The sequence below is a fragment of the Pseudonaja textilis genome, chromosome 6 (genome assembly GCF_049901715.1).
Source record: "Pseudonaja textilis isolate UNSWEBS1 chromosome 6, rPseTex1.2, whole genome shotgun sequence".
Lineage (NCBI taxonomy): Eukaryota > Metazoa > Chordata > Lepidosauria > Squamata > Elapidae > Pseudonaja > Pseudonaja textilis.
In genome coordinates, this window is record NC_141995.1 from 60,357,484 (window position 1) to 60,630,238 (window position 272,755).

The 272,755-nt window shown below is 36.9% G+C and overlaps 1 protein-coding gene across 5 annotated transcripts; it reads right to left on the reverse strand.

Moving 5' to 3' along the window:
- Positions 1-79,543: 79,543 nt before the first annotated feature.
- RAPGEF2 (Rap guanine nucleotide exchange factor 2) lies at positions 79,544-218,708 on the reverse strand. 5 transcript variants are annotated; one of them, XM_087936681.1, is made up of 30 exons: positions 217,834-218,708; positions 179,015-179,085; positions 175,780-175,836; positions 172,645-172,728; positions 166,022-166,097; positions 163,249-163,416; positions 158,447-158,464; positions 123,235-123,366; positions 115,220-115,397; positions 113,736-113,872; positions 112,202-112,360; positions 111,067-111,219; positions 108,543-108,707; positions 107,591-107,698; positions 107,287-107,490; positions 106,873-106,981; positions 103,640-103,886; positions 101,043-101,200; positions 96,758-96,998; positions 96,261-96,644; positions 94,074-94,285; positions 93,828-93,951; positions 91,781-91,804; positions 90,518-90,741; positions 89,639-89,824; positions 88,297-88,449; positions 86,679-86,904; positions 84,712-85,271; positions 82,492-82,800; positions 79,544-81,537 (listed from the first exon to the last, which is right to left on the reverse strand). In XM_087936681.1, the coding sequence occupies exons 1-30, from the start codon at positions 217,900-217,902 to the stop codon at positions 81,512-81,514; spliced, it is 4,962 nt and encodes a 1,653-aa protein (XP_087792807.1). In that variant the 5' UTR covers positions 217,903-218,708; the 3' UTR covers positions 79,544-81,511. The 5 variants fall into 5 exon arrangements, with proteins under 5 accessions (XP_087792807.1, XP_087792808.1, XP_087792809.1 ...); XM_087936682.1 differs by lacking the exon at positions 158,447-158,464; XM_087936683.1 differs by lacking the exon at positions 91,781-91,804.
- Between the last annotated feature and the right edge of the window lie 54,047 nt (positions 218,709-272,755).

The following is a 272,755-nucleotide window of genomic DNA, read 5'->3' on the forward strand; positions in this document are numbered from 1 at the left end:
ACATTTGACAAAAATAAACATATACAAAAAACTAAAGCTATAGAGGGACAAATGTAAAGAGATAGATGATAGTTAGATGATAGACAATAGGGAAAAATGAAGTTTTAAACTAAATTGTACATTTTATACCCGACAATTCCATTTATAGTTTGTTTACCACTGAAACTGTGTCAGCAGTCTCTCTTTGAGAGTACAACTCTTAAAAAATAAATAGACTTCTGTTTATTTTTTCATTGATATAGAAAAATCAGCCTTAATCCAAAAAGAAAATAGAGGTAGTATTTAAAATAAGATTATCTAAGAAATGCTATGGTTGTCCCAACTGTATGGTTCTAATACAATAGGACAGTTCTAAAGTACTCAGAATTCCCATCTATTGTGGCAAGAACAGAAGAATGAAATGCAAAGAATGAAAGAAAAAGTTATTTTCACCCTAGACCTACACTAACTATGCCTCATTTAAAGGAGAATATTTGTAGCTCGGGATCGGAAATGTCTTGCAGACATTTCATTAGCTGATGATGTTACCTAGTTTGAATAATGAAATGTTTTCAAGAAAATAACCAAGCTCAGAGAACATCAAGAATCCCTTATTTCTAATTTGTTAACTTTTCAGATAAACTGGGGATTTAAAATGAGGATGGCTAGTTTATCATCATAGTTTCCCATAGATATCAAATATTATTGAGAATTGTTTATCAGAACATAGCAATGTCTATTTTAAAGATCCCGTTACCAATGTCAGATTTTATAACTTTGATATGAGTTCATATCAATATGAACTGAACTATCATTTTGATGTGTTGCCCTCTATCACCACTTTTTCACTTTCCTTTTTTGCTACGTTAGAAAAGTAACAAAATCACTTTTCCATTATCAAGCTCCTAACAGTTAAGCTGATTTTAATTGTTTCCATTCTATGTTTTGTTTTATATTTTTGTTTGATTTTGTTGCTTTACCATTGTTACTCTGGCTTGATATAAACTGAATCAGGATGATGAAAGAACCAAGAAAAAAGAACATTAGTGCTAGCCAATTCTTAATTTTGCATTGCTTACCGATTTCCTTAAATTTGATGGAAAATGCTTTTTGATTTGCGAAATTTTCATGCATAAAATGCCTTTTCTTAATTTCTTCAAGTTATGAGATAGAATATTATGTTACTGGTGATATCAGCATTACTTAGATAAAATTACTGGAAGACTGGGGTTGTGATGGAGAGACGAAATCCTTTGTACACCATGAAAAATCAGCAAAGGCTTTATCAGCAGGAACCAATTGCTATTCAGCAACCATCATCATTTCTGAATATGGATATCAATATTGGCCTTTTATTATCATGCATAGCACTGGAAGTTTCAGCTACCATTCTATCTTATCTGGTACTAGTATTTCTATGCAAAACGTGCAGGTTAAACAAATAAATGCTAGCATGAACTATGGAAGTAGGTTGATGTTATTTTTCAACAGGATTACACAACTACAAGGAAAAGTGATGATTCTGGGTGAGCAAGAACTTTGAATCTGAGTGAAGTTGTGGGTATATACTAATTAACAGTACAAAATAAAACACCCAGTAATCCCAAAATAATTGGTTATATGGCATCATATCAGATGGTTGCATTTCTCATAAAGAAAATAAAGGAGTCACTCACTAGAAAATTTAAAAAATAGACAATTTATACTTCTGAGCTTTTAATAGCATAGAAGAATGTATTATTTGGTAGTTTCCTCTACTAAGCTTTATATAAAAGTGAAATGTGGCACTGATCATTGATTCACTGATTAGTAAAGAGCTCCTACATTCTAATTTACCAAGGGAATATTTAATCTATTTTAGCAGTTTTGCTTGGACTTCACGTCCCCAAAAAATAATTTCAAGCCATTTATTTAATTCTAGGAATAGCTGTTCCTCTTGTTCCTCATTTCTTTCTGGAGCACTTCATATTGAGATAAGTTTAGCAAGTTATGAGTCATATACACAGCAAAGAATGCTGAACCATTTGGTGTTTCAATAATCAGTAAGCAGAATTGTGGTTCTGGGATACTTGACACATCAGTTTGATGTCACGTGAAGTGACATTTTTTGCCTTCACAGAGCTGGGGTGGGCATGGCCCGTGCGTAACATATCTGGCCCACAGGCTGCCAGTTTGACACCACTGGGTTAGGTGATCCTTGCTACATTCCCATACCCACCTTGCTTCCTTTCCTTGATTTTCAAAAAGGGAGTCAGTCTTGCTGAACAGTACACAATTACACAATACACATTTGGTATTTCAAGATGAAAATGGTGAAGAATGTTGTCATCTTGAGTTATTTATAAAATAATAAAAATGGGATAAAATTGCATAGATAACAACAAAATAAATATTAAAAATGACTGAATTTTTTTGCTGACAACACATTCTTCCTACCTTTATACTGAATTTTTCCATCAGGTTAATTCACACTATCTTCATTCAGATTCCACTCCACTCCTGTTTGTGTCAGAGACACTGTTTAAGGCATTTCTGGGTTGAAAGGAAGGAGCCTCCATTGCCTGTCAAGGAACTGGAGTGAATTGCAAAAATTCACCCTGTCACACAGCAACATTCAGGTCTCAAATGTGGGCTTGCTAATCTCCAACCCAGCACGTGAACCACCATGCTGCTTTCATTCAGACTTATGAACCACTTCTCCTCATATAGAACAGAGAGCAATTAAAGTTTCTTAGCCAGTTTTGATATGAAAGGGGGAAATCATTCTTCAAGAAAAATATTGGAGGTAAAGGGGCAAAAGAATGATGAAGAGAATAGCAGTATTGGAGGTTGGAGGGTTGGAGGTTGGAGGGTCTATGTGTGTCACTGCGAGTAGTACATGTTCTAGATAAGCAACACAAGGCAGATTTGACAACAGAAGTTAGATAGAAATTAGAACTCCATGGAAGCAGCATATCACACAAGCTAACTAAAGCCCTTCAAAAACATCCTAAGCTGACCAAAAGACCCAACAACCCCAGAAGAAAAAACAGGAGTCATCTAAAACAACCACTATGTAGGACAAATAGGCTTAGAAGCATCCGTGAACATCAATTGGAAATCAGAAGATATGATGAAATTCTTTAATTTCACAACATATAGACAGATTTAACCATACTTTCAATTGGGAAATGTGAGCATCCGAGACCAAGATAAGTCCCAAAATGCCACAGAATTTCTAGAAGCCTAGCACTTTGACAAATGAGCCATCAATAGACACATAGACATTAACAACATCCATAGACCAGTGGTGGTATGCTACTGGTTTGGACCGGTTTATCCAAACCGGTAGCAAAAAAAAAGCTGATAATAGCTGCGCTTTTCTCTTCTTTATCCTCTCAAATGATTGGTGCTGCAGGTCTCAGTTGGTATAGGGAAAGCTGCGTGCCAGCATTAGGCAAAGCATGCCCACCAAGCAAAGGCCACTGAACTGGTGGTAAAACAATTTGAATCCCACCACTGCTATAGACTGTGCAAAAAAGACTATCAAAAGCAACAAAAATACCCAAGCACTTCTCCACCAGCAACCAGAATCCATATAAGCTTCTTTCTCGGTCGCAAGACCGAGCGGTTTTTTTTTTTTTTCCTCTCTCTTTCTCTTCTTTCTTTCTTCTTTTTCTCTCTCTGTTTCTTATGTAATGTTGTTATGTTATTTTTTTAATTGTAAATTCAATAAAATTTATATGAAAATGAATCCATATAAGCATAGAGTTACTCTAGTTAATATCAGACCAACAATCAAATAAATACCCCAATCAAGAAACTGCCAAAGAAGCCAACAGCAAACAGTCCAACCAAAGAATCTCTAAGACCACTCTCACCAATACTCAGGCAAGCCATTAGAATACAAACTGCACTCCTTACTAGCAATGATGGTGTTATCTAGTTTGGATAATGAAATGCCTGCAAGAAAACAAGAAACTCAAAGAGCACCAAAGACCCCTCATATCAAACCTTAAGCTACAAATATTCTCCTTTATTAGAAATTAGAGTTATTTGCAAAAAAGGCTTTAGTGTTTAGGTAGCTTCATTCTACCAAGGAGCGCATGCTTGGGGGGAAAGGCAGAAGGAAGTGTCCTCGGATTAGCAACTGCTAGATAAAGAACAGGCAAGTTGATAGCAAAATGGGATGTGGAGTAAATCCTTAACTGTCTAACCACTCCCTAATTTAAAACTGGTCAGTAGAGCATAAGAATCAGTGACAATGGATTTGGATTTCTAACAAAGAATAGTTATCACTTTATAGAAGTAAACTGAAACAATTCATTATAACACAATAAAATGATAAAGTCTACGGGTTAATTTTTGCATTTCTGGATTTTTTTTAATGTGTTTGTACTTTGTACAGTAGGGAATGTGAAAGATACTTTGCTGTCCATAACAAGATCCAAGCTATTGCTTCCTCTCATTCCAAGTGCAAAAGCTGAATTGACTTCAATTGAATTCAATTTTCTTCCACTCTGACAAGAACACATTCTTCCAAAAATCCCAAAACAGTCTAGCACAAGTCCCACATTCTTTCACATCTGCCATCTGAGATATGTGCCTTGCTCTGCCATCCTGTGGCAGGGCTATAATGTCCAAGTTACAATTTTTGCATTGCCATTTGCTGCCCTCTTTCCTAAAATTAAAAAAAAATGAAAATGATTAGCATTACAGCTGACCAGAAGAACATTTGAAATGCTTGATTAAAGAATTATAAGAATAAATTGTCTATTTATGAAAAGACAGTGGGGGCTATTGATGTACGAGTTTTTAAATTATGTTAGACTATTTGTATATTTTGGGGTTTTTTTGTCAATTGCTTACAAAATAATAGGTATAAGTAAAAACATAGTTATGAAGGCATGGATACATATAAGAAAAATAAAAAAGAAACAATAGGACAAGGACAGTAGGCAAGTTGGTACACTTATGCACACCCCCTACAGACCTCTTAGGAAAGGGGTGAGGTCAATAGTACAGAGTCTAAGGTTAAAAGTTTTGGGGGTTTGGGGAAGAAACCACAGAGTCAGGTAGAGTATTCCAGACATTGACCACTCTATTGCTGAAGTCGTATTTCCTGCAATCAAGTTTGGTGTGATTAACCTTGAGTTTGTATCTATTGTTTGCTCTTGTGTTGTTATGGTTGAAGCTGAAGTATTCATTGATGGGTAGGACATTGCAATGTATGATTTTATATACTATACTTAGATTGGACCGAAGGCGGCGTAGTTCTAGGTTTTCAAGGTCTAGATTTTCAAGTCTGGTGGCATAAGGCATTCTGCAATGAGAAGAGGAGTGGAGAACTCTTCTTATGAAACATTTCTGGACTTTCTCAACTGTGTTAATATCAGATACGTAATGTGGGTTCCAGACTGATGAGCTGTATTCGAGTATTGGTCTAGCAAATGTTTTGTATGCTCTAGTTATTAGTCTAATATTACCAGAGAAAAAGCTACGTAAGATTTGGTTAACAACTCTTAACACTTTTTTGGCTATGTGTTTGGCTATATGTTTAACAGCCTATTTGCTATTGTTCTTATTGTTTGTCTATTATGATTAGAATGACAAAAATTGTATTTATTTTTTTAAATTGTTGCAATCTAGACACTTTCATTCCCCATAAGCAGATTTTAACTAGTAACACAATGCAGAGAATATGGTGAAATATTACTATTGATTCACCATTCATCGGCCTCAAATATCAATGTGTAGATTTTGGCCTTTATGTACTGCAAAGGAACCAATTAGGAATTCGGCTGGCAGTCTAAAGGCCTCCAGCATTGGGAGGCACATCCATTGCCACGTTTCCTGAGATTGCCTTGCTGATGTTTCCATCACATTTGAATGTATCATTTTCTCCGGCAGACATTGCCACCTGCCAGCACTGACACAAGAATAGACATGTTCTCTAAGGCAGAAAAGCACTAACAGCTGGAACCAACTTCCTTTTGGGATTCAAGCATAAAACAAGCAAGTGAACCTGCTGTTTTCAAGTGCTTCTTGTTGAAACTCTGGCTACATATGTGCCACCAATAAAAATGTCGACTCTTTTCCAAAAGAGTCTGAAAGGCTATTGTTGTTTAATGTTTTCCTTCTTGAAAGTTCTCTTTATACAGTATTTGTTCAAATAAAGTATTTTTAAAAGGGAGAACGTTCACAGGGGAGGAAAATAAGAGGAAAATCCTTTCCCTACCAGGATTCTAAAACTCATTTGGGTCTACAATATTTGCTGAGTTAATTGTAAGAAAAAGAATGACTTCTGTTATATTGTCCCATAAAATTAAATTTTATTCTGGGAAGGGAAGGCGAAAGAGCAGCAGACTATGTTAAAAGAGAACCAATAAACCATGAAAATATGACTTATGAGAAAATTATCTTGCAAAACAAAAATCAGAGTATTATCTAACAGGGAAAAAAAAACCTACCCAGGTGGGTGTGGTATTTACTAAGATCAATCAAATATAATTAAAATTAAACTGTGGCTTACCCAGAATTTTTCATTAAGCCTACCTGTTTAAAAAAAGGGGGGAGGGAGTCAGAGAAAAGAAGAGAGAAGTCACGTTGATTTCAATTTTTGAAGACAAGTGGCTCCTGTGTCCTGATATGTGTTGGAAAATCACTATGGGAAATTTCCAATTTAGTTTGCATCCCCTGTCATTCCACGTATCCACATGAGAACAAATATATGCACCATTCACTTCCTCTAGATAAAATAGAGCTTTGATGCTTATTTATTAAACAAAAGCAAACATCTTCTTTCACAAGAAGAGTTCTCCACTCCTCTACTCATTGTAGAATACCTTATGCCACCAGACTTGAAATTTTAGAACTAGAAAACCTTGAATTACGCCGTCTTCGGTCTGATTTAAGCATGGTATATAAAATCATACATTGCAATGTCCTACCTGTCAATGAATACTTCAGCTTCAACCATAACAACACAAGAGCACACAACAGATACAAACTCAAGGTTAACCGCACCAAGCTTGATTGCAGGAAATACGACTTCAGCAACAGAGTGGTCAATGTCTGGAATACTCTACCCGACTCTGTAGTTTCTTCCCCAAACCCCAAAAACTTTAACCTTAGACTGTCTACTATTGACCTTACCCCTTTCCTAAGAGGTCTGTAGGGGGCGTGCATAAGCGCACCAATGTGCCTACCGTCCCTGTCCTATTGTTTCTTTTATTTTTCTTTCATTTTTCTTATATGTACTCATTTCATGTATTCATAATTATGTATACACTTTTACTTATTATCTCGTAAACAATTGACAAATAAATAAAATAAATAAAAAATAAATCAACCATTGTTAATGGGCAGAAGGCAGGCAAATTCAGGGGGAGAGAAAGACATGAGCAACAGAGAAGAGGTAAAGGGGCAGAGATTTAATATGAACTGATGGATCTGGGAGGATGGTTCAAGAACGGAGGCAAGACCCAGATAACAACAGCTCTTTATTAGTGACTTCAGATCTGAGTGAAATATCCCAGCCGCAGCAGCCCCTTATATGAGGCTGGCTGTGGCTAGGCAGCCAATGAAGACGATTTGAGTTTGCCGCTCTTGGCTAGGCCAATCGCGGCAGCCCGTTTACTAGCCAATCAGATCAGTCTGCGGTGACCAATCATGATCTGCTATTCGCGGGCCAATCAGAGTTGCAGGCTTTCGAGCCTGCTAGTCCGGAACATGAACAATCTGTATTCTCCGTATTTCTATATTAAAAGTACAGAACATTTCCGAACCATGAGAAACAGTAGTGTTTTGCATAGATGACCCCAAAGGAAGTAGTCTTCATTATTCCAGCCTTAACGCTTTTAAGTACACAACAGTAGCAAAACAGAGATGGAAAATGGGAACCAGATTATTCCTTTACTCTGCACCATGAAGAAAGCAATTTGGTGGATGCGGAGGATGCATGCAATAGTACAACTAATCAAAAAACCCTTGTCTAGATATTAGTTCTTCTATTTCTTACCAGATTTTTTTGCAGAAAAAAAAGAAACAAAGCAAATGTCTGTGATGCATCAACAGTCACCTACTCCTAACAAAGTTCTGTGAATGAGTTGAAATAATTGTAGAATACAGCCATATCTGGAAGCATCTATGCTCTGAAGACAGAATGAATGAGATGATAAGTTGACAACTGCTATAGTTGTCAAACTATAGGTAGAAATATGGGCAAATGGTTGAAAACCATTTTTGAAACTGTGAAGCTCAGATCTATCTCAAGCTCTGAGCAAAGCATTCAGGTTCTTTGTATAGGAATAAGAGAAACAAAAAGCATTCAGGTTTATTGTATAGGAATAAGAGAAACATTAATATTTTGACATTAGTATAGCACGAGCTACCTAGTTAAGGCGGTGCCCTAGTTTAAAATGTTCAATCTTCTTGTGAGATGTTACCCAAAGGCTGGGAAAAAAAGAAAATCAGATTTCTGAATCACTGGGCTAAATTCTGCTCTAAACAACTAAACTGGACATTATATAATACCCAGGAGAACTGCTTATTAACATTATGAGGAAAGTCATGAGTAGAATAGATAAAAATCATATTGACCAAAGTTCAGTTGAAAGTAGATTTAAAAACTAGAAACTGAAATAAAACATTATGCATTAATATTCATATGATGATATCAATGCATTCCATAAAACTCTTCCAGTTAATAAAAATTCCAATTTCATCTGCAGTTCTAATAGGCAAGTCAATATCAATGACAGCATCCCAAAATAAAGAGATGCTACGCACTCCAGGAGTTGCATTTACTATATATTACAGAGGCTTAAATAACCAGATATGTTGCATTTCCAAGGATGAATATGTGCTATAAGAACAATTGTTACACAGTTCCTTAGGCTAGTCTAAGTCAATAGAAGAGTGTAACAAAAAAAATCTTCAAAACATAACCTTGAAAAGGGGAATTCAGTTATCAAACCTATATATAAAATCCTTTTAAAATGCACTTTTCAGTTAAATGTATTTAAAAAGAATTGTTTAGGAAAATTGGCATTGATCAGTGCTTCAAAAGCTCATAACCGTTATCAGCTTAATATGTATATTATACATGCCAATGTGAGCTTTCAAGACACAACTATGCTCCAGGGTTTGTGAAGTGGAAATTATAGTTCAATATCACAACAGAGGAAAGAGGATCTTGAATCCTAGATACTTGATTAGCATTTGTAAGTAATGCTTGCTATGACCTTTATTTTTTAATACCTGTTTGGAAAAATGAAATGAAAACTTGGGCAAATATGATTTGGGAGTTTGCATCACAACATAAGGATATGCTGATTCTACATTGATCTTTGGGATTCTTAAAATAAATTTTTCTTCCCCCAAAATGGATGGAGTTCACTCAAAACAATTCTTAGTTTTAATGAAAATAAAATTCTTCAACCTGGGTTTCTTAAACCTTTAAAACTTTAGCCAGTAGCTTATATCAGGTTATGGTGCACCTGACACGAGATGGTATAATTAGTATTTAATCAAGAGATTCCTTCTATATATGCAACTGTAAGACTAAATGTATTATTTCAAATACCTCTAAAATGTCCTGGGAGTGTGTGAAGTAGTTAGTGTGTGTGTGTGTGTGAAATAGCATCAATCTGGTATCCTTAGAAATCGGGACTGTTGAACCTATTACAAAGATGTTGTATTCACATTGGTCTCGTGAAAGAGAAATGATTGGTTCCTCTACCTTTCTCACCATCCCGACTTCTAAAGGGAAGTTTGTTGTGAAATTGAGTTGCTTCACTGATTCAAATCCATGGTTCCTACCATCAGAAAAGCAGCTTGGCTGTGCTAATCTTTGTACTCTCCTTAGCTAATATTATGACCTAGTCTTTCAAATTGCTCTTTGGATCACAGGCTGGTTTTAATAAAAAAAGGTTCAGGCAATTGGCTTGAGTTCAGGCACTGAAGGCAAATCAAACTTTCCTTTCCAGGTCAAAGGAACAGAATTTACTTATTGACCTGTCCGTCTTCAAAAATGTCAGTCCTTTGTATTCTGATACACCATCAGGCAAAGCTGTACTATTATACAAACTTGTCATTTTAAAACAGACCAACAAATCTAGAGAACGAGATATTGGGTTATAAATATCACAAAGCAATTTTAAAAATTATGGATTAAATAGCATCCATCTTCAGGTTAATGTCTTTTAACTGTGAGTTGTACTTCTATAAACAGGGCGTTTTTTTTTTCTGTTACTATGAATTTAGGAAGACAATAAATTATCATATTCACTCTATCCAAACAATTATAGCAAATTCACATTTGGAGTTCTGGAAGTTATTAATCACAATACAATACATGTTTGTTTACAAGGAAATTGTCTTTAACATTCCTTATCATAATTCAGCTAAAAAAAATCCTGGCACGCTGATAACTTAGCACCGTATGACAAAATGATTCCATCATTTTTATGAATCATAGTCATTTTACAATGTCATCATCCTGAAGTTTCTAAGCTGAAGAAAAGAAAGGTGAATGAATGAATACGGCTGCTTTGTGTCCATAACATGCCAATTTTTTTGTGAAGTAAAGAAATTAAGATATTTGAATAAACTGAACTATCTTTGGTTTCTGCTTTCTAGCCCCCTGGGTGGGCAACTCTTTGGATGTTCAAAGATATATATATTTTTTTTCTGATAAAAGCAATCTGGAGACCTGAACTTGTTTCTGCCCCACAGTACAGGGGTTTTGCTGCCAATTTTTAACATGGTTTCTGAGAGACCCAAAAATAAAGCTCAGGGGCATCATGTAGTTTCCATTCCTGCCTTAATAAATCATGCTCAGAGAGGATAAATAAATGAATTTCTCTCATGTTTTTTTTTTTTTGTCCACTACATCTGCCTCTTGTATGTATAGAATGAGCAGGTGCTACTTTTAAAGGATGATGGACTCCCTTTTTCATTTGTCATCCATGCCAAATTTTTGTCATGCCTCAGGCTGAAACCATTCAGCAGAGTTGGATTGTAGGATTTAATGACTGTGCTTTAGAGAACAGGTTTCCTGACAACTGTGGCTGGTATCTTCGGCGGAAAGACAGTCTCTCATGCAGACCAAAGGCAACTGAGCTGGGATGAACAGGGCTCATGTCTTTGTAGCCAGTTGTAAAGGCATATTTGCTCTTTCACTGTTAATCCAGAAAAACTCTGGCTGCTCTGACTGCCTGTTCTTGGTGAGATCTGCTGTACTATCTTCAGTTATTCAACTCAGGTAATAGAATGAGCATGGTTGTTCTTCTGAGTTGATGAGCCACGGTGGTGCACGGTGGTTAGAGTGCAGTACTGCAGGGCTTCTTCTAATGACTGCTGGCTGCCTCAATTTGGCAGTTCAAATCTCACCAAGCTGAACTCAGGGTAAAATGAGGAATCAAATTGTTGGGGTCAATATGCTGACTGTGTATACTGCTTAGAGAGAGCTGTAAAGCATTGTGAAGCAATATATAATTCTAAATGCTATTGCTATTGTGTGTCCCTCATGCAGTAGTGGTACTTGTTTGTTTGTTTTAACTTCACAGAGTTATCAATGCATGATTGACAGTTTTGTTCATAAAGCAGCTTATCACCTGACACTAATTTTGGTTGAGAGAATACTAGTAGCCAAAAAACTCTCTGTTGACTTCCACACCTAATGGAGGACAAGAGCATTCCTCCTCCAGCATTTTAATCATCTACTCCTAGCTGGCTGTCAGCATGCGGAATGAACATTATTTTTCATTAAACCAGGGAATGCCCATATGATATAGCACCAATTCAGCACACATAATGTATGACCAAAATATAGCCACATAGCGTAGTCTGGTCACATTTAGCCACTTTTTTGTAATCCTCTTAAGGGAGTTTACATATCATAGCCATTTACATTTTTATGCAATTTAGGCATTTTTTTAACATTTAAATGCAATTTTATTCCTCAACCACAGGCTGAATAGGCTCTTTGAACAGGTGCTCAAGAAAAATATATCATTTATTAAACATCTATTAAAAGTGTGCACAGTTTACTCATTTGTAAAAAATGGCACTGAGCATGGTAAGTTACATCAAATAACAACTCAACCTACATTAATATTTTATTCCACCCCTGTGACATCTGGCTTATTGAAAAAGGATATGATTGGTCCTTAACCATTCATATATATTCATTCTGAGGTTCTCGCGGGTATTTGTATGTGGATCTTTGGTTATTCGGGTTTTCTCCCACGTAAAATTGGAAGTATCTAGGCAATGTTTCGATGAAGTCTCATTCATCATCTTCAGGCTTGTGTCTTCGGCTCTGTGCTTCTCAGACTAATGTGAGCTTGTAGCTCACATTATCCCCCAGCAACTAAGACTAACCTGAGCACAACCAAGCGGCCACCTGAACAGAACACACCCCCACCCAATCAGAACACAGCCAAGCCTTCACCCAATCAAGTCACACCCTCACTAGCAGTTAAAAGGAAGAAGCAGCTGCAAGCTCACATTACTCTGAGAAGCACAGAGCCGAAGACACAAGCCTGAAGATGATGAGTGAGACTTCATCGAAACATTGCCTAGATACTTCCAATTTTACGCAGGAGAAAACCCGAATAACCAAAGATCTACATACAAATACCTGCGAGAACCTCAGAATATATATATATATATATATATATATAGAGAGAGAGAGAGAGAGAGAGAGAGAAAGAGAGAGAGAGAGAGAGAGAGAGAGTGTCTTGGTCTGTGTTTATTGGTCTTGGAGTTTGCTGTGTTCTGCTTGATTGGTGTTTCTAATATCTTCTAATATCAATCAAGCAGAACACAGCAAACTCCAAGACCAATAAACACAGACCAAGACTCCCAACCAATCAGGATGAAGAAAAAACCATTCTGGCACAGCAATAGGCTGCCCCAAATTTAAATCTGAAACCACTGTAAAAGCCTGACTCACAGATGAACACTATACAGAAGCCTGATGATGGCAGATGAGATTCTGCCGAAACGTTGCTACAACTTTAAAAGCACAACTACAATGACATGGGAAAATACCTGAACAAAGCTGAATATATATATGAATGAGAGAGAGATTTCCATACCTGTTGAGCACAATGCAATATGCAACTATGCCTTGAAATATTCTTCCTTTCATAATTACATTGATTCACTGGCGGAATCACAATGTGACAATGTATGTTACCTATCTGCTTGTCTGTAATAGAGCTGAGGTAATTGAACCTTATTTTTCATGTAACAGGGAATTATAATGTTGTGCTGACAGAAAGAAGAAAAAATAGAAAGTACTTCACTTAGCAAGATTAAAATTAACATTCTTCAGGGAAAGAGCTCTGCCAGAATATGATTTTTATCTACTAATGTCATTTTATTTTCCACTAGGTACTATTAAGGCATATTCTTAAAACAGTTCTGAAACAATAATCATTGCAATCCCCAATAAAAGAAATGCGTGCCACTTTTTCAAATGTCTCCTGCATTTACAAAACTATGCATTGATGAGCAGCTCATGCAGAAAACACAAAATACATACTACATCATACTTGGTGTCATGCACTGGGTATAATGTAGAAAGGAACTCTGTTGTAGTTTTCAGTGTAACATATAGTTTAATCTAAACAATATTAAATAAGGTTTGTTTTCAAAGTTGTATAATCCATTCTTTTACAGAACATTCCTTTACAGTTTTTAATCATTGTTTAAAATTTAAGAATTGTTTTTGAAGGCATAATAAATAAAACTATGTTATATCCATAAACCACAATGAAAAATTATAATATATAATGACTATTTCTATTCATATTATAAAGGCTGGAATAAAGAACAGTAACATAGAACAAACTTTTTCGGAACAATTAAAAATAATACTGTATTGTTTTTGAATTAATTTCTTAATTTATTTCCCATTATTTATGTTTTTCCTAGGAAATTCATCAGTTTCCTTTTCTACCTGCTGCCCAACCAGGCAAATTAATTTTCTATGTGCAATGAGACATCAACTGTACCATTTCTCAGGAAAAAATTCAAGTAGTTAGAAGAATCATCCTGAATATTTGTACTATTTCTTTATTTAAGCAATTTGTATGTCGTCCATCTTGGCAACTGACTCTGGGCAGTGAACAATATTAAAATAAAATTAAAAACAATTAAACCACAATCACAATGATTAAAATACATAGCAACTAAGGAAAGTATCAAACTCAACAGTCATTAACCCATCCAGAAGACTCTTTTGCAATATATTTGTCTTTATTACTGTATATACATTCCAAACATTATTAACCCTAAAAAAAGTAATATTCAGTGTGTTCTCCTATAATTCTTTTCTATGTTCTTTCTGAAAAACTAGCTCAGCGACCCACCTCTTGAAATGAAGCTTCATTATTGCTTGCAGAGATTTGGCAGTACAAAAATAAAAAAGTACAAAAACAAAAAAAATATGTATCTGATATTAACACAGCTGAGAAAGTCCAGAAATATTTCACAGGAGGAGTTCTCCACTCCTCTACTCATTGTCGAATACCTTATGCCACCAGACTTGAAATTCTAGACCTAGAAAACCTAGAACTATGCCGCCTTCGGTCCAATCTAAGTATAGTATATAAAATCATACATTGCAATGTCCTACCTGTCAATGAATACTTCAGCTTCAACCATAACAATACAAGAGCACACAATAGATACAAACTCAAGGTTAATCGCACCAAACTTGATTGCAGGAAATACGACTTCAGCAATAGAGTCGTCAATGTCTGGAATCCTCTACCTGACTCTGTGGTTTCTTCCCCAAACCCCAAAAACTTTAACCTTAGACTGTCTACTATTGACCTCACCCCTTTCCTAAGAGGTCTGTAGGGGGCGTGCATAAGCACACTAACGTGCCTACAGTCCCTGTCCTATTGTTTCTTTTATTTTTCTTATATGTATCCATGTATTCATAACTATGTTTTTACTTATACCTGTTATCTTGTAAGCAATAAATCAAAATAAAATAAAAAATAAAATAAAACAGCCTAGAGAATTAGGGTATCAACAGCAGCAACAATAGCATGATGGATGTATTGAAAGGTTGGAACCAACATTGACATTCTGTTAGTGCTGTTCTATGGTTAATGTATTAATAATCCTCTCCTTATAGACTACTAGCCTATAGTAGACTACTAGCCTATAGTAGCCTATAGCCATAGCGTTGCCTGGATATTTATTTATCCCAATCCTGTATTAGACAGAAAAATTCTGTAGTCGGGACTCACACTGTTGTACTGTCTCTCATGCAGCACCACAATTCTTCTATTCCTCCACTAGAGGGAGCCCCCTTGTGGAATACTGTGAAGCCCTTACCATGGCAAGTCCACTGTGCTGTACAGTAGAATCCATTTTAAGTTACACACATACCCCGAGGGGTGTTAGGAGTGTCTTACCACCACAGTATTTGTTTCCAGAGGGTAAGTCATCTATGTACCAAGTATAGTTGAAATTGCTTGAGGCAAGAAGGAAGGGAGGAAGGGAGGGAGGGAGGGAGGAGGAGGAGGAAGAGGAGAAGGAGGAGGAGGAGGAGGAGGAGGAGGAGGAGGAAGAAGAAGAAGGAGGAGGAGGAGGAGGAGGGAGGAGGAGGAGGAGGAGGAGGAGGAGGAGGAGGAGGAGGTTTAAATTGCAAAAATTCAGTTGACTGTAGGTAAAATTAGCAAAAAGATAAATAAAAATTTATCTCTTTGCTTCTATTTAGCAATCATTTGGATTTTGCAGTCCAAGTCCCTATTCTGCAACATATATTATACAAGCAATTTAGGATGGGAGGAAAGGAACATTCAATTTTTTTTAATATGAATGTGAGCAAACGTTTGTTTATTTAACACTGCTTCCTAATATTTTCTCTACAGCATTTATCTATTTTGTCTCCTTTTCTAGTATTGTCCTGAATATCAGCAGCTGTGTATTAAAAATCACAGAACTTTCTATAAAGCATCTTCTGTAATGGTACAGTAGGGGAAAATAAACAATAATTAATAATTCAATGGATATAAATTGGTGTACTCAAATATTACAAGTATACATTTCATTATATAATGGGAGGACAGGAAATAAACATACTTGTACTTATTGGAAAGTTTTCACTAATTTTAAGAAACTACAGGATTCCTAATAGGTTTATTCTGAGAAGAGACAACAAATAGATTTTTCAAGAGTTTTTATTTCTGATATTGTCACTTGAGATGTATGCCGCAATTAGCATTTGCTCATTGTTTGCTGATGTATTTGCTGGTGTGTTTCATTTAAGAGTTACAACATTGATATATGAAATACAAGTACCTGAGTATAATTATTGTTTTTCCACAGTTGCCTGTTTATTGATTTTATATCTTTTCCTTTTTGCTAAAGAAAACTATTCAGGAGAGAAGGAAGGGAAAGAGGGAGGGAAAAGGGAAGGAAGGAAGAAGTAATAAAAATATCATTAAAACCAAAGGTGGTATTCAGCAGGTTCTGACCAGGTCTGGAGAACCGGTAGTGGAAATTTTGAGTAGTTTGGAGAACCAGCAAATACCACCTCTGACTGGAGATTTTACAGTATTCTCCCCCTGCCACGCCCACCAGGCCACACCCACAGAACTGGTGGTAAAAAACTTTGAATCCCGCCACTGATTAAAACACTTCATTAAAACAGTTACAATCAAACGTGTAAAAACATATTAGCAGCTAAATCAATAACCAAGAAGAAGCTATTCAAATATTCTTTGGGAATAAAGAACATCTGATTCAATTTAATTCAGTTTATTACAGTCATCTGATTTCAATATTAGCCTCTCATATCCAATGGACTCATTTTTCCAGGTTGAGATGATATAAGCTAATTGATTTAGCTGCAATGAACTGTAGAAAGAAACAATTAAGAAAAGGTTATTTAAACCTTTTAAACTCTTCTATTTAAATGTACTCAATAATTGCCCATTAAAGCATATTATAAATAATAGTTTGAGGTTATAAACTGAGTTCAGTAGAGATGTTTTAGCTATCTTACATCAGTATATAATGTCAGTATTTGCAGATTTATATAGAATATAATCTTTATTGGCCAAGTGTGATTGGACATACAAGGAATTTGTTTTGGTGCAAATGCTCTCAGTGATCATAAAAAGAAAAAAAATACATTCATCAAGAATAATAGGTATAACACTTAATGGTAGTCAAAGAGTACATAGGTATAACACTTAATAGTTGTCAAAGGGTACAAATAAGCAATCAAATCATACTAAGAAACATAGCAATCAGCGATTCAAATCAAATCAAATTATACTAGTAAACAATCAATTTAAAAAATCATAAGGATACAAAGCAACAACGTTATGGTGATACATTCATCAGTGGGAGGAGATGAGTGATAGGAGTGATGAGAAGATAAATAGCAATGGTAATAGTAATGCAGACTTAGTAAATAAATTCAGTGTTAAGAGAATTATTTGTTTAGCAGAGTGATGGTATCTGGGGAAAAACTATTCTTGTGTCTAGTTGTTCTGATATGCAATGCTCTATAGCGTCGTTTTGAGGGTAGGAGTTGAAACAGTTTATGTCCAGGATGTGAGAGGTCCATAAATATTTTCACAGCCCTTTTTTTGACTCAAGCATTATACTGCTCTTCGATTGAAGACAGGTTGGTAGCAATTGTTTTTTTCTGCAGTTCTAATTATCCGTTGAAATCTGTGTCTGTCTTGTAGGGTTGCAGAACCAAACCACAGTTATAGACGTGCAGACGACAGACTCAATAATTCCTCTTTAGAACTGGATCAGCAGCTCCTTGGGCAGTTTGAGCTTTCTGAGTTGGTGCAGGAAGAACATTCTTTGTTGTGCTTTTTTGATGATGTTTTTGATGTTAGGTGTCCATTTTAGGTCATGTAATATAGTAGAACCTAGATATTTGAAGGTCTCTACTGTTGATAATATGTTGTCTAGTATTGCAAGAGGTGGTAATATGGGAAGGTTTTTCCTAAAGTTTACCACCATTTCTATGGTTTTGAGTTATTGTTCTGGTTGCACCAAGAGATAAGTTGTACAACCACCCATCTGTATGCAGATTCGTCATTGTCTCAGATAAGACCAGTCGCTGTTGTATCATCTGCAAACTTCAGTAGTTTAACAGATGGATCATTTGAGATGCAGTCATTGGTATATAGGGAGAAGAGAAGTGGAGAAAGCATACAGCTTTGAGGGGTCCCTGTGCTGATTCTACAGGTATCAGATGTGATTCTGCCTAGCTTCACCTGCTGCTTCCTGTCTGTTAGGAAGCTTATGATCCACTTACAAGTGTGTTCAGGTACCGCTAGCGGGTTTAGTTTAGTTAGAAGAATGTCTGGAATGATGGTATTGAATGCTGAACTGAAGACTATGAAGAGGACCCTTGTGTAGGTATTTGGAGATTCAAGGTGTTGTAGGATGTAGTGGAGAACCATATTAACAGCATCATCTGTCAATCTATTTGCTCAGTATGCAAACTGCATGGGATCTAACAGCAGATCTATGATGGTTTTCAAGTGGGACTGTACTAGCCTTTCAAAGGTTTTCACAACTACAGATATTAAAGCAACTGGTCTATAGTCATTCAGTTCCCTGATCGAGGGCTTCTTTGGCACTGGGATGATAATAGAGCATTTGAAGCAAGAAATGATTTATTGAAGAGTGATTTATTGAAGATTTGGGTGAAGATGGGGGCCAATTGCTCAGCACAGACTTTTAAGCAAGAGGGAATTCTCTTGTCTGGCCCTGGTGCTTTTCCTGGCTTTTGTCTGTGGAATAGATCTTGCACTTCTTTTTCTGTGAACACCAGAGGTTGTGAATCCAGTGGGTTGTGATCAGTTGCAGGAGGCTTGGCTGTTGTTGGTGTGTTTGAGATGGGGGTTGTGGAGATAGGTGGCTGTAGTTTCCTTTCAAACCTGCAGTAAAACACATTCAGGTCATCTGCTAGTTGTTGATTTCCTTCTGCCTGGGAAGGAGGTTTGCTGTAGCCGGTGATGTTTTAAAGAGTTTTCCACATGTTTGCTGGTTCATTTGTTGAGAATTGATTCTTTAACTTTTCAGAGTAGCTTCTTTTTGCTGCTCTGATCTCTCTTGTTAATATGTTTCTGGCCTGGTTGTATAGCATTCTGTCACCTTTTCTGTAGGCTTCCTCTTTGGAATGACATAGCTGCTTAAGTTTAGCTGTGAAGGAAGGTTTATTGTTACTATATATTTGCAGGTTCCTTGTTGGTACACATAAGTCTTCGCAGAAGCTGACATATGATGTTACAGTATCTGTGAGCTCATCTAGATCTGCAGAGGCATCTTCAAAAACATTCCAATCAGTGCAATCAAGGCAAGTTTGTAGCTTTATATATAGGAGCAAACAGAAAATGTATACATAGATTGCTGATCAAGATCCTAAACAACCAGAAATTCTTCCTTCCATTGGCCGAATGTCCATTTCCTTAACTTTTTCCATCCATAGTGAGTTGTCATGGGATTTGAACATCTTCCTTTCATTTCATTTCATCCCCTAAAGTAGGAGTGTCAAACTCACAACATCACAGCAGTATCACGTGACGTCTCAGGCATGGGCGCGGCCGGTATGTGATGCATCCGGCTCACAGGCTACAAGCTTGACAGCCCTGCATACTATACTTCTGCAAAACTTTTAGTTCTCTCAGATGCCTTTATACTTTCCTGCATTTTGCAAAGGTAATAGCATATTAGAGAGAGCGAGTTTGATATAGTGGCTAGTGCTTAAGGCATTAGGCAGGAAAACTAATTTCTACTCCCACTTTCAACATGAAGCCAGCTAGGTAACTTTCGGCTAGTCACTCACTCTCAGCCCTTGGATGGAGGCAATGGCAAACTACTTCAAAAGTCTTCCCAAGAAGAAAAGAATTTGTCCGCACAGTTACCAAGAGTTATAAACTGACTGGAGGATACAAATAAAAAAATAAAATAAAATATGATATTTTACTCCTTTGCAAAGAATTAATTCATTGGCTGATATATAATTCAGATATATATATAATTCAGATAGACTGATAACATGCTCAGAAAAACACATAACATCAGTGGTGGTATTCTACCAGTTCAGCCCAGTTCTGGCAAGCCGGCAGCAGCGATGAGCAGTGGAGACCAAACCGTTTCTCTCTGCCACTCTGTTGTTGGGCCCACCCGCCCACCTGGGCCCCCATCCTCACCTTTATCCAGGGGTGGGATTCTACCAGTTCGCACCTATTCGCCAGAACCGGTTGTTAACATTGTTAGAAGAAATTACCGGACTAATCCTGTAAGGAAGGCAGGAAGGAAACATTCTGGTGTTGCTTACAGAAACTGCCTCTCCATTAACCCTTATTATAGTCTTGGCAGGACTAGACTTCCTGTCTCAGGAACTTCTCTGGAGTTTTTTTCCCCTCCTTTGCTGGTACTTTGCTTGTGTGGAGGGACCATTCAAAGTTACAATGGCATTGAAAAAGTGACTAATGACCATTTTTCATACTTACGACTGTTGCAGCATCCCCACAGTCACGAGAGGCCAGGCGAGGAGATGTGTGCCTCAATGTGAGTGATGTTGAGTTGGCCACGTCCAGCCAGTCACATGACCACCAAGCCATGCCCACCAACTAAGCCACGCCCACAGAACTGGTTGTTAGAAAATTTGAACCCCACCCCTGCCTTTATCCACTGACTTTGAAGCGTAGCTGCTTTCTGCAGCACGGAAAAGTGACGCATGGCAGCTGCTGAAGCGACTGGGATCGTGCAGGCTTGCAGGAGGCGTCTTAGAATGCCCACCAAGCCACACCTACCGAACCAGTGGCAAAAATATTTGAATCCCACCATTACCTAACATGGATATATTTGTATAAATGTATTGCTATAAGTACAGTTGCATGAAGCAGATAATACATCTTTATATAATTCCTATAAATAAATTTTATTCTCTTTGCAATTCCGAATGTGTTGCATTGTGTTCCTGTTCTAAGTCCCAGCAGGCTTTTCCCGTGATTACATTTTATTTTCATGAAGGAAATGATGTCAATATGAGTAACTGACAAAGGAGCCTTGTACTTTCAGCAAATCTTTACCGGTAGGAACAGATTTCTGCTGGAATCCCATTAAGGCTTGTTGAAATGTCAAGTCTTATTTTTATAACTCTCACTGTGAACTTTAGTTCATGCACAGACCCCATCAGAAGTTAAATGGTGAGGAATTGAGTGAAAAACTGGAGGACAGATTACAATTCCATGTAAAAAGAAATCCTTGAAATTGGGGTCACAGATTGTTGAAAACAAGGCTCTAAAACTATATTCCATCCTGACCTTAAAATCAAAAGATCATGCTAAAACAGCCGACTGTAAGCTAAACATTTGAGCAGATCGGATTGAAATTATGTGCGGAAATTTTCTTCTGCTTAACTGTGCCTAAACTTATCGTCCATGTTTTGAATACTTAAGGAAATAAGGTGCTGGTAAAGAAAAGAGGACTCTGTTGGGTTGCATCCAAAAGTACCCTTTTGTTCATGGAAGAATCCTTTCTGCAAACTGGTCCACTAATTGCTATAATAAATGAAAAACAGTTAAATATTTTTTATACTACGTCTAGCCTTTCTTGCTTTTTTTTTTAACCTTCTAGTTGAGAGTGTAGTCTTAAAAGAGACTCAAAATAGTCTCCCCTCTTATCATAGGGACTAAAAATGTACTTTCTATGATGAGTAACTTGTCATTATGAATTACAGATATACTCAGCATTTCATGTTCTGATATAGTTTACAGTCACCAGTAGCAACCAATGCCTATATAGTGAATTACCAAGAGTTACCATTTTGTTCTCTTCTCTAACTTTGTTTTTATTTTAAAGATGTTAAAACCATTTGCCTAGCATATCCTGATGCACCATAGAATAGAAGTCAATGGGGATGTCCATATATGTCTATATATTTAGGCTTCTTTCTAGCTTATTGTTGGGATTATCCCTGTTTTATGCAGAGCTTTTATTGAATAGCTACTGTCATGGGAGGTGAACCAAGGTAACCGTTGAGATAAAACAACTAAAGACAATGAAAATATTTAGATATCAACTTTCAAAAATTGAGAAAAGCAATCCTTTTGCAACCTGTATAATTGTATAATTATATTGTATATAATTGTATAATTATAATTATATATACTGTATAATTAGGCAATATAACAAAATCTCTTGCATAATGTAGGACAGTCACATTATTCAAATGTCAGGTAGTCCCATATTTCAGGTTGGCCTTTGCATGGCATGTTCAAAAACTCATGAGCAAGCCATAAGAGAAATGAAAACCAATTTAATTTCACTTAAATATAATTTAAAATTAATGTGATTAATGTAATTCCTTTTCATTCAAGCTTTTAACAAATGTTCCCTCCAGTCTCATTACAAATTTACAATTCAATAGCAGCTACCACAGTTCCTGCCCTGATGTTCAGATAACTCTAACCTTGTGAGAATTCCAGAAAGATCTAAAAACTTGGTTATTCCATCCAATACCAGGGTGAGATGTTTGATGAGTTCTGTCATATGGTTGCAGGACTTGATGTGTGTTTAAAATCTCGGCTGCATTGATTTCATATTATTACTGTGCTTATTTTTATTGCTATTATTATGGCTTTAATTTTGTGTTAATTGCACAGAGGTGAATAAGTGAGATGGGTACCCACATATGTTGTTTAAATGAATAAATAAACCTTAAGGAATGTTTGCAAGACGCATTTAGGCTGAGGTGTTGGTTATGCACTTTTAAACTGGATCTATTGCTCTAATTTCTGATTTTAAAGAGATTTGGGAATGAAAGGAAATTAGACTGATTTTTCTGTTTCTGTTGAATAAGACAGGAACACAGAAGGTAAGAGTCTGAAGGTACAATAGTAATAATATTACATATGTACCTTTATTTAAGATGTGCTCAGTGGGCTTAAAAACCAATAGCCTAAGAAATCTACCCTGGCTTGCTTTATTTATTTGTTTGTTTGTTTGTTTAACGGATGTTTATACAGTGCTGGGATTCAAATAATTTAACAACCGGTTCTCCACCCCAATGATTTCTCCAACAATCAGTTCACCAAACCGCTCAGAAAGTGAACTGGCTGAATCCCATCACTGTGTTTATAATCCACCCAATCAAAGGATGGCAATCCAACTTTTCTTCAGAGGTCTTGTATCAGTTCTTTAATACATCCAGAGTTTTATATGGCTAGTTGAAATTTGCAATATAAATGTTTAATGAACAAACATACAGGAATAAATGAATAGATTGCTCATTGCAAATCTGTACAATTTTTTGTAAAAAAATTATTTTCCAAATCAGCAGTTGGGAAATAAACAAAACAGCATTCTTCAGTCTACCCAAACTTTCTAGCACTTTTAATTGCTTTTAAACTTCTTTTTTAAAAAAAAAAAAAAACAATGCTTATGAAGGTGATTCGGTGAAAGATACACCACAAGGTATCTAAATCCATCCAACAAGATCATATGAATACCAAAACAACTTTCTTTCTTGAAGCTAACATATTAAATCTTGTAAGCCACCTGGGTAAGTCAGGCAGTTATATATTTTTTTAAAATAAATAATAAATAAGTATATAAGGGTAATTCAGCAACTAAAATCTTGGCCAAATCACGGTTAGTAAAATAAACCATACTTCTAAGAAATCCCTAGAAATGTCTCACTCAGTTAAGATATTGCAAGACAAAAATCCCCCAGTCATACATACATACATACATGCATACATGCATATTCTTTCTTCTTTTTTCTTTCTAAAAAGTGGCATTTTTTAAGCTCTGCAGAAAAATCCTGACATTAATTTCCCTTTCTCAATCCATAATGATAGAACAGCAAATCCAAGTCTTAAATCATTCGTTGTTATAATAAGACTAGAAGTACAGAGACTCCTGTGACCAGATGGTTTAGTAAACACTTCAAAATTCATTTAGTAAGTAATTAATTACCAATATTTGTATGCTGCCCCATCTTGGAAAATTCTCTGCTTTACAATAAATAAAACATAATCACACGGATTCCTAAAATAGTTTGTTCAATGGCTGTCATTTGGAGTTTGAGCTGCTCCCCTGCAGCTCTTGAGAACTGTAAGAGAGTGCTGAAAACAGAGAAAAATATTTTATATTTGTCAAAAATATTATTCATAAAGGGGACATAAAAACTATGGTTAAAGATGGAGAACAGAATTCTGTAACAGAATTACAACAGAATTGATCTGCCACCTAGTGGTTTTGTTTAAAAAACAAGAATTTCCACTTATTTTTATATTCATTTACATCACAGCATCTCATGTATAAGAATAATTCTGCAATATGCACAGACTTCTTATATATCTATCATTTTTATCTTTTCCTAAATATATTCTAATTTTAAGAAAATGGGGGAAAATATTAATATAGATTATTTCTAATTGCACATGCTCAAAATCTTTGGTTTTCCTGCAGTGAATTTTCCTCTCAACATAAATTTGATCAAATTCTAATAATAATTAGGACTGCAGAAAAAACAATTACTACCCACCTGCCTTCAATCGAGGACCTGTATACTTCACAAGTCAAAAAGAGGGCTGTGAAAATATTTACAGACCCCTCACATCCCGGACATAAACTGTTTCAACTCCTTCCCTCAAAACGACGCTATGGAGCACCGCACACCAGAACAACTAGACACAAGAACAGTTTTTTCCCGACAGTCATCATTCTGCTTAACAAATAATTCCTTCAATACTTTGCAAATAAAGTGTTTACAAAGTCTGCACTACTATTACTATTAATCTTCTCATCACTCTTTATCCTCTGCCACTCCCGTGACTGTATGACTGTAATTTTGTCACTTTTATCCTTATGATTTATATTGACTGTTTCCCAGTATGATTTGACTGCTTATTGTATCCTATGACTATTATTAAGTGTTGTACCTTATAATTCTTGACGAATGTATCTTTTCTTTAATATACACTGAAAGCATTTGCACATGTGGTGGTATTCAGTAGGTTCTGACTAGTTCTGGAGAACCGGTAGCAAAGATTTTGATTAGTTCGGAGAACCAGCAAATATCACCTCTGACTGGAGATTTTACAGTATTCTTCCCACAGAACTGGCAGTAAAAAAATTGAATCCCACCACTGATTTGCACCAAGACAAATTTCTTGTGTGCCCAATCACACTTGGCCAATAAAGAATTCTATCTATCTATCTATCTATCATCTATTTATCTAATTATCTAATTATAAGCACTAAAGCTTTACCAAAATGCCATGCAGATTAAGATATTCTGCAGATTAGAATTTGGAGCAACAATAAAACTGAACACTGGAAATCAGGGGAAAAAATCATATTTCTCTTTTCAAATCCATAAAATACCAAACTGGTAACAATTGAAAAAGAAAGCAAGATGCAATAGCAGACAGACTAAATAAGATTACTGTCTTACTACTCACTATAAAGCCTGCTGCATCTTATAGAAAATGTCAGTGCTGACATTGAAGGAATTCCAGCCTTGAAGGAAGACCAAAATATCAGAGCTGTATTCCTTCAGACCTGCATGGCTACTATAATATAACATTATGAATGACCTGTATGGAATAAAATAGTTTTTACTAAATCAACCCAAAAAATTGTAATAAAGCTTGGATTTCAATATCTGTATTGGTATGATGCATAGCTGCCCAGAGTTACCTTGAAGTAACGTGGGCAACCTATGAATTTCATAAATATATAAATAAATGATTACATACATCTACTTTGGTTGTATGCATGTTTTACACCTTCAGATTCCATTTAAGAGGTGTTTGTGTGGCTTCAAGTCAGTTTTGGATCTTGGCAGCTACCTAGACTAGTCCATGCAGTTTTCTAGGCAAGATTTTTCAGAAGTGGCTTGCCATTTTCTCCTGAGGAGGAGACGGGGGAGGAACGAAAGAGAAAGAGGAGAGAGAGAGGGAGGGAGGGAGAGAGGGAGAGAGAGAGATGGCTTTGTGCCTAAGAGGGCACAAAGAGACCCAGGGTCTCCAAATTTCTAACTTGGTGCCTTCTAAAAAAAAAAATTCCAAAGGCTTTTATATTCACTTGTGAATACAACTAGCATTTATATAAATGAGGAAACTTCAATCCAAAAAGAGATCACTCTGGTGGAAAAACAAATCTGGTCACGTTACCAACTTCAAAAGCCGATACAATAATTTATGCCACCAGATAAAGATTGAATGCACCAATTATCACATTAAACAAGAGGAAAATCTTCTACGAACCAACTCCATCCACACTTTTTACAATTTTGTAAACAACAAACTAAAAGACTCAAGGTCCATCCCACCCCTGATAGGACCTTACGTTAAAGACTGCAACGACGACACCATTAAAGCCAACCTCTTTAACACATTCTTCGGCTCAGTATTTGTAAACAGCAATGGATCATGCCCAGTATTTCCTAGCCGAACCACGGATAACTACAATGATCTAATACATATCGATTTTACAGAAGACAATGTTGAAAAAGCACTACGCAATCTAAAACCATCTCTATCTATTGGACCGGATGGAACATGTGCCTACTTCTTAAAAAAGCTATCCACTGCCATAGCCGAACCTCTAAGCATAATCTTTGAAAAATCTTTCAGGACTAGCTCCTTGCCAAACCTATGGTCACAAGCCACGGTCATCCCCATCTTAAAAAAGGAAGATCCCAGCCTAGTTGAAAATTACAGACCATTCTCCTTATGCTGCGTCACCTGTAAAGTCATGGAATCAATTATTAACCAATCCATTATCCTCCACTTAGAAACGAACAACCTACTCTCTAATAAACAATTCGGTTTCAGAAAAAAACTATCCTGTAATCTGCAACTCTTACACTGCAAAAATATATGGACTACACAACTTGATCAGGACAAAACAATAGACTTCTGTAAAGCCTTTGATTCAGTGGTACACAACAAACTACTCCTAAAACTAAAATCTTATGGTATCTCTGGACAACTGCATAACTGGATAGAAGCATTCCTGTCAAACAGACAACAAATGGTCAAAATTGGGAGTGCCCTGTCAAATTCTGTACCTGTCAATAGTGGTGTCCCCCAAGGCAGTGTTCTAGGACCAACTCTCTTCATACTCTACATAAATGACCTCTGTGATCATATGAAGAGCAACTGCATTCTTTTCGCTGATGATGTAAAGCTGTTCAATACGACAGACAAAACTGCTACCCTTCAAAAAGATCTTGACTATGTATCAGAATGGTCAATCAAATGGCAATTTCAAATCTCAGCTGGAGAGATAGCAAGAGGAGAAGGGACCATAAAAATTCCAGCTCTGGAAGATACCCTTGGGAAACTCTTCTAAGATATGTTCCAAGAGAAGGGGAAGGGGGGAATTAACATGTTGGTTCTTTGTTTGACTAAATCCACATCAGAATAAGGGGAGGGGTTCTAACCCCCTTTATCTATTACTGTATGCCTGGAAGCATCTTAGATTCTGCTTTGACTAGTAATGGATTCTCTTCCTTACAATAAAGAATTCCTTTTGAAATTCCTTTTGAAATACCTAACTTTCAGAAGTTCATTTTTTCAGTTAAAGGGGAAAAGTCCATTGCTTACACAACCTCAAAGATAAAACTTTGACAAATGGTTGTTGAACCTTCTGAAAATAAAACACTTTCTCTCTTTGTAAAAGGTGTCCTGCAAATTTCAAAGTGGCAGTTAAGCAGACATTTGCTTGGGAAAATGGGGGTTCTCTCTATGACAAGTTACAGCTGTCAAAGTTACAGGTTCATTTATTTCAGTAATGCTACTTAAAGGTGAAACTAATACATGAGATAGACTCATTACATGCAAAGCAAGATAGTTCAAGCTGTGATTTGGTATAATTGAGATGATGATGGCTTACAGCTCATGAAAACCCCAAATCCACAATCTCAAAAAATTAGAATATTGTGAAAAGATTCAATATTCTAGGCTCAAAGTGTCCTACTCTAATCAGCTAATGAAGCCATAACACCTGCAAAAGGTTCCTGAGACTTTAAATGGTCTCTCAGTCTGGTTCAGTAGGAATCACAATCATGGGAAAGACCGCTGACCTGACATTTGTGCAGAAAACCACCATTGACACCCTCCATAAGGAGGGAAAGCCTCAAAAGGTAGTTGCAAAAGAAGTTGGATGTTCCCAAAGTGCTGCATCAAAGCACATTAAGAGAAAGTTATGTGGAAAGGAAAAGTGTGGAAGAAAAAGGTGCACAAGCAGCAGGGATGACTGCAGCCTGGAGAGGATTGTCAGGAAAAGGCCATTCAAAAGTGTTGGGGACTTTCACAAGGAGTGGACTGAATCTGGAGTCAGTGCATCAAGAGCCACCACACACAGACGGATCCTGGACATGGGCTTCAAATGTCGTATTCCTCTTGTCAAGCCGCTCCTGAACAACAAACAACATCAGAAGCGTCTTATCTGGGCTAAAGAAAACAGAACTGGTCTGTTGCTCAGTGGTCCAAAGTCCTCTTTTCTGATGAGAGCAATTTTTGCATCTCATTTGGAAACCAAGGACCCAGAGTCTGGAGGAAGAATGGAGAGGCACACACTGCAAGATGCTTGAAGTCCAGTGTGAAGTTTCCACAGTCTGCGTTGATTTGGGGAGCCATGTCATTTGCTGGTGTTGGTCCACTGTGCTTCATTAAGTTCAGGGTCAATGCAGCTGTCTACCAGGAGATTTTGGAGCACTTCATGCTTCCTTCTGCAGATGAGCTTTATGGGGATGCTGACTTCATTTTCCAGCAGGACTTGGTACCTGCACAAACTGCCAAAAGCACCAAAACCTGGTTCAATGACTGTGGGATTACTGTGATTGATTGGCCAGCAAACTGGCCTGACCTGAACCCCATAGAGAAAGATGAGAGACATGAGACCGAACAATGCAGAAGAGCTGAAGGCCGCTATTGAAGCATCCTGGTCTCCCATACCATCTCAGCAGTGCCACAGGCTGAGAGCTTCCATGCCACGCCTCATTGAGGCAGTAATTGCTGCAAAAGGGGCCCTAACCAAGTACTGAGTACATATGCATGCTTATACTTTTCAGAGGTCCAGTATTGTTCTATGTATAATCCTTGTTTTATTGATTGCATGTAATGTTCTAATTTTCTGAGATTGTTGATTTGGGGTTTTCATGAGCTGTAAGCCATCATCATCTCAATTATGACACATCGCGGCTTGAACTACCTTGCTTTGCATGTAATGAGTCTATCTCATATATTAATTTCACCTTTTAAGTTGCATTCCTGAAATAGATGAACTTTTGCACGATATTCTAATTTTTCGAGTTTCACCTGTATAACTCTTGGGAAGGAGAGAGAAGTTAAAAACAAAATGTAATAAATGTTTTCCAACTGTAGCTCTCAACTGGTAAAAAAGATAGCAGATAACCGTAGGAGGATATCCTGCTGAATCCAAGAGAAAAATAAAAACCAACACCAATTTGCTATATTGAGCTTGTTAAGAGCTTCAGTCATCTTCCATCATCATTCATGAAAATGCTGTTCACAAGACTTTTTGATCTGCTTTTTCGGGACAACCCCAAACTTCAGATGGATGGGACAAGCATATAGTAACTCCAAATCAGACATTGCAATCCAACATGACACCCGGAAGATATACCAATTCCGCTGTATTACAAAACTGTGTTACTAAGTCCTACATCAATATCTGTAATAATACAGATGACTTATGAGGACATAGTAATGAAAGAATAGATATATTTGGTCTGTGGTCTTAGCAGGTAGAGGCAACCTGACAGAAACAATTCCATCTGATAAAACCTCTCCAAAGTTTTATGAAAGTGCTGTGAAACAGCAAGATAAATGGCCAGTGAGTTATATAGAGTGATGGAAATGCTACAGATTTTAAGAGTCTGTTCTTAAAATGCCCTTGCAAATGGTTACGGGCATAATAAGCACCCTGTAAAATGTTATCTAGCATTTTCTTTCTCATGTAATGGGAAAAATCATATTCAAAGAGGGGAAGTCTTAATGCAAAGCATATTCTCTACTATGGTAATTAGCCCAAAGAAAAACAGTTGAAGAATTTATCCCCATCTACAGTATCAGTATGGTTCCTAGCAAGCCAATTAAAATAACCAGAGAGAATGTAAAATGTTTCCTACTGTGTAATATCCTATTTAGAAAAATATTCCAAACAGAATTGAGCTGGTGGGAATTCAGAATTTAACTAACGACTATAGCTGGAATAGACTAGAATAGAATTCTTTATTGCCTAAGTGCGATCGAACACACAAGGAATTTGTCTTGGTGCAAATGCTCTCAGTGTACATAAAAGAAAAGATACATTCATCAAGAGTCAAGAATCATAAAGTACAACATTTAATAATAGTCATAGGGTACAATAAGCAATCAAATCATACTAGGAAACAGTCCATATAAATCGTAAGGATACAAGCGACAAAGTTACAGTCATGCAGTCACCAATGGGAGGGGATGGGCAATAAGGAGCGATGAGAAGATTAATAGTAATAGTAGTGCAGATTTTATAAATAGTTGGACAGTGTTGAGGGAATTATTTGTTTAGCAGAGTGATGGCTTTCAGGGGGAAACTGTCCTTGTGTCTAGTTGTTTGATGTGCAGTGCTCTATAGCGTCATTTTGAGGGTAGGAGTTGAAACAGTTGATGTCCGGGATGTGAGGGGTCTGTAAATATTTTCACAGCCCTCTTTTTGACTGGTGCAGTATACAGGTCCTCAATTGAAGGCAAGATGGTAATAATTGTTTTTTCTGCAGTCCTAATTATCCATTGAAATCTGTGTCTGTCTTGTTGGGTTGCAGAACCAAACCAGACAGTTATAGAGGTGCAGATGACAGATTCAATCATTTCTCTGTAGAAACTGTATCAGCAGCTCCTTGGGCAGTTTGAGCTTTCTGAGTTGGTGCAGAAAGAACATTCTTTGTTGTGCTTTTTTGATGATGTTTTTGATGTTAGGTGTCCATTTTAGGTCATGTGATACAATAGAACCTAGAAATTTGAAGGCCTCTACCATTGATACTGTGTTAGTAGGGGAGGGTTTCTCCTAAAGTCTATCACCATTTCTATGGTTTTAAGTGTATTCAGTTCCAGATTGTTCCAGTTACACCACAAGGCAAGTACAATCTCCTGTCTATATGCGGATTCGTCATCTCGAATAAGACCGATCACAGTTGTATCATCTGCAAACTTCAGTATTTTAACAGATGGATCATTTGAGATGCAGTCATTGGTATATAGGGAGAAGAGAAGTGGAGAAAGCACACATTTTGGGTGGGGGGGGGGGGCTGTGCTAATTGTACAAGTATCAGACGTGATTCTGCCTAGTTTCACCTGCTGCTTCTTGTCTGTTAGGAAGATTACGATCCACTTACAAGTGTGTTCGGGTACCGCTAGCTGGTTTAGTTTAGTTAGAAGAATGTCTGGAATGATGGTATTGAATGCTGAACTGAAGTCTACAAAGAGGACCCTTACATAGGTATTTGGAGATTCAAGGTGTTGTGGGATGTAGTGCAGAGCCATAATTAGTGTTCCATTCATTTGTTAAGTTCTGATTAGAAAACTATATAAGCATACAGATATCCCATCTCTATCTGAATCTGTGTCTGAATCTTTCCTTTAGTCTTCCTTTTTAAAATGAAAGTTTATTTTTATTATGAACTGCAGCTGTTACATGATCCAGAAACAGATTATGCCATGCCAATGAGGATAAAGGACAGCTCTTTTTCTGGTGTGTCCTTTTCCCAATTGAAATCACTTCACCTTTCACCCAGGGCAAATCTGAGGTCCAAGAAACAACAGCAACTATAAATTCTGTAGAGCAAAAAAAAAAGTGGGGGGAAAGGGTTAGCACATGCCCATGTCATAATCCTATAAAGCTTGTGTCACCTCTGGAGCCATTTCCCTTGATATCTTCAGGGCTGACACTGCTTTTTACAGGATTATGACATGGAGATCGTCTAACCCTTTCCCCCCTTTTTGCTCTAGAGAATTTATAGTTCTATAACATGGACTTTTGATTCTGTTGGGGATGTTACTTGGAACCCTGACAGCTTCCTTTCATGCCTTTAACAGTTGTGTTTTCAAAGCCAAAGCAAACAAAAAAGAGCTAATCTCACACCTTCCACAAAACACCAAGTTGCTCCCTTAGTAACAGTTCAGCGAAGTTTTACAGAATCTTGCAAAGCCTGAATGTTTTAGTGGAGAATGTCAAGCTCTGTAATCCAATTCTGTTTAAACTCTTCACACAGATGCTTTACATAGTATAAAAGGGCCCCGGAGAGTCTTCGCCACTGAAAGTTCTGCAAGTTTGAAGGTTGTAAAAAGAAAAACCAAATGTTGAAATGTTAAGACCATAAGAGGAAAGGAGATAAAAAGACAGCAACAAAGTAGGAAATGGTTTGACAAGAGGGAAACAGAAACGGGGTGTAGTTATTTCTTATGTAGAGATAAAATCTGAAGGGGAGACTGGAAAAAATGAGAAAGATTGAAGTCTGTAATACTAAAATAAAAAAAAGAACATGTTGGAGAAGTTATAGCATTTGAGATCCCAGAGCCCTACCAACTTAATTAATTAATGAAAAATAACATGCAGCATGAAAATATCAATAAAGCCATTCTATGGACTTTAGAGATATTGGAAGAAATATCCATTTAGTTCAGTTCCAAGCTAGGAAAAAGACACTGGAAACATGGAGGCTGATTGGAAAAAAGGCTTAATGATGAACAGAACCACTGAGCACATGATGCTGTGCAGCTAACAAAATGGGAGTTGAGAGTGAGGAGGGGTTATACCTTCTTTGGACTTTGCACTTGAGCTCCCTGTTCCTGTACAAGAGCATCTATTCTATTGGTTGTTGACAGACTCCCATGGAGCCATGTAGGGGTTATGTAGGAGTCATAGCTGGCTCTATAGACAAAAATACAAATCCTAGGTGTTTGTCTGAACTAAGTTTGGTCGAAGTTTCTGAAGGTGATGCAATGAAGGGGCTTATGTTCCAAAAGGGTGTTGGGCAATTCCGATTGTGGCTTAATGTTTTTTTCTTGTGTTGGATCTTGGGTGATGGCTGCTTCTAATTCTACCAATCTGCTTTTGTTTCAGAACATCCTGTCTTGAATGGATTACCAAATCTGCATTTCTAAAAGCTGGCCTCAATATCTGCCAAACTGTTAAGAAAGACTTGGAGTCTTCTTTCCGTCTCTGACAGCATGTTTCTCCATTTCTCCTTTAGGGAAATATAGTATTCTGCCTGTTTAATATTTCCCAAAATGTTTCATACTTCGGAGGGGGGCTGCGGACTTTCTACAGAGAGTTCACACCATACGAAAACAAAATAGAAATATTCTATCCTCAAGGACCCTATGCCCCTTGGACTTCTGGTGAATAGATGGCCAACTGACAACATGCCCAGGGAAGGATCCCTGTAGTGTTTTTCCCTGGGCTGTAGCATTTTCAACTACCAATAGAAGGAAGCAGCATTTCTTTAGTTTGTATGACTCTCCTGGGTTAGGGAAAGTCCTGGAATTACCCCACAAGATCCTCCAATTCAGCAAAGGTCTGCAAGTAGCTTCAGGAACTTGGTCTGCTTTGCTATGGGTGGCTAAAACTTTCCAATTTTTATTATTCCTGATTGGCCAGCAATTCTTAAGTGACTTACAGAAAAGCTACTCTTTGACTAAAGAAGAAGTTAAGGAGATGGGAGGAGAAAATTATTAGAGATGTGTTTGAAAAATCTTTAAATAAAATCCATCAGTTCATAGATCAGCTATGCTCCAAGGATGTTAAAACAAACTTCTCAAACTATTTCACAGATGCCAATATGCGTAGAAAGTTACCAAACCATTGAGGCAATTTCACAAATAGCTGACAATGCAGAGGAGTCAATTGCAATTTTGGAATATAAACCTGACACCAATTTTTATTATGATGGCTTAAATATAAACCTCCCAATACAATTGAAGGCAGAACTCCAAAAAAATATGCAACTTTTAAAATGACAAATTTGGGACATTAACAAAGTTGAGAAATTCTTAAGAAAAAGATAAGTTTATAACTACTTGACAAACATTCCAGAGAAGAAAACTATTTTATTCCATGAAGACAAGCTGGAAGGAGTGACTTAAACTTAATGAGTCAATTTGAATTAGGATGGATTTTTATCGGTCTGATATTTGTAATTGAAAGTCTTAATCTAAAGTTTGAAAATGTATTTTTCCTTTATATATGATGCTTAAGTAATTCCTAAAGTTTGCAAAATATTACTGAAAGTGTATTTGAAGTTTGCTAAGAGAAAATTAAAGAAAAGATGTATTAGTTTAAAGAAAAGTTTAGAGTTTTAAAAAGGATGTAAAGAAAAAATTATTTGATGAGGGTAACTTGGAGGGAATGATATAAATGTAATGAGTTAGTTGGAATGTTATTAGTCTGAAAGTGAACTTTAAAGTATGTATAACATAGCATAGCATTTAAATTTATATAAATTTATACAGTGCTTTACAGCCCACTCTAAGCAGTTTACAGAGGCAGCGTATTGCCCCCAACAAGCCTGGTCATCATGTATGTTAAGAAGTTTTAAAAAAGATGTATTAGAAAGTTTTGAATTTAGAATTATTATTATTTTTTAAAAATGTTTCGTGTTTTAAAATGGATGGGGGAAAAAATATTTTTCCTTTTAAGGCAAAAAGAATCTGAAAAGATACAGTGAATTTCATTAATATAAATGATGATAGTTTATAAAGATTAAGTGCAAATAGAAATACATATTATTTCTACCACCAGGAAGATAAAGCAGTAATAGTCAAATTGATGGTTTTATTCAAGGAGAATCATATATTTAATTATGTTTTTATTTGGATATCACTTCTGGATTTTGTGCTCGTGATGAAAAAAAACTTTGATTTCATTTTGCCAATTACATTTGTTATTGGTAATGGTTACTTAAATTTTAAAAAAGGTAATGTTATCTTGTACTGTGCTAAAAAGAGTTGGAAGTCAGTGCTTTTTTCTTCCCTTGAACCTCATATTTTCTTTCCCCGTCTCTTTTTCCTTCCCTTAACTTCCTTTTTTATTTTTCATTGTGTTTTATACATTGATAAAACAATAAAAGTCTTGAGATTAAAAAAAAAAGAACCCTATGATTCTCAATTTGTCTTGAAGCCCAAGTTTATGAACATGGGCCAGAATTATATAGGTATTGTACAACACTTTCATCATTTGCTTCCGAGCTCCACTTTTACAAATATTTACAAAAACTACGTACACCAGAATTTGAGTTTAGTCCTGTCAGGTTCAAACTCCAGGCTATGGACAGAGTTTGACTGCAATAATGCACTTAACACAGTACTAGGAGCCAGGACTTCTAAAAAACCTGAAAATGTTGGCTGTATGTCATTTTAGCATTTAAAATAAAGTTATACTAGGCCATCGCGTCTATGTTCTCAAAGAATTGCAATATATTGAAAGAAGTTGTTTCTCTTATACAAATTTGTATAAGAACGTAAAAACACTCAAGGAAAAGAAAATGGATTACACATAAAGTTCTTTCCATCTTCCTAGGAGTTCAATCATCACGCATATCAACTCAGAAAAAAATCTGAACATAAGAATAGTTTTCTAGTTTTGCTATAATAAACATTAAATGATTTACATATACTATGGGAATTCCTTTTTTGGAAAATTGAACTGTTAAGTGAAAGTTCCCCAATCTCCTTTCCCAAAATCACAAATACAAAGCAGACAAATATTTTTCCTGCGACTGTTTCTTCAGGTCTCTTAGTCAGTTTACCTACATTTTTTTAGGTTTCTTTAGGTTCTTCAAAGGAACAGTTTTCCCCTATAATCCATCATGTAGAAAGCTGTGATCTAATTGAGATTTCCAATGGTTGTAAATATTTCACTGTAATAACACAGGTCACAATTTATTAGCCTCACAGCACTTAATATCAAGAGACCTTATTTTTCATTTTAAATCCAACACAATTGAAACACCTGAAGTGTAGCAATGACCTCTAAAGTACACCTGTCAGCACAGGTGTCCCAGGCTTCCTGCCTTTGTAGAGTCATTCATGATACAATGCCTTTTTTAGTATTATGAAACAATTAAGCACTATTGGACGTTCTTGCCATTCACCTGTCAACATGTCATCTTCTCCAGTGGAAAATGTATGTAAATCTTTATCTTGTTCCACATCTGAGTATAGAACAGTGACACAGCAAAACTATGAGGTAAACGGTAAAGCAATTGAATAAGTTAGGCAAATGCTCTACAAAAATCTTTCTCAGGTTTTTTTTTTCCTTCTAATGTTTATATGGCCACGTAATTACACCATTCTTTTAATATGGAAACAAGAGAAAGGCACAAACACACATTCAAGGCATGCCCTGACAGAACGTTTTTGTGCTCTCTAAATTCATTTCCAGATGAAGATATTTACTGTTTTTCCAATGCAGAAAAATATTTATTTGTTTCATTATGTTTGTAAGGCTGCCCAACTTTCTATTGATTCTTGATAGTGTTCAGTAAGAATGATAACAACAAAAGTCCAGCCTTAAGTCTGATTTACAGCTTTAGCTCAATTAAAACCATTATGCAATTTAATGCTTAATTTTACTCTAAAGCATTTGCATATTGCAAGACTGTAGTTGGATTTAAATAGATATATTAAATTTTGAGCAAATTTAAGAGTAGAGGAACTGGATGAAATCCAAATTTGCCCCTTGCAAGGAGAAATTCTGAAACTATTTCTCAAAAACAGGTTTCACTCTTAGCAGTTCAACAGTTACTGACAAAATCCATAATTACTGATTATATTTTTCTCGGAAATTTAATTGAAGCAGCAAAGCCATGAAGCCAATTTGACAACAAGCTAGAAACAAGGAGACTTTGAATTCTGGTCTGCCTCAACTCTCTCAGTGACTTTGAGCCAGTCTCTCTCAGCTTATCATGTCAGACTTAGGTGACAAGCCAGTCGGTCAATTTTTGTTCCAATCAAATGGATCAATAATTGTTTGATTTTTAAAAAGTGGACTTGTGCAAAAACACTAGGAAGAAAATAAAAGCGATAGAAGTTACTCACCTCCAGAGATATGATTGTACAATGAAGGTCAAGACATTTACACACATTTCTTGGCCATCATGAACCAATGGAACTGAAAGGTCAGCAGGGCATAGTACATTTGAGAGATTATGTCTACATCACCTTTGACTGAGTGTTGACCACTGCAAGGACAAGTCCCTGCAGTTTCCTTGGCAAGTTTTCAGAAGTAAGGTAGTAGTTCTCCTTCCTAGGGCTTTAGAACAAAGAAAAATAAGAGTTGGAAGGGACCTTGAACCCTCTACATAAACCCCTTGCTCAAGCAGCAGACCCTGGACTACACTGCTCAAAAATATAAAGGGAACACTTAAACAACACAATGGAACTCCAAGTCAATCACACTTCTGTGAAATCAAACTGTCCACTTAGGTAGCAACACTGATTGACAATCAATTTCACATGCTGTTGTGCAAATGGAATAGACAACAGGTGGAAAGCATAGGCAGTTAGCAAGACATCCCCAATAAAGGAGTGGTTCTGCAGGTAGTGACCACAGACTACTTCTCAGTTCCTATGCTTTCTGGTTGATGGTTTGGTCACTTTTGAATGCTGGCAGTGCTTTCACTCTAGTGGTAGCATGAGATGGAGTCTACAACCCACACAAGTGGCTCAGGTAGTGCAGCTCATCCAGGATGGCACATCAATGCAAGCTGTGGCAAGAAGGTTTGCTGTGTCTGTCAGCGTAGCGTCCAGAGCATGGAGGTGCTACCAGGAGACAGGCCAGTACATCAGGAGACGTGGAGGAAGCCGTAGGAGGGCAACAACCCAGCATCAGGACCACTACCTCCGCCTTTGTGCAAGGAGGGACAGGAAGAACACTGCCAGAGCCCTGCAAAATGACCTCCAGCGGGCCACAAATGTGCATGTGGCTGCTCAAATGGTCAGAAACAGACTCCATGAGGGTGGTATGAGGGCCTGATGTCCACAGGTGGGAGTTGTGCTTCCAGCCCAACACCACACAGGACGTTTGGCATTTGCCAGAGAACACCAAGATTGGCAAATTCGCCACTGGCACCCTGTGCTCTTCACAGATGAAAGCAGGTTCACACTGAGCACATGTGACAGATATGACAGGGTCTGGAGACACCATGGAGAATGTTCTGCTGCCTGCAACATCCTCCAGCATGACCGGTTTGGCAGTGGATCAGTAATGGTGTGGGGTGGCATTTCTTTAGGGGGCCGCGCAGCCCTCCATGCGCTCGCCAGAATTTCATTTTCTTAGATAGGATCCAGTGTTTTGGGGATCTTGAATTTGTCTTCTGGGGTATTGGCTATTCTTGCTAGTTTAGTGTCATCTAGAAAGTTGATGAGTTCTAGTCCCTCATCTAGAACGTATATGAAGATATTGAACTGTATTGGGCCCAAAACAGAGCCTTGGGGTACCCCACTGTTTACTTCCTGCCATATATATGTATTTCCATTGAGGACTACATATTGAATATGATTTGTCAGTCAGTTACAGTTCCACTTCTCTACCTGACTCTGTGGTTTCTTCCTCAAACCCGAAAAACTTTAACCTTAGACTGTCTACTATTGACCTCAACCCTTTACTAAGAGGTCTGTAGGGGGGCATGCATAAGTGCACCAACGTGCCCACTGTCCCTGTCCTGTTGTTTCTTTTATTTTTTTATTTTTCTTATATGTATCCATGTATTCATAACTATGTTTTTACTTATACCTATTATCTTATAAGCAATTGACAAAAATAAATAAATATAAATAAATATATAAATCTGGTGGTGATGCTGCCTATCCCACATTTTTCTAGCTTGCCAAGAAGTAGATTGTAGTCTACTTTATCAAATGATTTAGTAAACTCTATAAGTACGCTATTTATCTCCCAGTTGATTGTCAAGATAGTTAAAGTCCCTCATTATTGTGGTGTTTTTCCTGCACACATTGATTAACTGATTAGCAAAATGTTCATTTCTTCTGCTTGGTTGGGTGGCATGTAGTATACATCTATGGCAATATCATTCTTTTTTTTATTTATTTATGATGGCCCATATGCATTCCAGAAGGCTTTCATCTTTTGTTATGTGCATCTCTGTAGAGAGAAAGCAATCTCTAACATATAATGCAATTCTACCTCTTCCTTTGCTAGGAAAGTACGTTCCTGTCATGAGTTTTATCCCACCAGGTTTCTGTAATGGCAACTATATCATACTTGCCCTTGTTTACTAGTATTTCAAGTTCACCCCGTTTATTCCTTGAACTTTGTACATTAGCATATAGGCATTTAAGTTCTTTGTGGCTGACCCTGGGCATACTTCCTAAATCTCCTACTTTGCATCTGAGTTTTTCTTCTTTCTCTTTATTTCCTACCTCTTTATATGATTGACCATTTAGTGGGTTTTGCTTGGAATTAGGTTCTAAAGATTGTGAAGATTGGTCCTCTTCAACTTTATTCTTAAAGCCCTTCTGATGAGCCAGTCGTGTTCCATATAGATTCTTTCCACTTCTTGTGAGGTGCAATCCATTCATTGACAGAAGCCCATGCAAACCATGGTCTAAACTCTAGGAAGCCAAAGTTCTCTTGGCAACACCAATTTTTAAGCCTGGTGTGGCTCATTTCTAATATCCTTTGCTCCATCCCTGGATGTTGACCTTTTGTTAGAAGTATAGATGAAAAACCCATGGGTGCTCCTAATTCCTTAATTTTCTTCCCTACTGTTCATAATCTCTTGTTATTGTTTTCAGGTTCATTATTGTGTCATTCGTCCACAGGAGAAGAAAAGGGCAGTAATCCATGGGGGTTAATTATTTTAGTAAGATTTTCAGTTATATCTTTGATGTTTGCTCCAGGGAGCCAACATACTTCCCTAGATTAACTGTCCTATTTTCAGATTACAGTTTCTTTTCCCATATCTCCTATCATCAATACTTGTCTTTTTTTTCCCCTAGAGAGTCTGGGATATTTTTCCTGTCACGGGAATGTTAGGTTGCACCGCTTTTTTTAGAATTTTTTTCTTTTATAGATATCTGTCTATTTTCTTCCAGGGTGAAGCTATGAAAATGATTTGTTCAGTTCAAAGGGGGCTTCATCGGAGTGGGCTAGTACAGGGGTCACCAACCTTTTGGACCACCAAACACATAATTTTAAATCTCACAGACCGCTAATCTGAATTTCAACTGACGGTGGCTTGCTGACAAGGGTGGGAAAGTCGGTCCCATATTCCAGAGCTGCAGGAGTCACAAGACTGGCCCTTTGGTCATCCCGGAGCAGCTTCTGCAGTCCATGGCAGGTCAGTCTACCCAGGTAGAGGAGCAACTGCTCCAGGATGACCAAAGGGCCAGTCCTGTGGCTACTGCAGCTCAAGAATATGGGACCGACTTCCCCACCAACGTCAGCAAGCCACCCTGGGGCGGATTTTCCTTCCCTGCCATTGGTCTTACCTTCCAGTTTAAGTGGCATGTTTCCATCTGTCTGCCTCTATGTCATATTTCTAAAATATATCTCAAATGTCTCTATGCAATATATCTAAAATGTGATAATTTTAGCCTAGTTATTTGTGCCTCGGGTAATTTAACAATGACTAAAATAAAAGCTGTCCAACACCTGAAAAAGCTAGCTCAGCTTTGGGATCTATAGAAACTTACTGTATAATATTTCAGATTGCAAATGAATGCTGACCAGCATTGTAAAGTGTCTATAGACAGAAAGATCACGAGAACCATTAAAATGATGAACTAGACAATATTGTTTCTTCTGACTGTGCTGATTGTTTAGGAAAAAAAGTTATTATTTGGTCTTTCACTGGAAAAAAGAATAGCTTCATTCCAATACATTTATAATATATAAATAACTCCTTGGTTGTACATTCTGCTACACACATAGGTCCAATCTGTAATTATTGTTTCTTATCCTGTAGAGACTACACACCATTAGTGATTTCCTTGTTAAATTGATTCATTTCTGTGATGGGGACAAGTGGTAGTAATCAAGATACCCAGTGAATATGACCAAGAGTGTTAGATTGATTTATGGCTGGAAAAATATCTCCTACAGTCACTAACTCTCAATTGTTAATTTCTGGTCTTATAGCAAGGATAGATCATTTGTAGAAAGGCACTTAAGGCTGAATAAAATATCTTTGATGGCAAAACTTCAGGAAGGAATATCTTACAAGATAACTTTGCTTCACCATTTTCATTAAGTCAAATGTCACTACATACTGTTTTAACCACCAGCACGCTTCAATCGTTTTGTATTATCCTTTCTTTTCTCACTCGAAACAGATATTAAACTGCATTACTCTTTTTAAAAAAATCTTAACTTCATTGTGTTGAAGCTGCATTTTATCAATGAAAAATGCAGTTTTCAATTGTACATTCTAGATAAATGCCACAATCTGTGCTTCCAGGCGGCTTGCTCTGATAGAATTTTCTATTTATGTGATTTTCAGAAGGTCATTCTTTATCTGAGACATGCATAAATGATACTTGCATGTATTATTCTAGACACTTTATATATACTTCTTTCATTCAGCCTATACTGTAGAGAAGGGCAACCTCATTCTGCAGGAGTATATGTTCTTATGGATTTCAGATTTTTTTTTATTTTCTTCTATTCAATTATGCCCAGTTCTCAGAGACTGCCTGGGGTGAAGAAGTCCCTGCAGTTTTCTTGGCAATGTTTTTCAGAAGCGGGTTGTCATTGCCCCCTTTCTAGGCTGGGAGAAAAGTGACTGGCTTAAGGTCACCCAGCTGGCTTCATGTCAAGGCAGGACTAGAACTCCTGGTCTCCTGGTTTCTGTCTAATGCCTTAATGATTAATAATAATTACACCAAACTGAATGCCTGGATGTCAGATAGCATCACATTGTTAACAGCTGCATAGCAAGGGAAAATATGAGTGCACATCCTGCTAATGGAGAAAATAAGGCATCAGAGTGTGTGTGTGTGATAAAGACGCAAGGATACATGTCATACTATTGCCCAAACAAGCCACAAGTATGAGAAAAGTGTGTATGTAAAAAGTATGTAAAAGTAAATATGTCAGAGCATTACCTTTACCCAATTCCTAGCAACAACACTTGCTCATCGTGTTCCCTCTAAAGTCACATTTATTAATGCCGAATTATTAAAAGAAATCTCTAAAATTTGTGTTGCATGTGTTAGGAATATGAGTCACCTAACAGCTATTTGGGTTAGAAACATATAAACCAGGATAAACATTTTAGTACTATATCTTTAAGAGAATGCAAGAGCAGGCAATTGGGTGTGGTTTCTCAAACGGCCATAAGATGGAGCGAGAAGCCTGGGTTGTCTTAGTCTTAGTCTCAGAAGAGAGTGTGTCTGAATGTATCTCTGTTTCCTTCTGTTGGAAAGTATTGCCGTTCCTCCATTTCTTCTAATTGACTGATATTCCTGGATTTGATGTAAATCTGATACTGAACTGTTTTTGACACCAGAATTTGATATTTGGATTATCCCTGGATGAAAACTGACTGATTTTACCTGTGAATGACTTTGGGCTGCTTATTTTGGACTTTGCTTAAACCTTTCTGGGAAGTAAAAACCTACATTTACTGTACGGTGTATCTGTGTACTGTGTGTGTATTATTCAAACACTCCTCTCAAATACGTCTCCCTGTATGCGCTCATTCTCCTAACGGGGAATTACCTCAACAGCACGTGAGGAAAAAAATCTTCAATCTCTGTATAGACCTTAGTCTTTTTCCCATCTATTTCAGAGATTGCCATTATCTAGAAGAAAAAATTATAAAACTGTTGATGGAAAAGGGGGGGTTAATAAATATGGATTAGAACAAGGAAGAACCCACTGTAAGTAAAGAGGGAAGGAGAGGGGAAAGGGGAGAGGACGGGGAAGAGGGGAGGAGAGGAGAGGGCAGGAGAGAGGAAGGGAAAGGAAGAGGGGAACGGAGGGGAGGAGAAAAGGGGAGGGGAAGGGAGGAGAGGGTCAGGGAGATAAAGTGAGAGACAAGAGGAGGGGAGGGAGAAGATTTGTGGAAAAGCTTTCAGAAACGCTTTGGAGGACTCTAGCATTGATTAGTCGCTCAAACGCAAGGAGATCAATTCCCATCTGAAAAATATGGAGAGGAAAGAAACAACTTCCAAGTTAATGGGCCGTAAAGGGCAAAAAGTTGAAAATTAAATGTTATAGCTTAAAACAGTTCCGCAGTTCGACATCCCATTTCTCCATGAGGGAAATAAATAAATAAATAAATAAACCCTTGCAGAGGAAAGAAGGACAATAACCTCTTTATAACAGCCCATAATTTTTCTCCGAAGCATGAATTTGAGCTGCGGCGCCTGATGTGTGGCAATACAGAGGAAGACAATCAAGAGAAGAAATGAAAATGTGATGCTGAAGAGAGAGGAGGAAATTTTGCTATCAGCTCATTAAATCTCCTGTATTTTGTCTTCTTTTTAGTGAATATGACAAACAAGGACAGGAGAGCCTTTTTTTTATTATTATTTAATGCTTTAAGTAATTAAGAAGAAGCACAGGCTGGATGACTGCAGGCTATTCGTCGCATCTGCTGTGGAGAAGGGGGTGCATTCGAAATCAAATCGTTTATAAATTTAATTTGGATGTTATCAAGGATGCGAAATAAGCAGGAGCAAAACTATATATTTTGCTACTGCTTATTTCACATCCTTGATAACATGGCTTAAAAGGAAAGTGTTTCTTCTATACAAACACTTTCCTTTTAAGCCATTTCCTATATTTTAACTAGAAAATGTGAAAAGGCGGCATCTCATAGATCAGTTTTTCATAAAAAAAAGATTTAGGCATAAGGCAAGCTTTTTAAATATATATTTCACTAAGCATTTTGATTTAATAGTCACACACGATAACATTTTCCAGCAAGACTGCTGTTCTGGAACTTCTGGCAGTTTTATTTGTTAGTAATATTTATATGTTGTGGGGCCAAAAACATTTCTTTCTTTCAAAACTGGAACATAGCTGCATAACTCAAAGCTGAAAAGAAACGGATAGCTAAGAATGAGATTTTCACACCCCTCCCATACCTTAACACAACCACCCAGTCTGTAGAAAATGAGCAATCGTTTTCATTTTAAATAATTAAGAGAGGAAAAAGTATTCATCTTGTGGGAAATCCTCCCCCCCCACACACAAAACAATCAAATATTTTGAGGAATATCTAAAAAGGCAGGATATTATATTTCCCCAAAGGGAGAAAAGGAGAAACATGTTTTTAGAGGCAGGAAGCAGCCCCCAAGTCTTTCTTAATAGCCCACAGCAGAGCTTATTGAAAGAAGAAGCCAACTATCTAGATGGCTCTATTCATAAGCAAAGCAAATACTGCGGGCAGAAATCCATTCAAGACAGGATATTTCAAAACTGCTTGCAGCAAAGTTTGACAGCTAACAAAAGCAAAGTGGTAGGATTAGAAGCAGCCCCTCGCCCACGGAAAAAAACGTGCTGGTCCACCCCATTGAGCCTGCTGCACTGGAGGCCCTTGCCCGAACAAGTCCAAGTGAAGTGGCACAGCAGGCCATGGGGTGATCCTCCACAGCCAGCACCTAGAACACAGCAGCAGCACATTGGAGAAATGGAGCAAAGCTGGAGGTCGGTAATTTTTGCTGCAAGATTAAGGGCCGGGGCCTCTGAAAGAGGAGAAATGGGGTGATGCGTGTGACTAGTGAAGAGAGAGTGGGCGGCATGCAGAATTAGGCCAGGCCTTTGACAGATTAGGCCAGGCCTGCCTGGGCAGAAAATAGGTAGATATTCAAAAAAAAATTCCTACCAGGTTCTGTGGGTGTGGCTTGGCGAGAGTCATGTGACTGAGTGGGCATGGGCTTGAGTGATGTCAAGTTGGACATGCCCAGTAGTGGGTTTCTACCAGTTCTGTCCACCTCTATAGAACCGGTAGCTCTGAAGAGCAGCAGACAATAGAACCAGTTCTATATCTGCGGATGTTTTTGCCCACCTGCACACCCGGGCTCTTACCTGACCTTTATTTCCCTGATTTTTTTCAACTTCAGCTGCCGTGAGAGGCACAGCTGCCATTAAAAAAGCAGGAAAAAAGGTCTTTTTCAAAGGCTGATTCTCTCCACGCAGCGTGCTGATGACGATTTACAGGCACACGCCGGCAGCGTGCAGGGAAGCACATCGTAAATGACCGAACCATGTAAATGACCGAACTGGTAGTTAACCCTGTTGGATCCCACCCCTGGACAGGCCCACCAAGCCACGCCCACAGAACTGTTAGGGAAAAAAATGAATACCACCACTGCCCCATAAGAACCTGACAACAGCCAATAGAATATGAAACAATATTGCACAGGAACAGAAAACAGGCCTGGCCATGGTAGGCGTGGCCTAGTTGTCCTCCTGCACCACGGCAAGGGGAGCGTTTTGCCCTCCCCGGGCTCCAGAGGCTTCCCTTGAGCCTCCAGGAGGGCAGAAACGGCCTCCCTGGGCTCTGGAGGCTCCCTGGAAGCTGGAAATGGGCCCATTTCCAGCCTTCCCAAACTCCTGGGAGGCCCATTTTTCACCTTCCCCGAGTCTCCGTGCGCACCCTGCACTTACCTGCATCCCAAACGTGTCATGTGGGGACTCCTGGGAGGGATGAGGAGGGGCAGACAGGGCCAGGAGTGAGATCTGGAGACTCTCTGAACCGCACAGAATCTTAGCTAGGGCCTCTCCCGAACCCCTGCAAACCCCCAGCAGCCCAGCCCTGACTCAAATACAAAGCCCCAAAAAGCTATAACCCCACCCCACCCCAACCCCAAAAAAATCTCAACTCCATTTGGTCAGCTGCCCAGAACCCATGTGCTTGGTGGTAAACCATCTTTCAAATCTGTCTCCATGTTTCTAGAGTCTTTCTCCCAGCTTGGAACAGAAGGAGATGGATATTTTCTTCCAACAATATAACAGAATTAAAAATATAATATTATTTTAAAGGTAACAAGATAATGAAAAGTGGGGTGAAAGACTCTAGATAGATAGATAGATAGATAGATAGATAGATAGATAGATAGATAGATAGATAGATAGATAGATAGATAGATAGATGGATGGATGGATGGATGGATGGATGGATGGATGGATGGATGGATGGATGGATGGATGGATGGATGGATGGATGGAGAGATAAATATAAAGATAGATAGATAGATAGATAGATAGATAGATAGATAGATAGATAGATAGATAGATAGATATAGATAGATAGATAGATAGATAGATAGATAGATAGATAGATAGATAGATAGATAGATAGATAGATAGATAGATAGATAGAATGGATGGATGGATGGATGGATGGATGGATGGATGGATGGATGGATGGATAGATGGATAGAGATAGAGATAGATGGATGGATGGATGGATAGATGATAGATAGATAATGACCAGTTTTCTTTCTTGCCCTTTTTTGGAAAAGTTAATAATTCAGTTATTGACAGAAAATATATATCAACATATTATTTGTGGCAATTTAGGTATAGAAAACTGAGTTGTAGTCATGCCCTCTGAACTCCACAATTCTTGATGTCTTTCATTCTTTCCAATCTATATACAGAAAACAAAGTTAGTGCTTCTTTAAAACATAGCAAGCAATCAAGTCTTATGTTTAAAATCCTTTGATTTTAGCCCAAAATGTGTCAATAAAAGACAAATCTAAACCATATGAAGTAATTTACTCAACTTATGAGTTACATTTCCAACAATAAGCAGACTGCAGCCAGACTCCATTAAAGATTTTCTGAGGCAAATCTCAATTTAAGATCATAAGAAACTAATGTTGTGTAATTTACAGCAGGCTTCCACTGTTTATCAGGGATAGCATGTTCAAAAAATTGTTGTCAGAGCATTTGTAAATAACTAAATATCAACCTCAGCCACTTCATTCAGCTCTTAGTGGCTGGTAAATTAGATAAATTTTTGCATAACTCCAGTTACAGAGAACAAGCAGAAAGAAAATAGTTTCTAAATAAACCAATGCTTTTGCTTATAAGATATCTTTTTATTGAAAGTGGAATTTTTGTGTACTTAATTGTAAACCTCCAGAGTATTTCAGCTATAAGGCAGTTTAAAATGTCTTTTTAAAAAAAGGTTGGATTACAAACACTGATAGGTTGAAGAAACTGCTGATAAATACTACAATTAAATCAAATGAATTTTTAAAATTTCAGTAGATCTACAAAAATTTCAATAGACCCTAAACAATAATATTGTAAGACCCACAATAAGAATCTATTCTACAGATATATATATTTTCCTGTTATTTTATATTAGGATCATGACCTAACTAAACAGAGTAAAATAATAAGCTGAAGAAAAAGAAAAGCTGAATTGTAACATTCCTTATTTGAGCAATTACCAAACTTAGAATAAATTCCAGTAATAACTCTAAAAGTGTGAAAAGTTAAATGCACATTTTCCAACAATTAATTGCAATTTGTTCAGTGAAAATCCCACAGGATGTCCTTGCCAGAAAAAATTTATTCAATATAAGACAGCCAAAAGCAAAGCAACTTAGATTAAAAACAGTGGGAAAGAATTACAAATAGAAAATTTTGATTTATTTATAAAGTCAAATACTTTGTCCCTGTTATTATTCTACTACTTAATTACCCAAGGAAAAAAGTGCTAAGGCTAAATTAAATAGAAAGAGAAGAGAAAGACATCTATCGAGATCCACATAGCTGCATAAGATCCAGGAGGCAAGAATGCCACACATGTCAGTAGGATATGTTTAATACTATTCTGGGATAATACAAGATCTTGTAAACTACAGCATGTCCTACCCTGATTGATAGTGTTTGCATAATTTAAAACTTCTCAGATTTGTTACCAGCCTAAGTAGTCGTTTATCAAATAAGTCACCAAATGGTTTGTCTTCTACATTTTGATTGTTTATGTCAAGTCTCCTTTCTATTCCTTTTCTAGCCTCCTCATAACCTCTCCCACCCGTAGCAGGAACTCCAATATAATTAAGGAAAAGCCATGCTATAAATAATGACCATAATTTAGAAGTTCAGTATAATATATTAATCCAAAATATAAAACTTTGGAGAATTTTCCAAGAAACCATATCAAAAACTTTCCCAACGTGTCCTGTCTATTTTGAGCTACAACCAGAACACTGATTAAAATTCTTACATCATCAGAAATTTGACAGTCTTGTATAAATTCAGTTGAGCTGAATGCACAACTGTCAGAAGAATACATTGCAATTTCAAACAAAAATAACCCTTAAAATCATCCTATTTGTCAAGGCAATGGGCTATAATTAGAAGGTATTGTAAAGTCATTCTCTGTTTTAAGAATCATTGTGATATTTGTCTCATTAAGCAAAAGGCAGAGATTTATGAGAAACACCTGCTACATATATGTCCATATAAATGAGAGCTAAAAACCAAGTACAATGTTGGCACCAACTTTTGAAAAGAGGCCAGAAATCATTTCTGATTTTATATCTATAATTGCAGTTATAATTTCTTGAAATGAAAGGAGTGACTTGGTCCTATGATCAATGTAGTATTCTTATTTTCTGCAAAAAAAAAAAAGAATTGATCCCATCTTTCATTAGAACTATATAAAGAGTACTAGATAACGATCCGACAATAAGTATTAAAAAGTTATGATCTATTGGGAACAGATCCATTCTGGATGAAAGTTGAGAATTGACACTGATTTGATGGTTCATAATTCTAATCTTCAGAAAAATCTTAAATGAATTAGTTGAAAGAGTATGACAATGATAATAATAGCAACATTACTGAATGGTTTGCTTTAGAATAAATCATATGTTATTATATGCAGTATTACAATTTAAACATTGGTGTAACATACTGTCTTGAAAATTAAATATACAGTGAGTAGCTTTTCAGTTTGATTCCTGTTATCTTCATGTTCCTGTCCATATTTGTGCAATTTTCCACACAATGGTACAAAGACGGCTTGCCATTGCCTTTTTCTGGAATCTTTTTTTCAATTTCTCAATCTATCCTTAACAAATGTTTTAATATAAAACATACAATATAAAAAATATATAAAATTAAAAAGTCAAATCTTCATGTGGTAATACACGTAATCAAACTGTATTCATTAAAAGTTTATTGTAACTTGTTTTGAGCTCTAGAACTGTAAAAGCTCCATTATCACTGATTCTTTGAAAATTCTCACTTTATTGCCCCTCAAAATCTGGAACAGCTCCACTGAATTCCACACATATAAGCAGAGATGTACACTTCCTTCACAATCTGCAATAACTACAACAAAAAGTCACTTAACAAGTGATATGGGCAGGGATGTGAGGAATAAATAAATAAAACCAAAAGATGTTCCTACCAAGGTTAATTTATATTGAATGTGTGTACCAACTGTAACTAGGTTGGTGGTATGGTCCTGTCTAGCAATAAGGAGAAGAAGAGAAGCCATAGGCAGTTTCGTGTCTGGAGATTTCAAAAGAAGCAGAGCCAGTACTTTTACAGGACCAAAAAGTTCCCAGGATTCCTCATCTGCATAATTGACAATCTCTCAGGCTCAAAGGTTCAGTCCCCTGGACTTAGATAGAGTGTATAATGAAGATTTAAGAACACAGAGTTGGACTTCGTAGATCTGAGAGGGGCTAGCTAAACAGCATGAGAGTGCTATCAGGGACCAGATTCTGAAATTTCTATAAGATATATATATATGTATGTATGTATGTATGTATGTATGTATGTATGTGGATCTTTGGTTGTTCGGGTTTTCTCCCGCGTAAGATTCGAAGTATCTAGGCAACGTTTCGATGAAGTCTCATTCATCATCTTCAGGCTTCTGTCTTCGGCTCTTGCTTCTCAGAGTGATGTGAGATTGCAGCTGCTTCTTCCTTTTAACTGTTAGTGGGGGTGGGACTTGATTGGGTGGGGGCTTGGCTGTGTTCTGATTGGGTGGGGGTGTGTTCTCATTGGTAGGGGGTTTGGCTGTGTTCTGATTGGTTGGGGGGTTGGCCGTGTTCTGATTGGTTGGAGGCGTGTTCTGTTCAGGTGGGGGCTTGGTTGTGCTCAGGTTAGTCTTAGTTGCTGGGGGATTTGAGTTGGTGAGCTGTGATCTTGCTGTTTGTTTGTTTTGGGAGTTGTTGTTGGTACATATAGTTTGATGACTCTTTTGACTTCAAGTAAAACTATGTTGTAATGATCTTCAACAGTATTGCATCCAGTGAATAGAGATTGCCAATCAAGGGATGAGAGATCGTTGTCTATAAGATCATAGTTGCCTTTTTTGAAGTTATAATTGGGGATTACGTCATTGTGATGATTTTTGTGTGGGCGTATGTTGAGACAAAAGTCAATCATGTTGTGGTCACTGCTGGAAAAGGGTTCTTTAGTTTGTATTACGTAAATTAAATTCAAACTATTGCAGAAGATGAGATCGAGGCAGTTATTTAGTCTAGTACTGTTGGTTACTAATTGTTCCAGACCCAGATTTGTAACAGCATTGTAGAAGGTTGCGTGTATGGGTTCAGTTGTACATTCATTTAGGGTCCAGTCAATATGAGGTAGATTGAAGTCACCAAGAAAGATAAAAGCGTGTGGGCAGGATGTTGCCCAAGTTAGTAGTGTATTTAGCTTGTTTACAGGTTTGATGTCATAATCAGGTGCTCTGTAACATAGTAAGAACCGAAATGTGATATTTAAGGACAGTTCACAGATGATGGTCTCAGGAAGAGCAAGCTCCTGGGTAACTTGGATGTTTTTTTGATGTAGGGACTTTTTATAGAAGATATCAACACCACCTCCTCTAGGGATTTCACGATCTGATCAGTAAACATGATAGTCTCTTACTGTGGTAATGGAGTCAGGGAGAGATGCATTGAGCCATGTTTCACAGACAATATATATCAGTTATGTACAGAGTGGAGCCTCACTCTATCCTATTTATTACATTCCTTCCCTGAGAACTTTGCTGAGAACTTTTCAAGACTCAATCTGACATACATGTAATCGTGCTTTGCTGTATCTTGGACCCTGGATTTGTACAGGATTTCTCTTGCCTCTGGATTGCTTGCTTGCATGCTTGCTTGCTGGTTTGATCTTGATCCTGACCTGTTTGATCATGAGCACAGTTTAGTCTCAAGGTGCTTATTCAAAAACTGCTTATCCCCTGCATCACTTCTCTTTGGTTGTGGAAGATTTAAAACTTACTGATTTACATTCTAGTAGCTGAGGTGGCACAGAAAAGTTGAGTCCAGATCAATGACGTCTATCTATAACAAACTCACTAATTTGAATTGCATTCACATTATCAACTAATAATTTTATTACTGTCAATCTCTTTGATTAGATATTGAATGTCTGGCTGGATCGATGTTCTGGGTTAAAATGGGTTTCCAAATTTCCAAATATAAACCAGGACTTTAGCAGCAATTCTATGGATTGCTGTCTGAAAAGCCAGCAGCTTATTTTTAAAGATAAGTTCATACAAAGAGCAACAGTGGATAGAAGTTTGCAAGATGTGGGTGAAGGATGTTATAATTATTTTGGGAGGTCTACATAGGTTATTACAATAACTTTGGACTCTCATTGGAAAGAGGAATAAAGATACTTTCCCAATCAGTTTTGACTGAAATTCATTTGATAGACTTTTAATGAGAAAAGCCTTCCTCAGAAGTTAGGAAAATCAATAGCTTCAAAAATTAAGAAGTCTCTTAAATGCTAATCAGGCAAGTGTTAAAAAATAAATAAAAAAAAAAACTTCCCTGACTGTTAGGATTAGAATTGAAGCGTCTTCAATGAGAAGGAAAACATTTTCAAAGGAATATAAACCTCACGTTGTATGAAGGTTGTGGCTTCACCCACTCACCACAGAGGACCCTGGCATTCCTCCCTAAATGCCCTGCCTCATTTCAGGATAAGAACAGAGTGGGGAGGGACCAGAAGGTCATCTAGTTCACCCCCTTGCCTGAGCTTTTACAAATCATGAACACACTCAATTCATGTTTTGGAGGAGAGACACACTTCTCCAGTATTTTCCTTGAAAACAACATTTTAAGCGTGGAAAATAAGAAGAATTTTACCCACAAAATCAATTACTAGTTCATAATATTTATAATCCATCAATGCAAAGTTCTTTGGTTGTTTAACTATCAGCAATCAACTTACTCTTGCTTATAAAGTGAAACCCTTTAGTAGAGAGGTCATTTAAGCACTCCAGAAAGTGGGTGGGCATATTTGGGCTACAAAATGCTAGAGACAAATTAACATCTGCCTTTGTTCAGACCTTGCTGCAGGGAATTTTTGCCTATGGATATAGCTATCTGTCTCTTTATCTCTTAAGTGCCGACATTTTCTGTGGGCTACCAAGGAAGGTGAGGGCTACTTTCTTCCTCTAAGAAAACATGTTTCTCCATTTTTCATTCAGAGAAATATATTTCTCCTTTTTAATATTTCTCAAAATATTTCATTCTTCTAGGACATTAACTTTCTATTAATATTCTAGGACATTAACTGGCTATTAACTTTCTATAATTGGTGCCATGTTACTATGCCATATTATCATGAGAGAAAACTAAAGCACATTAGAAGGAAGATCAACTTATGATCAGTGAGCAATCATGTGCCTTGCCCACTCCAAAGCAATGCAAGAGACTCCTGTCCCAAAGGTAGGGGCCAAGAACCATTACAATGTAGCAAGCTTAATCCAGAGGCAATTTCTGAAAACATTTAAAACAGCAGGGCAATTAAGATAAGGGTTAGGCTTGGGGAGAGCGAGGCTGACATCACAGCGCTATGATGCATCCTAAGGGGCTCTGTGGGACCGCCCTGAAATTCGAACTGCAAGGAGGTGCTGATGGATCTGAATCACCTCAGAGGGGTGATGAAGTAAGAGAGGACACGTCGCTGATCTCAGGAAGCCCACAAACTTCCTGATCGATTCAGAGAAGGGTCTTAATTCGAGCAGAGAGAAAAATATGGCCATTGCATGACTGATCAAAGCTGGGACAGCTGACCGATGAAGAAAGTGTGAAAAACCGAGGAACGGTGTGAACCATCAAATAGTAAACAAGAGGACTTTTATAGTAAACTTCATCAGAAAATAGTAGAATTGGAGTACGAATGTACAAAAATGGAACATAGAAACAAGTAATTGGGCAGACCATAATCCAATAAAAGTTACATGGAAAGGACAAAAAGAAAACTAAGATGGATGTTGAATCAATCTATATTAAAAGATAAGGAATTTATTCAATTCATAGAAAAAGAATTAGATTTTTTTCTTCAAAGAGAATAGAAGAGACCTTACTACAAAATCTATGGGAGACAACCAAGGCATATATTAGAGGTTTAGTCATAACTTATATGGGAAAGAAAAATAAGAAGAAGAAACAAAATCAAAAGACATTGGAAGAAGAATATAAGAGACTAGAGACAGAACTACAAAAAGAACCACAAAAAAGAATTTTAAAAGTCAAATAAAACACAAGTTAAATATAATAGATAAAGAAGAATTAGTACAAAAAATTAAAAACACTACACATTTTTTTTTGTGAAAATGCAAATAAACCAGGAAGCTGGCCCACATACAAATTGGAAAAGGAGAATGAAAAAAATTGATACATCAATTAATGGATGAGGAAGGAAATCTGTATGATCAAAATGATGATAAAAAGAAAGTGATTCAAAATTATTATGGAAAACTATATGACCAAGAGACAGTTTCAGAAGGCAAAATAAAACAATACTTTAAAAAAGCAGAACTACCTAAAACACATGAAACAGTAAAAGCCACGTTAGATGAATGTATAACAATGATGGAACTAACAGAAGCAATTAAGAGACAAAGAAAATGGGAAAACATCCGGCTAAGATGGTCTACTAGCAGAACTTTACAAAGGTTTGCAAAATATTGTAAGTATACCAATGCTGGAAGTGTTCAATGAAGTACTGTTAGATGCAAAAGTACCACATTCCTGGACAGAAGCATACATCACGTTCATACCAAAAAAAGGACTCAGACTTACATCAGATAAAAATTATAGGCCGATATCCTTATTGAATGCGGATTATAAAATTTACGCCTCAATAATTGCAGAAAGGCTTGAAAGATTTTAAAATCAATTTGTACATCCAAACCAAAATGGATTTCTACCTAAGAGACAAATTAAAGACAATATGAAAATAAACATGTTGGAGTACTACGAAGCACATCCAGGGAAGCAAATGGCATTGATCTTAGATGCACAGAAAGCTTTTAACAGTTTAAACTGGCAATTTATACTAGCATCGTTGAAATATATGGATTTGGGGGAGAGATTTATTAATATGATTAAGGCGATATATTATAAGCAAACACCAAATGTGATGGTAAATAGAGAGATGACAGAGAAGGTTGTTATTAAAAAAAGGTACAAGACAAGGATGTCCCTTGAGGTAATCCTCAACTTATGACTACAATTCAGCCCCAAATTTCCATTGCTAGCTTAAGTGGGTTTTGTCCCATTTTATAACGTTTCTTGCCACAGTTGTTAAATGATTCACTACAGTTGTTAATTTGGTAATATGGTTGTTAAGTAATCTGGCTTTCCCATGTACTTTGCTTGTCATAAGTCAAAAGATTATCATATGACCTCAAGACACTGCAACTATCATAAACATGAGTCAGTTGCCAAGACTGAATTTTATTCATGCAACCATGAGGTTGTTGAAACAGTCATAAGTGTGAAAAAGAGTCATACATCACTTTTTTACTGCCTTTCTAACTTTGAAAAGTCAGTAAATAAAGGTTGTAGGTTAATGGCTACTTCTACATATCTTAACAGAGGTAAATGATTGTTAAATATGTGGAGTTGTTACAAAAATATATTCACAAACTAGTGAATATTTTCAGAGTAATATATTTAAATACTATTTGAAAGAAAAGAAAAAATCATTCTATATACGAACTGGTGATAATACTGAAACATGATCAACTATAGCAATAAAACCTAATTTAAGTAATCAATTAAAGATAAGCTACTTAAAAATAACTGTCTGTTGTTTTGTTACAGATTTAAAAATCAATAAACATTCACCAAATTAAAGCACAGCAAATAGATATTCTCTGTAACCAGAATTAAATTTTAATTCAAGCAGTATTACAATTTAACAGAGAATATAAAGCTTGATTAAAATCTCCTGGCATAATTAACTGATCCATCACCAAAGGGAAAAGTTTGTATTTATTTTATTGCTCTTTAATTAATAATAAAAGAAAAAAAAGCAAAACAAATGATAGTGATAGTGATACATTGCTCAAACAACAAAGAAAACATAAAAAAGCTATACAAAAAAAGTAAAGAAAATACAACAAAAACAAACTATATGTCATTATAAAAATAGCAATTCTGTATTTCCTTGACTAATACTATTTACTATAATACTATTTATACTATAAATACTATAATAGTATTTACTATACTAATAAAGAGAGAAGACGGCAAGGAAGTAACAGGCAACAGAAAGCAGAGCTGCTTAACTCATTCTTTGCATCCGTCTTCACACAAAAAGAAACTATAGCTCAAGCCACCAAAAATATAACTGTAAAAGACAGACCAGAAATAAAAGCTAAAATAAGCAAAAAAAAAATAGTAAGAAAACACCTGTCTGATCTTGATGAACACAAATCACTGGGGCCTGATGTATTACATCTCAGAGTTCTTAAAGGAGCTGGCAGAGGTCATTTCAGAACCACTGCACCATATCTTTCAAAAATCCTGGAGCACCGGGGAACTACCAGAGGACTGGAAAAGAGCTGGTGTGGTTCCCATCTTCAAAAAAGGAAAAAATAACAGACCCAGGAAACTACAGACCAATCAGCCTAACTTCAATACCCGGGAAGATACTGGAAAAGATAATAAAAAAAAACAGATCTGCCAACATCTAGAAAGAAGTAAAGTAATATCTAGCAGTCTGCATGGGTTTGTTAAAAACAGATCATGCCAAACCAATCTTATTTCATTCTTCAACACAGTGACTAAATTAGTAGACCAGCAAAATACTGTGGACATAATATATCTAGATTTCAGCAAGGCATTCGATAAAGTAGACCACAACCTACTTCTTAGTAAGCTAGAAAAAAGTGGAATAGATAGCACCACCACTAGATGGACTCACAACTGGCCTGCAAACCGTACTCAATGAGTAGTCCTTAATGGTCTAACTCTACATGGAGGGAAGTAAGCAGTGGGGTGCCACAAGGTTCCGTCTTAGGCCCAGGACTCTTCAATATCTTCATTAACGGCTTAGATGAGGGAATAGAAGGGGAACTTACCAAATTTGCGGATGATACTAATCTGGCAGGAATAGCGAACACCCAAGAAGATAGGCTCAAGATCCAGATGGATCTTGACAGACTAGAACACTGGGCCGTATCTAACAAAACGAAATTCAGTGTAGAGAAAAGTAAAGTCCTACACTTAGGCAAGAAAAACCAAAAGTACACATATAGACTGGGTGAAACCAGGCTCAATAACAGTGAGAGGGATCTTGGTGTCTTAGTGGACAACCAGCTAAATATGAGCCAGCAATGTGCAGGGCAGCCGCCAAAAAAGCTAATGCAACCCTAAATTGTATTAATAGAGGGATACAGTCAAGATCGATGTAAGTATAATGCCACTCTATACCTTACTTAAGTAAGGCCACACCTAGAGTACTGCATCCAGTTTTGCTCACCACATTATAAAAAAGATGTTGAGACTCTAGAAAAAGTGCGAGAAGAGCAACCAGGGTGATTAGGGGACTGGAGACTAAGGCACATGAAGAACGGTTACAGGAACTGGGCTTGGCTAGTCTAGTAAAGAGAAGGACCGGGGAGACATGATAGTGGTCTTCCAATATTTGAGGGGCTGCCACAGGGACGAGGAGGGGGTCAAGCTATTTTCTAAAGCGCCTGTAGGCCAGACAGGGAATAATGGATGGAAACTGAACAAGGAGAGATTCAACCTGGAAATAAGGAGAAATTTTCTGACAGTGAGAACAATCAACCAATGGAACAGAAGTTGTCCCCGGAAGTTGTGGGAGCGCCATCACTTGAGACTTTCAAGAAGAGATTGGACTGCCATTTGTCAGAAATGGTGCAGGGTCTCCTGCTTGGGCGGGAGGTTGGACTAGATGACCTACAAGGTCCCTTCCAACTCTGATTATCTGTTATCTGTTATTCAAGATGTAAGTATTTCTGATACATTTATATAACAGTAGAAAATGCCCATATATTAAGTAGGCAACTTTGATTTGCATAATTAATTTATTTATTAAATTTATATGCTGCCCATATCACTAATGAGATAACTTTGTCTCTGAATAGAAGGGAAAGTTGCCTTGAGATGTACAGATAATTTGGCCTGGATGTTTTACAGATTGCTTGCACTGAATAAAATTTGCCTACCAAAAGGACAGAACTTGATGAGATTCTCCATGGCTTGTGCAGTGAGGCAAAGGTGAGTGTAAAGCCTTCTACAACTAGAAAAACTTCACTCTCACTCCTGGTCCCCAGGGAAGTTTTTAAAACACGATCTTTTATAGTATGTTTGGTGACTGAAGCAAAAATGGGAGATGTCTCTGAATTATAGTTCCTGGGATGCTATAGGTTAAATTTATACTGATCATACCTTAATTACTGATGTTATTTGATAATGTTAATATTCTTTGAATATGCTATATATTGTATATTCAGTGTAAGCCACCTAAAGACAGGCCTTTGAAGTAGCATAAAAGATTTGTTATTGAATTATCATTAATATATATTTGACATAGCCATATTCTAAAAAATTAGTCTCATGGGGAAAATGTACATTTTCATATCAAATCAATAGACAAGTATATATGAGTATTTGTAAGAAACAAGATTCAGATTGAAGTTACTACCTTACATAAAAAAAGTTCTTCTTCAAAAGACATCCAACAACATTTATATTGCAGGACAGGGGTGTCAAACTCGCGTCATTACGGCAGCATCACATGATGTATTGCAACTTTTTCACCTTTGCTAAACCAGGAATGGGTGTGGCCAGCACATGACACATCCAGCCTGTGGACTACAGCCCTGTTGTAGGACATTGTTGTGGCCTGCCGCCAGCTAGAGGAGCTGGAAGTGGCATCAGACAGTGAGGAAGTTGGGGAGGAACCTGGGCCAGTCCTGGAGGCTGAGGAAGGCCAAGATGAGGGCTCTGCGTCAGAGGCAGGGATGGGGCCAGGGCAGGCTGGCAATCATTAGCTGCCTTCAGGCTCGGACAGCAGTGAGACGGGGGGAGCTTCTGGAACGGGTTCCCAGCCTGCGCATGCGCAGAGCTGCCAAAAGAAAAGAACAATGACGAACTAAGGGTCGACATGGGAGTAAAGCCACAAGTGGACAATGTATAACCCCCCCCCCCATAGGGATTAAAAGAGGAGCAAAGGAAGAGGGGGCTTTTGCAGAAAACAATTCATTCGTTGCAGCAGTGTGAAGGTCTGCCTGTGCATCTCAGAGACTGTGTGCCGAGTCCTTCCTTGTCAGCACTGCGTTTGGAAATAGTTACTTGGCAGCTCTCCAGGCTAGATAAGGTCTGTGTTCCTAATTAGACCCTTGAAAGACTGTTTGCCAGGCCTTTGGCTGAATGTGAACGCGAGAAATTCACCTTTGTTTAATAAAAGGGGTTTTGCTCGGACAAAAATTCTGCTCAGTGCTTTTTGGGGAAGCCTTAGGTCAGAACAGACATAACTCAAGACAATACAAGTATAAAGAATTCAAGGAAGGGAAAATATACCAAACATATCTTAATAGCAGTTCCATTCTGGATCATGTAACCAGGAGGTTGACGGTTTCAGAATTGAAGACATTCACCAGCCTCAGCTTATCCAGAGGGGATACATCGGAGATTATTTTTCCTGATGTTTTCTCTGCAGCCTCTGGCCTTGTGTCAGATTCATTCTTTCTTTGTTTCTTCCAGAACAAATTTAGTCCCATTCTATCTGTTTTCAGAGAATTATGCTGCTGGCAGATAGAACCACAGAGCCCCTTTACAATGTTTCTTCCCAACAACATGTTAGCTCCGAACAGTAAAAGCAGACAAGGAAAATTTAAGACATTCTGAAAAAAAAAGAAAGAAAGAAAACATTAAGGAAATGCTAACCAAGTAGGGCTTTTCAACCAAACAGTTCAGGATACTTTTTAAAATTTAGTTATTTGGTTTTCAAAAAAATAATTGCATTGTTTTAAACTTTTCTTTATTGGTTTATCCAGTTAGAGAGACTGATTCAGTACATGGAAAAATATCCGAGCCATTTTGCATGTCCAAACTACATCTTTAATTTTATAATAATTCTGTTGCTGAAAGACCTCTTTCTCGCTTAAAAATCTCAGCACAGAAAGTTTTATCCTTCCTTAGTCGTGCTGATGTTTAACCTGGATTTTTTGTGTCTTATGCTGCAGAAAGAAGTAGTTTTTCATATCAGGTGTTTTTGCAAGCTCATGATTTAATACAGTTTAGATAACAAGATTTACCTGTCTTAAACGATCTCATATAGGTCAACTTGCCAATATTAAATGGCCCTTCACTTAGTAACTATTCAAAATTGTAACAGCACCAAATGAAGGGTTTGTCATAGTTTATTTATTTATTCATTTTATTTGTCAAATATGTATGAGAAAAAAACAAGTATAAGTATGAACATAACATATAAACATATAATTATAAACAGATATAAGTATATACATAATAAATTAGGATGAATAAATGGATAAATGGAAACAGTAGGACAGGGACGGTAGGCGTGCTGGTGCGCTTATGCACGCCCCCCTTAGGAATGGAGTAAGGTCTACAGTAGACAGTTTAAGGTTAAAATTTGGGAGCTTGGAGGATATCACAACAGGGTCAGGTAGTGAGTTCCAGGCATTGACCACTCTGTTGCTGAAGTCGTATTTTATGCAATCGAGTTTGGAGCGATTGCAATTATGGTAACGCCTCACATCACATGATTGTTTTTCAGGAACTGGGCAACCAACTCTCAGTTGTGATGTTGCACTGCCTCACATTCATGGGATCAGCATTTGCGACCTTCACAAGCAAAGTCAATTGAAAAGCCATCAAAAGGTCGCAAATGGCAATCACTGGACCACAGGATGCTGCTACTTTGCAGGATTTGCTTAAGAATTGCAACTGGGACTGCTGCAAAGCCATTGTAACTCACTGCTGACAGATGATGCCCAGTGGTGGAATTCAATTTTTTTTACTACCTGTGGTCGTGGCTTGGTGGGCATGGTAGGGGAAGGATACGTAGAATCTCCAGTCAGAGGTGGTATTTTCCGGTTCTCCAAACTACTCAAAATTTCCGCTACCGGCTATCCAGAACTGGTCAGAACCTGCTGAATACCCGCCTCTGATTATGCCACATCCTATGCTCACTTTACAATGGTTGCTGGTGCCAATTATCACCATTAAGTGAGGACTAGTTATATACAAATGGAAAAACCTTGATTCATGTGGACAATTTAACAGCACTTCACAGAAGCCGGTACCTTGTGAAATTATTATCATTGTAAAATTTAAATTATCATTTTAACCTTTATAGGGAGGTCATAGTTCTTTTTAACAATGAAAAAAATTGTTTAAAAAAACATTGCATTCTGTACTAGCAGAATTTGCAAAATGTAAAAACCTACTGAAAATTCACATGACAACATTTGCTCATGATTAATAATTTCCTTTCTTCCTAATCCTAAGTATTAAAATGGCAGCAATTGTTTCAGACTACTCACAAAGAAATGATGACATTAAATAGCTTGAAATATTCTATTTTCCTTGCACATCTGCAATAACTTTTAAGGTTGCTATTATAATTTGTTAAAAGCTCCTAGGTAAGCAAAGAAACCGCTTTTCACCACACCCCTGGAAAAAGCAACGTGAAGGTTTTAACATTATACTGTTTCATCTTTCAGTTGCAGTCTCTTATTTTATTTAGCAATGCATTCATTCTTCACTGTTTAACAAACAGAAATATCACTTTCAAACTGTCACTTTTTTTTTTTTTTACCCTCATTGGCACATACCAAAGTAAAAGAGAAAACGGGCACACACGTCGCATCTTGTTAAGTTTGATCTGTGTTTGTGAATTCCCTTTCTTGGACCAGTCAGTTTCCAAGAGCTAACAGAAGAATTTCATTTTGTTTGAGGAATTTGATGGAAAGGTTGGCTGAAATAAAAATTGGAAGAAAATCAAGAAAGGAACGTGGGCAGTCATGATGATTTAACTAGTGCTATAGCTGAGGTGCTAAGGTTATTTTAAAACTGGAATCAAGAAATACTGCCTTTTATTTCTTCAGTTAACTGTAACTCATGGTTTCCCCACAGAATATTCTTTTATATTTACAACAGAACGCAGATGTCACATTGATAACTTACAGTTCCTTCAGCCCAAAAACGCATGGTGATCAGCCCAACGACCTGTCAGTCAGCAATGGGAAGGATGAAAATGGAAGCTTTTCTTTGTCTTTCATTCCAGTTCTGCTTGATAATTGACCCTGAGGGATGAGGGATGGCATCTCACCATCGATAGCTCTCACAGTCACAAATGTTCACAGATGGAGATGGTGCCTGGAAGATCTAAAAACCCATCAATACTCATACTGAGGTACCATTATTGCTGAGACACAAGCTATCTCCAGGTTTGGTGAGATTCCGTGGTTTCCAGGAACGGCTGGGGAGACACTTTGGTGGGATAAAGAGAGTAATAGTTCGAGGAGGAGCAGGACCTTGGATACTAGGAATAGTATCCATGCTACCTGACTCCAAACTAAGGCTAAGGGACAGCAGTGCAAATGAAGCTCATTAGGAAAGAGTGGTGATATTTTCTTTGTTAAGCAGTGATCTTAGATACAAGGGACAAGGAGTTGAACGAGTTCCTGTTCCTTCCAGACAAGTATAGATTACAAAATAGGAAATTAAAGGAAGGAATAGCTCAACAAATGATTGAGAAGGGGACAAAGCCCAGTACTTCCAGAAAGGAAGATCAGAGATAAAGAAGGGGGCGGGTGATAGCAATATTAAGGATGATGGCATGATAGCAATGGAGTGAGAGATCATTAAAGGAATAGCAATAGCACTTAGACTTATATACCGCTTTATAAGGGCCTTACTTCCCTCTCTAAGCAGTTTACAGAGTAAGCGTATTGTCCCACAACAATCTGAGTCCTCATTTTACTCACCTCAGAAGGATGGAAAGTTGAGTCAATCTTGAGCCTGTTGGGATTCGATCTGCCAAATTGTTGGTTGTCAGCAGAAATAGTTTGCAGTGCTGCACTCTAACCACTGCACCACCAAAGCTCTAATAAAACTAAATAAATACTCTAATAAAAAGAATTGCAACACTAGTAATTTTTTTAAAAAAGAGAAACAAAATAGAAATGTATTAACTCTTATTCCTTTACCATTACATCTTACTCTTGTTATAAATCAAATGTAAGGAGATACAAAAGATCTCTTGATGTTGATAACGATGTATAAAGTTTTATTTTATGTTTTTTAAAATTTGAAAACTTTAATAAAATTTATTTCTTATATAAAGAAATGTATTAACTCTTATTTTTATCTGTTTTCTTTATCAGGGAAAAAAAATAACCATTCTTGCTGTACTACAGCTAGTTCTCCAGTAACAAGAGTTCATTTAGTGATGGTCCGGAGTTACAGCGGCACTGAGAAAAATGAATTATGACTGTGTTTCTGTCATGCTTGACTCTCTATGCAGGCTGGTTGCAGCCAGACAACAATAACAGAAGTGGAGAGGGAAGGCATTGGTATGTGAAGGTGGTTTGAGAGGTAAACGCTGAAATGCAAGTGTGCCATCTGGAAGCCTGAGCCAGTTCCACCCAAAGATCATCAACTCTGAGACCGTCCGAGGCAGACAGATCGTTCTCTAAACAACTCAGGTGCAACCGATTGGTAGACAAAGGACAATGGGAGATCCGGGCCGGCGGGGGGGAAGGGGGGGATTTGTCTTATACTTTTTGCACACAAAATGTTACCGTGTTTCTCATATAATAAGGCCGGGTCTTATTTTTTTTTGAGCCCCCACAAAATGGCTAGGCTGTCTTTTTGGAGGTGACTTAATTCCCCCCCCTTGCATCTTTGAGCGGGCGGGCCGCGACGGCTTGGATGTTGACCTCAGCGTTGATGGGGCACTTCGTATCGGGGTCAACACAGGCAGCACTATATCCAGGTGTGCAACGAAAGTACTTCCTAATGGCAACCCCCCCACACCATTCCCCCCCATTTCTCATATTTTAATATAGGCCTTAATTTGAGGGGAGGGGCTTAATTTCATTTCATGCCTATAAAACATGCTGGGACTTCCTCTTGGGGGAGGCCGTATTGTTGGAGAAACAGGGTAGAACTGGCTTTTTCACTTCTGTTCCCACGTGGCTTTTCAGTAAAGTATACTCTTGGAGGGGAGAAAAAATGTCTCAGGAGTTTCTTTTGCTGGCTAGCATATTGGGACCTTGGACCGTTTCACACTTAATGACTGTTGCAGCCTCCCCATGGTCATGTGATCAAAATGTAGACACTTGGCAACTGATTCATATTTATAACAGTGGCAAGGTCCCGGAGTTACGTTGATCACCTTTTGCAATCTTCTGACAAACAAAGCAGTGGTGGGATTCAAAAAATTTTAACTACCGGTTCTGTGGGCATGGCTTGGTGGGCGTGGTTAGGTGGGTGTGGCCATGTGAGTGAGTGGGCATGGCTTTTTTTTTTTTTTACTTTTTGCAGCCACCCCCTCACCCATTTTGCGGCCTTCTGGGCCTCAAAGGAGCCTCTAGGGGGAGTGTTTTGGCTCCCAGAAGGCTCCAGTGGGGCTCAGGAAGAAAACAAACGGAGCCTAGACACACAGCATTCCCCCTAGCTCCATTTTGGGACTTTCCTGGCTTCGGAGGAGCCTGTGGATGTAGCATTTTTGCTCCCAGAAGGCTCCTCTGGGGCTCAGGAAGAAAAAAATATGGAGGGGGGGAGGCTGAGCCTCTCCCTCCATTTTTTGCCTTCCTGGGCCTCAGCAAGGAGAATCCCTGCACAACTGATCATAGGAGCAGCTGATTGTCAGGAGGGGGAATAAAAAGAAACACCTTAAGGGGCGAGTGTCAGGCGGGCGGGGTGAGCGAGCATCAGGCGGGTGGGGCAAGCGAGCAAGCGGTGACTGGGTGACCGGGCTGGGGGCATGGCCAGTCAGAACTTACTACCGGTTCAGCGACCCACACCAAATCCTCACTATCGGTTCACCCGATCTGGTGTGAATCGACTGAATACCACCACTGAAACAAAGTCAGCGGGGAAGCCAGGTTCACTTAGCAACTGTGTTATTAATTTAACAATTGCAGTGATCCGATTTAACATCCGTGGCAAAAAAAAAGGTTGTAAAATGGAGGACAATTTTGGGCTTATTCGTGAGTGTAAGTTGAGGGCTACCTATATTCATAATCAAGACTATATTTTGTATTTCACTAGACAAATATGATACTATTTATTTTTAATTTGAACATCTTCTCAAAGGTAATTTATCTGTGTGGTATGAATGACAAAAACACAGCAAATTGTATAAATGAGATTCATGAAGGTTAAAACCCTGGAACATTCTCAAACCCTGGAGAACCGTACATTCAGAGAAATTGAGCAAAGTTCTTTCTTTTATTTCTCATACCCTTCCAAACTTTCTTGTGCATTTGCCCAATGAATATTCATAGTTTCTTTTTCATTTTCTCACCTTTGCCATGTGGTAATGAAATGGCTCCAAGTTGCAAGTGATGAAAATTAACAACTCAGGTTTGATTAGCATGCTCCAAGGGGGGAAATGAGAGACAAAGGAGTGTGAAACCAACATACTTCAAAGATTTTAAAAATACAGTAAATATAAAGCGATGGCTGAATGAGCAAGAAAGAGAATTAGATGACATCTTAAGCTTCTGAAAAGAGACCAAAGTTTTCTGAGCTAAGTATAATTGACACACGGAATGGGATTGCATGGTGAAAATTCTTCTTGGTGTCACTCTTGATGAGTGAGGTTGGAGGCCAACTTTCTACAGCTCTCAACACCCTTTTGTCAACTCCAAAAGGGGTTGTTTCTTCAGAAAATGGATGTGACCCCCATCCTCCATCAATAGTTTCACAATATATTTGTCAAAATGCTAATATTTAAGCCATAACAAAGTCATCAAACACCATTGTATTTCTTTCCTTGGCTAGATCAATTGCTTATTATTTATCTCTCTTATTTGCTAAATCCTTGTGGATGTACATTCACCACTAAGGGAAGGAAGGAAGGAAGGAAGGAAGGAAGGAAGGAAGGAAGGAAGGAAGGAAGGAAGGAAGGAAGGAAGGAAGGAAGGAAGGAAGGAATTTTAGATAAGCCTTTTCTAAATATTCTTCTTAGTTTTCAGTTAATTGTCTATAAAAATCCCTAAAATTCTATTGAGCACAAAGTTAATTTTTGACACAATTGATCATTTGTGACTAATTACAAAAATAAAATCCCAAGAATTGTAACGTTAAAAACCAGTGCAATGAAATAATTTTAATCACAGCAAAACCTACTGGCAGCAATTCACTTAGGTTTTAGGTGATAGGCATTGAACTGGCACTCTGCATGCAAACTGAATGGAACCTTAGCAGCAAGACCTGCTGTGATCCAGGTCTATCCTCTAACAAGTGAATCTTATTGCTTCTTCAGAATGGCCAACAATAACTATTTATAAAAACATGGGCTGGATAGGGCCATAGTTTTGTCCACAGAACTCAACAGAAAATTTAAATGCAGTTAATAAAACATTCAGAGGCATCCATAGGATCAGAAGCTATTATCAACATAATCCATGCAACATCCCATGATTATGATAGAAGTTCATGGCAACTTGAAAATTGTAGCTGGTCCAGAATGCAGGACCATCAGCAATAATGTGAATGCCATGGTATTCAATAAGAATAGAACTGGAAGGGGCCTTGGAGTTCTTCTAATCCAACTCACTGTTCATCCCTATACTTTTTCAGACAAGTTGCTGTCCAGTCTTTTCTTAAAAACCTCCAGCGACGAAGCACCTTCAGCTTCTGAAGACAAGCTGTTCCACTGGTTAATTGTCCTCACTATTAGGAAGGATTTTCCTTAATTCCAGGTTACTTCTCTCCATGATTAATTTCCACCCATTATTTCTTGTCTTGTCTTGACCTTCTGGTGCTTTGAAAAAATGTTAACCCCCATCTTCTTTGTACAGCCCCTCAAATACTGCAATGCTGCTATCATGTCACACACACACCCAGTCCTTCTTTTCTCTAGACTAGCCAAACCCAAGTCCTGCAATGTCCTCCATCCAAGTCCTCCATGCCTTTAATCATCTTAGGTGCTTTCTTTTTGCACTTTTTCCAAAATCTCAACATCTTTTTTGTAATGGGGTGACCAAAACGGAATGTAATATTCCAGGTGTGGTCTTACTAAGGATTTATAAAGCAATACTAATACTTCAGGTGATGCCTCTGTTTATACAACCAAGGATTGTATTATCTTTTTTCACTGCTGGCTCGTGGTTAAGTGATCATCCAGTAAGACTGAAAGGCCCCTCTCACAGTTATTGTTTTTGAGCCAGGTTTCGCATAATCTGTACTTGTACTTTTGGTTTCTTCTGCGTAGGTGTGAACCCTTGCTTTTCTCCACATTAAAATTCATGTTGTTAGATAGGGTCAATTGTTCTAAGTCTGTCCAGATCTTTTTTGGTTTCTGAGCTTTGGCATGAGCTATTTAACACCACTGCTCCCAGGTGCACTTCAAGATGCTAATTATTACCTATAAAACCCTTCATAGCATTTGGCTTAGCTATTGCTTCTTCTTCTTCTTCTTCTTCTCCTTCTCCTTCTCCTTCTCCTTCTCCTTCTTCTGTTTATGTAACCATACATGTACATTCTTTCCATTATTAGGAAAGAATTAGGTAGAATAAAATTTATATAAACTGCTTATAGATGCATTTCTAGAGGATAAGTAGACCCTCCATCAATTGCAAAGGCACATGCAACTCAGAATTTTGTATAATACCTGAACAAATCATCAGCACAAGAAAAGAAAGTTATCTAACAGAAGAAGTTAAGGGAAGAAAGAATTCTTAACTTATATAAAAGAATCACATTGGCAGCTGGCTCTAATTTCATAAATGAATGGCTCATAAACTACCTTGATTTATTTTCTATACTTTAGCAGTAGAATCAGATAATTAAGATTCTTAATCAGTGGAAAGAAAATAGAGTTTCAAATGGAAGAAAAGATTATGTACTTTTCCCTTATCCTCAACATTTTATGCCCTCCCATAGAATAATTAATAAGAAACTGATTATTCCAATTGTGTTTTATAACAGCCTCCTCTCTTGCCCTTCTCTTTCCCAGTCAGCATGAAGCTAAAAAGCAAATCTGTAATTTTCATCTCCCATATTTTTTAATTAATTCAGAATGTGAAAGGTTAATTTTGAAGTAAGTTGTTATACAAAGGAGATAGCAGGCACCCTGATAAGTGGTGGATCTGCTGTGACCTCCTCTGCTCTGACTGAACTGATGCTGGATAAAGGGGCTCATTAACTCCAAATAATCATCCAGATGCCATCTCAATAAAGTCATACTAAACACGGTGGTGTTTAAGCCAAAGTGTTCATAATTAACAAGGTGGCAAAGCCTACATTCTACAAACTGTCTCCTGAAATAGGATTTTTTTCAAACTCCCATGAAGACAAACCAATAATGTGTATCCCCTATTTTCATCCCCGGATCACAAGGATATCTGGAATAGAGAACAATTTTTGAAAAAAAAAATAGCATTCCTACACACCAAGAATGTAACTTCAAAGTCTGTGTGTGTGTGTTTTAAGATGTTTATATAAGTAAAAATGCTGTGTAAATGGAAAATTAAAAAACAGTGGGAAGATAGTGGGACTCAATTAGAATAAAGATTTAACATAAGCATATATCTATATTTAGGCTAAGTACATATAAACAAGAAATGCAGCAACTGTTCTCAAACACCTAAACAGGATTCCTTTAATGTATACAGTAAATGCATAGAACTTCCCAGTATAGAAATGCAATGAAACACAATTCTTGCTTGTGATCCACATTTGTGTAGTTCTTTTGTCATATTAAAGTTAAGCAATAAATTATGGATATTGGCAAAACAATTCAAGAGATTTCAGCTGTTTTGTTGGAAAAGAAAGGGAGTCCAGGAGAATTTGTATGGCTCAAGGCTGAAGCAGATCTTGAAGAATTATAGTAGAAATAGCAGCAGTTTTCAAGCCCAAGATCTTTGAGAGCGGAAAGGGCCTCTCTCCTAGTGGTGTTAAAGGCTGATTTTCCTTAGCTGTTGTGTATTTTAAGTTTTGTATATTTCTTTTTAATTTTTTTTTTTAGTATTTTAGCCACACAAACCTATAGTTATTAACAACTAGATTGATGAATTTTCAACAATAGCCATGATAAGAGAAATCAGCTGGTATCTCCCTTACACTTTTAATTTAGTTGTTATCTGTGTGTGGGTGTGGGTGTAATATTTTTTAAAAAATATGGGTGGTGTGGTAGCTTAGCAGTTCAGATGCTGGCTTGTCAGCTGAAAAGCCGGCAGCCCCGGTTTGAGACCCAATCACTACATGACAGGGTGACCTCCTGTCCTTGCCCCAGTTCTTGCCAAACTAGCAATTCAAAAGCATGCAAATGCAAGTAGATAAATAGGTACCACTTTTGGAGGTAAAAGCGCTCTGTAATGTCATGCTGGCCACAAGACCATTGAAATGTCTTCAGATATCACAAGCTCAAATGATCTTGAAACGAAGATGAGCACTGACCCCTAGAGTCAGCAATTAGTGGAGTAAAATCTGCAGAGGCTACTATCTTACCTTTTAAATATAGATTATGGACTGAAACTGATACTCATTATGTTCCTGGGATTCTTAACATGTCCATATTTGATAAAATATATTTATGCATTTATGCTAAAGGAAAATAATGAAGATAACTGGGTCCTGCTACTATCCTTATATCTGATTCATAATTTATAAGTATTCCTACGTATAATACTTCGCTGGAGTTCCAGATTTTGGAGAGATACAGACTTGTCATAGCAGGATGGGTGTAGGTTTATGTACGTCTTCAATTATGTCCAATCTTCCTCTTACTGCATGAATTCAAATTAAAGCATCCCCAACAATTAGCTCTCTAGACTCCAATAGTACAATCTAGCAGAGGGCACTCCAATACCATGGTCAAATTCCTCTTGCTAACAGTGGAGGTGGACTCTGGTCATAGCAGAATTCTGCCTAGTTGCTTAATTATTTAAAAGCTGATTGAACAATTGGATTCAGTTTAAAAAGTTGACTTCTTTAGGACAGCTACACCTGTTGCAAGCTCACTTGAAGAAATAAAGACTGATTGAATTAACAGGAGGAAACCGTTACACTCAGGCGCTTGGAACTTGTTCAACAAGAAATGTCCTGAAATTTCTTTTCAGTTTTACTAATTCAAAAATATATTCTGCCACATTTCTGGGAAATTCACAATCATGCAAACACATGGATCAAACAGAAAAAAGAATGACCACAAAACCTAAAATACAATTTAGTAAAAGAAGGTCCCCTTCCTGACACTTAATCCAGTGCTTTTATGTTAAAAGTGGAGAACCCTTGGAATAGGGAAATGAGTCTTTTTCAAGGGGTTGAAGGAGAGTGGGGAATGAAATTATTACATTTAATTGGGGAACAATCTCATTTGACTTTTTTAAAGTAGATAGATTGGTTTTGGAAATTGGCCTTATTGTATTTAATCAATCAGCAACTGACAAGAGACGGCATTAAGAAACAAACATGGATAGTTGGTTTGATTTGGAGCCAATTAGGATTAATTTTCTGGTGTGATCTGGGATTGAAGCTGTGGTAAATTTTCTACAAGTAGATTACAATAACAGCTTGCTAAGAGTGTTTTGGAATGTCAATCTTTCTTTCTTTTATTGTTGTTAATAATTTGACTACTTTTACATTTTTATATACTGTAATAGTTCCGTAATATTGTTTTTCCTGTTAACTATTTTGTTATTAATATAGTTTATAGATGACAGGCTAACAATTTGTAAACAGACTTAGCAGTTTAAAACTCTTTGGACCCATTTTGCAAGGAATGAGAAATAAACACAGCTGTACTGTATTAATCAGCGTTCACTTTGGGAGGATTCTATATGCATATGGGTTAGGCTTTGTTTTCTAAGACACTTTTTGTTTTGTCGCTTTGGTGTTTTGTATTTTAACCTTTTTAAAAGAAACTAAATATTTGCCAGGAAAAAATAACCTAGGTTTAAATTCCCACTAGGATAGCCTAACAAGAATCAGCGAATGCATCGATTCTGAAAATATAAACAAGAAGGAAGTATTTTTTATCATGCTTGATGAACATGCAAAAAAATCTTTAAAAATGGATTCAAATACATAGATTAATTCAGATCTTAAAAACTAACCTATAATTGAAACCAGAGATATTTCTTATGAGATTGATGAACAAACGGTTGGGGAAAAAAAACTCATGGAAATTTATATTTTTTTAAATTTATGATAACAGCAATGAGACTTTTCTAAGCACACCGATGAAGATTTGAAAATGAAATTTGGGTTGTAAATTCAGAGTAAAGTTTCATGTGAATTTATGCTCAGATTTGCTGTGAAGGAAAATTGGAAGCCATCTTGTATTTTTTTCCCTTTTTCTCTGCAATTTTAGCTTTGTTCTTCCCCTTTCTACGTGAAATAATATAGAGCAAATGTGCTTCATTGGATTTTGTTTTTAAAGAAATGTAATTAATGTCACATACTTCCAGCTATTTGATATGTAATGCAAGCAGCAACATCTGTTAAAAAAAGTCAGCTTTTAAAAGCAAATTCACTTTCTTAAACTATTTTTAAATCTAAAACAATATTTTCTGGAATAATGTTAATGGGTTTAAAAATAAGACTATCACATTACAGTGAGACACAGGCTTCCCATGTTTTAATGTTAATAGTATGGCCTTATGTCTCTGTGATATTCTGGTATGATAAATCACAGTTTAAAAAGGGAAATAGGCGGATTTACAAAGGATCGTTAAATCTAAAATGCTCATCCAACAAAACAGAGAGAGAGAGAGCAAGGGGAGAGTCAGAAAGGAAAGTCAGAGAGACAAGAGAGATAGACAGGAAGATATAGATTGGTAGAAATATAGATATCCTCCCACTATAAAATGTTTGCGTCATCCCTCTTGTGAGTGGAGTGAACAGATGGCTTGTCAGGCCAAATTACTATCTATCCTAGTTCCAGCCAGCCTAGAGCCGTGCGACATAAAGCGACCCGTTGGCAAGAGATGGCTTTTTATCATTAAAAGTAAAAGCATTAACAACCTGCCCATCCTTTGCTGATCTTAACTTTGTAGCCTGAGAGATTTGTTCATCCTTCTATTTATGCTAATAGGTTGCCAAAATTGCGGTACACACATTGGTTGATGCCAGGTAAGGGATCTATTTATAAACAGATCTTGGGAATATTTTTTTTTATTGCTTATTGCAGTAGCAGTAGCTGATTTCTTAAGGTGGGATAGACTGCACTCTATTGGCCAATAAAATACCTTGCAGTTTTCCCCCCTCTAATAATCTAGTAATATTTTTTTAAAAAAACAACAAGGTAAACTTTTTAAAAAAATCATACCAAGCTTTTTCATACATATTTTAATATATATTCTCCCTTTTCTTAAACTTGAAACCACCGAGTTTAATGTCAAGTCACTGAAAATCAAGGGAGATCAGGAAATAGCGGGGAGTTTATTCCATGTTTTCATGTGCTTCCAAAGCTATAGGGGTTTATATCTTTAATGCACAGCAATTTAAATGATCTGATCAGCAAATTACTGGGTTCATGAGGCTGGATCATATTACGAACAAAGAATAAAAGAACAACAGAGTGGAGGGGACATTGAAGGACTTCTAGCTGCAGTCGTAGACATCTACGTCAGAGCTGATGTGGAATCCACCGTGAGCCGGGCACTTGCCCAGATGGCTGGCAGCCCCCAAGATGGCTGAAAAAGCAACGAATGGACTGCCTGCATGAAGCCATGCGAGCCATAACTGTGATGCCCCACCAATACTGCAGACCAGATGAAGTGGCAGGTGAAATGCAAAACTGCAGACCCGGCAATATGAGGGGAATAATGCAAAGAACAAGAACGTTCGGGAATTTTAAAAACTCTTAAGGCTTTAAATTCACATATATTCCTGCCATTCAAAATCTGGTAATTCAAAAAAAAAAAAAGCATAAAATTTATTTGGGAGATCAATTCCGGCCCTAATGGGTTTTAAAAATTATATTTAAAAATAATGTGACACACTGAATAAGGTTCAGGACCAGATGTCAGTGGGCCTTGATCATTTATATTCTCCATGAATCTCCTGACTGGCACCAATGTAATTTCTGCCTAATTGTTCTTTAATACTATTACACGTTTTCTTCCCTGTTTATCTTTTCTTGCTGGGGGAATCTGTCTTTTCGTATGTAACTCAGTTGCCCCACTATTCAGCTTTGATCAATAGCTCAAGGAGGCATCATTCATTTCTTCTACAAATACAGGTGCAACATATCCAGTGCCTCTAGAGGCAAATGTATGTGAATCTAAACAGGACAGAAGAAGGGCCAAGATTTGATGTGGATTAGACTCTTTCAGGAATTTTAAGGGTAAAATTAACAGTATCCCAAGTTTCTTTGCAAGTTTTAAAATACCCATTTTTACTCTGTAAATAAAACTAAAATTCAAAACACGTCCAAAGATCTTGACCCCCTCCATTGTAGGGAAGGCTCAGTGAGATATACAAGAACTTCTGGTGGTCTCATGTAGCTTCTAAGCCACGTTTGATATGATAGCACAGAACAAAAAAAATATTAAGTTGATAGTATATTTACCACCAGCATAACTTTCCAAAGAAGAACAGTAAATCAGATTCTGTTCCAGCCTGAAGCTCTTCCAATAAAACCAAAGTGTAATAATACATAATTTGTGTGTGCACGCACGCACACACACACACACACACACAAAGAGAGGGGCAGAGAGAGAGAGAGGATAATATGATGTGAATGACTCAGTCAGTAGAAGACATCAATGAAGGCCATGCAGGAGGTATGGTGTTAATGCCACTGCGCAGAATAAAAAAGCCGCAGTAATAGCCACAAGGCAGTAGGATTGATTGTTTACTTGAGTTCTAGCCAAATACTTGAACATGTGAGGCATACTTGAAATGCATGCTATTATGTAGCTGATCATCATCTCGTGCAGCGATGGATTAAATGCCTGAAGACTAGGCATGACTGCTTATTCAATGTTCAAGGTGAATGCCTGCATGGAATGATGCATGCCCTAAATGTTTGCTGCTTCTAGCTGTAACTTTCCTCCAATGCCTGCTGAATAAAGCAGTAACAACAGATGGTCCATATAACGTATGATCAGAGTATAATATAACATTTTCTGGTGGTTTTCTCATCTAGCACTTTTAAATAAATGAATTCCTTTCCCTTTATTCTGGCATCATAGCCTCTATAATCCCAGCCCCACGCATCAAGCCAATTATATTTGGCATTGACTTTCTAAAACACGGCACAGAATTCATGGATTAGGAACTAAAACTCGTGGCATGAAACTATCGCTTCCAGCAACTCTTCACTTGAAGAGACATTGTCATCTAGCCTTAGTGCAATGTAAACTGCAGCTCGCTTTGCAACACTTTTTAAAAATGTTTCTCTAACATTTAATACCGATAGCAAAGCACCTGTGCTTTTCTGTTGAAGGAACAAAATGAGGAGGCAGGAAAAATCTCCACCTTCAGGAAGGAAAAAGAACAAAGGAAATAATTCTACTAATAGACAAGCGTAACTTTTCTCGAAAGGGTCTCATTTGATTTTCATCACTCCTAATGTCCACCATTTCTATTATAATAACATAGCAATAATATACTAAGAATCATCACTGCATATGGATATAAAAGGCACTTAACTGAAAAGGAATCAACCAAAGCTGTATGCCAGGAATGTATGATCTATAGCCTCAGGGCTATAAGCAGCCTTCAAATGTCTCAAATTGTTCCTTTTTCTAAGTTGTAATGTTTAATTTCAAAGGAGTACCAATAATAAAATTTAACTTAAAATAAACCCAATCTATTTTATGTGCTGGTCTCGCCAATCTCTTTTTAATATAGCCTGTGGTAACTCGCAAAAAAAAGCAAATATGCTCCTCTTCTGTAGAAAGTTGTTCATCCAGGATTTAATAAATGGGTTATTTGATGCAATTCCCTAGCTCATGCTGTACGTTGCTTTCAAATGCCATTTAAGAAGAAAACCAAGACATGGAATAGTAATATCTGTGGCCCTTGAACAAAACTAACAGTTCAGTCATCAACATCAGGATTAAGCTGAAATACGTAAATTGGATATCTGGGGTATAATATCACTAGTTTGCAGTGTAACCTATTTAAGTAACACTGAGAAGGAGAAATAGTTTTAATGTAAAGTTAATGATAGTTGTACTGAATAGGAAAAATTGCCTTTTTATGCTTTAAGTAAATTTCATACCAAATTCAGCACAGAAATCTTACTTTAAAATTGTAATACTTGAGAATACACACAAGAGGTCTCCTTTGTTAAATATTTCAGATATTTCAGGCTTTCTTCACATTCTGTGAAACCTGAAATAGGAAAAAAAATATGTCAGCTTACATTTTTGTCAAATAGTTGAACTTGAAATAGGAAAAGGATGATAAAGTGATGCTGACTTTTCTTTCAGTGTTTTCTTTAGTCAAGGGAAGAGGTGAGGTGACCTTAGTATATTTAACAACAGTGTTCTGTACTAGTAGAAAGTAAGAAAAGGAGCTTGACTTCCTTCTCTGCACAATATTCCATGGCACTATTGGTTTTCCTAAAACTTAATGGGAACAGGTTATTTTTGTACTGTTAATGGAGTAAATACCGATCACGGTCTATCAGTACACATAGTGGATATAAAAAGTCTATATACCCCTGTTAAAATGCCAAGTTTTAGAAATGTAAAACAAATGAGACCAAAATAAATCAGAAATTTTCTACCTTTAATATAACATATAAGTGATACCACATATAAGTGATACCATTCATCTGAAAAACAAACTGAAGTTGTTGGTTTTGGGTGGGGGCCGGGGGAACGATAATATAAAACTAGAATTATCTGGCTGTATAAATGAACAGTAGTCAGTACACACTCATTTAAAGTAACTTTGATCAATGCTTATTTTTTTGCAGCATCAAACTGCAAGTTTTAAAAATTATATATTAGTTAATAGTCTAATCCCCATTTGAAAAATAATATAAAAATCTGTATAGAAAGATGACAATACAAAAACATCAGTCACTGAATTCCAAAGTGATTTTAAATATAGATTTTCACTGTTATAACTTGAGATAAGTTTAGAGAAAATATATTTTATGTTTTTTTTTAGCATGTAACGTAAACTAGAAATTCACTGACTCCTTAAAAGGAACATATGTCAATACTAAATATTACACTGTCCTTCCTCCAAAGATCTGAAAGTATCTTTGTATGATAGTATCACAACCCTGTAAAATAAATTATATAAACTTAATGCTTGAGGGACTTTGAACCTGGATTTCTCTATTGTTTATATTGCTTCTCTGTAACCCTAACCCTTCCTAAAGTTGAACTATAACTTCCATAATTCTTCAGCACAGACCATAATGACCAGGCTAAAGGGAAGTGCAATTCAACAATATCTGCTGTGGCTAAAATAACTTGAACGTGGAATCTGCATATGGGCAGATAGTCAATAGAATCACATAAACATGCAACACAAAGTTTTGGGGGGAAAACATAACCTTTTATTAGGCAAACAATCCACTATTAATATTCAGAGTGATTACATTTCTGCTTGCTATTACTCTGCTATCCTGCTAGTATGCCAGCGTTCATAATTTCTTGCAAGTTAAATAGAGTTGAAATAGTTATTTTATTGCTATTTATACCTATTTACCACCAGCAACAAACATATGCAATACAGAATAAGATTTCAATGCTGCATCCAATTAGATTATAAAAACACATTCCAGCATGTAATTTATATTACCTCACACAGTGTGTTTGGGCGTGGGGGGGAGGTATCTGGGTGTGGTTGTGGGTATGTAGAGAATGTGTGTGAAATGCATCTAGTATCTCACAGGAGATTAAGATGTGCACATTTTAGAAAGCAACATCCCTGTGGTTTTATGCCATGTTCTACGTCATTGCTATCAAAGGCTGATTGCTATGGAGACTTTTCAATATTTCCATGATGAATATTTAGGTGCAACAGGTGTGCACAGACAGCCTATATTCTCCTTTCTGTTCTCATACAATGAACTAGTGAATCTTTCAATTATTACTGGTCATTTTCAGGTGCACATTGATTCATTCATTCATTTTAGAAATGATACCTATAGTACCTAGACCATACATACATACATACATACATACATACATTTGTAGATTTTTACGGGTACAGGTATGCAGGTCTTGGCGTGTTCAGGTCTTTTCCAGTGTAGGATTGAGAGCATCTTGGCAAACTTTTGACGAGGTCCCACTTGCCATCTTCAGGCTGGTGCTTTCGGCTTCGTGCTTGTGCGAGCAAAGCGTGATCAGAGCTGCCGTCTCCCTATATATACTGGTGGGGAGGTTGGCTGTGTTGTCATTTCTTGATTGGTTGATGGAGTTGATGTTTGATTGGCTGGCTTTTTCATAAGAACATGTGCTGCTGAGGTATTGGCTGTGTATCTATCAGCCTCCTGAGTTGTAATGACCTGGGTAATGGGCTGTGTGATGACCTTCTGAGTTCTATTGTTGTGGCATCCTGGGTCTTGTGCTGTAATCTCCTGGGTCGTTGGCTGTGTTGCAATATCCTGAGGTTTTGTGGTGTAACCTCCTGAGTTCTGTGATGTGATATCCTGAGCAGGTGGCTGTGATGTGACATTCTGGGTTTTGGTTTGGCTCCGAGTTTGAGGCCTGGATATGTGTTCATGGCATGTATCCGTTTGCTTGGTTTGGGGGTCGGGATGTGTGGCAGCTGGTGATGCAGCCATGGTCTGGTTTCTGGATGGTTGTCTTTAGTCTATGGGATGGTTTTGGGTTTGAGTCTGGTGAGGGAGAATGGTGTGTTGTTTTGGGTCCGGTGTTGGTTTTCATGGCTGGGACTCGTTTGTTGATAAGGGCTAGTTTCCAGATGTCTGGTAGGTGGGAGGCATCGTCCCGTTTATTCAAATAGAGAAACACCCCCATAACATGAATAAATGGGATGATGCCTCCTGCCTACCAGACACCTGGAAATGCCACCTCTGACTGCCCCGCCCCCATCTATTCTCTGCCTCTCGAATCCCAACTGATCGGCTGGGTCTTCTTTTGTTGCTCTGCACAGGAGAACGGAGCTGGAAAGCAGGTTAGTGGGGTGGGGTATGGAAGGAATGGGGATTTTGCAGTATCCTTCCTCTGCCACGCCTACCAAGCCATGGCCAAGCCATGCCACGCCCACCAAGTCACGCCCACAGAAACAGTAGTAAAAAAATTGAATCCTACCACTGAGAGTAGTAATTTATGTCATTTTGTACTAAGCATCTTCAACTGCACGAAGGTGCTTGGTACCTTTAAACATACAACTTCTGCAATATTAAATGAAACTGAAAGAGTTAAGGTGTCATCTCAGAATAATAAGAAGTAGGTTATTGAGATGGATATGAAGGTAGAAAACTATAGGTTGGTGATAGCTGCTTGTTTTCTTTGAATAATGTATAATATAAGAAGGTGCTAAGGCTCAGCAGTTAAAGACACTGAGCTTTCAGCTGGAAAATGGACAGACCAGGTTTGAGACTCGAACACCACAGCTCCTATCCACCTAGCCATTCAAAAGCATGCACGTGACAGTAGATAAATAGGTATCACTTTGGTAGGAAGGTAACAGTGTTCTGTGCACCTTGGCATATACCATACTGGCCACATGATCATCAAAGTATCTTCAGACAATGGTGGCTGGAGATGAGTGCCATCCCTAAAGTCAAACATGACTGGACAATATAATGATTAATAAGTGATAGTAGAAAAACAAATTATGGAAAATATTCTGAATTAATGTAATTTAGGAGGGAAATATCCTTCCATGTGATATAAATTTATTGATTTATTAAACCAATTTATATAGCAGCCCATCTTACAAAATAGCAACTTTGAATGAATGAATGAAACAAAAAACAGTAAATAAAAGTTAATGTAATAATGTTAACGTAATAATGGTGCGGTGGCCTAGAGATATAGCTCTTGCCTCACAATCAGGTAGCTGTGGGTTTGATCCTAGGTAGAGGCAGGCATTTCTCTCTGGGCACAAAGAGAATATATCTGCTGAATAAAATTCTGCATTGGTGACAGGAAGGGCATCCGACCAGTAAACACTCAGCTCCATTCAGACTCCAACCCGCAAGGGATTATGGGGTCATTAAAAGGAGATGATGATACTATTATCTGAATAAGACACCATGTTTAATTTTGGAGATTTATACTTAAATTCTGTGTAAAACCCAAAGGTGCTTTTCCAAAAGGCAACTGGACTTTGTTTTTAGGACTTGGTAGGAAAACCAAAGTCCAGTTACCTTTTGAAAAAGCACCTTTGGGACAACCACGACCTGGATGACAGAATTTCCACAGATATACTGTGTGAAACATTTTAACACTTTCAAGCATATTTGTAAAAAACTTAAATGTAATCATCTCACACTCAACGTATTATTCAACAATTACAGCATCATTTATTCTGTGACTTTCATCTCTGTCCATCTTTTATATAAAATGGCTGTGTGTATCCAGTTAAAATATATATATATTTGTTTTCTGAGGTTCTCGGGGTATTTGTATGTGGATCTTTGGTTGTTCGGGTTTCTCCGCGTAAGATTGAAGTATCTAGGCAACGTTTCGATGAAGTCTCATTCATCATCTTCAGAGCCGGAGACAGAAGCCTGAAGATGATGAATGAGACTTCATCAAACGCTGCCTAGATACTTCGAATCTTCGCGAGAAAACCCTAACAACCAAAGATCCATATATATATATATATATATATTTTTTTTCTTCCTAGTCCTCTTCCTGCACGTTCAGGATCTGCTCTTTCTTTTTCAGATGAATCGAGCGTTATTGGTTGAGACAGGAACTGACCAACCAACTTAAAATGAGATATCATATTTTATATCTTGCTGCATATTTTGGATGAAAATGTGTGCATGATTTTTACCATAATATTACTAGTACTAGATCTTGATTTTATGTCTTAAAAGTTCCTCAGATAATTTCTGTGACTAAAGTTATATGTATGGTTTTCCTCCCACATGTAAGAATATTACACATAACCGCCCCTCTCCCAAGCAAATCAGCATGAAACAAATCAGACATCATTAACATTATATTTATTTATATTCCAGCTTAATACAAACTGGATAGAAGCATAAACATAGTACATTTCTACCATTTTCAACAAAAATATATAACCAATATGTACAATTATTGTATTAAAAATACAAAAGGGATACAGACTCCACCAATGTCTTTCTAAAAGACATACAGGTACAAGTAGTATCAAAAGTATGAGGAAATCACCAGTAAGTCGTACATTCTGCACTTGACATCACAGAGTGAACTGAGATTAGCAGTCCTATGGTCTACAATTACTTAATTCCTATATAACATTTGTGCAACTTGTGAGACAGCTAGGTTTGTTCTGTTTTGCTATATGCACATGAGGTCCATAGCCTATATAATGAAACTGGCAAATGCATATTACATGTAAAATTACAAATGCATAATTGACAATGTGATATATAAGCAAATCGAGAAAAGCTATGATTATAGAAGAAAGAGATTAAATAAAGCACTGACATTGTTCAATACAGTGAAAAACCACTGTAAATTGATCTTTATAAGTTGATACTATTTACTTTTATCTACTGATCAATATGATCAGCTGAATTTAATGGAAAAAAAAAATCCAAGAACAGCAGTTTCTCACATTTGAGTACTACTCGGATTGGCAGCCTTCACTTTTCTGGAGTCTGTGCAAAACCAAAAATAACAACAGAAAATAGAAAGGGGATGTAGTTTCGTTTCCAACACTAAAGGGTTCATAGCAGCTGTAAGCAGGTGATTGATACCCACTGGCCTCGTCTATATATGCAATGTTCTGTAAAAGACAATTGTGAATAATAGTTCACTGCAAAAGCTTGCTGAGCGACACCTACTTTCTTCAAAAGGTTCACTGTTTTCTAATGCCAAGCCAATAGCAACACAATTTGAGATTAGTATTAAGGATTGGCACTGGTTGCAGGGTGTGCTGAATTGCCTTAATACATTACCCTGATTATTTCTGTGTGACAAAAGCCCATTATGCAGTACAAGGAGGAGGATGGGGGGAAAAAAATCATGTAAATATTTTCAGTAAAAGATGATATTGCCATTTGACAATTGAGGACAAATATTTTTTACTCACCATCCTGTATTCCTTAAGGCACAGGAAAAGGACACTAACTTTCTTCACAGATTATTTGCAAGAGTCAATAGAATCACATCATTAGAGATGCAAAGCAACAAAACCAACAATTCTGAAATTAATCCACTGTGTTTTGAGTGGAACACTAAAAACAAAGCTTGAAAGGCTGAATCCTTCCTATAAACCATGCCATTTTTAGCTAACCACATCATCACTTGAAACAAAAAAAAAAAAGTAGTCCAGGCTAGCAAACTTTCTTAAATAATACAAAATAATACTGTAGTTAACGCAGGTGTAACCTTTTATCCCTCTCCAAATACAATATATATATATATATATAGAGAGAGAGAGAGAGTAGCAACAAAGGCATTGTAAACAAGAAACAAGCACTGGGTACTTGAAGGATTTCAATACATTTCTTTCTTTATAAAGGCCAAATGTATTTGTCCACTAGTTGATCTCTTCGTCAATCAAGTGAAGTGCTAGGATCAATGATTAAGATAGGAAAAAAAAGAATTTAAAATGCTTCCAGGCATGGGAGAGTGCAGTCAAGAGTTATGAGTTGATCTTGGGATTTGGAATGATACTGTGTGATGTGGTAGACAGCGACAGTGAGAGCTGAGAGAACGCTGCACTGCGCATTTCAAGCAACACAGTTTGAAAAGTGCCAGGGCAATTTCTTCACAGTATTTCACATGCAAGGGAGGAAAGGGTGGAGGGGAGGAGGGGAGAAGAAGCCCATATGCTGCTTTAAGGCAGGGAAGGAGGCACAGGTCCACCATCCTTTCATTAATGTTCCAAGGCTCCTATATTAGGGATGTCATCTTGTGCTCTCCTTAAAGTTGGCTTACTTGTAATCCCGAAAGCTCCAATTCTTAGACGGCAGAGACTTGCTCATCTTCTGCAAACACAACATGACAGGAGGGAAGTAAAGATAAAGATACTTAAAACTCAATACCTGCGTTCATGCTTTATCTTCCTTAAACACTGAATTTTTTTGGGGGGGACTATATTTTCTTTATTTCCTCTCCACTAAAGTACTAAATGTTAATTTTAACGTGTCAATTAATTAAACTTGACAGTCAATTTGACATTCTGCTCAGAAGGTTTTTAAGTGATAGGTTTGTCACATACTTTTTTTTGTCAGCCTTGTCTTCTAGTGAATACATGCATTTTTCTAGTTTTCAGAATTGATTTGCCATTGCTGTTGTCACTGCCTTTTTCCTAGTGCTGAAACAGAGGGATTGATCCAAACTTTCCCTGCCGGCCTCATGTCTAAGGCAGGACTAGAACTCAAAGTTTCTTGATTTCCAGCCCAGAGCCTTTAACTGTTACAGCAAACTGGCATATATTTGGTATTCTTAAATTTGCTTCCATTTAATTATGATCCTGAACTATATATTACAATTGAAGTACACCTTTATAATTGGCCTGAGGGACTTCACTGGAATTTGACCATACCTAGCTAGTATTGTGGAGCAAAATCAAGAAAGCCACCGTTTCTTCAGCTTTGCTTTAAATATCTTGATATAGAAAAGAGTGTATTTAAAAATGTCTTCAACATCTGTTCAGAGAAGCTCTTTTTCAACAAAAAAGCTATACACCACATTTAAACAGTTATCAGCATGTGGTATGAGCTTTCAGCCTTTCACAAAGGCTGGGGAGAAACCTAGCATATTTGCCATACAGTTAATTATCTTTTCCTTCATAAACATATTCAGGTAACAAAGTGAGAAATTTAAATGAGCCTGAGTCATTTTTTTTATTTTATTTTTTTGTAGATTTGCACCATCCCTTCTAATGCCCTTTGCGAAATTATCCTTTTATGATTTTCAAAATGTGATAAGATGTTTACCATCCTCCTCTGTGGAAAACCCTTGAGACTGATAATGAGCAAGATGAGGGTCTGGCTCGTTTGGTTTATGCCACTGAGGTTTGTTAACGGGCCTGATAGAGGAGTGACCCTGTGACTGCTGCTGGGAAGGCGAAGCTGAAATCCCAGGGCCTTCATTAGACCGGGCCACCATCCTCGACCTCTGAAGTGCTACGTTGTAATCTGGAGGTTTTCGGGCTGGATGAGAAATTCCTTCCGCAAAATCAATAGGTATTCCTACATAACCCGGAGGGGTTGGCGGTGGCTCACGATAGCGACCCTCTTTTCGAGCTGTAGTAAAATAATACACTACATATTAGTGTAACATCATAATACATACTGATATTGACTCTGTATTAGGTTATGTGCAATATTTTGCAAACCATCGTAACGATGAAAAATCCGCTAAAGGTCACAGCCTTTTGTGGATTTGCAGCATCTCCTCAAAAGCCGCAACTTTTTTATGACTTCCAAAATGTGATATGATGTTTACATGATCTTGATTACGTAAGCCAGTCAAAAGGCAGTTATGTTTTCAATTTTATTGATTCTCATGGGGAGCTGATCATGGGTGCAAAACTTTTCTATGAAGTAATTATCATACACAAGTGGTTAATTAGGCTTAATTCTGCCATCTATCTACATAGTTTAGACATTATTTTAATGTGCGTGTCTGATTTATAAGACACAAATAGAAACACTTTAAGAAAGCTACAAAAAAGGCAGAAAAGCGATTGATCAGAAGTGGAAATTGAAAACCATTTTAGAAAGCACCCATAAAGGGAATTCACAAAGGAATGGTGACATCTGGAAAAGATATCTTACGACTTTAGTACTATAAAAATATAGCTACTACAAGGATTCTATGTAATAAGGTGTAATAATATTAAACCAATTTGTGAAATAAATGGTTTTAAATTTATATATATATATATTCCCTCCTTATAACAAGATTCATGTTTTGCCTAATTTTTTCAGCATAGTTCAATAAAATCAGTAAAAGCAAGTTAATTATATTAAAACCAATAAAGTATATAATTTGAAGTATTCTTCCAATAAAACCATTGTTTTTGTTTATTTTTCAGTTCACTAAACATTTCAAGTTTTTTTTTTCAAAAACAATTTCTTGAAGATGCCCATGTAAAAAGGGGTTTGAATTGGCGTAGAAAGCAAATTGAATTGGTATCTGGCTAAGCTGAAAGACAACATAAGTCCTTTTGTGAGGAGGGAAAAATGAAAAATCAATCAATTCAGACAAAATGAGTAAAGAAGGCATTGTAATTATTGGACCTCATTGTAGGTTCTGCTTTGGCACATTCCAGACTCCTCACTCACTAATTTTTTAACATTTTAAAAAAATGTTTGTATATGTGTGGGGGAGAGGGGTGGGGGGGAGAGAGCTGGAATATTGCAAAGGACGTCTAACATCATTTCTGTTTTTAAGACCATAACCTTTCTTAGACAATCAACTGATGGGCCAGTGCTTCATTTGCAAGTCAGCTCAATTGTTAGAAAAAGGACAAAATTTACAAAGAAACGTTGTGGTGCTTAGTAACTTGCTGTTTTGTTAAAGGGAAATCCCCCACCAGCCCCACCAGTCATTTTATGAGTACATCAACCTGGTTTTCCAATTCCAAATATCCCAGGAAGCCAAAAGCTGGCTGGTTTAATTATATGTCCACACAGTCAAGTGAAATTGTCAATCTACTCAAAATGCTTCCTATTCTTAACTAATTTGATTTAACTGGGTCATTAGGACAACTTTGGATGCTGTGTAATTACTAAACCATTATGGTGCTAAGATATATGGTCAGTAATTTGCTTTCAGAGTTGGGGGAAGCTGATGGTGAAGGTGGGCTTAAGGTAGGAGATACAGGCTAGATTGGGTGAGAAACAGCAACTGCGCATGGGGAATTTATCTGTTCCGTAACTCTTAATATTTGCACACGTTGTCTTTATCAATATGCATTGCCTTGTGCAAATGAACTTCATAATTTGGCTTTAGTAACATGATGATTATTATGACAACGACAAAAGTAGTATCTGCAGCAGAAAGCATTACTTTTCATGGTTTCATGAAAAAAAGAGATAAAGGTTAACCTCTAGGTACATTTTTTTTAAAAAAGTCTAAATAAAAATATCTATAAAATAAATTCGTAATAAATACGTAGGATGTTTTGTGGAAAACAGAATTAAACTTACCAATAAGACCCTTTGCGTTACTTGTTGGCATAGCTATGTGAGCCGGCATAGCAACGGGTTTGGAGTCCTCTGCTGTCATAGACGTCATGCTACTGGATTCCGCTTCACTTGAGACATCTTTCCCACCCCTCCGTTTTATGGTACCTGTATCCCCTTCGGAGTCCTCTCCCCAGTATCCTGTGGAGGAGGCCCAGCTGGCTCTGGACTGTGCTTGATCGAGGCCCTCCCTCCCTTGACTCTGCCTGGCGTATTTTGCGCCAGGATCGGAGAACATCAAGGGGTCCATGTGACTGCCTGAGGCCCACAGTCCTGCCCCATCGCCTGAATTGTCAAAATGAACATGTCCAAAAGGCAGGGTTTCCCAACTTCGCTGATGTTGTATTGTCTGTATGTTGTCATGGGAACCGCTCGAGCAAGAAGTCCAGCTCCCCCGGCCACTATCCGCCGCATCAAGTGACGCCCGGTCTCCCTGATCCTGGGACAGCTCTTCCGTACTAGGAGAAGAAAGCATGGTGGCTGCAGCATAGAACCCTCTGTTTTCTGACAGTGCTGCATAGGAGCTAAAAGTGCACAGCAATAAAATCATTAGTCACTGTAACATAACCCAGTGATGTAACCAATAGCGACTGGTGGAGCAGAAGACAGATTTTATACAAATTTTATTCCCCCGAATACATTAAAAAGTTATTCCTCCCTTACTTATTTATATGCTGCAATTATACAAAGCACTTTAATCATTACAGATCCAGGCAGTCCTCAACTTACAACTATTCCTTTAGTGAACATTCAGGGTTATAACACTACTGAATAATATGACTTTTATGATCGTTTTACACACTTACAATCATTGCAACATTCCCAAGGTTACATGATCAAAATTTGGGCACTTGGCAACTGGCATGTATTTATGACAGTTCCTGTCTCCTCGGGTCTCCTGGATCACCATTTGTAACCTTGCCAGATGGCTTCAGACAAGCAAAATCAATAGGGGAAGCCAGGTTAGCTTAACGACTGCATGATTCACTTAACAATTGAACTGACTCAATTGAACCACCCTGGCAAAAAAAATGGTCATAAAATGGGGCAGAATTCACTTGATTAGCCACGGAAATTTTGGGCTCAATTGTGGTCATAAGTTGAAGACTATTTGTACTGGAATATCCAAATACTGGCAACTAAATATATCATAATCAGTCCTATTTCAAGTAAGACAAGGTTGGTTTTTCAACATGTATTTTTTCTATTGTTCTTTATTTCATATAAATGAATAAGAATATAATATAGGAATAAGAATATAAATGAAATAAATAAGAAAATATTCAAATCTAGCAAAAAAAACACCAATAGATCAGTCTTAGAAACGTATATGGTATGGTGATACACAGATAAATAGATGCATTGTTGGACATATATACACACACACATACACAATGTTTAAGTTTTATGAGCCCAGTAAAAGGCTACACTGCTTCAACCATTGCGTAAAGGACTTATCTTGCTTTGAAAGATCTTTTAGTTATTGAATCTAAAAGTGCAGCAGAGAGGAGGGCTCAAGACTGGAATTAGTCTGGACTAGATAAGTAAACACAAGAAGAACAAGGTCTGACTCTCAACCACCCCCGACCCCATACATTTGAGCCTTATCTAATCTTCACCAGACAAAAACTGCTGGCTGAGGATATTCCTGTGAAATAGGCATAAAACAATAAAATAGCAAGTCTGAACACCACATGTGTGTATCCGGTTGTTCATGCCTGACAGTTGATCTTTATTACCGATCTTATAGATTTGATCTTATAAATCCTATAGGTTTAGTCTTATATTTTGTATAATTTCTAAGTCATCAACAGGCAAAATGGTTGAAGTTTTATAGCAACGTATGTATTCAAAACCTGATTCAAAGAGCGGAATAAAGAAATAAAAATCACATAGAAATCTTAAATACATAGAAGACATGAACATCATACCCTAAACTGTACTGATCCGGTTCAACCATGGCTCTTCTTTCAATCCTGCCCACTCCAAGATTAGTCTCGACAATGCTGACTGAATGCCTCTGTCTTCTTTCATCTTGTAGAGACCCTGACATGGAGTCAAAAGAAGAATTGCTGACAATGCTAGACCGGGAAGAAATTTCACTGTGACCAGAGTCGGAAAAGTTATCCACTGTGCCACTAGGAGCCAGCATGTAACCTGCAGGAAGAATAATTTAATTACTTAATAAAATTTTCCAAAATTTTTATAAAAACTACAAATGAACAAAACTAATTCAAATGTCTTCTTATTCCAAAAACAAATAAAGTACGATGGAATATTGATAACATCTCATTTCCAAGATGCTGAGTTTGAAAAGGAGGAAGTATAATAGGCAATGTACTTTTTTGATAAATGTATGTTTTTTATCAGTTTGAAACCCTACTTCGCACAATCCTGATGAATACAGTCATATAACCTTTAGCATGATTCCTTCACAATGGACAACTATACTTGCACTTTTTATTCAATACTGACACAATAAACTAATAAACTGTTTGGCTATTCTATCCTTAATAGTACAAAATTTAAAATATGCAGTAGTAATTTACTTTCCTTGAACTTACTTATATGCTTTTTGAAAGAATTTATCTCCACATAAGGAGATGCTATGCCTGAAAATGAAGGCAATCCTATGACTTATTAAATTCCCATACTTCTGTAATTATGATTCTTGACAGCACACAAAAAGGAACATAAATGCCAATGGAACAGTAAGAAATTGTAATTAAAAATAACTACCATTCAGTCTAAAGACAAAGCAAGAAATAAAGAAAAAAAATATTAAGAAGATTAATTATTTCATGATGTTTAAAAAGTGCTTTGTAAATGCTGTGTATTGTTGCTTTCAGAAGCTCTCTGGTGTCTGGGCTAATCAAATTTCCAAGGAAAAGACTTCTTTGCAGCTTATGGGTCAAGACAGAGAAACCTATTTTCCCAGCCTTAGCTCCCAGCCTCATAAAAGTAATGAAAACTGACTTTTCAGAAGAAAAAAACAAAACCAGAAATAAAGTTATAGAACTTGTGATTATGAAATAACTATAAAAATTGGCGGTGGCTGAGTTAATTAAACTCCTCTAAGTCTGTTCAGATGAATCAGCATTTTTCTAATTTTTTCAGTCAACTGAATGTAAAGGGAGTATATAAAACTGTTAGCAGTGGGTTTGGGGTTTTTTTTGAGACCAAGCATTCAATATTGCCTATAAATTTATGCATTATTTTAATATAAATTTAAGAACACAGAGAAAATTATTCCCTTAAGGGACTTTATGACATAGTATATAATTTATAATGGAAGCAAATGTCTCTTCATTATAAAACATAGTTTACAGGGTTTTTGGCAATGTATTATTTTTTTTGGCAACTAATGATTATGGCTATTGTTAACTGTTACTGTAGCTAACTATGATTAGAGAGAGCATATGAGAATTTTAAAATATTAATATATTGTATTGTATATTATCAAATATATTATATTTTAAAGTATATTAATATATTTTAAACTATATTTTTAAAAAATATTTTAACAAATTAAAAATGTAACTAAAGTACATTTTCTTGGAGAGCTCTGGGGTGAAGTGGGAGGAGAAGATAATTGTGAAGAAGCATTTGAAATTGTGTCTTCTGCTTGCTTCTTGTGGCGGTCCAAACTTCCTTCTTCAGAGAGTGAAAGAATTTTCTTTAAAGCTTGTGGGGAGTTTATGCCTTAAAGAGAAAAAGGAAAACAAACTTCAGAGATATACACACACAGAGACACACAGACACACAGACACACTCTCCTCAGTCAGTATGTGCATAAAAAGGCACCTCGTGGACCTTTCAAATGTAATATTAATTACATTTTAACTCACCCTTTCCCTGTAAGGCTCATTACCCATTTACATTTATCTTCACCACTCCTGCCATGAAATTAGGCAATACACTGAGACAGAAGAATGACCCCCAAATCTCAAAGTGTCTGACACTCTTGCTAAAGTCAACTCATGACAATTCACAAATTATTATGATTCAGAAGAAACAACTGATCTGTATAACTCATCATAGTAAAAAGTAAGTTTGAATAAAATACATGCAAATAATGACCAATTCACTCTCCGGGGAAAGAGAGGATAAGACTTCATCCACATATGCTCTGGATGGCTTCTCCTCGTGAAGAGAAGAGAAATGCAGACTGCATTTTTCGCACCAGGAGGTGATACGATTCATCATCTTGCTCCCAACCACAGTGGAGACTTAAAAGACATTAAGTTCAAAAACCTTGCTTTCTAATCCCTTTTGGAAATTGCTCATCAACTACTATCAAGTTTTAAAAGCCTGGGTGAATCTGCTTTTAATCATGAACAAAAAAAAGTTTTAATCATAAACTTTAAAAAAAAAAAGAATCTGAAAAAAACACCAAAAAGCTTAAATAAGATTTTGATCGTAGAAAATTATAAAAACCATTTAGGGTCCAAATAAAATTGGAATAGTGAATCATTTACAATAAAAATTTGGAATTAATTATAAAATACGAACAGATTCTTGCGGGAAATCGATCCTGTTTTGGTTGTTACAAGGCATAACAGGCTAAGCTAAGAGATGGGATATGGAGTGAAGCAAAACTATTTGTAACATTAAAAGATGAAAAGTATATTTATACTTGGGATGAAGATTTGAAATCGCTTCTTTATACACTTTTTCTTTATTATAGTCTTATTCTTGTTTTTCTTCTCTTTTCTTTTTCATTATTCTTTTCCCTGCTATTATCTTTTCTTTAAGTTTAGCTTCTATTGGATTTTACTATTATTATCATAATTCTTAATAACAATTGTATATACTTTTATTTGCAAAGTTATTGAAATTTTTCTTGTGAAAATTTGTTTTCCTCCCAAACAAAATTCTTTGCAGAACTTACCAAATGGTGGGAGGTCTTTTACTGGTACTTTCTTACGAGAAGGATAAAGTGATACAGCAGGAACCTGTAAAACCTGGTTTGCTTTGGACTGTTGCTGCTGCTGAGTCTTCTGTTGCATCCCTGACCGATGTGTTACGGGGGACGTTTCAGCTTTTCCAGACCGTTTGTCCCCTGGAGTTTTGGGTACTTCAACAAAAAATATAGAATGGCATAGATTAAGATGATAATTGAGTCTGTTAGAATGTTTGAATTTTAAATTAATGACAAATGGTGTTAATATTTATTAAAAAAATAAAATATAATCTGTTCTCTAGATATTCCAAAATATTCCTTGTTCAACTGAAAGGCAATTATCATTAAAAATAATATGGCATCATAATAAAGAGTAATAAAACTATTTACATAATTTAAGACATGAAAACATAAGATATTAAAAACAAAAGTATAAGAAAGTATAAGTACAATCTGCTTTGGTGTACGGTAACCAGTTTGCTAATGCAGATAGTCTAATCATAAAGACTTTTCTTACTTACATGGCAAAAAAAATATTTAAATTTATTTTCATGTATTTATTATTTGTAACCTTCCATAAACTTATATACCTTAAGAAGAGTTAATTATATTAAGAAATTAACAAATTATAAAAATCAAAGTTCTTTAATAAATAAAACCCAAATGTTTATGAATAGCCAGGCCTGAACTTAACGCCAAAATAAAATTATTATTTGTATAAGTTGACTTGGGTGCAGTTCATCTGTACCCTTAATAATTATGAGGATACAGAGGAACATGATTCAGAATACTGTAATTCTTTAATTTGTACTCATTTCATCCTTGTCATTTGGGATACTAACAGAGAGTAAAAAAAACAACACTTACGGGTATTGCTGGCTGGTTCACACTGCAACGACAGTGCCTGAAGACTTTCTTCATCCATTTCTAAGTCTAGGTTAGAGAGATACTGTTTGACTTTTCGAGCCATCTGGGCATCTTCATACAGCTTTTTGGCATTAAGAAATGAGCTGCGACGCACCCGTTTTTTGTGTCCACCTGTTTGTGCGACATCCAGTACTGCTGTGTTTGTACTACCTTGGCTAAGAGACCTAGGATAAAGGAAGATGATAAGTCAGAAATTGAGCTCATCGCTAAATCCTTTAAAGAACTATAAACATGCAAAGATCTGCATGAACTCAGTCTATAGTAAAGCTCACATGCCTCATTCAGGTAAGTCATACAACTAAAATAAAGGCTAAAAATCAAGGATTTTAAAATCACATTTTAGTTATAAGTCTCTGCATATCTTCATTAAAACATATCCATAATACCTCCTCTGCCCAAAATAAAAAATAATCAAATTCTACATCATTGGGAAGAGATCCATACTAATTCTTCACAATAATCTATTTCAAAAGCAGTACTAGTAAACAAAATGGACTCATGCATAAAAATGTCCGTAGTGAGTAAATACAAATCAAATTTCACTGAAGCTTAATGTTAGATACCTTTTTAAACAATGTATATTTGGAATTATATTTATTAAAACATTAAATTTATTGCAAACACTGTAACAAATGTCTCTCCTCTTTTATTTTTCCTGGTTGAAATGAATTTCTTGTTATACAATAAAGACTCTTATTAGTTAATAAGGAAACAACATGCAGATTTGGATGTTTTTCTGTATGGGAGTTATATCTAAGTCGTTAACAGCAAAAATGAAGTTTGGTTTGAATGAAGACCGATTTGTAGAAAGATAATTTAGTTAGTTGAGCTGTAAAAAGCACTATATTTAAAATGTAGTTCACACAAATTTGAATAGTGCTCCTAATTTATGAGACACATCTAAATTTATTTTTTGATATAACTGAACCATCATCACACAACCCAATTTTGGAACACAAATCTAATTACATGGGACTGCTAAATCCAATCAAAGTGTCTCATGACTTGTAAAGTTTCACAGCTCTTAAAATTTATGACCTCAAGCAAAAGAAGCACTAGGATTAAATTTGATGTAAGTAACAAAGTGTTATCAAAAAGGAAAAAGTTGCTAAGGCATCAGAAAATTAAGGAGAAGCAAGAAAAGTACAATGCAGAAGTTCACGAAAGGAATGGCTGCCTGTATCGTTCTCTCCAGCCACTTACCCCAGACTCCTCCATTTCTTCTTCCTGCAAGTGAGAGCCATGAATATTGAAGCATGGATTTAAAGAAGAGACAGAGAAAGGTTATAAGCTCAGAAGAAAAGAGTCAGACTTCAGGACAAGCTGTAACAGACATCCCAGAATAGCCTTCTCTCGGGCACTTTTTCAGAACAATTAACAATTATACATCTTTGACATTGGATTGGGACTGATAGGGGCATGTCGGTTTTGAATGTGCTTTGGACCTCCCTATGGAACTATGGAATACCAATTGCCCAGACAACAAAGCAATAAAGCCTGATTCACCTTTTGGGGATAGTTTTTCATTGGAAAATAAATTTTGGATTCCTATTTAACACATTTTCTTGCCTTTCTGGGCAAGATACACTAACAATATGGAAGGCTTTCATGAAATTAAGTGCAGGAGATTTATGTTGGACGACACTATTTCTTCCCCTATTCATCCTGATTAAAGGTAAATAAGATAGTGACTAATTGTACACTGCAATTTGACCGTCTTTTATTGTCTTTAATCAAGAATATTACATTGTCTGTTCTTTTCTTGCTTAGAACACAAAAAACGATCCTGCAACGGACAGTCATCTTTATGAATAGCAATGAATGAATATATTTTTTTTCCTAAATTATTTTAAAACTCATTCATGGTATATACTGTATTATTGCATTTTGATCATAGTTCAGCATGATATTTGATAAATTTAAGAATTCAAAAGTAGTTCTGAAGCAAAAAAACCTCAAGCTGGATTTAGTTAAAACTAGACAACAGTAAACTTCAGATTCAATCTGATAGCACAATGTCATTGCATTGTTTTATTTTTCTTTCCTTGTTTTGCCTTCTTCTTACATAATCATGATATGATATGATTATACATAATATGATTATATGATTATAATAAAAAACTAAATCTGAAGCACAATTGATGATGGCTTAATACTTAAGACATTTTTTTTAATTTTTCTTCTTCTTTCTTCTCTCTTTTGTGTAAATTACTCAGGTATTTTACCTCACTCCTTTCTCCACTATAATACTATTTCTGAATTGTGCCTATATATGACCAGTGAGAATGATAAAGGATTTGACATGGAACATATCAAGTATAGAAAACAATCACAATTTAAGATTGCTTGCACTGAATTAATTGTGTCAATAGAATCATCTAATTTTCCTGAATAAACATACGTAGAATGTTATTCAAATTGTTAGAAAATGTGACATGGTAATAAAACAATCTGAGTGCTTATGCTGAAGTAGTCATAATGAGAGAATCACAGATAAATCAGTGGGAACGCAAACCCTGAATACTAATGTCTAAATGATGAGTAGTTCATCTATTACGTATAATGTTTATTGAACATGTTGGATTAAGGATTCTGATGTGAACCTCAAAAGGGAAAGTACATTACTTAAAAATGCTGAAAAAGTTCTCAAAGTTCTCCAAGGACTTCATTGGTTCTACTCAAAAACCTATATCCTACAAGGATGCTAGAACTCCCATGCTTGATAAAGGCCATAGATATACTTTTTATACTAGGGCATTGCCCTGAATGCAGAGGTAGGTGCTATGTGTAGCAAAAGCAACCAGATTTGTAATTCATTTCTTGCCTTATTGAATTGGGGCGGGGAGCCTTGTGGATGTAGACAAGTTCTGGCTTGTGTTTTACTTAAGAGGGTGATCCCTTGCTCCCAATTACTCATCACTGCCAAGCCACGGCTTTATAGCAAAAGATTTAATTTTTAATGTCATTTTTAAAGGTAAATAAATATTTCTATAGTTGTAAAAAAATGCTAAAAAGACCATTGCAGATTGTTCCAGATTGATAAATACAAGAATCCATGATTATGTAAAAACATGTAGTTATCTAAGAAATAATGATCTCTTTTCCAATTCATTTAAAATTCTACATGCTTATTAGTTAAGTAAATTAACATAAGTAATTAATGATTACAGTACAGTATGCCTGCCTCTTATTACATAGAAAATTATTTATTACATATTTTAACTGATTTTCTGTTGGTCAGCATACTCACCGAGTCCTGAACATTAAAGCAGGATCCATATTAACAGAAGCCATTCGGCCCACATGGCGGATCTCTTTTGCAATCATTCTTAGTTTCTCAAAATTCACCAAACCTTCCACTTTGGAATCATTTCCTATGTTACAAAATAATTATTGGCAAAGAACTATTCATTTTTTCTATCTGTTGTAAAAACAATTGACACACTTCAGCAGAATGCTGAATACATGGTAAGTACCTGATGTAATTTAAACTTACCTTCATGAAGAAATGTAAGATCCTTTTTTATTACAGGGAACAATGGAATAATGGGCGGCTGTAGATTTTGACTATTCAAGACATTGCGGTATTTTGCCATGTTTCTAGATGGATCAAATAAGTCCTGAAGATCTTGAAACAATTTCTCGTATTTGCTTGGAAGTTTTTCCCACGTGGTTCGTAATCTTGCAACCGGAGCTAAATTCAGACCACTAAACAATATTTTTAAAAGGTTTTTGAAATTTGCATGTGCACCACTCATATTCAGTTTGTAAATCAAGAATTAAATTAATTCAGTTAACATAAACATAGCTGAAAATCAGACAGTAGCGAAGAAAGCTTTTCAAGAGTTTAATCTTAAAATAAAAGCAGAAATCTTTGAACAGTGAATTGAAGGACAATAAAAAGATAATACACTATTTATCTTTTTCTAAACGTTCTCCCAAATATTTTATAACACTGCTACAATACCAAGTAATACAGTACAAAGATGTGACAATGATTATTATAAAAAACTCTCTTAGGCTTGAGTCTCTGCCCTGATATTTGACATTCAGCCTTCATTTTCATAGTAATTTGGCTAAAATATAGGTAGTCTTCAATTACAACCACAACTGGGACCAGAATTAATATTGCTAAGCAATGTGGTCATTAAGTGAGTCTTCCGTTTTTATTATTTTTGTAATGGTGGTTAAGCAAATAACCATGGCAGTTAAATACATGACATTAAGTCATTAAGCGAATCTGTCTTCCTCTACTGACTGTCAGAAATCAGCTAGCTAGGAAGGTTGCAAATGGCCAGGATGCTGCAGCCATCATAAATATCATGCCGGTTGTTAAGTATTTGAATCTTTATCATGTGGCTGTAGGGATGCTGCAAGGGTCATAAGTGTGAGGACCAGTTATAAAGACTTTTTCAGTTGCATTGTAACTTTGATTACTGAATGAATGTACTCAAACAAAAATGCCTGAATTAAGTATTCTAACTTCTTTCAATAGCATTAAGATATTAACAGATCAAAATTGCATGTTTTCATATTTAATTATAATAAGGGACAAGATACGGACCTCAGTATAAACTTACAGTACCATGTTCAAACTTTGATATTTAAGATTTTAAACATTAAAAAACTCCAGAAAACATGTTACTGTGGAGAGTTAGTGTTAAACATATATTGTGCTATAATTTAAGAGATTATGTTTGCAAAACAATTTACTGATGATATATGACACTAACTAAATTGTCTAAAATTTAAAAGAAATATCAAATAAGGACTGGCAATGAGAAAAGGAAGGGTGAACTTATTAACATGCATGGCAATAAAGCCAAAACAAGGATACAAATTCATACAACAATGAAAAAGATATTACGGTCTAATATCATGATGAAACTAGAATTATACTTATTGAGTTGTACGGACAAGGAATTAAAAAAGAAATACGGGAGTTTTGGTTGACATAAAGAAATACAGATTGATTGTTTATTGATTGATTGAATATGCCAACCATGTCCCCAATAAGGCAACTATGAGTGGTTTACATATTATAAAAAGATAATCAGCAAAACAATTAAATTTTAAAACTATGCACATTAAAAAATTTAAAACTATGGGGAAAAACAGAACCAAGGAGTCAAGGGGCATAGGGATGAAGTTGTTTTACCCTGTCAACCACCTCCAGTGGTAAATGGCCTCTCGGGGACCCAAGCCAAACACCAAAACCAAGTTCGAATATTGTCATGCCCCATCAGGGACTGCATCCGAGAAGGATGTTTTTATATTTGTGTAAACAGCCTTAACTTGCCATGGGTGAGTAGACAGCAATATAAATTTTCTAAAACAAACAAACTTATGTCGCATTAACTCTTAAAAGAGAAATTTGTGGTCATTCATTTCAGTCCAAGTTTTTGGGATACTTAAGAATGCTTATAAATATATTTATAATGAAAACTTGTAATTATTATTTAAACAGGGAAGAAAACTTACTCTTACATTACTCTTGTCTTTATAGCTACTGAGATCGCTTCAGGTTGATAAAATATTTTTGTAATATAAATTTACTAATTCCTAAAAATATACAGTATATGTGTATGTGTATCCTACTTTCCAATACCTTTTTAATTACAAAACATGTTAACCTTTGATACCCTTCTACATAAACATGAGAAAGAAATCTATCATTGCTTACCTTATTATTGCAAACATTGAGTTAAAGTTCTTGCATTCTCTGCAGTGCAGAGCTATCTTAATGAAGTGCTTAATTATCTTCATCCTTTTCAGTTGGTTGGTTTCTCGCAAAATCTCAGATGCTACCCAAAAGGTTTCTTGGTTTATTACTTCTTCAAACTTTTTTAAATTAGCACAGTTAAATTTAGATTTCAGTTTAAATAAATCGTCTATGTATTCTGTAGGTTCAATGTTGCGGAACAGTTCAAAATTACGCATTGAGAGTTGGGTAGCCACCTCTATAGTGCTGAGCTGCAGTAGAGAAATTTGGCTCTCTCTTAGCAATTCCTGAGCATCTTCATCTGAACACAACGTTTCTGTCTCCATGTTATTTTTCAGATAATACCTGGAAAATATTTTTCACATATTAACCTATCAGGTTTAAATAAATACACAGCTTCCAAATGACTTTATTTACTGGATACCAATTGTAAGCCAAAATAGTATCTATTTTTTCACCTTCCACTAAGCTGTATTCTGTCCGCAAGTTTGGAGAGTTGATCTGGAAGTCTCCGCTGCTTAATGACACCCTCTGGAGTGACAGAGACCTCACATAAAGAATAAGCATCTGGGGTGGTGGTTAAAGCAAACTCACGAATAGCTTGAACAACTACTTCTTTTGCAGTTGTGTCCTTGCTTATCATAATATAGCGACTTTGCTGATCCGCTTTAAAAACTCGTAGAACCTGATCTGGTAAATCTGTAATGAAAAGAAAAATACACTAAGACACATAACAGAATAAAATGTCACTGTTTCTCAGCAAGGAATAATATAATAAGAATAGGCATATTTTTCTTCTGATAACTTTTTCTTCATGATAAATCCTTCTTGCATAAACACCTTAAGTATCCTGTTTTTAGAATATTGTTTTCCTATTTATATTAGATATCCCATCTAAGACATATGTAGAATGGATACACTAGATTTGAACAACAGACCTCTCTGTAAAGTGTACCATATATTTCCACCTATTCGATAAACAGCTGGTATACAGGTAGTCCTCACTTAATGACTGGCTGGCAACTTCATCACAAAATGATGTGATTGTTAAGTGAACATTATAACATTATATAACCAAATCTGACTTATGTTAATTATGTTACAATTGTTAAACAAATAACTCACAGTTGTTAAACATGATATCGCATGACAATGACTTGTTACTTTACTGCCAGCTTCTCCATTGACTTTGTGGGACAGAAGCTGGCTATGAGGGTCAAAAATACAAATCACTTCACCATAGGTCACTGTGATTGTCGTAACTGCTTGCAGGTAGTGAAGAACCCATATCACAGAGACATTGCAATGGTGAAAGTTCAAGGACCAATCATAAATCTACTTTTTCACTGCTACCATAAATTTAAATAGTTGCTGAATAAATCGTTAACCAAGAAACTATCTATAATCATATTGGAAATTTATTTACTGCATGAAGGCAAAGTAATGAACTATATTAAAATTACTAAAGTCAAATTTGGCAAGCTCCCCTTTCAACCTTCCCCTACTGTACCTGGTATTTTTAAATAAACTTATTTTAGCGTCATGCTCTACCAATTTTGTACTTGTTTATTGAAATAACCAACTTCAAACCTATAAAACTGATTAGTTTTCAAAAGCTTTAGTCATGATTAATTAAGAGAGTTAGTATTTTACCTGTTACTATGTTTTTTGTGTGGGCATCATTAAATTTACATACAGGCATTCTGCATCTGTACAATGAATCAAGTTGAATGTTCTAAAACAAAATCCATTATTTTGATATGAGCCCTGTCATATCATGTTACATACAAAGACAGCAGTATCTCCAACCATCTCAATTCTGATGACTACCAGAATGGATCCAAAATACATACTCAGTCTTGAGTAGGGTAATTTGCTGGCCCGTGTAAATTTATGGATGATCAGTTACAAAGCAACAGTTACCAGCTGCTTAATCACTGCTTGAATCCTATGTATAGATGAGTAACCAGCAACGGAACCTGGGGGTGGATGCTTCTAACAAATTCTAACAATGCCAGTCAAATATTGAAAACGTGAGAGGAAGAATTAAGATGGCTTTTTAAAAAATCAAAATCAAAACAAGACTGAAATGGTTGGCAGGAGTCCTATGTTTTCACGAAGTGATTCATAACGAGTTATAGCTCCTATCAAAATCTTAAGCTCTAAAGTTAGCAGACTACAGTATCTTTGTGGATGAATCACATGAGACAAAATTAAGGATCAAATGTTCTAATATAATGTGAAATACTGATTTGCTGAAAGCGGGGGCAATTTTTTTGAACCGCCTCATTTTGAATGTACCAGTGATGAAAAAGGAAGAGGTACACACTACTCTGGAGTTCATACTTTCCCTAACCCAAGGTCACATGCATCTCATTGCACCCTCCCTGATCAATGCCATGCAAATCGAACACTCCCTCACACTTCCTTGACCTGCACTACACCTCCCTCTCATTCTTGTGTAGTATCCCTTGCTCCCTTCCTTGACCCAGGCCTCTTACTCACCCCTTGTATTGCCTCCTTGACATCTTATTGTGTCCTGTGCACCCCCTCATTCTCTTACCCACCTAGCAACAGCCACTTACCTGCCTGGCACCTTGAAACTTGCAACTTCCTGTAGCTTCCTCAATGACTTTTATTATGGAAAGCCAGCAGAAAATTGCCCTGCGTAACCACTGTGGGATTTGATTGACCATCTCAGTTAGATTGTGAGGATTAATATCATGAAGAGGTGTGGTCATGCTTTATGATAATTTAGCAACAGAAATTCCAGTTCCGGTTGCCATCATGAGTTAAGGACTACCTGGATACCTCTGAATGATACGGAATGGACACTATCATACGCGAGGTTTCAAATCTATAATGTCTACCAAGAACTGCATTATGTCACAGTAAATTCAAGTAAAGGAAATGGAACATCTAATTAGTATCTTGCATTAAATTATATTTAAAGATCTTAAGTGAATGCCTCATACAATGAAATAATCAGATTTAAAATGCAAATCTGGATTATTACCCAAACCTATTAAAATGTAATTTGAATTTTCAATGTACAATCCAATTACTCTGGAAAAGCTAACTACAAGTTTAAAATATCCATGTAACTAAACACTCTTGCCTAAGCAGCACTACAAACTTCTTAACTATATTAGACAACAATTCTATCTTTTTTTTTCTATTTTAGGATCCTTAAGTACTAATACCTGGATGTTCCTCCATCTTAGTCTTTATGCAGTCAATACTAACACCAACTAATTTAAACTGTAAACATGCTATTAAAATACAAATGGCAGCTTGAGTTTAAAACACAACTTCCTTCAAAATTCCTAAGGGAACCATATATATTGACATTAAATAGACTATAGAATATTAAGAAATAGTTTTCAAAAAAGCACACAGTATTTGTTGAGGAAGTATATAATCATTATCATTAAGTTTATAATCATTATCAGCTATCCTACAGGACAGTTATTTCACTTCTCTTTATAAACTAAAATTTCTTTGTATTTTATTTACTAACTTCAAGCAATACATTTCTCTTCTTCAGAGAACGTCTATTTTTCCACTGTCATTTCTTTCTCTTTACCGTCCTCTTAACTGAATTCTATATGCCATGGAGAACAGTTAAACAATCTGGGAATTTTTAGTTTACTGAAAATATGGCTGGGAGAAAATATCACAGTATATTTATGCATAAATATAGCATAAATATAATCTTGAAATATCTAAAGAGTTGTCACACAACTTCTCTACTGCTCCAGAGCAGTGGTTGCCAACTGGTGGGCCGCAAGAAAATTTTGGTGGTCTGCAGAGGAATGTCACCCCAAAGCACCCACCCCCCGCAAAGCAATTAATCCAGGCTGCGAGGAACAAAAGGCTGCTCTGCCCCACAAGGCCCACGGGAACACAAGACTTGTGTCGCTTGCATTAGGAACAACACGAGGTAGTGGGGGGAGCGCGGAAAGAGCGGAGGGGGAAACCTGCCTGGCCACCGGGTTGCTTCTTCCGCTTCTTTCTTCTTCTGCTTTTGGCTGCACACAAGGAAAGCAGCAGAAGTCTTTCTTTCTCTCCCCCAAACTCCACCAGAAATGAGTTTTTGGGATCCTGCAAGGCATCCTGCTCCAAGAGGCTGCACTGGCAAAGACTCATTTCTGGCAGAGTATGGAGGGAGATAAAGAAAGACTTCTGCTGCTTTCCTTGTATGCAGCCTGAGAACAGAGCTCAAAGCAGGCTAGGAATGGAGTTGCTTTGGAGGGGGTGGGAGTGTGTGAGGGAGAGAGAGAAAGAGAAAGAAAATCCCCAACCCTCAAAGTTAGATCAAAGATCTCTCTCTCTCTCTCTCTCTCTCTCTCCATAATTATCATAACTTTTTAACATTGTTATTTGTTTCATTTCATAGGTTCAGCTGTCTTTCTCTTTTTGTTAAATGTTATTTTGTCCAAGAGTGTTACTACTGCTGGCCTCATTTCCTGTGAATGTGATAACTGGTCTGTAATGGTTTCTAAAATAAGACCATGACTGGGGACATTCACTCATATGAGCAACCTAATTGGGACATATTGGGTATAGTTTACTATGTTACTGAATTTGTGTACTTAAATAATCTTACCCATTTCTAAACATTTCACCGTGACATGAAGCAAACTCAACTGAACTTAAGACGCACATATTTCATGTCAGTTTCTATATTCATCAACCAAATAAAAGGTTGATTCTAGATGACAATCAAAATTTGATACTCACCTGGGGTTGTATTGAAATCTAAGATTCGATGATGTGATTGCAATAAATCAGGATTACTTGATGACAGTGTTCCACTGACAGGTAGAGCAGGTGGAATGTGCTTGGTCTGCCTTAAACCTACAATGCTATCATCCTGAGATTGACCAATTCCAATATCACTACAGTAACAAGACAGAAACATAGTTACTGTGCTTACGCAGTTAGTCTTGTATATAATGTAACACATCCTTTCTCAGCATTCCTGCAAGTTATGAGCTTTCTTGCTGCTCGAAACTCATTGACACATAAAATTCATAAATTTAAGCATAATTATGAAAAACCAACCATAATAATAAACTAAAATAGATTCACGAATCTGATAACAGATGAAATGGCATTAATATATCTAGACACGGATAAAACTGAGAAGCTCAAGTTTGCTGTAGTACCTATGGAAAGAACAGAAATTTATCCATGGATGGAATAGCATTTTAAAACTATAGGTAAATAAAGACTGGTATACTTAATAATTAGCTTCAGTTCCCAAATTATTCATGAGTACATAAAAACAAGTTTCCTGCATCTTTATAGTGTAACAGTTATTTAATCAGACTCTAATTATCAAGAATAATCAAATAATATTTCACTGAGCTTCATTTAATTTTGAGAATAAAAGAAAAAAGAAAAAGGCTGCTGCTACAAAAATGGTTTTTTAAAAAGTAATTTAAGTTTCTGATATATTTGAATGCATATTATTGCACTACATCGATATTTAATTTTGAATAAACCATTTTAATTCATGATGGTTACACTACTAATTCTATTTTAGGTAAACATGAATACCTAAATGCTTGAATTGAGAGATGCTAAGAATTTGTTATAACACGGGTAGCTATACAAATATTTAAAATAAATAAATCAATACATAAAACAAATCAAAGTAATTTGGTTGTTTAACTGTGCAACGTTATGCTAGCCTCAGAAAGAGTGCTTCATGGCTTGTAAAGCATTTCTTCGCTCATTCCTGGAGTATCTATGGGTACCTACAATGGTTCATGCTGGAGGTTTTCAGGCTGTGGAAGTTGTTCTTTAAAATATAACTAAACCATATAGAAACCGAATCCTGATCAAGATGCAAAGCCCTAGTGAAAAAAAATGCCTCTGTGTGAGTCACATTTTTTTATCCCCTGAATTCTCTCATGGAATCCCACCAAGTTCTCATGGAAAGTAAGGGTTCTGTTGATTGGTTTTAAAAATCCTGCTTTATATTCAAACTTGGGAGTGCCCAGGCAAACTACTATAACTTGTAACATCTTGAAATACATCCTCCGCATTGGAAAATGTAATGGAATCTGCTATGTCACAGATTTAGGATTGGAAATATATATTATATTACTTTTAGCAATGTGGGCTAGCTCAGGGGTGTCAAACTCAAGGCCCATAGGCCAGATCCAGCCCGTAGGATGCTTAGATCTGGCCCATCGGGGCACTCAGGAAACAGCAAAGAACCAACCCGAGGTGCTCCTGCAGGAGACCATTGTGGCCAAAAACGGGCCCTGGGGCCTCCACGCACAGTCCTCAAGGGCTCCGTTTTCGCTAGCGGAGAGTTAGAAAAACAAACTCAAAACAAAACAAAAGGAGAAATGTTTCCCCTTTTGCATTTAAGCAAGAAGGGACAGGAAAGGAGAAAAGGAAAGAAGAAAAGACAAAGAAAAAGAAAGTAAGTTGGAAAGAGGGCAAGGAAGGAAAAATAAGGAAAGAGGGGAAGGAAGAAGAAAGGAGAATGAAGAGGGAAGGGGGAAAAAGGGAGGGAGGGAGGGAGGGAGGGAGGGAGGGAGGGAGGAGGAAGGAAGGAAGGAAGGAAGGAAGGAAGGAAGGAAGGAAGGAAGGAAGGAAGGAAAATGAGAGTGAGGGAGAGTCCAAGGGGAATCCTGCCACAAGTGGCCCTAACACGAGTGACATCAAGCTGGCCAGGCCCACTATGGCCACACCAACCTTGGCCCCACAACCCTGATGCGGCCCTCAATGAAAATGAGTTTGACACGCTTGGGCTAGCAATACTAGCTGAGTGGGAAAAATTGTCTTCTCATCCTTAATAATTTCTTGCAAAATGCTATCAAAATGCAAGAAGAAAAGATGAAGCTTAATTTCTTTTTAAAACAAAAAACATGACTAACAAACCAGTTCTGGAAACCATTGGGTTGGGTTTAATTATTAACACAAAGCACAGATCAAGATGCACTGATGGATTCTCTCTGTATATTTGCTTCGAGATTTCTTATCATTTATTCAACTGTCAAAACAATCTTAGAATCTTTCTCTAACCAACAACATTTTATTTCATTTACCTGTATTCTTCTATGCCAGGATCTATATTCAAGCAAACAGAACGATCAATTATGCCTACTTTTATTCTAAGACTTAGAAAAATAGAAATAATATTTCATTTGGTTTTCCATAAGCATATTTTGAAATTCTTCCCTTTCATCCCTGGTTTATTCTTCTATGCTCTTTGTTTATAATCATTTGTCAATGCTAAAAAAATGCATGGGTGACATATCTAAGCTAATGTAGTATATAGCGTGAAAGCATATTGTCCTTCTACATTTCACACTCACTTGTATGGTTTCTGAGGCAGGATACTGATGCGGGTTTTGTCCAGTATTTTCTTTAACTTGTTTCTTCCTCCAACAGTGTTGGCTTTGCTTTTCTTTGTTACTTTTTCCAAGCCCATCACCTGTTCCACATCAACTGCAAGATCTGGGATGGAGTAACGGCTTGCTTTTTTAATATCACCAATTTTAGGAAGATGAGGAGCACCATTTCTTTTGTCCTCAGACAATCTTGCCAGAAGTTCTTTAAAAACTGCATAGAAAGAAAAAGAAAGCAGGTGGAAAAATAGTCCTCCTCCATGTATACTTTTCAAGTTCCAGTAAATAGAAGATTCCACCAAGGTCCATTTCTAAGCAATGCATTCATTAAATGATTTGCATTTGATTTTACGTTATGTGCCATGTTGCTAAGCAAATCACTGCTGGTGTTGAGTGAATCATGCGATCATTTATGAATCTGGTTCCCACCATTGACTTTGCTGCCAAAACCCCACTGAGAAGGTCTGTGATGGAATGTAGTCTGGATTCCCAGGAGGGGAAAAAATGCAATCCAAAGGATCAAAAGACAGTGAAGTTTAGATAGTTTGTGTGAGAGAAAGAGTTAAGACAGCTTGCTCCCAGTAGTTTTCAGATTATGTTTAATGTTGCAAATAGTCTGTTTTAGTTTGATAAGCTTTTTGTCTATAAATCAGAAATAATAAAGGAAGCTGCTTAGAAGAACTTCAATCTGTCTTTCTTGGTTTTTGAAGCCTAACATTTTGATTGCTCTCCTTGATCTCTCAGCAGCTTTCAAATACCATCAATCGTGGTATCATTTGGGGCCAACTTAAAGAGATGAGTGTGGGCCGCACAGTTTTGTGCTGGTTCACTTCCTTCCTTCAAGGCAGTGTTAATAGGGAGTGAGAGATCCAGTTCCCCTCCTTTGTGGGGTGCTGCAGGGCTCTGTGTTCACTCCGTTTTAATATCTACATGAAACTGCTGGGTGAGAACATCTGACACCATGGGAGGACATATCATCAGTATGCTGATGATACACACCTTTACCTTTCCATCCCAGTAAGCCAAGTGATGCTGTGTCTGCCCTTTTTCAGAACACGGAGGCTGTAGAGGTCTGGATAGGGGACAACAGGCTTCAGCTGAACCCTGGGGCAAGATAGAGTGGCTGTGGGTACAAGAGACCTCAGGATTCAACTGTTTATCAACTTTCATTCTGGACAGGTTTGCACTACCATAGATAGGTCTAGCACACAATCCGGGGTTCTCCTGGACTTGGTGTCTCCTACTCTAAGAGGAGGTGGCAGTTGTGGCTATGAGAGCCTTTGTACAACTTTGTCATACGCACCACTTGTACCCTTACCTAGATTGTGAGGTCCTGCTCATGCCATCTCTTCGTTGGATGTCATCTCTTTGTTGGATGTCATCTCTTCGTTGGATTACTATAATGTGCTCTACTTGGAGCTAGCCTTGGAAAGAATTCAGAAGCTACAGGTGGTGTAGAATGCAATGGCGTGCACGCTTTGGGGGATCTTTTGTCAACAGAATACTGCTGCGTAACTTCGGTGTCCTCTTAGACTCATGGCTCCTGCTAAAGAGCAAGTGGAAGCTGTGGCTAAGAGGTCCTTTGGGCAGCTCTGCATTGTGTGCCAATTATGATCGGGCAGCTCTCCATTTTGTCACTCATGACCTCGTCACCTTCCGATTGGACTACTGCAATGTGCTCTACATGGGGCTACCCTTCAAAAGTGTATGGAAGCTGGTGTGGCGAGATCTAGGAAGGCAACCTTCTCTGCTGCTGTCCCTGCATTATACAATATCCTTTCCCCAAAGCTAAGGCAGCCCCCACTTTCTTGCTTGCCGTAAAGAGGTCAAAACTGGCGATACGATCTTGCATGGGGGGCAAAAAGGTCCATGGTATTGTGGGGCCGGCTGATGCCATGAGAGCCTTATTAACCAGTGTTAAATTACCATCTTTTATTTTTATTTCTTTGAAATGTCATAATCTTTTAATTGTTAAATTTTTAACCCTAAATTAATCTCAATATTTTATTATTTTTATCTGCTGTTTCATATATCGATTATACTGTATATTGCCTAGAGACGCTCCCTGAAACATGAAATGTAAATAAACAAACAAGTGGTCTTTTTGCTGACTTTAATGTGATACGCAATGGCAATAAATAATTTATAGTTATTGGACATTTCCAATTGGTTTTCATGCACTGCTCAAGCCCCTAATTTTTCTGATGGGCTCAAGATTGACTCAGTCTTCCATCCTTCTGAGGTCAGTAAAACGAGGACCCAGATTATTGCGGGCAATATGATATTGTAAACTTCCCATAGGGTCTTGTAAAGCAATATGGGATGGTTTATAAGTTTCACTGTTCTTGTCATTGATATGAAAAATGGGGATTTTGTACTGTTTTTTGTTAATACTTGTGTTGCAAAGTGTATCATCTCAGCCAGGTTGTTTATTAATTTGATTCTAAAATCTGCTTGGTTTTATATCCAAACAAATATTGTTAATGCTTGCTGGTCTATGCAGTTTTTAATAGCATTTATTTACATATTAATTTATTTATTATGGATTAGTTTATTTTATTCTTTAATCATCATGGTCATTTTATTGAAACCAGTGGTGTTTTTAAGTCATGTTATTAATGAGATAGAATCATATAGTAGTTGATGGTATATAGGCCAATTAATTGGATAAATATTGTATCACACTTTTAACATACTTTATTTGAATGAAAATGACAACCTTGTCATTAATACATATATTAATGTTGAGACTCTAGAAAAAGTGCAGAGAAGAGCAACCAGGATGTTTAGGGGACTGGAGACTAAAACATATGAAGAACAGTTACAGGAACTGAACATGGCTAGACTAGTGAAGAAAAGGACCAGAGGAGACAGGATAGCAGTCTTCCAATATTTGAGGGGCTGCCATAGAAAGGAAGGGGTCAAGCTATTTTCCAAAGCACCTGAAGACCATACAAGGAATAAAGGATGGAAACTGAACAAGGAGAGATTTAACCTGGAAATAAGGAGAAATTTTCTGACAGTGAGAACAATCAACCAATGGAACAGCTTGCCTTCAAAAGTTGTGAGAGCTTCATCACTTAAGACTTTCAAGAAGAGATTGGACTGCCATTTGTCAGAAATGGTGTAGGGTTTCCTGCTTGGATGGGACTAGATAACCTACAAGATCCCTTCCAACTCTATTAATCTATAATACTTACCAAATAAGTTTGTTTTCACAGTGATAGATAAATGGGTATTATTTTGAAGAATTTCCATGGCTTTTGCTAGCTGAATATTTTCAAAGTTCTGGCCATTCACCTCCAATATCTAGATAGAGAAACAAGAGAATCTCAACCTTGGAAATTAGAAAAATCAGAAGTTTAAAATATATCATAAAAACAACACTGTTTGTTTCCAATGAATTCACATTCAACTGATGTTTTTGGAATACACTTCTCTCTGTATTTCACTGCCTCATTCACAAAACTTTCCAGTGTTCCAGAAATGATAACCTTTCTGCAAATCTCCTGTGCTTTCCTTTTCTCTCTTTAGTTTTCATATAAAAAGGGAACAGTTAAACCTTTTCTTTTTCTGAAAGTGCCTATTGACATTTCAAACATTAATTTGCATACCTGATCTCCACGTTTCAACCCTGCTTCAGTAGCTTTGCTACCCAAATCGACGCTGTCAACGAAGATTCCAAATCCCTTTTCAGAGCCTCCTAGTAATAAGAAAGGCAAAGGAGCTTCCCGAGATGGCTTGGTTAATGTTATCATCCTTCGTTTCGCTTTAGCAGCACATGCAATATTTAACAGCCTCAGATGTCCACCCATTTTCTGTAAGCAAAAATATTTAATTTAGATCCATTAATTTCAATATTATTCTCAACAGAGCACCAAAACGTTTTTCTTTCCTTGTCTAGGGCTCTATTTATACCTCTCTTTCCAAATTGTTCTCAAATTCCTCCAGAAAACGAGTCATTGCAGGGTCTCCCTCAAAATCATTGAAGTGATTGTTCACCCACAATAAAACTACCCGTGTAACCTGAAGGAAATATAAAATGGCGTTACATTTTCATATAAAAATATTACACTCAGTGAATTAATATTACTGACATTTAACTTAACAGAATGGTGTGAAATTCATCATTTAATAAGAGTACACCAATATAATAAAAAACAATCGATTTTTTTTAAAAAAAAATTAAAAATGTATATTTTCACCACAATTTCTTTGCAAATGAGAATACACAGCCTAATAATTGAATAACACAAATAACAATAATAATAGTCAGCTAAGGCTAATCAGCACGTATCTCATTTAAGGACTTTTCAGTTCATATAGACTCTTCCAATGTTCTGGTCCAATTATTGAGAGGAGAATCAGGATTTAAGACTTTACAGCATGACATAAGGGTCAGGACAGTCTGAATCTCAGCTATAAAGTAGGATACTCAGAAATTTAAACCTACATGTGATATATACAATATTTTTTAAATTATAACAAGAGATGGACAGCTTATACAAGATTTAACATTCCATATTAAGGAAACTGTTCATGTAAATGGTGATGATGAAGCAAACAAAACATTAAAAAAAATTGTGCGGGGGGGGGGGGAACAGCTAACCGAAAAAGTTGAAACATGAAAATACTACTAAAAAACCTAGAAAAACAGTTTACATTACTTTTTATTTGTAATGGAAAAAATCGATAGTTTTACTATGTGAAAATTGCATTGTGTTAGATATAATGAAATAAATATGTTAAATGCTATTTTGTTCCAGTGACCTGAAAAAAATATTGTCACTCCCCACCCTCCAGTCTCATATAAACTATCCAAATACATTACAGTTAAAATAAGGATATAGAAGCAAATTGTTTATGCAACCTTATCCCTGAGGCTAGGATCATTAAACCACTCCAATAACTTTTTTCCCACTTCCATTGGGCTTGAAAGGAAAGTTCTATATGTCAATAGGAAGTCTTCTATGTAAGTTGGATCCACTACTGAATGTTCTTCGACTAAATGCATTGTTAATCTTTCCGGTGTTCCCTGTAAAAGTAAATATTCAAACATCAACAAATGAATGTGTTTTTCTTTGCATCTTATTTGTTTTATCAAATTTAAAACCGAATGGAATCTTTATTAGACTATATTTTAAATCAGACAATGACATATCACACACACACATACAATATATACATATACACACACGTATTAAAGATTAACATTTGCATTCATGTTATATGCAACTTTCTCTGCTACATGCAAAGTTAGTAGAAGCGGTTTTAACAAAGTTCAGTCTTACCACAAGAGTCTCTGTGTGTGTGTGTGTGTGTGTGTGTGTGTGTGTGTGTGTGTGTGTGTGTTTTATGGCATTTGGGCAGCTGCATAATAATTTGCAAGGTGTTTTTGAGAATACAGATTCTAGCTTGGCTAAAATATCATGAAAATTCTTGTGGTAAAAAAAAACAAAGTGCCCACTACTATCTTTGCATGTAGCAAAAAAGTTGCATATACTGTAGCATGAATACAAATGATGATAGTCCCCTAGTCTACATCTTCTATAACTTATTAAAGCATTACATAAAAGCTTCAGACCAAAAAGAAGATGAACTATAGAACTTAATAGCAATAGCCATAGCATTTAGACTTATATACGCTTCACAGTGCTTTACAACCTTTCCCTAAGCAGTTTACAGAGTCAGCCTATTGCCCCCAACAATCTGGGTCCTCATTTTACTGACCTTGGAAGGATGAAAGGCTGAGTCAACCTTGAACTGGTGGGAATTCAACTGCTGAACTGCTGAACTGCCAGCAGCCAGCAGAAGTAGCCAGCAGTTAGCAGAAGTAGCCTGCAGTACTGCATTGTAACCACTACGTCACCACGGCCCGTAATACAACATATTTAATTATGTTTATATACTTAAACATATAATTAAATATATTTAACCAAATTATTTAATCACTTTTATATTCAATTCATTCTGAATTAAATTGTTGATTGTGGCATATGGATGATTGCACCATGGAATGTAAGAGAGGTCAATGATAAAGAAGATCAAGAATGAAATGAAATACAAACAGGTAAGTTGTGCATTTATAGAAAGAAAGCAGAATCTAAGGTCTTTTAACAGAGTGAAGTATAAAAAACGGTGCTTGCCTGAATGATGAAGTGAAAGCATTTATGCATAAAAATACATATAAAACAATGATTATGTAACAACTGATTATAAGAAAAATATAAGATGTAGAAAGGAACAGTTAAAAAGCATGCAGTGAATGGGAAAAGAACAGCGATCACTAAAAAAGACAGAAAATGCAGAGCAATCTTTGATAGAATTAGAAAATTGTTCTAGATGGGGATGGAGGGGGTAAGCAAGGAATCTCCTGCAGAATGAATTAAATATAAAAAAAATTAAATAATTTTAATTAAATATATTTAATTATATATTTAAATATATACACATAATTAAATAGTAAAATTAAACGTCATATTAAATATAAAAATAATTCTAGTATAAAATGATAATGGTACACTAAAAAGTAAAATATTAGGGTCCAAGAGAACAAGATGAAAAGGAAGTCATAAATACTGCAAAACACTGAAAATAAATACTGTGAAACATTCAAATTTAGACAGTGGAACTAGAGATACATTAAAATACGGATGTGGTTTGGCTATGCAATTTGTTTACTGTGTGTGTGAAGAGCGGATCTGCACTTGATAATTGGAAAAATCGTGTTACTGTTTCTCTGCCAAAGAAAAAGTAGGAAGAGTGAATGCAAAAACTATTAGAGGATTCATTTGTCAAGCATGTATGGGAAAATGTTAGAATTCTAATAGAGTTGATATAAGAATAAAAAATGGTTGATATAAGAATAATTGTGCATTTACTGATTTAGAGAAAGCATATGATAAATCAATATTGAATTATGAAATTTTTGGATGAATGTGGGATTATAGGTTATGCACCAAGAGTGGCATTTAATAGAACTAAAATATGTACGAGAGTAAAACAGAATGGTTCAATTGTGACTATGAGTAAGGCAAGCATGTGTGATAACCCCTTTTATAGAGAAATATGTAAAAAAATCCTCATGGTTATGTTGAAGTGATGAGTTGGTTGAAGGACTTTATGCAGATGTTGCTTAGTTGTTGGTAGAAAAACAAAACTATTTGAAATAATATTAAACAAATTGTATGATGCAATTAAAACTACAGATCTGAACATTAATCTATCAAGTAGAATTAAAAAATTTTTAATTTTAACTTAAAATTTACAAATACTTAAACCATTGAAAATAAAGCATTATTTGTGTATTATAACATTAATATACAAATACTCCCTTAAGCAGCATTCATTTTTTCAACTACACACATGGTGATGTAAAATATATATATATATACCTTAATAACAATGTGACCTTTTCTTGTTCCAGTGCGATCCAATTCCCTATGCTCTTTTACCATAACAATCTCTCCTTCCTCTTCTACCTTTTGCATGTTCTTTTCTACTTGGTTCAGTATGCGACAGTAATCTTGTTGGGCTATACATACAAACTGGAAACAGAGGTTATATTAATTATTTTGAATTTTACCCACATATCAAAAATATTTAAAACTGTAAAGCCACAGTGTTATACTTAATTCCCTAATATAAAGTATTAAGTAAGAATTCAGACATTGTAGAAAAATAAAAATAACATTCATCACAAATATTTGTATCTTTATTCAGAATTAAGGCTTATGACTTCTGTGTGCTTATTCCACAATAACTACACTTATAATCTTAGTAGAATTAATGTTTTTCTATGTATTTACGTTATTTTTAATACCCTGTAGTCAAACCAAAATATTTCTAGAACTTCTATTTGATTTTAGAATAGCAAATTACTATGGTACTAGAAATAATTTATGTATTATTATTATTTTTATTATTATTATTAGGTCATCTTTTTTATAAGATGGATGCACAGCTATACCAAAAAATGATACTGTTACCTCAAGTAGGAAACTGGACTAGGCTTCTTGTTTATGAAAGTGCATTAATAATTAATTCAATTTGAATAAACAACTACCACAACAATTGTATATCACCTTTCCTCTCCTTTTCTCAAATAAACCAATTTCAGTGCAAATATGGCATCTTCCAGATATGTGGACTTTTCACCTGTGCTAGGTGGGGAATTAGTCATGCAGAAGGAAGTGCTTAGTTAGGGAAATGTTAAAGAGAATGCAGTGCAATTCTGGAAAAAAAAATTATATATTCTTTTTTATATATTTATATAAAACTATACAGTTTTATATATTCACAAAGAACATACTGATACGTGGAGGAAGTAAGGTTCAGACAACTAGGCAGTCTGCAATCTGCATATACAGAAGATTATTCAAGAGACATAGGCTGAAACTGATAATTGAAAACAAAGGACAAAATTTGATTGCTGTGGGGTGAAACACAAAAGGCACAGAATTTTAATAATGTCCAGTCATAGGAAATTTGTAAACTCTTCTAATGGTTCACTCAGATTTCAAATTGTACCTGGCAGTCATCCACTTTGGTTCTCATGATTCCTTTCATATATTCTTTGTCCATAGTAGGAGAAACACCGAAACTGTTTCCCATGCATAATATTTCTGTTCTTCCATCTGGATATGTTACTTCTACAGAACCATTCAAAATAACAGACCAGGAATCAAGCTAAAAACAAAGTACATTATTTCAGATAAGAAAGATAAACCTATATTTTCGGTTTTCTTCTAATAAATGCTTGTAAATAGGGAAGAAACAAAGATGCGACCATACAATTTTTTAGGTGAAGATGGGTGTGCTTTAAGTCCGAATGAATACATAACCATTTACACATTCAGTCAACAAAAAATAAAGATATCAAACTTGATATTCTGGTCTCATTTCTGAGCTATTTCCTAGGTAAGTAAAGTAATAGGTAGTCCCCAATATATGGACATTATTTAGCAGCTGTTACGGAAGTTACAGCAGCAATGAATTATAATTATAACCACTCCTCAGAGTTCTGGCGATCCCAGCACCCCATGATCTCAACCTGGATGCTGGGCCACTGATGCACATTTATAAATGGCTGTAGCACTCTATGATGACATGACTGCCTTTTGCAATTTTCTCTGCTGGTTTCCCCAGAAATCAATGGGGAAGCTGGCAAGGAATGTTCCAAGTCACTGGGTTCAGTCTCCCCCACATCTCTGTACCCTACCTTAGCCCCTCTGCACTTGCAACATACCGGCCACTCACACCCCTGTAGCACTTGCCCGACCCATGACTCGCCTCTCATGTACTCTTTTGCATCCTCATGCACTTCCCTGACCTGTGCTGCACCCTGATCATACCTTCACCCATCCTTCCTGACCCATGCTTCTCACCCATGCACCCCTTCACATTTGTACACCCTCTCCCTGACCCATGTTGTATCACTTGCACACGCCCTTGCATCCACCCCAACCCATTCCACATCTCTCGTGCATCCCCTCACACTTTCCCCTGCACTGTCATACTCCCCACCTGTCTGTTTCCCCATGCACCCCCTTGCTCCTTGCCCCAGCCTGCCTTCCTGCCAGCCAGCCTGGGACATGCTACTTCCAGCTGGCTTCCCCACTGATTTTGGCTGTGGGAAGCCAGCAGAAACCTAATGATCGTGGCATTCTTTTAACAATGAGATCCAGAACTGTAGGAATTGCTGTCCCTAAGTGATGCACTTGTGCTTTACAAACACACTGCTTACCTACAGCTGGATTTGCTTCTGCTATAATCTACACAAATCAAGAATTGGATAGAGAATCCTATTATTTTAATCACATACTCTTTCAAATTGCTTGTCCGTTTATATATATTCGGAAATGTATATATATTTGAATAGAGAAATTCAGTTTCATAATACATACAAAACTGTGTATCGGTCATTTTAAAGTCAATACTGTAACCAAATGCCTGTATTTTACATTCAGCAATTTATCTATGATTTTATGAATGTCTTTATTATACGAAATAAAATGAAATAAATTTAATGTTTCCTTGATAAGAAGCTACAAATACTACTTACTTCTTCTCCATCATTTAGAACAATGGTTCCTGCCCTTTCTACAACGGCAAATACCATCACAGCACAGAGTTCTCTTCTCACTGACATAGTCATGTTAGCAAAAGCAGGTAACTGATGCATGAATTCCAGGAGTTGTTCTAGGGAAGAAAATATAGCAGAGTTATATGTGTACATGCAACTTCTCAAACAAATACTAGAATTTTGTCAATAGGAAAGTAAAATAAAATCAGGAGAACTGTTGGCAAGTTGACATAGTTCTCAAGTTTTTTTACTTACAATTATTAGAAATATTTAAAGTAGATAAAAGGATTTATGGTTTTGAACATTGTAAGACTGAATATGAAAAAGAATTATGTACAAATGATAAACATGTAATTGTTAAAATGTACATTTTTTATTGACATTTGAAAAGAAAAACAGGTGAAATAATGTATGCTAAAGTATGCTTACAATTTTGGTAGGACAATATACAGGTGAGTCAATATACTGTGCAGGTGCGACAATGGAAAAATATGTGATTTTAAAAATTTAAATTTACACTATGCTATAATCTTAAAGAGAATTTTTATAAAATGATGTACTGTTGGTATATTGTATGTCACCAGAGAAACTGTCTCCAACCTTGGCAACTTTAAGCCTGGAGGACTTCAATTCCCAGAATTCTCCAGCCAGCTTTGCCTAGATTGGAGACCCCTGGTCAAGGTTAGTAGTATTTTCATGTTTCAACTTTTTCGGTTAGCTGTTCCCCCGCACAATTTTTTTTAATGTTTTGTTTGCTTCATCATCACCATTTACATGAACAGTTTCCTTAATATGGAATGTTAAATCTTGTATAAGCTGTCCATCTCTTGTTATAATTTAAAAAATATTGTATATATCACATGTAGGTTTAAATTTCTGAGTATCCTACTTTATAGCTGAGATTCAGACTGTCCTGACCCTTATGTCATGCTGTAAAGTCTTAAATCCTGATTCTCCTCTCAATAATTGGACCAGAACATTGGAAGAGTCTATATGAACTGAAAAGTCCTTAAATGAGATACGTGCTGATTAGCCTTAGCTGACTATTATTATTGTTATTTGTGTTATTCAATTATTAGGCTGTGTATTCTCATTTGCAAAGAAATTGTGGTGAAAATATACATTTTTAATTTTTTTTTAAAAAAAATCGATTGTTTTTTATTATATTGGTGTACTCTTATTAAATGATGAATTTCACACCATTCTGTTAAGTTAAATGTCAGTAATACTTTCAGTAAAGACTAAATGATAGAATTGGAAAGAATGGGGTGGGAAGTCCAACAGGTTTCATCACTGCATCCATATACACAGCATGTTCATCTCAGACATTTAGAACTTGGTTTTGTTAATTCTATTTTGATTCATGGAAATAATTTCATTCTGTTAAATTCTGAAATTGAAAATATCTCATCAAAAGTTCTTAAGTTTTTAAATCGTCCTTTCCTTTTTTGTTGGTAGCTTACCAATATCATCATCTGTCCTGTCTATTGGATCTTTTTCTAGACAGTCTCTAACAATATCTCTGCTCATCAAAGGATCAGAAGCCCTCTCAATATCTTCTTCATCGTCATCATCTTCAGAATCTACTGCTGTTTCTGGTAATCCACTCAGGTCCATGTCACCAGCTTCACTTTCTGTGGCCTAAAATGATAATATAAAATTCAGAATAAAGGATTGTAGGCTTTCTATTATGCTATTATTTCTATTAATGGATTTGATGTATTGCCTTTTATTCAGAAATATGTTTGCCAAAAATAAATTCTTAAGTAAAAATCCCAACATGTTGTAAAGGACCAAAGTTACTTCAGCCAAACTTCAGAAGCAACAGTCATATTTGAAAAGATTATATTTTAATAAATCACTTTTTATCTTTTGAGATATATTTATGTTGATAATTTGTTATTGTTGTTGTTATTGTTGAACTACAACAGGATATATGAGTATTCTAGATAAGTGGCAGCACATGCATCTCCTATCTCAACTAGAATCCCAGACATCATATCCTGCCACTACCTATCATACCTGTACAGACACCAATTTCTCATTCTCAGCTTTTTGGCCTGACAGCTGTTTTTTCTATTCATTCTGCCCAATGTTCTTTTTTGGGAATTTCTCAACCATTTTTTCAACCCATAACCAATATCCAACTGACTTTGATTTTTCCATTTATAACTTCTCAGGCCACCTTCCTATTTTTTAAAACAGCAGAAACTACTACATATTATACAGAAATAAGAAAAATGAGTGTTCATTTTTTGCAATTTGATTAATTAAAAATATAAAACAAAAATGTTTAAAAATTATATCTAGCTAGTTAGCTCACTCACTCGCTCAAATAAAAGAAATTGATCTCCTGTTTTTTGAGAGTAGTTCTTATATAATATGTAACAGAAAGTACAGAAATTAATCTAGTAGGAGTTGCGGTATCTGTATTTTAAAGTGTTTTGAAGAACAGTCTTTTAGTTTAGCCTAGTAAAAATAATGAACTATGAAACAAGGCCATGTTATTTTTGCTAAAGTACCAATCCCACTACTGCTGGTTAATAATCATATTTAAAATAAATTTTAGAAAACTAAAATTGTAAAAAAGCCTAACCTTTATATCAAAGGGGCTTTTTATTCTTGTTGATAGTTATTTATTTCTTCATTAGAATTATGTTATGAGCCAAGGGTTATGAGCTAATATGACTGGAGGAGGAATTCTGGGAGTTGAAGTCCACAAGTCTTAAAGCTATCAAGTTTGAAGACACCTGTTATGAGCACATACATTCCTCCTACATTCCCCCAAAGTAACAACCATGAAAGCCAGCTAGGTGACTTGGATCAGTCACTCTCAGCTCAACACACCTCACTGGGTTGTTATTGTGGGGAAAATAGGAGGAAGATGTATTAGGTATATTCATCACATTGAGTCAACCAAAACATAAACAGACAGAGAGCTAGGAGGAGGTTAAGAGTTATGCCCATGGTAAATAAAAAACTATGATGGAAATAAATAAAAAAGTTATTGCTTCTATAGTAAAGGATATCAAAAAGATGGCTGCAATGATTAAAATAACGTCTATCAAACAGACCAATTGGTTTGCCTACAGTACTGCAATGATGTTTAACAGAAGAACTGGGTATCCATATTAGAAAACCAAAACCAAAATCTTATTCAAACCTAAAGTAGATCAGACTGGAGGATGAGATAAAAAAAAATTAAAATCAGATGTAAGTAATTTAAAGAACATGAAATAACAGAAATGTACCAGAAAAACTGGAGAAACTTTGGAAATCATAAAGCAAAGAACCACAGCAGATAATTGAACACTGTGAATCATTGCATGAATCATCCAATTTAAGCAAAATCAGCTATTTCAATCAAACTAAAGGTGATTCTCACCTTCAAAGTATAAGAAATAAAATTCTGAAAATAGAAATTATTAGAAATTAATATTACTTAATATTTAATTAATTAATTAGATGCTGGAAATGAAAACAATGCATGTCAACATTAAGAGAGACAAGATCACCCTTATTATTTGTCACTGTAATGATCCAACTTTCGGTCATTTCAGTCATGGAGAAAACAAATATTGGCTACCAAGCAGCAAAAATAATTCTAATAAAATCTCACATTCACTTTATGTGGATGATCTAGAATTTATGGAAAATCAGAAACTGAAATCAGGTCATTGACAAATACTGCAGTAGCAATAAATCAGGGTAAGATCACAAACAGCAATGAAATTGAAATGCCAAAAGGCCAAACCACCAGAAGCCATTAGGATGAAGTCTACAAGTATCTGGGCATTTTACAGTCGGATAACATCAAGTATGAACATTAAAATGTGATTAATAAAGAATACACCCAAAGGTTGAGAAAATGCTAAAAGCAAAATTGAATAATGGAAACACCTCCAAAGCCAGAAATACCTGGGCAGAGGGAAGGTGCTATAGCAGAAAAAACATACCTCCTGGTCCCACCAACCAACATACTTTGGCTGATGGGACACAGAACATGCCCATCTGGCCAGACCAGATTGAATGGGTAGAAATAACTGCCAGAAGATGGCCCCAAGCCATGAAGCGTTTTAAGGTGAGAACCAGCACTATTAATTGCAACTAGAAGCATATTGGCTAACAACACAGCCACTAAAGCTCAGGCACAATCCAGTACAAAGATGCAGACCATGTGCAGACTTTCTGGAACAACACCAAGCTCCCTCTTGATTCCATCAGTCATTGGGGGTAGTCCAATCTGTTAGTATCAGTCTCCCTGTGGAGTGGGGTACCACCACAGAAGGGTCGTTGGTTCTCACTTGATACAACCTTTCTCTTTGGGTGGAGATAGCATTCAGGATTAGGTGATCAGTCTCTGCTTGCTGATTGGACTGGGTCTGCCTGGGTCTGATTGGACTGTCAAAACTCTGAGGACACTTCCTCTGCTGTTAGAATAGTGACAGACTGACGTGTTCTCCTATAAACATATCATACACCATTTCATTCAGAACGCACCACAAATGGGTGGGACTGAATGCTATCTCCACCCAAAGAGAAAGGTCGTATCAGGTGAAAAACAACGACCCTTCTCCACTGTGGTGGAGATAGCATTCAGGATCGGGACATACCAAAGCAGGCTGTCCTATGGGTGGCCTAGTGCGGTCCAAATCCCTCATACAGGATGGACCTTTTGCAGATCTCTCCATCCAAAAGCTGTCTCAGCAGAAGCAAAAGAGTCCAGCTTATAGTGTCTGATGAACGGAGAAGGTGAGGCCCAGGTAGCTACCCTGCAAACCTCCCCCAAAGAGGCCTGGGTGGCCCACACCATCGATGTGGCTGCACTTCTCACTGAGTGCGCTGTTATCCTTGGAAGAACTGCAAATCCTTGGGATTGGTAGGCTTTGGATATGCATAGTCTTATCCATCTCCCCACAGTCGTTAGAGTCACCTTGCAGCCCATGGTAGAAGGTTGAAAGGAAATAAAGAGGGATTCAGACCTCCTGAAGGACAATGTTCTCTTAATGTAAATCCTCAAAGCCCTCTGAACATCTAGAGTATGGCATCTTCTTTCTAACGCGTGCACAGGATGCAGACAAAAGTCAGATAAGATTAGTTCCTGGGCTCTGTGGAACCATGAGTTCACCTTTGGCACGAATGAAGGGTCTAGTCGTAACACCACTCGGTTGGTGTGAAAAACACAAAGGTTTTTCCTGACAGACAAGGCTGCCCTCTTGTCCTTCACCATCAGCAAGTCCTCAGGCTCCCCGGGGATGTCAGTGGTGGCTTGCAGGGCCGCAACTGGGGCATCGACATTGGGCACTTGCAGGGCTTTGTCTAGATCTCCTCCCACGTTGAACATCTTCTTGTCCAGGGAGGAAGGGCTTGGGCCCCACCCAAGGGATGACCACTGCCTTTGGATGACAGTGGTGAACATCTTTTAGGAATGTGGTAAACAGGAATGACATCTGCTGTTACTGTTTTTTCTGAAAATAGTGGGTCATTGAAGTCCTCAGAAGGGTCAGTAGGCTCCCGTGGTTCAGGAACCAAGCCTCGCCCTGTGGCTTTTTTGGCCTTGAAAAGGAGCGACCTGAAGGTGGCTGGTTGGAACAGACCTGGTATAGAGACTTGGTCAGCATCGTTGAGGCCTTCATCATCAGAGTAGTTTGTGTCCATCAGTTGCCCACTTTCAGATGTGACAAGAGTGGGAGCTTTCAGCAGGAACATATGAGCCCGATTCTGAATGCAGGGAAAAATCATCCTCATGAGGAGACCTGTGTCTCCTGCTACGTCTGGATGAAGGGACGGAAGCCTCTGAGGGTGATCTCCTAGTCTGTCTCAAGACAGATGACACCCCTTGCCTTACTGCCTCATTTAACACAGCCTGCATATTAACCTGGTACTCAGGCTCCTGCCCCCTGACTGGCCTAATTCCAGATGACACGGGGGTGAATGTGGCTTCTGAAGCCCTTCTGTGTCTCTGATCAGAAACTGTCAGTTGCTCTGTTGCTGGGCAGACAGAGAACAAATTTCTAATCTCTGAAGCCTCTATAGAGTCCTGCTGCTCTTCAGCTCCCCCTGTGGCCGCTTCTGTTACTGCACTCCTGTCAGTTGGCAGCTGCCTATCTCCCTTTAATAACGGCCGCTGCTCCTGATTTAGGCAGGAAACTAAAAATGGGCGCCATTTCTTCCGAAGTTCGGGCTGCTTCTTTTCCCCGAGCCCACAACTTATCTAGAGCCTTGTCTCTTCGGTGCTCGTCCTGCTCAGCTGCATTGGAGTTCTTTTGAGCCCCTGCAACCTGGTCCTTGGGGCTGTAATAGGGATCTGTTTGGTCTGGGGCTGCTGGGCTTTAGAGAGTGTGATGGCCAGCGAGTCACCTCCTTGCCCTCCTGACATCGCAGTTAGCGTTTGACTCTGCCATCTTTAACTCCAAGGTTTTTATTCCAGAGTTGAGAGGCTGAGAGCCTTGCCAAGCCAAAGCACGGGGAAGCAGTGTGGATGGTGTTTCTACACACCTTCTGCAAAAGGTACCTCAATACGATGTAGATCAGCCCTCAGCCGATCTGTCGTCCGGCGGCTGAAGCCCCTCGACCGCGCTGTCTGACAGCTGTCAAACCGGTAGACCAGTTCCTCTTTGAAATGGTATTCAGGATTGGTGGTTTTTTTCCTTTGTTTGTTGAATTAAATTCAATTAAATTTTGGTTGTTTAGGAAAATAAATTAACACGTCGTCGTCCAGCTAGCTGACTGAGTCAATTTCTGGAGAGGTCCCTAATGGCAGAGGGAGTGTCCTCAAAGTTTTGACAGACCCAATCCAATCAGCAAGCAGAGACTGATCACCCAATCCTGAATGCTATCTCCACCATAGTGGAGAATCGTAGGCTTACCAGGCAATGAAATAAGCATAATATGAGGAAACCCATATGTTTCCCAAGTTCAGAATACTCTGCCAGTGCTCCAATAGAAAAACCAGGCCACGTATACAACCACTATTATACACTGGGCCTGGATGACATGAGCCAAGACCATGGCCATCATGGTGGCCATGAACTCCTGAGATACCTCTGCCCCAATACCCAGGGAAGACAAATTGAGGTCTCCCAAAACCAAAGGTCCTGGGAATCCCACTGCCAAATTTGTCACAGAGTCAAGACGCTCGGGCAGAGAGTTAGAGCTCAATGTAATAAACACAGTATGGTATCACACCCAGCAATCTGAGGAATACTGCCCCTGGATGCCTTCATGAGTTTGGGAAGACTGGATGATATTAGAAGTAGGGCAATGTTCCCAAAGAAACACATCCAGAAATCTACAGCGTAATCAAAGTGGTGTTAATGTCAGGAAAAGTTATAGCTGGTTTGAGTATATACTAAATATAATAATAATAAGAGCAAGCAGGGGTTCGTCAAGTTTACAGTAGCTAGTGCAATGAATATTTGTAGAGAAGCAGTTATCAGCTGACTTGTATGAGAACTTTCTTAGAAGCATGAGACCTTTTTCACATGAAAGATTGCTTAAAGATGAAATGGGGTCTCCTTTATTGAAATTATCTAAAGAATGGCCAAATATCACACTCTAAAGCCATATCTTGTCTGCGGAAACTGAATTGACCTGGAATTTGGAATACATGATGTGTAGGATCTAATCACATGATATTCTTAACTGGGTTGGGAGAGATGTATTTGCATATACCCTAATATTTCCTAATAACAATGAGATAGAAAGAACTACTTAGCTTCAGTTGATGTTTATCCTTGTTGCTGATAAAGAGAATAAATGTTCGGTGGTTCTACAAAACTGGGGAACTTCTAGAAATTATCTCCAACTTTATTATGCAATCATCGGTTTGCAGAAACATTAATGGATAGAAACTGGCTCACCACTCTTACTCTTAATTCAAACTTCTTTGGGCAATCAGCTATTTGATATGGTTTTAATCTTAGTCTGAAATTAAGTCACAACATAGCTATTATTGATTAAAACCACATCAAACCTCTGACTGAATGACGTTATTACAGCTTCTTCTTTTAAATTCAACTTGGCACCTTTTTCTCCTACTCTTCCAGCAGCTTAATGGAAACCCTGCTTTGTATTTCTCACACTTAGTCTTAGATTTTACAGGTAGTCCTTAGTTCATTTAGTGATTGTTCGAAGTTACAACAGCACTGAAAAAAAGTTACTTATAATCCTTTTTCACACTTACGATCACTGCAGCATCTCCATGGTCATGTAATTAAAATTCAGATGCTTGGCAACTGACTCATATTTATGACACTTGCAGTGTCCTGGGTTCATGTGATCCCTTTTTGCAAATAAATGGGGATGCCAAATTCGCTTAACAACTGTGTTACTAAATTAACAACTGCAGTGATTTCTCTAATAACTGTGAAAAGAAAGTTCATAAAATGGAGCATAACTCACCTAACAATTGTCTTGCTTACCTTAGCAACAAAAATTTTGGGCTCAATTGTGGTCATAAGTCAAGGACTATCTACATTTACATATTCACATTCTCAGCACTCCTACTTTGGGACACTAGTTTCTACTGTATCATTTATAAATATTGAAATTGTCAAGGTTCCAACTAATGAGCCCAAGCAAATCAGAACTCTGAGGCTGTCATTTTCCTCAAATAATTCCTTTATTGGGCACATACCGGCCCACTTAGCGTAAAACCAACTCTAACTCTTTCCCTTGGTTTCAGCATAGTTCAAACCCAGCAACAACCCTTCCCTCCAAGTGTCACTTATCATGTTGGCTATTTAGCTTGGCTGGCAGGTTTCTCAGGCGCTTCTCTCCTCCTTCTTCCATCACCTGGGAGATGACCTTGGTTCTCACAGGAAAGCCTTGTGCCTAGTAATGCATTCCCTCCCCCTCCACCCAGTGTGTGGCAATGGCGAACAGGGAAAATGGCTTCTGCCATTCTGGCTACTCCTTTATATCTAATAGGTCCCCAATAAGAACCATGAGCTAAGTATCTGAGTTTGCTTCGTTGTATGACAAGTAACGCACACAAAAATCATAAAATATTTCTATGATTCATTTTTTAGACTTCTTTTGTAATTATTAGTCAAAGCAAACAAGCCCTCCTACCAAACGTAAATAAAAATATATATGACAAAATAACTACTGCATGTTGCAAAGTGTTATTTAACCACAATATGCTTGCTGATAATTGTAACTAGATATGAATCAAATTGTTCTACTTTCAATTTCAAAATTCAAACGCATATTCATATGACCTAAAAATTAATGGATGGATTCATAAACACTTTTGTAAGAAGAATACTTCTAATCCATGATATGCTGCTGAATTACAGCTTCCAATAGTTGTCAGTACCAGTTGTTACTACTTGGATAGTCAGTAGTTGTTTGTCATCAACATAAATCACTGTTGGTTTCACAACTCTGCTTAGATTTGCAAAGTAGTTCAACAATGATATTCAATTGTTAAAATTTAACTAAGAATGAGATTTTAAAAACCATTGTAGCATACCTGATAGATATCAGATAGACTGCTGCTGCCAGAGTCACTGGTGATGCTACATCCTGAATGACTAGATGAAACGTGGGTCACCTGTGGATGGAGACTGTCAGTGAGGTGCAGTTTTGTAAAATCTGCAGGTAGCTGTAAACAGAAGGAGAAAAATATCTTTAGAGTTTGTATAATGGCAAAAAAATTCATTAAAAATTTAAAAATTTACACTACATGTTTTTTCTAAGATATAAGCAAATTATTAAGCATATTCATGGTTTAAGAATCTTGGGAAGAAATATTTAAATGTAATGCTTCATATTCATAAGTGAAAAACTTGAAAGCTCATTATGCTTAAAGAGCAACAGCCTTTGTTATTTTTCAAAGAAAGGAATATGCATATCTAAAACAGACCTTTAGCAGCAATTTCTACTGAAATCATTAAGAGTGTTAGAATTTATAATAGTACCATGAGTGTAGTACTGATTTATATGAGTGGAACCCCTGTTAATTTTTAAATATAAATACTTTGTACAGAACTAAAAACTATATTTCAGTTCCTAGAATAAGTATTCATCTTTTCTAATGCCTAAGGACTACAGAAAATCATTATAAGTACAATAACCCTCAGTTTTATCAGGGAAAAGCTATGTGTTAGATATGAATTATAGTCAAATTTATAGTCAGTCAATTTACATTATTTAGCAACATCATTACACAAAAGATATAAATTGATAATTTACCCAAATTTCTTTTAAAAATCCATAAAGTAGAATTTATCTGCTACCTGAGATATTAGGAGGAAAATTTTGTTGTTTGTTACATCTAAATTCTGCTAAACTAAAGTCTTTTAAATTGATGACTTATTGTTCTAAGATTTTACACCCGGCAATGCTTTTACATGTGTTTCTCACATATTAGTATGGGATTAAAAAACAAAATGTGAATTTTTTATTTGTTTTTTAAAAAAGAGTACACAATGTACAAATTCTCTAACTCTTATTTTGGAAAGAAGCATGTTAAAAACTGTTATACCATATAATATTTTCTTTAAGTTCTAATGCCAAGAATGAATTTTGAATCTTAAATCTTTTCAAAAAGTTTACATCTGAAAATTTATTGGCACCAAGTATGTGCAAATTTTGGTGTAACTTCAGGAAATCTTAGCTACTTATAATTTCTAGAAGTACCAGCAACTCTGACCATCTCTTAACACACAATAAAGTGTTTCTTGCCCTCTATCAATTTCTCTAACCATTTTTTATTTTGGAACTGAACCAAGCATGGACCACAAATATTGAACAAGAGTATTCAGAAGGAGACTTAGCTCAGCTCAACTGAACTGTTTCCAATTTGAAGTCTTCAAACAGTGAAGGACGTTTTCAAACAAGAACACGGGTATTCCCAGCTGAACCTAAAGAAATCCAGTTGATATTGATAGTAGTAGTGATTTACATGAACTTCCCATCTTCGGTCTGCATTTAATCACCTAACAGGTATATCCTATAATTTACTTTCCATACTATTTACTATTCAGTTTTGTACAGATCAGTATTTTACAGCAGTGGTCGCCAATTGGTGAGCCGCGAGAAAAATTTGGCGGTCGGCAGGGAAATGCCACCCCAAAGCAATTAATCCAGGCTGTGGGGGAACACAAGGCTCTGCCACCCACATGGCCCCGGGAACACAAGGCTTGCATCGCTTGCATTAGGAACAATACAAGGTAGTGAGGGGAGCGGGGAAAGGGGGGAGGGGAGAACTTGCCTGGCCACCCAGTTGCTTCTTTCCGCTTCTTTCATTTTCTGCTTTTGGCTGCATGCAAGGATAGCAGCAAAAGTCTTTCTTTCTATCCCCCAAACTCTGCCAGAAATGAGTCTTTGGGACCCTGCAAGGCTTCCTGCTCCAAGCGGCTGCAAAGACTCATTTCTGGCGGAGTTTGGGGAAGAGAAAAAAAGGCTTCTGCTGCTTTCCTTGCATGGCAGCCTGAGAACGGAGCTCAAAGCAGGCTAGGAATGGGGCTGCCTTGGAGGGGATGTGGGGGTGTGAGGGAGAGAGAGAAAGCAAATTAAATTCACGGGGGGAATTTGCATGTCTCTGTGTCTTTTCTTTCCAGTCTCAAAATGGTGGTGGTGGTGGTGGTGGTGGAAGGAAGATCCACCGTTGCTGGGGACTTAAATTCACAGGGGAAATTTGCATGGCTTGACAGCTACAGAGTGATCTATATCAGGAAAATGTTAGACGGTACTGTGCATTCAAATGTTTGTCCTGTAATAACTGAAATGAATGAAAACAGAGTGGAAATGGGTATTTCGTGCTTGCTGACAAGCTTTCATAAGTGTGAAAGTATAGGGAAAAAATACTAGTTACACATTACTCTTAACAAAGACAAAACACCAGGACTTTGGATTCCCCCCCAAAACCAAAGGATAAGAGAAGCCCTTCCTTTCCCTTCACTCTGCCCCACAGTTCCCATTTATATTTAATATAAAAAATAAAATTTTTACATTAAATATATTATCTTTTAAAAAAAAAACATATTAGTGGGCCTCGGGATTTAAAAGTTTGAGTTTCGTGATCGCTGAGGTCCAAAAGGTTGGCGACCCCTGATTTACAGCATTATAGTCATACAATGCATGTTTAACCCATGTAATGATGATACAATGGTAGCAATGCTGATTACTGATTGCTGTTTGTTCGAGGCCACCCAGGAGCACAAGACAACCCAGGAGCAAATATATCCATCCATCCATCCATCCATCCATCCATCCATACAAACAAATACAAACCTGTGTGCTGTATTTGCTCCTGGGTTGTCTCACCTAGTCACACTGTGTGCACTCTGACATTACATAGATTGAAATTTGGGTGCTTGGCAACCAGCATTTATTTACAAAGGTTGCACAGTGAATTCACATAATGATGGTGTGATTTTCTTAACCACTGTAGCAATTTGTTAAGCACAGTGGCAAAAAAAAGTTGTAAAATCAGATGTGACTCTCTTAATGACTGCACTGCGTAGTGATGGAAGTTCCAGTTCCACTGTGGTCATAAGTCAAGGACTCCCCATAAAATTTTAAGCCATAATCACTGCTGCTAAAACAGCATGCCTTATGTTAGCTTCCCTAGATACTCCAGGCCAAGAAACCAACTCCACAAGAAAGCTAAAACTACTTTTATAGAGATTACCTATAGAAACATAATTTTGTAAAGCTGGTTGCACTGAGCTTTTCCTGCTTTTCATAGTTCAATGAATTAGGGACACATCTGTATAAGTCACTTCCAAACGTTATCTGTACATTCTGGAGATAAAAAAAATGCTCTAACATGTTATTTACAGTTCAAACCACTCTATTATATTAATCAACCACCTACTGGACAATGAAACTGCATTTTCACAAACACTTGATGGCAGGTCCAAACTGCTCATTCTTAATCAAATTCTCATAAGGAACAATAAACAACAGGACAATAAAACATGGGAACCAGACCCTACAACCTTAGTAGGGGAACGAGATCTTACAAGAAATATACTTGTCTAAGGAAGTCTATTTTGCCATCATACACTAAAAACATCATTACAGGTTCCAATAAGGGTATGCAGAAGATAAAAGTGCCTCCATGGTGATATATACCATTATCTGCTACTCTGGATACTAAATGTATAACAGGGACCAGTTTTGTGCAGAAGGATTAATGTACAGTTTGACATTAGAAGTCAAAACAATGAAAATATAACATCAGAAGATTTCAAACTCCAAGAACAATTTATGGCGGAACTCAAACCACCATGAAAAAGCAGGCGTTTAACAGCACCACTGAGCTACAGATTACTGAACTCACATACATGGAAAGATTATAGGCAATCACAAAAAGGCTCAACAATGTGTTTTGACACATTACAATTGCTAAAGTACTTAGCGTATTTTTCACTTCATAAGACACACTTTCCCCGCTCCAAAAAAAGTGGGTTGAAATGTCTGTGTGTTGTTGCCGATCCTTTGAATAGCAGACGGGCTGCTGTGGCGGGGTCCTTTTACAGTGCTGAACCCCGCCTCTTCTGTCTTTGTCAGTGCCCCTCTTCTGTCTCTTTTCCACAGTGCAGGAGTCAATAGGCCAAGCTGGCACATGCTAGACACCTATCTGTGGTCCTCTCAGGCTCTGCCTGATATATTTTTTTTTCTTGTTTTCCTCCTCTAAACCTAGGCGCGCCGTATGATCAGGTGCATCTTATAGTGCGAAAAATACAGTATAATCTGTCCTATGTGTACCTGTATCAGCATAAGCAATCTCTATTGCTCTCCTTTCCTTCCATCTCTTTTGACAAAATCTGTAAAGATAGTCCTCACTGAGCAATCACAATTGGGATTGGCAGCTCCTTTGTTAAGCAAAATGGTCGCTAAGTGAGCCTGACCCACTGAGATAAAATTTTAGTTATCTGATTCAGTCGATTAAAAGGGTAAGAGTCAATACACCTGATTACAGAACAATGATATTTATAGATATAATAGACAATGAATTTATGGACATTAAAAAGAAACAAACCCAAATAGGATAAAATCCAATTAAGTAACATTGGAATGCTATTTTAAATAAATGGTTCATTTTCATATAATTTACTGTATATTAATCTAATGGCCACCAGAAATATATTGTATATTGATACAACAACTTCCAGAATCACCAATAAATATGACATTTTTAACAATTATCCGGGAGGAGGAGGATTTCTTACATACAGTTGCATATACTGCTTTATCATTTCAATCACTAGTTACAAAACAAATTCTGACTTTACTTATTTATTTATTTTTCAACTTGTATGGTCCCCTGTCGAGAGACTATGGATGATGAACAGTTTTAAAATAAATTAAAAACAATTCCCAATATAAATATAAAAAATAAAATACTTTCAGCTAAGGAAAATACCACAACAGTCGCTGTTAGCCAGGTGACAGGACCCTTCCCACACTTAAACAGAACTTCAGGGCCTTAAAAAATGCTAGCAGGATCAGGACTATCCTACTCTTGGGATAGAGAATATTCCACAGTGCTATGGTAGAAAGGAACCACCTCCTGGGTTCTACCAACCAGCATTCGTTGGCTAAAATGCTTCAACCCACAGCCCATAATGTATGGTATGGTATGGTATGGTATGGTATGGTATGGTATGGTATGGTATGGTATGGTATGGTATAGTATTAGTATAGAACAATAAATTTAATGTAACATAACATAATATATAATAGCATTGCATAGCATAGCATAATATAATATCTAATGGGCAATGGGCAACCATTAAAACTAAAACAATATAGTAAGCACAATGTTTATATAAATAATTTCCTAAACTTTTAGTAATTGTTTAACAGAGATTATAGTCAGATAATAGTCAGATAACTAGTTTTATCCGTCGCAATAATCTCCAAAAATATAAAATATAAATCATAAAATTTAGTTTCCAAATAGATTATTCACTGCAAATATTTGTATGCCAGTCATTTGAATGATTCTAGACAGCTTACAATAGCTACACATTAAAAAAATTCATACATTAATTCAGCATTAAAACTTTAAAACAAAATCTGTACCTGTTCTCAGTAAAATCTCCCTTATTGAATCTCCTATGGAAAAGGATTGCTTTTTAATCAACTTTATAAACGACAAAAGAGCAACCTAACTTTAGACAACAAACTGAAGGGGTTGCCACTGAGAATCCAATAATTCAAATCATTCTCTCCTGGTGGACTGGGTAAAGTAGGCAGATTCTAGCTGGAGGGGATGATGCCACAAATTCAAAAGTCCAAGACATATATGGCACTAACATCTTGAATTTATTTAATTACTCTGTTGCTGATTTCTAAATAATCTGATTGGCTAATAATCAGAAACATAATCAACCCATGCACCCTCCAAAAATAATAAACTCACCCATAAGATAACCCAATTACAATATCAAAAATGACGCAGGGAGGAAGAAGTTGTATGTTAAACTCATATTTTCAATCACATCAATCAGTCCTCCTGCGAATGATGGAATAACCAGATCTTAACTGAATCCCACAATTAAAGGAGAAGACTGAATCTCTGTGGTGAAGAAATTCTAGATTGGGGCCTATCAGAATATGAGGAGGATGATCTAGTGACAGAAAGCTGTATAATGCTAAAAAAACAAAAACAAACAAATCTAGGTTTCCCCCCTTTTACTGTTTTGAGTGTGACACCTCAATGATTAAAATATACCTTTATTCCCTCATCTTGATTCCCAATAAATCATTATTTTTAAGAAGTTACAATAATAATCATTACGTCTTTTCACTTGGATTCCACAGCATATTTTCCCCGCTTGATTTTTAATAAGAGTTATCAGTATCTATATTACCCTATTTTCTAAATATTTTTAATTGCAGAAATATTCTTATTACCCCTTGTCACCCTGCAGAATCCCCTTTTTAATTCATCAACCATTATCTCTGAAAAAACAATTTTTCAACATTTTACTATTTATTTCATGCACGTTTCCTACTGCTTCTCCTCCCCCTCTTTCCCCCATATCTTTTCTTATTCCAGTTTATATCCCACTCTTTCTTAATATCTTCTTTTCCCCTTTTCTGCTGGGTCTTTCTGCCTTTCCTGACTTCACAGGTATTCCCCCTTTTGATTGCCTTCTTAAATTTCAACTTTTCAACCTTCCTTCTTTCCCCACTTCTTTGTAGTGTTCTTTGTGTTAATTGTCTATTTAAAATGCCTTCTCCCTGAGTCGACTCCTCCTCCTCTGAAGCTCTTTCTTCTTGTTCTTCAATCGCCATTTCCATTTTTTCTAACACAAAGCAAAGTGATTCGCCTCTTTCCTGTAGTAATTATCTCATATTTTTAGTGTTAAAATTTGTATTAATCTAGAATTTATAAAAAGAATGTGTAATGGAAAGGGAATATGACAGACTAAAGAACCAACAAAATTAACAAGTTAATATAGACTATTAAAAGCAAGGAGAGACATTGGTAACTATTATTATTATTATTATTATTATTATTATTAGGCAAACACATATTGTTTATCTTTATTTTTAAAGTAAATATTAAAGGATTATATTTGAAATAATTGAAATGAGACAAAAAGATGTTTCAATTGAGATTAATGAAAGAGGCTAGAATTAATGTGTTTGTTTCTCTCCTTCCTGAAAATTTGGCATGGAAAAGGTAATAATAGAATTAAGTATGCATATATGAATGTATAATTGCTGTCATATTTGTATGTAAAGGTGATGACCTGGAAATATGTTGTCCACTAAAAAGAGATTTTTGTTTTTAATGTGAAAAACTGAATAAAATTTGTTTAAAAAAAAAAGAAAGCTGTATCATGCCAGCCATACACAAGCTGCAATCCATTTCCTTTATGTGTCTTGAAGATAGCAATATATTTCAAAAGAACTTTATACATGAGAAATGCTTGAAATGTTTAAGATGCAATGGAAGGGGGAAGAGGAGAGAGAGCACACTAAATTGTACATAAAGTAAAGATAAAAGTTCCCCCGGAGTCTTAGTGGACAACCAGCTAAATATGAGTCAGCAGTGTGCAGCAGCAGCCAGAAAAGCTAATGCAATCCTAAATTGTATTAACAGACGGATACAGTCAAGATCAAGGGAAGTACTAATATCACTCTATAAAGCCTTAGTAAGACCACACCTAGAGTACTGCATCCAGTTTTGGTCACCACATTATCAAAAAGATGTTGAGACTCTAGAAAAAGTACCGAGAAGAGCAACCAGGATGATTAGGGGACTGGAGGCTAAAACATACAACGAACGGTTGCAGGAACTGGGCTTGGCTAGTCTAGTGAAGAGAAGGACCAGGGGAGACAGGATAGCGATCTTCCAATATTTGAGGGGCTGCCACAGGGAGGAGGAAGGGGTCAAGCTATTTTCTAAAGCGCCTGTAGGCCAGACAAGGAATAATGGATGGAAACTGAACAAGGAGAGATTCAACCTGGAAATAAGGAGAAACTTTCTGACAGTGAGAACAATCAACCAATGGAACAGAAGTTGTCCCCGGAAGTTCAGGGAGCTTCATCACTTGAGACCTTCAAGAAGAGATTGGACTGCCATTTGTCAAAAATGGTGTAGGGTCTCCCGCTTGGGCGGGGTTCGACAAGGTCCCTTCCAACTCTGATTATCTGTTATCTGTTTACCTCACACATACATGCTAGTCATTTCCAACTCTAGGGGGCGGTGCCCATCTCTGTTACAATGCCAAAGAGCCAGTGCTGTCTGAAGATTTCTCTGTGGTCATGTGGCCAGTATGACTAAGCGCCAAAGGCGCATAGAATGCTGTTACATTGCACATACATTATATTAAATTACCCCATTATTGATGTATGACAGAGTTAGCGCCCACAGAGGTGATATCAAAAATTACAACATTCCCAGAATATTATCAGATTGGTTTTGTTGACTTATGGAAGCAATGTTGAAATTTAGAGAAAAGCAGGAGTTAATAAAATCCACAAGCCCCAATATTTTTATTCTTCCAACATCGGCCAAGAAAGTTTCCATTTTCTCTGCCTTATACAAATAGAAGTAGGAAAAAAGGAAAGCAGCACAGCCCCTTAGCTCCAGGGATCTGAGCAGGCAGAGGCTCTAAAATGTCTGCTCCAGCTCAGCCAGGCCACAGATAATAACTTGCTTTCTAGGAATAGTACGTTTTTCTAACCATCTGTAAGATGGTGATGAGGATTAGGGTTCAAATGACTAGTCTCTGCTTACAGATATCCTCAATGGTACAAGGAATGTGTCTGATATCTATCTTACCGTACATAAAAGAGGTTAAATGCTTCCACCTTCTGGAAGGCTCAGTGAGACACCGAGAGGCTGAAATCTTCCTTAAATAACTGAACAAGATTTCCACTCTCAACTAATATGCATTTGGAACGCTTATAAACTTCCATAATCTCTTTTCTCAGTGTGGCATCTGCTGATTTTGTTTCTCAAAAACCTAAGAAAATAAGCTCTTAGAACCAATCAATTAGAACCTGTATTCAGGTCAGAACTGGCTTCAGGAAATAAGACAAGTTCAAAAGCTCCATTTAAAAGCCAACTTGACACCAACGTTGACAGTTTTTCAAAAGAAAGAAAGTCTTCAAAGAGCTTTCAGGGAATAAGTGAGTGGGTGCTCAAAGAAGGAAGACAAGGGAAAAGAAGGGAAAGGGGTAAAAAATAGACTTGACCAAAAGAAAATGGCAGCAGAAATGGCACTCAACTAGATTTCCAAATAGAAAGTTCACGTATCATGGAATTGTCTCTGAAAAATACTTCTATTGTCAAATATTTATGCAGAATGGGACTGAAAAAAAATACTTGTCTCAATAAGTTAAAATGTGTGAGGAAGACAATTATCAAGCAACCTGACCTCAAACTTGAATTTATTAACATACAGACACTGAAACTGTTGAAATAGGGTAATCATATGCTATATGATGCTCACATCAGTCAACCGTCTTCATTCTAAATTCTGAGATATCTGAATAGTTTTCAAAAATAATTTCATAAAGGATATGACGCAGCATCCCAAATGGGTTATAATACCGTCAGGCATTACTATGATTTTTACAATTGGGCACAGTAGATGATCTACTGTCTAGTAAATATTTACATTAGGGGAGAACTAAAGTCAATAATATATAAACCCATACTGTGGGGTGGATTAACTGAGCTACTCTCAGCCTGACGGTGCTGCTATACAGATTGCTGGAAGGAGCAAAGTCCAGGCTATTCATCTAACAGATTTTTTTTTCACTGTCTTTACTCTCTTGTTCACTGCCTTAAGTGTCTGGTTTGGTTCTGCAACCCAACAAGACAGACACAGACTTCAGAGTAATTAGGACCGCAGAAAAACCAATTTCTACCAATCTGCCTTCAATTGAGGACCTGTACACTGCACGAGTCAAAAAGAGGGCTGTGAAAATATTTATATATGCTGTTTCAACCCCTTCCCTCAAAACGATGCTATAGAGCACTGCACACCAGAACAACTAGACACAAGAACAGTTTTTTTCCCAAACGCCATCATTCTGCTAAACAAGTAATACCCTCAACGCTGTCAAACTATTTACAAAGTCTGCACTACTATTACTGTTAATTCTCCCATCCTTCCTTTCACCCATCTCCTCCCACTTATGACTGTATGACTGTAACCTTGTATCCTAATGATTTTTATTGACTGTTTCTTAGTATGATTTGATTGCTTATTGTACTCTATGACTATTATTAAATAATGTACCTTATGATTCTTGACGAATGTATCTATTTTTTAATGTGCACCGAGAGACTATGCACCACGACAAATTCCTTGTGTGTCCAATCACACATGGAGAATAATGAATTCTATTCTATTCTATTCAAAACCCAGCATCATCTTAACGTTAACAGAATCTGGGCTGCTAAGTACAGTTCTAGGTGGCAAGCTAGTTTTCCTACCTTCAGAGAAGGTAGGAATGAATTTCACCGTCTGTAGCAGTCAGCCTGCTAATATCGTAACATAAAGCTTGCTATTAAAAACAAAAGCACAGTAGAACCTGTAGAAATGACTCAGTGGTTGCTTCTTTTGAAAACAATGAAGGGCAAAAGGTGCAAAAGGATGACCAGTTTATCATCCGACAACAAACTTTTCAACTAAATCCACATATTCAGAGCTTGTGCTTTTTGACCTATACTTTTCATTAATTACATCAATTCTTTAAATAACAATAATGTATTATAATCCCAACAAAATACAGATGAAGATTTACTGGAAGAAGACTCACATGGGCTTTAAAGCACAAATAATAATAGCAAGAATTTCAAAAATCCAGAAAGAATAAAATGTAAATAATATTTAAAACAACACACAATTTATTTTACAACACAATATGCCGAATGAATGAATGAATGAATGAATGAATGAATGAATGAATGAATGAATGAATGATTATTTTCCTTAGGTCCTTTTGAAACCACATATTCCAAAGTGAATTGTAAAAACACTTCAGCTTCACAAATTGTATTAAAATGAACTGGAATATTATGATATAAAATATTGTTCTTTTATTTGAAGTCTCATTCTAAATCTTCACATTTTTATGAGGAAAGAGCTTTGTATACCAAGAGACGGTGTTCTTGTCTGTGCAATTATGAGATGGAAAAGTAGCTCTCCCTTTCAATCATTCTCTGCGTTCAAGCAAGTATTCATGTATGTATCAATTCAGGGTCCCCAATTCCCAGACTGCAGACCAGTACTATACACAGCCTGTTAGGCCACACAAGTGAGCAAAGCTTCATCTGCGCATGTGCAGGATTCTAGGTAGCATTCAAAACCATCTCCCCACCCAGTCTGTGGAAAAAAATGTCTACCACAAAAAATTGCCTTCCAGTCCCTGGTGCCAAAAAGGTTAGGGACTCTAAATTAATGTATACTATAGATAAATATGCATATATTTAAATATATACTATATTCATGCAACTATACAATTCATCAATCAAAATATCTTCCTCTAACTCAAAACTACTGACATAAACTAGGATTATGTTTTCTTCTCTTTCTTTGTACAAACATACTGATGAGAAAGCCAAGAGGCATTCAGGTTTTAGATGAAAAAGTAAAATACACATTTTTTTCAGCTTGATATCCATGTATTCTCCCAAATTACAACAGCAGTATTTTGATGTTTTTAAATCCAAGGACTAAATTGTGAGTGAATTGAATTCAATAATGTGAAAATAGTTACAATTTTCTTGATGTAATCCCTAGTGCCTCAACTCATGATATAAATAATTAATAAATCTTATCAATTAATGACGAAGAAGCACCTAGCAATGATCAACTCATACAGAAGATTGTGGGAGTTCAACTATCAAGAACCCTACTGAAATGATGCAAAAAAGATCAAAACAAGTTTGACTGTTATAGAACGAATTCCTTATTAATAAATCAATTTGGCAAATTATGGCTTCATAAGTCCGTAAAATGCTCAAACTAGTCCAACAAAAATAATATCTTACCTATAAGAATGGGCACTGAGAAAATCAAAGAGAAGACAATATTAACAGATGGAAAGAAAAAGGTTGAAATTGAACTTTAAATTATTAAATACCATGTTTCTCCAACAATACGCCCCCTCCCCAATAGGACGGCCGGCACTGCTTTGTACACATGCAGTGAAATTAAGCCCTGCCCCCAAAATTGGGGCCTATTTAACACGAGGTGAAGAGACATAGGGGGAAAGGGGGGAGAGGGGGAGAAAACTTGCCGAACTCATTCCACGCGCAGCCTCGCTTAGCCTAGGAATCCAGCCTTCAGTCCTCCTTGTCCTAGGAACGCATCTGGTACTATTTATTTTTTTGCAGGAAAATCTTAACGCCGAAGTCTCCCAACTCCTTGGCACGTTTTAGTCTACCGATGCCCCACAGCCCTGTTTCTCCTCCGGATCATCATCCCACTTTTCCTGGCAGGGACGCCACAAAATGTGTCACTTTGGTTGGGTGGCCCAGGGGCTCTTGCGCAAGAGAGATGGGCCGCACCAAGAGGCGGCTGCCTCCACTTTCCCATCTGCGCAAAGGGCACCAGCTCCCCGCTCCCCCGCTACAGCCCCAGCAAGGGCGCAGGAGCTGACCTTAAAACGGACATCATCCGCGTCCCCTTGGGCAGCCAGAACAGGGCTTGGCAGAGACGCCTCCGGCGGGACCGCAGAGGAGCGAGACACCCTTTGACCAACACTCCACTCTGGGCACGAGCGAACGCAGCAGCAGCCTAGCCTCCTCCTGCTGGCCCGTGCCTTGCAGAACGAAAGTGCACAGCCCCTGCTTGGGCACCACTGGGCTGCGCATATCTTACGTGGCGGCACCTCCTCCTGCTGGCCACTCCTTGCAGGCCGAAAGTGCAGCTCAGCAGCTCCCAAGTGGGGGCTACGCGCTTTCAGCCTGCAAGGTGTGGCCAGCAGGAGACGCCGCCGCATAAAGTAAGAGCGGCCAGCGGTGGCGCTGGAAGCCAGGCCGAGCGGGGCAAGTGCCCAGAGCAGAGCGTTGGTCAAAGGGTGGCAGGCCTGCAGCAGGCTGGGCGGCTCACTCCTTTGCGGTCCTGCTGGAGGTGTCTTTGCTGAGCCCTGCTGCCCGAGGGGTCATGGAAGGAGTCCGTTTTAAGGTCAGCTCCCACACTCTTGCCGGGGATGTAGTGGGGGAAGTGGGAGCTGGTGCCCTTTGCGCAGATGGGAAAGCGGAGGCATCTGCCTCTTGGTACGGCCCATCTTTCCTGTGCAAGAGCCCTCGGGTCGCCCGACCGAAGTGGTGCATTTTGTGGCGCCCTTGCTGGGGAAAGTGGGCTGGTGATCCGGAGGAGAAACAGGGCTGTGGGGCATCGGTAGACTAAAACATGCCAAGGAGTTGGGAAACTTTGGCATTACTATTTTCCTGCAAAAAAAATAAATAGTACCAGATGCATTCCTGGGACAAGAGAAGGACTTAAGGTTGGATTCCTAGGCTAAGTGAAGCTGCATGTGGGGTACTCCTTTCAGCCATTAAAGAAGCAGCCCAGTGGCCAGGTGAGGCTCGTGGGGGGAATTAAGGCACCCTCAAAAAGATAGCCTAACCATTTGGGGGGGGGGGTTTAAAAAAAAAAAGGCCCAGCCTTATTTTCTGAGAAACACGGTAGTATTTTATATAATAGATTGTTTGTATGTAAGATTTGCATCAACTTTTGCTTTTTAAAGAAACAAATGACCATCAATTGTAGATAATGTCATAAAACAAACAAAGGAGAATGCAACTGATACAAAATAGAATTGACTAAAAAAATCAGCTTAGAAAGGAACCTAGCAACTATTCTGTAGATGATTATATCAATAAAAATGTGGTCATGTTTTAAAACACTGTAAGACAAGCATCGCATCTCCTTCCCGTGGAGTTTCAAAATCAGAATACCATTGAGAAGAAATAATTGGTACATATTACTTCATAAACAGATGAAACGAAATTCAGGAGAGCATTCTCTCTCTCTCTCTCTCTCACACACACACACACACACACACACACACACACTCACCCTTCTTCTTCAGGTCTTTCATATTTTACTTGGTTCTCTTCAACTGTGATCAGCACTACATGCAGTCCTCACTTAGTGACTGCCTCATTATTCAGTGACTGTTCACATTGCAATAATAATGAAAAAGTAACTTTGTGACTAATTCTCACATTTACAACTTTCAAAGGTCTGCAAAGCAAACAAAAGCTGAAGTGAGATCATAACCACAATCAGTTTCACTTAGGGACCAAATTGCCAGTTCCAATCATGGTCACTAAACAAGTCCATCTCTATACAACTTTGCTTTGTTTTTCACATTACCATGAAAAGACACATAGTGTAAAATATTTTACTACTGTATATCTGTGCAGAGGTATTGATGGAAAGCCATTTTATAATACACAAAGAAGCAAATGTAGTATTTGTTTGCTACTCTTTAAAGCAGCAATATTTTTTTCTAATATGAACCAGCAGGCAGCCATGCAATTCCAGGAAAAATGAAGTTGCGTTAAAGAATTGAAGACTATACTTTGCTTCTATGTAATTGGAAGCAATTTTTATTCTTTTCACTAAAAGAATATTGGTAAGAAATTATGTAACGAGGATCAGGACTCTTTCAGCATAATTGAATAAAATCTGAAACAAAACAAAAAAAAATTGCTCTAAAGGGGGAGAAGTCAATAAAAGAAAGATCACCTTCCAAAACAGATTAAATCAAAGCTGTGGAGAAAAAGCTTGCAAAAAAAACCCCACTAATTCATCCTTATGGGGGAGGCAGGTGGGAAGTGACTCAGAATGCTTGTGACTGTGAAGATTCTAACACAGAAGGTTTCTATGATAAACTGACTGGCTTAGATAAGATTCTGACAGGTACTGATGAAAAGGTGATTAAAAAATTGTATGGATATCTATTAGAAATTAAACTAGAAGAAGAACAAGTTAAAGAAACTATGATTGCTTGGGGGTAAGAATTTTGGATATGGGATTGATCTAGAGAAATGGCAAAAACTGTGGTCTCAAAATTATAAAATGACAATGTCAACAGCATATAAAGAAAATTTGTATAAGATGCTTTACAGGTGGCATTTTCCCCTGACAAGAAGAGCAAGAATGTTCAAGAATAAATCCGAAAAATGTTGGAAATGTCATCAGACACCTGGCTCATATTACCGTATGTGGTGGACTTGTGCGGATGCTAAAAAATACTAGACTAAAATCTACACGTGGTTGGAAAAAATGATGAAAAAACATATAGACTTGAAACCAGAGATATTTTTATTGGGAATTTTACCTGAAATATATAGTAAAGACTTGAAATACCTGATTGTAAATGTATTAACAGCGGCTAGGATTGTATTTACTAAAAACTGGAAAAATACCATCACAGGAGGAAATCATTAAGAAAATATTGGAATGTGCTGAAATGAGTAGATTGACATTTGAAATTAGAGAACAAGAGGACAGACAATTTTATAAAATTTGGGATCTTTTCTATCAATGGTTAGACAACAAAGTACAGTAATGAAATATGTAGATTTTTAGAAAATAACATATAAAGATGTACTTCTTTCTTATTATAACTACAAAATGATTTTAGGATAGATTTGGGGTGATAATATGAACTCTTATAAAATAAATTAAGTAAATTATGGCTATCCTGTAAAGCATGAATGAATAAAAGTATAGTCAAATGATTGATTAATAACGATACTAAGGTATTTAATTTTTGATTGACAATATGAGATTATATGTAATGTAACTGTAATTGAAGACTACGAAATGGAAGCACAAAACAATTGGTAAACCAACCGGCATACTGTATATATACCTATGGAAGATAGCTTGATGTTTTTATGTTTTGTTTGTTTATGTTTGTTTTTAAAAACCAATTAAAAAGAATTTTTTTTAAAAAAACGAATGCTTGTGACTGCTCTAGGCAGATTTCCCCTGCCTCCTGTTCATGTGACACAAAGCCGAGCATATATATCCATCCTTTGCTTTCTCATCCACATATACACAAGGAAATGGCTAGGGCTGATAAAGGGGTTGGAAAGAACGACGCAAGTCATGCTCTCCATGCGTCTCCTACTGTGTCGGAACTGAATCTTGAAGCACTCCCTAGCCTTTTCTTCTACAAAGTGAGTTTCTCTGATGAAAAGTAAGAATGGAGGAGGCAAGCCTAATCTATAAAAATCTCCTGAAGCCACCTGATTGGTAATCTTGAAAGTCAACGTTTAGACATCCTTTCCACTCCTCCTACTATTCCGGGCTATCCAAAAGTCTAAGTAATGCCTTCCTATGTTAAGATGACAATCAATGGACAAGTTCTCCTTCTGTCCACCACCACCCCATTTCATATTATTTCAATATAAAACTTGAATATTTTGTTTCTATGTCACTTAAGCATCCCATCGTTGAGTCAGTTCTTAGCATGAGAAATTAGGGGTTTTAGACATGCCAAATGGAATGAAAACGCGCGCTAGGGTAATGGTTACTGTTGTCACATCAATATTTTGCTATAAAGAAGGAGATGGAAGTAAGTACTCTCCTTTGGAAGCTTCAACCTTATTTAAAATGTTACAATCAGCAGTGATTCAGAAAGGAAAAACACATATAAAGACTGTAGAATGTAATGTATTACCGAAGATATTTAAAGAATCTAAATAGTATCTTAATTATAATTCAGTAACACAATATTATTTTGCAATTTGAAAGTCACTAAGTTTAAAAATACTAACAGCCATCTGATACATTCTGATTTCAGTTTTAGCTTTAAAATTCTTTCAACATCTATTTGTTTTCCTCTTTCATGCATCAAGTATGACTTCTATCCATATGTTATTGAAGATTAGTGCATTTCATTCCAAGGAAAACTTCCTACTACTCCTCAGGCCTTATATCGCTTCAGCAGGGATATGGCAAACTGTTTAAGGATGTAGGATATTCATAAATGTCATACTTGCACAAAGCATTTTTTTTTTTAAAAAAATAGTTTACTGCATAATCACAAGCATATATTGTAATGCTAATTACTATATATTTTCACACATTTTAGCGTCCTGTAAAGTTTAAATGATAAATAAAGGCCATTATTCAGGCAGCCATGAAATGAATTGGCTCTGCCCAGAGGAATTTCTGACCTCTATTTTTCAAACACCAGTCTTTTACATAGCATGGCAAACTGCTTTGAAACCTCCGGGGAATTTCTGAGGCAATTTGATCAATGCTGCGTAAGGGGCTGCCATTCAAAGGAAAAAAATAGGGAGTTCTGTTGGGCACACCTATAGTTTTCTGGATTTTGGCCTTAAATTTTTGGCATTCAAGAGTAACACTTAAATTTCAAGAGTAACACTTAATTTTTTTCTCTTCTTCTTATAAATGCAATCTTTACATACAAGAAACAGTATCTACCTATGAGATTACTAAATGATATAAGCATAGTTGACTCATGGGATCAATTAAAAGAACTAGCATGTATTGCTTGTAAATATTAAATAATTCCAATTTTTAACAAACAAGATTTGCCACACACAGGAAAAGCAGATTTATTATGTATACACAATGAATTAAGAGAATTATTCCACTTCACTGTGCATCCTGAAGTAATTTTAACTTTAAAAGAAATATGATCTGAAGTTCAACTTAAGTATAGCCTACATAAAGTTAATATTACAAACTTCTTTATTTAGAAGCATGCAACTTAAATATTTTAACTACAAATAAAAAATTAAATTCAAGCTGGTCCTACTGCAATGATTCACCATTATTTCCACAAAAGTAAAAAGAGCATAATACAGGCAGATACAATGTAAAATTAAATGTAGAAAACCCCTTTAAAAATAAGCAGAATTTGCTATACTTACTGAATATTTCTCCTGCTGGCCCATAACTCCATGGTTAGCTGGGATTGCAAGAGGTTTCATAATGAACAAACATATGCCGAAGTTAATTTGCACATGATATACTAATTTATCATGAATAGCAATCAACCTCTACTGCAATAAATTAAATAACGAAAAGACAGGGGGGAGAGGGGGGGAACAAGCCAAGAGCTCAAAGTATCATTCACAAAATCTCTCACACTGGGAGTACAAAAATATAATCCAAACAGCATTTGCCTCCATATTTGTAACACTTTATATCTTAAGCATGCACAGAGGTAAAGTCCCCAGCCACGCCAGACATATCCAGTATTCTTCTACAAGAAGCAGGAGCATTCCCTGAGTCCAAAAAGGAGGGAAAAAAGGAAGGGGGGGGAGCTAAAATGGCTGACTGCACACAAGACTCCCTCAAAAAAAGCTTAAAACCATATAGTATTAGTCAGGATGCAGCAACCAGCTTCCTGTACACAGCCAAGATTGTTATGTCTCCTTGCTTAGTTTGCAATCACGATGACAGAGAGCTCTTCGGCCCCATTTTTTTTAAAATAAAAAATAAATAAAAAAATTAGGGCAGAGCATCTGAATAGGGACCTCCTCCGTGGCTGCTAATGATGCTGACAGGATGACCAGTGATCTCTGTTCCAGTCAACTAGCCAAGTTTGCACAATTAATCTGAGCAGCGTAACACTGACAAGACGTTTAATTTAATAATGTCTGTCCCTCATCACATTCAAGGAAATCATGTCGAACAGCAGGAACGTCGCTAAGGAAAGCACGGGGGGTGGGTGGGTGGGGGGATCAGCAAAGGCACATACACAGAGGAAAAACAAACCTAGAGAATCATGAGTCTGAATGTAATACGCCAATATAATTACGTTATTGTGCTTACTTTGGAAGACCATGGCTGCAGGCAGTTGGCATAGCAACGCACAAGGAAAGCCATTTCCTTGGTAGAAAGAACGCTTCCTTTTCTAAATAAAAAATCCCTCTTAGGATACAAACGGCATTGCTGCTTCCTGCAGAAAGCAAAGACACACTGGAGTCTGTCTCTTAACCTGCACACAGGCACACTCAATGCAGTTCGAATGATGTAAGTCGATCTCTCCCTGCCTCCCTCCCTTTTCCCACCACCCCCCCCGCCACCATACATCGAAAAATTCAACTCAAATGGAAAGACAGATTCCTTGCGGCTCGCCCCCTCAGCTGCTTAACTATTTCACTCGTTAAAAGTACAGATGGACAATTCAAATAAGAGTCACAAGCGCTTGCCTGTATTATTATCAGCTCCTGTAGGTCAAGCAAATCCCAGAAGGGAAGAAATCCATTGACTGCTGGCTCCAGTGCCTTACCAAGGCAGGATAGGACTAAGGAGATTTACTTACTTAACAGTCCCCAAACTAAATGTAAATGTTCACCAAGGTGAATAGAATGCATAGCGTTGGCTGATACCTCCCCGTTCCATACTTCATCCAAAAAAATCATATTGCACCAAACCTGTAAAATCTCTAATCATTAATGGAGTACTTGACAAGACTTCAAATTCACAGGTACAGGTGCTATTCGTTTAGTGACTGTTCAAAGTCACAACAGCACTGGGGAAAAATGGTGATTTATGACCATTTTTCACACTTCACATCACCGTGGTCGTGTGATTGAAATTTGGCCGCTTGGCAACTGGCATGTATTTATGACTGTTGCAGTGTCCTGAGGTCATGTGACCTTTTGCAACCTTCTGACAAGCAAAGTCAATAGGGAAGCCAGGTTCACTTAACAAGTATGTTACTAATTTAACAACCACAGTGATTCACTTAACAACTATGACAAAAAGGTCATAAAATGGGGCTACATTCACTTATCGACTATCTTGCTTAGCAACACTAATTTTGGGCTCAATTGTGGTCTTAAGTTGAGAATTACCTGTATAGAATGCTTTAGGTCAGGGGTGTCCAACCTTGGCCACTTTAAGACTTGTGGACTTCAACTCCCAGAATTCCTCAGCCAGCTTTGCTGGCTGAGGAATTCTGGGAGTTGAAGTCCACAAGTCTTAAAGTGGCCAAGGTTGGACACCCTGCTTTAGGTAATAGTGAACCTTAGTCATGGATTTAAAGTTTTAGATTCCTTGGCTGAAAATTTTACTTAAATGACAGCTACCCTTTGCCATAGAGATTGTAGTTCTCATTTTAAAAAGTATTCATAGATCATAGGAAAACACACTTTCAATTTATTTTACTCAATTTAATCTCTTAATTATTTTATTTTTAAAATATGTAACTAGCATACCATTGTGGCTCAGGAAATTTGGGTTTAGTCTGACTTTTACAAAAAGAATAGAGAAAGTAGTTTTACAATCTCTTGACCTGGTGAACTATATTAAAGTGGTTTCTTTACAGTATCAAAAAGCAAAATACCTGCCAGCGGAGAACACAAGAGTTTGTTGGTTATGTAAACATATTTCTAAAATCACACATACTATATGCAATAATTCTCAGAAGTATGAATGTTCTCCTTCAGCAAATCCGGATGGGAATAACAACATTAATACTTGGAATCGTTGCAACTGCTTATCTTGTCATATTTTGTCTAAAGAAAGCTGAAATATTCCTATAAAATTATAAGACTATTTTTTTTCTTTTTTAATACTAACATGCTATATTTTTAAAAAGATCAGACAGGAGTTTAAACTTGAATAGAGGTGTAAATCTTTCTAAAGGGGGGGGGGGGAGTGTACTTCCTAACTTTAAAAAATGAAGTATTTGAAATATTTTTTTAAAAAATGCTTGTATAGATCTAAAATCATTTTGTTATTCTAAGAACCTTAAATGTAACAATATAAATATATGATAATGATCTATCACTATTGCTGTATGTACACTGCGAGCTTATGCACCAGAGACAAGTTCCTTGTGTGTCTAATTATACTTGGCCAATGAAGAATTCTAATTCTAATACATTTGGCATATTAAAAAGTTTATGAAGGTGATTTTGTCACTATATTATCTGATTAGTTAAGTATTCAACTGCAATGTACATAGACTACTAGAATATATCCATGAATCTGAAACAGAATTTAATGAATTCAGAGTTCTCTGAATTATCTTTATCCTTCAATAAAGAAGTATACAGTGCGACTGCTTGCTTTTGTAGAGACTGTTTCTTTCATAGATGTCAAGAACAGAGATCAGGGCAATGGGAAGAAATTCCTTCCCATTTCAAAACTTTATATTTGGTTTATTCTCTGAGCCAGAAAGGGAAGAAGTTATTAGTGTTTCCTCTACCTTCCAGAAATATTGGGCCAGTGTGTGTACCCAGCCCCATTCACATTAGTGGCGGGTGCCGCTGCTCAAAGCCCCATCCTGTGCTCACGCAAATGAAGTTGTGGCGTATGTACTCATGCACACATGCACACCTGCCCCTCATACAAAGCCATCCCCCTCTTTCCCACTCTTCCCCCCGCCAACCCGGAAAGATTGGGGAACGCTGTATTAGAACAATTCACCAAAAATTCCTTGTCATAATAAGGGAAGAAGAGAACAGTATGATAAATGGATAAAATCAAAATGATTAAAGTGAAAATAAGAACTTTTATGGCTATCACATAATATAGCACATAATATAAATTACAGGTCCAGTGGCAAGGTCCCTATAGAATTTGGAAAACAAGAAGCATCAGACTGAAAGAGGAAAAAGAAAAATATACCATAAAACTGGCATGACAGAATAGAACTCGGGCGCTATCCTGTTCCAGTTTCAATTCATACACACACACACACAGAGAGAGAGAGAGAGAGAGAGCATAGCAATTTACTCAATGTTGAGTAGATAATGGCAGACAAGGAAAGGAATGTAAACCAAATGGAATGTAAATCAATCAGTCTCTGGGAGAAGGCAGTTTTGCTGCGTAATTTTGTTTTCAAACAGGAATGCACAGAAGAGTCAAAATCCAGTCTAAAGTTCAGACAGCCAAGTCAGAATTGTAAGATATTCCACAGGTCAGAGGTTCAAGGTTTATACATGAGCACAATTCACAAGCATGACATGCCAACAGGACAGTTATTCCCTTGCTTGGCAGGGAGCCTCACTGAGTATTTTTGCTCTACCCTCCACTCTGTTTGCCAGGTCCAAAGGGTTTGGAGGCATTCATGTGTCATCATGAAGCTGCTCTTGTTCTAATGGTAACTGTGTTTGATCAGCCTCAGGTTATTCTTAGCTTGGTGTCTCCTAAGGCTGACATTAGGTGGAACAGCATCACCAGAGGCTGAGTCCTGGGCCATGATAGAAGGGAGAAGAGAGAAGGGAGAAAAAAGTATTGGACTAAGTATGGGATGAACCAGTCCTCCTTAGAAGAGCTTCTGAATCTCAAATGTTAAAATCAAAGCAGAAATTATTAAAGATTATGGAATGAGTTTCCAAACTATTTACCAATCAAATAGATTTAAGTAGTGTAGTAGAATATCATATAGACACAAGGAAAGGTCTCTACAACAGCAACATTACAGAACCCCCAAAGAAAAGGTGTTAAAGGAGGAGCTCAATAAGATGTACTAAATGGACATAACAGATGCATCCAAAAGTGACTGGTTGTGCTGGTACCAAAACCAAATGGGAAAGCCAACGGCCTCAGTGAATGACATGAATGACATCCAAGATGAGTTAGCGAGGGCTAAAAAAAATGTACAAAATAAAAGGATACGGGCAGATTCCAGTAGAAGCCAATTCAAAAGAAATGCCATCCCTCTTTTAGTTCATGATGTCACCATTCAGGATGAATATGGAGCAGCTACCACATTCCAACATAGCACTTACAAAATCTTACTTGGTTAAGATGAATAAAGTGCCACAAATCTGAATATGATCATCTATAGTAAAGGCATCTCCAACACTTGGGATTGGTAACTCAGAGACCTCAGAAAGCCAGTTTCACTTTCAATCCAGTCAACTGGAGGGAGATATATTTAAGGAATTGGGAATCAAGTCTTAAGGTACAAACTAGCTGTCACCATTCTCAACTGCCTGAAAAATTACAGCAGAATCTTCCCAAGTTTCTTCTTCTGACCGCTATTCCATTTGGAAGCTCCTCCCTTCCTTTTCTGATGGTTTCCTAGGTAGCATCTCGTCTCCGGATTCCCCAAGGTCATCCACACATTCTAGGACACAAATGGCAGCCCTTCTTCCTTTCTTCTCCTCTCTTTTCAGTAATAGGATCACATGGCTGTTGATGAAACAGTAGCGTTTTCAAATTTTGGGTAGAGGAGAAAATACAGACAGAGGAACTGTGAGAAGCATATAGACCGGCAAGACACCAGTTGGCCTTGCCATGTAGACCAGAGAGGAAATACATTCATATAAGCTAGTTCTACTTTATTGTAAAGCTACACTAACAGAGTCTTCATTAACATAATCTTACAAGTCTGAAAGTACAACTTTCCTGCTGTCACCTTTAAAGCCCGATAACTTAGGCACCGTCTCTCCTGAGCCTCTTCTTCATCCACAGTGCAGTTGTGAGCTGTGCTCCCTCTTATCTGACCATTCCCTACGTAGTAGTTCTTTGTCAGGTTTCCAAGATCATTCCCACATACTATTACATCACCAGGAGAAAGGGAGGAGAGATCTGCCGTTGGATAATATTTCTGGGCCCTGTAAAACACTGGGAAAGCAGCAAAAGAACAGCAGCGAAGTCAAAGTCTTGGTGACCAAAGAGGCAGCAGGAAAGATAGTAGAAACTTGGAAACCGGAGTTTACGTCCCATCTCTTGCTCTCCCCTCTGCCCAGGCTAGTCTTAAACTTGAGGCAAGGCAAGAGCCTGGAAGAGAAAGAAACCTCGGCTGGAGAAAGTATTCCCAAGATGAAAAAGTAAAGAAACAAACCGAAGAATACAAGAGCCCTACCTGCTGGCTGTTGGAGAAAAAGTAAGGGCTTGGACTGAGCAGAACAGAAGAGAAAAAGAATCTCAAAAGACATAAACAAAACTTTTTTTTTTCTGTGGAAAAGTAATAGGTACTTAAGATATTAGCAATAAGGAAATACATAGATTAGTACTAGAAATATGAAGATATACTGCTGGGTATTATTTTATAAAATAATTGAAGACATTCACATTTCCCTTTTGAAAACCATCCATGTTTGTATTATAAAAGCAGCGGTACGTGAAAAATCAACCAATCATGGTTAAAAATCAGAGTAGAATTATACGGCCACAGAAGCTGATTGGAAAGGAGCACACATTACTAAATTTAGAGTTTCTAAATTAATTGCATACTATTAATTTGCGTATAAAATCATGCCTGGTTTATTATGAACTCAGTCTCCCTTTTATTAGGCCTTTGTATAATTTATCAGATTATTTGATACAGAAAGTTGGAAGACAGGGAAAAGTGGAATGAAAGACAAGAGGTCAACTAGAAGCAAAGTGGGTAGTTACAGCTACGTTAGTGGTGATGGGTGCACCATTAGAAGATCTGAAAGACCAGGTTAGAGACAGATCATCATGGGAAAAAATCTAAGTGATCACTATAAATCAACAACAACTTGTTGGCACATAATTAATCAATCTGATATAAGTGTAAACACTAAATAACAAATCCCTGAAATATAGCAAATCTTTCCTGACGTTTTGGTAAGCTGTATTTATATACCATGAAAGACAATAGATCTGATAGAGGATTGCAGTTCAGAAGGATCACCCTATAGCAATACTTAAATAATCATAAGGATTTAACGTTGTACATTGTGATTACTTCTTTGGGAAAGCTACAGAGAAAAGCAACTGAGAAAAGCCAATCTATATTTAACAATCTTGTCAAGCAGATATGGTGAATTCTAATCCACTTGAATAAAGCTTGACAGAAAAATTCCTGCCAGCAAAATGTACCTTGAGAACACTAAGCATAACAGCTGGGTACTTACAAAGACTTTGAAGAACATTCTTTAAAAATTCCAGATTAAGGCTCTACTTTTATAAAGGAGAACGTACAAAGATATTTGACCAGAGTTGACCAAAGATGAATAACTCTGACCAACGAAGTTGACCAGTGGAGGGAAAAATTGACTTCAATTCATAATCTCCTGATCTAGTTCTGGTATCCTTCTAACTACCAATAATATTCCAGCTAGCATTTATCAAAAAGAGAAGCAAATAATAATTGGTAATATTTGGAATCAAAATGTGAAACAGTTAGGAAAATTATTTAAGAGTGAAGTCAAAAGAATTAGAAAAAAATACTTTAGAGTTTATTGGCATATTGAAGTAGTATATTTTTGTATTAATTGCTTTGTTATTTTTATCAGTATGTCTCCTTATTTTAGTTCATTACTATATTTGATCTATGAGACTTTAAAACTGACAAATCTTATCTGCATGCTTACTCTAATTTACATATTATTATGTGTATAAAAAAAGAACATCCTATTATTTTCTGTAAACTGGTCATTTGTAACATTTGAGGGAATATCAGAAGAAACCTTGACCCTAGTTCCACTGCAAAACTGAAAATAATTTTTAAAAAATCCTTTCATAAGCTGTGAATATTGTCCCAATACATATTATCTTCCCATAGCAACTCAGCACTGTTAATTTTCATAAATTGGAAAAAAAATCTAAACCTGCAGCCACATTATTTAGAACTCTAATTTTATCTACAACACCCTTATTATACTTAGTTTCTAAAGCAACCAAAATGTTGGCCCAATTATGACATCAGTCAAGCACTTTTGTCAAAGGAACAAAAAAGAAAAAAATAAATCCAAGGAGTCGCTCACAAAAATCTGCCCCACAGATGATGTAATGCAAAAGACTTTCAAACAGAAGATGAAATTTAGGTAAATAAATGGGAACCATAATCATGAACTGATTATTGTGTGCTATTTTGAAATATAAAAAAAAACCTAGCTAAGTTATGCATCAATAAAGGAGAATACTTAGGAATAGAGGATATTATGTTATGTTATGTCATATGTAATATCATATAATATTCCATACGTAATGTCATCTAGCAAAAAAAAATAGACATTTACCAATCATTGTGCTATGGGTTTTGGTCTATAGTTTCCTGGCACAAGTCATCAGCCCTGAGCAGGCAATGAATAAGAACCGTTAAAATTATCTGGATTTTGCTCTCCTTTTTGCCTAGGCAAGTCTACAACAGGCTTTCCCAAAGTATGGCTGCTGTTAAAACGTAATTTCGGTTTTGTTTAGGCAAAGTAGGGACAACTTTTGAAGTGTTCCTGCTCTCCTAATACAAGTGTGATTAGCTTAAATATATATTGTAACAACCCCAAATTGTTCCCCAGATAAATCATTTGTTAAAATCCACGAGTTATAGAAAACTCTGAGAATATAAAGTATTCCATAAATGTATACTAAATTAATATTAATATGGACACTACTAGGCAGGAATCACAGGGATAGACAAAAAGGATGCAATATTAATACTAAAAAGTCTGCCAGGTAAGAATAACAAATTTTAGAATACTGGAAAGGTAAATATTCAAATTTTCACTTCAATTCTTATTGTAATTCCAGCCTTGTTGTCTTCCTGCCTAGCATGAATTACAGTAATTACTCGGTAGGAAAATCTTTTCACAAAGCCCACAATAATGTTTTGCTTCTAGCCTAAGTCTTGGATTTAGGCTTTGACTAATCAAATCATTCTTACTCCATAAGAATTTTGATTAGATGTGGCTTCAATTGCCATCGTAAAAGAGCATCTCTACCTCTTATCCATTTTCTTTTATGGGTTCCATTACATTCACTGCTGGGAAATATCCCAGAGAGCTATGGTCAGTTTTATTCCACATTTTTGTCTCCTGCAGCCTCTTCACTTTCCTTTGCTTTTTTAAAAAATTTCTTTTTTCTATCTCACTCTCTTTAAGAAGTTCTCCATTCTTGGCTTCTTCTCTTAGAATTATACTTGCTCTCCTAGGACATCCGGTCCACTCAGATATTCTTCTTCTCTTCGGGTTGCTAAATAATAATCCTTAGCTAGTTCTACTACCCTCTTTCCTGTATCAGAACGGTGCTCTTGAATTTAGAATCTGACTGGGCTTGGTAGAAAATGCAGATCTATTCAAGACCTACTTCTTCTACTACTTCTTCACTGGATTTTAAGTTGTAGCCATAATCCAGCAATATAGCCACAATTCTCTAACACCTTTTGAGGGCTATGGAAGTGTTTTCTGAAACACTGCTTTAATGTGTGTGAATGTGTGTTTCACGATTTCAGAATCACTTTTTCTGCCTTCTCATAATTCCTCGTCTCTTTGTCTAGAAGAAAATCCTTCCAATGAGATCACATCATGTTATCCACTCCCTTCGTAGCCACTGAGTTGGTCTAAAATATTTCAAAGAATGCACAAATGTCTTACACCTAATGCCAACAGTTAAATCTCCTCATTGACATGACCACTTTGGGTGAGATAATAAGATGGCATGAGTTACGGTAATAACATTATGTGGCCAATAAATCATCCCATGCTGGGCAGGTTGTACCATTCAGATGCTCACCTAGTGCCTAGAAGCTGTGGAGCTAGATAGAAGGGGGCCTAAACAGAAAGAAAGATTCGCTTTGACTTTTTGGCTCCCCAGTTTTCAGTGAGTCATCATCCTTGACTCTCACCCAAGTTGGTTTCTGCTGGCTTCATAATTCCTGCTCAAAAAACAGGTGTCAGCTATGGCTACGGAGACCTTTTCAGAAGTTTGACTTATGTATCAATTGTACCTTTTCCTGGACTGAGGGTTACACACCATCACTTACATCTCAGTTGTCTCTCAGTTGATTATTGTAATATGCTCAATTTGGGACTGCCCTTGAAAACGACCCATAATTTACAACTGATCCAGCATGCGGTGGCACATGAAATGCTTCACATTTTACTATTTACATGGCTGCTGCACAAGCTGAACTGAACTGGCTCCCAGTTACTTTCAGGTGCACTTTCTGATTGTCATCTTTAAAATCCTAAATGGCATAGACCAGGTTATTTCCCTAAATCTGTTGTCCACCCTAGTGGTTAGACAGGATGAGTGCACTGCAGTCCCTTCCCTTAAACGTTGCCACCTGACTGGACCTTGGAAACATATGTTTCCTGCGGCTGCCCTGACTCTTTGGACTGAGTCTGAGGGCTATAAAGACTTCCACGCAAGCACTGGACTAGGAAGGAATTAAAAACAGCAGTGTAGAAGGGATGGGATATTATAGTGCTGTGGGTTGTGATATATGATGCTGTGGCAGGGTTATGTTTTTAATAAAATGTTGTGAGCCCCCTAAGCTTATCATGTGTAAGACAGGTGGCCATGTAAGTCTTCTATGTAAATAAATAAATACAGTTTCAACATAATAGGGAATTTCCCTGGGGGCAGCACTAGCACCTGGGACAGATCGTTTTTTCTTCTTTCTTTACTCCATCTCTCTCTCTTTCTCTCTTCTTCTTGAACTGCTGAAACTTTGTTTTTTACTTCCTTTTTGTTAGTCTAAGAAATTTCTCTATGATGAGTTCCCTTTATCCTACTGCTATTCCTTGTGAAACCTTCAACCAGTCCACTCCTTTTTATTGCTTTTCAATTAATACACAGTCATAAAACATAAAATTAACAGAGGTGGTGATATATGTGTATGCCATTATAATAATAGTTACAATTCTATACATACTATCTCATGAAATATTATTCAAGTACATATATGTTTCTTTTATATCAACTCTTTTTTACCAACTATATTTTGTATGAATGAATCCCATAGTTCACAAGATCTACATCTACAGGCATTCCCCCAATAAGTAGAAAGCGTAATCAGGTCTTCAATCCATTGAATAAATTGAGCCATACATTGTTTGATTATCAAATTACATGTAGTAGGTATATAGTTCAAAAGAATATTATTCTCTGAAAAGTTTAGCTTTGTCGCATAATTGTTTATGAGCAATGGTGGCACAGTGGTTAGAATGCAATATTTCAGGCTAACTCTGCCCACGGCCAACCTTACCTCCTTCCAAGGTCGGTAAAATGAGGACCTGACATTTGTAAGCTGTTCAGAGGGTGTTGTAAAGCACTATGGAACGGTATAGAAGTTTAAATGCTATTGCTATTTATATAATCCACTTATTTCTCCCCAAACCTACTAAGTACAGAACATTAATCCTCACTCATTAATTGGTAATAATAATTTCTGTAAAGATATTCTCAGAATCAAAGAACCCCATATAAATTTTCCAAACAAAGAATTCTATGAAAATATTCCCCTGGTATATGAACTGCAATTCCTCTCAGTATATAAATTAATCTCAAATGATATTCATTTTGACAGCATTTACCTTCACAAAGGGTAAGGTTTAAGGACTCCCATCTATTGATATCTGAATAAACTGCTCTAAATATTTTAGTTATATCACATGTTACTAATGGACATATCCTTTGGTATATACATAACTAAATGTTTAAGGGATTTTGTGGAAATATGTAATTAATATTTCTTACACTACACTCTTTTGGTATAGTTGGATTTATACAGTAATTGTATTGTTTTCCTCCCTCAACTGCTGTGAGAAGTTTTATTTTGTTTTTTTACAACTGTGGGCTTAGTACTAGAGTCTATCATTTGCCCTCAACTACTTCTTTTATCTTACTTATTAAAATGAAGGGTTCTACTAGCTTTGAGTTTCTCTCCTTCATCATCAGCTGTGAGAGAATTTGATAAGCCTTCAGCTTACTACTGGACTTTGTAACCATCCCTCTCTGTCCCCCCCCACTCTCTCTCACTCTACACATACATATACATACATAATATATAACTTCCCCCTTTGAATCTGACATGCCCACTTTTTAAATTATCCCATCAGCTAACCCTTTTGCAAAAAAAATAATAATGTGTGTGACCTTGAATCTCCAGGGTTCAAGAAACACTGGATACCAGCAAATCTTTGCTTTAACTATTTCTTTTTCCTGGATCTTGGTACAATTTTTCAAAATAATCTGCTGTTAATCTGTTCATTCCCACCATGCTATCATCACTTATTGTGAGTTGTTAGAATTCATCAAACAAGATACAGTAGATAGTGTCCTTGTTATGAATCAAATTAAATTACTTTTTCTATTTATAATGTATTAGGGAAGTGGCATTGAGCTAATGCATATAAACAGAGCTCCAGTCCCCGCCACGTACATCCTCCCCTATATATTTCTAGCATCTTCTTTTAAAGAAGGATTGAATGTAGTAAATTTCTGTATGGTTAATTGTTCTAGTATTGGGACATTAGGTATAGCCTTCTGTCAACAAGAATACTTCTGTTAATAAGACCTATCCCTAGTTAATATAACTAAGTGTATAACTATTACTCAATTTCCCAGGGACTCTTATCAAGGTCTTTAATTAAACTTAGCTGACAACCTATTTTGTCTACCTTAATTTTCTTTTCCCAGTCTCAGAATCTCCTTTCTCTCTCTGAACGTCTGAGTCAGGTAGTGTGTTCTCATGCTGCAGTCATTCGCCTCCTGATTCTACTTAAAGAAATTTGAATTTTCAAAGAATTTACATATCTTTAGGAGCCCGAGACTTTCTAATTTCATTATCTCTTGTTAGCAATTTTCCACCCTGCTGAGTCCAATACTAACTTCCTTTTATTTTCTTAACCTATTTAACCTCTTCTTTCACTCCATAGGCAACTTCAATACTAAGAGAAAAGAGAAACAACTACCCGTATTTTAATCCACAGTGCTGATGGGAAACTATTAGAATCTGTAGACATCCTTTCACCATCAAAATAGACATGCCATTTTGAGGATCCATTTTATTTTGCCTTCTCTTACTGCAAGGTACAAATTGGCCGGGACAACACAACAAACATCTTTCAACACCAGCAATGTTTAAACCCTTCATAGCAACATCAACTTGCCCTTGTTATTGTAGGCAACAATAAAAAAATAATACTAACATTGGTAAGACAGTTACTCTAAAACTGTTATAACAGATAACAGAGTTTAATATTTTGTTATTTGTCACTTAGGCCTGGGATCTTGTTTACTTCAATAACACATTTGGGTTTTTTTCTTTAAAAAAAAAGTTTAAACTCATTATTGTGATATGGAATACTAAAGAACTATTTTGATGTAAATTGAAGTTCAAAGTTCTTTTTTAAACAAGAAACATTATAATTTCAAATAATAAAAGCCTTTTAATAAGATAACTAAAAAAAATCAATTTTTGACAGGTAAAAATATTAAATTCTATACATCTGAGCATAGTAGTGAACAGATAGGTGCTTTTTTAAGATATAGTAATTTTTATATAAATTTTTGTGGTTCAAGCAAGTAAGCTGGGTGTGCTTTTAACTTTACAGGAAATCCATGATACTGTGATATGATAACATCTGGGGGGGAAACTTGACCAGATGAAATAATTATAAAATGATATAAAAAATATTGAAATAGCTTCTATACTTCTCTAGATACTTAGGTATCTTTATATTAATTTTAAAAACGTTTAAGGATTTACAAGTTATCATGCATTATAAATGTTAATTGTTGATGCTAAGATTTTAATAGCTACTTTAGCAAGAACATTACAGAAAATGTTAACTACATCCTGCATAAATGAGCCTCGTGAAAGGATGTCACCATTCAGATAATATTAATATGAACTAGATTTTAAAACAATATATATGGAATTAGATATACTTTAGCTGTGCTAATTATCAATTTCCTGGGATTTTAATAGGTTTTTTTTTCCTAGCTCTTTTCCATTGTCTAGTGAATTTTTTTCTTTTTCTTTTTGTTCCCCTCAATAGCTTAACATAATTTTTGCTTTTTTCACTTCACTATATGAAAGGTTGGTCTAGTAGTCTTGGCACTGAGCTAAAAATTGGAAGATTGTGAGTTCTAGTCTGGCCTGAGGTACACACCTAGCCGGATGACCTTGAGCCACTAACCACTAGGAAGAAAGTAAATAGTAAAGTGTTTCCAAATTTTTATCAATCAAACTGCAGGGAATAGGCCAGGCAGTCCCCAGGAGTCAACAACGATTCAAAGACACGCTCTGTCTGTATATTTATCATCTATCTGTCTATCTATCTGTCTATCTATCTATCTATCTATCATCTGCTGGTATCTACTTATCTATCTAAAGGTGAAACTCAAAAAATTAGAATATCGTGCAAAAGTTCATTTATTTCAGTAATGCAACCTAAAAGGTGAAACTAATATGAGATAGACTCATTACATGCAAAACAAGATAGTTCAAGCCGTGATGTGTCATAATTGTGATGATGATGGCTTACAGCTCATGAAAACCCCAAATCCACAATCTCAGAAAATTAGAATATTACATGCAATCAATAAAACAAGGATTGTACATAGAACAATATCGGACCTCTGAAAAGTATAAGCATGCAGATGTAGTCAGTACTTGGTTTGGGCCCCTTTTGCAGCAATTACTGCGTCAATGCGGTGTGGCATGGAAGCTCTCAGCCTGAGGTGTTATGGAAGACCAGGATGCTTCAATAGTGGCCTTCAGCTCTTCTGCATTGTTCGGTCTCATGTCTCTCATCTTTCTCTTGGCAATGTCCCATAGATTCTCTATGGGGTTCAGGTCAGGCGAGTTTGCTGGCCAATCAAGCACAGTAATCACACGGTCATTGAACCAGGTTTTGGTGCTTTTGGCAGTGTGGGCAGGTGCCAAGTCCTGCTGGAAAATGAAGTCAGCATCCCCATAAAGCTCATTTGCAGAAGGAAGCATGAAGTGCTCCAAAATCTCCTGGTAGACGGCTGCGTTGACCCTGGACTTAATGAAGCACAGTGGACCAACACCAGATGATGACATGGCTCCCCAAATTAACACAGACTGTGGAAACTTCACACTGGACTTCAAACACCTTGCAGTGTGTGCCTCTCCATAGTTCCTCCAGACTCTGGGTCCTTGGTTTCCAAATGAGATGCAAAAGTTGCTCCCATCAGGACTTTGGACCACTGAGCAACAGACCAGTTTTGTTTTTCTTTAGCCCAGGTAAGACGCTTCTGATGTTGTTTGTTGTTCAGGAGCGGCTTGACAAGAGGAATATGCCATTTGAAGCCCATGTCCAAGGATCTGTCTGTGTGTAGTGGCTCTTGATGGACTGACTCCAGCCTCAGTCCACTCCTTGTGAAAGTCCCCAACACTTTTGAATGGCCTTTTCCTGACAATCCTCTCCAGGCTGCGGTCATCCCTGCTGCTTGTGCACCTTTTTCTTCCACACTTTCCCCTTCCACATAACTTTCTCTTAATGTGCTTTGATACAGCACTTTGGGAACATCCAACGTCTTTTGCAATTACCTTTTGAGGCTTTCCCTCCTTATGGAGGGTGTCAGTGATGGTTTTCTGCACAATTGTCAGGTCAGCAGTCTTTCCCATGATTGTGATTCCTACTGAACCAGACTGAGAGACCATTTAAAGGCTCAGGAACCCTTTGCAGGTATTATGGCTTCATTAGCTGATTAGAGTGGGACACTTTGAGCCTAGAATATTGAACCTTTTCACAATATTCTACTTTTCTGAGATTGTGGATTTGCGGTTTTCATGAGCTGTAAGCCATCATCATCTCAATTATGACACATCACGGCTTGACCTATCTTCCTTTGCATGTAATGAGTCTATCTCATGTATTAGTTTCACCTTTTAAGTTGCATTACTGAAATAAGTGAACTTTTGCACGATATTCTAATTTTTCGATTTTCACCTGTATAATAACATTGGTACTTAGTGCATATATAATATTGCAAACCAATGTCTTTTAAAAATAAGTTAATAAGTAATGTGTCAGAAGTTTGATGAAAGTATTTTTTAAAAACGCTTCTTTCTTTTCCTTCACAGCAGAGTAGATTAAGATAAAGTAAACATCTAATTCTATGTGGAAGGGCCCAGGAATAAGTAGATGCTGATTCATCACATGACAGCAGGAGGAGCTAGAAGACTGCGACAAAGATGAACTGGGTGGTGGAATGCAGGGCAGCAGGGAGCCAAAATGGCATAAATGCGGGTAGATAGCCAGATTGAGGGAGTTGCAGGACCCTTGCGGCCATAAGTGCAGGTGGGCTACCAGGCACCCAAATGTGATCATGTGAACAGCCGTAACTTCGCGCACAGGTGCTGCAACAGCTCTGTACCTGTGCTATAGGTGTTAAGTTACTTTGGTATAAAATCTTATACCATTTCAATTTTCAGCAAATGAAAATGACAGACATTTTATTTTAAATATGCAATTGGTACTTCAGCTCGTTCCATTACATTCTGAATGTGCAAGTAGTCCTTGACTTACAACCATTTCCTTATCACCCCTCCCAGTCGACTGTTTCCTAGTATGATTTGATTGTGGATTGTACCCTATGACTATCATTAAGTGTTGTACGTTATGATTCTTGATTCTTAACGGATGTACCTTTTCTTTATGTATACTGAGAGTATTTACACCAAGACAAATTCCTTGTTTGTCCAATCACGTGTGGCCAATAAAGAAGTCTATTCTATTTATTCTATTCCATTCCATTCCATTCCATTCCATTCTAGTGACTGTTCAAAGTTAAAACAACACTGACTGAAGATCAGTTTTCATACATACAACCATTGAGAATCTCCACGGTCATGTAATAAAAATTCAGGTGCTTGCCAACTGGCATGTATTTATGACTGTCCTCGGGTCAGATAATTGTCTCTGTAACTGTCCCAGCCAGCTTCTGACAAGCAAATTCAATGGGGGAAGTCAGGTTTGCTTAATGGCTGCATGATTCACTTAACAACTGCAATGATTTTCTTAACAATTGTGGCATGAAAGTGTTATAAAATGAGGCACAACCCACTTAACAATTGTCTTGCTTATCAAGGAAAGTTGGTCATAAGTCATAACTGACTTATGCTGTGGTCATAAGCCAGGGACTACCTGTATACTCTTGCTTAAATAACACTAACTTTTGTTACAGAGCACAGTTGCTGAACTGTAACATATAGCTGCTGCTTGAGAATGAAAACTGAAAAATTTATAAATAGAATACTTAAAGGGTGTGTTCCACTATTTTATATATGTAAGCATTGTATATTTAAATTATGAGATTTTTAACAATGAAAGATGCCACACAGGCAATCAAAAATAACAACAGCACAACAAATGAAATGCTAACAATGATGATGCCACAAGAATTTACATTTGTGACTTAAATTCAAACTAAAATATATACTATGAAGTAGAACAATAGGGATATGACACAAATTTGCAACAAGCCAGAATTAAGACATTAGTCACACACCAAACTTGGGAAAAATAAACATTAAAGGACTATACACATAGGTTACAATACCTGCTGTTTAGTGCATTCCTGTGAGCCAAAATGAAATGAATGCCATGTAGGAGGAAAGGAAAAGATGAACATAATCAGATATAACAAAACATATACTATTATGAGCTACTGCTATTATGTAAGGAAGTTTTTAAAATGGATTTTCCCTAGGCAACTTAGTCAATTTAATATAAAATGTTATATATTAGTAATTTAATATAAACTAGTATTGCTAAAACTTATCAATTTTCTTTCATAGATTTCATCTATATAGATTCCTTTCTATAGGTTATTTCTTTTAGCCTTTAAAACATAATTCAGTGAGCATGTGCAATTTCAGCAAATCTTTGTTTTATAAATCAAGTAAAGGATATTGCATCAAGAAACCAAACATGCAAATCATGTTTTATTTTACAGCCTGATTTGCTGCCTTTACAGTGAAGGACAAAAAAAAACCCTGCATAATGAAGCATTAAATTTAGAATGAGCACATATGAGAACCACAGCCAAAATGCATCTCTGCCTGCTCCTACCATGTATATGAGCAAATGTGAGAAATGTATCGATGTTTCTGCTTTATACTTTTTAAAACATATTAAAAAGCATCCCATCTTTAAGGTATTGAGTTCAAATGTAAGAATTCATAAAATCATATAGAAAGTCACCAATCCTTTCCCTGAGAAGTATTCTATTATATAAACAAAATAAATAATCAGGGTTATTCAACAAGATTCACAAAACAGCAAGAAAAAACTATTTGATAGCAAACATTTACAGGCCAGCAATAATTATAAACTGAAAATGGCTACACATAAAGGAATAAACATTCTTGAAAAAGTTGTTCTCCAATACTTTAGAATCAGAGAGAGCACTTGAAGGTACCAAAAGATTCAAAAGATTCTCTATTTTCTGCATTATATAAATGAATGAATTCTTTATTGGCCAAGTGTGATTAGACACACAAGGAATTTGCACTGGTGTATATGCTCTCAGTATACATAAAAAGAAAAGATACATTCGTCAAGAATGATAAGGGACAACACTTTATATAGTCATAGGGTATAAATAAGCAATCAAACCATACTAGGAAACAGTCAATATAAATCGTAAGGATACAAGCAACAAAATTATGGTCATACAGTCACAAGTGGAGGGGATGGGTGACAGGAGTGATGAGAAGATTAATAGTGATAGTAATGCAGACTTAGTAAATAGTTGGACAGTGTTGAGGGAATTATTTGTTTAGCAGAGTGATGGCATTCGGGGAAAATGTTCTTGTATCTAGTTGTTTTGGTGTGCAATGCTCTATAGCAGTGGTTCTTAACCTGGGTGATTTTGTTTTTCAGGGGGGCAATGGAACGAAAAGGGGCGATGTGGGGGTGAAGGAATGGGAGTGATATGGGGACGATGGAGCGAGTAGTTTTGGGGACACTTGAGACTTTTTTCGTACAGTGAACAGCTGTATATCTGTCGTACAAAAACATCAGATCGCTCGCTATTAGTGGATTGAACTGTGTTTTAAAATGTTCTGTAAAAATTTTTTGTGTCTTTTTAAACCCTTTTTACAGTGTGCATGAATATATATTTTCCTCGAATCTTAATTTAGTTTCAGAGTTTTCGTCTTGAAATTCTTAGTTCCTGCACTGCGGTTTGTTCTTATACCTTTCTTATATTTCTTTTTGCATCTTAAAATTCACTTGTAATTAAATCATTGAATGTTACTGGGTTTTTTCGGGCATTCGATTTTCTTGCAGTTGAATTTTGTTTTCAGTGGTCACTGCATTTAAGTGTCTTGAATAAATAAGATAATAATGAAATACTTGTATGAAGAAGTTTGGGAGTAAAGTGATGGGTGGCATCAGAATTTTTCACTCAGTTGAGATATGGGGAAAAGACTGGAAATAAATTATTTGCATCGATATGTCCTGATGACAATTTTAAAGAAAACAAAAAACCTTGTTTGCATAAATTGAAGAATTATTTCCTTGTGTTCTGATTGAGAAGTTATGTTGGGGGAGGGCGGGCGATGATAACTTCCTGAATGGCTCAAGGGGGAGATTCTTTCAAAAAGGTTAAGAACCGCTGCTCTATAGCATCATTTTGAGGGAAGGAGTTGAAACAGTTTATGTCCAGGATGTGAGGGGTCTGTAGATATTTTCCCAGCCCTCTTTTTGACTCCTGCGTTATACAGGTCCTCCATGGAAGGCACGTTGGTAGTAATTGTTTTTTCTGCAGTCCTAATTATCCATTGAAATCTGTGTCTGTCTTGTTGGGTTGCAGAACCAAACCAGACAGTTATAGAAGTGCAGATGACAGACTCAATAATTCCTCTGTAGAACTGGATCAGCAGCTCCTTGGGCAGTTTGAGCTTTCTGAGTTGGCGCAGAAAGAACATTCTTTGTTGTGCTTTTTTGATGATGTTTTTGATGTTAGGTGTCCATTTTAGGTCTTAAGATATGATGGAATCTAGAAATTCGAAGGTCTCTACTGTTGATACTGTACTGTCTAGTATTGTAAGAGGTGGTAGTATGGGAAGGTTTCTCTAAAGTCTACCACCATTTCTACAGTTTTGAGTGTGTTCACTTCCAGACTGTTCCAGTCGCATCATGTGGCTAGTTGTTCAACCTCCCGTCTGTATGCGGATTCATCGTTGCCTCAGATGAGACCTGTCACTGTTGTATCATCTGCAAACTTCAATATTTTAACATATGGATCGTTTGAGATGCAGTCATTGGTATATAGGGAGAAGAGCACACAGCCTTGGGGGGGCCCTGTGCTGATTATACAGGTATTGGATGTGATTCTGCCTAGCTTCACCTGCTGCTTCCGGTCTGTTAGGAAGCTTATGATCCACTTACAAGTGTGTTCAGGTACTGCTAGCTGGTTTAGTTTAGTTAAAAGAATGTCTGGAATGATGGTATTGAATGCTGAACTAAAGTCTACAAAGAGGACTCTTGCATAGGTCTTTGACTCTCCATGTAGTATGTAGTGTAGAGCCATATTAACAGCATCACCTGTCGATCTAGTTGCTCAGTATGCAAACTGCAGCAGGTCTAGCAGCAGGTCCATGATGATTTTCAGGTGGGACAGCACTAGCCTTTCAAAGGTTTTCATAACTACAAATGTTAGAGCAACTGGTCTGTAGTCATTCAGTTCCTTGATGGAGGGTTTCTTTGGCACTGGGATGATAGTAGAACATTTGAAGGAGGAAGGAAGGAAATCTCTAGTGATTTACTGAAGATTCGGGTGAAAATGGGGGTCAATTGTTGGGCACAGACTTTTAAGCAAGGAGGAGTTATCTTGTCAGGCCCTGGTGCTTTTCCTGGCTTTTGTCTGTGGAATAGATCTTGCACTTCTTTTTCTGTAAACACCAGAGGTTGTAAACGCAATGGGTTGGGGTCAGTTGTGGAAGGTTTGGCTCTTGGTGGTGTGGTCTGAGATGGGGTCAGTTGACTAAAGGAATCCCTAGTGTTTTATTGAAGATTAATGAAGATTATAATGAAGATTATTTTACTGTATCAAAATTACAAAATTAATCAAAAGACTTTTTCCTCTCATAAAATGTCATGTCTTCCCAAGATAATTCTCCTTTATGTAACTTTCAAGTCTGATTCTTCATGTTATTATGTAGTGAAAATAGTTATCAAATTCTCTATTGGTACAAAATGAAATGCCTAGTATTGTAATTGAGAATAAAAAGAAGTTAATACTATGCAACTGATGTTACACAATTAACCCATGGACTAACTCAAAGTGTTAGTCTTAAAATTAATACTTGCACAGTGAGTATGTCCAACTTTATTATTCTCAGTTCTTATTCTATGTTCTACAAAAATCTTCAACTCTTCAGTAGTAATTATCTCCCCAGGATCCCATTTGCAAATCAGAAGTTAAAATGGCTCTGCTATTTGAGCCCATCTATTTGTCAGGAAACCATTAGGCTTTCAAGAAGCAAGAGCCACAAGCCAGAGCCTCTTTCTAGAACAAGGAAAATTTCTTCTCTCTTGTTTTTATGTAGAATTTTTAAATAAAATTACATTTTTGAGAAATATAAATTTTGTTTAGTGTGTACCATCTCAAGCTTTTAAAAAAGCAGCATATTTAAACATAACAAACAAACAAAAATACTCTACTTAGCATTAATGTTGTGACCAAAGATATTTATAATGCCACACTCAATGTATATGTACTTCACTTATTTCCTCATATAATTTGCTCCAGAAACCTACTTTCATAATGAAAAATGGCAGTATAAGCTATCGCATCATTCTTGTACTATGGAATGCTGACACTAAGACTCTGGTATTTCAAAATACAAATACTTTTAAACAATAGACAAATATTATAACATTAAACTAAAATATGACTTCTTCAGCTAGAGTACCCAAATCATTGGCAAACTAATTAGGCAACATAATGCTCTCTCAGATGATAAAGATTTGGTTCTGATTTGTTAAATGATGTAACATTATGTCAGCATACCAGTGGAAGATACACAGTCTGGTTTAATATGTTGAAAAGAGACAAAGTAAAATTGAGCTTACCTAGATAACACATCACAAATTTGCTCTTTGGAATGAGGTAACAATAATTCATTGATATGAATCTTCAGACATAGAGTTAATGTAAAATGTACTTTAAATATCCATCACATAAAAATGCATTCTGCACATAATAATTACTTATTATAAAAGCAAGGCAACTTCTATACAGGGAATAATTTGATCATATCTGTTTTCACAGTAGAAAAAAGTTAATGATTAGCAATTTTATAGTCTAATTCTCATACTGTAACATACACTATACAAATATTGACAGCTTACCGTATGATAACCTCTAGGTAAGGGTGGCTTCCCTACAGGATAAGCATCAACAGTATCAATAATTGTTTGTCTTTCTCCTTTTTGGTTGATTTTTCTAAATCTCCTTCTCGATTGTCTATGTGAAGCTTGTCGCTGGAAATACTCTTCATTTTCATCCATGTAATCCACCTAATAAATAAGCAAATATAATAATGTATTTTCAATGTATTTTAAGCAACATTACCAGATGGTCTCTAATGCATTGGCAAAGATTTGTTTTATTCTGAGGATATGAAATCATAGTTTACTACCTACAAATTTTATATTTTAAATAGTGAATTCAACTGCTTTAAAAGAAAATGAATTTTAGATGTTATTTCTATCCTGGATCTCACCTACAGTTGTTACATTTTACAAATGTATTTTAACTCTGTCTTAAATTTTATTGTGTTTATTATCTGTATTAGTCTTTGGCCAGTAGGTTACCTTCATCCGGCTCCCATGAGAAGTCACCCACAAGCATGACCAACGCCACTGAAGTACCAAACCCTGCTCTAACCCTGACTGAACGGAGTCTAGATAATTTGCTTTATCCAGACTTCTCGGAAGCTGCCATGCAACGCTCTTTACCAACTTCCCTAGAAAGGAGAGGTTAGACAAAAATTGTCCAGGCTAGCTGGGTTGAATAATGGTCCTTTGAGGAAGGGACGCACCACGACCTCGTTAAGAACTGACAGGACCATTTTCTCTCTTCAGGAGGAGTTAACTATTGGCCAGATTCCCTCATCCATCCCCTCCTGAGAGGCTTCATTAACCAGGAGGGGCACAGATCTAACCCACAGGTGGCTGAGAGAGCCCTACCCATTTCCTCAGGTTCAACAGGCTCACACTTGTCCCAGATCACCTTGCAAGATGTAGTTCCCATCACCTCCATAGACTCTGCCCTAAGGGTCCAATGTAGAGCAAATGCAACCAATTTTATCTGCCAGGTGCTCAGCATATTCTTCACAGCAATCTTTTAGGTATATTTCAGCGTTGCTCCCTCCAAGTAGGGAACAAGTCACCTGGAAGAGGCAGCTATCAGCAAACACAAAAAGGGAAGAGAAGTAGCTCCTAGTAGTATTCACAACCCTTCTTGCTATGAGTTAGGCATTCATAGCGGCTCTAGCTCTTGTCCAATTGTCTTCGGTCCTTGTGTTTCTCCAGAGATGGTCTAGATGCCCCTTAATCCACTTAGGTTCCCTTAATTCCATTGTGTACCATGGGGTAACATCAGGAATCCTGGGTGTGGAGACACTACTAAGGCACAATCTGATCTAAAGCTACTGTCACTGTTTTTTCCACACAGTCACCAAAGCTTCAATCACACCGAGTAGCGGGCTTTCCAAAATAACCCCATGTTCCACCTGGAATCCAGTTGGGTCCATTAAGCACCTGGGATGGGCTGATCCAATAGGTTCAGCCTCCCTGTGGATGGAAGTGGCACCTGAGAAATTGAGGATCAACCGTGAGTGGTCTGCCCTTGGCACAAGAGAAATCAAAATCTCCTCCAATTCCAGAGCACTCTGGCATTGCTCTGACAGAAAAACCAGATGTATTAGTGCTACTATGAACTTGCTGCCCTTTTGGACTAGGCTTCAAACAGTAATACAATATTCGTGTAAAATAGTTTCCTTTAAATCTTTGCTGTTACCAAGTTCTTCACTGATACTTCTATGTAGCTTTCTTGACAACATTACTGAAGTAGTTTGCTATTGCCTTCTTCAAGGTGGCTGTTGCTGTTTTTTCAACACCCCAATTCAGCCTGGGATTTCATGATATTCCCACCCAAATACTAAGTTCAAACTTGTTTACTCAAACACTGTTAAAATAAGCAAATTAAACCCTGCATTGTTGGCATTTGTGAAGTGGCCTGACCTACTTTGTAGCTCTCATTTCTCCTAAAGTGTGAAGCAGAGGTGGGCTGCTGGGGGTTCGCGGGGGTTCGAGAGACCCTCTAGCTAAGATTCTACACAGTTCAGAGAACCCCCAAATCCCACTCTCGTCTGGCCCCGCCCACCCCGCCCCTCCCAACATGGCCCGTTCTGAATGCAGGCAAGTGCAGGGCGCGCACAGAGACTTGGGGAGGGCAAAAAACGGGCATCCTGGAAGTTCGGGAAGGCTGGAAACAGGCCCATTTCCGGCTTCCAGAGAGCCTCTGGAGCCCAGGGAGGCCGTTTTCGCCCACCCAGAGGCTCGAGGAAAACCTCCAGAGCCCAGGGAATGCAAAAACACCACCCCGCTGAGGTGCAGGAGGCTGACTAGGCCACGCCCACCATGGCCACGCCCACCCAGCAACCAGGCAGAGAACCCATTGCTCAAATTTTTGAATGGTTTGAAGAGATATATTGGTCACAAGCTCAGCCAAACTAGGAACTGAAATTCGTTGTCACTTCTAAACTGTGTGGAAATAAGGAAAGATGAAGGAACTTAAATTTATGCAAAACAAGATGGGATCTATTTAAATTAAGGAAATTATAAAATAAATTAAAACAACAAAAAGTACTGCTCCGATTTATTTTTCCCCACACTTTTGAAATCATTCTTTATTGGGGCTGGGGTTAAAACCTACAAAGCAAACAGTTAAAGTTTTTTGTTTTCCTATGGACAAAAACTTTCTTTATCAGATGTTCCAAGTCACTAAAAAAATTAAGATTGTAGACAGTCTCCCTATTGCTAGCAGAGGTATTTTGGCGAATAATAACTACAATATAGCAAAATGACTTTTTACAGGCATTAATCTAGCTATACTTACCACAATCATTTCAGATGGTTCTAGAACAATGCATTCACAGCCACGCCTGAAGCTTCCTGCAGAGCGTTTCCCAAAACTAAAGGAGAGAAAAAACATTTAGAAAAAAAAACTGAAAAATCAAAGAAACTTCTAAACAAATTAAGGCTATAACAACTGTTAGCTGATATCATTGCTAATAGCAATAACACTTACTTATATACTGCTTTACCATTAATACCCCACATTTAAATAATGAGTTCAACTATTCTAAATGGATTATGTTACCACTTATAATGCTGTTACCCAGACTTTTTTATTCTTTGGTTGAGCTGAAGGTTGACTGCAGAACAGATAGCAACCACCTTCTATTAATCCTGTTCCTAAATAATCACAGTAACAACCATATATTTAGAAGATGATTTGGGAGCAGTTTATTTAAACTAATCAAGTTTTTCTTAGGGTGGACTGATTTGCAGGCTTTCTGGAGCAGTCTCTCTCTTTAGACTCCACTTTTTCTTTACAGTTACCAGCTGGCAAGAACACTTTGAATTTGACATCTACCTCCAAAGGTATTTTATATGGAATAATGTGTGACAGTTAAAATAACTATTTGTTCCTAATTATATACTGTACAAGGTTTATAATATCCCAATATTCTAGACCAGGAGTGTCAAACTCACAGCCTGTCGGATGGATGTATTATGCGCTGGCCATGCCCACTCCTGGTTTAGCGAAGGGGGGGAGTTGTGATCTGTCATGTGACGACATGAGTTTGACACCCCTGTTCTAGATAATTTGTCCCTTATCATCACAATGATCTCACTTGGACAAAAAAATAAAACAGGGAATTGTTGCTCAAAGAACACTAGGAAATCACTGATTAAAGGTTCAATGAATAAGGATATGGTCAGATTTTCTTCATTGTGGGTTTCTAAGGAAAAGGAAATAGACTGAATTGTTATAACCTAGCAAATTATTAGAAAACATATTTTAAATCATTGTCAGGCCATCAGTTTATCTTTTAATTTTTAAATTTTTATTTATTAAAATAGTGAAATATACAGGAATTACTCTTTAGTAGGAATATAAAATAGTGATTATAAAGTTAAGAAAACATTAGGCATAATAGAAATATCAATATAAATATAAATTCCTAGCTATGGGCTCCAATTCTAGTAGCTTTTTCTCTTTGCTATTTATGCTTAAAATGCCAATTAGCAACTAAAATCCATTTGATCTGTTCAAGCATTGGCCAATAAAGTAGCTCTATTATTTTAATAAAACAATACAAATAAAAGTATTATAGAGGACACTTAGTGGTAGATGTCACCCCAAACTTGTGTCTTCTATTTCTCATCCAACTCCTCATCAACAGTAGTTTGACTAAACTTGGTAGATGTATTTACTTTTGCTATTATGTACAGATAATGCAGCAATTCTTTGCTCATGCCGGATGATTTAATAGAGGACTTTGGTCTTTCATCTCCTATGGCTATACTACAAAACTTATCATTACAAGTAGTTCTTTACTTACAACCATAATTGAGCCTTGCAATTACGGTTGTATGTCATGATGACTGCAAAGCAGATCATCACTTAACCAACTTGATTTTGCAACCTTTTTCTGGTGATCCCTAAAGCAAATACCACAGTTGTAAAGCAAATGCTGCACTTGTTAAGTATACCCATTGTTCAATGTAGGTCAGTTTTTGCTAGGAATTGGAAATAAATGCCAGTTTCCAGCAAAAATGCCATATTACAGTAGGTTGCAACAACAGCTGTACATGTGAGCCAGTTGTTGAGCATCCAAAATACAGTCATATGATTGAGGGAATGGCATCTGAACCAGGTTATAAGTAGCTTTGGGGGGGCTTAGTCATAACTTCAAACGTTTGTTAATTTTATCCATTCATTCATCTATCCATCCAATTTACATATCATCAAATCAATACTCACAGCCATTCACAGCAACCCAGTAAAAGGATACAGTCAATTAAAATGCCCATAGAATCATAAAATCCAAATTACAAATGCATAATTTTAATAAGTATAAATAACACAACCAAAGTACTAGACAAAAATTGAATTTAACATTTGCATTGAATTTAACACTCTGCTCTTAGAAAACACCATAATCTTGAGTTCTCTAAAACATCTCACAGTAGTTTAATGTCAGCAAAGTAGGCTATTCTAGCAAAAATGAATTATAAATTTGTAAAAGCTTCAGTTCATTGGAGAAGATGCAGTTTAATTTGCCTGTAATCCCATTTACTGAATTCAATCAACTAAGGCATTAGCATTCTTCTCAGTAGGGTTAATAGCTACTAGAGGATAATTTTCATTTTCTTAAAGGAGACCTGGGGAGAGGAAATATCTAGCCTAACAATGTAATCCAGAGTTTAGTGTAAAGTATTTATGGAGTTCCATAAAGGCACCAGGTCTGAGATACTGATCTTCAGAAAGGCTTGATGGTTTTCAAACAGGACAATAACATGAACTATTCAATTACAACAGATTATACCAAATACCTGGATCCAGTGAGCCATTTTTCCAAAACAACCTCATGAGATATTTCACTTCATTCTTAGAACACAAAGTCAACTATTTGAGATAAAGTTGCTGAAACCAATGTGAATAAATACTCATTATCAAAGGAACTGAATATTAAGTGTAAAAAGATGAGCTTAGATATTTTTCTATTTATATTGTGATTACTCCGGTCAATCAGACTAGAAACATACTTTAACTATATACAATGGAAATACAGAAGAAAGAAATGCCACCACCTAATTCTGCAGCAGGAAGTTAATACATTTCATCTCTCCTTATGTAGATCTGGCAACAGCTAGTGATTAAAGCATCCTGGGCAGGTCAAGGAATTTCTCAAGATTGCAGTCTTCCACTTCATAATAACTCTTCATAATAACAAGCACTATAATTTTGACTCAATTTTATGAATACTCCATAAAGGAGTATAAACATCAGATAAAACTGCTTGAAGACTAAGTCAAGACCACAGACTGTTAATAATTAGTCTTCCTTACCCTTAGCAAAAGGCTATGCATGCATAAAGGCTATGTGTGCTTTTGTGTTAATATAGGTTCATAGTTCGTCTCATAACTCAATTCAGTCTACAAGGACAATGTCACAATGGGGTTGCAAGTCAAAATGTACATCATTCAAAATTATGCTGCATTTCAGAATTCTTTTAAAAACAATGCTTACAACAGCAAATAACAGCATTCCAAACTTTCCAGAAAATTAATTAATTTTATATAGCTTTCTGTCTTATATCCGTGAATCTGGAAGCCTCACAAAACTATACAACAAAAGCAATACTCAATTACAAATAAACAACTAAAATAAAACCATTAAAACCAGTGGTGGGATTCAACCGGTGTAACTACCAGTTCGCTAATTACGTTTTGCGCATGCATGCATGGGTTTGTCTGCATGTAAGGAAGAACTGTTGCAGGACTTGTGCCAAAAATGTAACTACAATGTCCTGTGTATATAGGAGACCCACAGAGACAACCATCATAGAAGACCTAAAATTTAGAGCATGTAGCTTGTAGTAGAGAGACCCCACTGAAAGTATGGCAGTGCAGTTTATGTGAAGCCTGGTATCCAGGTTCAGTCCACAACAACATCAGAAATAAATAACATAGAAGTAATAACTGTAGAGCCAAGAAACTGTATGGTCAGAGTATAAACCATCATTAACTGAGTTCAAGTGTGACAAATTTAATACATTTTATTTATTAATATTTACAGACCCCTCACATCCCGGACAAAACTGTTTCAATTCCTACTCTCAAAACGATGCTATAGAGCACTGCACACCAGAACAACTAGACACTAAAACAGTTTTTTCCAGAATGCCATTACTCTGGTAAACAAATAATTCCCTCAACACTGTCCAACTATTTACAAAGTCTGCACTACTATTACTGTTAATCTTCTCATTACTCCTTATCATCCATCCCCTGTATGACTATAACTTTGTTGCTTGTATCCTTACGATTTATATTTACTGTTTCCCAGTATGATTTGATTGTTTATTGTACCCTATAACTATTATTAAGTGTTGTACCCTAGGATTCTTGACTCTTGATGACTGTATCTTTTCTTTTATGTACGCTGAGACTATTTGCACCAAGACAACTTCCTTCTGTGTCCAATCACACTTGGCCAATAAAGAATTCTATTCTATTTAATAAGGATAAAATTATTTTTGTCACTGAAGACTTTGTCACAATAGCATCTGGGGTTATCCTGATGATGACAGAAATGTGGAGGCTGTTATATAGTGGGCAGATTTGAATAACCTGGTTCTTTTATGTGACAACATATTACCAGCTTTATTTAACAGTGAAAGATACCGCAGGGGATATAACCCAGACTTAATATTTGTGAGTAATCATACAATCCAGCAAAGTGACAAAGTAGTCTGCCCACCTATCCCAAATTCCTAGCCCCCACCAATTATGTGTCATGTTATTGCTGTAGTTTGACCTCAAGAGTATCCCATTTAGACATAAAAGTAAAAAAGCTAAAGTTAAAAAAGGTGACTAGCCTAAATTTCAGACACTACTGGGCAGTGCTGTTACTCCGTTAATACTTAAACCAAGCTATTACAGCAAATTTGAGGAGGCTGTTAAAAAATGTTCCCAGTTATCAATCCCTCGGGGCTGCAAAACCAATTATATCCAAGGCCCTTCAACAGAAACAAAGAGTAAATTGCAGAAGTATATTACTCTTTTTGAGGCTGATCCTATGGCAGAAGACACAGTGAATGCAGGACAGCAGTTAATTACTTCTATAGATGAAGCTAAGAGAGAAAGCTGGATTAAAATAATGGAGGAACTGGACATGAGCACAAGTAGCCACAACTAGACACAACAACAGCTTTTTCCCAAACGCCATCACTCTGCTAAACAAATAATTCCCTCAACACTGTCCAACTATTTACTAAGTCTGCATTACTATCACTATTAATCTTCTCATCACTCCTATCACACATCCCCTCCCACTTGTGACTGTATAATTGTAACTTGTTGCTTGTACCCTTATGATTTATATTGACTATTTCCCAGTATGATTTGATTGCTTGTTGTACTCTATGACTAACATTAAGTGTTATACCTAATGATTCTTGATGAATGTATCTTTTCTTTTTATGCACACCGAGAGCATTTGCACCAAGACAAATTCCTTGTGTGTCTAATCACACACTTGGCCAATAAAGAATGCATTCATTCATTCATCATACATTCATTCATTGAAGAATTTGAAGAATTTGAAAGCAGAGTGTGCCTATGGAAAGATACTAAGAATCAATCCTGAATGGAACCAACAGAGGAGCTGGCAACTGGGTCTGACAAAAGCTGGGAAGTATGGAAATGGTTGAACAGACTGCACACAGGTACACGAAGATTCAGAGACACTCTGAACAAATGAGGTTATGTGATGGTTTATACTCTTTGCAATTATGGTGACATGCAGACAATACGCCTACTTGTCCTCTGTGTCCCAATCAGTGTAGCAGGCAGGCATGACAGAATGGAATTAATATTGCTAGCTTTGGGGCAAGATCTGTTTAATTCATATATATTTTAATCTTGTATTTTATGTTTTACGTCGCGTATTATGCCTCATTCCAATGGTGATGTTTCTGAAATGAATAAACACCCGGCAATAGTGGGACAAAAATTGTGCTTCTCTCCTTGATCATAGTACCCTTCTGGACCAGTTTTGGGGATTGGAGAGGGTGGCAAAATATTGTGCTGATTCTCCTCTTTGGGGCTAGTTCCAAGCATGGTGATAAGGGAGCCGATGTCCAACCCACAGCCCTTGTTATGTGGGATGCTGTAGGCTTCAGTGCTCTCCCCTCTCCTATTTAACACCTACATGAAGCCACTGGGTTAGGTCTCCCGCTGGTTTAGTGTAAGCTATATATTTCCATCATGGAATCTCCAAGCAATGCCATGGAGGTCCTATCTGACCAATTGGAGGCGGGGGAAAGGGTCTGGATAGAGAACAATTTCAGCTCAACCCTAGGATTCTCCTGGTTCTGGGCCATCTCGTGTTCTGGATGAGATTGCACCACCTCAGGCAATTTTGCACTCAATTTGGGGTGCTCCTAGATTTCAACTCCTTTTCAAACAGCAGGCAACACGGCCAGGAGGTCCTTTGCTGGATTTCATGTTGCAGTGTTTTAAAGTCAATAGACAAAGGTCCAGAAGAAACACAATCTACATGTTATATATTTTAGACAATAGCAATTATATTACAGGTTTGGGACTGAAATGTTAGCATCTTATATTCCCACTGAAGATATACATTTTATTATAAAATGAATATGAATTAATATCAGATATAAAATCATAATTTAGGTAGCATTTCAAATAAAGTTTTGAAAAAGAACAGATTTTGTGCTCTGTACCAGAAACTGCCTACATGTATAAAGTTTCTATTGTATTTTCAGTGTATTGTACTTTTAGTGTAATACACTTATATGTTCATATCAACAGACGTAAATATTCTATTGAAATATGCAGTATTGGTAACTGATATAGCTTTAAATATGCAGATGCAATCAATTTCTCTTTGAATATCTAAACTAAAATGAATTCCAAACATACCTGCTCCTTGGAAGAAACATTGATTCTTTGATAAATACTGAACCAGACAGAAGAATATACCAACAGGTCCCAATATCATCAGGGCTGTTTAAAAAAATGAGAAAACTTTAGGTTATGTGGTTTTAAAAGAAGAAAAAGTAGATAAAAGTCATGAAAGAAAACATATACAACAGTGCTGCAATTCACATAAGTAACAGTGGTAAGTTAGTCTTAACTGATGAATATTTTCTAAATATATTTTTTCACTATGTCTTATCATATACATTTCTACAGGATAAACAATTTACTTATTTTCTTGTTTATTTTACTATTATATCCTGACAAATCATATACTCACAGCAGTTTATCAATAAAACCAAATACAAAATCCTTACAGCAACAAAATCGATAAAACATCTTTCCATCCTAACCTACTATCCATATTAGCAACCATAAATATTAAAATCACTGTTAATTAAACTCTCTGTGGAAAAGCCCTATTTTTGAATGTCTTCTAAAATGCCACCCAGAAGGGTGGCATTTTACATCGCCAATAGTAAACTGCTTCATATGGATGGAATACAAGCTTGCTCTATTCAGGACTCAGGACTCAGCATCCATATTCAGTGCACACATACTAGAGGGACTAGCTCTTCCAGAAGTAGGTATTCCTCAGTCATAAAAGGCTTTATGAGTAAAAACTAATACTTTGATCTGTATGTAGAAGTTCACTGCCAGCCAATCCAGTGCCCACAAAATCAGTAAATAAGGCAAGTTATTTGTCCATACTAAAACTCTAGTCTATAAACTAACTGGGCATAGGGCAAAACATTTTCAATTAAGGTACTTCAAATGGGCTAACTTGCACAAATGTGTCTAAAATCTAGGACCCATGACTCCCACAGAAATTTTATGACATAAACCTTCACCTAAAGCATTTAATGACATAATACACAGTATCATCAAACATTTCCTCTGGTCAACTTCTGATTTTTGATTGTGCTATACAGTTCAACATTGCTTACTTTCAAAGCAAATACATCTTTGAATATTGTATTAAATTTTTAAGAACTTTTCTAGTAAAGACAGTGTATTAGAAGCTCTACCACTATTGAAGGCATAGAGGAATCTGGTAAGGAAATATCTATGAAAACTGAACCAAGAGGTCATAGTTTCTATTCAGAGCATATCATTAAACGGAAAAAAAATCTAATTTATTTCCTTTAGGATCAAAAATATTGATAGATTACAGAGATCCTTAAAAGTTTGTGAACCCTTTTAAATGTTCAGTATTTTTGCATAAATATGCTCTGCAATATGACTTAGAAGACTACTTTTCATTCAAGCCTAACGTTTCAATTTGCATCTCATCTAACCACAGATTATTCTTCCAATAGTCTTCTGTCTTATCCATATGATCATCTGTAGACAGGAAGCAATGTTCCTTTTTTTTCAAGTAATGGCTTTCTCTTTGCAATTCTATTGTACATATCATTGTTCCATGTTCTCCCAATGGTAGTCTGATGAATATTGGCATTTGCTAATGCAAGAGAAGCTTTTAATTCTTTAGGCACCAGCAAGGTTTGAGACATTATGAAGCATTAATGCTATGCTCTTGGTTGATCAAACATTCATGGGGAGAGTAACACTGATGTTGAATTGATTCCATTTGTACACGATCTGCTAAACAGTTGATTAATGGAGTCCAAACACTTTAGATTCCAGCTGTGTAGTTTCATCACCTTCTGGTGAGCATCAACAACTGTTTTTCAGAGATCTTCAGACATCTCTTGTGTTGAAGCCATGACACACTTCCACAAACTTTAATTGGGAATACCTAGCATTCTATTTTAAAAAAATAAGGTAGGACCTCCCTCTCCCACACCCCTGATTATCATTCCATTGATTGAACATCTGACTCTAACTTCCTCTTCAAATGAACTGATAATATTAGTGGTCCACATACTTTTGCCACATACAAATATGTACCTTTAGATCATTTTCTTCAACAAATAAATGAATAAGTATAAAGGTTTTACACATTTGTTTATTTAGGCTATCTTATGTCCAATTTTAGGACCTGGTAGAGATCATATCACGTTTTAAGTCATATTTATGAAAAAATATTGAAAATTCAAACAGATTCACAAACTTTTAAGCACAACAGTACTTTTTGACAAGTGAGCTTTAGGACTAACCGGCAATGAAGTCAACAAATGATTTAAATATTTGTGCTTGAAATACATAGGATTGTAAATATCAAGTTTATGCTGCTCTGCCAAATAATCTGCAGAATAAACCACAAAATAATTCAACTGGCAAGTAAGACCAGAGAATGAAATTAAACTAGAACTAGTATTCTGAAACAGTTTAAATAAAAATGGTTAAATAAATTGTTAGCTAAATAAAAATTGTTTTTATTTCTAAGTCTCTAACTAAAGGTAATCATCGACTTAACCCCACAACTGAGTCCAACATTTCCATTTCTAAGCAAACTAATTGTTACGTGTGTTTTATGACCTTTCTTGCCATCATTGTTAAGTGAATCACTGCAATTGTTTAGCAACACAGTTGTTAAAGGAATCTGGCTTCACCATTGATTTTGCTTGTCAGAAAGTTACAAAAGGTAATCACATGATCCTGAAACTCTGCCACTGTCATAAATATACGTCAGCTGCCATGCATCCAAATGTTGATCATGGGAATGCTGCAACAGTTTTGAGTGTGAAAAATTGTCATAAGTCACATTTTTCATTGCCATTGTAACTTTGAATGGTCACTAAATGAATATCTGTAAGACAAGGACTATCTCTAATGTCATGAAACTGTTGGGAATTGTAGTAATGTGAAAACAACTCAGTTATGTATAAGAAACATAATTTCCCTCCCTCCCAAAAATTTTAGAATGATCACACATAATATAAGGAGTATATTTTTTAAAATATCTGATAGCATAAAATATAAAATACTTCTAAAACAAACTGCAACAAACAATATTACAACTGCTTTACACTATTTGTTTCAATTAGGAACATGGTTAAGAAATACATTTTTTTTCTCAGTACAGTTAAAGACAACACAATGCTATTTGAAAAAGTAACCAACCATGAATATGCAAGGTTCCCAAAAAGAAATAATATAAAATTAAAAACTCACTAGTATAAAACTTCATTGGCTTCATGCCGCTCATATCTCACAGTTTCACACATGATTCTGTAAAACAATTAAAAAGGCATTTTTAATGTGATATAAGAGTTTAGCTAATTATTGCTATTTAGCATTAATTTTCATGACTGTTTTAGCTATTAAGTTTCTTGTCCTCTCTACTTGTATTATTAAGGTCATATGGACCAGTTCAGGAGGAGCTAAACCTAAAGTCTATACAATATTATGTGTTCCTTTGCCTATATTCAAAGACTGTTAGATATCTGAATTATTTTCCTTTGTGATCTGCAATATTAGGTGAGGGAGACAAGACAAGAGGAAACGATCAGAAAACAGACAATTTCATCCATGTTTGGTCCTTTCTTATTCCCAATGTCAGTAACATTGCATTGTAATTGGTTTCCACATATATATCAAAACAGATGAACAGAATGTAGATACTGTGTTTATTATATTCTGTGATATTTCATTGTGCATAATTGCCAACATAATAGAAGATGCTATTTTACTGTAAATTAAATAACTCATTGAGTATTAAGAAATGGTCAACTGAGAGAAAACACAATGAATTCTGCTTTATGAAAACATTTAAAATAATTCACAAAGTAGTGAGAACAATATTATGCTATTTAGAAAGATCTTGACAACATTGTGCAGAAATATATTAAGAAGCGTATGAGAGAACCAGGGCAAAGTATTAATGAATCCTTTATTAATATCATCAGAAAAGATACTCCAGGAAAGAGTGTTTACATGCAGATATCTACATGACACGCTTGATTGTGAGGTGAAGCTCCTTCAAGAGATATCTACAGAAGCCGACTTCTTAGAGACATTCTACATACACAACAGAAATAATTTCTAATGATTTGCTAATGAAGAATTCTAGGTGGAAGCATTTTTTTCGTAAAAACATTATCACCAAATAGTAAGCTAAGCAGAATAATTGCCATTGTTGTATATATCTTCAATTAAACTAATTAGAATAGTAAAATATACCAGAAATTGAAAACCATGATTACTTTCTAAAAATTGTGTCTATCCTTTAATGTCAATATTTGAAATAGTTAATAGTAAAGGATAGGCACATTTAGTGTCCAGAGTATATATTTTTCTTAATAAACCTACATTTAGATGAAATATAACTTCTCAGGTGTGATAATTCCAATTAAAAGTAAAACTGGTAGCATTCCTAAATGAAAATTGCCAAGTTGAAAAATGGAGGCACCATCACTTCCATTTGGTTGCAGATACAGTGCTTGATTTTTCCTCAGCTTTTCTACAGCAATTGTCATAGTTAAATACAGTCATTTCTAACTTCCAGAAGTCACCTTTGGCATTTCATAATGATAATTAGCAAAATGTAGTTGCAATGCTGTGAGAAATCTGATGGATACACATTCCTCTCCCTCATAACTTACTCATAATTGTCTAACGGAGAACCATATTTTATCAAATAAGAGAGACAGAGATTTAGATGAAGTTACACCCTCTTTGAATGGACAGATTCACATCCTCCCTAATCTAGTTCTGCCACTTGAAATTTAGATATCATTGGGGGCTAATTTGGATTAAGCAACACTCGTTTACCAGCTGCAACATCTTGAATAGGAAGTCTGCTCACAATCATTTGCGTTATTATCCTTCAACCTTATTAGTTCGCGAGACTGCATTTAAAGTTAGTTCAGAGGCTAAATTTGATGCAAATCATATCTGAACATATTTAATAAAACCTTGTTCCTGAAGCCTGTTCCAAGTAAGGTTAGGTTAAAGTGCCAGATTATTTTTTAAACCTTATAATGCTTGCAGCATGTAACCTTAAGGATTGCTTTCCTTCAACATGCCTGAAAAATCGTCTATTGACCCCTTTCTCTAAGTCTCTAAGAACTCAACAACATTTTTCCAAATAAGTACCAGAGGCATATTTATAACTAATAAATGAAGATAATAATAATGAATAGCTATAGAAATAACTCTTAAGACTTATATACTGCTTCATGATGCTCTACAGACCTCTCCAAGTGGTTTAACAGAGTCAGCATATTGCCCCCAACAATCTGGGTCCTCATTTTACAAAACTCAGAAGGCTGAGTCAACCTTGAGCCAGTCAGGATTATATAGGATAATTAAACCTAATTAAATATAATACTGCACATTTATTTAAGTAATATGTTATCTTAAAAATACAGCAAGCCACCCACAAGAGCAGCCAAACAGAAGGTCATTCTCTTCCACTCTCATGGGTTGGCCAATTGACTATTTTTCAAGACTATGAACAGGATAATTTCAGATGGCAAGCCACATCTGGACTGCTGTTATAATTTAAAGTATGTGGCCATTAATAAGTAGGCTTGTTTGCTTGCAGAACTCTAGTGATTAAATGTTTCCCATAAGGCAGGGGTCTCCAACCTCCAGGCCATGGACTGGTACTGGTCCAGTCTGTTGGTAATTGAGGTGTAGAAGTGGCAGTTGAGCATGTAAAGAAGCTTCATTTGTGCATGCATGGAATCTAGGTTGTGCATGAGAAACCATCTCCACCCTACGACCACCGCTTCCACCATTGCTGGTCCATGGAGTCAGAAAGGTTGTGGACCACTGTCATAAGGATTTTGCCAAGCACTAATGCTACTTTCATCTAATGACAGATCATAAAAAATGTAAGCTCATCCAGGAACTTGGCTGAGCATTCTTTTGGTTTCTAATTTACTTTTACTGGAGTAACTTACACATATGTATAACATATGTGCACACACCAAAAAAATACTTATTCTTTCATTTGAAATTTTGAAATTTCATATACTTACAAATATTTCAATTGGAAATTTTGTGATAATTTTTTTAAAATTCCTCGATAAGGAAAAAGAAGACACTCTTAAATTAACTGTTAACTTTATTAAGATTTTAGAAGACATTTATATAAATAAAAATAATGATGGTCATGTTTTTCTCATTCATTGAAAACTGTGTAATAATTCATGATAGTCATGCAGAATAATAAGAGGTCAGTTTTATTTGAAAAATGAGAATTTGAAAGATGAGTATTACATGCACAGTTTCATCTAAATCATTATTTACTTCTGACTTGTGTTATTTTCCTTTAATATTAATTTTATCTATAATTAAAATAATTATATAAAAATGCAAAACAGTAATCAATTAAAGCAATACTTTGTAGCAAAATTGTATAGGCCTAAAAACAGAATGAAATACAATCAATTCAGCTTACCTGAGCTGATGTTCTCTTAAATTAGACAAAGCTTCCATTCCATGTAAATAAGAATATACTATCTCCAGATCCTGGAAAAAGAAGAGAACGAACATTTAATGGGAAAGTATGACAGATACAATAGTTCCTACTTGTATAATAAAAGGAACTCAAACCAAATAATTTGATTGTATACAGTGTGTTATTGACCTACCAAATGTGAACATTTCTTAATTCCATAACAGAAGATTTTTTCTGAGAAAACTGAATCCTTGGACATAATTTCAATTTTAATTAAATAATTAAATAATGCCCTTTCCGACAACACCTTCCTGATTACCCCCAGAATCAGGGGAAGAGGGGGAAAGGCACACAACAGGTCCTGGGGCCATGGGCAACACAGTGCATCCTTCTGCTCCTGGTGCTGGAAACTTCACAAAGAATCTTGGAAGATGAGTGTTCAATGGAGAGGCAAAGAGATCCAGAATTGGATGGCCAACCTGCTCCGAAAGCTCCTTGAACAGACTGGGATGCAGACGCCACTCTGACTGGTCGACTGTGGCCCTGCTGAGCCACCCTGCCTGCACATTTGAGACTCTTGAAATGTGCTTTGCCCGTATCAATGGGTGGTGTTTCTCTGCTCAAAGGAAAAGTTGGGTCTCTTCCTGCTGATTTATGTGGGCCTTGGTGGCTACATTGTCTGTGAGGAGGACATGCTGTCCCAAAACCTCCTGCTGGAAACTCCTGAGGGCCAAATAAGCCACCCTGAGTTCGAGCCAGTTTATATTGTGACGTAGCTGAGACTGAGTTGAAAACTGGGGACCGTCACTAGAGAGGCGTGTCCTCAGAATTCAACTCAGTCTGAAGAGCAATGAGACAAGAGACTACCCAACCTGGATTCTCCTGTTGACACCGTGGCGAAAGTAAAGTAATTACTAAATACCAATCATTATAAGTAACTCATCAATATCCATAAAACTAAAAGGACTAAATCCAAGATTCTGTGAATGCACAACTGGGGAAAGGGTAGGCACTTCTGTTATCTTTTAATAATTCTTGAAATTAAACTATTATTCAAGCCAGTGCATTGACAGGGTAATTGAATACCATACTAAATCTTCAGAAGATGTACTTAGTTGTATTTAGGTTTACCAACTTGGACAATATTGTGATGTGTAGGCTTCAACTTCCAGAATTTTCAGCTAATACAGCTAATAACTCTGGGAAATGAAATTCACATATCTCAATTGTTACCTAGGTTGGAAAATCTGATTTGTAATGGTATATGGGAATGACCTTAGAAGAAAAGCCACAGACTGGACAACCATCATGTAAAAGATATCTCAGAGCACAGAAATGAGGAGGAGGACATAGGAAATGTTTCAGAAGGGACCCTGCCTAGTTTTCTGGAAAGTAAAAGGAAAGTAGGGGAGATATACTTTCAATCTTACAAGATTCAGTTGAGGTAACCTTGCAATAAAGACAAAAATTGTGTTTCTTTACCTCAAAGAGCTAACAAATTTAGACTGTTTTATATAACTAATTCCCCATCAGACTTGTTTCTGAAAAGCATAAAACTGTAAACCACAATACTTTTAGGACTGTCATGATACTCAAGAATTGCTAATACTGGCACATTATTAACTGTTGTCTAAAAACAATATATTGACCTGGAAATGAGATAAGTAATCTTGATTTCTAGATCAGATTATTAGGTTAACTGTAAAAAAATTCCAGAAATTTATAAGGCTGCCCAACTCTGTAACAACTCTAGGTAATCTACAGCAAAAAAACAAAACAAAAACATTAAAAAAACAGAAGAAGAAAAGCATACGTTAAAAGACATTGTTAAAAGCATACGTATGGTATCCACTCTAACCCACAGCCTAGGGAAAGAGCTAGGTTTTCAAAACTCTTTTGAACATGGCCTGGGTGGGGGTCAGATACATTTCTTGACCAGAAATGGTGCTCTAGTCTGGAGGGCAAGTACAGCAACTAAGAACAATTCCTAGATGCCATCAGGTCATACTATTTAATGGATAGGACCTAGGGCATTGTCTAATTGTACAGTCCAGGCAGAAACCAAGAAAAAAGGATGGCACTTAAGATAACAGCAACAACAATAATAGTAATAGTAATAATATCAACAACAACAACAACAAATTTGCCATCAGTCAATTGCAGAAGGCAGCTTTAGTTGGAACAGCTTCCACCCTGCAACGATATCTGCAACACCATCAAACATCCGTATTTGCCTATCCCAGGTCCTTGGTAAGTACTCAATAGGTAGACAAAAATGCCGAACCCAGTCTGAACATCTGGCTGACTGTGTGATTATTATTATTATTATTATTATTATTATTATTATTATTAACAACAACAATAACAACAACAGTTTAGGAAGATACTTGGTTGAAACCTAGGATGCTGGCAGCAACCCGTATCAACCATCAGCGCCAATCAATGATATTTGTGATACATTTTTAAATGTTCGGTTGACTGAGTTTCATGTTTAATGAATAAAAGAGATAACAACAACTGACAACATCAAGCATATTGAAGTGAAGAAAAGGATTTAGAGGTGAATACATCAAGAGACTGAAGAAGATCTTAAAGTCCAAACTCAATGGAAAAATGCCATCAAGGCAATCAACACCTGGCAAATACCAGTCATTAGATACACAGCTGGAAGAGTGAACTGGACTCAAGAAGAACTAAAAGAAATGGATAGGAAGACCAGAAAAATAATGACATCATGCCCTTCATCCTTGCAGTGACATTGACAGACTATGTACCAAGACAAAAAGGTGGGCGTGAAATGTTACAAGTACATCAGATGGTTGAAGAAGAAAAATGGCTTTGGAAGAATATCTGAAGATGCACTGAAGTTAGTAAATCAGGAAGGCTTACTAACTATTGGAAAGACCAAACTGGCCTACAAGAAAGACCAAATGAAGAACAGACAAAGCACTAAATGGCCAGTACATTTAAAAAAAATAGCAGGGAAAACAGATAATAACAAGACCTGGCAATGGCTAAGAGAAAGAAAGTTGAAGATAGAGACTAAGGGACTAATACCGGCTGCACAAAACCAAGCCTTAAGGACAAATGTATATAAAGCCAGAATTGAGAAGACAGCAACATATAGTAAGTGCCATCTATGCACAGAAGCTGAAGAAACAGTGGACCCACCTGGTAAGCTGCTGCAAGAAGATTGCACCGACCGACTACAAGCAGCGGCATGACAAAATAGCAGCAATGTGCACTGGTAGATCCGCAAGAAATATCATTTGCCTGCAAAAGCAAGAACTGGTGGGGCCAGAAAATAGAGAAAGTCATAGAAAATGAGGATGTTAAATTGCTCTGGGAATTCAAACAGTCAGGCACCTGCCACACAACGCCCCAGACTTAACAATTGTTGATAAGAAAGACAAAAAAGACTGGATAGTGAATGTGGCCTGGAGACAGCAGAAGAGAAGAGAAAGAATTGGAGTAGATAACAAAATACAAAGACCTACAAATAGAAATAAGAATGACGGTGGCAAAGGCAAGCAAGGGTAGTACCAATAGTAATAGGATCCTTGGGTACAATCCCAAAACAACTGGAGCACACTTGAACACCATAGGCATTGACAAATTCTCCACCAGTCAATTGCAGAAGGCAGCTTTACTTGGAATAGCTTCCATCCTGCAGTGATATCTGTAACATCATCAAACATACAGATCTGCCTAACCCAGGTCCTTGGTTTAGGACTCAATAGGTAGACAAAAATGCCAAACCCAGTCTTGAACACCTGGCTTGACTGTGATGATGATGATGATGATAATAATAATAACAACAACAATAATAATAATAATAAATATCAGTATTACTTTTATGTTTGTGTCCTTGATTTAGTAAGATTTAGAAACTAAAGATTTATTATTATTTAAAATTAATATATCTGAATATTTACAAAAATGTAAACAAACATTTCAATTCCACAAGATGGCAGTCTCAGCCACCTTTAGCTTCTGAAAGATTGATAAAACTAAGAATCTCCTATAAGATAAATATAATGATTCAAGACAGATTAATTCAGTGAAACCAAGTTGGATTAACTTTATGAATTAATTCAAATCGCATTAATGATATAAACGAATGGTTTGAATTTAAACTGATGGTACATTTATTATAACCAACACTTATATTAGCTATGAAATTAGCTATGAAACTTTTTTTCTGCATATATTCTACTTCAGTTATTGTTCAACTTTAAAATGCTACAACCAGTATATTATTTGCTGTAAATAATGTCATATATTATTTCAGGTAGTCCTTGCTTAATAAAGGTAATGGGTCTGCCAAGACTGCCATCACTAAGGGATGCAGTCGCATAATGTACACCTTACAACCACATTACTTAGAAATTCAAGCCCAATTACCATCATTAACCAAAGGTTACTCGTAACCTTTCTCCTCCATGCTGCATCGAGAGCCCAGGATGGACTGACTCCTTCCTATGATGTCATAGCTGAGTCTGTACTAAGATATAAAAGCCAGCCCCCGGGAGAGACCCCGGCTTTTGACTCAGCTCCTTTCAGCCAGTAGCAGTGTCTCTGAGAGCACTCACCAGCGATCTTCAGTACCTTTTTCCTCGCTTCAAGCAGCTCCCAGGGCAGCTGCTCTTCCAGGAGAGCAGGGCTCTCTCTCTCTCTCTTTCCTGCAAGTTGGGAGCAGCTTTACAGAGCTCTCTGCAGGCAAGCTGGGCAGCGTCTGCAGACCTCCCCCATGCCTGCAGTTTGGACGGATCGTAAACACAATCGGCAAACTGATAAGAGCTCCAGCCAGCTGATCGTGTAGCTGGTTGCTGTGTTTTTCCCTTGCTGACTTCGCTCGGGGCTCTGTATAGCCTAAGGAGCGATTCTTCAATCTTGGAGCCTGTTTTCTTTTAGTCAGCGGCCATCTTGGATTCAAGACTTCCACCACGAGGTGAGCGGCTATTTTGTAAGCCCAGGGGCCATTTATACCCTAAGGGGCTTAATAGAAAAATTTCTAAACAGCTTCTTTCCAACGCAAGTGCCTTTATTTTACAAATGGAGCAAGATAAGGCTCAGGCAGAGCTTTTCCCCCAGTGGAACGGTCTCTTAAGCCCAACAGGAGAAAAAGACGTAGGCAACGCACCCAATCCATCCAGAGGGAGGTGGCTGCTAAAATCAAAGCTAAGGCTCTAGCCCCTAAGGCAGCAACTCAGGTTGAATTGAGGGCAAAGAAGCACAGACACGCAGCTCTAGAGAGGTAGTTCAACAAAACTATTCAACAGAAGGGAGTGCAACTACAGCATGTTTCAGGTGATACTCGTGGGCCCCAGCCAAGCCCTCCCAGGGGAGGAGAAGTTATCTGTAAGCCTTTCCATCCTCCATCCTGGTCTCCTGAGGCTCTTGCTGTACAATCAGATCCTCAGGATTTAAGCAGATCTGGGCCTTATTTCCAACAGGCTTCTGTGCCCTATGCTCCCCCCACTCCCTCCAGGCCTCGAACCTCTCCTCAATCTAAGCCTGAAGCCACCTTCACTCCCACAGCAGTGGGCCTTCGGCCTTCTGCCTCTACCTTTGAGCTTTGACCAGGGGATATCCAAGATGTAGTCAAACAGCCATTAAGCAGGGATTGGCTGACAGCTTCAAGCAAATTCTTCAACCTCTGGAAAGGGTTCAGGCCCTTCTCCCTTCTCAATCTATAAATTGCCTCATCATCCTGATTTATACAGGCCTCAGAACCTCAGGGTCCATTCTTCTCTACCAGAATGGGAGGAGGTTGATGAGGAAGGAAGGCCTTCACCATCTGAACACAGTTACTCCTCTCATTCAGAGTGTGAAGAGGATGAGATTTTTGATCAAAATCTTTCAGAGGAAGAGGATTCTCGCCCAGAGCAGACATACTCTGCATTGGTCTTCAATCCTTCTCTCTTCAGGCCATTACTCAGCAAGGTCACTGCCAAGCTGTCACCAGAGGAAGTGGCCCCCGAGCCACAAGAAAATCCCCCTAGCCAAGGGGATTCACTCTTCTCCAAGCCTGTAGTGCGTGCAGAGGTTTTGCCTTCTCCCATTTTGTTCCTGGACATGGTCAAAGAACAGTGCGCTTCTCCTTCAGCAGGTCCTCGCCCATCTTTTCTAGATAAGCGTATCTACAATGTCAACGCAGCTCTGGACAATGCCCTGGCAGTGCCTTCTGTTGACATTCCGGTTCTGGCCTCATTCTCATCTTCTGGCACTCCCACAAGCCAGAAGATATCCTGAAACTGGATGATAAACATTCCGAACAGACCCTCAAGCGTAATCACCAGGCTGCTGCTTGGGCTGTTCAGGCTTCAACAATAGCATCCTTCTTCACCAGGGCATCCATACGGTGGCTGTGCCAACTCCAGAATAGATTGCCTGCTTCTGACCTTCGGTCTCACCAAGACCTTAATAAGATTATTGCAGCGGCAGAATTCACTGCGGATGCCACTCTCAATTCCGCCAAATTTGCATCCAAGGCCATGGCATCTTCTGTAGCAGCAAGAAGACCTTTAACTAAGAAGTTTTCAACTAAGTTATGTGTAGATATCATCAAGATTATTAAAAGAATAGAAAATGTGGGTGACTTTGGGCCAGTCAACTCCTCTCAGCTCGCCTCACCTCACAAGGCTGTTTCGGGGAAAATAGAAGGAGGAAAAAGTAATTGTCTCCTTAAAGTATTCCAAAAAATAATGAAGGTGCAATAAATCTTTTAAAATAAATAAATAATAATTAAATAAGATGAAATAGATTGTAGGTAATTATTTTCACACCAGAATTAAAAAGTATGCAAGTAATATGAATGTGGGCATTGGAATCCATATTTTACAATCCATATTTTACCACTTGATTGGAATTCTGCACACCCAAATTTTGCTGCTTTATTACATTACATAAAAGTAAACCTAATATCCTGGAAATTTTGATTAAACTAATTAATTATTAAAGTATGCTTCCGGTTGTTTTCCTGTGTATGGAAAAATGAAATACAAATATATTTTCTTGAATTTTTGCTTTACATTATTTATTGTGTTAGAATTAATTTTATCTAATATGTTCTGGACTATTAAATTAATGGTGCAAAGATTCACCCACACAAGCAGATTTAAGTGCATGAGTCCAAATAAGCACAATGTATGCAATGCATGCTGTTGTTAAAAACTTTTTTATCAGAATAAAAATAAAATAAGCCATCCATGATTATAACAATGCCATAATGAGAAGATAAGTGTCAAAGACACTAGGTGAAAAATTAAAGCCTGTCAGCTCTTTCAGTCACTAAAAAAAGTAAACAGAAAATTGCAGGGTTCTTCTATGTGCCTCTTTTGCCTGCTTTGGAGAGACTGTTGTAAGGCATACAATTAAAAGACTTAACAAACAGGACTGAAGAACTGTAGTAATAAATCTTTTCCCACATTATATAACAAAGCTACCCAAATTTAGTATTAGACACTAGAGACAATAAAGAACAATATGTTATATACCGTTTGAGTCATTCTATCAAAACATATAACCTGTCAATTATTATCTTGATCATATACATTCAACTTTAGTTCAAGTAACAGATAATCACTTTTCTTAAAAGAAAAGCAAATTGAATCCAAACACATCTGATGGTTTCGGGAACTTCTTTAATTTACATAAACAAAAACAGCTGTAATTATTTGTTTATTGAATTTTTAAGATCAATGATCCTGGGTGGTATACAGTTCATAAAATATATTACAATTTAAAAAATTTAAAAGCTCTTATAAAATAATAAAACCAGTAAAACCATTAAAAAACATTAAAAACGTCTAATTCAAGATATACACGATATTTGGCCCATTAGCAATACAGCCAGGAAATGGTCCCTTGGCTCATTGAGTGTCCCAGGTTCAAAAACATAGCCAGGTTTTATAAAAGGTTAACAGGCCACTCTGTTCTCCAAAGGGAGGATGTTCCATAAAGCAGGTACCATCCAGAAAAAGGTCCCCTTCTGATCCCTGCAGCCGACATTTTTTGGCTGATGGGATCTGAAGAATGTGATTTCTAAGTAGGAGGCCCGGAGTAGATTGATCTCTCTCTTTTGCCTGCTTTTTGCCTGCTTTATCTCTCCCTCTATCAGTACTGACTGGAACTTGCCTCAGAGACAGGAGGAGAGTCAGCACAATACAGTGCGGCTTACTCCCAGTTCTGAAGCTGGCCCAGAAGTACATCATGATTAACGGTATCAAATGCCACTGACAGCTCAAGAAGAGCCAGGATAGATTCACCACCTCCATCCGATTCCTGCCAGAGATCATCGGTGAGCGTAATCAATGTCACCTCAATTAGTCCCATTCAACACATAATGACTAAAAATTAAAGGCTGAAATATACATGAATTTCTAATAACATATAGATTTGCTTTTTAACATCTGACCCATTGAATGGTCTCAGAGTGGGGAGAGTACAGGTGATTCTTGACTTATAACCACAACTGAGCCCAAAATTTCCATTGCAAAACAAGACCGTTGTTAAGTGAGTTTAGCAATTAATCTTGGCAGTAAGCAAATTGTCACAATCAATTAAAATAAACATCCAGACAGATAAATACAACACATATCATTATTACCCTGCCTCTTATAAATATGTATATTCTCCCACAATTTGATCCTTTTATAGCATGCGCACTATGCACTTCGCACTTCTATACTACATACTACTAAAGTTATTAAGAGAAAATACTTCAATTCTATAAATTCTGGCAGCTTCCAAATTTCATCCAAATTTTTTCCTCGGGTAGATTACAATCTTACCAAGCCCCTAACTTTAGCTTCAATGCAATTAATTAAAATATATATGATATCATCTTTGGGTAACTAACTATAGCCCTAACTTCAGCTTCAATTAATTAAATATATATAATAGTTGGGTAACTAACTATAGGGTAAGATCATTATTCCACTGGCACAAAAAAACATGGCCTCAAAGGAGGGTAGGGCAAGTAATGCTTTGTCTCATATCTTTAAATATTAACAATCCCCCAGAGCAATTAAACAGATAAACAGATTACTGTATTGTACACACTATTACAAGACATAAAATGATTTCTTACATATTAATAGATGTTTCTTTAGAAGCTAGCTTAAGTACAGATTATCATTTCATTTGAATAAGTTGCTTTAAACAAAGGATTACATGTCATTTGTCTATAGGATAGGAACTCTAATAGCAATAGCAATAGCACTTACTTATATACCGCTTCACAGTGCTTTATAACCCTCTCTAAACTGTTTACAGCATATTGCCCCCAACAATCTGGATCCTCATTTTACTGACGTCGGAAGGATGGAAGGTTGAGTCAACCCACTACCACTTATTGGAAATAAACACAATATACTTTGAATAAACTTATTTCTAGAATAAATTTTCTTAAGATTTTAGGCTAAAAATATAATAAAATAAAAACTCTAACATTATGAAACTATAAACACAGTAAAATCTGACATGTAAAAGTTGCTAAAAATCAAACAATACTTGATATTCACAATGGAAGCTAAGATCGGGATGATGAATTATCAAAAACTATACCTCAAAATACCCTTTGCAATAAAATGCACTTGAACCAGGTACTCTATCTCACCTCAGGAGAGAAAAGAAACAAGCTAAAAAAAGGTTGAGACAAAAATATATAACATCAGTGAAAGTCTGTAGAGATTCTCAGTCATCCAGGTCATGGTGGTCCCAAAGGTGCTTTTTCAGGAGCTGAAGAAGCTTCTTGGATGAGAAGCCAAACGTCTTCAAAGAAAAAACAAGAAAGTCCAGTTGCCTTCTGAAAAAGTACCTTTGTATCAGTGAATGGACCAAGGAATTACAGCGATAATATTGTTAGACTTTTTCTTCTGGAAGATAAAGTAATACACATATTTCAATATAGAGTGCAAAATAATTATATTACAATATGCCATCTTTACCAAATAACACTTCAAGACTTATGATAACAATTGGGACCAAAATCTTGACTGTTCAGCAATGGTCATTAATTATGTTATTGCTTTGCTCGACTATAACAATCCCAGTTCTCCCAGATGCAGTTGTTAAATAGATGGAGTGAAAGTATGGGTTAAAGATAAGATGAAGATAATGTCACAACAATACACCAGAAGAAAGAGGTGGGTGGAGCATACCTGTCTTATGTTAAAGAGAAATATGGTTGTCTCTAAACTAGCTTTCATTGTCATCAAGTAGCATATATAATTCATAAGAATGCTGGGACATATATTCCTCATAATGGCACTCTAATGAGCTCTTGAAATTTTCCTTCTGATTCCATTCATACATCATCCTTTGTACTTGCAAAAAATGCATTTAAAGACTGAGAAACAGTAACCTTATGCAGACTAAATGATCTTATTGTAAATAACAACAAACCCATACTAGAACTTTTTAGTTATTTAGTTAAATGGCTATAAATTATCACACGATTTATTTCATCTCAAATCTGAAAGATGCAGCAACGGTGAACAGGCCTTTTGACAGAAATGAAGCAACTTACAAAGATATATCATATATCAGCCAATAAATGAATGACTACTCTGTACAGGTAAATATACTGATACAGGGAGCTTTTGAAGTTTGAATAGAATTGGTGGGAAAAAGCCTGCTTTCCTCAAAGGAACATTCAATAAAGCATACTAGCAATTAATTTCAGCCAAGTGATGGAAATAACCCAAGGTTGTACGCTGATGTTTTATATATATATAATTATACTTTATAATACTTCATCATACTTTATATCCAACAAGTAAGAATTGATATATTGCACACAAAACAAACTTTGTACATTTTTGGTATCTATTTTAAGCTATTCTATTTTGGGGGAATATAGCCTTCCCAGAATGCAGTATAATTATTAACAATGTAATCAATCTCAGACCAAACATACCTTTGTCAGTGATTGAAGTATCAAATAAAAATTGACTTGAATATTTATTTTCTTTTATTGCAGTTACCACTGAAACTGAATAATTTTTTTTCTTTTTATTGCAGCTACAATTGAAATCTACAATTAAAAGGTGGGTAAATCTATGGATACTGACCATAACAAAAAATATGTTAGTATAGAGTATAAGCAATTTTTAACAACTACAATTGGGACTGTAACTGGGTCACTAAGCAAAGCGATGCTAAGGAAACCCAGAAATATGCTTATGATGTTACTTCAGTGATCTTTTGCTTCACAATACCGGAAAGATCACAAATGCGAAGATTGTTTGCAAAGTTAGTTTTTCATAACAATTGTAGCTACAAACAATCACCACAAGAGGCAGTCACTAAATGAAATTACCTGAATAATTCATATGTAATGATTTTGCCAATGGTCAAAACGTATTTCAATCCTGATAGTAAATTGGATTCCAGTAATACATCTCTATTTGTTTTATTGCATTTTAGATTGATTTGTTCAACTAAAGATGGTGAGGTCATTTTTGTTGAGTAAATAGACAATACATAATTGCTATGTATTTATGCTGTTAAATTCATAACTGATTCCTTGCAAATTACTTTTCTAAATTAAGTAACTTTTTTTTAAAAAAAATCTTATATTGTTAAGCCAATATTACAGAGGAGAAAGAAATCAGAGATCCTGTATACTAACTATTCACCAGGCTCAAAGCAATACCTTAGGGAGGAAGTTGTCATATTTCTAACAGCTGCAGAGTTGATGAATAAAAACTACAGCTGAAAATAAGTAGAGGAATATGAGTAAACATAAGGGAGGAAATAACTTTAAGGGAGTATCAGTTTCCACAGAATAAGAACTTTTAGAGTTTAAAGGGTGGGGAAGCCAGCCAAGGGTAAGTATGTCATACTTACTACATAAGAATGAAGGAAAGGGGAACTTCTACATTAGTTGTGTCCAAGTTTCTGGAAAAACACTGCTGACCCAGAGTAAAGAGTTTCAAGCTGAGCAATCCTTGGTGAATCAGTCCCCAAGTTATTTAACTTTGCCATTTTCTGATTTGTTAATACTGGTTTAGTACCTAATCCAAAAAAGTTCTCTTTTATATCCTGTATGACATTGTTCTGTTTTTTAAAAATAATCATGTTAAAAGTGTGTAAGTAGAGATTTTAAAACTGTGTAAACCTTGGAAAACTGCTTTTAAAGTTATAAGTGAAACCATAGAATTTTCATTTTCTGTTAGTGAAAATGGCTCTGGATTTTCTTCAGCCCACTCAAGAAATTATTCCTTAATCCTGCTTTGTCTATCTTCTCAATTTCACAATCAGAATTAATCAAGTAAGAAACAGCACAGTAACATAACTAAGTCAGGCAATTTTCTGCTTACCAATTAAATAGTAAAGCAGCCAAAAATATCAGGAGAGAGCACATAGCTTGAAGAGAAGTGAGTTTTAAAAGCACTATAATATGCTGACCATAAAACTGACTGAATATGCTAATTATATGTTTTATTGATAACTATGCATGCTTAATACCAACATGCATTGTTACAGTACAATGCTTTAGTAAATGTTCCACTTGATTCATATATTTTCTCTAACCTAAAACAATAAAATTTGGAATTTTAATTGGTTAATATTTATTTTTTTTAAATGTCATGAAATAACTGTTTCAGGGAAATTTTATTTGCAGATACAAAGGAGGCAGACATTTGTATTTAGTAGACTAATTGGGAAGAGTATTCCAATACTCCCAAACCTCCATTAAATATGAAAGTAATTTGCAGCAATTTCTTTTGCATAATGTTGCAATTAATGTGGATTATATAATTTGTTAATGTATATCATATGTGTAATATCAGTATTTAAATTACCTAAATAATGAAAATAATATAAAAATAACTTAAAGTATTGTTAAATTTAAGTACCTTATCTAAACTATTTTGGATATAAAAGGCTTGCCTGTTATTTTGGAGGGATGTCTGGACTGAAATTTTGTCCACTGCATCTGAAGTCTGCTAAACGGAAATCCATAAAATCAAGAATTTATTGTCTAACAGTTATGACTACAATCTGATGAGTGGAATTTCAATTTCCCTATTTTTCAGCTTTTCACTAGACATATATTTTGACTTCTACTTCTTCACAGAATTTAAATAATGCAGTTCAAAAAATCAATATAGGCATAATTAGAAATTTATGCGACCTCTGTAGTTCCAGCCAAAGAAGTTGGCTTCATATTTAGTCACAAATTTGATGCATTTCCAGCATAAAATAAGGGTTGCTAGATATATCTGAATGTTGCCGGCACTAAAGTACAATTTTCATCCTTACTTACATAAGAAAATGTAGACAATTCCAATTATCAAATTCTAGATTTTTAAAAAATCACAGAATAAATATAGTCATACTTAAAGCATATCAGTTTATGACTACTCAAGTTTTTAAATCATTTGAAATAATTAGAAATCTGGACTGCCTAAAACCATAGACTAGTACTATATTCTATTAATGCAGCTTTTGATTTAATAATGTGACCTGAAAACATTAGCAACATCCAAAAACTCCTAAGTTATTCTCAGCATTGAACGGGTTCTGGCACTTTTAAATCTATACTACTCTTCTTACAGGCAATTATAAAAAATGGCTAAGATGGATATTCAGATATCTGGAATACGGATTTAGAATACTCAATACTTTATTAACAATTTGATTGTTAAATGTCTTAAAGAATATCAAGTCTATTAATTCTATTAATGATTTTAAGATGGCCTAATTCAACAAAAAATCATCTTCTTTACTTGACATGGGGAATGTTTTTTTAAAACTTATGCTGGAAATTATTATTATATAATAATGCAAGCTGTATTGATATGGACTTCTTTTACTTTTCTCCCATTTGTTTAATATCCATATGCTAGTTAATATGGCTTTGAAAGTAATATAATTCAAAGCTATGAATGAAACTCTAAATTCTATATAATAAATATGAAATGTATTATTCATTTTATGAATATATATCAAGCCTTCCTTTTATGATAGAATCATGCTTCCCAAATTTACAGACTTTGTAGCAATGTAATACTTTGCTTACAAACTGTCTAGTGATATAAATACGCACCAATATTATACCGTGAATAATATTCTCTTTTTAAATCTCTTTTAAATCCCTTTCCCGACAACTACACACACACAATATGGATATAGATATAGATATAAATAGATATAGATACAATATATATATATATGTGTATATGTATATATGTGTGTGCATACACACACACACACACACACACACAAAAGTAAAACAATAAGAAAATTTAAAATAATTAATTTTTACAAACATTTTATTCCTCTCCAATCTGATAAACATGGACTATTACAGTTATTAAATATCAGGATGCAGATATTCTTCACCTAGAGACAGTAAACTAGCAATAGCAACTCTGTCACTAGGTGACAGATGCAACATCATGACAGCGCTGTGCAGTTCCAATTGCCATTATCTCATCTAGGGCCATTTGTGATTTTCTGCTTGCTTTCCCATTAACTTTGCTTGTCAAAAGCTGGCAGTGACGGTCACAAATTATGGTCACGTGACTGCAGGACACAGCAATGTCATAATTGCAAGCTAACTGTGGAGCATCCAACCCACAATTTTACGAACGGTTACCAAGTTGGTGAATAGTTACTTACAGAAAACCATGTCAGAATTTAGAAGACATGACATATGAAACATAGTCTTCAGTTATATTTATTAGAATATAACATCTTATGTATGCATAAGTAAATTCCATTCATATTCTAATTTGTTGTTTGATAGGCTGATGGGCACCCTGACTAAAAAGCTATTGGGACATAGTTGTTTTATGTAGGGCTGCATAGGACAAGATTTAGATTGTGATTATCAATCCAGATTCTAGAATCTAAAAGACAGTTGAAATTCTCATTATGTTTTACTGAAAAAGTAGATATAGTAGAGTTGTATATAATTTCTAACCTACAGTGGGAGCAAGAAGCTTTCAAGTTACAAATTGTTTGGTTCAACTTGTAGACTAAAGGAGTGGGATAATTATAAGTCCACTGATATATTTTTTTCAGGCATCTGACAGGCTAACAGGGAGCATTATCTTCTGTAGCAAGATAAGTGATAGAGGGAAGCCTCATTGTCTCCTTCCTAATGACTGTTAACAAATTAGTGGGAGGGAAAGATGCTTTCCTCCTCCCAATGACTCAGCTCTGAATAAATGAGTATGCCTGTAAGAGAATTTATGCAATTTGTGTCTGCTAGTGCAGCATCTAGTACAGAGGACCCCAACCCCTGGACCAGTAGTGGTCCGTAGCTAGTTAGGAACCGGGCCACACAACTAGAGGTGAGCAGTGGGCAAGCAAGCAAAGCTTCATCTGTGCATGCACAGGATCTAGGTTGTACACAAAACTATCCCTCTGCCCCCCACCCCCACACCCGGTCCATGAAAAAATTGTCTTCCACAAAACCAATCCCTGGTGCCAAAAAGTTTGGGGACCGCTGATCTAATAAGTATGTAAGAAACAAAATTCTTACCAAGCTGATAAACAAAGGCAGTTGTTTACTTGCATGTTCCTGATAACAAATATTCTCACCATACAAGTGAGCATCTCATATCGGTAGATCATAAACACTGAGGCTGTATGCACATTTTTTTAAAAAATGATGTGGAAAAATGCTTCATAACAAATGCAAGAATGGCACTTTTCTTTTTTTTTTTTCATTACAAACAATGAGCTGGTTTAATTATTATCCTTAATATTAAGATTAATTTTTAATTCATTAACAATAGGTCTGTGTAACAAACATGAACGGAGTACTTTATAAAGTACATTGTTATAAGAGAAGCATTTCTTCTGGAAACATTAAAACAGTTAAGATATTCAGCATGGTTGCTTCAAAACTCTTCCTCTCTCTCTCTCTCTCTCTCTCTCTCTCTCTCTATCTATCTATCTACTTTCCTGCAAAAGCATCAGGGAACAGAGAAATCTTAATGAGCTATCCAGAAACTGTGGCAAAGAGGTGTTTGCTCATTCCAAAATGCTTTACAAGGTTTGGAAATATTTTATACTTAATACAAAATCCAAAAAAAGATAAAAAAGTAAAACAATTCAAAAATGTGCATAAAAATAAACTAACAAAAATACACATAGATTGTCCCTCCTGGCTGAATACTGATATATATATATATATTTCAATATAGTTTTCCTCCCCCACCTTGCAAAGCAGTTTATAATATATGACCTTCCAAATTTCTATTTGCTAAATTACCTATGACATTAAAATATTACAAATTTGAAAATCTATCAGTAACCAGTCTATCTACTGTGTGTGGGGGGGAGTTAACAGGTAGCCCAAAGAACAAGTGAAACTTCAAAGCCCTATTAACAATCTGTTATTGTATTTAATTGGCAGAAAGTCCTCAAACAACTTCAAATCTATTACAAACCCACTGAAATCATTATTTATAATCTGTCCAAGATCAAATAATCTTTGACTGATTCTTGATAATAAAACTTTTTCTTGAAATTGTAACTGGGTTTTTTCCAAATAGTTGCATCTCACTCCCCAGTCATAGGTGTTAACTGATAGTTTCTCTGCAGCAGTTGTTCAATAGGTTTTCCTAAAATTGAATGAAAACAGGGTGTCAAACTCAATTTCATTAAGACCGCATCAGGGTTGTGTTTGACTTCTGGGGGGATCAGGGCGTGTGTGGCTAGAACACTCATGTCAGGGGTGCCTTTAGTGGCCCAGGTGGGGCTGGGGGTATCCATTGTCCTCCTGGGCTCCATTTTGTCTATGACAGCCTCCTCCAGCCCTCTGCCAGTGAAAACAGAGCCCAGATGGGCAACATGTGCCCCTCCTGAGCTCCATTTTCACTGGCAGAGGTACTGTGGGCTGGTCCTTCACTGTTTCCAGGGTGATCCTACAGGCCAGAACTAAGGACCCCATGGGTCTTGAGTTTGACACCCCTGCCCTAACAGTTGTTTTCTAGCTGCATACAGTAAGTCTCTCTCACAATCTCCTTCAGCTTTCCTAAGACCCAGTCCATCACCCATCAGCATGATCATCTCCACTCTGATTAAACCTGTTAAATTGATGCCCTTTTCAGCCTCCTATACAAAATCTCCAATACTCAAACAAAACTTTCAAATCTGTTAATGAGTTAATTAATTTGGCTTTATGAAATCTTCTTAAAATTGTTTTATTTACTCTGCTGTCTTATATTATAGTCTTACAAGAAAGATTCTATATTCTCTCATTGCTCAAAAATTGCAAAGCTAAAATCTTTAACTTATAAATTCACTGATGGTTTAAAAGTAAATGACTTTCAGCAATTTAACACTGCACTGCAGTGGTGCCATGTTTTTATATCAAGTTTTGATAGGGTTTATCTAAGCTTGTAATGAAGTATTTTTATCCAGGTCTAACTTGCAAAATGGTTACAAAAATGAAACCACCCACTAATAAGATTGTTATTATCACAATTGCTGTAAAGAAAATTCTAAATATTTTTTCTCTTCCCCTTGCATAAAACTCAGTAGTCATACTTTCGATGTATCAGAGTCTAATGTACATCAGGCAACATTTATACGTGTTCTTACTGATTTATCCCTTTAGCTGTAAAAAGGTTTACATTCTCAAAACAGGAATGGATAGTGGATATTTTAAAGGATTTATATTTATCCACAAATCTGATATGATGATGATGCTATCCACTCAGTTGAGTCCAATTCTTAGCGATTTTGACAGGCCAGATCTCCCCATATCTTCCAAATTTCAACTATTTCTTTGAGGTTTTCTATGCTCTTGTTGGTGTCAATTTTAACCGTGTCTTCCAAACATAATTGCTTTCTCTAATTAATTTTACCACACAACATGGCCAAAGTAAGCAAGATCCACAAATCTGTATCTATATAAATAACAGTAATGCATTAATCTTATATTTTAGCAGTTTCTAATATCATTCATTATAAATTAAAATTAAATTCATCATAAATTAAATTGTGTCACACTATTTATAATTTAAATTTGTAAGGCCATTCAGAGTCACTATTCATTTGGTAGCCTTATAAATCTAAATTATAAATAAATCCAAAGATATAAACAAAGAGAGTGGACCAAAGGATCAACTAGCAACAGTTCTACTATATTACAGCATCTGGCTAAGGACAACAAAATTCTTATCATGATTTAAATTTAAGCACAGATTCTGTTTCCATTATTTAGCAGCACCAAAATCTTGACAGTTACATTGTCTGAAGAACAATTGTTCTTAAATTAGCTGTTCAGAGTCTTTGAATACAGCAATTTTACCCTTAATCCTCTGAGAAAAGATTATACATTTCCTTGCAATTCCATGAAGTTCCTGTTTACCAAACATATTTCTTCACTTTGAAATGCCAATTTTCATGGAAAAGGGGGAGGGGGATACTTAAGACTTTTAATTTGAATCAACCATCTCCTGGAATCTTACATAATTTTATTCATGACTATAACCATTATACCTAGAATTATAAACTGTTGAGATTGCTCTTTCTGAATATCATATTGTGCATCAGCATTTAGTTCTTTCAACAAAAAATGTTAGATTCTAAGAGTAATGTAATTTCTTGAAAAACATGACTTAAAAAAAACATGGATTAGCCCAAACCCTTAATCCCCACCACTCATAAGCATCAATGAAAAAAAAATGGTGCTAAATTCATTATTGGATATTGCTAACATAATTTAAAGGAAACTGAAGTACTGGAGATGCACAGTTTGAAACCTAAACCTGTTCTGGAATTAGGCGATTTGGAATGGTTTTTGATCATTCTGATCACTGTCTTTAACTGTTTCTAATTCAAAAATCTTTATAGACCTTTATTTGACTGCACAGCAAACTGAAAAGACAGTGTTGCATACCACAAGGGTTGTGTTCCTTCAGAATATTCAGTGAAGAGAATATGAAGGAAATGGGAATATTGAACTCAACAACATATAGGTCTAGCTTTAATTGGAATGCCATATCCATCACAGATTTTTGTCAGGTGGCAATAATACAGGAGGTAGACAAAGTTACTTTAGCTGCAATCACTTATCCTGCAAATAACCAACTGATTCATTCTGAAATACAATCTGAGAGTATTCTAATGCCACACTGAGTCCTCTCTTCAATCAATCAATGTTAGTAAACAGAGAGGTACATTACCGGCAACAACATCCTGGTTTATGAATTGTGCTTTGTTCTGATTTTTGCTCTTAACAACTGAACTATTTTCAATTTCCTTCTTTGGTTTCTAACTAATTAAATAAATGAACATTTCATTATCCCTCTTCAAAACTGGGATCATTGCTGCAACATTTCCAATAACTATACTGGAGGCTAAAGTTAATGGTTTGTTTTGTTGTTCTTGTTCTTGTTTCTACACTTGTAAACTTTAGACACTAAAACCAGCTATTTAGCAAGCTGGATTAATTTTGTCCTAAGGACTCAGCTTGTTGAATATGAAGATTATCTTTATATAACAAAAAAAAATCTTGTTTCTGTAATTATATTTTATTCATACAATTATAATATTACTTAATTTAGGGACTAGATTTTGAAACTGCAAGCCCTAGTCCTTTGATACCAAAATGCTTTAAGAAATTGTGAGATTTTTTTTAAAACAAGCCTGAAAGAAGTATAAGCAGGAGGAAAAAATCTGAATTTTCAGCTGACAAGCTTTTCCTTCTATATTAATTGGTTCCCAACACATTTTTCTTACTTATGTTCTATACTGACATCCTTTCTTGCCACTTGCTCCAAAAGTGAATGGAAAGTAGTAATTTCAGTGTAAAATAACAAGTGGAGCATTTCAGACTTTATTTTTTCTCTATCTGCTCTGAATTTTTATGCCTATCCCTGATTGGTACAGATTTATTAGCAACTTCATTCATCATTTTTCTGAAGTATAGTTTGACTGCTAAGTTAGCACATTTTTCCATTTATGCTATATTTCTTTTAGCTTTATGATCCATGTTTTTGCCAAGCTAATAGCTTTGGTGTGAAAGCTAAATTTACCTTTCTCCATTATCTATTTACAAGTTTACACAGCTGGATAAAAAATTAAAAGCTAAGTTCGTTCTTCCTGCTCTTTACTTGATCACAGGATATCTAAAATTAATTAGGTAAAGCTGAGAAATGACTAGTAAAAGGCAAACATTTTGTAACTTTGAAGAATTATTAACTTGTGACATAATAAAAGAAAACGTTTAAATATCATACCTTCTTCTTAAAACCACTACTAAGTAATCTCCTTAACTGGAAAGAGAAGACTGTTGAGAACTCTTCTGTTTATTTTCCTTGCGTGATTCCCAATATATACCTTCATTTCAGTATCGGCAATGACATCCAGAGTTTTGAAATAATACTCTTACTCACTGTTTTCCCAGATCAGATACATACCGCATTACTCCTTGGAATCCATTCAAAGATAGGTTTCACAGGCAAACTTAATAGCTAAGAAAAATTTCAACTATGTTGAAAGGAGGATTAGAGAGCTACTCTTGCATAACTCCATGTAAGCATAGTATACATTGCAAAGTGCAGAATAATTGTTCTGTAAAATAAGTTTAATTATACAAATACTATTGATGTGTATACTTTAAAACATTAAAAAGTTGAAACTTTTATTAAAATACTTTATGAATTTCTGAAATGCTATTACTTAAAATGTTATTCACTGGAATCCAGTTAGAATTTAGTAACAGAACTTATACAATTACCAATATTACAATTCTTATTTATTTTCCAGGTTTATATATAAATTCATAAGATGTATAAAGATGTATTTAAAGCTGTTGTCATGAAACATTTATTCACAGTACAATTTAAACTATGGAGTATATCCCAGCTGCTATGTGTATTATTTTTATACTATGCATTTCATGAGTTTCATCTATTTTCTAATCACTTAGAATCCTGTATGTGAGAGGAGTGACTCTACAAATCAAATAAATAAATAAATAAAAAATAGAATGTTGATGACATACAAAAAGTTGAAAATCAATGTTACTAGATGGTAAAATTAAGAGTTTCGTAAAATGAAAATATGCTCTGTAATTACTTGAGATTATTCAACAGTAGCTTCATTACTTGGGGTTTACATATTGTTCTCAATACTATTTAAGCATACTAATTGTAGGCTATCTTAATCTCATATCAGATTTAATTTCCAAGTTGAAGGTAGTATCTGAAGTAACAACACAAACTTGTTCTTGCAATGTTTCCCTAATTTTCCTAGTTTTCATGAGGAAAAACAGAAAATGTCCTTCTCTACCAAAAAAAACCCTACTACATTTTACTTTACTTCAAGCTTTAAACTGTAACTGAAACAGTGGTATAGATGAGCAATAAGACTGCTTGCCCACTTGCCCTTGAGGAGAACTTCTCATTTGCTTGTTATTTCTGAATCAGTCTTACAAAGAAAGACTGAGTTTAGGAGCTCCAGAATTAGCTGTTGGATTGAAATATGGTAACTTCTGGTGGTTTCATGGATGGTATTTAGTTGGGAATCAACAGAACAATGAACAAAGCTGCAGCAAACCAGACACTTAGGAAAATTATGAACAACAGAGCTAAGGTGAAATATATGAATATATACAGTAATTTTACTGTTTTTTACATTACAAGCCAGGTCCATATACAACCTTCCAAAATATTCCTCCCGGGGCTTGAACTGGCACTTTAACTGAGTGGGACTAGCTGTTTTCCTAGTCCTCTAGTAGTTATCAAAAGAAGGAAAAGTCCTTTCTCCTTCATTAACCTGTCTTTTTCCATATGATGTTTGACATGACCTTTTTAACTGCATAATTTTGATTTAATGATTTCTATGCTTTACACCCATAAGTGTTGCTTTATTTCTTTGACAAAAGCAGATTTCAAATTAGAAATGAATGGATCATGCAAGTCTAACTATGGTATTTGTTGTCCAGGTGTGCATGGACATCTAAAGGAGCTGAGTCAAAAGCTGGGGTCTCTCCCGGGGGCTGGCTTTTATATCTTAGTACAGACTCAGCTAAATGACATCATAGGAAGGAGTCAACCCATCCTGGGCTCTCGATGCAGCATGGAGAACAGTATATGTACAGGTAATCTTACGACCTCAATTGGGAATGAAATATCCACTGCTAAGCAACGTGATCATGTTGTGTGATGTCACATTATCGCATCAGTTAGCCACAGCAATCCTCTCACCCTCCATTGCTGTCATTCATCAAATTCCACAAGTTGCTTGCTAAGGACACACTCTAATCCTAGCAATTTCAATTTGGTCCTTTCCAGCACCAAGCCTTAGTTCTTCCAAGGCAAGGGATTGCCTCCCCTTCAACTCCTCCCAACTGCCTAGTCTCTCCCATCTCTGCTCTTCTGACCATCCTACACCCTTTCTTGCAGGATGGCAAACAGTCCTATAATCACAGGGCCCTGGGGCTGCTTGCCATGCTGTGCTTCAGGGACTGCTTGGCACACCAAGGGGCTGCAAGAAGGCCCTGAGAAACAACAAAGTATGAAGCTGCCCCTGGAAGCCTATGCTGTGCCAGTCTGGCAGTGTGATACTAATATCCCAGGTACTCCCAACAGTATGACACAAAGCTACACAATCCTGGACTCGGCCATCTCAGTCCAGTCCCAGCCAGAATTACTCTCATCATCCTGTACCCCGAGGCCTCTGCCCTGCTGCTGAGACATGCCAGTGCTATCCCTTTGCAAAGAAGCTGTTGGCCATGTGAGGCCATCTTGTAGGTCTTGCACAGAAACTGTTGTGCATGTCCAGGGAAGGAAAGCCTCATGGAGCCAGCAGCTGCTCCAAAAAGCCAACTGGACATGCTTGGTCAGCAGTGGAGGAATAGGTCAGCAAAAGCAGGAGAGGCCACAGAGTACAGGGGGCCAGAAGTGCACAGATGTGTGGAGGATAGGTGACTAGGGAAAGCTGAAGTACCCCTGCGGTTGTAAGAGTGGGTCAAGGACCTGAATTTTGATTATTTGACTGCAGGGGGGCTGCAACAGTATAACTTCAGAAACTGGTCATCATTCAGTGCCTTAGTCTCTCTGACCTTGGTTGATGCTTGAAGACATTTCTTTACCCATGCTACTAGGTAACATCATCAGAGCTTACTGATATTTTTCAGCAGTATAATGAAACATCTCCAAGCAAACAACCAAGTTCAGAAAGCACCAAGGACTCCATAGTTCACCTTGAGCTATGTATATTCTCTTTACTGATACTATTAAAATCACTATCTCCTGGTAATTTTTCAGTTTTCCTAAATTAAATTGACTGTCTTTAAATATAACAAGTCATTGGCAATTATGGAAATAAATAATTTTATAAATTTTATTTCCTTTTTTATATGCTTTTTACAGAAGTCGGGTATAATTTCACAATAGTAAAAGCAGAGTTCTTAAAAAATATTAAACTTGTTTTTAAAGGCTGTCTGGAGTTACTAGTTTATATATTATATTAAAAGTAAGGCATACATACATACAGACTGTATGGATATTCATTTTATATACTTTCTATGGCTAAGAAAAAAATTGCACATTAAATACATTGTGTCTGTGATTTTTAAAAAAAGACAACATATCTAAAAAAATAATTTACATCAACACCATTCATGCCTTCTCTCCATGCTTCTGGTACCTACACCAATTTATACATAACTTTCTTCTTTTTAAATTTCAGGATCTTGATTTGATCCATATTCATTTGCATATTTATATTAAAAATAATTAAAGATAAATATTATAGCCATTACATCATTACCGAAATAGATATAAAATGAACACTGGTTAGTAACTACCAGAATAAACAGCTTTCAAGATCTTTGGAATGTTTCATGATAACTCCTTTCAATGGAATTTTCAGTTTCAACGCTATTATGAAACCCAGTGAATTAATGATTCCTGATATGAAGGTTGCAAAAGAAATGCAACTTTATTATGTTTTTTCTAAAGAGTGACCCAAATCACTTGTTAATAGACAAAATGTAACACCATTTGTGGTACTGTTACACTATTAACTTTAATTCAGTTATGAAATGGTAATAGTAACACTGAAAGCATTCTCTATTAAAATTCAAATTAATAGTCCAACGTTGCAGTGCTTCATTGCACTCTGTTCAAAAGACTCCTGACATCACCTTTCTGTCATCTTTTCCTGTGACTTTCTATCTCATGTTTTCTTCCTTGCTCTCAATCTGGTAGACCACTGGTGGACCACGAGAAAATTTTGGTGGTTCACAGCACACGCAGGTGGAAGAGCTGCTCCGGGATGACCAATAGGCCAGTCCTGTGACTAGAGCTCTGGAATATGGGACCGGCCAGCCAGCTCATGGTGGAGCTGCAAATCTCCGCCGTAGAGGGTGGTATGTTGAACATGCAACTTTGCAGGTGGTGCAATGTACAAGGAGTAGCGCAGCCCTCACCAGCCCTCACGAGGTAATGGTGCTGTTACGGCAAGAAGGAGTGGGGTGCTGAACGGAAGCAATGGGTGTTGGCAACCCGTGGCTCTTTCGTCCCCCTGCTGTTGCATCCTGTCAGCTGAACCCACCACTGGCTGGCCCCACCCTTCACCCAACCCTCCCACTCACTCCTCGCCTGCCCGGAGAAGGGAAGGGCTGGGGATGGAGATTTGCTCCATATTCCAGAGAGCGAGCAAAGCTTCATCTCTCGCTGGATCTCACAGCTGTTTCTTCCAGCCCTTGTTGGTGGTGCATGACTGGGAGATGCACGATTTCCTCTCCGCCCCAAGACATGGCTGGCCCGTGACATGAGTGGGGGAAGAGGGAGGGGGGGAGAGAGAGAGAGATGAGAGATAGAAAGAGAGAGTAATGAAATATGAGAGAGAGGAGAAAGAGAGAGGAGTGAGAGAGAGATGAGAGAGATGAGAAAAAGAGACAAGAAATGAGATACAGATGAAAGAAAAAGAGATACAGAGAAAGAGATGAAATGAGAGAAATATGAGAGAAAGAGATAGAGAGATAAGAGGTGAGAGATACAGAGAGATAAGAGAAAAAGATGAGAGAGATGAGAGAGAGAGAGAGAGAGAGAGAGAGAGAGAGAGAGAGATACAAAGAGAGATACAGAAAGATACAGAGAGACACACAGAGATAAGAGATCCCAATATTTTGTTTTCTGTGTTGCAGAAACAGGTGGCCAAGCTAAGGACTGCATCCTGTCACTGGGAGTCCAGGTGCTTCAGCAAACAACGCACTGGATTCATATTAGTAGTCTGTGGGATTAAAAATTGTGAATGTAGTGGTCCCTGAGGTCCGAAAGGTTGGTGACTCCTGATCTATAGCAGGCAGATATTGCATTCATTTTAAATTCTAACATTCACAGTATGTTCTCTAGCAGTGGTAGTCAGCCTGGTCCCTACCGGCCACTAGTGGGCGTTCCAGCTTTCATGGTGGGTAGTAGGGGTTTTATCCCCTACTTTATAAATCACTATTACTGTGGAACCGGTGGGCAGTTAGAGAAAATTTTTACTACTAACAAAGATACAAAAGTGGGTGGTAGGTATAAAAAGGTTGACTACCCGTGTTCTATAGTAACTACAAATGCATTTTTTTTTCTTCCTTCCACACCATTCACTGTACAGATACTCTCTCCAATATATCATATTATGCAATATTATTCCTTCATTTATTATCCAGTTCTTTCTCATACAACTTTTCTATTTCTGTTGTTAATTTCAGCCACTTTACCTCCGATCTGTTTAATGCAGAGCTGTCAAATTCACAGCCCACAGGCCGGATGTGTCACAAGATGGCCACGCCCACCTCTGGTTTAATGAAGGGGGGGGAAGTTGTGATACATCACATGACAATATGTCATCACAAGTTTGACACCCCTGATTTAATGAAACATTTTTGCAAAACATAAAAACTGATTTGTAATGCAAGTAGTCCTCTACTTATGATGGGATCAGAATTTCCATCACTAAGCAATGAGGTCATAAAGCACAACAGCATTACTTAGTGACAACAATCCCTGCAATCATGGTTGCCATTGTCAACTGCCAGTTGGCTTTTCAAAATGAAAGTCAGTGGGAAAGCTAGGAAGCCAGCAAGAAGTTGTAAACCCAAGACCAGTAGGTAGGTAAGTTGCTATTACTGTTGGTGGGCAAGTGAGGGGATGCACAGAAGTGTGAAGAAGAGTATGTGCACAAGAGATGCCGCGCAGACTGAAAGGGGGCAGGATGGTGTATAAACTGATCAAGGTAGTGTGAGCAAAGAGGGGATGCATAGGTGAGAAGAGTTACTCCAGTGACTTGCAATCTTCCCTGTTGGCTTCCCCACTGATTTTCTAGAAAAAGTGGAAGGTTATAAAGGGCAATCATGTGATTATGGGCTCCTTGGCTACTAGTTGTAAATTTGAATAGGTTGCCAAGCACCCAAAAAGCAATCACATAACTATAGGATGCTGGGACAACCGTAACTCAGAAGACCACTATATTGATTGCTGAACAAATGGCCGTAAGTTACAGACTACCTACATATTTACCAGGTCTTTTTCAATGAATAAATGAAGAATACAGAAGGTAATATTAGTAAGAATGATACATTGCGGATTATTCACCAGATATACAACTTGTAACTCGAGTGATAGAGACTTTTGAATTCATCTGAAAATTGTAAACTAAAAGAAGCTTAGTGTGTTCTGAGAAAAAAATAAGCACATCTGGCACATCTGGGTCCAGATTTCCATTCAGCCACAATGTTTATTAAGTAACTAAACTAGTCATCACTTTTGAATCTAAACTACTGTAAGAGAGATTGTAGTATTCTACCTATGATAACTACAGTATGATCTGAATGAATAAAGAAATATGTAATAAATGAAATGATAATGATTAGGGCATGCATGTATGAATGGTTTCTAAATTACAAACTCAATTATTGTGTTTATTTTTACATAGCAAACCACTTTGTGGCTAAAATTGCTAGGACAATCATACAAATGCAAAACTGGTGAAACCCAATTAAATATAATTATAAAAATAATCTCACGAAAGCAGTTTGAAATAGTGAAGCTAAGGTATAATAAACAAATGTTTCTTTTTAAACTAGAAATATTTAAAGAGACAGAAATAACTTTACAATGCACCTTAAATTACACATAAATTCTAACCTATGTAGCAAATTAAAAGACATAACATAATAATTAGAGTTATACTCTGAACCCACAGAAGAATGGAGCTAACTCACAGGATGATAGATCCAGTTCATTTATCTATAATCTCATTTATATGGAATTCAAAAACTTCTATTGCGATTGTATTTTGAGTTGGGAAACACAACACCCTTGTCAAGTATATACACTTTGACAAGTACCGTATATAACACAGAGAAGAAAGACCAAAGGATTCCAGAATCTATCCTCAAATCAGACTGATCCTTCCTATCAGAAATCCCACTTTTGAATAGGTTGCATAAACAGATGTAATTCAATTGCTACATCTGATTGTTATGATGAAAAAATATGTTTTTTTCTGTTAGAATGCATATAAACTGTTTCCTTATAAAGAAAGCATCAACAAATAATTCAGAAAGAGGAGTAAAAGACAAGCGAAGACACTGAACAAAATAAAAAGGAGGAAAACATAAGGAACTAACTAACTAATAACTAACTAACAAAAATATGCTAAGAAGTACTTCATCCCTGCCAAGAAATTCATTAGTAATTAAACATGCTAAGAAGATGTTTTGTAACTTTACTGATTTTTAAAGTCAAATCCTTTTGCAGTGTTCATATGATAAACAGTTGTAATTATTTATGATCAATTAGTCCTATGAATAAATGGGAAGCAGATTACAATACCCTCTACCAAACTAACGCCATACACTGCCATAAAAAAGGCATACAAATGACAATATCAATATAAGAGCAAACTACTGTATATTTTAGAATGGTGGCACTAGGATTTTACAAAGTATTTAACCATTCCCAGACTAAATTTATAAACTTGGACTTAGATCTTCCCCATCCTAGCCTAACACTTCTTTAAACCAGGTTCAGGGAGGAAGAGGTTTATGAAGCACAGGAATCAATTTTCAAGTGCAGAATTTATGGCTTTACTATTATTATTCTTTTTCTCATTCAGCACTGCGACTATCAAAAGTTAGTTCTTCATTACCTGCAGTGCTGTGTATCATGTCTCCTTTTCCAAGAAGTCAGCACTTTCAAATTATAATAAACTGGTAAGAAAACATTTCCAAGTTTCCCCTTCCTGTATTTGACATTGTTTCAGCATTTTTCAGATTAAAGTTAATTTACAAAAAGTGGGAGAGAAAAACCAGCAGCACTAAAAAAAGTAGAGAAAATGAAGCCATTTATCTCTGAATCTCATGCATCTTGGATTATGTGAACTGCTTCTGTTCTGTGTAATTTAAATTCCATTTAAAACTATTGTTTTCATAGTTTCCGCTTTAAGATTTAAAAAAATTGTATAGAAATTATATTCAAATCAAATACAGTTTGCTGCTGGCATAAGTTCCATAGATAAATACACACCAGTTTGGTAGCATTCTATATATGTTATTTACAGCAGCTTTTCTGTATTCAACCGCACCCCTATCTGAACCCCATTGCTATTGAGCACAAACTCAGCTGTGATGATTTGCATCCCAGTGATGTAAGAAATAGCCCATAGAGACATGTAGAGTTTTTCAAACAAAGAAGCTAGTCACTGGGGTAAACTGTCTGCATGCTAATTGGCAATGGAGACAATACAGAGTTCAGATAACACTAAAAACAAAGAAAGGTCTGATTTTATCTCTTTGCTTGCTTCATAGCATGTATGTATAACATTCTATTGTTATGCATAGGGATAGGAGAACCAGATCAGTATTCTGTAAACAAAGAAACAAAGCTTAAACATGATCCTTTCAATTTACAATAATATCCAGGCTTTCAACCTGTTTGGCTTCCAAGTACATTTAGACTTTTGACTATAAGTTATAGGCTTTTAAAGTGTCTGTTGCTGAAATACTAATTCACCAACAGCTGAATTTGTTAAAACATTAAAATATACATACATCTGAGCACAAAATGATGAAGCTAAAGAAACCACAACCATAAAGAGTGGAAGTCTTGTGTTCTAAATAGAGAACTGTAAATGAAACTTATAACAATATACTGACAAATGTAAAATGCTATTTAATTCTTTGATAAAGAATTCATATGGTTAATCTTTGACTTAGAACCATTCATTTAGTGACGGTCAAAGCTACAACAGCACTGAAAAAGTGAATTATACCCTTTTTCACACAATCATTGCAGCAGTCCCATGGTCATAAGACCACATTCAGATGTTTGGCAACTGGCATGTATTCATGTCCTGGGTTCTCCTTTTGCAACCCTCTGGCAGCAAAGTTAATGAGAAAGCCAGATTCACTTAACAACCATGTTACTAATTTAACAACTGTAGGGATTCTCTTAACAATTCTGGCAAAAAAGATTGTAAAATAGGACAAAGCTTACTTAACTGTCTTGCTTAGTGACAGAAATGTAGGGCTCAATTGTCATCAGAAGTAGAAGAGTTACTGTATTTCTGGGTAAACTAAAAAATTCAAGGAACCTGAATTCAAGGAATGTGCATCAAATTCTTCAGTGATTATTTTATGCATTAAACAGAGTGGTTTTTCTTGATCCCTCATTAGCAGGTCAGCACAACTCATAGCAAGAAAAGGACCACTCTGATAAATTAACTATAATCGCCGGCCACAAAAGAATAGCTGGCACAAAGGCTAGCTGTTCAGCAGTTAGCTGTGTAGAAACAGAAGCAGCAATGTGGGTGAAGCCTGGAGGCCCTGAAAATGGTCACTACATGAGTCCAGGTTGCAAAAATAAAGGGGTGGGTTCTGAACCCTTCCTGAAAGTGGCAACTTTGACAGCAGTGGATTTCTTGAGTTTTCAAAAAATGCCCAGGCCACACAAGGCTTCTTAATGGATTACATGAAGTTCACATACATTATGTTTGTAGGTCCCAGTCTACAATTATTATGTCAGTTGTTAATCAATTAACTGGCAATCTAATTATACCATCTAATATACTTGCATTTTCTATTGGATACTCTATAAATGGGTATAATCTACTCTTACTTGTTCCGTTAATTATGTATTTTGGCAATCATTTTTTTTAATTATTGCTATCTGACTGAATAGGATACAATTAATAAAGCCAATATCCCATGTCAATAACAAAATGTTCACAAAGTCTAAAAAGTTTTTGAAATTATAAACATTCCCTTATTAAATATACTGTAAAGAATGAATATTGCCTTTTGTTTATACAAGTAGAACCAGTATGAGCTAGATAATTTTAAAATATAAATAATGCAGTAAATAAAACCCTTCCTCTCCCAAATCCTGGGGTGCTGCCACATTTTGTGTGTGTGTTTGTGTGTGTGTGTGTGTGTGTGTGTGTGTGTGTGTGCGCGCGTGCACATGTGTTCTTAGGACAGATGAATGAAGAATGACAGAAGTGTGTACATATTCTCAGCAGGATCACCCAAGGTGTGAAGCTGTCCCAGCTGCCCATCTAAAGAAAGCTGGCATCTATATTGGAAAGCAGGGATACAAGATGATGCTGGAAATAAAATTCTCACTTTATTGACAGCAAAAAAATGACACACATTTATACAAAGGCATAAATCCATACTGTTCAGGAGAAGAGAAACATAAATCAGTCCTGTAATTTCACAAAAAAAAACACCATATGGATAAGAAAATGCACAACTATTGACCTATCGGATGATGGGCCTCTTTTTGAGAAAGAACTCAACAAACTGAGGAAGATCTGAGGATCTTTTTGGAGCACTAATGATGCTTTTGATAAGTCTTCAGAATATCTAGTTGCTGAGGTTGCCATATGAGGAAAGGAAATCCAAAACTGCAAAGGCAGAATTAAAGTTGGAATGTTAGAAGTGTGAACATAGGAAATCTCAACACAGTGAAAGATTGAATGAAAAAAATAAAAATTGCCCTCTTCAGCATCAGTGGACTGAGATGAACTGGGATTGGACATTTTCAGTCAGAAGATACTGTTTACATACTCAGGACATGGAACACAAAGAAGGAACTGTGTTGTTTTGATTGTCAGGAATAATATGGCAAGTACAGTACTTGGCCACAATACAATCAACTATCAAAAATATCAATTACCGTAGACTTTGTGGACAACCCTTTAACATGACAACCATTCAGCTTTATGCTCCAATCACTGATGCAGAAGAGGGAGCTTGTGAGGGTTTTTTTCAAGTTCAATTTAAAATGGACAAATATGAAAGCAAGATGCCATTTCACTCACTTAACAACCATCATAAAATCTGTCAGTATCTTTAATGTACAATTACTTTCACATTTTAGAAAAGTAATGCTTAGGATCAACCAGAATAGGTTAAAGCCCCACATGATAATAGAGATGCCAGATGTTCAAATTAGCTTTACTCCATGGAATGTGAGACATTAGTGTTGATCAGTGGTGGGATTCAATTTTTTTTTTTTACTACCGGTTCTGTGGGCTTGGCTTGGTGGGTGTGGCAGGGGAAGGATACTGTAAAATCCCCGTCAGAGGTAGTATTTGCCGGTTCTCTGAACTACTCAAAACTTCCACTACCGGTTCTCCAGAACTGGTCATACCACCTCTGTTGTTGATCCATGCTAGATCATTGAAAAAAGGCAAAGAAATCTGTATGTGCTAATTGATTAAAGAAAGGCCTTTAACTATGTCAATCACATCAAGCTGTGGAATATGCTCAGAAAATGAGAATCCCAGCACATATATTTTCACAAATATCTTAGATATAGGTCAAGAAGCCATAGTATGGACACAATGTAGTGAAACAGATTGGCTCCAGGTTAGCCAAGGATGTGAAAGGACTTATTCAGCCTATATTTAAACATATATTAAGGAAAGTTGGAATTGAAGATGAGCGTGTTTTTTTAAAAAATGGGATGAAGAAATATTAATAACCTGCCCTATGCTGATAAGACTGTTCTAATAACCAAAATGCAAAGGATCTACAAGCTCTAGTACTCAAAGTCAAGGAGCACAGCGAAAAACACGGTACTGAAAATTAAATATAAAGAAACCCAAACTAACAACAGATAGAACAAGATATAGAACTGGTGATTAGCTTCTGTCTTTTACTATTAATCATCAACACTAAAGGAATAGGCAGTCACTGCAGACAAATCCTTGGGAGAACAGCCATGAAGGCGATGGAAAGGTTAGGCAAATACTTTATCTACAAATATCAGAATTATGCATGCCACATATTCCCTTCTATGGAAACAAAGGTGAACTCAGGAATAATTAATATTGATTCTTTTGAACTTTGTGTTGGAGAAGACTCCGGAAAATACTTTGGATAGCCAAGAAAAGTTCAAAAACTCAAAAGTTCTCACCGAAAGCGCAAATGACTCGGCTCCAATTATCCTATTTTGATACATTATACAAGTCTTTGGAGAAGGCTCTAAGTTTGGGAAAGACAGAATAGGACAACCAGAAGCACAGTAGATGGACTTCTGGGCTGTTACAATACCAATCAGTGTACCACTTGAAGACCTGAAAGACAACATTAAGGACAGATTGCAATGGAGAAAATCTATGTGGTCACAAAATGTCGACAACAATTTGATGGCACATAATCAGTGAAATAAAAGCATTTACATATTGTATTTATCAACTGTGTTTCTTTCTACTGAAATTACTACCTTTACTGTCAGAGAACAATATGGGTACAATGCTGTTGGCTACTATCCCTTGTTGAAGGGAATGGATGGAAGAGCCATCATTTTAAATCTCCGTTCAAATGTCCTATATCTGTTAGACAATTCCATTTAATTTGTGAGGAAAGAGTGATTCTGAAGAGTTAGAATGTCTCAAAAATGTAATAGAATTACAGAAATTTCAGAGTTATGCACAAGTTTATCCTCTCTAGCAGTCTGTCTCTTTGAAAGCCATCAATAATGTTGCAATATGCAGTTATTTGTTTTGCATTGTTGTATTCACTGATTTAAACTTGTAGCCCAATACAAATTATCTGTAACTGAATTCATTATGATTTACTTATAAGGATGTGTGAAATGACCTGCTCTGTAAAACATCTGTAGCCAGATTTTTTTTCTGTACATTGTATGGTATGTAACACTCCTTACAGCTACCCATCCTATCTACTTTTCTAAACATAAGGAGGAAAAAAAAGGATGCAAGAAATTTTTATACATGTTGCGATGATACCTGCGAGTATAAAAGGAGCAGAGTTTAAATTGCATTGCTTTCCACATTTTGATAAATGCAGCAAGCTTCTACAGATGTCTATAAATGAGGCAACCAATTATTTGTGAAGAGCACAAGTTTACCTCTATATCACAGGAGTCAAACTTGCCACATCACATTGATGTCACGTGATATATTGTGACTTTTTTGTCTTTGCAGAGTTGGGGAAGGTCTGGTCTGTGTGCGACATATTCGGCCCGTGGGCCACAAATTTATTACCTCTGCTCTATGGTAGCATACAACATGCCATAAATGTGCATGCACCAAGGAAACTGCAAACTAAACCGTACATAACCATTTCCAAAAATTTGAGATACAGGGCCACACACAATATAGTTGAAAAACGCTATCAAAATAGCTCGTAATTTTATTATTAGATCAAGCTTAATTATTAATCACTCCTACACAATGACAAAATGTAGAAAAATCACATTAAGAGTATCAAATCAAAGCCAAATCTAACAGGATTTATTTCTATACCAAGATTTAATCTCAAATGCTAGTAACAGATTTGGACAATAGTGCTTCTACAGATTATCCAATAGAAAAACGGATGTTATGAGGTTTAAATTTCTATCAATCTACATTCTTATATATTTGTATGCAGAAATGAAAGGTAAGTTAGAAATCTGGAAGAGAGGTTTAAAAACATACATGCAACATCTTTTTTAAAAAAAATACATGTAGCACAGGGTTGAAATAAGGGGTTCTTGGTGCTGTCTGATCTTGGTTGTTTTCTTGCAGATGTTTCATTACCCAAATTAGGTAACATCATCAGTGCACTGATGACATCTGCCAGAAAACAACCAAATTCAGTGAGCACCAAGGACCCCTCAAAAATCTAACAAATAGAAAAAGATGTAGAAGACTGAGCTAAACAGACTGATATAGCCAAAGATGTACCATTTGCGCTTGATTATACCATTTTAACACTATAACTAAAATCTATATTCTCTAAAATGTGAATCAACAAATAGTCACTTATATCACCACCTAGAAATATTTGTTTTTATTGGAGGAAGGTTCTTTTTTCTTTCTTTAATGGGAATTATATTAATTGTAAAGAACCAAAGTAGTTTCTCTAATTGTAAATATAACTGCATTCAGATGTAACCAAACCATAAAAAACAAATTGCGGTGAGCACCCTGACCAGACACTCCATCTTCCTTTCTACACAAAGTACCCAAAAAATTAAAAGCGCTCAAAGTATATTTTGCAGCAGTTAAACTTAAAATTATAAATAATTTCTAACCTGTTTCTGCAGTAACATGTAAAACTGAGATAAACTTGCAGTTATCAACTACTCAGAAGGAAAATCTATAAGTGAGTAAGCTTGCCACTTGTCCACGTGGATATCTATCTGAAGCTCCTTCTTTTCAAAGAAACTAGCTCTTGAATTCTCTATTACTGCTTGTTCCAAAAAAAACATTCCCAGTCTGAGACTGGAACATTTCCTGTTTTGTTTATTAGGTTCTTTTATCCCGCTTTTATTTATTTATCTCAAAGTGGCAAATATACACAATTTCCCTTCCTCCTCCTAATGGTCTCATTGGTCTATTACTAGACGTAATGAGCTAGTCTTAGAGGGACCTGAAGGTCCTATTGTTGTACATATACATCTGAAACAGAAATCAGCTCCTAAACAGGCAAGCATTTAGTAAGACTTCATGTTATAGAATGCTGAGGGGGAGTGAATGTAGTTTGGAAGCATCAATTCAGGTGTATATCATGGGGTAGAAATGATGGTATATATTACAACCTAATTATTGCAAGGAAAAGGCGATGGACTTCTAGTTAGTTTATTTTAAAATGCATTCTCAATATGGATATCAGAACGAGAGTGAATACAACCCTCTAGCTTAAAGATCATTCTTATTAGTACTATGCCAGTTGCTGCCGTAGCATGTTTCTCCAGGATTTATTCCTGAATGAGATTGTCAATCTGGAGACTTAGCTGAGTGAAAAAAGATAAATTAATAAGATATTAGTCATTAGTACTATTTTAGAAAGACCCTTTTTATTATTTCAACTTCATTTCAAAATAAATTTCGTATGCTAAACCATTTCATTTGTATAAATAAAATCTGAAACCTGAAGAATGAAATTTCCTTCAAATGAATGAATTAATTTATGGCCATAATAAGGATAGTAACATTTTAAAACATGTCCTTTTCTGATGATCATTCATTCAGTGATTGTTCAAACTAGCAATGGCAGTGAATGAGAGGTAGTTATGACTAGCCCTTGTATGGCTGGCAAGCATCCCTGATGATAATTTGTAATCTTCCCTCCTGGCTTCCAACAAGCAAAATCAATGCGGAAGCCGGCAGGAAGTCACAAGTCACAGTCACACGAGGTCCTTGCCCAATAATCCAGTCCTCTTTTAACAATAACCATCAGGATTATCGGAACTGCCATTGCTAAGCAGCATGGTCACATGGTATTTCAACTTACAGCCATGTCACTTAACAATGGAATTTCTCCCCTCAATTTGTATTGTTAAGTGAAGACTATCTGTATTCTTCCCACAAAGATTCTCACTTTTAAAAGACTCCCTAAAACGGTTCTATATTCTGGTGTTTAAGTAAACTTCATAATCAGTCTTTAACAACTGCTATCCACCAATGATTTTGGGCGTATCATTTTCTTACATCCCAGTTTTTCACTAACAGATTGTCATTTGGGGGAATAATGAGAGGGGAGTACACTACCTTTAGATTCTCAATGAAAAAGGTGGGATATAAATCTAATAAACAGTTCTGTTCAACTAAAAACTATGACTAAACCCAAAACTAAAATGATCGCCTTAAAGATGTAATAAATATTCTTAAACAGAATCTGAAAGGAAATATGGGTAACTTTATAGGCCATGCAACCAAAATATATTGAATAGAAATTGAAAACAAAATTACTGAAAGTTGTAGCTTCAGCAATACAAATTACTTATCTGCTAAGTGGATTGTCAAAAATGAAATAAAAGGTCCATTTATTAACTTAAATAAGGCCAATTACAGTAGTCATTGAATTTTCTGCTGCCTGGATATATTTTACTGACATTTGGGATTAGCTGTGAACTCATGTGCAAAAAGTTTCCTTTAAAATATGTTACAAATTTTTAGTGTGTAAACATTTTTAATATTGCAGCAGCAATATTACAGTTTAAGTGTTGTCACATCTTACTATTAAACACCTGGTAACACCACTTTACTATCTGAAATTTTTCACTACAGTTCAACTTTTCTAACCTACTACTTGAAGTGTATGTGTGTATGTGTTGTATGAACCATCTGATTAATGTACTGTATGAAGAATAAATAATAAAAATACTCAACAAAATGATTAAAATTCCAATGCCTGGGGCAAAATCTTTAAAAAACCAATCTAAATCATTTATCAATATCAAAGTTTCAGATTAATTGGATAAGATTTTAGCAGATTGCAACACTGTCATAAAACTTCAAAATAACTGGCTGCTATAGCAATTAAAAAGTGCCTTTTGTAAAATCAAGATACTCAGAAACACTTTAGGAAGCAGGTAGAATGGCACGAATTCCAACAAATAACAGGAAGGTAAGCTACTGAGCCAAGGCTTCAGTGGGACTGGCAAACAGCTTATGCATGTTTTAAAACTTCAGTAATAAACTTTCAACTATTATTCCGAAGTAGAAATAATTTGCTAAGATTTACACACTGTTAGAAGAGTAAGCATCTTCCAGTTTGGATACTGTTTACCAATAGCTAGTAATCCAACAATGACAGTGAGTCAACTCTTGACACTCCACAGAAGCAGGGCAAAAATAAACAGGTGTTTTAAAAAATAATGCTTATCCCTTTGCATTTTAATTTTGTTCCATTTTTTTAGCAATTTCTTGAATTACGAACGAAGTAATGGCAAACTTAAAAGGGAATTACCAATTAATTGCTTGTTATAAAATGAAGTGTCTTAAACTACAATAAGCAATAAACTATATTTACTATGTATCTTCCAAAAAAAAATCTAATTGTTCTGTTTCAAAAAAAAAAAACTCACTCAGAAAAACTTGTAATAAACAAAATACATAAAGAAGTTAATACTGATTATTCCTTCCTGGCAAACTGATTACTTGGTTTCTAAGGATATAAATACTTATAACAAATGAATGAATACATCTTTTAAAAAACTATCTTTGCCTGCTTATTGGGAGAAAAACACATTACACAGGCCTCCAGAAACAGACACAACAGAAGTTTAGCAACCTAGTAAAGTAAATAAACTACCAAGCAATCCCCAGTTTGCCTTTAGAAACAGACACAACAGAAGTTAAGTAACCTAGTACAGTAAATAAACTATCAAGCAATCCCCAATTTGCCTACCAAAAGTGTTCCTGAAATTGCCTGCCTCTAGCAACAAATTCATTTTGGCAATATAGGAAGGCAAATGGCTAAATTAAGCATTTGTCTTAATACAAGTAACCATCTAAGAAGAGCTGCACTGTTAATGGCAATGGGGGACGGGAAGTCTGCTGCTGTGAATCAATAACCTTTTCTTTCTGTAGTTTACCTGAAACATAGGTTACTGAATAAATATATATGTTAATAATTATATAAATAAACATTACTGAAAAACATATTTACTGATATAGCCACGTACAGATAGGACGCAGCATTTAAAACACCCGAGCTCCTGTGATTTGTGAATGCCATGGGCACTTTTTTTTTTTTTTTTAAGGGCACAATTCAATTCCAAATACACTTTGTATTTGTACCATGTATACAAATACTCACGTTTATACTGCTCCCTATTGTTTTGTAAGCCATTGACAAATCAAATCAATCAATAAAACAGTTACAGAAAACAGCCCATCTGTCCAACCTGGACACTTTACCCCGGGGCACTCCATTCTCACTAACAAATTACACATTAAAATGGGATGGAAAGTTTGGGGGAAACTATAGATATTAAGGAGAGGTCTACCACCACCCCCACCATCGCAGGAACAAAGATGAGAGGATTTTTTAGGAGGGACCACGGGTTTTAAGATGCAGAGTAAGGAAAGAAATTTCAACGTGTATATAGGCCAACTTGGAGAGGACGAATTCATCCAAGGACGAGCAGGGGTCTCCGAAGGACACGTTATTTTTATATATATATATATATATATTTTTATAAATAAAAATATATATAAATATATAAATATATAAATATATATAAATATATATATATAAAAATATATTTATACATATATATATATATATAAATATATATATATAAATATATAAATAAATAAATTAAAAAGTCTGATGATGGCAGATGAGATTCTGCCGAAACGCTGCTACAACTTTAAAAGCACAACTACAATGACGTGGGAAAATACCCGAACAAAGCTGAATGCCATACATGTAAGTACCCGCGAAAACTTAAGAAAACAAATATATATATACACACACACGCACGCACGCACACACACACACACACACACACACACACACACAATCGACTGGGGGGAAGACATGAGGGAGGGTCTCTCAGAAGAGGGGGGAGAATATTGCTCAGAAGTACCTGGGGGCTCCTGTCGGCCGGGTTTTTCATGACCGCCTGGCGGAAGTTATTATCCACGTAGGACGCCATATCGCTCCCCCGTTTTCTTTCCGTACTTTCAGGCCGGCGCGGCGGCGGAGGCGGCAGCGGAGGCGTCCCGGCCCGTTTCCCGTCGCCCTTCTTCCACGTTCAAGGCGCCTCTTTTTCCTGCCCGGGAAAACCGAGACGGCGCCTCCCCCGGGGCGAAGGAGTTCTCGTCCACTTTCCCCACCCCACCCCACCCCCCACCCACCTCGACCCCCCAAACGTGGCAAGGAAAGCTGAGGTAAAACTCGCTCCGGCTGAGGTAAAAGTCGCTCCGGCTGAGGTAAAAGTCTCCCCGCGCGGCTGCTACTGTCCGTCCTCCGCGACCCCGCTCCGCCTCAACAGCGCCGCCCTCCGGTCGGGCCCCTCGCCCAGAGGAGTCCGGGCTGCTGGCGGCGGCAGAGACGGAGACGACGACGACAGGCGGCGGCGGCGGTGGCGGCTCCCAGCCCCGCCTCTGCCGGCCTGCCCAACGGTGGTGTTGTCGCTGTCGCCCTCCTCCCCGCTCCGCCGCCGCATCCCCTCAAGCGGCAGGGGCGGGAGAAGGACCGCCGCGTCCTTTTGTCGAGCTCGGGCCTGGAAGGAAGAAAATAAAAGAGGGGGGGGATGAAGGCGGCAGGAGGAGGAAGAGGGCGAGGAAAGAAGCGGGCGTCGGGCCAAGCCAGGCGGACGGCCTCTGAAGGCTCGCCCGGGCTTTGTGCCGCGGCAACCGCGCTGAGGCGACGGACGAAGGAGAGGAGGGTGAAAGCACCGCCCGGCCGCACCGGCAGCAGCAGCAACAGCAGCGAGGCGGGGAGGAGCCGCGCCGCCTCACGTTCCCGCCCCACCTCCGAGCTCGGCTCGTCCCTCAGCCGCGCCGTCGCTCCCTTCTCGGGGCGCGGGAGTCGCCAGGGCCGCGCTCGAGCGGTTGCCTCAAAAGCAACACCGGGATTCCCTTGGGCCGAACCGCCGAGCTCCGGATTTTTACTTTGGGAAATGTCGCCCTAAACTGGGGACTTCTTCTTGGAATTGTGGAAAGGGGGAGAAGCGAATTTGATAAAGCGAGGGCGCCCTGTGAGGAAGTTTCGGACGTGGAAACCGCATTCGGGACAACAACCCTCGTTGGGAAGAGTATATATATATATATATATTTCAGCCCAGGCTGGGAGGTTAACAGGTATAACCGATAATCCGAGTTGGAAAGGACCTGGTAGGTCATTTAGGCCAGGGGTCTCCAACCTTGGGAACTTTAAGACTTGTGGACTTCAACTCCCAGAATTCCTCAGCCAACTTTAAGACTTGTGGACTTCAACTCCCAGAATTCCTCAGCCAACTTTAAGACTTGTGGACTTCAACTCCCAGAATTCCTCAGCCAACTTTAAGACTTGTGGACTTCAACTCCCAGAGTTCCTCAGCCAGCAAAGCTGGCTGAGGAACTCTGGGAGTTGAAGTCCACAAGTCTTAAAGTTCCCAAGGTTGGAGACCCCTGATCTAGGCCAAGAGTCGCCTGAGTTGTACCTCAGGGACCACCAAGCTCATCCTTTTAAATCCCGCCGACCGGAGAACCTGGGAAAATCACCCCCCTCCAAAAAAAGTCTGCAGGAAAATTCCCCATCCCGTTTTCCTACCGATCGATCATTCTTTATTTGGGATCATAGGATATCGTCTCCACTTTGTTCTCAAGAGGAGAGAGAGAGAAAGACTTTTGAGGTCATGCAAGGAAAGCAGCAGAAGCAGCAGGAGTCTTTCTTTTTCTCCTCCAAATTCCGCCAGAAATGAGTCTTTATGAGACGTGTCGTACCGGCGCAGCCTTTTGGAGCAGGATGCCTTGCAGGGTCCCACAGACTCATTTCTGGCCAGGGGTGGGATTCAAAAATTTTTTACTACCGCTTCTGTTAGGTGTGGCTTGATGGGCATGGCAGGGGAAGGATACTGTAAAATCTCCAGTCAGAGGTGATATTTGCCGGTTCTCCAAACTACTCAAAAGTTCTGCTACAGGTTCTCCAGAACTGGTCAGAACCTGCTGAATACCACCTCTGTTTCTGGCGCAGTTTGAGGGAGAGAAAGAAAGACTTTTGCTGCTTTCCTTGCGTGCAGCCAAAAGCAGAAGTGGAAAGAAGCAGCCCGGTGGCCAGGCAAGGCGCGTGGGGCGATTGGTGCAAGTTCTCCCCCTCTGCTCTTCCCCCCTCCCTTCCCTCACTACCATGTGTTGTTCGCAATGTAAGTGACGCAAGCCTTGTGTTCCCACAGGCCATGTGGGCGGAAAAGCCTTGTGTTCCCGCGCAGCCTGGATTAACTGCTTTGGGGGTGACATTTCTCTGTGGACCACCCAAATTTTCTCACGGACCACCAGTGGTCCCCAGCCCACTGGTTGGCGACCACTGATCTAGTCCAATCCCCCCGCCCAAGCAGGAAACCCTACACCATTTCCGACAAATGGGAGTCCAATCTCTTGAAAGTCTCAAGTGATGAAGCTCCCACAACTTCCGAAGGCAACTTCTGTTCCATTGGTTGATTGTTCTCACTGTCAGAAAGTTTCTCCTTATTTCCAGATTGAATCTCTCCTTGATCAGTTTCCACCCATGATTCCTTGTCTGGCCTACAAGTGCTTTAGAAAATAGCTTGACCCCCTTCCTCCTCTCTGTGGCAGCCCCTCAAGTATTGGAAGACTGCTATCATGTCTCCCCTGGTCCTTCTCTTTACTAGACCAGTTCCTGTAAAAGGTTAGGAGAAAGAAACCTTGTGGACCCCATCTTTCCCTCCCAATGGCAATGATTTTGGTGGGCTTTAGAAAGCCTAGGAAACTTGATCAGCCTTCTTCAAACTCTTCACATCTGTTTGAATCCCATAACTGGAAAGTGGCCTCACCTTCCTTGTAAGGAATTAACCATTAGAAGGTATTAGATAGGATAAAACATCTGAATACTCCGACAGTAATCAGGGTTAATAAGATTCTTAAAGGCATTTGGCCCCACGCTGAACCATAATCATGATGATTGGCTTCCCACAACATGCTAAAGCTAAGATAAAATGTGATTGCCTATCTTGTGGTTGCTTGTTGGAACATAGCTACATTGTCTGAATATATGAATAAAGCCAACAGTATTAAATTTTCAGGCCTGATGTTTTACAAAGTTAAATAGGACTTGCATACATATGTCTTATCAGTGGTATAAGGCTTATTATTAAAATACCCTATTTGACATGTTATTTTCAAAGCACTCCCAGGCAGTTTAATTACTTTCCATTTGTACTTTGAGGGAATAAGACAGTCGCTCAATCTATAGCCCCACTTCTCATTGTCTTGGACTTTCCAAAATTGTGTTTTCCTAAAAAGCCTGCTGGCTAAAGCAGATGGGAAAATAAATGTTCACTATCATCCTCCAACTAATTTTAAGTCCAGTAAGATGTTTTTTCCAAGATTGTAGAATACAACCTAATCACCAAATCATTTCTTTTTAGCTGTAAGCATACAAGTCCCCTCCTGAGTGTTGTGCTAATTTAATGTAGGCTTTTATCAGTATCAGTTAAAAAATAATTACTTCATACAACTAAGTTAATGAAACAGTAATAAAACAGTAAGCATTATATACAGATTCAAGACCCAAAACAAATAGATTTTTGATAATCACACATTACTTTGAGAGGAAGCCAGTGGTATGTCATGTTCTTAGTAAAAGCTGCTATCCTCCATCAAAGCTCCTCTGTATTTGCCAAATGTCCTTGCTTTCTGATAAAAGTCTTAAAAAGTTATTTCTAATCTAAATTATGGAATGGATTTTTTATTTAATCACTTGAGTCTTTATGAAAGTTACATTTATAACTTGAAATTCTATTTGCCATACACTAACTGCGTGAAGGATGCTTCACATATTACACTGGTGAGACTAAAGTACCTACAATGAAATGTGTGGATGACTTTATCGAATCGCATTTCCTATCTGGTTACTTTGAGATGGCTGACTGCGCCTCTCTTCAAAATGTTTTTACTAGTAGTTATTATTAAAGTTTATAGGTAATAAAGATACAAATGAATACAAACTAAACAAAAAACAAATAGAAAAGAATGAAAAATGTAAGTGTAATAAAGAAAAACAAAAAAAGATATAAGGAAATGACTTCCCATTTCGGTAAACAATCTGAGGATCCAATAAAAGATCTCTATTTTCCACACCTTATTACTTATCTATAAACAAATCTTTAAAACCACCTCATTCAATTCTGGTTAGTAAAAGCTCAATAAGAATTGCCCAAAACAACAACTTATCTCTCAGAGCTCTAAACCCACTGGAAGCCACTTTCTTACAATCTCCTCAAGAGGAACTACTATCTTGAGAATTTGTGGGGCATCCTGAGTCCTCTCCTTATCCACAGGGGAATTCTCAGCAACCAAGCCATTTGCTGGCTCATTTCATTGCAGTCATCTTCAGTTTGTCATTGTTTTTTTCTGATGTCACTTCTCTTCAAAATGTTAAAACAACCGTATCTTTCATGCCACCGTGATTGCTTAAATGCTTTCTGAGCTTACCTGCACATGTGTGTCCATGCACGAACAAAATTTCTGAATCGGAATTGTTTCTGAACACATTTGTACTGATGACAGGGAACTTTAAATCACACATGCAAAACTTTCTGGAAGGTATTTCAAGGAGAGATGCTTTTGCTGTACCAATGCACTCTCCAAAGTGCCTCATTCAAATCCTTTCCCTATGAAATTATGTGGACATTTAAAGAGCAGTACTTCAATTGTATGTTGCCATAGACAACTCACTAGATATGTCCTGAGGTGTGGTTACACTGAATTTTCCCCCTCTCCAGCTCAAGACTGTGCTGTCTTAATGTGGATCTCTCCCTGCAAAAGCTCTTTATTGCCAAACCCCATCCCTTTAGGTACACATTCCATCACAATTTCCAACAGTTCTATCTCTAAGGCCATAGAGAGAACCAATCTTTTTAAAAGAAAAATCTATATATGGGTAAATCTGCCAAGAGAAAATTAGAAGTGACAGAATAGGGGAAAACAAAATACATATGAAATGCAGATTCAATTTCTCTTGGCTCTAGGAATAAGGCAGTGGCAAATCACATTAAAATGTTTCTTTGCACTTGTCTGTGCAAATACCAGGTATCAAAGCTGACTCAAATACTATGTATGTACAATATGTATGTGCTGTATGTATGCATATATGTATAGATGGATGGATGGACAGTATGTATGTATGTAACCTAAATACACTAGGAAAATTCTATGCAGCTTATAATCTTAATTCCTAATATTGACTCTTGTTAGGTATAAAGACATATGAGACCATAGCTGAGATGGCCCTTTCTTCTGTACAATACCAGTTTTAACTCTGATTTGTGGACTCATGTTCAGCTAAATTCAAGTGGAATTAGGGACTCTTTGTAGCAATTGAATCTTAACTGAATTAAAGCCTTTATGGTTTTACCAACACTCAGTTTCAAAATAGCCAGCCAAAGTTAGATTCATTTAAAATTGAGGAGATGTGATCTGAATAAATTTCACCAGCTAAAATTCTGGCACTTCTATTATGAATTAATTACAAATAGACATTATCCTGTTCAACCTCGCTCTATACTTTGATTGCTGCCTTGGGACTTAGACCTCCATTCTGTATATAGCTAAGTGAAATGATTTCTGAATAAAAGGTAGAGTAATAAGTTGGACAAGATAGAGGAGAAACTGCAGAATGGCTCATAGGAGAAAGTATTCAAGTATAAAGTATCGTTCTTGCTTTAATTCAGCTTCCAGCTGAATATTGCAAAGCAATGTGTCAGAAAAGTTTAAAACAGAAACCAAAGAGTTCTGGTTACAAATATAACAATATAATGTTCAACTATTCTATGACAGAGTGTAAAGGCTATAAAAAAGGGACGCAGGAGGGCGGAGCTGGTGTCGCGACGATACGGCATGTGATCTTGGAGGTCTGAGATCGCTGCCGATATCTTTGCTCCTGGACAGTCCAAACGGATCTAAACCGTCCTGAAGAGACGGTGAAAGTAAAGTGCCACAAAGTCCCTGGTAGATCCAGGAGAAGCGCTTTTTGCCAGCGGCAAAGAGGCAGCCATTAAAGCTGCTGAAGCTGGAACAGCTCCGAAACGAAAGAGAACGGAAAGAGAGAGTGTGCCAGTTTGGTGAGAATTTTTTCTTTATTCTAAGATTTGAAAGGACACCCTAAGGAAAAGAAAGAATCTGTAAAAGTTTTGACAGAAGTGACTAAGCGGCGATTTTAAACAGGAATGTCAAAGTAATATTTTTATTTTCTCATTGCTGGATTTTCTACACACGATCTTATATTTTGAAACTGGACTGGTTTTTTCTCTTCTTTTATCTATTCTTTTTCTCCTTTTTGATTTTATAATATTCTAGGCTAGAGACTCCCTTTTAGTTATTTTTTTTAAATATCTTTTTCTTTTTTTAATTAATTCTTATTATATTTTGCTTGGAAAAGGAGGGGGAAAGTGAAAGCAAAAGAAACTTTGTGACACTGCCAACTAGAGGCTTGGAAATATTCTATTTCTCTTTTGACCAGACAAAGCTGAGAAAGAACTGACACTTCTTTTCAAGGACATTGCCTGTTTGATAAGATAGAGGGAAGAGCATGGGAGAGTATTATTACAGGTGCTCTTCTGGGTTCCTATCAACAGCTGGAGTCTGGTGTTTAAGCTTATAAGAAAAGAAAAGGTGATAAGTCTCTGGAGAAGAAAGTTATAACAAGAGCCTTGGATAATTAAAGTGCAGTGTGCTCTTTTTATTCTTTTTAAGCTGCGCTACCCCTCCTCATCAGTTTACTTTTTGTAATAGCTATTTGGATTTTTGGCCCTTTGGAACTTGTCTTTGTTTTTGTTTTTTCTTGTCTTTGGAAGTTAAATTTCTACGCTTGCTCTCTATTTTAAAGGAAAAGCTTTAGTATTAATGATTTTCTTCCTTTTCTTTTTAAGGGAATAGTCTTTTTTTTTCTTTTTTTCCCTCCCTCTCCCTGATATTTTTGTCTTTCCATCTACCTTCCATATTGGCTTTTTTTATTTTTCCTTTTTTTCGTTTATTTTTCTGCCCCTCTTTTTTTTTCTTATGCATCCTTTTATATTTGAGACCTGTTAATTGGATTAAGGTGTTGAAGAACCTGAAGAATTTTCCCTTTCTCTTTTTTAGCTTTTTATTTTTCACTTTTCTGCCTTTTGGGGGGGGGTTACAACTTTTTCTTTTTGTGTGTGTGTTTATGGTCTTTTCCTTCATTTTTGAATTTTTACTGCTATCTAACCAATCGATTGGATTAAGGTAAAGAAGAGCCTGAAGAAATTATTTTTCTTTTTTTATTATTATGACTATTTGGCTTCTTTTTTCCTACTATTTTTATTTGGAACTGCAATTGGTTATTTCGCAATTGGATTAAGGTCTAGAAGAACCTGAAGATTTTGAATTGCTCAAAATGAGTAGGAAATTAACAGCCCCTGGTTCCTCATCTTCTACTTCTTCCTCTCCACCATCTGGAGGACAACATTCAATACAGACAATGTTACAGCAAGAAAAAGAACAAGAAAAAGTGACCCTGCAGATGATTATGCAAGGAATTCAAAATATTCAAACAAGAACAGTGAATATTGAAAAGAGAACAGAGAACAAAGAACAGGGAAAACCAATGAAAAGGTGGAGAACGTCCAACAAATGATGATGAAGTATGATGAGAGACTCCAAAAAAATTGAAGAAGATAAACAAAGATACAAGAAGATTGGAGATATTGATAATAGATTAACTGTGGTTGAACAAGATAAAAGTGGAATGCTGAGATGGGAGATGGACAGATCAGAATTTTATCTTAGATTCCAAAACACAGAGGAAGAAAAGAGACAAAACCTAGCTGAGATAATGATAGAAATATTGGCTGAAGCTTTGGAAATAACTGAAGAGAAGATGATGAATGGAATAGATGAGGTCTATCGAGTCTTTACAAGATATGCAATGAGAAATAGCTTACCAAGAGAAGTTCACATCAGATTTACAAAGAAAGCCATTAAAACGCAAATATTGCAAGTGGCAAGAGAGAAAATATTGAAATACAAAGACAAGGAGATTGTGGTCTTAAAACAAATACCCAGAAGAGTGAGAGAGATGAGAAGAGAATACCGATTCCTGACTAAAATGCTACTTTAAAAAGAGGTGAATTATAGATGGCTGATTCCAGAAGGTTTAATGTTCACATGGCAAGAACAGAGACATAGAATTGACTCAATTGAGAAAGCTGAATCATTTTACACAGAATTTTTTAGAGGGAAAGAGGAAGAGGCAGAAAAAGAAATGTCACTAATTGAATTCCAAGAGGACTGCCAAATGACGACTGAAAAAGAAGAAGGTGCAGTAGGTGGAAAGGAGGAAGCCAAAGAACAACGTGAACCAAGATCTATGAGAGCTGTTAAACCTAACTACAAAATATAACCATGGAAGAGAAAAAAATGATTACAATTAACATAAATGGACTTAACTCAGCCGTTAAAAGAAGAAAAACCTTCCATAAATTAGAGAAATTAAAATTTGATATAATCTGCGTACAAGAAGTACATATTAAAAAGCAATATAAACAATTGTTGATACAGCCAAAATTAGGGAAAATATTTACTTCCTTGACACAATGCAAGAAAAGAGGTGTGGTTTTATACATTAAAGATATTATCCCAGCGAAATTGATTTATACTGATGACAACGGAAGAATACTAATGGTGGAAATAATGGACAATAATACGAAAACACTCTTGATTGCAATCTATGCCCCAAATGACAAACAAGAAGAATTCTATAAAAAATTACATATGAAAATAATTGAACTGGACTATGCTAATATAGTTATGATGGGAGATTTTAACGGAATTGTAGACAATAAACTGGACTTTACAGCATAGAAAACAATAAAGCAAAACAGAAAGACCTTCCCTAAATCTTTTTTTTAAATGGTAGATGAAATAAACTTAAAAGATACCTGGAGAGAAAGAAATGCTAAAACCAAACAATATACTTTCTACTCAAATAGTCATTTATCATGGTCCAGAACAGATATGATATGGATGTCAACAGAATTGTTAACTAATATTCAAGAAATAAATATTGAAACAAGTACTTGGGCAGATCACAATCCAATGACAATTAAATGGAAAGGACAAAGAAGAAGATCTAGATGGACGTTAAATAATACTATTTTAAAGGAAAAAGACTTTACACACTGGATGGAGAAAGAACTGGCTTTTTTCTTTAGAGAAAACAAAAGAAGATACATCAATCCAGAATGTATGGGATACAATGAAGGCATATGCCAGAGGCTAGATAATAGACTATATAAGGAAAAGAAATACCATGAAAAGATTAGCCTCTAAGGCATTAGAGGATGAGTATAAAGGACTTGAAAAGGAGCTACAGAAAATGCCACAGAAAAAGGATATTAAGTTAAAAATTGATATAACCAAACATAAAATGGGTCTAATAGAAAAAAAAGAACTAGCACAGAAAATTAGAGGTGCTAAACAGAACTACTTTGAAGATGCAAATAAACCAGGTAGATGGTTAGCGTATAAATTGAGAAAGGAGAAAGAATCAAGGAAAATATTGCAATTCATAGGTGACCAAGGCCAAGTCTGCTATGGTAGTAAAGAGAAGAAGGAAATCATACGAGACTATTATGGGAAACTATACACACAAGAGAATATTGATGAGGAAAGAGTTAAACAGAATTTACAGAATGCTAATCTACCCCAGATACCTAAAGAGATTGAAACAATGTTAGAAAGCAATATAACAATGATGGAGTTAACTGAAGCACTCAAGAAGCAAAATAATGGAAAGGCACCAGGCCCAGATGGACTTCTGGCAGAATTTTACAAAACATTACAAGAATCGTTGAACCTTCCATTGCTAGAAGTTATGAATTAAGTTATGTTAAAGAAGAGGATACCTAAATCATGTTCAGAAGCTTATATTACACTTATTCCAAAAGAGGAGGCCGATCCATTACAAATCAAGAACTATAGACCTATTTCCTTACTAAACGCAGATTATAAAATTTTTGCTTCAATATTGGCAGAAAGACTTAAAAGATACTTAAACAATTTTATCCATCCTGATCAAAATGGATTTCTGCCAAAGAGACAAATTAAAGACAATATGAGAATAATCTTGAACACTTTGGAATACTACGAGGCACATCCTGAAAAATAAATGGCTTTGATATTTTTAGATGCACAGAAGGCATTTGATAATGTGAATTGGCGATTCATGTTATTACTGCTGGAACAGATGGGCTTTGCTAAAGAATTTATTCAAGCAATAGAAGTTATATATCATAAGCAAACGGCAAAGGTAATGATAGAGGGAGAACTGACAGACTCTATCGATATAAGGAACAAGACAAGGGTGCCCACTATCACCTCTGTTGTTTGTGTTAACCTTGGAAGTGCTAAATAGAAATATTAGAGATGAAAAGAATATAAAAGGGATGAAAATTAAAAAGGAAGAATTTAAATTGCAAGCATTTGCAGATGATCTGGTTTTCATTTTAGAAGACCCACTAGAAACAGCATCAAAATTGATAGAAAAGATAGAGACATATGATAAAGTGGCTGGTTTGAAAATAAATAAAGATAAGACAAAGATCCTGACAAAGAATATGTTATCAAAATCCAGGTCACAAATGAGATCAAGTACTTGGGGATATATTTGACAGCAAGATGCAGTACACTAAAAGAGAATAATTATATCAAACTTAAGCAGCAGATAGCACTATATTTGGCGAAATGGGAAAATTTACAACTGTCATTAATAGGGAGAATATCAACAATCAAGATGAATATATTACCCAGAATTTTATATTTGTTCCAAACAATTCCAATTAGGCTTGGAAAAGATTACTTTGAAGATTTAAATAAAATTGTGTTGAAATATATATGGCAAGGTAAGAAAGTGAGAATAAAGTTAAAACTTTTGCAAGATGCTAGAATAAGAGGAGGATTTGGTTTGCCTAATTGGGAGTTGTATTACCAAGCTACAAATTTGATGTGGGTTAAGGAATGGATAACATTAAGAAATACTAGATTGTTGACTTTAGAAGGACATGGTCTGTTGTTGGGGTGGCATGCTTTTTTATGGTATAAAGGAATTAAAACACAGGGGTATTTTAGAAGACATTATATACGGGAGTCTCTGTGGTTAAACTGGCATACACTGAACGCCGTAACTGAGTAACTGGTATTGTGTACAGGAACATCCGCATGGTATGGGCTAGACCCTCCCAAGTTTAGATGGAGACTGCACAAAAGACTGTGTAGAATAACAGGGCGAAGATCCTATGGAACTTCCATACTAGCCAAACAAGCAAACATCATAGTAGTAGACAAGAACCAGAAGCAGCATTGGCGATCAATGTAATGGTGCCAAGCAATATCAGGAAGAAGCAGTATGAGATACTAGACCAGAGAACTGTAAAGGATGTAGAAAGTAAAATGGGGATAGGAATACGCAGGAATGTGACTGCTACACGGGGATACTTGTCTCCAACAGATCCCAGGAACAACATCAGGGTTCTCTATCCAGAAGAGTGCAATGTTAGGAACAAGTAAGACACTTCATAGAACCCTCAAATTCCAAGCCCTCAGGTAAAAGAGCTGAAATTCAAGAAGACACGTAACCACTAAGATCATTAGTTTAGTTTTATCATAATTGATCTTAAAAAAATGTTTATCGCATTAAGAAGCAAAAATATATAATGTCTTCTCGAACCTATCAAAGTTCCAGAGAGAATACTATACTATCCATATGCAGGAATGTTCCGGTGTTTACATTTGGCTGGGTGGTAGTCTAAAGTGTCCAGGTTAGCAATTAGTGTGGAAATGGATAACAACAGTGGAGCTAGGATGAAGTCACCTCCTAACACCTCCAAAAGTAGGAATTTCTTCAATAAGATGTTCTTGGATATGGAATATTTAGATAAGTATTGCATTCTTTCATTTAATTACTTACTCCCATTGAACCCGAAGCTACTTGTCAATAGAAATATGTACAATAATCCTTGGAATAGTCTTAATCAGCTGCTGGAGGAAGGAGATCTAAGGCAAGGCATTACAACTGTACATGAATGAGCCATGTAAAATTCAGTAATATTATACACAGAGCTGTTTGACATGGTGTATCCCTCATTGCACTTCTGCACATGTAGCAACTCCTATAATACCAGCATTAATATCAACGCTATTTCTAAACAGCTATCACTCATTAGGTTCATAAAAAATAGTAGTACAATGAATAGAAACAAAGACAAGAGCCAAATTGCTTGTTTGTTTGTTTGTTTATCTATATATCCTGCCTTTATTACTTTTACAAATAAGTCAAGGTGGTGAACATATCCCACAGATCTTCCTCAAGGGTGGGGTTGGAAATGCCTCTCTTTTCCTGCTTTTTCAACCTCCGCTGTGCCGCACAAAGCAACTGAGGTTGAAAAAGCAGGAAATAAAGGACAGGTAAGAGCCCAGGCGGGCGGGTGGGCCAAACAGCAGCAAACACAGAACCATTTTGGTGTCTGCTGCTCTTCAGAGCTACCGGCTCTATAGAACCAGGCAGAACCGGTAGCATCCCACCCCGGATCTTCCTCCTCATACTTTCCCCACAAGATCCTGTGAGTTGAGTTGAGTTGAGTTGAGAGAGAATGATTGGCCCAAAGTCACCCAGCTGGCTTTCATGGCTAAGGTTGAACTTCATCCATGGTCTCCTGCTTTGTAGCCTTGTGCTTTAAACGCTAGATCAAAGTGGCTCTCATTTTGGGTAGTTTACATTTGAATAGCAATAATTATATTATAATTATATATCCTTCCCCACACATAATTTCAATCTGGCAAAACTGATTTTTCAAGAATAGCATGCATGCATTTCAAGTATCCTTTTTTGAATTTCATTATTACAAATAGCATTAAAGTAAAGCAAATATTATGTAAGGCCCAAATAAAAGGCAAGGGCAAAACACACAAGAATTTGCCACAAAATCAGGCAACCAGGTTGTGAATTAATGATTCTATCTGTTAGCTTCTAAAATGGAGAGTTTGATATTATTATTTTTCCCCTTAACTCCAGCTATCTAAGGCACAGCTGAAGATTTAAAACAGTGTCCTGTATTGCAATAAAGCAATAAAATTCCTTTATTGCAATTGTTTTCTTAGATCTGCAATATCCAATTTACACAGATTAAAAGAAATACCAGATACAGTATATATATTTTTTGTGTGTTTCATGGGGAATTCTAGTCAGCCACACTAGTGTGTGAAATTTGTATATAGATCCAAATATGTGATTTGGGGTCTTCTAAGAATATTTTTTATTTAAGAATGTATCTTCTCTGTTCTTGCATATTGAACTTGAGATTATTGCATAATAGGAAGGTTTGTGCAGATAATTTTCACTGAGGTTTATTCAGACAAAGGGTTAAGCTCTTCCTATCCTGCCATTCCATAGGAAATATGCTAGCCAAACATGCTTTGCTTTGATTGTCTGATCTTATCATGGTTTAAAAAATTACACCCGTTACATTTAAACTATGTATTATTTTACAAAAGTCATCTCATCTTGATACATAATGATCTCTTATGCCTCTTGATCACATGTAGTAATATCACTTTGTCATATAACTCACATCAACTCAAAGCACACAGGCTCGCGGATACAAGAGCGGTGAATATAAGAAAGGAAATTAGGTAGAATTTTATAGGCAATATACAGCATTTTAATCACCTCTACCTAGCCTTAAAGTGCAACTGAAACTGAAACTGATGTGTTTCATCCAATTTAAACTACACTAAGCAGACACAAAGAAATGAGAAAATGCTCATTCTGTGGCATGACTTAGAAGCTCGGAATTGTACATCTATTTTTTCTTTTGAGGGAGCAACAGAAATCTATAAAGAACCCCGGGACATCATCATCCCCCATTAAAATCTAATTACCACTTTATCCAACAACTTTCATTCCCTGTAGGTCAAAGCTCCAATAAAAGCCTGTTGTGGATTTGTTCAAATGACACCTGATGAGGTGATTCTAACGCCACACCTCTTTATAAGTCTGCATCTAACAGGAATGGGCTAACTTCCGTAACGGGTCAGGGAGAATACTTGTACTTGGCTATGGATGTGAGCATCTGTGGAAAGATCAGATGACTTCATAATATTAGTGCCTGCAGCGGTAAAATCTTTGCAGTTATAAACGATTTGTGTCCATTGTTTGGTGACAGTAGGGCAGTAAGAGCAAATATACTGCACTTTTTCTCAAGAGGCACAACGATGTTCCAGTTGTTTTCAGTACCTCAGAGAGCTCCAAATGCACAATATGTAAAATTTAGACAAAAAATACAGTACACGCTTACTATGTAAAACTCCCCATTCAAAGAGCAATTTCTTCATTACAATACTCTGTCTGAAGTATGGTCTCTTAAAGAAACAGTACCTCGATCCAAAGAAAAGCAATTCTCCCTCTTCCATGCCTTCTAGTCTAGCATGTTTCCAATGGAACTATGAAGAGAACCAATTTAGCACTTTGGCTGAATCGGACTCAGTAAAAATCATTTGCAAATATCCTTCTGATTCAACAACTGCAGCTTTGTAATAATTAATCTCAAATCCTGTATGCTACTCTTGGTGTTGTTGTTTTAACTGGTGGAATTATACCCTAGCTTTAACTAGCTCATTCTTTTATAAGAATATTAGCCAGGGTAATAGGCTTATAGCTGGCTTCCAAGAACATTTCAAGGTTTTTTTTGTGTGTGTGTGTGTGTATTTAAAACCTTATATGACATTTGTATAAAGCACTTTATTTTTCTCTCTCCTTTTAAAAATATCTTTATTAAATTTCAAAATCAAGCATTACAATCCTTTATTTCTCCCTTTTGAGATACCTGTGTATTGTATAATGCCACGAAGATATACCACACTGAGTTATTGAGTTATGGATTAAAACTATAACTTAAAGCTGACTCAATAAAATAATGCAATTTTATTTACATTTGGTGGAGTTACCTCATGGATTTTAGTGAATAAAACCTACATCCAGTCCAGTGTTTTTCTTGAAACAAGAGCAATGGTATGGACCATGTACTATGTCCTTTTCATAGGAGCAACTTTCTTTTAGACTTTTTTTAGAGTCTGTCTAAAGTTCCACTGTTGACAGTTCATGAACTAAAACGATACAACAGAATTTACCATAAATGTATCCCTCTCCATTAACATATATTCACTGGTGGAATAATAGCAGCATTTTCATTGTGACACAGTATCTGGATTTCCAAATAAATCTTTGTATGATTTTTAAATTAAGCCAGATCTTCTAGTAGTGCATCTTACTTTTGTAATTCCTTTAGACTTCACTATTTATAAATATTGAAACCGATAAGGTGTTTCTGGCCATCTCGAAGGCAAGGTCTCAAAGCATTGTCTTAGTAATAATTAAGTTTTGCCATGCACATAAAATTATTTTTCCTCCATTGATCAAATGCTTTTGCACACTCTCCTTCACAAAATAAATATTTAGTATCAAAGCAAGAAATGACAGATCCAGACTGATTATTTTTATAGGTGCATCACCTGTTATCAAAAAGCTGCCTACTAATGAATGACTTATTTAAAATGTATTTTGCTATTTGCTGCATATCAGAGCAAAGATATTTCTGCAAATCATCTCCTTTGCATTGTTGCAAAATCTTGATCTGAATCTTTTATTTCACAACGTAAAATTAGCTGTTTAACAATTGTTTATTACCTTATCTTCAAATCCTATTGGGATTCTACTATAAATTTCAAAAGAAGGGAACAAAACAAAGGCTGGAGAGAAAGAAAACCTGTCTTATTTCTTTCTCATTGAGATAATGAACATTCCTGGTTGGGCTTTCCCAAAATACATTTCTGAAAGCTGTTCTCGTCTGAAATGATAGTATTATGTTGTAATATGCTTGAGATTCCAGATCTGTTAATAACAAATGAGAGACCTATAGGCATTTTCTCCCCAGTCCCCATATCATTACACACCCATATGTCTACATTTCACACCTCTTCCTGCAACAAAATTCTGATGCATCTGCATGAATGAAGTCATATGTTTTATCTCTCAGCCCAAGATTTTTTTTTTTGTGAAAGCCTGCATATTATGAATACATTCCAGATGTCCTGATCTCATGAAACGAAGCAAATTATGTGTTTCCTTCAATATTCATCTCAAAATTCCATTGAGCAAATGTTATGCAGGTCTTTTAAATGGTTGTCCAGAACATTTGGTGTATTTTAACACATTGATGACAGCAGTAAAAAAATAAGTTCAGTGTAGAACCTCAGAAAATGATTTTGGTGGAGTGATTTCCAAGCACAACTATTGGAACTGAAATTAAATTACAAGTACTTCTGAAATACCAAATATTGGAACATTGTGCCCCCCTGTAGGTGAGCCTCAAAATCTGCCTCTGCCTGAATGGCCTGGAGCCTCAATGAGGGCATTCTTTGAACATTCTTGAATGGCGTAGTTCAAGATTGTCCTGAACTACACCACCTACAGTTGGACTTAAATGTAGTACACAAAATTATCGGCTACAATGTCCTACCAGTCAATGACTATTTCAGTTTCAACCGCAACAATACAAGAGCACAAAAATAGATACAAACTCAATGTTAAACGTTCCAAACTTGATTGCAGGAAGTATGACTTCAGCAACAGAGTGGTCAATGCCTGGAATGCACTACCTGACTCTGTTGTTACATCCTCAAACCCCCACTCCTTTAACCTCACCCCTTTCCTAAGAGGTCTGTAAGGAGCATGCGTAAGTGCACCATCGTGCCTCCCGTCCCTGTTCTATTGTCCCCATTTATTTGTACCTATTTCCTGTATTCTTACTCATGTTTATACTTATATCTATTATCTTGTAAGCGATTGACAAATCAAATAAATAAATAAGAATAAATAAATAAATTCTACACTGGAGGTGTTTCATGGTCTAGGAAGTCCTCACCCCGTTGAATTCTGGTTCCTTACTTATCTAATTTCTGTTAATTTTTCATCTTCATCTTTTAATGTTCTGCACTTCTGCTTTTATGATAGCAATACCAATAGCATATAGGCTTATACAGCACTTTACAGCACTTTTCTCTGGGTGCTTTACAATGTCACCATATTGCCCCCAACAATCTGGACCCTCATTTTACCAACCTCAGAAGAATGAAAGGCAACCTTAAGCCCCATCAAGATCAGGGTTTGAGCAGAGTTTGACTGTGATACTGCACTTTAACCATCATGGCTGATATTATAGGCTGCACAGAGTCACCTGACTGTGGGATGAGCAGCATATAAATTTAATAAATGATAACAATAATAAAAAGAACAAACACATTATAACAAAGGAAATATTGTAAGTAATGATATGTCATCTTGAATATGGCATGCAGTTTAAAATGTAGTCATCAAAATCAGTCCACTTAATTACTGCTAAAATAGTTGTCTGAATATGACTACATTCATTTAAACATTTCCATAACCTTGAATAATACTGAATAATAAGGAAAAGATCTCACTGGTAAAAAGCAGATGCTGTCAACTTATTTTCTCTTCATAGGGTAATGTTGTCCATGCTACTAAAAATAATATACTGTAATATGTTTTTGTATGCTTTAAAGATTTCCATTCCTCCAAATGGGGCCATATGTATAAGCTAAAAAGTAAAGGAAGTATCCAAACAATAATATATTTAACCATATAGTACCTTTTCAGGAAATAATATGTATTCATGCTGCGAGGACATCTTAGACTGTTTCACTACAGGTTGTCCTTATTTGCAGACAGTAATTAGGACTAGGAACTTCATTACTAAGCAACAGGATGTTGCTTAGTAAGGCAGGATGTCACATGACCATACCAACGTACAACAGCAGTTTCAACAGTCTAACCTCATACGGGTACAGCATTCCATGGTCACATGATCAGTCTTTGTAATCTGGCGGCTTCCCCATAGACTTTGCTGGTTGGAAGCCAGCCGTGAATGTTGCAACAATGAGATTGTCAACTCGTAAAGCATTCCTGGCCTGCTCTCGAGTGGCCATAGAAAGGAGTGGGGAGAACTGATGGAACAGTTTGATTGCTATGACCAGAACCACATTCCATACATAACTTTCTTCAGATTGTATCCCAGGTTACTAGAGCCAGCCGGAGAGGTGTGTTTTCTATAGCCCACAAAAGTGCTCTGTTGGAGAATGTGATTTATGACACACTCTGGGAGGAGGGGGGGGAAACAGGATCATAGGTGGGCAGTAAATTACGCAGGGCAGAGCTGACTGCACTTGGGAAAGTGCCGACATGTTGCTCCTAATAAATAATTGGATTTATTTTGAAACTTGGCCCGAGGCTCATGAATTAAATGGGGCATCTTTCAGAACCCTGACAGAGATCATGTAACCACAGGGTGCTGCAAAGTCATAATAGCAAACCAATTGCCAAATGCCCAAATCGTGATCAGGTGACCATAAGGAAGCTACAATGGCTGCAATTAAAAGGACCTGTCCAGGGGTGGGATTCTACCGGTTCGCACCTATTCGCTAGAACCGGTTGTTAACATTCTAAGCAGTCCAGAGAACCGGTTGTTAGAAGAAATTACTGGCCTAATCCTGTAAGGAAGGCAGGAAGGAAACATTCTGGTGTTGCTTATAGAAACTGCCTGTCCGTTAACCCTTATTACATTCTTGGCAGGACTGCACTTCCTGTCTCAGGAACTTCTCTGGAGTTTTTTTCCCTCCTTTGCTGGTACTTTGCTTGTGTGGAGTGACCATTCAAAGTTACAATGGCACTGAAGAAAGTGACTTATGACCCTTTTTCACACTTACGACTGTTGCAGCATCCCCACAGTCATGAGAGGCCAGGCGAGGAGATGCGTGCCTCGATGTGAATGATGTTGAGTTGGCCACGGCCAGCCAGTCACATTACTACCAAGCCACACCCACTAATTAAGCCACACCCACAGAACCAGTTGTTAAAAAAATTGAATCCCACCCCTGGACCTGTCCAAAGTACCCTTTGTTCCATATCATGTTAACTTCTGTTATTGAACAAGAGTGTGTTATGTGAGGACTCTCTATATTTTAACAATAATATGGGTTCTAATTGTAATGCAGCTTTCTTCAATCGGATGCACTTTAGCTATAAAAGTAAAACACAATTGGCTAACTGGGGCAGAAGTTGTAATCCACCAGGCCGTGGGAAGCTTTTGTGAGACTATCCATGTAATTTCAGTGGAATACCAGAGTACAGTGTATCCAGCTACATATAAAAAATCCATAACAATTTCCTACCAATAGTCTTTGACTTACAACCATTCATGTAGTGACCGTGATAAGCTACAACGGTACTAAAACAAGTGACTTATGATCAGTTTTCATACTTGCAACCATCGTAACTTCCCCACGATCACATGATCAAAATCCAGGTTCTTGGCAACTGGCATGTATTCATGATAGTAGCACTATCCCAGGGCCGTATCCTACGTTCCTGGCTTCTGACAAACAAAGTCAGTGGGGATAGGCCAGATTCACTTAATGACTGGTTCACTGAACAACTGTGGCAAAAAAAGGCCATAAGGACCCCTGGTGGCGTAATGGTTAAAGTGCAATATTGCAAGCAAACTCTGCCCGCAGACTGGGGTTAGATCCTGTGGGGCTCAAGGTCGACTCAGCCTTCCATTCTTCTCAGGTTGGTAAAAAGAGGGCCCGGATTGTTGGGGGTGAGATGCAAATAATGCTTGCATTGCAAACCATCCAGAGAGTGCTGTAAAGCAGTGGCCCCCAACCTTTTTTGTGCCACGGCCCGGTACCGGCATCACAAAATGATCCGCAGCCCGGTGCCGGCATCAGCACTCATGACAAGGCAAGGTGAGCCGAGCGACTGGCCAGCCAGCCGTCCCCCGCTTCTCCCCACCACCTTGTACTCCTCCTTTGTACCTTTTTTGTGCTTTTTTGATCTCCTCCGCCATCGGGACGGTTCTTCATTCGAAGCCGCCGCACCCCTTCGATGAAACTAAGGCGTGAAGATTCCTTCAGGACCCAAACGCCGCTTTCCAACCGGAAAAGCTCACCTGGAAGCACTTTCTGTCGAAACAAGATGGTGGCGCCCAGCAAACCGCCGACCCGGTAGAAAATGATCCATGGACTGGTACTGGTCCGGGGCCCGGTGGTTGGGGACCCCTGCTGTAAAGCATTATGGGGCAACATATAAGCCTAAAATGCTATTGTTATTGCTATAAAATGAGGCAAAACTCACATAACAACTCTCTTGCTTAGCAACAGAAATCTGGGGCTCAGTTACGGTCATTAGTCAAGGACTACTGGCATATGATTATGAAGTATTCTACCACCATGAAATACTATCTATAAAACCTAACATACAAAAGACACTTCTGGACTAATTTGACCTTGACAGTCATTGGCATTGCTAGTGAAGACTTTCTCCCTTACAATATGCAAGTGACTCAGAATTTTGTTTCGGATCATCCTTTCCAAAGATATTATGATTATATAAAGCTCTTTGACGTCCCTTCCTTACTTCGATAATGTTCATGTTAGAGTTCATTTTTATCATAAGCCTTCTGCACTCCAAATATAAGGAAAAAATGGAAAAACAGCTTGCAATTGATCAAGGCTTGTGCCCTTATGCTGCTAAAACTACCATTCATCATTTAACCAATTATAATAATAATGAAGGATGAAAAGAATGTTGTAAGAAAGAGCATACATTAGTCAGAGGACAGTTTTTGAAAGCAGTGAGAAAACTAGAAAACTAGAAGAAGGAAGGAAGGAAGGAAGGAAGGAAGGAAGGAAGGAAGGAAGGAAGGAAGGAAGGAAGGAAGGAAGGAAGGAAGGAAGGAAGAATGTCAGAGGCTTCTGGGGGATTGAAAATGCTTTTAAGGCAATTGAAAATAAGCACAGACTGTCAACAAAATTGTTAATACAGATGGACATTATTTATACAGTGCTTTTTAAAACTGAAACCTACAATAAGCACATTATAAACATGAATAGAGTTGTTATTAATTCTTTTTTTAATTAAACCTTAAAATCAACTGAGCAATACCTTCTGTGCTAAATCTAAGTTCACCATCCATCTAAATAAATAGCTTTGCTTTCAGTCAGCTTCCCAAAAGATTTCATTATGACTGGGAATAAATGCAACTTAGATGCACAAACAAAAGCCCGGTTCTTACATTCTTAATGAGAGACGTGTAGTCCTAGAGCTAATAGTGTGTTATAATCAAATGTGGGAGTCAGCCAGGAATAAAACAGTCTCTCTCTCTTTTTTAATTATATTCACATTGCATTCAACTGCATGTTTGTTTGGGTTTGGCATAGAATGTTATCTGTGCCAATCTTTACAGTATGCAAACCATGACTTATGATGTAGCCCATGTAAGAATTAACACATTGTTAGAACAATTTTGTGTGATTTCAATGTATCAGCATATGAGTTTTCAATGAACTTATCTAAATGGGTGTATCAGTATTTATTCTGGACTCTGTGGTTTATCCACTGAAAGCAAAATATCTGGGATGAGTTTTAAATTACCAACTCCTATGCAAAGATATCACAACCGTGCATGTACTGTAATTATCTTATGCGAGCATTAGACTGTTTTCTTCTATAATCCCACCTTCTATATAGTTTCCATCCCACTGCTACAAGTCCCATCCAGACTGTAAGGCACAAACTTACATGAAATACATTCATTCTTACTGCCGTGTTTTTTTCTCAGTTCTGCTCTGAAAAAAATCAGTATATGCGTTCCCTTCAGAATGAATATCAGATAAAAATTCTTCTAGTGACCATGCATTTTAAAAATGAGGCAGTCCTTTTTAGCTAAACCATTAAAATCCTTTTGTTAAGATTTTCACTAGTAAAACTATTGCTTTAATTATTCTGATCTTAGTTCTCATACAGCCCCAAAATGAAAGAGTTGGAATAGATCCTGGAGAGCAGGCAGCCCAAGTAATCCTAAACCACGACAAGCCCCAACAAATGGAAAAACCACTTTTCAAGTTGAATAGTTTAAAAGTTCTTGCTGTTGGGAAATGTTCCCTGATGTTTACTGAGAACGGTTATAACTTTTATTATATGTATTGTAATACAGCTACACGTGCCCTTACTCTTCATAATCTCGTTTAAGCTTATTATCTTTCTTCCTAAAATAATACCCTTTTAACCGTTCAGCTCACTGTTCATCTTTATCTATTCTTGAGCTGCCCCGCAAAACAAGATTTCAATTCTTCACCATCAACGGTGAGTTAACTAAACTTACATTTCAGTTAACCATTTTTCAAACCTTGGCAACTTTAAGATGTGTGGACTAATTCCCAAAATTTCCCAGCTAGTATCCATATGAATATCTTAGAGCATAGAATAACAGAGTTGAAATGGCCTTGTAGGTCATTTAGTCCAACCCCCCTGCTGAAGGAGGAGACCATACACCATTTCTGGCAGATGGCTGTGCAGTCTCTTCTTGAAAGCCTCCGGTAATGAAACACACACAATGTCTGAAGGCATTGGTTGATTGCTCTCACTGTCCGAAAATTTTGCCTTATTTTTAGGTTGAATCTCTCCTTGATCAGTTTCAATCCATTATTCCTTCTCTGACCTTCAGGTGCTTTAGAAAATAGCTTGACCCCTTCCTCTCTTTGGCAGCCCCTCAAATATTGGAACATTACTATCATGTCTCCCCCTAGTCCTTCTCTTCACTACTGGCCATGCACAGTTCCTGTAACCATTTTTCATATGTTTTAGTCTCCAGTCCCCTAATCATCCTGGTTGCTCTTCTCTGTACTTTTTCTAAAGTCTCAACATCTTTTTTATAGTGTGTAAACCAAAACTGGATGCAGTATTCCAAGTGTGGCCTTACTAAGGCTTTGTAAAGTGGTACTAGCACTTCGCTTGATCTTGATTATCTCTCTCTGTTAATGCAACTTAGGGTTGCATTGGCTGTTTTGGCTGCTGCTGCACACTGCTGGCTCATATTTAGCTGGTTGTCCACTAAGATTCCAAGATCCCTCTCACAGTTACTGCTATTAAGCTATGTTTCACCCAATCTATATATGTACTTTTGGTTTTTCTTGCCTAAGTGTAAGACTTTACTTTTCTCTACATTGAATTTCATTTTGTTAGATAGGCCCAGTGTTCAAATCTGTCAAGGTCCATCTGGATCTTGAGTCTGTCATTTAGGGTGTTGGCTCTTCCTGTCAGCTTAGTATCATCTGCAAATTTGATGAGTTCCCCTTCAATTCCCTCATCTAAGTCATTTACGAAGATATTGAAGGGTACTGGGCCTCTAAGACTGAACCTTGTGGTACCCCACTGCTTACTTCCCTCCATGAGGACAAAAACCCATTAAGGACTACTCATTGAGTACGTTTTTTCAGCCAGTTACAAATCCTTCTGGTGATGCTATCTATCCCACTTTTTTCTACCTTATCAAGAAGTAAGTTGTGATCTACTTAGTCAAATGCTTTGCTGAAGTCTAAGTATAATATGTCAATAGTATTTCGTTGCTCTACTAATTTAGTCACTTTGTCAAAGAATGGAATGAGATTGGTTTGGCATTATACAAACACACACACATACACACAGTATACATAGGCACTTATCTCAGAATAATGGTGCATCTGATTGCATTTACATGCACTTATACCATAATTTAAGCTTCTGTGCTTTCACTGGGAATACATAATAGGCAAACCTATGAGATTTAATTTGCTCACTCAGGGATAATGTGTGGTTTTCTTTTGTTACAAAGAGATCCCCAGAGAGAAACTGGGCCTATGTAAGTACTGAAGAAGGAATTTGACAGCATCGGAACCAGGTACAACGGGGCACCCAGAGTCATTCAGGGATTTAGTTGGGAAGGTACATAACTAAAACTAGGAGGCACTTGGAATTCCTGAAAATGTACAGAATTTCTTGGTGGATTCAATTTTGCACTTGCCCAATTCAGTCAGTAAAAAAATAAAAAGGTGGGTGGAAGTGGGAGAAAAGAAATAGGCAAATCTCAGGGTGTATTTCAGTGCTCTTTAATTACTGCAAGCTAGAGAACAAAGCAATTAACTGCAAGACACCAGAGAGATAATGCAGAAGGCAGTTATTAACAGGTGGGGGCAGGGAGGTGTGTTGGAATAATAGTGTGTGTGTGTGTGTGTGAGAGAGAGAGAGAGAGAGAGAGAGACAGAGACAGACAGAGAGAGAGAGAGAGACACACACAGAGAGAGAGAGAGAGGCCTTGATACCATTTAAAAAGTAGAAAACTAATTACTTTGGTAGTCATTCTATACTAAGAGTTCTTCAAATCTGTTATTTGTCAGCTGTGGTAGGTACTACCAAACACGTACCTTTTACAATCTGTTTAGAATATAATTTATGGCATTCAGGAGTAGATATCCAATATAGCTCTCTAGATCTAGATGGCAGGGTTTGAGTTTTTCGTAGCACAAAATTAAGCATCAGTCAACAACAGTTGCACAATGAATTTCTATTAATGTAAGAGTTATTAAAATAGCCTTCTCATTAGCACATAGCAAATATTTCTTCAGTCATGGGAAAGACTTGTCTAAGGAGGTCTGAGCTCATTGTTCTGTTATTATATTGAGAATCTACTGTGGGTTAGAAAACCTAAAACAAGGTTAAAATCAACAAAAGACCTCCTCCGTTGAGGTGTTAGGAATATGTGCTACAATATGCTGGTATCATCTTGACATCAGGCTCAGATGACAAACCTGGTTGGTCAATTTCTGCCACAGTGGATCAATGCTCAGTTGATCCCCCTCAAAAATGGACCTTGTATACATGAAAACACTAGCACTTAGATTTATATACCACTTCATAGTGCTCTACAGCCCTCTCTACGCCGTTTATAGAGTCAGCATATTGCCCCAAATAATCTGGGTCCTCGTTTTACCCACCTTGGAAGGGTGAAAGGTTGAGTCAATTTTGAGCTGGTCAGGATTGAACCCCTGGCAGTGAGCCTGCAATATTGCATCCTAACCATTGTACCACCACAGCTCACCACCACTGGGAAAACAAAAAATATATAGTTATCATATTTGGACTTCAAAAATTTAGAAACCCAGAAAGTTCTAACCTACTGTTCTTTTGTTGTCTAGATTTTTGCCGCCATTATAGTAAGCAAAATTTATCTGACTAAAACATCACATTCTACTTTGGACTAGGTCAGGGGTGTCAAACTCGGGATGACACAGCATCGTCACGTGACATATCACAACTTTTTTCTCCTTCACTAAACCGGGGGTGGGCATGGCCAGCCTCTGATGGGAGTTTGATACGCCTGGACCAGAGGCACCAATGGCCCTTAAAAGTCTTGCTTCTTCAATGTTGTTTTTATTTTTTAGAATCAGGACAAACCATTCACTTTTCTTGACAATTGAAGAATCACACAATAATAAATATTGTTAAATTGGAATAGAAAAACTGAGGCTTTCAGGTCTAGTAAATCAATGGTCTCAGGGTTGTTTTTTTTTCCTATTTTGCTCAGAGTGTTAAGATGAGCGAGCTTATTGGACTTCTCAGTGAATGTTTTAAAAGAGCTAGGCATCTATTTTTCTCTGCTTGTGAAAACAGTAAATTTGAAGATATGGCTTGGTCTTGCCGCCTGATTTTTATGTATTAGTTGAAAAAAAAAATACCACACGTAATGTTTGAAGAAAAGATAAAATGTGAGTTTTGTTAAATAATAGTTTTTAAAAACTGTAGCTTTTTCTATCAAAGAATTCTGGATCTTTTTAACCCAGATTGTTGCAAAAATTATTTTTGGAAATGGATTTACATGCATGATACCACAGATTCACTCAAATAATACGTTTCTGAGTGATCAAGATTTAATTTGTTTTTTTAATGAGTGAGGTGCATTACTTTTTCAACCATACAGAATGTATTTTATTCTGTTACATTTTGGGGGTGGGGGTTTATCCTGGGGGGGGGCATTATTTTGTTTTTTACTTGTTCTCTTTTTTTTTGTTTCATTAAAGCAATGCAAAAGAAAGGTAAATTCGACTGTAGTATGAGTTCAGCATTTTCATTTTCTGCTTTCTCAAGAGAAAGATTAAGATTTTGTCACTCTTAGTTGTAGTTCACAGCATTTTGTCTGCTTTCTTTCAGGGTGGCTTAGTACTTTTCTCCCCGTTCATAATCCTTCCAAATCACAGACATGTGGCAATTATTAATAGAAAAAATCCTCCAATGGGTGATTTATTATCGGTAACCTTCATCCAACATAGCCAATTTTCAGATGGTGTTCACAGCTGGAAGAGGAAAAATAAACATTTCCCTGCATGCTATGATACTAATTTAGATTAGATATTCTGTGCTTATTCTGGAACAAAAATTTGAAAGGCAGCCACACATAATATATATTTAACATTGTTGGAAGAAATGTCCATCTCGATTCAGTTCCAAGTGGGAAGAAAGACACTGGAAACATGGAGGCTTATTGGAAAGACCGTTTAATGGCGGACAGCAGGACCACCTGGTTTTGAGCTCCTGGGCAAAAAATGAGCACATGGGTGAGAGAGGGACAGAGATTTATAACCTTTGTTGGGCTTTGAACTTGCTTCCTGTTCCTGTGGCAAAAAGAAATGTATCCTGATTGGTTGTCAAACTCCCATGAGGCCATGTCTTGAGTCCATGGCTTGGTTGAATCTTACTGAGTTATGTAATCCTCCAAGGTGCCACGTAGTGAGATGGGTAGAGGGCTAATCCTATCATGTCTTGAGGGCCATGTCTTAATGCCATCACCCTGGAGTTGAAGTGGGAGCATAGAGCTGCAAGAAGCTGCTTTGTCTTTAAAAACATGTTTCTCCTTTTTTCATCCAAGGAACTGTATTATTCTGCCTATTTTAATATTTCATTCTTCTAGGAGAGGAGTGGGTGCTAACTTTCTACAACATAACGTAGACCTCTAACTCAGTTACTGCTAGGATGAACGGTACATACTGCGTAACAAGAATTTGGAACCCTGATTTTTACAGGGAAAACTATACCAATGATTATTCTTCCTAAAGTATTCATTCTAAACACATGGAATGTCATTGAAGATCAGGGAAGAGTAGCTTTGATCACACATGGATTTACTTCACAGACATAATGTATGGAGGGAGCTGAGTTTTTCTTATTTAGATAACTTTTAATGAGTTTAAAACTGAACTGACATAATATCCTTACATGGTTTATTTGATTGTGATTTAACATGTTTTGTGAACCCAGCAAATATACTTTGCTAATGGCTTCACTGTATAGCGTGAACTCAGCTAAAAATAGTTGATCCAAGATATGATGGTTAAGGAAAGTATGTTGTGTGAACACAGCCTCCTTTTCATTTTGTTTCTTTGTTGTATGGACTTAGCATGTTTAGGGTTAGGATTAAACAGTGGAAACACACTTTCTCTCTAGCAGTGCCTCCCCTCCAGACTGAAGTTCCCCCTGAAATTCAAAAAGCTCCCACCTTTTTGGGATTTTGAAAGGCCTTAAAAATCGGTCACTTTGTCCAGGATTTTGGAGAAGACAATTGCTCCCCTCTTTATCATCGTTGTCCCTTTGTCTTGTGCTGTTTACAGAATGTATTTATTCAATTTCTATAGCCACCTGTTTCAGCCAAGTGACTCTGGGTGGCTTACAATTCTAAAACTATAAAACAGTTGAGACAAACAGAAACAATAAAACTTCCAAAACTAAATACATGTGGCAGCCAAGCTAGCGAACCAACTAACAGTAAAACCAAGAAACAGGACCCTTAACAAGCTCAAAGCTCCAGGTCATTCTAACCTCTATGGAGAATGTTCCATAAAGCAGGGGATACACAGAGGAGGGCCAACTTCTACACCTCCCAGTCGATACTCTGGCTGATGGGATCTGCAGGACATCCAATCTGCTGGATCATCTGCAGGGTAGGGATGATCCCACAGGTAGCCTGGTCCCAAGCTATGTAGGGCTTCAAAGGTGACAATCAGCACTTTGAATTCCCCCCAGGAAAACACACCAGTAACCGATGCAGCTCAAGGAATAGTGATTTTACAGGCGCCACGTATCTATCGCCAGTTGCAACCCCTGGGGCTGCATTCTGCATCATTTGAAGTTTCCAAATACTCTTCAAGGGCAGCTCTGTGTAGATCGCATTGCAGTAATCTAAATGAGTGGTAACAAAAGGTTTGCATGACGATAGGTAGGGCCTCCTGGTCCCGGAATAGGTGAAATTGGCACACTGGCTGGAGCTGTACAAAGGCTTTCCTAATTACAGTCGCTACCTACTCTTGGATCAGGAGCCATGAGTCTAGGAGGACCCCTAGAAAGCACCTTAGATCTGTCTGGGGCAATGCCATCCCATCCATATTTCATCCCAAACTGACAGATCAGTTTAACAGCAGGGGAGAAGAGGAGAAAGCCCTGAGACCACCCACCAAGTATACGTCAGTAATCTGTAATATTCTTTTATTTTTTTCCATATTTTAACCATTGTAAACTGCTTAGACTCTCTCTCTGCGATTCAAGTGGCATATAAATTTAATATATTATGATTGCTGGTCGTATAGTTAGCCAGATTTTTAAACTGGATTGTTATCCCCTTATCAAGTCCTTCCCAAGGACTTTGGATAGGCAGATCCTGTTGTCTGACAGTGTTAAAAAGGTATTGCTGCCGAATGAAGGCTCTTCCAAGTGAAACTGCCCTTTACAATTGACTGGTGGTGATTTTGACAAAGCCAATGGCATTCAAGTGACACTGTAGATGTTTTTGGATTGTACCCAAAGTGCCTATTGCTATTAGTAGTGCTTTCTTTCCTTTGCTGCAGTCATTCTATTTGCAGATCTTTGACTTTTGTGGCCTTCTCTTCCCGCTCCTCTCCTCCCCTTCTCTTTCTTCCTTCCATCCCATCCCATCCCCTCTGGGAACTACAGCCTTTGCTATCCAGTCTTTTTTTTGTCTTCTTAACAATTATTAAGTCTGGAGTGTTGTGTGGCAGGTATTTGTCTATCTGAATTCTAAAGCCCCAGAAGATTCTTCATTTTCTGTGACTTTATCTATTTTGCAGTCCCACCCACTTCTCGCTATTATTATTTTTGTATATAAAAACATGTGAAACCACAGCTTCCAGTTCTTTAACTGGTGTTGGCCTCCATTTGCATCAAGTTCCCAAGAATTTAGGACATCCTAATGCATCGGCATAGTATACGGCTGAATCCAAGCCTTTTGTATGGCCTTTTGCAATGGACAAGTGGTACTTCTGTCACTGTGCAGATATTTTAAAAATCCTAGCCTTTTTTTGGTATGGCACCCAGTGGTCCAATAACCACTGGACCATGACAAATGCTTTCATCTTTCAACTTCAGTCCCGAAACATTATGATCGTCTACAATTATTTGCCTTTTATTCTATTATCTCCAGGTATTGCCCCATCAATTATTCATACTGTCTTATTTTCAGACACAATTAAATCTGGCGTGTTTGTCATAGTTTTGTCATATAACTCTTCATCTGTTTGTATTCCAAAACCCACAATACTTTAACCTGCTGGTTTTCAATTATTTTTCAACGATATAATTCCGCCAATTTCTTTAAGTTACTTAATTTTTCGAGTTTTAAACTTTTTTATTAGATTATAAGATGAGATACAAAATACAAAAGTAAATAGGAAAGCAGTGGGAGAGAGGAGGGAGGGAAGAGAAGTGAGGAAAGGTTGGGAAAAAGGAAAAAAAAGCATTGACTTTCGACTTCCTCTGTTGCAGCAAACTTGCAGCAAACCACAACTTTTTGCTTTTTCATAGTAATATAAACTAGTCATTTCTACAAGCAGAATATGATAATTTTTAAGATGTCCCAGTGGATCATTTTGGTGACTGTGTTATGTCATTGTTTATAATCAGTTTGTATAATCTTCTTGCATTAACTGAGTATATGCTTGTAGGAAGTTAAAAACCACCCTTTTCCTAGAAAAAGGAAATATTTTAGGAAATATTAAAAGGGCAGAATATTTCTCCTAAAAGAGAGGCAGAAACTCACCCTGCCCCCCTTTGTTAATAGGCCATTAAGGCCTGGGCCAGTCTATTCTACATAACAAAGCTCTACCTCCTTCACGCAGTCTTTACTTGCCCTTCATTGCATCACCCAGCATGATTCAACCAAACTTAGCACACAAGACATCCTACAAAGCTAGCTATGATTTCTGACAGCAACCAATCAGGATACTCTTCCTGTGCCCCAGGAAGTTCAAAGCCCAGAGAAGGCATAAAACTCAGGATCTCTTTCCTTTTTTTCACCCAAGATCTCCAAGGCACGTGATCCTGTTCATTGGTAAACCTTCTTCCTAAGCAACTTCCCTGAATCCAGTGTCTTTTTCCCAATGCCGTGTTTCTGGCATTTTCTCTGCTTCTGTGCACAATCTGCCTATATATGTTTCAGTTAATACACATTTCTCCTCCTGAGCTTCTTGAAACTATGAATCTAATCAAATACAATTTTCACCAACCCGGAATGGACGCATTTCAGATGTATTCAAGTAACCTTTTGTCCATTATGGCTATGAAATTGGCTACATTATGTTCCAAAGAGGTTGTGATTAAAAGAAAATCAAATTCATTTTACAGACCTACAGTTCTGCCAAGAACATCGCCACTTTATACAACACTTGCATGACCTTGTTGAAAAAGAAAGGTCGTTCTCATTTGCAGTAATCTATTCCTGTTGAAATCAGCTGATCACAGCAGAAGGCAGCACAGCTAAGCACGCCAGAATGCATATTTTAGCCAATATCCTAAATGCAGATCCTGGAAGACACCTTGATTAGGAAGTAACTGCTACAATCCTAAAAGCGACAGGCTCTTCATAGCTTCAAATCATAAGACTGTCTCTTTCGAGGGAGTGTTGAAAAGTGGATTCGAGTTCTGTACTTGGCCAAAGGAAAAATAAAATGCATCGTGCAAAACAGAGGTGGTATGACCATCTGACCAGTTCTACTACTGGTTCTGACCAGTTCTACTACTGACCTCACCCCTTTCCTAAGAGGTCTGTAGGGGGCGTGCATAAGCGCACCAACGTGCCTCCCGTCCCTGTCCTATCGTTTCTTTTATTTTTCGTATATGTATCCATGTATTCATAACTATGTTTTTACTTATACCTATTATCTCGTAAGCAATTGACAAACCCAATAAAATAAAATAAATAAAAAGAAATAAAGTTCTGGAGAACCGGTAGTGGAAAATTTAAGAGCTTGGAGAACCAGCAAATACCACCACCTTCGACTGGAGATTTTACAGTATCCTGCCACGCCCACCAAGCCACACCCACAGAGCCGGTAGTAAAGGATCCCACCACTGGTGCAAAAGTACAAATAAATCATACATTGTATGTTTAATGTGAAATGTAACTGTATCAGTTAGACTAAACAAAGGGTTGCTACTTTTTGAGGAGGTAGGGATACTTGAAAATTTCAAAATATTATTAGATTAGATTAAATTCATATGATCATGCTAGGCAGGGGTGGGATTCAAAAATTTTCTGTGGGTGTGGCTTAGGTGGTAGGCATGTCTTGGTGGTCATGTGACTGGGTGGACATGGCTTGATGGTCATGTTATTGGCTGGGCGTGGTCAACTCAATATCACTCACATTGAGGCACGCATCTCCTCACTTGGCCTCTCATGACTGTGGGGATGCTGCAACAGTCGTAAGCGTGAAAAATGGTCATAAGTCACTTTTTTCAGTGCCATTGTAACCTTGAATGGTCACTCCACACAAGCAAAGTACAAGCAAAGGAGGGCAAAAAAACTCCAGAGAGGTTCCTGAGACAGGAAGTCTAGTCCTGCCAAGAATGTAATAAGGGTTAAAGGAGAGGCAGTTTCTGTAAGCAACACCAGAATGTTTCCTTCCTGACTTCCTTACAGGATTAGCCCAGTAATTTCTTCTAACAACCGGTTCTCCAAACTGCTTGGAATATTAACAACCGGTTCTAGCGAATAGGTGCAAACTGGTAGAATCCCACCCCTGATGCTAGGTGAAAACCTCTCAATCCACATCAAAGCTCAATACAATGCCTGAAGCCAGATAATGACTCATTTTGAGAAAAGTGTTTTATTCTCACAAGAGATGTCCATGGGCTGATAAAAGCAAGATAAAAATCTCATAAAGGAGAGTACAAAAGATCACATTTTCTTGTTGTTACTCTCAGAGCCGCTGTTGGGATGAACAAACGCGGAGGCCTCTTTCCATTAGTTATTTCACCACGAATTAATATGATAGCTTTAAAAGAAACGGAAGAGCTCCAGAGGCATGAAAATGTTCTAGAGTTTAGATCCTTTGCTGTGACACAGCTGGAAGAAGCCAAGGAAGGAGTTCTATTGGCCGACTGGCTCACAAGGACAGTATGTCACAAGGCAGAAAATGCCCCCTAAGAGCCGGTCTCTGCCAGAGCTGCTTGGCTTCCAGTCTGTATTGTCTAACAAGACAGGTGGAGGCATCAGCTGCCACCTTCCCCAGAACAAGGGTGAGCCCTGCCAAGAACTAGTGACACTGAAGTCTGTGGCCAGGCTGCCAGGGATATGGCAAAAAGAGAGAGTTTGTTTTCTGCCTCCCCACTAACAGATAAAGGGAAAAGAATAATATATACAGGTAATCATTTCCACCCCATTGCTGTCTTAAAGAAATTAATTCTAAGTAGATCAAAACATTGCCTTTCATTAAAACAGATGGCTCAGAGAAAGAAATGTGATGTTCAGTTGAAACCTCATGTATGGAATTACATAACACAACTGCATCTAACTCCGTAAGTATCCATTTATTAATTGTACAGCTGAAACAGCACAAAGAAAAGAAAATTACAGCACCTTACAGCACCTGGGAGAGGAATTTACATCGACAGCCATGCAATTTACATCCATGTCTCAGCACACTAGATTCCATGTAGAGGGTGTGAATATACAAGACGGAGCCTGGGTGTATTACCAGAGCTTTGGGAAAGGTGCAGTATTGTCAGATATGAAGTATTGTCACAATATTTGGTGATAGTAGGGACAATCAAATAGAGGAAGGGTAAAAGTTGTGAGGATTTTCAGAAGCAACAGCAAACGCCCATGGAGAATGCTTTTAAAACAATGTCATGCTGCTACGGCAATAAACAAAACAACATTTTAAAAAAGCAGTATTGCCAAAATAAAAGGAAGCAATTGGAATGATAAGAATTATCATTCTTGGTGGCGCGGTGGTTAGAATGTAGTATTGCAGGCTACTTCTGCTGGCTGCAGTTCGGCGGTGTTTAGAATGCCAGCAGTTCAAATCCCAACTGGCTCAAGGTTGACTCAGCCTTCCGTCCTTCCAAGGTCGGTAAAATGAAGACCCAGATTGTTGGGGGCAAGAGGCTGACTCTGTAAACCGTTTTGAGAGGGTTGCAAAGCATTGTAAGTGATATGTAAGTCTACGTGATATTGCGATTGCTCTTATAAGAAATGCTCTTTAATATTTTTTTTAAACTGCTTCTCAGGAAACATTCCGTAGTTCTAAACGATGAAAACGTTTTGAAGTTTTGGACTTAAAATTAAATCATGAGAAAATATTTGCCATTTAAACCTTTTTGGGGTGTGTGTGTGGATGAAATCCTTGCATGATGTTATTCTTATGACAAAGGCCTGTTATTTCCTTTTTTAAAATGTTGAAGGTATAGGTATTCTGTCACTCTGGATAGAGTGAGGGGGACAGTATATGTCTTTATTATGCCATCTTTTGTATATTTTCCTTTTGCAGCGTCCAAAGTCTGATTCTGTGGTTGCAGAGAAGGAAACTGCTGTCCCAAACAGAGACAAGCAGTATCTGCAAGCATACATTGGTTTCTAAAACTATTGTTGCTCTTCACTTCAGTATAATAACAATCCCCCTTTTCAGATATTTTTCTTATTTCAATTTTCAAATGCTATTTAAAAGAAAACCTTTTGATGGCTTAAACAGCCGCTTATAATGTACCTTGTTCTTCATTGCCTCTTCACTAATGATTTAAGTGAAGTATCCTGCATATATTCTGTATACAGGAGGTATAAATAATGTATTTAATCAATGAGCTATAGTGCAGTGTATTCGTTTTACTTGGGGGATGAAATGTCCATTTCCCCTTTCAGATTTCTGTTCTCCAATTCTTCTGGGTTCCCAAGTGACACATCTTCACTTCTGCATTCCCCTGACTTTTCTCAAGTATTTGTGCAGCATTCCTGCATCCTTTGTGGTCACTAAAAATGCTGATGTTAGCATCCCGTCAACTTGTGCTCTGCCCTCTGAGATGCAAGAATATTGTGCTCCAAAATTCAGCTCTACTGTCTACATCTCCATTCAGTATTTTATCCCAGAGGTGTTCCTAATTTCTCCCACTGTAGCTTATTTAAAACAAATTTGGAAAAACTCCTGCTCCTGTTGACATAAAATGGACTTATACCTTAAAAGTATTAATCAAATTCTAGCTTTAGATCTGAGGCTAATCTCTTTCATTCATGTAATTGTCATCAAAAGGAAGAAAGCATTTAGTCTCAAATCTTGCCCATTTTTCAGACAACAAGCAGCCAAGAATACCTGGCAAATGTCAAACAGGCTAGCTTATCTGGGTTGTAAAAATCTGGACAAAACTGCAGGACTTGGCAGCAAAGGATCTGAGTTTTATGTATCTGTTTTCTGTCTTCCAGTGATCATCTGGATGATAGCTCTAGACAGATAGTTGCCTATTTTTATTATGAAAGATAGATAAATAGATGATAGATAGATAGATAGATAGATAGATAGATAGATAGATAGATAGATAGATAGATATGATAGGTAGGTAGGTAGATAGGTAGGTAGGTAGGTAGGTAGGTAGATATGATAGATAGATAGATAGATAGATAGATAGATAGATAGATAGATAGATAGATAGATAGATATGATAGGTAGGTAGGTAGGTAGGTAGATATAATAGATAGATAGATAGATAGATAGATAGATAGATAGATAGATAGATAGATAGATAGATATGATAGGTAGGTAGGTAGATAGATAGGTAGGTAGGTAGATATGATAGATAGATAGATAGATAGATAGATAGATAGATAGATAGATAGATAGATAGATAGATAGATAGATAGATAGATATGATAGGTAGGTAGGTAGATAGATAGATAGGTAGGTAGGTAGATATGATAGATAGATAGATAGATGATAGATAGATAGATAGATAGATAGATAGATAGATAATGCATATTCCTACAAAATGGCAACTGTACATCTTACATCAAATACATAGTTCATTAATCATAATCTTAACATTATTGCTAGAAAAAGACTGACGGGATACTGATAAATGCTGAAACTCTGGCTATGACCAACAGAAATCCTTAGAGAAAATAGCACAAGAAAGCAGATGCCTGCATCTTTTATTAGGGAATATATCTTAAAAGCAGGAAGGATGAAACACTGGCCTTGGGAAACATGTTGGAAGATGTTTGGGATATTTGCTGGCTTTAAGAATTCCTGCTACTGATATTGGGCTGCCCCGACCTTCAGGTCAAATTAGATCAAGATACATGGCATATAAAACTAATCGTATAAGGCAAACACACACACACACACACGCACAGTCACACACAAATTCCTCTTTTCTGTCTGACTATAAAAACACACCAACAATAAATCAAGTAACTAATAATGTCTGCCCTCCCATGACACTACAACTGCTTGTGCACCAAAAGAATTCATTCCCACTGTATTCTCACCACTATTTTCTAGAGTGGTGATGGTGGTGAAGTCCCTTAAATGCCAGGACTTAATACAAAATAATGGAATGCATTAGGCCAAAGTTTCCCATCCCTACCTGCAATATATTAATTTTAGTTCAGAATAATAACAAAAAAACCAAGCTGATCCCATATAAAGATGAACTGTGGGCTGTACAGTGTAGGAGAATTCCAGAGCTTAGCCGTGTTTAAGCACAGAAACCTAACCTTCAATCTTGTAGAGTCCAAATAATGCACAGGAACTTGACTTGGAATTGCAACTAAGATATTATATTTCCCTTCACCACAGTTGTCGTTTATATTTGCTGGTCTTTGTATTTTGTTATCTTTTCCGGTTCTTTCCCTTCTATCATGCTGCCTTCAGGTTCTGCCATAACTACTATGCAGGCTTTTTTTTGGTCTTTCTTCTTGACAACAATGTATTATTAAATGTTTGGGTGAGTTGGGAAGGGTCATTGTTATCAGTCGCAAATTCCTTAAGAAATTTAAAGTAGGAGATGACCAAACTGAGCCCGAAGGTGGGATCAAGCACATCATCAGTTGTAGTCTCTCTGCCCCTATAAAAGAGCTAAATCTAGGCCCCACTTTAAGTCCATTGACTCTTATCTGCTGCCAATTTACCTTGACTCTTAGTAGTTCAGATTCTTGTGTACAGGTGGAATGAAATACACTGTAGTAAGTACTTTTGCATTCTATCCTGGCTCCTGACCTCTTGCACCTGACATTTAAAGGTAATAATCAACATAAGAGTTGCAGTGGCACAGTGGTTAGAATGCAGTAGTAACTCAGGCTAATTCTGCTAATTGCCAACTGCCAGCAGTTCGGTAGTTCAATCCTGGCAGGCTCAAGGTTGACTCAGCTTCTGAGATATGTAAAATTGAGGACCCAGATTGCTGGGGGCAATAGGCTGATTCTGTAAACTGCTTACAGAGGACTGTAAAACACTATGAAGCAGTACATAATTATGTACTGTTATTGCTATAACCCAGGGATGTCAAACTGGCGGCTGGTGGGCTGGATGCCTTACGCCCATCCCAGCTCCACAAAGGGAAAAAAAACATCGTGATACGTCACATGATTGCAACATGATGTGGCGAATTTGACACCTGCGCTATAACCAGATAATAATTCAGATTGCATCAGTATAAAAAGGAGAATGAAAAAAAATAAGCATATTATACCAATTAAAACTATTTTTTTAAAGTCTGTTTAATATAAATACATGTTTAATGCATAAATACATAGATTAATGCATGTTTTAAACAGAACTTTGGCTTCCAAATAATTGTATACCTTTTTTTCCTCAAGGTCCAGATGGCATTGGTAATTACCAACCAAAGGAACTGGATTATTGCCATTACATAGGATCAAAATCTCCACCCGTGGAGGGCACTAGTGATGCCAAGTATTTGTGGAGATATTCACCAAGTAATCCTCCTCCGTGGATGCACAGGCATTGCTTTGTAGGAGAAATTGGCTGGAGAACCAAAGAGTTTGGCTCACAAACTGCCCTTCCCCAGAGCAAGAAGATAATGGTAACTAGCAAAATGTTACTTCAGAATACTTTCTTTGCAACCGTGGTGATGCAGCTAGCTCTAGTGGTTTTACATGCTAAGTATTCATAGTGCATTACTAAGCAAAGAATGTGTTACTTGATGTCTAGCTTGTGCAGTGACATTTTTCTGAAGAAAATATGTGCCAGAAAACATAATAGAGAATATAAACATTTATACCATCTTAGCTACGATCAACATAATGTACTGAAATTTAAAATCAAAAATTCAAAATACCAATCCAGTATAGTGACGATTCCTTCGTAAACAGAAGGACATGGTCTCACTTTGCTCCTTTTCCTCACACACACAAACCCTGCAGCACCCTTTGCACATTCAAATTCTGCTGCAAAGGAAGGGAAGTCAGACTTGAACAGATTTTGAGAAAATCTGAAAGATCTCTAGAATAGCCATTAAGTAATATTTAAGGAAGGAAAGAAGTCAAATGGATGGACGTTACGTACTACTAATTTTCCCCACTACCAAGTTAAAATATTGTCCACCCATCTCTTAACTCAGCACAAAACTACGTTGACATAAATTACGCTGCTGGTTTCACAGTCCCTGTCTTGCTTCTGTTGCATCTGCTTAAAAGTCAGGGCTAAACAGTATTATTTTGTGTCAATCAATTAAAGACGAGATTGCAGTTTTCTCGTTGGCTTTGCTGCAGTTCCTTTTCAGCATAGTCCATCAATCAAGATCCTGCAGCAAAAAATAGGGTCAATCTCACTGCAGGATTCTTGCTATTTTGTCTTGGCTGACCTCTACGTTCCTCTTTCTCCAACCCCCCTGTCAGATCCCATTTGGGCATCCTAAGATAAAATATGCTTTAAAAAAAAAGAAATACACAGGAAGGCACAAGGGCAGGAAAAGCATCAGAGAAGAGGAAGGCAAGTTTTGCTATAATTGTGCGGCTAGTTAATTCTGTAGAACAGGATAAACAAAATCCAGTAATTGTTAGGCAATTGTCTCCCTAATGGGAAAGTAGGGACTGGTTGAAACTTAAAAATACAGTTCAGCTTCTCTTATTAATCTCTGGACGCTGCAATAAAGAAGAGGAGGGTTACTGCAACTAAGGATAAAGGGAATTTGAAGGAAATAGCCAAATATCCACACACAGGAAAGGTAGGTGAGGGAATCATCCACCGTACTGACTGACGGATATATGAGCTCTAACTGCTGTTTACTACAGTAGACAGATCTCCTTTCATAATTGGCTTTGTTTTTGATCAGCCACAAGGCATCTAAATTAGTGAAGTCATGTCCAGGCATTTACTGCTGAGTAAGTGAATTCCAAAATAAGGCTCTGGAGAGCATGAGAAACCTAACTCTATAGTCATTAGGCTGAATCAAGCATGACAGCTGTTTGGTGGATTAGCACAAACATCCTCTTCATCGTTTCCCTCCTCCCCAAATAACAGGGATCTGTCCTCCACTACTTTTGACACGGTTGGTGTCACTGTGGGTAATAAAATAAACACATACATACTGACCTACATCGTCCCAAAGGTGCTTTTTCAGGAGGAAACTGGACTTTTTTTTCTCTCTGAATATGTTTGGCTTCTCATCCAAGAACCTTCTTTAGCTCTGACAGGATAGTGGGGAATGGAAGGAGTTATATTCCTCGCAGACAGCTGGTCATTTACATACTTTTTAGAGGGTTGTGGCAAGGAATATAAATCCTTCCATTCCATTCTTCACTATCAGAGCGGAAGAAGCTTCTTGGATGAGAAGTGAAACGTCTTCAAAACAAAAAACAAAAAAAGGCCAGTCACTTCCTGAAAAAGCACCTTTGGGACCACCACGACCTGGATGACTGAGAATCTCCACAGACTACTGTGGACGACAATTGACCTACATCCACATATATACTGAGGAACGAGTCCTCCCTGTGCTTCCCAACGATCAAAAGAAAACACCTTGGATCACCTGACCTCAACTCCACATTAATTGGTGGCAAAACGTTACACACTGTATATATGTTGTAGGTCTAATGTGAGGGCATGAAGAGAAAGCATGACTTTTGTGTCTAATGGTGAGTTAAGATCGAGTCTTTCATGGGCTAGGGTCAAGATGAGGACAACATAATGGACCCAAGGGGGATAACAGGTTTTGTGAAAATATGACAGAATTTGCCAATTTTTGACTGGAAATTTTTCTGGAAATTTGACCTGAAAAGATACTGGAAAAGATAATTAAAAAACCAGATCTGTTATATAAAGTTATAACTAGAAGCCAGCACAGATTTGTTAAAAGCAGATAATGCCAAACCAATCTTATTTACTTGACAAAATGATTAAATTAGTAGACCAGTGAAGTGCTGTGAACATAGTATACTTGGATTTTAGTAAGGCATTTGACAAAGTAAACCACAATCTACTTCTTGGTAAGCTAGAAAAATATGGGATAGACACCATCACCACCAGATGGATTTGTAACTGGCTGATAAGCTGTACTCAATGAGTAGTGCTTAATGGTGCTACATATACTCGGTACTCTTCAATATTTTCAAAAATGACTTAGATGAGGGAATAGAAGGGGAATTCATCAAAATTGCAGATGATACTAAGCTGGCAGGAACAGCCAACACCCGAGAAGAGAAACTCAGGATCCAAAAGGATCTTGATAGACTTGAAAAATGGGCCCTATCCAACAAAACTGCATTTTTTAAAAAAAATATATGTTTTATTGATACATTTTTCTTTTATAAACATACAAAATTCCATATCTGTTTGAACAGTGTCTTGTCTGGGCAATTTAGTTAGTTATTTCAATACAAATTTTTATGAATTCTGTTTAATTTCTAACCTCTGTTCCTATTGATTAACCATTAGTAAAATAAATCCAATATTAAAAAGTATTCTGTTTCTTCCTTTTCTTTTATCTTAAATGTCAATCTATCCAATACATGTAATAATATTTCCTCCCTTTCTAATTTCTACATCTATTCTAGAACTTAATAACACAAATCTTATATCAGTAGGTATTTATTTCTGTCCACCATCTCTTGTCAATTTAGTGTTTTAATTCTTGTTGATCTTTGGAATGTTTCCCATATTCCTCCATTTAGATTTTCTATAAATTACCTTACTCCAACTCATATCATTATGGTAACATTCTAAATATAATTAAAATTATTAACACTGTAGTCATTGCTCCACCATGTATTTAAACCTTCATCATTCAATTATTCAACATTTTCATACACATTACTAATAACCATAATAACACTATTTAAGTATACATAATACCATCATCTTTCAACTTCTGGTCTATTCATCTACATACTTAACCATCATCTGTTGCTCTCTTTTGTATTTCAATTCTTGATGATTTTTTAGCATGCTTTCCATACTCCTCTCCTGGTATTTTGTTCCTCCATTCATATTTATTCTAAGTATTCCTTGTATCTCCACTTCTGCCTCTCGCTGCCAAATCTTCACTACATCCATCAGTGTCATTGTCCTCACTTCTGAAATATCTTTTGGTTTATCCAATTTTATTATTTGATCTATTAATGTGTAATCTACTTGGTCTATTTCATCCAGTTTGGTCATCTCTACCTTCTCCTCGTCTTCTTGATTCATTTGCTTTATCAGCTCTATCATTTCCTGTTTTTTTTAATTTTTCCCCTAATTTCCAGGGTTACCTGTTCATTTCTATTGTCATTCAATTAGCTTTACTATATCAAATCTTTTATCTCTGTGTGGTTTTTCGTTATGGTTTCATGAATAGTTTGAAACATCAATAATTCTTTTTGAAATGTACTTATTTTTTTTCCAGTTGAAGCATTTTGTTTTATTGTAATAAATCACAAATTTAGTGAATATTCTACCAAAGTCCCAAACTCTCCATTGTCTGTAATACCTAAAAGCCAATATTAAAACAATTCTTTCAATCTGAAAATCATTCCTCAGGATACACAATATTTATCATTCTTTGTAGTTCTCCACCAGCTAGTTTACTTCTTCCAAGTTTCCCAATAAATCTTTTCTTTTCCTTTAATTTTCCTTCTTTCATCTTTTTATATAGTTATCTCAGTTCACTGTTATTTATAATCCAAAACCAACATCAAAAAAGGAAAAGAGAGTAAAAAGAAAAAAACTCATCCACTTATTCTCAAAACAAACCCAAACCTCTGATTGACTTGCTAGTTGTATCTCCAAGTTCAATAAATAATTGTTCAATAAACAGTTAGCAGATGTTCTTAGGTTTTGAGGTTCTTAGGCATCTTTCTAATGCCCCAGACACAACATTCTTCTTCCTTTTAGTTGCAATATCCTCTCCAACCAGTAGATGTGTCTCTTAATCAGTTTCAAACTGCCCAAAATGTCTAAAGTAAAACTTTTTAAGTATCTGTCCAGCATAAATCACCATAATCAGTTTCAATATTTTTAAGTGTTAGCATTTAAAGAAAAAAGAAACCAGTCCAGCAGAGGTGGTATTCAGCAGGTTCTGACCAGTTCTGGAGAAATAGCTGTCTTCTTCCCTGCCGATTTGAGGGCTTCCCCTGGACCTGCAAAGGGTTGCTTCCCTCCTCGCAATCCACAGAGTGTCCCCCTCTTCCTTTGACACCTCTTTGGGGTGTCTTTTGACCCCCTTGGGGGGATTCCTGGCAGGAAAAGTTCAGCTGGCTTAGCGGAGCCCCACTAAGCCACCGTTGTATCGCCGTGACGTCAGCTCCGCCTCTCCAAAATTGAATTTAATGCTGAGAAAACAAAGGTTGGGTTGGAAAAAGCAAAGATTAACTGACATTTAGGTCAAACACAGTAACTGTGAGAGAGCCCTTGGACTCATAGTGGACAATCACTTAAATAAGAGCCAGCAATGTGTGGTAGCAGCCAGAAAACCTAATACAATCTTTGATTGTATAAACAGAGGCATAGAATCAAAATCAGATGAAGTATTAATAATGCTTTATAAAACCTTGGTAAGACCACACCTGGAATACTGCATCCAGTTTTGGTCAAGTTACAAAAAAGACGTTGAGGCTTTTGGAAAAGTGCAGAGAAGAGCAACTAAGATGATTAAGGTCCCGGAGACTAAAACATAAGAAGAATGGTTGTAGGAACTGGGATGGATAATCTAGAAAAAAGGACTAGCGGGATGGACTAGGTCCTTTACAGTTCCATTCTGAATTAGTAAGTGGAAAATATGTCAATGTTTATCATGTTTGAACATCATTTTAGAGTTTTCCTATACTACATACACAATTCATTCTTCACTGAAACATACACAGCTCTGAACTGCATTTATTTTTATCAGCATCATCTGCATTTGTAAACTGTTTGCAAGTGTTTTCTTTAAAAGAAATGTCCATAGGAGACGTGGTAGTAATTGCTGTCATTACTGGACAATGCTACCATTTATTTTCCTCTCCTCTAACGGATGATGTAGAGGTAGACGGAGAAGATTAGTAACTCAATTTCTTCAAAATTAGTGAAAATATTGCTGCTCAAAATTGTCATTTACCAATGAATTTCAGGATCTTGAGGTACTCTCAGGGCTGTAAAAATGTTGGCCATTTCTGATCTATTTTGTCTGGTTATGGAATATCTTTTTAATGATAAGTCGGTGTTTATTATTTGTACCTCTTGTGCACTATCACATATTCGGGTGGCATATGGTCCCACAGATAATGTGCCTTGTGACATTGTTCATTACAGGATCACTCAGTTGACTTTGCTTTCCTTTAAAATCTTACATAGTTAGTTATATTTAGATCATTCCTGACATAAGTGATAGTAGCAAAGCAGTCAGATCAGTAGAATATAAATAACTCTCTGAGAATATTCTTTTGTTTCCCTTTGACAGCCTAAGCTAAATCTCCCAGCTGAAGAATATGAAATAATTAACGAATACAAAAATCCCAGGTATGGATACATGTGTTTCTTTTAATACTTTATCTCAGCCCATTTGCAAAATCTCAGGATAAACATGAGATTAGTAGCATTGTCAATAAGCTTAACCTTGAATAAAAAGCTTTGATAATTGCATCTTAAGCTATTACTTAACTGATGTTAATTTACCTTCAGATAATTCGTTGTGAAACGTCACTTTGTTTAGCAACAAATTTCAGTTGGATAAAAGAGAATTGACAAAATACTGTCGGCAACATAAAATTGAAGTTAGCAGATAACAAAATATTGGCTATTTTTGGTTCTCACTAGCTTAAATGTTAATACCGTATTCAAACATATAAATGGCACTTTTTGATGATACAGATTTGAGTGAAGTGCCTGTTTGATATGGCTCTGAGAAATGTCCAACATCTATTCAATGGTTCAGATTTACATCACTCAGTGAATGTAAATTCATATTCTGTTCTGTGAATGTGCAGAAACTATGATTTGCAAGGCAAATTGAACAATTAAGGGAAATTGGCTCTGCCTTGATTCCTTGTCAACAAAGAGCAGTGTGTCTCCGAGAGCTACTTTGTTATATCAAAGCAAATGCAACATGCCTGCATAAGGGATACACCCCCCCAATTAATATGTTCCCCAATCTTTGAGAAAAGAAAGAAGTACATTCAATACAATAACATACAGCATAGGCACAAAGCTAAGTAAATCATTGCCAGTTAAAAATACAGCCATCTCTTTTTCTGCAGAGGAATTACTGATAAAATATCAATATTTAACCCTAAATCAGTATGGATTATTGTGCTTTCCTTTCTATCACAATTAAGAACATTTCCCAATATTGCTACAGCATTGCATTATCCCAAAGTGAAAATTAAAGAAATTTTCTTTAATCTTCAAGGTATGTAAGTCACCCTGTTTTTTTCATGGTTTTATCTTTATAAAAGCACCGAATTATTCCATAGATTTTGACCTAGTGTATGATTATCATGTGGAGATAAATCAATCTACTTCTCTTTCATCTCATTCCAGGAAATTGACATTTTATCCCAAGAACTGAGAGTTTGAACATTTACCCAATGGATATAGATGTGCAGCTGATTCTATGGGTTATATAAACAGAAGCACTCTGTCTTTCTGCCCAAAGGACAATCAAGAAGGCTAACAGTTGCTCTGTGGGGGGGGAAACAGTTAACATTAGCTAATTTGAAATAAAAAGGTATGGTAAAAGAGGAACATCTTGAGGAAAAACAGTATTATTGCTTATTAACTGAATGCAACTCACAGGAGGGAAAGTAAAGTTAACTTTGGAGGCCTTTCTTGCTGACCTTAGTGTCCAGAAAGGCAGCAAAACAAGATAGGTAGACCTTAACTCTCTAGAATAGGGGTGTCCAATGTTGGCAAATTTAAGACTTGTGAACTTCAATTCCCATTCTGGTTAGGGAATTCTGGGAGTTGAATCCACATTGGACAACCCTGCTGTATAAGGTAAAATCAGAGGGCTTGTGTGCTCCTACTGCAAACAGATTCATTGCCCTATTTCACATCCCAACAGAGGGACTTATTTTCAGATTGTGCCTTCTGGACTGAGCTCAAAGGACTATCTATTACAAATACGTCACAAAACTTCAAGCTACATTGATGATACTATCTACTAGAGTCAAGAAATATTGGCAACCACAAACCCAGTTCAATCCTCAGGCTAGATTAACTATTCAGAAGATAATCTGGGGACTGATATGCTATCCTTGGATGCATTTTTATATTTGCTTTCATCCTATTGTTGATGTATGCTTTTCTTGGTTTTGATTTATTATGTTGATTGATTGAGTTTGGATAGTTTTGATTTTAATTGTGCACCGCCATGATTCCTTGGAAAATATGGTAGAGCCAAACTATAGTAAATAAATAAATATAAGTTGAAAGACTAATTCAGTGGCAAGCTGTATTGCTGCCAAGCAAATCATGCATGCTTATCTATTTAATTACCATATGTCAAACTTACTTCATGAAGTCTTCATCTTTTAAAAGGATTTCAGCAACTATTCAAGGCTAAGACATGAAAACCCTTTCAAAGAGATATTGTAGAGCCCTAAGACAACTGTTGTCCAGATAGACCAATGACCTTGCTCATTGTAAGGTAGTTTTGTATGAGTAATTCTCACAAGTCACATAAATAAGGGCCAAGATTTCTAAACAGGAACATTATGCAAAATACCTACTATGCATATGTATACATCAGTATAAATAGGATAAAGAGATAGCGGACGTATAGAACAAGTTCATATATTTATAATACTGTCATAAGAATATGGAACACTAAAATAAAACCAGTGAAGTATACCACAAGCACTCTTAAAAAATGAAGGCAAATGAAAAGATAATCACAAATTGAATGCAATGAATTAATAAACTGCTTTCCAAAGTGAAGTATTAGCCTGGGAAATAATACAAGATTCTGTTTATTAAAATGATTTTAGATTGCGGTTCGCTTTAATTCAGAAATGCAATTTAACCTAACCAGAATAAACACATGCAAGGTGTTTATTGCAAGTTTACTGCAGGACTGCAAGGAATCCTGCAGAGTACAAAGATTAGCAGTTTTGGCTACTGCTGTAAGTGCTTCAGTATGTTGGTAACTGCATGTTTAAACCAGGCCAATATTAATAATATCTCAGAGTTCACGGTCTTTGAAATAATATTAAATTTTATAGCAATAAAATACTGGCAACTAATTTTAATTGCATTTGAAATATCATGGAATGTATCCAGCACTATGATCAACTGTATTTTAAAAAAAACATTGCCATATGCTAAGTGAAAAATGAAAAAAATCTATAAATGTTCAGATATTCTAATGCAATAATTTATCTTGATATTTTTTAATATCACATGAACTTGATTTTCATTGTGTCTAGCAGTGATGTATCTAGTAGTACTGACATACCAGGGGTTACGTGCATTCCACTGTGGCAAATCATAATCCACCCCAATTCTCTCATCTGTTCACTGAATCCATTCTCAAAACGAAAACCAAAAGTTTTAAATAAAATTATGTTTCTAGCAGTTATAATTAGAAAGTCCCTATTCTCTAGTCAGATTGAAACTACAACCACAAGTTCCATATTGATGCTTGATTTCCTTCAGTAGTCATTATCCAAAGTGCTGAAAAAGAGGAAGACAAACAGTGATATCATAACATAACAGTTCCTAAACACCTGAACTGCATAGTAAGCTAGACCTTACCTCTCTCCTGGGGCTTATAGAAAACTGAATCATATAAGATTAGTAGTAACATTTCAGTAGTCATAACGCCATCTTCAGTGGTCTTATAAAACGTAGTCTTGTAGAAGTGAGGCCTAGTGGATGGAGCAAACATTTGAAACATAGATCAATAGCAGAATTTGAGGAGAAGCGAAGTAGAATAACTCTGCATTTAGGGTTTGGCCATTAAGAGCACCTGCACCCTTGCTGAGACGGAACTTGTTCACAGTCTTGCTGGAGAATTTTGATAAACATTCTTGAACTGATGTTGGTTCTCATTTCCAACTTTTCCATTAAAGCTTTAATATGTTTATTTGTTATCGTGTGCAATGTCCTCAGGAAAGAAACTCAGTGAATAGATGTGTATGGTAGTCCAATGTATATTCCTCCTTATATTGAAATTTGGAGGGCATAATAACATCATTACCATTTCTTCCCTGTTGTTTCCACCAGTCTTATCTGGTCCAGAAGGAGGGTTATGCTCCAGCTCCCATTAGCTTAGGATCAGGGGTGGGATTCTACCAGTTCGCACCTATTTGCTAGAACCGGTTGTTAACATTCTAAGCAGTTCGGAGAACCGGTTGTTAGAGGAAATGACTGGGCTAATCCTGTAAGGAAGGCAGGAAGGAAACATTCTGGTGTTGCTTACAGAAACAGCCTCTCCGTTACCCCTTATTACGTTCTTGGCAGGACTAGACTTCCTGTCTCAGGAACTTCTCTGGAGTTTTTTTTCCTCCTTTGCTGGTACTTTGCTTGTGTGGAGTGACCATTCAAAGTTACATTGGCACTGAAAAAAGTGACTTATGACCCCTTTTCACACTTACGACTGTTGCAGCATCCCCACAGTCATGAGAGGCCAGGCGAGGAGATGTGTGCCTCGATGTGAGTGATATTGAGTTGGCCACGCCCAGCCAGTCACATTACTACCAAGCCATGTCCACCACCTAAGCCACGGCCACATAACCGGTTGTTAAAAAATTTGAATCCCACCCCTGCTTAGGATTGCAGGCTAGTGGGTGCCAGATGATGTTTTTCTCCCTGCAATAGTGCCTGTTTCTCTGGAACATTCTCCTTCGAGAGATTGGGATGGTCTTGACACTGCTGGCCTTTCCTAAGGCCCCAAAGACCTGGCTCTGTGATCAGGCCTAGGGCTCCAAGTGCATGAAGAGATCCATCCTGACTATATGGATGATTGTTGGTTTTCTCGGCTGCTGTCTATTTTATTTTTGTACATTTGTTTTTATTGTTCACTGCCCAGAGTCATTGTTGATATAAAGAAATGACCTTTAAAGAAATGACTTTTTATTTCTTTTTGTGTGCATATGATGGAACTACTCCAAGTATATTAGTAACAATTTCTCCATACTGCATTTATTACTCATGTGGACACCAAGCAAATACTAGTTTTCTCCAAACAGGCTATTATAATAAGCATAAATGTTAAAGATAATTATGGCTTCTTCTAAACAAAATTTAGCAATATATCATTTTATATTTTGTCCTTTCTTTACTGTAAACATGGAGGCTGAAAGATGCAAGGGGAATTTGTAAATGTGCAGTTGTAGAACTCTATGATATTTACAGCAGTTGTTAAAAAGAAAAAAACAAAACAAAACAAAGCTGAGAAGAAAATTAAAAGCAGCTTCCCATCTGATATATCTTTGGGCAAATAAATGATTTTTTTTCCCCCTAGGAATCCTTGCTATATAAATTTTGGGGTTGCTGCTTGCAAAGAAAAACATAAAATTTCATACCTAAAATCCAGCTGAACTCCAGGGACTGTGATATCACAATATGGAGCCATTCCCCTACCCAAACTACCATAATATGTTGTTTTTTTCCAGCTGAAATAAATCATACATATGTGCAATCATGTGACTGCAAGGGTGCTGCAATCATGTGACTGCATTGATGCTGCAACGGTTGTGAGAGTACAAGTTGTCAATAAAATTTTTCCCCCAGCCACAGTAACTTTAACCTGTTGTTGTAAGTTGAGGACTACCTGTAATCCTGAGCTGCTCACACTGGTTATTAGCCAAGGTTTATTTAATTCATTTTTATCCCACCTTCATTTTATATGTACAATAGATGGCAAAAATAATTCTCCATCTTTTGTTTTCCCCACAATAACCCAAACTATGTTTGTGGGGTAAAACCAATAATGTAAATAAAAACTTCCTATATGCACGCAGAAACAGATAAGCAATGTCCTATTACACATATGTATGGGTACAATTTTTTATTTGCTTAAACATGAACTTTCGGGTTTGTGTGGCACATAATGCAGCTTGTTAATATGCAAAACGGTTTGGAAAAATGGCAAATATAACAATATGACCATAAATCGTTGTTTTTCACTTAAAAATTACAAGCGTTCTTTTAATTAGACTTAAATTTCACTGCTTTGGCAGGTGGGAAGAGTATTTGTTCATAAAAGCCACTTGCAAAAGCTACAGAGGCTGAATAAACAAGAAGGATATTCTTGCTTTTTTTACTTACAGTAATTGCTTACTGCTGATCTTGTAGTTTTAAAGCAAGAACTCTGCTGAATTTGCTGCATAAAGCAACATAGACATGAATTTCATTATTAAGAGAGCAAGTACAGATTTATTTTAAAAAGCAGAATTAGCACTTTGTTCTCTGCAACAGGGTTTAAGAATGTCTCAAGAGGGAATTTTTTTTAGTTCCACTACCATATTTAAAAACGAGAAAGGTCACTAATAGCAAAAAACTAAAACCCATCCTAATTATCCCAGGGAATAAAAAACAATGCTACCATCTCTCATTAGGATCAGGTCATTAACGACAGCTTCTTAGGATAAAATATACCGGTCTTTCCTTAAGCAAATAAATATTAGCTGCTCATAAAATTCTGTTGAATTCAATTACTATCTACCATCCAATTTTCAATGTTCACCCGGAGTGGCGGTTTTCTTCTCCTTGTCTATTCCCAGTTCAGTAGGTCTTCTTGACTTTTTAAATTACAACGATAATTTTTCAGTAGATTTAGTTTAAAAGTGCTCAAAACCTGAAGCAAACCTTAATATATAAAATACATTTTTTTTTCCTGGCATTTAGTCTCAGTTAAGGAACTGTGTTTGTTAGAATCTACCCAGAGGATTCCCTATAGACTTTCGGCAGATTGTTTTTAACACTGGATGGAAGAAATACAATTTATTTCTGAAGACCTTTTCCTTGCTAAATTGCTGGTTATATGCATTTCATCAGCTGCAGTTCTCCAAAACATCCTCCCCTTTAGCAGAAGCTCAGCGGCTCAACAAGAGACAGATGCATGTCATTTAACGATAGTTTGCCAGGATACAGATTACTAATATGTCATTAAGCTAATCTTATGTCCTCCTACAAGTGGGTCAAAGCTATTTAATTCTGCTGGTCAATCTGTTTAGCGGCGGCTTTTCCTCCCTCTTCAACAATCCCACCTGGCATATCAGAAAGTTTATTTCATGGATGCAGAAATAATACGGAGTCTTACTTTTACCTGTTGATCATTTATTGGTCTGGCATGTCTTTGGGAATGTTCCACAGTTTAGATGTTAAATGGAGATGTTTTAAAGAAGAAAATATATATATATTAATAAACTGAGGTCTATCAAAGCATATTCATTGCAAATTGAGGCAGTGTTACATTATTTTTTAAAAAAAAAAATCCCATAAAGCACTAGATTAAGGGATGGGATTCTACCAGTTTGCACCTATTTGCTAGAACCAGTTGTTAACATTCTAAGCAGTTCAGAGAACCAGTTGTTAGAAGAAATTACTGGCCTAATCCTGTAAGGAAGGCAGGAAGGAAACATTCTGGTGTTGCTTACAGAAACTGCCTCTCCGTTAATCCTTAATACATTCATGGCAGGACTAGACTTCCTGTCTCAGGAACTTCTCTGGAGTTATTTTTCCCTCCTTTGCTGGTACTTTGCTTGTGTGGAGTGACCACTCAAAGTTACAATGGAACTGAAAAAAATGACTTATGACCATTTTTCACACTTACGACTGTTGCAGCAACCCCACAGTCAGGCGAGGAGATGTGTGCCTCGATGTGAGTGATATTGAGTTGGCCACACCCAGCCAATAACATGACCACCAAGCCATGTCCACTCAGTCACATGACCACCAAGCCACATCCACCACCTAAGCCACACCCACAGAATTGGTTGTTAAAAAAATTGAATCCCACCCCTGACTAATGTCCAAGCCATTATAATTCACTGGAATTTCCTTCTTTCCCAATTATTTAAGGGACATCAATGATGCTCACCATGAAATATCTATAAATATTTTAAAACGTAGTACATACAGTAATACAGACATGACTGATAAAAGAGCTAACTGGTCTTTGCATTCTTATAAGCAAAAGTGTATGTATATTAATGAGCACAATTTCCTGCCTGCCCTGATGTATTCAGTCTAAATACTTAAGAATACTCATACAGCATCTTCTTTTCCTAATACATCTTATTTCAGACTGCACTTGGGTGTTCCATCAATTGAAGGTCTTCTAATCCAACCCTGTCTAAGCAGGAAACTTTATACAATTTGAGACAAGTGCCTGTTAGGTTGAATGTGGTCATCAAATATTCTCCTCTTATGCAGGACTAGCATGTTAATGTGACAATCAAGAGGGCTTTTTTTGCCACATAATTTCTGACCAATCAGTTGAAGATCATCTACATTTAAAAAACGCTGTCAATTTAGAGAAGGGCAGGCAGGTGATATTGTTACTCAGTTCATCTGGTCTATTTGCAGTTGAATGTGCACACTTCTGATTTTCTGCACTTCTCTAATCAGTTGGCACCTGCGCTTTACAATCTGGTTTCTGACCACTGAGGAGATGAAAACTGAAACCAAGCAGGAAACATATGGAACATGTAGAGTCTTGCTTATGGTAACATTTCTTAATTTGCTAGCACCGTAGCTCCTAGCTTGGCTGCCATAAATGATGAAACCATAGAAAAGGAAGGTTCTATTCCACACAGCCTTCTGTTAGAAGCAGATACAAAATCATCTTGTCAGTCTGACAGTGGAACAGAAAAACAGAATTTTAGTATTTTTAGTTTATTCACAATTACGTTATTGCACCAATGCCCCCCTTGACACACGATAACTGCCTATTTATTACCAAAGTGTTGTGGCCTCTCGGCCACCACCACCCAGACAGCCGAATCAGAGGAGGCAGCGGAGTGGAAGTCTGGTATCAAGACAATCTAAGAGCTCTAAGGGGGAAGAGGGAATAAAGCGGTCAGAGATAGAGACAGAGGCAGAGCCCGGGCCATCCCTCAGCCCCCAGAGGGAGAGACAACAGACCCCCAGGTCCGTAAGTGGCTGATGAGGAAGAGAAGGAACAGCTGGGTCCAGGGCCTGATGCACGGATGCACAGAAGGCAGAGAGCACCGCTGCTAGCTAAGCCCCACCCTAGCTCTGGGGATAAAAGGCAGGGGGCGGAGGTGAATAGGTGTGGCAGAAAACTATTTGTCTCCCTGTTGGTCAGTCACTGATAGTCTGAACTTCTGAATCCTGTCTGGAACTGTATCGGAATCTGCAATGTTGAGAGTCAGGTGCGCCTTTGGAGCATGCATGTGTCTCTGCTGCTGGAAAAAGAACGAGCGCACCTTACAGGACGTCCGGTACAAGGGAGGTGAGGGGTGGGAGATAGAGAGACAGTCCTGGTGGGTTGGAGCCATTTTGGGGGGGAAAGGGAGCGAGCTTTGATTTCCATAGGCATTTAGAGATTTTGTTAGCCTACTGTGAGAGACTCTTTGATGGCGCTCCTAATAAAGGAAACGCTAGTTAACAAACAACATGCTTGTTGTGTTTGGGAGTCGGGTCAGAACACATAGTGTTCTAAGAAGCTTCCAGAGTTTGACACTAGTATCCATACTCACCTGTAGTACTTGTATGTTCTCTCTGGAGACATCCAATAGAACTCTTATGTCTTTCCTTAATAAGTAACGTGTTAACTTAACTCAAGTAATCCAGTTTATTGACCCAGTTTGTGAAAGAGTTGCTGTGCTTAGAAAAACACAGCTGTTATGCTGGCAGTCCATTGAAAGTCCATTCCTCTCCAGCAATGATCCGTTCCAGAACAGCTCGTTTCAGATGAGATTCCCAGAATATGGCAAGTCTTTAAATATTAGACATCAACATACAAACGATGTAAATGCATTCATTTATACAGGGAGTCCTCGACTTAACCATTCATTGAGTAGTCAAATAGTTCAAAGCTACAATGGGTCTGATAAAAAGGACCTATGACTATTTTTCACCCTTACGACCACTGCAGCGTCCCCACGTGATCAAAAATTGGATGCTTGGCAACTAATTCATATTTGTGACAGCCGCAGTTGTCCCAGGCACACGAGGTGACCTCCTGCAACCTTCGGACAAGCGAAGTCAATGGGGAAGCCAGATTCATTTAACAACCGTGTAACTAACTTAGCAACTGCAGTGATTCACTTGACAACTCGGTTAAGAAAGAGCCATGGTGGTGAAGTCATTATAATGCCGTATTGCAGGCTAATTTGTCTGACTGCCAATAGTTCAATTCTCACCAGCTCAAGTTTGACTCAGCCTTCCATCTTTCTGTGGTGGGTAAAAGGAGGACCCAGATTGTTGGGGGCAAGAGGCTGACTCTGTAAACCGCTTAGAGAGGGTTGTGAAGCACTGTAAAGCGGTATATTAAGTCTAAGCGCTATTGCAAAAATGGGGCAAATGTCTCACTTAGCAACAGAAATGTTGGGCTCAGTAGTGGTCGTAAGTCAAGGACTACCTGTATTACAAATCACTTATCCACATTTTTAAAATAAGCTAACAACATTTCTTTCTGCTTCCATTCTTTAAAAAACACCCACACTTTATGTTGGAAAATTAACCTATGGCTATCTGAAAATATATGGCCCATTTTCAGAATCCTACCCTTACTCTACCGAGTTTGCTTATTTTTGTTTTATATATAAAATACTGCTTTACCATTTAAAAACTTGAGAATCTTTTAAATTGAGAGCACTATTTCTGTTACGTTAGTGGCAGTTTTTCTCCTGCATATTTTTCCGTTTAAAACTACAGCATGCTAATAAAAATCATCCATGAATAATCATAGATATAGCTTCTATCCTGCAAATGCTTCAACAAAAACAGAAATTGAAGACTGCCTTAGTAACAATTTTGAGGTAGTATTATTTAAGGTGGAAAGTTTACTTTCCCTAAAAACACCATTTTAATCGAGGCTATTTTTCAATTAAATATGATGTAAGCTATCAATACTTAAAGAAAGAGTTTACTAATATATTATTAGCTATTATCTTATATCTGGGTTAATGTACCATTAATGCAAATGTATATCCTGAAAATGTAAGGAAATTTAAAAAACTCGCCCCATTATTTTAGTTTTCATAATGGAGCCTCAATTTAGAAACAAATAATGTTTCTTCCTCTTTTTTGAAAGGGTGATTTGCAACAGGTGGTATAATATTAAGTCATTATTACATGGATAAACTTTGCAGCAAAAAATTGCCAGCACTATTTATTTTAGTTGTCAGTACTTTATACCTCCATGCAGTACTGTTCAGTCCAATACAGAAAGGTTATTAGAAGAATAAGAATAAAATAACCACATCATCAAACCATTTGGGAGCCTTCTTAACAGACTCCCTTATAATTTATCATGATAATTCAAAGTACTCAATAAACTGTATAAACCCTATGCCTTTAAACAGGCATAGGAAGATAATGGCTCCCCTATAGCTGCATTAAAACTTCCAGCCTCCTTCACTAGGGGCAATGTTGGTAGGGCAGGTAGGGGATACAACGATGGAAAGGCTACAGGGTTCTTATCCCCAAGTCAAGTCAAACCCTAGATCGAAAAATGATGATGTAGAAGCATAGAGATGCGTTTATTACTTTCAGACAAATAAGGATGGATATCATTTATGCCTGGTTTCACAAGTTCCCCTCGATTCGGGACAATGGAAGGCACTGAAAAGCTGGTATAAAACATTATGTAGGATTGTCCATGTATCTGTAGCTATCCTAATTAATTACTGAGCGATTGTTACTATATTTACCTCTCCCTACATAACCACTCTGGAATTTCTCCTGAACATTTCAATTAAAGGTGAATCCTGTCTGTACAGGGCAATGATACAATTACTTTCAAAATAAATTATCCAGAGTTTATGCAGATTTATAACTATATTGTTTCTTAACTTTTGTTTTTGCTGGTAGCACAGGATAAATTTCCCCATTTTATCTACTTTTTCACATGACCCAGGAATTAGAATTCAAGACGCGGTCTTCAAGAGGTAGCATTTGCAGTAAGCTAAATTTGAAGCAGATATGTGTTTCAAGAATCCA

What these genes read in the sequence shown, in the direction of transcription:
- RAPGEF2 (XM_087936681.1), bottom strand. Translation starts at nt 217,902, where the DNA reads ATGGCGTCCTACGTGGATAATAACTTCCGCCAGGCGGTCATGAAAAAC. An exon ending in AACCATCTGAAATGATTGTG is followed by an intron (nt 163,417 to 166,021) that starts GTAAGTATAGCT and finishes CTTATTTATTAG; the next exon opens with GTGGATTACATGGATGAAAA. An exon ending in TCTTACATTTCTTCATGAAG is followed by an intron (nt 93,952 to 94,073) that starts GTAAGTTTAAAT and finishes TTTGTAACATAG; the next exon opens with GAAATGATTCCAAAGTGGAA.